The sequence below is a fragment of the Nymphalis io genome, chromosome 5, assembly GCF_905147045.1.
Source record: "Nymphalis io chromosome 5, ilAglIoxx1.1, whole genome shotgun sequence".
NCBI classification, from domain to species: domain Eukaryota; kingdom Metazoa; phylum Arthropoda; class Insecta; order Lepidoptera; family Nymphalidae; genus Nymphalis; species Nymphalis io.
The window spans coordinates 6,901,748-7,132,341 of record NC_065892.1 but is presented as its reverse complement, the minus strand read 5'-3'; the positions used below and the strand labels follow the sequence as shown (position 1 = coordinate 7,132,341).

The window sequence follows — 230,594 nt, the reverse complement described above, 5'->3', positions numbered from 1 at the left end:
ATATGTTCAGACCATTTTGATCATTATATTAATAATTAACAAAAATAAGATATTAAAATTTTATTAAAAATAATATTATTATAAATTTTAATCTTGTTAAATAAGATTTAAGTTTAATATACTTAGCTTAAAAATCCGCATATATTTTTATGTAGAGCAATTATAAACTTACTGAGACGAGTCCATTGAAACCCTCGATGGACAGCTAATGAGGAGTCCCTGTAACCTTAATCTTCACCGCATATAATAGCATAAACTACATTACAGTATTACATAGTTGCATAAGTGTGTAAAGGCTACAATAAGGCTATAAATTATAACATTTATTGAAATGGATGGATAAGTTATTATATTCTAACACTATAAAGGTGAAACTAATACAGCTAATAAAACGATTTATTTTCGATTGTAATATAGAATAAAACACACCTAAAAATTTAATTTGTGTGTGTTATTTAATTAAAACTTCTACAATTCATCGTCTGCTTTTGTTTGTTTTAAAAATAAATAAACAAGTAAATATGAAAGAAATAGTGCATTCGATACACATATTTATAAATATCGAAACATCCTTATTTCCAGTTTCTAAATGATTTTAAGTCGTAACCCATACATTAAAGCTAACATCATTTTAACGTTTTTGAAATTATGTAAATGACGTGCGTAACTAAATATCTGTTTCGTTTCACATTCGTGTGTATGTAATTTAAATTCATATCAAACCTGAATATTGATTTTACTATAGAAATGGTATGATAAGATTGGAGATTGAAATTAAAAAGTGATTGTATATATGTTACGTAAAGTAAAAAGTTTGTTTAATTAAACAAGTTACGGGTGTAATCAAACTCGCCTATTTATTTGGACCGAATTATCTTACTTTATATTTCTTTAAAAGTGTAAGGACACATTGCTTTTTTATTTACATAAGCCTCGTTCCACCCTTTTTTTTATTTACCTACGTATTAAGCAATGCTTTTCGACGGTTATTTACACGGTTTATTTACAGTAGGTATATGATTAGTCATTAATTTAAGTTTAAGTAAATTTTACTCACAACCTTGTTTAAAAGGTAATTTAACTTTCTTTTGTTTTCGAACGTGATTTAAGTAAAGTAAACTTCGTTAAAAGCGAGGCAAGAGAGTTTCATTATAAAGATCGATTTAAGGTTTATAACCGAAGCGGCCTAGATCAAAGTTTGCCAATCATCAAAGTATTTTCGTTACTGTTATGCAAAATTTCAGCTATTTTGTAATTAATGTTTCAATCAATTGAGATGCAATTTATTGTTACTTTCTTGAATAAATGCATACTAATTGCAATAATTGGATCGTTGATTGACGCGTTTGCATTTTGTGTCAACTGACGTATGTAAATTTAACTCAATAAGTATTTGCATCATTCTCATAGAAGTGATTTATTATGTCTTATAAATTTAATAGAATTTTGAAAAACTAAAACCTTTAACCATATTTGATATAAAAACATTAACGGGAATGCATGCAATCTCTCACAATTATTAGGTTCGAATCGTAAAACTATTATTGTCTAATATTTATCAGTTGTTTATCAGTTGTGCAGTCTATACTTCGTTACTACACAAAATTACCATTGTGTTGAAAATTTATGATTCCATTGCAAATTATATAAGTGGCTTAAAAATTCAAAGACTGACATTTCAAAGGGTCATTGCAATAGCCTAAGATAAGGATCGGATCAACCGCAACTAGCCGAGGTGGTCAAGGTTAGTCCAGACCGCACCGACAGCAACGAAGCTTTCTTATCCACGCTCGCCATTCTTAAGCATTATGCGATTTAACGTTTCCAGCGTTATCAGATGGCCTGTAGCGTTAGTCACAAATGCGGTTCTAAATAACGATAGCTCAGTTAGCTAGTAAACTGTAAAATCTTCTTTCGAGAGTCTTGAAATATTACTTACAGTAATTAATTATTATTTGGTCAGCTACTATAAAAAGAGCCATAAATTTTTATTAGGTTAGGATAACTGAGTCACTGACTATTTGATAGATAATCAAGTTTTAAAGATGCTTTTATATCCATGTACCTACTAAAACGTATGTAAGTCATTTTTTACTACCGAAACAGCCTGTGAATGTCCCACTGCTGGGCTAAAGGCCTCCTCTCCACATTTTGAGGAGAAGGTTTTGGAGCTTATTAGCCACGCTGCTCCATTTCGGGTTTCCTCACGATGTTTTCCTTCACCGAGATGAATTATAAACAGAAATTAAGCATATGAAAATTCAGAGGTGCTTGCCCGGGTTTGAACCCACGATTATCGGTTAAGATTCACGCGTTCTTACCACTGGGCCATCTCGGCCATTTTTTACTAAGTATTATATAACTACTAGATTTTATAGTCATCGACACAAAAGGTTGACTGATAAACTGGTGTAAAACCAGATCCACAATTTAATCGACAAATAGTGGTGATAAGTTTATAATATAAAGGTTAATATTTTATATTAAAAAGGTTTGTGACTAAATTAATTTTTGCACGGCCTTTTCTTTACGAAATTGTTGTCAAAGCAACTTTTAGTTGCCACTTATTTTATTTATAATGATTTATTTATCTGTAAAACATTTTCGATTAAAGTGACAAAAATTAAAAATATATATATATTCACTTACTTTGAACAAAAATGTTTGCACGTGTTATAAGTTGGTCTTGAAATGAATCAAAGTTACACAAAATCTCCTCACAGTATTTAATATAATACCGCCTACCGTACTTAGTAACTTGAAAAACTCATAAAACACAAACGCTGATAAAGATTTGTATTTCTAAGTAAGGGGTCAAATATACTAATGAATGTCAAATGTACAAGGTTCTTTAGGCTATAAGTTGTTAAAGAAAACGTAATCAAGATAGCAATTTAAAAAAATAGTCAATAAACTCTGTAAATGTCTCATTTATTAATAAAACATTTTTGTTCATCTATAATTGTTCTAAATTTAGAATACACAAGAAACATATACTCATTCATTTTGCCGAACAATTGAATTTTTTTAAGAAAAACTACATTGACACTGAAATAATTAAACGGTTTTAATTGTATATAGTGTCTGCTACTTTGTGTGGAGACGGTAAGGCTGCGTCAGTACAAGGTTCCATCTAAAGCTGGAGCGCTGCCAGGCGCTAATCGTCACGCAGTTATACATTCAATCGCAGAGACCGGTACTTCAGGGCCTCATAAATGAAATAATACATGTCACAAGCTAAAATGTTGTCTATACATACCACGTGTTCTAGGCGCATAAATATTAACTAACCACTCGGAAAAATTGCAGACGTTAGTTTCTGCAAGCACTTTCTAAATATAAACCTTTAAATTAAGACTCGTATTAACAATGAATATGTTTCTAAAGATTCTTGGAACCTAAGGTATCTAAACTTTCTTATAATTTTATCATGTTCGTGTTTCTTCTGAAAAACTACATTTCATGTTTTTACAGTTTTTTTTTTTACTTTTTTATATCACTAATTGCTTTCAATGGAAACATTGAGGTTTCGATGAATAAAATGTGTAATATATATTTTCTCTCACAATAAGTTGTATATTATATATTGTTTTCCACTGATACTCGTATTAACATTCGGTGTGGGAGGTTTATAGTTGGAAAAGACGATTTTTATCATCACGTTCGATAATAATTTTCAATATGGATTTATTCTACTCGGTTGAACTAGATTTTATCAAAAGTAATAAATAGTTTCATTACACGTAATTTTCACCTATCCGCTACTACTATAGGTCTGAATACTTTGTACAGAAATCTACAAAATAGTAAGTAAAGTAATCTACAAAAAAAATATAAAAAAAACCATTCAATATTGTTTTTTGTTTTTCGGCTTTTAATACAATTCTTTTATAGTTAATGATGTTTTGTGTGTGTTTTTTAGAGGTACAAACTGTACCTGTAGGCTTAATCAAGCAAGTAAAAGTTATGTGACGAAAGTCCGATATTGGCATATGTTCAATAAAATCAGGGAACTAGTACAAGTAGCTTAGCCAATAGATTTAAAATAGGCTAATACACTGAAAGAATACACTAACTTCGAAACCAAATAAATTACAAAATGTACTAGGAGCCCAATCGATCAATGGCGACCTTATCAATATCCTATCACCATGCTGTCCTACTGGAGGGGTCGCTTTCCTATTTTCTTATGAAATATTAATTGGAACGTGTGATACTTTTTTTAAATCTCGAATATAAATCTATCTGCGAAATTGATTCGATATTAAAAAAATAAAAATATACATTTAATGTTATTATTATGAAATATGTAACGAAATATGTTATTATTGGGGGAATTTATGCTGTACAATAATTTTATTGATAATATCTAAGTAGTAGCGAGATGTGAGTAAGGGCGCGGGGTAAGTGGAGAGTATGGGTTATACGGGAGGAGAGGGTCGCGCGTGCGTACGACGGCCGCGCCCGTGTCGGCGAAGCGGCGTGTGGCGAAGCAGTCAGTAGTGCCGCGCGGCGCTGCGCTCCAACGCCTAACGCTACGCGCCGCATGCGTCTTCGCTTCGTGCCTCTCGAATTCTACTATGCGACTCGCGTGTTGCGCTTGCTCGTGTTGTGGTGCTTTATGATGGTACAGCATGAAAGTGCAAGATATGCGGACGTTCCGTGACCGACGCCCTGCTAGATTTGCCACCGCCACAAGTGGGCGGAGAGACGGGACGCTTTCTCGGCTGCTCAGGTGAGCGGCCTCTCGCATCTGGTTAAAGACGCTGCCATCTCGGGGTCGATAAAAAATGCCTTACAGATGGACATGACCTTTTACCGCCGATTAGGTATGGGCTGTGAAAGCTGCGTAGATTGCGTGGGTTTTGCTACGCACCATGATTATGATATATAGCTTGTAGACGTTGATTTAGCGTTTGTTGTTTTACAAAGTAATAATTTCATGATGTAATAACTCATATTATACTAGTTGTTGAATGAATTTGTTAGACACAGTAAAGCGAAATATTTTACAACAAGGCTTACACAGTATATCCCTTTTTTTCTTTTATCTAAACCATTTATCGTGTTACTTATTATTGATGATTATTAACGAATCTTTTCCTAAATAAAAAAAATATTTATCATCTCGAATCTTGTTTATTATTTTTTATTATTATAATCGAATTGAAATATATTTACAGTTATATCCTTATATATTTTATGTATATTTCAGCCCACGGTGTGATGATTCTACATATTTTTATGGTCTAAAAGTAAGGCACTATTAAATAATTCGATTTCATAATATTATTGGTAAACAATTATCCTTGATTGATACTAGGAACTAGTAATAAAGCGCAACGTATAATAACAATCGGACAAGTCATTTATGCTCGGAAATCTATTTAAAATAAATATAAATATTCATCAATAATCCCAGCCACGAGGCACGCAAGGAGATTTTCTATATTTACTTTTTGAAGTAAGCCAGTAAATAAGATTTATTCTTAGTAAGGAAATAAGTCATGACATTGCGCGTTTTCACTTTTTTCGTCACGCAATATTGAGAACACAATGTTATCTTCCAGTCGATAAGCTGGAGCTGTCGTCATCAATCTCATGTTACACTGTAATATATTCTATACACGTATTTCTATCTATAATTCTAGCTTATAGCTATAATTATTCGAAAATATATTGTTAAATAAATTCTTGTTTCACTAAAATAATATTATCTTAAAGAATCAATAAATTTGAACAGTTAAATTAAAGCAGCTTTTTATTATGATTATCGAAATATAAAAATATAAAATGTATATATCGCTATGGAATTTAAACGTCTGATGACTCAGATTTATGGAAAATTTATTTGCGACTAGATTTTAAATGTTTGCATCTTTCAGTGAGAATTATGTCATTCAACCTCTAACCTCCATTCCTGCCGCTAAATGGGAAGTAGATCTAAATGTTACATTATGCATATATATACGAGTTTAGATACAGTATAACGTCATATCTAAGACTATTACTAGTACATTATGTTAAATTACTATACATATACTATGTATAGCAATTTAATAAAATTAAATTTAAATATTATAAGAAAAACTTTTAAGTTAAAAGTTATTCTATATTTAAAATTAATTAATAAAACAATATTATCACTTAATAAGTTCAATTTAATGGATCTTATTAAAAACTAGTAAAAAGGTTACTTACAGTAGGTAGACATTTTAAGAAAAAGTCAAGTAAGAAAAATATTGTAATTTATTTTTAAAATAAATCTGGCACACATCTGTTTTGGAACCATTACTGATAATTATGAGAAACTCTGATCTCGTGGTGTAGTAGTCTTAAAAGCAAAGAGAGTTTTTATTACTTTAAACTCAAAATACAAAAGATGTGTTATTAACGTGTCAGTAAATGTCATTGGACGAAAGCTAAAACATGCCAAAGTTTCAAAGTAATAAGTATGCAAAACCTTGGAAGATATTTTTTGAACGTTCTTAAGCGGAAATTCATACGAGGACTGTTTGCATAATACTTTGCTTACTTAATAAGATTCTGTTTGTTACTTGCGGTACAATATTTTTTATAGCTTAGAAATGCCCTGAATTTATTTGAACTGGCGAAAATGTCACTGTATGTGTTAATTAGTTTCGAATTTCGTTAATAATTTCGTCTATAACAAATTTATGAATGAGGAAATAAGAAAAGCTGTCGAAAGTAATAGCAGTGGATGTGATGGAGCGCATTATGTTGATATGTAAGAAGATATTGGTGGCTGTCAGAGGCGCGGTCGCGACAATCTGTCGCCTGGTGGCAGTGCCAGCTATCTTATCCCGGCTGAGTATGACTAAGCTGAAATAAATATGAATACCACTATTATTTAATGGACGTGTATGTATAGCTAACCGGGATTCGTATGGTTGGTTGTAGTTCAAAGTTTTGTTAATATAAATTTGTTTGCACTTGAGAAAGAAAATTACTTTGTACATGTTACACGTGTAGTAAAATAATTATTTAAGCGTACAATTATTATATACCAATCGTAATGTTTAAATTAATAATACCGTGGAAATGAAATAATTTAAGTTTATTCAAGCAAAAAACGATTCTGTTTACGTTAAAAATGTTAACAGATTTATATATTATGTACTATACAATATTTATTAGTCAATTGTGTTGAAATCGATTATAAAGACTGGAATAGTCCATAACATAAGAAAATAAATTTAGCAGCGCGGGCTCTGAAATAAAAATTTGTTTCAATAGGAATTTCCATCTGATATGAACTCGTAGCTTGCGGGTGTTTTGTAGCGCTTGTTGGCATTGTATCGTGGGTAAAATTTATATGCTTAACTTCACTGTTCTATTTCTAATGAAAGCTATATTCATATTCACATAATAATATAATTTTAAGCTTTTGAAAAAGTAAGAAAACACTTTCATGTTTTTATTTGTATGATTATACTAATGATCGACCTTTAAGGTAATGTTCTTTTTTGCACAATATATTTAGTATTTATAGCGATAATATTAATTTTGATATAACGCACTATCAGTATGAAACTTAAAATCAAATTACATAGATAAATTAAATTAAATTTTCGAATAATGTAAATTAGAATAACTTTGCACACAATCTTGTAATTTAAATTTCATGAATTACAAATTTAATTTTTTCTCTATACATACATTTTGAGTTAAAAACTTCGTTTAAAAGCAAGAATTACTTAATTTTATTATGTATTTATTTTGTACGAAAACATATTTACGAGACCTTTTTTAATACTGTTCGCTTTTGTATTTTGTTTTGATCAATTAGGTTTATAAAATTTATGCAGAATGTAATGAAAATTATTCTTCTAATTATAAACGTATTACAATTTTCTTGAAACTTTAATGCAATTATATAACACTGGCCGTCGACTTAAACACGACAGCCTTATCGCAGTTCTAGTATCGACATAAATAGCCTGTCACGTCACTATCGCTGTATGCTGCAGTTCAAATATACTTACTTAATTTTTATATTCCTATATTTCCACTATAGATTAATGAAAATGATTGTTTAATTCAACTTCTTTTGAAAATACCGATTTTCTTATATTATGTAATTTTATACTTTTTTATTTATTTTATGATTTAAGAATTTAATTTTAATTTATTACCTCAATATCTCGTTGGATGATCGGTTTATAGTTAATAGTTAATCCAAAGCTTCAAACCAATCATTTAAATTATAAAGTTCAGTCAAGACATCCTCTGCAACAGTTAGGATGTTGGTTCTGTGTATACTCTCGTGCCTCGGAAAACACTTCAGCCTGCTCCTGATCTAACACCGTTCCGAGACCCAACGGATTACGAATTAGTAAGGAAATAGATTTTTTTTTATAGAATATAATGGCGGACGAGCATATGGGCCACCTGATGGTAAGTGGTTACCAACGCCCTTAGACATTGGCATTGTAAGAAATGATAACCATCGCTTACATAGCCATATTTTACACATATTATATTACACATTACATATATCACCCTTGAGTAAAATAAAATCTTCCGTGCTAAATTTATTTGTAGCCGTCGTTTATTTTGCTTATATTAACTTAATAAACAGTAGCGTATATAATGCCTTGATATAAAAAATAAACATGTGGAATAAACATTAAATCAAACCAAGTTACTTTTTTCATAATTGTAGTAATTGATATTTAAAAAAATGTATACATATTTTGCAATAAAAATGGTTTAAAAATAGTATACGTGCTATATTGGCAATTATTTAATCTATTTTAAATATTTAAATAAATTTGCTATGATTAATATAAAATTGTGTAGTATTTCATCTTTATATTAAAAATGTGATTGGCTAAACTTCTTTCTTATGTAGAGTCGACATTCCGAACTAGTTGCAGCGGCGGAGGTTTAAATTAACGTTTTAAATAAAAATTTAAGCAGTTGTCCACATTAAATAATATATAAATATATAAATCGAAATCAATAACGTATAAATTACTACTGGTAATTTCGTATTATATTTAACCTAACCTTATTGTACTATATTTATTACGTTAAGAAGCATCGATCGAGTTTCTGGTGGTAGGGTAGATGTATATGTCAAACATGCAGGTAATTGATAATTGATAATTGTAAAGTCATTTTGAATATAACTTACTGAAGTATATGTTATAGTTCTTACGAAAATGGAATTTTTTATATCTATATGTATATATAGTAAATGTTTTGGACGAAATATATACATTCGTAGTAAGTATATGTATTCAACGATAAAATCAAACAAAAATTTCCTACAGTATGTTGCCTGCCTAGCCTTTCTAGCTTACGAAGAAAACCGTTACTGTTTGTGATGCATGATTAGTTGTTGTATGTACGAACTTTGAACATTGTATGGAAAATAATAGACTCATCAAATAGTACAGTATAATAACAGCCTGTTAATGTCCCACAGCTGGGCTAAGGCCTCCTCTTCCTTTTGAGAAGAAGGTTTGAAACCACAACAACTGCTCCTGTTATACAAAATGCAGGTGTGGTCTTTCGTTGAATATTGCTCGCACCTGTGGGATGGCTCCACTAAGTACCTACTGGAGGCCTTGGATCGGTTGCAACGACGTGCGATTCGCATTATTGGCGACGTAAAGGTCGCAAACACCCTCCAGCCTTTACAATTGCGTCGACAGATAGCAGCGCTAAGCGCTTTCTATCGAATGTATTACGGCGAGTGCTCTGAGGAATTATTCTCCCTCATTCCTGCTTCCCCTTTCCTTCACAAGTCCCATCGTGATTCTCCACGTGTTCCCCTCCTCTTACAACCCGGGTTCCTTCAAACGAGGCGTGAAGAGGCATCATGCGGGGCAGCAAGGCGGGGGCGGCTAGTGCAGAACATTCATCCCGACTACTAGCTGTCGTCGCGTTTAGACTCCACTACCATTTACCATCAGGTGGAGTGGAGTCATTGGCTTTTACGGTATATATATATATAAAAACTACTTATTCCACCATGCTGCTCCAATGCGGGTTGGTAAAATACACATGTGGCATAATTGCAATGAAATTAGACACATGCAGGTTTCCTCACGATTTTTTCCTTTACCGTCAAGCACGAGATTAATTATAAACAGAAATTAAGCACATGAAAATTCAGTGGTGTTTGCCCGGGCTTGAACCAACTATCATCGGTTAAGATTCACGCGTTCTAACCACTAGGCCATCTCGGCTATCGTGTACATCAAACGTGTACAGTAAAATCTGATTCGGCATTATGTCTATCATGACATAATTTGTGAAAATAAATAACCTGTCTATTATTGTTAAAGATGTATTGTCTATAGATTAAAAATGAAAGGACAATAGTATAATTTGTTATTGGTTACGCAGATTAAGGCAGGTAAGACGCATTGGTTGAAGACTTTCGTCTTCAAACATTGCGGCATAGACGACTTGAGGACTTGACGAAGGTTGCCAAATGCTGCCCATCCCAAGCGAATTCTTCGATCGGCTTCCTTCTCGAAGTTGTTCCTACCGACTTGTATTATCTGTCCTAGGTAGGTATATTCACTAACAACTTCGAGATGTTTCCCCTCGACGTATATCGGTCCCGGCACGACATGCCTATTGAACATGACCTTGGTCTTCTCCAAGTTCATACCGAGACCGACATACCGGGAAGACTCGCCTAGGCTACGCAGCATTTCGGTGAGTTGTTCCAGCCACTCTGCTATGATGACGATATCGTCGGCAAATCGAAGGTGTGAGATGTACTCGCCGTTTACATTGACTCCATACCCAGTCCAATCCAGCGTCTTGAAAACGTCTTCCAACGCGTTGGTGAACAGTTTCGGGGATATTACATCCCCCTGTCTCATCCCTCTGCGCAGTTGGATCGCCTTCGTCTTACAGTCCTGGATGTGGACAGTCATTGTAGCGGCGTTGTACAGACATCTCAGTACCTCGACATATCTCCAATCGATATGACATCTCTGCAATGAGTCGAGCCCAGGTTTCGATGGAGTCGAAGGCTTTCTCGTAGTCCACAAATGCCATACACAGCGGCTGATTGTACTCTTCGGTCTTCTGCACAATCTGCCGAACAGTATAGATGTGGTCCACGGTGCTGTAGCCTGATCGAAAGCCGGCTTGCTCTGGGGGCTGGAACTCGTCAAGTCGTCTGTCGAGACGGTTCGTGACGACTCTTGAGAACAGCTTATACACGTGACTCAGGAAGCAGATTGGTCTGTAGTTTTTCAAGAGGGTTTTATCACCTTTCTTGAAAAACAGTACCACCTCACTCCCGCTCCACGTTTCCGGGGTCTTGCCATGTTGGATGACGGAATTAAAGAGGCTTGCTAGCTCTTTCAGCGTAGGGCGCCCTCCAGCCAGGTGGACCGACGACCTTAAGAAGGTGGCGGGCACCAACTGGATGCGGAAGGCGGAGGACAGGGAGCTTTGGCGCACCTTGGGAGAGGCCTATGTTCAGCAGTGGACAACGATTGGCTGTTGATTGATTGATTGATTGATTGAAGAAAAGTTCACAATTCGATTTTATTTACGTATCAAGTTAGTACTATGATGAAATTGGTCAATAGCAAACCCGAAAGCTTAAAAAAATTCGTCTAACAATTTTTGTTAAAACTGTTACTTAAAATATTTTATAGTTATGTTCAGAAAAATAAGAGAGAATTAAAAGTAGTCGAAGAAAAGTAAACAATATGAAATAAATACATTGATCCTAAAAAAAACTTTCTAACGATTATCACTCAAAAGCAAAAAAATTTTTGAACGTAAACAATACCCACTGTAACCGTACCCTTTTGATATCTGGAAAGATTGTACTTAATGTAAATTGGGATTCAATTGAGGTTTATTTTTTAACAAAAGTACTGCTTTACTTTATTTATATTAAATAAAAGAGGTTTTTCTTTACAAAAGCGACTAAGTATATGCATATAATATATGACAATAACGATATTTTAAGTTCAATTGTCGCCTGAAACCATCTTCGTATTGCGGATTCGTAAAAAGTTCATTCATTCTTTAAAACGTTCTTTCGTCCGCTTTGACGTCGTCGTATTTGTATTATTTATAATTTTAATTTGAAAAAAAAATAGGTGAAAAAGCAGGCACATCTTTTTATTTAATGATATATTAATAAAATAAATAAATCTTTCAAGAAATTGATTGTTAACTGTTTCCTATTTTATTTTAAGTTTATATCTTAATAAATATAAAATATAAAAGACACAGACAGACATACTTCATGAAAACAATAAAGCTTAGGTAAGAAGATGGTAACTGCCAACAAATCTAATATTGCTTTCTGATAAAAACTTAAATTTACTTTGTAGTAGATGATTTAAAAGTTAAAAAATGGGTAAAGTTTTGCTCGAATTGTTATTTAGTCACTTACCCTTAACTATTGGTGTCTATATCTTTGATACATTGAAAATTCTCTGTTTCCTACATACGTGTTCACAATAAATTGTTTGCTTTAAAGTTGTAGGGATTTTTTTGTTCGATTTAATTGTTGTATTATAAATAAGTATGAAGTAAAATTATATTTTTCGGAAATGAAACAGATTTTGGATGATGGTATTTGTTATGGATGGATGGTTATTCATAAAACATAAAGCATTCGTATTTCCCAACCCTATGACTTTTCTATTTATACAGTAGGTAAATGTCATCGCGACACCTCTTTAGGCTTTGCTGATATTTTTATTTTAAATAAAAATGTTAGTCATATTACTTTCGTGACTTGTAATCGGGCCACGGGGTAGACTTTCGTAATGCCAGCTCTGATATACGGTTCACGGAAACAATGACAGTTGACAATCAAGGTTATTCGGTTGCAGTTAGTTATACAATAATACTTATTCAATTTTCTTGCAGGGTATCAAGTTATTTAGGTTTGTCATGTCAATATATAATAGGTATGTATCAAATCAATCAATATGTATGAAGATTTATATAATTCTGTAATAATTTTATCTCACTAAAAGTATTAAGACGGATTCTAAAAAAATAATATTTACAAGTAAACAACTAGTTAAGAATATTATAAAGTAAAACTGTAAAATTTGTGTATATGTAACTATAAACTTCCAATATATCATTTATTTTTAAAAAATTAACATGGTTGACATTTTTATAGATGGCGTACGAAAATATAATATTTTAAATACTGACTGTCTGAAAAACGAAGTATCATAAAATGATTACTCCCAGCGGATGTGATACTGATGTACTTTTAAATTGGGAAAAAATACATCTTATTAATGCATACTATATTTTTTGCTATATCCTGCTTAAGCTGCTAATATATCTGGTCAAAATAACTGTACGAGTAGGATAGGTACAATCATTTATTTCAAAGAGTGAAAAAAATTAATAGATTTATGAAAAAACTATTGCTTCTGCATAGGAATCATCATCCCCGCGACAAACGGTGTAGGTGTAGCGGTTCGTAATTTATGAGCACCTATTTTAATTTCATACGTAGATACACCGCTTTGCATGATTAACGTGATATAAATTTACTTTTTATTTTATCGAAGACGAGTTCAGACATTGACTTACATTGTCTTGTCTCGTGAAGATTAATGCCAGGAAAAATTAAGCATGATTGGTCATTCAATCTTAAAATAAACTAATATTATAATGCAAATAACAAAATAAATTGTTACAGCTAGGGTGGAGTCGCAAGTGGCACAAGCGAGTGGCAGGGTGTGGTGATGGAGTTGGTAATACTGAAAGCAAGAGCCCAGCTGAATCGTCTCGTGTCGGGTGAGCGGCGCGCGAGCGCGAGCAAGGACCGGGAGGCGCGCGCGGGCGGCGGCGGTGGCGCGCGGGCGGCGGTGCGCGAGCGCAGCATGGCGCCCGCCCCCCCCGCGCCGGCGACCGCCGCGCCCTGGCTCAACGCCACGCTAGCATACAACCTTTCGCGCATCAACTCAACCTTTGACACCGACTACGAGCTTCTTAACGCTAGTACCGCCGATGAACACGATAACCACTGGTTCTGCGCTAAGTGGACCAGCGCTCAACAAGATCTTTTTCAGGTAATTTAAAAAATATTGGATATATGCATTAAAATATGAAACAAAATAATACAAATAATTATTAGATAATTGATGGAATGCATGTGTAATGAAAAAATAAACTATTATATATAATGTACCTACATCAAAAATTGGAGTAAACTTTCTGTATAGTTCTTTACAAATCTTGTGAACATACAAACACCGAAAATATCACTTTAAATAATTATGTGTTTACAACAATAATAAAAATAGACGAAAGAAGCTTTATCTGCGTAAGTTTATTAAAAAATTTATGAAGTCTAATAATTTAAATTTTTGCAAAATGTAGGCCGCAAACCTCTGCTTCGCGATTGCTTTCCTGGCGCCGAAAAGTTTCAAGCAGAGTATTTTAGTCCTGCGGGCGCTGGCCGCGGCGGGCGCGGTGCTGATGGGCATGTGGGCGGGCGCCGAGGTGTGTGCACCCGACGTGCTAGCGTGGAGCCTCGCGCTCGTCCTCGTCAATTCTATACACACAGTTTTTTTAATTATAAGGTTGGTTTTATATTTGTACATTATACCTTTTGAATGGACTGAAAATTTAGATTTCTATCACACTATTCTTTTTAATTAAGTGATTAGTTTCATTCAACCAAAATATTATTAATTATGTTAGACAAAAAATATAGTTAAATGTATATTATCTAATATAAATCAACTAGATTATAGATTTTGATATTTTAGCTTCTAAACTATAGTCATTTATATAGAAATTTTAGATTGAAATTAGTTAATATATACTAGTGGTCTCTGATAGTTCTATACATTGTGTTATGTTCTATTAGGATTAATCTATTACACTTGAGATAGAAACACAAATAGCAAAATATAGACATCAACTCAATAGTAATAATATTTAGTTTCGTGATTTTTTTTAAGCTACGTTTCCTCAGGTTTCTTCCACCGGCGTTGTCATTAGAGCTGACTGATTTGTACCTGAAACTATTCAAGCCTCTGAAAGTGAATAAGAAGCACTTTCAGGAGCTAACTCGAGAAGCGAGGGTCGTGAGACTAGAGCCGGGTGAGGCGTACGCGGTCGAAGAAGTCACGCCGGCAGACGAACGATTGTCAATATTATTGAAGGGAAAGTACGTACTAGTTCATGATTGCGAAAATCTACTCCGTGGTATGATTTATATTTCTGTTAACAGATCCGTTGTTCGTTAATTATGCACGGGGATCAATGATTCGCAATATATAGAGTGGTCAGTAAAAATGAAGATTAAGAAAAAAATAATATGTCTTTAATTACGAATGAATTATGATTGAAAACAATGTTACAATAACACTTGATCTTAAACACGGAATTATTAAATTAAATGTCATTTTCTATTCACTATTTATTAGACAAGGAAAAATAAAGTAAGTTGAATGTATCATATAAATTAACCTGAGGTTAATATTAACAGCACATTTAGAGTAGATTTTTATTTAGTAGTGTAGGTATAGTTATAATACGACAATGTGTGGTAATAACATTTATAGATTCTATAATCGTAAACTGACATCGTTGGGCTTGGTCAATGTCGGTAATGTTACCTAGGTGAGTCCCGGTAATTCATTTCCACTGCCTCACCATTAGGGAATAACGTTATTAAGTACTAAGTGGTCTGCCATCACTTTAGAAATGTATTCATGTAGATATTTGAAACTTATCACGCTAATGTAAATAATACTTTTTCACATAGAATACTGTAAGTAAATACAGAGGTTTGTTGAATGTATGTATATTTGTATATTGACTTTGAGTTAAAAATCATATATTTATAGTATCGATGACGAATAAAAATACTCGACATTATAAGCATTGCCCACGGTCGAAACCGCTGACGTTAGTGTTACCGTAGTATTATATAATACGATTGAAATGTATGATACGATATCATTTACGATGCCTACTATTTTTTGACATAATATAAAATTTTAATAACTAACGTATTATTATTTAAAATGTTTTGAAGTATAAAGAACAATTGTGCAAAGTTAGCGATGAGATGTAGCGCGCTGCATTTTGCTGCACGTTAGTTGTAATAGGCAAAGCAAGCAATTTCCTTCGCCCACGCAACTTGAGCCGCGGTCAGAATCCATTTCGCTATAAGTTCGTTCTGCGCTGTCTTGAATACTGATGCCCAATACTCATGCTTTTCTGCTATATACTAATTTTAATGTTTTGAGTACATTACATTTGTTACATATTAATAATTGGACTAATGTTTTTCTTCCTCTTAATTTACATTATATTGATGTAACAGTATTCTAATTAATAATTATCCTAGTTAATATTAAAAAGTAACAAATTCGTCAGTTTTTTTTATCATAGAGTTAAGAAATTAATAAAATGTGTTTAATATACAATATCGAATAAAAAGCACAACGCTTTTAAAAACTATTAAACAATTTAGCATTAAATTTGCAGGAATCATTTTATGGTCCCGAATAAAACTTAGGAAAAAAATATTGTTTAAAAATAGACATTGCTAAAGTATTTATCGTTTTTAATTTTTTGAATGTAGTTTAAAATAATAAAAACATCTATGAATTCTTCAGGTTCCTCATTAATTCCCCCAATAAATTAAAAGATTTATTGAAATTTGTATAATATATACTTAATATGATTATTCCCATGAGCAGAACTGTTAACAAAATAAATTTAATTCAGTAATAATGAAATCGATTCTTTCACATCCGCATTCGTAGCAAAAAAACGTGATGTAAACTAATTGCTACAAAAGCTACAAACATAGAATGATAATAATAACTGTTCATTGAAGTGATTAAGAACATAACGTTAGTGTTTTAATATGAATATATTTTATTTTATTTTATAAGGATGCGAGTGACTTGCGATGAAACGCATCTTCATTATATACAGCCTTACCAGTTCGTCGACTCACCCGAATGGGAAGCGAACCGTGAGCAGTCTGACGACGTCTTCCAGGTATGCAAAGAATTATTACTTTTTTTTTTTAATATAAAATAAAAGTACATCTAGTACTCTTCTAATTAATGCTATGTTAAAATGGTGCTTATTTTGAGTTTCAATTCATTTTACCTAAAATTAACGAAGTTTGATCTAAAATATATAATTAAGGATTTTCCCATAAATAATATTGGACGTAATATTAATATATAATAAGTATATTGATTATTCCACTAATTATGTTATACAAAACTATTTTTTATGTTGTTATTTGATGAATAACTTTAGATACAGGTATTCTTTACTTTTGTTAAACATTTATTTACTATTCTAAAAAAATGTTCCAATTTTCTCTATTACCTTATGTGAATGTATATATATATATATATGTATTATTCCTAAATAAGCTTCCAGTTACAGCCTGTGAATGTCCCACTGCTGGGCTAAGACCTCCTCTCCCTTTTTGAGGAGAAGGTTTTGGAGCTTATTCCACCACGCTGCTCCAAAAGTGGCTGAATTTCAGCGAAATTAGACACATGCAGTTTTCCTCACGATGTTTTCCTTCACCGTCAAGCACGAGATGAATTATAATCACATAATAAGCACATGACAATTCAGTGTGTGCTTGCCCGAGTGTGAACCCACGATTATCGGTTAAGATTCACGCGCTCTTACCACTGGGCCATCTCGGACTTAATAAATAAGTCTATCTAATAATATTATTAATTCATCCAGTTTAAATTACGTTATTCTTTAGGACTTCAAGGGAAGATAAATTAGTTACGTGATTTCGACACAACAGCTCGATGATGACGGAAACGTTAGTTTTTCCGAAACATCTCGAGCAATCATTTAAAATAACAAAACGGAAAACTTTATAATAATTAATGTAATTAACACATATCAATGAATGACTAAGTGCCAATTAGAGATAATTCCTTACATTTTTTTATACAAACAGCGTTGGCGTAGGATTACGTTATCCATCACGTACTGTTAATTAATTATAAATATATGTCATATTACCTCTGTAAAATGCTGTTTTCTCTTTAAAACGAATTCGAAATGAATAGTCATCCTTAATAAAGAAATAAAAACAATTAAATTCTTAGTAAAGTATTTTTTTTTAAATTGACATTCTGACGGTCAATCAGATCACATAATTTAAGAGCAAGTACGAAAAAATATAGAACAACGTCAATAATAAAGACATTAGCGTTACACAGGGAAAGTAATAACAAAATTCTGTGCACGATTAACTTAAATAATTCATGTAGAGATATGAATAATGAATGAAGGCTGAGACTGACGATTTGTCAACATAAATAGTTAAGATGAACATCAACTTTATAAATTTTATTCAGTTTTTAAACGCGACCATAAATTAAAGTAAAATATATTGTAAAATATGTAAAATTGAGATAAAATTCAAATAGAGAAAATTCATTATTAGAGTATTTAAATAATTTAATTATTTAAGTAATTAAAAATAATATTTGACACTGGAAACATAGGTCAAAGTTATAATAATAATAAGGAACTTTATTCAGAAAAAAAGTCAAACTTAAGGTACAAAGCCAAAAAAGGAGTTAAACAATGTGATTTTGACAATTTAGTGAAAAGGTTGTCGTAGCCTCAGCTAAGCTCCTTTTCAGTCTACGCCTTGTACATTTCCTGCCAACACAAACGTTTCATTCAATGCAGTAAAAGGTACAACTCATACAATAAATATTAAAACAAGATAAAATTACTTAAATATTAAAATTATGTTAATACATATTATAAAACACGCAAAAGAGGATAAAATCAAATACAACACATGCACATTACTAAAATAACAGATTTTTTTTTTTTTTCTAGAAAAAGAAAAATATTTCTTTTAAAGAAAAAAGGAAATGAATAATACAATTTATTAATGGAAATACAAATATCAAATGATACTACGTTCGTTTCGCCAGAACCACCGTACTTGGTCCCATGTTTATAATCTTGCGAATGAATTATTTGATCCCGTTAGTATGGCCGATAGCGTTAAATTCATCAAACTAATACTTACCGTCAATTATTTAATTTTTTTACGAATTCATTTTTCGTGACTTTCCTTACATGTTCCGTGTCACGGCATAACTAAAACTAGTGATAAAAAAGATTAAATACTAGTTGTAATTTGTAATTATTACACTTGTGGTTTTATTTTCATTTTAACCCAATTACCCACTCAATAATTATGAAATTGCCCTTTTCAAATACCTACCAACCTCTTTGGCGTTAGATGGATATGATAATTATATGGAAATGTAGAGTCATTTGACTCATAATTTCAAATTCAGATCAATATCATGTAAAAGCTTTGATATCACATTAAAATTTTTTTTTTATTAGATCACTATGTTATGACTACGAAATATTTCATTAGTATTGTTTTATGAAAATGAGTTCAATTTTTTTATTTTTATCACAATTTTGATAATATTTTGGCTAGCAACAGGCATTAACAATAGTAGTAGTCAATACTTCGATTCGTTTAATACTATTTTTCAGCCGTAGCCCCACCTAGGACGAATAGGTGATAGGTACCTTATGTCTTTCTGTGTATGCAAAATTTCCTTTTAAGTAGTTAAGACGTAAAAACAAACAAACAAATAACCATACTCACTTTCGCTATCATAATATTATATTTATTATTAAATTATAAAGTATAGTTATTAATATTAGTAAATATTTTCTTGTATGTAAAGTACGAATAAGAACCTGGTTATTTCTCACCGCTGGGCTGTAAAGCCTCCTTACCGTTAAGTTATTCCCCCATACAGTTCCAACGGTCTAACTGGATGAATTTCTCTACGTTAAACGGCAATTTCCAAATGTTGGCTAAACAAGTTGGTACAGTTGCGCTTGCTTCATATCGTATACGCAGTATTAATGCAAATAAGAAAAAAAGGTTGAGTTTTATTCTAAAGAGAGTAAGGTTATGTATCGCGCAGGTAACGGTGGTCGCGGAGGAGGTATCCACGTGCGTGTGCTGGTCGCGCATGCGCCTCGAGCGCGTGCTACGTCATCGCCCTGCCCTCAAGGTCGTACTCGACTGTCTCATAGGTTAGTTCATTTTTCGTCATCCTCCTGCTCATATGGTCCTCTCCTTGAACTTTTATAAGCGACGAAAAACTTATATTAAAACTTAAGATGGTTTATTACTAAATGCGGGTTAACGCAAAACTCATTATACTTACTATTATACCGTATTATCATGAATAAATACGAAAGTAAAACAAATTAAAATGAAATGATTATTTTATTTATTTATTTTTTTATAGAATAAGAAGGCGGACGACCTTATGGGCCACCTGATGGTAAGTGGTCACCAACGCCCATAGCATTGGCATTGTAAGAAATGTTAACCATCGCTTACATCACCAATGCGCCACCAACCTTGGGAACTAAGATGTTATGTCCCTTATGCCTGTAATTACACTGGCTCACTCACTTCAAACTGGAACACAACAATACCAAGTACTGCTGTTTTTTGGTAGAATATCTGATGAGTGGGTGGTACCTACCCAGACGAGCTTGCACAAAGCTCTATCACCAGTTAAGAATAGACTTTTTGAATAGACAGTTTTGAATAGACTATTAAATTGTTTACAAAATATAATTTATCGTATAACATAGGTATAACAAATCATGTAGGTCTAGAGGTATACCCGTGAAATGTGAAAGGAAGTCTCGGCTGATAGATGCGTTTCTGATGAACATTGATAAAAAAATACGTTATTTACTTATTACATTAATTATACCATAGATAAATAATAATATATATTACTATATCTATATAAATAAATATAATTACAGTTTTATGTCCATTTTAACGAATGCATAATAATAAGGGTAGTGTATTATTTAAAAAAATTGTGTAGAGACCCTAACGCTTCATAGAAAAATATTGATCACCTGTCCGTCTTCATTTTCTTTTTATTTTATTTTTTTGTGTCATTTATAGGCAAAGATATTACGCACAAGCTGTATTCAGTTAGTGAAGGACTGGGTGCGGGAGTGGGTACCGAGGCCGAAGGTCTGCCGTCACACCTCACGCGTTCAGCCAGCGTCGATGCTGTACATGAAGGGGCGCGTGGTCGTTTGCGAAGTCTTGCGTGGAGAGCAAGATCTACTTCTACAAAAGGTAAGGAAGAAAAATAAATGTATTAAAACCTAAGCTTAAGTATGCTGACCACAAGATTGTATACAATTAAATGAGAAAATGACGTTTGACAAATAAATAAGACATTTGTCTGTTTATAAAGAAAAAACTTTTTATGAATAAAATACACATTACAGGGTCTTCGTATTGGCAGCCTGTAGTTGCACGCCAATTTCTTCGGCAATCACCGTTCAGCCGCAGCGTGATTCCTCCACCTCGGCTATTAACACAGGTGTCCTCGGCGAGTCTGCAGCCACCCGTGCGTCGCCGCAGCCCACCGCGCCGCACCGCATCGTTCCGGCGTAGCCGCGAGGTTAAGTTCGCTGAGAGCCCTGCGGAGCCGGCCGTGTGACGCGGGCCGCGGCCCCAGCCCGAGCTGGTGCCGCTGGTCGCGCCCGCCTGTGTTTCCCCCCTCTCACCGCAGTTCCCCTGACCCGACCGCGAGCGAACGATACCACACACGACAGACTTTTAGCATCGATACATTTTGCCTCCGTACAAGATCGTCAGACTCTGCGGGGCTAAACGGTGCTGTTATATAGAAAAAAAAATGAGCTTCCCCGTAAACTTCGTGACAAGATTCGTTCGCTCAAATCGCGCTTTCGTTGAGAGACACTTAGTGCTCACAAAACAGGAAGTGACCAGTGCAATAATGTGGATTAGCATCGGACTATATACAGATTGTGCGAAAACAGTGTTTATAAAACTTAAAATGTAATTATTGTGTGAAAAGTAGAATATCTAGTTAGAAGTAAATGTATTTTTATTGTATTCATTTTATCGCTCAACTCCCCTGATGTTTAGTTGCTTCGAGGTTATTCGTGACGTACAAGTATAATTGAAAGTTTATTCAAATTAACATGAGCTCCAGATATCTCGGTTAATTCGGCAGAAGTTTGGTTATCACTCGGCCAGAGAGAACGAATAACATTTTTTTATATTTTTATTCGTATGTATAATCACTAATAGACTTATAATTTTGTTTCTTTTTAATTAATTGGTAATGATGGTAAATAATTACAACAGATCCTTTATTTTTACATATTACCATTACATTACATTTAATCAGAAATGATTTCTATAAAATCGGAATTATTATTATGTTTATTTAGGTGAAGTCGAAATAGAGCTATTGTTATTAAGTCCATAACAAAATATGTGACTATTTAGAGAGAGATTTTATAATTATGTTGTACAGAATATAAAGTACCTAAGTAAGCATATTTTGTTAATCCAAAGGGCGCTTCCATTATTATGGTCTCAAAAAAATATTGCATATAGCAAAGACAATTATATCAGTTGAACTTTATATTATAATTTATACAAGATCATATAAAATCGAAAATGAGTCTTCTCATACATTCCCGTACATATTGAAAAGTATATGTACCTATATTTAACACCATTTTTATACGAATGAATCCGAATTGATTACAAAAAAACACTATATTTGAACATTTTAAGAATATCCTTCGCTTCGAAAATGTCCTTTGGATTAAATTGTACTATTATTTGTAGTATAAATACGTGTAATAGTTAGTTAAAATATTAAAATAATGCAGTAAGCGATAAAATTAAATTTTCATAATCTACTCGGACTGAAGTGCTCACTAATGAAGAAAATGAAATTATACATTTTTGTAAAGTGTAGACTTTTTTGTTAAGTACATAAATCATTTTGAATGACAATGCCCACATATACATATATTGATCATAAGCCTATTTGAAAACTACTAGAAGGTGCTTCAAAAAATAGCTTCTAGTGTGAAAAATAATGAACCTATTCAATATATTATCTTAGATATTCAGTTACTTAAAAGTGATTTTAAAATAATGTTGCCATATAAGTTAATTATGAAATTATTTATTAGTAATTTGCTTTCATTTAGGACTCGATCTGGCATTGTCAATCAATAAAAGCTGTAACTACTAACCACTTGTATATGTTAATTTTATTACACATAAAACGTTAAAACAAAAACATTCTTCCATATAATAAACTTCCATTCGATGTTCTATACTTTAATATTTTCATTTAATAATTTTGACGTACCGTTTACAACGAAAAAAAATATATATTTTAATCTTGAAACTCTATGTTAACCTAATATTAATAGTAGAGTAGGTAAAATAAATTAAAATCAGACTGAGCTGTTTTTAAAAGGGTTTAAATAAACAAAAACAGTCGCTAAATAAGTACTAAGTGTTGATTACGGACTTGTAATAATATTTTTCTGGGTGTTATATAGATAGACTCATTTCAAAAAGATTCGTTTCTGTTCTCCCTAATAAAGATGAACGATACGAGTCTTTATGGAAAAAAAAAAGTTTTATAGCTAATAAACTGAAATTTATGAAACCTGAATATAAAAATGGTAAATCTTGTTTAGTGCGTGAGGATTCAAGTAATAATTACTAAGCACTATTAAAACAATATTCAACCTATTATCTGAAATGCACATTTCAATACGTATCTATATCACATTCATGGAACATTCGAGTTGGTTTTGAATTCAAACAGTCGTGCTCTTAATAAATGTCACTTTACACATTGTTGTCACACTCAGTGGATTTCACGTTGTTAGGTCTTGTAATTAGATGTCACTTCACATCTAAATAATAATATATCACGTCAGTGTTTAGTTGTTGTTGTTGCTTCGTGACTGTGTCGGATTAGGTGAAAAAGTAGTGTTCATATTTATTCTGTATAAGCCTTGTCGAATAATGCTTCGACAATCAATATGTAAAACAGACACGGTATAATAAGGACATAACAAAATTTCGATATAAATATAGTTTACATCTAAGCGACCTAAAATCTCGCTACGTTTTGTCCTTATTTAGCAGTGTCCTTGGCAAATACATATCGTTCTACGTCTTCTCTTATCTCATTAGTTACTTGTCTAATAATGTATCAGACACACTATTTATATACGATGTTTAATGCAGCCAATTTCACCATTAGATCAGGAGAGACGTCGCTGTAATCTATTCATAGATATTGTTAACTTTAGGTTCCTTGTCAGTTCCACTGATGTTAAAACAGATTGAGAGAAGTATTGTATTGTGATACAAATAAAGTTATGTATGCGTAAATAAATTTCTTGTGAATGATGTTATTGGCTTCTAAATTATATAACGCTGAATTCACAACGTTTTCAATGTTATAATCACTTATATTATTATAAAAAATGTAGGCCTTGCTTTTATGATGTATTAAATGACATTGGAAAAGGCTAGTGAAATTTTGATAACTTACACATCTAGATTTGAAAATAAAATTGATAATATTTAAAATGCGAACCATTTATACGTTTTCTTTACAAATCGTAATAATATTTACAAAACATCTAAAATTATACGTATCCATTGAGTTTTGAGTATCTATTAACTTTTTTTGTTGGCGAAATAAATGTTATTCAATTATTAATCTATGCTTTTGAATAAATATAAGTATATGATTAGGAAGACGTGTCACTGTTTAAATGACTGCTAATTATTATATTTAATTCAAAATGTAATAAATTTGATGATAATCTTATTCCTACTGTCGCGACGCTATGAAAGCTAACTGTCGAACATTGTCTAATGAATAAAGATCTTGAAACGCAATTAGAATGACAAAAATGTTTAATAGAATTAAGTTTAAGAAAATGTTTATGTAACTTTAAAGAAAATTTATATTTCAAAATAAAATTAGTTCAATCCATAAAAGTCCGCTCCACTATTACAGAGGACGTCACACATTCACATCATTGCACTGTAGCGATTGAAAAAAAAAGTGGTGCGTCATCGTGGATTGAACAATTTATAATCGTATTATTTTAAAAAAAAAACGTCTTCCACTATTGTTGTCATATTATTCAGTCTTATATATTTCAGATGCGTTGTGATTAAAATTATATAAATGACTACTTCCAATGAAATTAAGATAATATGGCAGATATTTAGAGTTAAAATTATTATTTAAAATACAATTATGTACAACATTTATTACCTTAAACTATCATGTTATATCTTACGATCATGTTTAATCAAAAATTGTAATTCCATGGTATCAAATGATTTTGTATTGTTTTAGAATAATGTAAAATAGCGTTCACGATTTTGTCAGTCATCTTAATTGTTCCAAGCAATTCTTTACTATGGGTATTTTCTGTTCATTAAATTAATTTAAATATGTTATATTACGTAATTTTAGTGCAGTGGAAAAATCAAATTTTATGTTTTATTATTGTGGATTAAAAATAAAATTAGTCTTCCTTCAATCTGCACTCTAATCCTAAACATCGAAAAAGAAGGCGTGTTAATAAAAATGTATTACTTTATATTATTAGCAACATTCGATTAGCATTATTTGTAACAAAATTATATTAACTTACTTAGTTGTTTTAAAAATCAATGAAAATGTAAAATTGTATATTCTTCTTTACTTAGTTAGATATGTGTTATAGACAGTTATGATGTGATAAATATCAGCGTATTCATAGACTTGCGTAGCGAAGCGTAATGCGGGTCTTAGTCTATTTTATTTGATACGTACTATACTTGTTACGTTTTCATAGCTGAAATAAAATTTATACGATAATAGTTTAGATTCCGTGCTTACTGTTTTTATGTTACTGTACAATGCATTTTGATCTGCATCTGTGTCTTGGTACACCCGTGTCGTGGCTATCGTACATATAAACCAGACAATGTTTACTATAGCAGATAATGGCAGAGCGCCTCTGTGATACACATTAGCACTAGAATAGAAGACGTCGTTTTAACTTATTGTGTACTAGCAAACTGGTTATTCTAATTATGGGTTGCCCCGCGTGTCGTGCATAACATTACCGTTATCAATTATATATTATTGTATTTATTCACTTTATTAACATGTTTATTATGTCTTTAATAAAAACAATTGCTTATTATGCATATTATTTCATCTTCCCATAATCCATTTTAAATATTAAAATTTCACATTCTACATCACTTATGTCTTACTCAAACATTACACAAATTTTACAACAACGTATTGTTTATTTATGAGTACAACTAGTTACTATAAATAGAAACAATATACGTATTTTTATATAGGTACCTCTATCAACATATTATAATCCAGTAAGTCTCTAACGCGATAAATTTTTTGTTAAACATTCGACGGATTTATTATAACGCGACTTGATAACAATTTATATGTACATATATATTGTTATCAAGTCATTACCATTAAGTGTTTCCTTAATAACTAAGTTTAAAATAAATGTTTATTTAACATAGGTTACTGGTGGTAGGGCTTTGTGCAAGCTCGTCTGGGTAGGTACCACCCACTCATCAGATATTCTACCGCAAAACAGCAATACTTGATATTGTTGTGTTCCGGTTTGAAGGGTGAGTGAGTCAGTGTAATTACAGGCACAAGGGACATAAAATCTTAGTTCCCAAGGTTGGTGGCGCATTGGCTATAAGCGATGGTTGACATTTCTTACAATGCCAATGTCTAAGGGCGTTTGGTGACCACTTACCATCAGGTGGCCCATATGCTCGTCCACCTTACTATTCTATAAAAAAAAAAAATATATATATTTTATTTTATCACATAAAATTGTGTAAATTTAGGTCTAATTACAATATAAATAAGTTTGTTTAATTATATTAAAAATTTATCGAAGCTCGTTCTGCACTAAATTTGTCCACACAGAATAGGTAGTTAACTTCTTTCACAATTAAGTTGTCGGCCATTGGCTGATTTTAATATAAAGCACAAATGAAATATCGTAATGTGAATGTAAAATCAAAAATTTAATTAAATGTAAAGTTTTTAGGCATCCCTTTAATTATTGAATATATTTTTAAGCAGCCTCTTGATTTATTAGCTTACCTATCATGGTTCAAATTTATTAGAACGTTTGCAGTATTTAACTGCATTTCCGTGCCTCGGAGAGCACATAAAACCATAGGTGCTTGTAACGAATTGCAGCCCCTTAGGATTGTGAGAGTTTAGGAATATATATTTTTTTATGGTATGGGTGACGCATGGGCAAATGGGCCACCTGATTTTAAGTGACCACCGCCCATAGACATTGACGATGTAAGAAATATTTATCAGTCCTTACATCGCCAATGCGCAATCAACCTTGGGAACGAAGTGGTTATGTCCTTTGTGCCTGTACTTACACTGGCTCACTCAAACATCAAACCGGAACGCAACAATACTATGTATTAATGTTAACCGGTAGAATATCTGATGAGTGAGTGGTACCTACCCAGATGAGCTTGCACCAAGCCCTATCACCGAGTAAATTCCCCGGAGTTTACGCACTATAACAGTTTCTAATTAGTTCTACTAATCTCCATCAACAGATTTTTTTCAAATAATTAAGAATAAAATAAAAATATATAATAATTATAAAATGTTAAAAATTTTTGTAAATCGAAATCAAATAAAAAATGTGTTTGGTCTGAAGAAAAGATGATATGTATTGCGTAAAATAAAAAAGTAGAAAGGTTACATTATTTATAAAAAATACTTGGATTTACTTTCCTATGTGAGAAATATATATTGGTTTTTTATGAAATCCAAAATGCAACAAAACTCATGGTTTCAAAATTCCCAGAGTATTTTGGGTATTTTGAAGAAAAATCATAATTATATAATAATAACTATAAATTTAACTAAACATAATAATTTATAAGTCTAATATGTCAATAAAGTATGCCACTATTAATTAACATTTCAGTGATATCTCATAATATCAATAATATTAAGTATTTTTATTATTTTGTTATGGTTTACTTACCACTACTTGGCTAAACTTCAATTACTTAATGCTAATTATATGACCACATTAAACAAAAACACAACGTTTTATACCATTTGTAAGTTTATATTGAAAAAGCAGGTTGTAAATTTCATTATTTATATACTTATATAACTACAATAATATAAATAAACTAAACATTTTAATCGTATAAAAAATACAAACTTTGTTTCTAGTCTTTTTTCTTCTTAATTGTTTATTAAAATTCCTTGTTTATAATAGATCCATACATGACGTATGTCATTTATAATACACAAGTGATGGAATAATATTTAAAACATTTTACATTTGATCCTTAACCTTCGTGACTACAAAGCGGCTGACGTAGCAACGAAACACTCGACTTCAGTAAATAATAATTTACTGTTTAAAAATGGTAATCAATGCTCCCGCTTACTGATAATGTAGTCCGATAAAAACAGTTGTATTAATAAGACATGAACTGTGTTCGCGACATGTTGAAATAATTATAAAATTAAGGTTATGTTAAGTAATTAATAAAATGGCATTTGCAACAAGAAAGTGGTTAGTGAATTTAAGGAATTTAAATAAATATAACAAATTCTTCTCTGTAGCTAAAAGTGTAAGTTCAAACTAGTTTTTTTATCACTTTTATTTTAAGTGTAAATTAATAGGTACTTATAATACATTTTATTAGAAATTTCTGTTACGATATAATTTAAAAGGTTTACTAAACTTTATTATTTTAGTGTTCCTATTCAATAACACTAGAAATATTGTTATTGCAATATGTCTTGGTAATTGTTTGGTTCATTTGATTTATCGTTTATATTCAAAAGCATTCTAGTTTCATGACGCTTGTATAAATATATACATTGGTAATCATTTAACAAAATTAAAATCGTTACTTAATAGTAACTTGTCAGTCATCTTTTTTACTAGAATAAAAGAAATTTTATAATTATTAGTTAGAAGTTTAATGTGGTTTACATTACACTACTAACTAAATATAATAAACATCTTATAACATACATAAAACATAAGATAAGACAAAACTTGGCCACATCTTATCAAACTCAAATGAAAACTATACGTTATCTGACAATGAGTTAATTATAGTATTTAATTTTTCTTAAAAACATTTTTTGTTTCAATAGCGAGGAATGTGTATTAAGCATGTAATGTTTTTGTACAGATAAGATAAAATATGTATTTACTGAAAATGTTACATAAAGCAAATTAATATTTAAACACAATTATTTTTTATAGGTACGCGGACGGGCAAATGGGCCACCTGATGTTAAGTGGTTACCACCGCCCATAGACATCGGCGATGTAAGAAGTGTGAACTTAATAAATAAAAATCGTTTAATATCAAATATGTGAAGAAGAATTGAATATTTAAAAATATTTTTATGTTTTAGATTCTGATGCATTAATTTATAACACTAATTTTATGTCTAATTTGACAGAAATCAGCTCATAAGCAAAATCCAGGCATAAAAACTTATTAATGAAATAATTAAATAATATTATTATTATTAAGCGCCAGTAATTCCATACCCACTTCAGGGTAAGCGCTTTCCTATTCTCTAAGGCCCGGTTCTGGTGATCTAGAGCTTATCGTGCGAGTATAGCTCGTCACGCAACTTTCGTTTATGTCGACTTCCCTTTCAACTGTAATTCTTCCCTGTTTACTTCAGCAATTTATATTTTGGATGGTGGAATATTATTTCTAGTATTTTGACTCCTACGATAGTGAGCTCCATTGGTCGCTGACTAAACTCGAGTTAAATTCTTTGGTTTCTCGCCATATACCAAGTCTGTACATCACATGTCCGTATGGAGACAATGTACACGTTTATAACTATACGCTAAATTTGTAATATCTTGATTAAAAATTCTTATGAATACTGTTCTGCAATCTTACGCTTGTCAACAATTACACACAATAATGATGAATGAAGCATAGTACGGCAATGACCGCTTGGTTTCCGAGCTTCATAAGAAATGTTAGATTAATTATGTGATCATGTTTTTTTCATATTTTAGTTATGGTTTCTATGTTATTACTGCAAACGATTAATTATTACGTCTTATTATTTTATAATTGCGATTACATTGCTTCAAGGATCTTAATATTCGACGATGTTCATATTGTCATTAAAAGAAGTTGATATAATTTAATAATTGGCAATGAAATTAAAAATAAATCATCGATAACAAAATGTTTTGCTTACACCCATATATAATTATGATTACATTTTATTTAATAAACATTATTTCATCAGAAAGATGTGAGAAGTTGCGAATGACAAGAGAACGTTTTAGTGATAATTGAAAATTAAAAAAAAATTTTTTTTTGTACATATGATATGATATTATTTCAATTAAAAGTATTTTTGTTTTATAGCTAAATAATCCATTAAAATACTACTATAGAAAATATATATCCCAAGGGAAAAATAAATTTACAATTTATCGTGTCTGTAAAAATGAATTAATTAAATGGATTAGTCTAAATAGCCTAATGGATTAGATTAAAGAGAAGCCCTAAAGTCGGGATGGGTCTATAAAAATGTTGAGAGTTTTGGACAATAAATTCTTATTAGTATTCCAGAGCTGTGTTACACTCGCGTGCCACTCTTTATTGATATCAATACTCTCCTATTGTGTTGGATTTCTGCCCCAAGAGATTACGATAAAAAAAAAAGAAGAAAATACAGAATACACTTTTGTTAACGGCTTACGCACGCTATTGTATACTATAACCTATGCAGTTTATTAGTCCTTGAAAGTGTCAAGTCCTGTGAGCAAAAGTCAGCCATGAGAAATTGATTGAACACTAAATTTCATAAAGCCAAAAGAAAAATAGGGCTTACAATGTTATATACCAAGCTAAGCATAATCAGTCAAAGTAATTGTGAATAAAAGTATGACATATTATTTTTAGAGATCGTTTTCGTCATGGAACTACACAGGTGAAAAAAATATTATTAAAGAGGAAAGACGATTGAAATTCAAATGGATACACACGACAAGCGTTGTTAATAAAACAGTAGCCTTCAAACTTTCCGATATCGGGGAAGGAATACGAGAAGTTGTTTTAAAAGAATGGTAATTTGTTTTTAATATTATAAATTACATAGGCGAACGTATTTTGTGAAATGACGTCTTTTTTTTTAAAGCGAATAGTAATAAAAGTATTTTTCTTTCAACCAGTTTATTTCCAAGAATTTTAATAAATGTATTATTACCGAAAATCGTTAATTCGTTTACATTATTTTTAATGAAGATGTAGAATCTCCCTTTTGAATATTAAAACGGTAGTAAAATGATTTGATACGATTGTTTTCAGGTTTGTCAAAGTAGGGGATAAAGTACAACAATTTGACAATATTTGCGAAGTCCAAAGTGATAAAGCAGCGGTGACAATAACCAGTAGATACGACGGAATCGTCACAAAACTTTACCATGAAGTTGACCAAACTGCATTGGTTGGACAACCTCTAGTCGACATTGAATTAGAAAGTTCAGGAGAAGAAGGTAAACGAACTAGAATGCAAAATATAGACACATTTTTGATATGTTTACTTATATGTATTTTAATAGATATTTTTGGATAGTAATTAATATGGTTTATAAAATATGATATGATATTGTGTAATATATATTAGCATCTGCGTAATTATATTTTACAGATGCAACGCCCGAAAGTAACTTGGCCAATCCAGCGATAAATACGAAGACTGAGCATAAGAATACGCAAAAAGTTAAAGTATTGACTACTCCAGCCGTGAGAAGGATAGCGGCGCAGTTTAAAGTAAGTAAAAAAATTAATAAGCGATTGGATTTATTTCAAATATTTTGTAACTTTACGTATCTTCGCATTGGCGATGTAAGGAATGTTGAATACTTCTAACAACATCAATGTCTATGGACGGTGATGACCGCTTACCACCAAATAATTTGCCCATCCTCCTACGTATATTATAAAAAAAAATTAACCATGCATCTATTTTTTTTAACATACATACAACTATTTAAGGTAGATCTAAGTACTGTGACTGCTACTGGAAGAAATGGAAGACTACTCAAAGAAGATCTATTGTCTCATCTTAACATTAGCGCAGATAAGTCTAATGATATACCAAAAAGCGAATCGTCAGAACAAGCTACTTCTATACCTGCAGCTGGAGTCAAAGCTACAGCTGAAATTGTCCTAGAAGATAAAATAGTACCTATCACTGGATTTACAAAAGCTATGGTGAAATCTATGACAGAGTCTTTGGTATGTCATTTTTTAAATAAACAATACAAAAAAATGTATTTGAATCTTGATTGTGCGTATTTTTGTTTCAGAAAATTCCACATCTTCTATTGAGTGACGAATATGATGTAACAAAGTTAGTAGAAGCAAGACAGAGTCTAAAGGAAGTCGCTCAAAAACGAAACGTTAAATTGTCTTATATGCCTATCGTACTCAAAGGCGTATCTTTGGGTCTCTCGCGTTATCCAATACTAAACAGCAGTCTCGACAGCACTTGTGAAAATCTCATCTATAAAGCTAGTCATAATATTGGTTTCGCAATGGACACACCTAATGGTTTAGTTGTGCCTGTAATTAAGGTAATATATATTTTTAATGCAATATTTCATTAATTATTAAGTTAGTTAATAAACTACATTTTAATTATTATAATTACAGAACGTACAAAATAAGAGTATTTTAGAAATAGCTGTAGAAATGAATTTGTTGCAAGAGAAAGGCTCAAAAGGGCAACTTGGGCTAAACGACTTAACAGGTGGAACTTTCACAATTTCTAATATAGGCGCAGTAAGTTTTAATTTTATAGTCGGTAAGTTATTCTTATAATCAGAACCAATTAATCTTTATAAAATTATTCTAGATCGGAGGAACATATGCAAAACCAATTATATTTTCACCTCAAGTATCAATCGGTGCTTTAGGAAAAATACAGGTGAATAAAACTATATTTTAGATTAGTATAAACATTTCGTTTACCAATTTTAAACTGCATTTTATTACTTCGGGTTACATAAACTTTACTTAATAATTAAAAACTAAGCAGATCTGAAACTCTTTGCAATAATAAACAGCACGACTTAAAATGTATAAATAGCTAACAATATATTTTATAATTCAGGTATTGCCGAGGTTTGACTCTGAAGGAAATATCACTAAGGCCCACATTTTATCTGTGAGTTGGTCAGCTGACCATAGAGTTATTGACGGAGCTACTATTGCTAAGTTTTCAAACCAATTAAAAGAATATTTCGAAGAACCTTATAAACTTCTTTTAGATCTGTAGTAATTAATATATTGTGTCTATTGCTATGTTTTTGTTAACTTTTAAAAATAAAGCAACTTTAATATTATATATATTTTTAATTTTAGTTAATATGTTAATCCTTATAAACTTATTACATTTGAAGCGTAGGTACCTTAGAATTTGTATCAGGATTATTTTAGTGACAGTTGATTTCGTACACACGCTTATATAGTAAATATTTATATTGTTTATTTTATAGGATTAAGAATCGCTATCGACGTAAAATTTCAAAACGAGTCACTTTAAAATAAGCTATTGTCCATTCCGGTATACAGTGCGGTGTGTACTCACGATGAAAACGGGCAAATATTTCAGCAAATAAGAGCGCTTCGATGCTATTAATTGGAGCCCATTTCAATGCTAAAAATGCCATGTCTACGTCACAAAACCTTTTATCTGAAAAAATAATAATATAAATAAATGATTATATTTAGTCTCTACTAACATTATAAAAGTTTTTGTTTGTTTATTCTTCTTTCCACATTAATAGAGCAACTGATTGCAGTATTTTTTTTTCATAGATGTAGTCTGTGTTATATCACTATAGTCTATAACATCATATTTATATTCTATTGAAAGTGAAAATAGTACTGAAATGTGAATTTTACCACACAGTTTTCACCCATTAGGAATTCAACATTTAACGGTTTAGTATATATATTTACTATTTACAATAAAATAGGTAATTGTGGTTTATAGATAACCTACAAATGGTAATAAGATTTTTTTTAAAATAGTATCAATGCAGCAATGATTTGACAATATATTTGAGCTTTAAAATTATTAAGTGAAAGGATATCTGCGAAATTTTCTAATATAAACGATCAAGAATTGCCTTATTCCGCGAAAGACGCATTATTGTTAATTTCATTGCAGCTGTTGATTAGATATAGTTACTTAAGCTTTTATTTAAATCAAATAATTGATAAATTCAATCAGTATCGATTATATAATGACATTGCTTATGATGTGTGAAATTCAAAAGTTGCCGATAAGATTAAGAAATTTATGTATAATGACGGAATAGAGAGCATCTGTGTGTCAATGACAACTGTTGTCTAAATCTCTCAGGGGGGTTTATTATGATTTAGGCTTGGCCTTGACCGAAATTACAACTAATGTTAATTGTTAATACGATCTCATATACCAGAATACTCAGTAAGAAGCGCAGCATACATACATATTACTATTTGACTATATCAATACATTTCAGTGTTTGATATTGTAACAACGTACAACGTATTGACTTTGATATTAATAGTAGTTGGCTTGCGCAATTTTTTTTTTCAATCTGTAAGTTCGATACGAGCAGCTCATGTATCATAATACTAAGTTGATAAGTTGTTTTATGGTAAAAAACATACCACCAATTTTTATGAAATAGACTTTCCGTGGTGATGAAATTTGTATGTCATCACTCTTAAGAGCTATCAAAGATCGCTGTTTTTCACTCCAATTACGATCTAGTTCTCGTACTAGACTCGACCGTGCAGCTTTTGTAAGCAATCCATTTAATTCGCCATATTGACCCTCGCTTATAACTTGCGTCACCCGAGATATCGCCTGAAAGTAGATTCTCAGTTAAAAGTTTTGTGAACTCCTACACTAGTTAGTTAATAACTTTTTGTGATAAATTACTACTTATGAAAATGCAATATAGCATAAATATAATTATAGTTTATTATTATATATAAATTATATGAATTATGATTGAAGCTAGCGAATTGGTCGGCACAAATGGTTATGTATTTTTTCATAAAGATTTTTATTCTATGTTGTCGCTGCTAGATGACTCTCTGGCGCAACAACTGCTATACTGCTCTACCGATCGCTTTGTCTATACGGAATAACATCTCCCGATGGTAATATTTTATACAACAATATCACGATACTTTAACGACACAGATTATACTGAATGATTTGCGATAATCTGGTGTAATAACTGGTTGTAGGGCTTTGTGCAAGCTCGTCTGGGTAGGTACCACCCACTCATCAGATATTCTACCGCAAAACATCAGAACTTGATATTGTTGTGTTCCGGTTTGAAGGGTGAGTGAGCCAGTGTAATTACAGGCACAAGGGACATAAAATCTTAGTTCCCAGGGTTGGTGGCGCATTGGCTATGTAAGCGATGGTTGACGGTTTAATAAATCTAAGGGTGTTGGTGACCACTTACCATCAGGTGGCCCATATGCTCGTCCGTCTTCCTATTCTATTAAAAAAATCGTTTAAATTATTAATTAATGATCATATAGACATAGAAACCTTTAAGAAAAAAGCGGATTCATTCCTTAAAGACTGGCAACGCACCTGTAAGTCCTCAGGTGTTGTAGGTGTCCATGGGCGGTGGTAGTCACTTTCCACCAGGTGAGCCTACTAAACCTTACACCCTCTTATATAAAAAAAATTAAAACGTCGAAAATGGTTCTGATCTGTACTGGAACCTAAGTCTACTGCATCCCAAAGTTAATCAGAACCATATGATGATAATCAAATTTTATATGTTATCATGGATGAAATTAAGTATACCTGCCGAGTTCCAAATTTGAACTCGTTTTCTTGAAACTCGGGGTCCCATACACGTCTTAATACACTAAAATCTATTTTGATCATAATCCAAGTGAAAGGATTTTGTAATAAAATCAGTTTAGGAATACGTTTTTTTCCTTTCTTTGGTATGTCTTTATCTTGACGAAACATAAAAGTCCTCGAAAAATTCTTAACAAAATCGCCATGGCGCTTTGAGTTGTGTAATATGTGGTTTAAATCCTTTCTCGGTTCAATTGGACGAAAGTTTCTAGTAAATTCTTCATGGATGGATGTAATACTCCGTTTATAAGTAATGTTACATGTCAAAACCTCTGGACTCCTAATAAAGTAACAATTGTTTTCTACTCCTGATAAATTTGCGAAACGCGTTGCAATAGGCCAGTAGGCTCTAACAAAGACCTTAGTACTGGCTAACATCTGTAATTTAAGATAAATAATTAATAATGCTATAAACACTTCATTATACACTGCATAATCGTAGATGTATTTTATTTTCAATCACAAGGGTTATCATTTTATAACTACCATAAATCCATTGCAACGTTTTCGCTTTTTAAAAATTAATTTTAAAGAAATTTATTACTTGTATAATTTTTCATCTTATTGTTACTACATGGCACAAAAATTTGACAAATGTTATTTTACAAATGACACTAAAGTGAATTTCATTGTATTAGAAATCAAAAAATTTTATTGACAAGGTTTTATAATTTAGGTCAGTAACCATAAAGTTACCGATCCTATTCATGACTGCACATAGCCAATATTATATTATAGATATTTAAAAAAAAAATCAATTGATTTTATCTCAGTAGCAGTTTGTAGCAGTGGTAATAATATGAACATGGGAAGCAAACTTTGTACATTTTTAAAGTAGTAGCATTTATCTTATACAAAATATTTTTTTTATATTTTTTGGGGTCATCTGCATACCAGATTACCCATTATTTACCGAATAATCTATAGGCCCGCGATATACAACATTTGACATACGCATGCATTTTATTATTGTAGATGTTACAAATGGTGATATTTCACGATAATGCGAGTGACTACGATAGGAATTTCGCTATGCAAGATTTTCTTTATTTGCCACATAGCGTCGTGGGCGTTTTTATAAAATCCATTAAATGAATTGCGCTTTGTTAATTTTTTACAGTAATCACAACGCTATGTGAGCTGTGTTTTTGATCAATGAGCGTTTTCGTTCGTTGACTCTAGCATAAATAATTCCACTTAGCATCAACCAAGATAAGCTATAGATAATAAATACCTACTCGAATACATTATAAATACTACCTGCCTACTGTTATGATATGTCCGACGTCAAGTACTTGGAGTAAATATGTTTAAGATAATTTTAAGACTAAAAGATAGGTATTGTGTCAATCACAAGATAATCTTATAGTTTTATTAACGTAAATACAAATGATAATACATATTAAATTGAATATCTACCTATATTGTAACGGTTGGCCGCCTTTCCATGATTGGCTGTTGTTTCCTCATAACAGTTAAAATATACATTATTTTCAGATATATATATTTTATACATGTTGTTATATACGTTGCGTGATGTGTAACACTCATTGATATATACGTCACTAAAGTAACAACACAACTGTACAATAAGTTCGTAGCTGAGTGAAGGAAACAGTGCATCGTTTTTGTTCGTCCGAGCACAACAGGTATCAATATAGTACTTACTCATATATTTTTAATATTAAATATAAATTACACTCTTAAATACTTTATTACTGAAAAAATCATGAACATAGATACACATATGGATTTTGTTTACCTAAGTATAAGAGCGATGTCAGGAACTTGTGCTGGGTGGGGCTACCTACATATCATGGCCAAGGTTTCAAGATATAAAATATTAAGATAGGTCTTAATTTTATATCGGAAAAAACTATATTTATTTTGTCTTCTGGGTAATTTTTAATGAACGGATGAAGTTCGGCTGAACAATAATCGTTTGAACGTAATAATTAGGAAGATAGTGAACACGATAACATCATATTTAAAATCGATAAATCTTTTCATTTTATCTACAACAAGAAGTATAAATATAAATCATCTGTAAAATCAAATTTATTATTCTTGTAATGATGTGTCGGTAAGTTTCAAAATTTCAAGCGTTACGTAGTTATCAGTTAAAAGTGTAAATTTTAATAACAAGTATTATTATAACATACATTTTCATAGTGATTGCTTGAATATCTAAAATATATACCAAATAATGCACATAGAACAGAGCACCTATCGATATAATAGTATTTTTTGTGTCGATAAAAAGTCTAAAATACTAGTTTGTAGGATGTCTTTATTAATGTGACCTTCATCAGATTAAAACTTCTTATAAATAGCAGTTTAACCTTCATTATGAATTGAAGTGAGCGTTAATATTCTACAGCATAATGTGGTCGACGTTTCTGGGAGTGGTGGCGTTGTTCTCAGTGGTCAGCGCATGTACGCCCAGTGTAACTACAGTGAGTGGGACCCACGCTCCGGTTACTGTTTGCTCGGGAGCGTTGATCTTCGCTGACGACTTCGAAGAATTCAACCTTGAGAAATGGCAGCATGAGAATACATTAGCCGGTGGTGGGGTAAGTAGATAATATTTATAACATTAAATTATTTTTATTATACCATACCAACCAAACATTACATCTTGCTAGTGTAACTATTGTGACATGTGAGTGAACAACAATAAACGCCCTTGTTAAATTTGCTATTATAAATAATTACCCGTTATCAACCTTCTAAACGTAAGTTATTACTTCCATATTTTATTCAAGAACCGAAACAGATAAAAATACTTCAATTTACAACTTATAATTGTGTAACCTTAACACATATACAACGGATATCTATGTATTAGACACAACTATTCCAGAAAAATAGCACTTTTTCAATAATTTGATTATTTTTAGCTTAACGTCGTTAGTTTTTAACTTATAGTGTGCTAATTTTGTGAATTATATTTTTATTATTACAGGAAACCAAATACCAATTTTTAGATCTCGTAAGGTCTGCCTGTTGTATTTATAGTTGGTTATTTTTAAGGTATTTCGTAAAACACGTTTCTAGCTATAATCCAATTATTCCAATATTGTACATTAAGAATAACATAACATATAGTTTAGAGAAATAATCATGATTACTTTACTTTGGCAGAATATATAAATATTTAAGATATAAAACTATGATACTGGTGGTAGGGCTTTGTGCAAGCTCGTCTGGGTAAGTACCATCCACTCATCAGATATTCTACCGCAAAACAGCAATACTTGATATTGTTGTGTTCCGGTTTGAAGGGTGAGCGAGCCAGTGTAATTACAGGCACAAGGGGCATAAAATCTTAGTTCCCAAGGTTGGTGGCGCATTGGCTATAAGCGATGGTTGACATTTCTTACAATGCCAATGTCTAAGGGCGTTTGGTGACCACTTACCATCAGGTGGCCCATATGCTCGTCCACCTTCCTATACTATAAAAATAAAAAAAATGTTATGGCTATTCTCGATCACGAATTAAATAAACTTCAACTAAAATAAATAAATTAGATAAACTACTTATGTTTTTATCAGAATTGGGAGTTCCAATACTACAGCAATAATCGAACTAACTCCTTCACTGAGGGCGGAAAGTTGTACATTCGACCATCGCTGACGTCAGACCAGTTTGGTCATGCATTTCTAACGAGCGGTCGTCTCAATATTGAAGGGGGAGCCCCTGCTGATAGGTGAGTTTTTCCTTAACAATAGAACTTTAATGCTAAAACAATCCGTCGCTTATTCTACAACAATAATGGAAAGTTCATTACAAATTTTTATACATACATAATATGGGTAATTATGCAATTTGGGTGCTTTTACGAAAAACATCAAATGATGTTCCATCGGGTTGAGGCTGGCATTCATAGTTCCATAAAATATTGGGTTTTGAAGTTCCCTGAAATATACGTAAAAATAAGGTATTTTCGAATTGTTTAATTAATATTTCGAAGCTTACGTTAGAGTTTAGAAAAGTACTCAAACTGCTTAATTACCATTATATGTACTGACAAGGCTTAGACCATTATAATTTCAGAACAATAAGCAGAATGGATGAATTACATCCATTCAACTACAACTAATATCAATTCGATTCAAATGATTTACATAATATAATCTTATGTAATAAATGATAATTTATAGTTTCCAAATCTCATCGAGAAATAATAATTTTATCAATTTAATGATATATGAAAAATTCGAATTCATTTTTTTTATTAGTCTATTTTTATGACTTATCGTAAGAGCGAACTAAAATTGCAATATTAAAGACAGAAGTATTGAAGAGAAGTTACACGAATGTTTTCTCAAAAATGAATTATATCTAAAAAAATATTTTTAAGGTATACGTTTTTATTTGAATACAAAATATGCCTGAAAATATCTTGACTACCAATATACCTATATTATTTAGTTCATATATTATTAAATACAAAGAACAAAAACGATATATCTTTAATTAACATGCACATTCATAATATCAGTATTAAATGTAACGTGCAACTTTGTTAGATTAAAATCTCTGGGTTGATTATCATATAAATTGATGTGACAAACGAACGTTATACAAAACTTTATTTATTTATGATTAATCATATTTTTATTAAAATTTTGTTACTAATTAAGCAAAAGTAATGCACTAATATTACACAAGTGGCATAAAAAAATCTATAATTAATTATTATATTATTGTCACTAAATACTTCGTCTTATTTATTTAACTATTCACTTTATACATGTTAATAATGACACGAGTTATCCGGCATAAACCCTGCTCACACGTAGCCTTGTGACATTATGTCAAAACTCCTTTAATTAACTATATTATAGATTAAGATGAAACCATAGACAATACACTACTTACTTTTTAGTGTATATTAAACACCTAAAAAACTATTTAATTTGCTTAGTTACTCGTAGCTGTATAAAATTTAAACAAATTACATGACATAAGCGCTGTTAGAAATATTAACCATTCCTTATTTCGTTAAGCTGGCTCACTCACCCTTTTACCAGAACATAACAATACATAGTTCATGGAAAATAATTGATAAGTATGTGTTAGAATAAGTGATGTATTCGTGGAATCTACCCAGGCAGCCTTGCACAGCCGTTCCAAATACTATTTTAATGTGAAACTGACTTGACTAATTTAATGTGAAATTCTTCAAGGTGTACTAATCCTCAATGGTTCGGGTGCGAGCGCACAGGTTCTCCTCTGAATATAATAAATCCCATCAAAAGCGCACGCATCCGCACTGTAAACTCGTTCAGCTTCCGCTATGGAAAGGTTGAAGTTCGAGCCAAAATGCCCGCTGGAGATTGGCTGTGGCCAGGTAACTATTACTTATACATGTGATATTTTTTTATGTGCATATTTATTTTTATTTGCGACTTAATAACTTGTAAAAAGTTTGTATTGCATTTTTATGTTATATATATGAAAAAGTGAATGCTTAACCGAATAACCATACATTTTGTTCACAGCTATTTGGCTTATGCCCGCTTATAATGCTTATGGTACATGGCCGTCCTCCGGCGAGATTGATCTCGTCGAGTCTCGCGGAAACCGGAACATGTTACAAAACGGCGTGCACATTGGTACACAAGAAGCCGGCTCCACGTTACACTACGGACCGTATCCAGACTTAAATGGCTGGGAACGGGCACATTGGTTGAGGAGAAATAGCCTTGGTTACGATCGCGACTTTCATCGCTATCAACTCGAATGGACTCCAGGTGACAGTAACAACTAGAAAATATTAATTAAATTAATTAAATTATTGTGTATTACGATACTTATTTAATACTAGTTTCCGCCCGCGACTTCACCCGCACGTAAGGTTCCTGTTTTGTAGGTATACTCAACATGTATTGCATGATGATCGATTGATAGTGGTATGATGTGAAAGCGTAATAAACAAACCAACAAACTCACCTACGCTTTTATAATATTAGTAAGGATACGACACAATTGGAATATTTTAAGTGAGTTTATACAATTTGTCCTAGTTAGACGGGCTAAATAAATACCTTTTGTACCTTATTTTTATAAAAAAAAGATACAAAGCTATAGGTACGTACTTAATTTTTATAATTAAGGTGCGATACAATAAAAAACACACGGTACATTTGTTTTTGAAACAAATAAATTGAAGATTATTATGAGTTTACCCTATGAAGAATAATATATGTAAAAAGTATTTTTTCAAGATTTATGGTAATTAAGGATGGTCCTGTAACTTTCGTCTGCAGACTTTCTGAAGTTCAGCATTGACGATGTAGAACTCGGTCGAGTAACGCCCGGAAGCGGCGGTTTCTGGGAATACGGTGGCTTCAACAGCAATCCCAACATACTGAATCCGTGGCGATATGGAACAAAAATGGCGCCCTTCGATCAGAAGGTAACAAACCCATTCTTTTTCATAGTATACATTGCGAGTAAGTCAATGTAATTTCATACGAAGGAAAATTCTTTGATTTTAATAAAAATAAAAGATTATGTTATTACAATAAAAAATAACAATATGCTTTACGATAATGATGTGTTTTTTTTTTAAATAAATGTCCCTCGCAAACTTGATCGCAAATATCAATCAAGAATCGCACAGACATTTGTTTTTATATACGTACTAGCGTCCGCCCACGTTTTCCCCGTTTATGTATGTACTTACATACATACTAACCTAGCCTAAAACTTGGCCTCGTTTTAGGCTAGGTTAGTATGTATGTAAGTATCAGAATTCAGAGAGTATTCTGACTTAATACAATATACATGTATATGTATATATAAGTTTAATAACATTTTCAGTTCTACATAATCATAAACTTGGCTGTGGGAGGTACTAACGGATTTTTCCCAGATGGGGTAACTAATCCATCACCCAAACCATGGTCGAATAATTCACCGACGGTAAGTTATATATATGTATTATTATCACAATTAGTCTTATATTCTCGAATATCTCTTAATAATCTACATTCATGTAAGGATATTTGGCACAGACCCTACTCAAACATAACTAACTATGGCGTACTGTAGAATATTTTAGATGCTAGGTCTAATCAAAGACCAACAAAGGTCCCATAGACAATTGCTGCTTTTTAACAGATTACACACATTCACAATAAATGTAATGTATTAAAAATAGGTATTGCGTGGAAATTATCATATACACTTCCAATATGTAATAATTTGCACATAATAAAATATTTTATACGTCTGTAATTATTTGCAATGCGTACGAATAAGGTTAATATACTTTTTTAAAGATTTATACGGATAGCCATTATAGAACATTACATTACAGATATTTTGGAATCTTTTTGTGTATGTTTTGTTAATATGATTTTTGTAAAAATGAATTTCAAAAAAAAAAGGAAACTTGATATTTAAATAAAAACTTTATATTCAAATACTTCATCGTTGGTTTTGTGGCTGGCATATAAAGCTGGACCTCCGCGGCCCGATATGACTGAAAACACGTAAAGAAGTCTTTGTGTCGTGTCTCATCAGATTACAAGAATGAGGGAAGAGGGTGCACTTGTGTTTGCGCGCACACTAGTTCTTCATAATGTCACCCACAAGAATGGCCTGCGTGACCGGATTCGGTCTGGAGGATATTGTTCTATCATTGTTATTATTAGTCTAGTTTTTGTTTATGTAACGTTATGTTACTAACGTATTCATTGTTACCGAGTTAGCTGACATAGATGTTACTCACACCTAGCCTTGAGGAGGACGGTCAAATTCATAGACAATTTATTTATTTTAAAGATTTGACATATTCCTAACAATTATCTGATATTTAGAAATCCGTGAAATTTAAAAGGTTGTACTTGAATAATAAAATAGTTCATACATGTAAGGATATTTATTTTCTTCTTTTTACATTATAGGCTGCTACTGATTTCTGGAACGCACAAGCAGCTTGGCTACCTACTTGGGGCCTCAACCAGAACGATGGTAAAGACGCATCTCTACAAGTGGACTATGTACGCGTTTGGGCTTTGTAAAATAAACTAATATTAAGAATAAAAAACAGTTTACGAAGAAATTAAATGAAAGAAATTAAATAATTTTTTTTTATTAACTACCCATGTACAATAATTTTTTTAAAATAAAATATGGAATGCCTTTTTATGAAACAATTACAAAGAAATAAGCTTTTTAACCTTATATAATCAACAAGTTAAGACTTATAACGATTATTGAAATAAATAAAATTGGTTTTAAGAATTGTGATAAACATTTATTGGGTAGGCCAAATTGTGTTCCTGTTTGAAGGATGAGTATGTCTTAGTTCCCAATGTTTATGGACAGCGATAACTACTTACCATTTTACTAAATAAATAAATAATATCTTGCTTCTCACACTCTGTTCTCATTAAACAATACATTGTTTAAAATAATAGGTAATTATCGATCAACCGCCATTGGAGAAGCTTGGTACACTAAGCTCAAATAGCATATTAAAACGAAAGAAGACCATTGCCAAACATGTACAGGCTGCTATTTAATTATGTAATTTATTAACAATAATGTTTTTTATGCAAATCATTATGAGTACTATTTTTTTTTTTTTTAAATAACGTTGTTAGTCATCTAGTCGTGGTCAAATGACAAAATATTTACAACGATAATAATAAAAAAATATATACTAAATTATATTTAGAATGTTCTCGAGATTATTAATAATGTTAAATTTCTTTGCAATCTTATCATTTTTTTCATACTAAACGTTACAAGTTTGTGTTTTGTTGTAACATAATTATGCTGTAAACGGTTAGACAGACAGATAAGAAATTGTAGTGATAATTTAAATGATACCGAGCCAAACTCTTGAAAATTAAATGAGTAAAACCTGTTTAGTGATGAACCTTTGTATTTAATGAATAAAACGAAAGTAACAGTATCATAAGTATTTCACAAAGAAAATACATTACACTTCTTATATATAATGTTATGATTATTCGTTATAAGCCTTATTTATTTATAAGAAAAAAATATGTATAATGTTGATAATTTCAATAACTTAATACTTACGCAATGTTAGTAGTAACACGTAATGGATGTAAATTTATCTGAAAACCAAATTAAATATTTGATTATAATATTAAATGATATACTTGAATTATTATGACTCCGTGTTTATGTCTCGATAAATATTAAATATATTTATAACTTTTACAGAAAACAGAAAATTGCATTGTGTCTAGAAATTCTAAAAAAGCCGAGATAGCCTAGTGGTTAGAACGCGTGAATCTTAACCGACGATCGTTGATTCAAACCCGGGCAAGCACCACTGAATTTTCATGTGCTTAATTTGTGATTATAATTCAACTCGTGCTTAACGGTGAAGGAAAACATCGTGAGGAAACCTGCATGTGTCTAATTGCATTGAAATTATGCCACATGTATATTCTACCAACCCGCATTGGAGCAGCGTGATGGAATAAGCTCCAAAACCTTCTCCTCAAAAGGGAGAGGAGGCCTTAGCCCAGCTGTGTGACATTAACAGGCTGTTACTGTACTGTAGAAATTTTCGCATGATACAATGCAAAACAGATAAAATATAAAAATGTCGTTTATGAAAATTACTACATACACAATTTTATAAATATATACAATATATTATATACAATAATATACCCAATTACAAATTAATGTTTGGTCTGTTTCAATATGTATCCGATGGGATGTCGGTTTCTAGCAGTCCTATGAGGGTATCCTGTCAGAATCTCCACTTTAGTCTATTCCAACCATAGAAGTAAACAAAAATAAGCAACTTTGAATTTGTTGATATAAAACTAATTACTCCCGTTACTCGACTGCATAGAGTTCAAAATGTCTCAGTTGCTAAATTTAAAAAATATATAAAAGAACGCTTGTGTGCTAAAGGATGTTATACAATTAATGAATTTATGAATGATAGCACACCTTTTGAATTAGACGATCGTCGCATGGCTTATTTTTTTTTTTAAACGAAACATGATGTTAAAAAATCCGCTGAGTTTTTTTTTTCGCCGGTTCTTTTCAGGGCTGGGTGTTTCTTTTCCGAACCGGTGGTAGTTTCCAGTTTGACTATCAATAAGCAAGTGTTCAATGTTGTAATTTTGATTTTGATCGGAGTTTTGGAAATATAATTAAAATTGATAGACCTAATTAGTTAAATGGTATAGTGTTGTATTGTAAATAAAGATATAATGATAATCAATATTCGTTTGTAGTGCATAAAATAGCAGTGCTATTCCATGGGTTACCATGGAATATGTAAATCTAAGCTGTGTTTATGTCTTATTTACTTGGTGGTAGGGCTTATGCAAATCCCTTTGGGTAGGTACCACCCACTTATCAGATATTCGACGCTAAACAACAATACTCAGTATTGTTGCGTTCTGGCTTGAAGAGTGAGTCAGCCAGGGACATAACAACTTCTTCCTCAAGGTTGGTAGCGCCTTGACGATGTGAGGAATGGCTATTATTTCTCACATTGCCAATGTATATGGGTATTGGTGGCCACTTGTCAGATAGCCCATACGCCCGTGCTACACATAACATTTAAAAATATATAATAATAATGCTTCTTCGATTGGAGTAGGCTATAAATAAGGCGTTACTAATAGTGGCTGCATGAGATATACCTCGTGTGTCAGTCCATGTGGTAGAAGCGCGGGCTGAGGAACATCGGCGGGCGCGCGGCGGGCGCCGGTGACGTCAGCACGTACGGCGCGCCCGCCCGGCGCCGCTCGCCCGCCGGCCCGCGCGGGTAGTAGCGCCGCTCGATCACCTGCCGCCGCCGCCCGTTATGTCGTGCTCGTACCGTTACACGGTTTACAAAACCAATATTCGTTTCGAATAAACGGTAACCAAATAACGGTAGTCGGGTCGAGAACTATTGCACTTTATTAAAATTATGTAACGCACACAGAGCGTGATAGTTAGAAGCTGGGCGCCAACTCGGGAATTTTGCATTTGCGTATTTTGCGGACCCCTTTTTTATAGAATAGGAAGGCGGACGAGCATATGAGCCACCTGATGGTAAGTGGTCACCAACGCCCATAGACATTGGCATTGTAAGAAACGTTAACCATCGCTTACATCACCAATGCGCCACCAACCTTGAGAACTAAGATGTTATGTCCCTTGTGCGTGTAATTACACTGGCTCACTCACCCTTCAAACCGGAACACAACAATACAACAGTACTGCTGTTTTGCGGTAGAATATCTGATGAGTAGGTGGTACCTACCCAGACGAGCTTGCACAAAGCTCTACCACCACCCCTAAAACTTTATGTTAACACAAATAAAAAACCTTGCATTTGGCACCGTGGCATGGCTTGTTGTACTGTTTCTCTTCCTACATACAGCAAGAACTATTTTTATGCTTAAATTAATTATACTCTATAAGTTATCGTGTCATTTATCTTTCTAATAACATTGGCAGACGCAAATGTTCAATTGAACCAGAGGCGCTCATGATTTATTCGTAATTACGAATACGTCGCCAGATATCCAAATATTAATTCAAGTCCTACTGAAGAGCTTAAGAACCAAATGTAAAAAAACAAAACTTGTGCGAGGCTCCTCTAGTCAGGGCCTTAGGTAAGAAACCTAACGCCTGCGGCCGGGCTTAATGAAATATAATAATAGTTGGTACTAACCTTATCGAAGAATCGCGTCAATTTCACCGAGTTGGTTGTACCCGGTGCGAGAGATCTGAAAAATTTAATTTATTTATATGTAATTTCACAAGTACCAATTCATAATACATATTTAACTTAATATTCAAGTATTACTAATCTCACCTTGCTTGATAACAATTCACAAATATTTCGTCGGCCCCACATTGTTCTGCGATACTACTCGCTAACCTTCGGTATTGATTTTTCCTTTGCTTTTCTTCGGCTAAATCATATTTCGTACCGATCACAAGAATGGGAATCTACAAATGTAACTTAGAATATATATGTTTATATTGTTGAAACGTAACAGTTAAGACTAAATCATTCAAAAAGTGTAATTAAAATTGAGCAAGCATTTAACATTTGTAGATCGAAAACTTTAATACATAACTACATTATTATTTTTTTTTAAATAAAAAAAATTTAAAAGTTGTAATTAAAGGAATATATTATGTAAGTATAGAATTATTTATTATGTACATTAGCAGATTTTTTTTTGTATAGAATAGGAAAGCGGACGAGCGTATGGGCCACCTGATGGTAAGTGGTCACCAATGCCCTTCGACATTGGCAAAGTAAGAAATGTTAACCAATGCGCCACCAACCTTGGGAACTAAGATGTTATGTCCCTTATGCCTGTTATTATTTGTTATTATTGCCTGCAGATACCGTTTTAATTGAACAAAGGCCGAACTGTGTTCCAAAAGTAAATGTATACACACTTGAGTAGATCCGAGAAACTGCTCTGGATCCACATCTACGTGTTGGTAATTCGGATTTGTACTATCTTGATTTAAAATTTCAGATAACCATTTCTGGAGATTTATTTGACTCTTCCTATTTGTCAAATCATGCACTAAAATGATTCCTTAAAAAATACGTGAACAATACATAATCAGAATAGTTTTTTTTATTTATAATAATAATAATATAAGTGCATACATTTGTGACATTTATATTCGGAATGTCCAAAAATTGACTCATATCAAGTATATAAGAAGGTTTTTTCTGGAAATTGGAGCAAATGTAATCACATTTGCTCCTTGTGTTTTGTGTGTGCATGTGTGCACGTATGTTTCATATGTGTTAAAATCTTCTTCTTAACATTTAAAAATACAATTTTTTGATCCATTTTTGTATCCGATTGTTAGAGGCAGTAGCGGATTTACATATTTTTCAAGTATAGGCTGTTGCGTTTTTGCTCCCCTATTTAGATTACTTAAAAATACCTTATATATATCGCAAGAACAGTAAAAAGGTTTGAAAAAGCATTGGGAAGGTCTTAAGACATTTTAATGGTTACGCTGCCTCGTTGTGACAAACAAAATACAAAAAAATGGTCCCTAAATTAGCCGCCCCTCAAATCTGCCACTCTAGGCTCAAGTCTACTCAGCCTGCTGGTAAATCAGTAAACTGGTTTGAGGGAAATAGATGTTGCATTTGGTAAAGGTTTGATCCCTTATTATAACAATTTATCACTTGCATTACAACGCAATGCTTCGTTTTAGAGATAATTAAGAAAAACTATTATTTTTCGCTACAATTGTATATTCCAAATACCCAAATATAAAATAAATGATAAACTTACCGTGTGTTGGTTGATAGAAAACGTTTCTAGTATTCCTATGATTATTTGAACCCCCGACATCCCATAGTTCGACAAAAAATGTATTCTGGGCCTGGGTACCTTCTTTGTATCTATGCAACTTCACTTCAACCGAACATCCTACCGTCCATCCCGGTGAAAGAAGTGGCTTATTGTGGGCAATTAGGTACGTTAAAGAGGTTTTTCCGACGCCTTTAAATAAAAAAATAATGTCTAAATGTTACAGTTGTATACTGTAGTGATTTTATTAAACAAACTCGCACCTTAATTAATGACGATATAAATTAAAAATCTTTATATCATATTTTGAATTCTGAATTTTTAAAATGAGTATTCAACATGTAATATTCCAAAAAATAAGATAGTATTACCAAAGAATCATAATATATATGTACAATGTAATTAGTACTTGGGCGACTGAGCTTCACTCAACTCTTATAATTAGTTTTTTTTTTGTTACATTTTTTAGGAAACGTTACATTTTTTCAGGAAAGACACGTACATAGGTAAGATTTAAAAAGCATATTATTATCAAAATACAAAATTTTATCCTAATCGTTAGTCGTTTTCGTATTGTCTTATAATATATTTATATCTCATTTAATATTATAAGGTTTATATAAGTGACGTATTTAACTTTCGCGCTAAAAATTACAAATTAAAATGTTGATGTTGTCTAACCTAAGACAAACTGTCATGGCACCAAATGACCGAACATGTTGGCAAATGTTAGTTTATATGTGATATTAAGTGACTATATATCTCAATATTGATGTCAAAATAAGCAAAGTGATAATTTCAAATTAGTGACTTTAAATTACCAGAGTCCCCAAGGACGACGACCTTCACTTTCTCAATTGCAGCCATTCCCAGGTAAATACTTTAACAACAATCTACTGTATTTAGATTGCTTATATTATTGTGACATTTCTTTGCCGACACGCCTTGCCAACCTTGGAATAAAAACATGGACTAGGTTGCCATACTTTATTAAATTGAAAACATATTCGATTTTTAATTCACGTGAACTAGGTACATATGTATTTAATTTATTAAATAACAATGGACAAAAAAAGAATTACAAGTTAAACGACCAATTAAACAATATAAAACATAAGTTTTAATAAAATGGAAGTCCTAATAATGTAACGGGTAACATTAAACATATATATATACATGGAAATATCATATTTTTGTTCTATGAGTTTCTCTGCTGTACGGTCTACTTTACGTGAAAATTTTGCTAAAATCAATAATAAATAATGCGTCCGCCATTGTGTACTATCAAGGTTTCAGTATTTTGTAAATATCTTTAAATTAAAATGCCACAATTTTATATTTTATACATCGAAACACTAACTACATTATAACAATGAAGGTTTATTGTAAAGTAATAATTGTGCTTCTTTCTATAAAATCTGTGCACCTTTATTGTGGTCCATACAATGGACAAATCTGCAAGCATTATTCAACTGGACTTGTGTGGTACAACCATACAGGTGGTCTTGAAAATGAAAAAATTACAAGCGGCCTTTGGAAAGAAATGATATCAGCCTTGAAAGAACCGTGCCGCAGTAAAGCGGAAAAACTTCTGTGTTCTTATGCATTTCCTAAGTGCATTGACAAAGACGGCGTAGGATATTTTGCTTTACCACTATGTTATGAAGATTGTATGGCTGTTAAAATGCAATTCTGTTACAATGACTGGATCGTTATTGAGGAACAAAAACGTCGTGGTGTATTTTTTCAATCAAGAGGACATTTTCGATTTCCAGAATGTGAAAATCTTCCTAAATTTTCTGGTAAAGGTTCCCAAGTAACATGTAATAATGCAGGTATTACAGAAATGGATTACAGTCAGGTGACAACTACATGCATTCAAGGTAATGGTCAATATTATCAAGGTACTATGAATGTCACTGAGACTGGCTTGGCTTGCCAAGCTTGGGAGTCACAACATCCACATCAGCATACACGACCACCTCTCGTTTTCCCTGAAGTTCAAAATGCTACAAATTATTGTAGGAATGCTGGTGGGGAAGAGCGTAAACCTTGGTGTTACACTATGGATCCAAATGTGAGATGGGAACTGTGTGACATACCAATGTGTGCCAACTTTAGTGAGGTAATAGACAATACGAATGGATCAATTGTTATGGAAAATTATTTTACACCTACTTTTGTGTTATTACTCTCTATTGGAGGCCTTGGATGTATATTAGGCATAGCATCAATCGCCCTTTTATGCCACTACTTCCTGAAAAACCATTATTCTAAATGTACCATCTCAAGTCGTAGAAACTTACAAAATGTAGATATTGATTTAGATAAGCTTCCAAGTAATCTAGCTTATCATACAACTGGAGCACAACTCAACCCTAAGTTAGAAAAGCTAGAGTTTCCTAGAAACAACATAATTTATATAAGGGATTTAGGTCAAGGTGCATTTGGAAGAGTTTTCCAAGCCAAGGCTCCTGGCTTAATTCCTGAAGAAGAATTCACTTTGGTTGCTGTGAAAATGCTTAAAGATGAAGCCTCACATGACTTGCAATTGGATTTTGAAAGAGAAGCTTGTCTGTTAGCTGATTTTGACCACCCAAATATTGTAAAACTATTGGGTGTTTGTGCTATAGGACGACCTATGTGTTTATTATTTGAATTTATGGGTAAAGGTGATTTAAATGAATATTTAAGGGCATGCAGCACAGCACCAAATTTTCAACCAGCTGTAGAAAACAGAGAAGATTTAAGACTTCTTGCGACCCCTCTTAGCCACTTGGACCTTCTTCATATTTCTAGACAGATTGCATCTGGGATGGTATACCTTTCTGATAGAAAATTTGTGCATCGTGACTTAGCTACTAGAAATTGCCTAATTAATGATGATATGGTTGTTAAAATTGCTGATTTTGGTCTCTCACATAAAATTTACTTGCAAGATTATTATAAAGGTGATGAACATGATGCTATTCCTGTAAGATGGATGCCTTTAGAAAGTATATTATATAATAAGTATACTCTAGAATCAGATGTATGGGCATATGGTGTATGCCTTTGGGAAATATTTTCATTTGCCCTACAACCATATTTTGGTATGACTCATGAAGAAGTTGTAAGATTTTTGAAAGATGGCAATGTTCTTGCTTGTCCAGACAATACACCAAGATGTGTATATGATTTGATGAAGCAATGCTGGAATCATCACCCAAGTGATCGTCCAAACTTTAGAATTATATATCAAACACTGGACAATATACAAATGATACTTGAAAGAAGTAATTCTAATTAATAATTTAAATAATATTTATTTCCAACAAAAAAAATACTGGTCATTGTATATTACAAAATGAAATACATCTTTTGATCAATTAATATAAGTCTGTAAAAATTGTCTTGCCACTTAGATTTAAAAGTATGTAAAAGCGACTTAATGTATTAGCTATTTTGATTATTGTTGTGAATTACAGTGTGTGATAAGTGATAACTTATGTTTTGATTGTATATAATATGCTTATCACAAATTCATGAAACTACTATAATTTTGGACTAATTTGGTGATCACAGTAATTGTTGGAAACATGTATTATTACTAATAACAGGAATTATTACTAATAATGCCCATCTGGACCACCTCTAGTGTAGCAATATTGTTTTAAGGTAATAATTATAATTTGTAGATATTTTTATATTGTGCAGTTTTAATCATAACAAGACTGATTTTATTTAATAATGTTCCTTTTTCCTTTGGTTATGTGAACTGTTTGTGTTTTTTATGTTTTATGGCAGGCTAAATGCATATCTCAAACAAATTCAAGTTGAGTTGAAAAAATCACTTATAACTTTATTTTTATTATACGTTCCAGAAAACTTATTTATCACAATTTTTTTCATGATATTCATTAAAATTATGTTAAACTGAATGCCTGATAAATTGTAAGGGCCAAAATTTACTCAGCAATGTATGTAAAGTGCCAATTTTGAAAGAATTATTTTAAAAAGTAGTTAGTTTTAAAGGTTTGTTATGTTTAATTTGTAATTAAGTACATTTTCAGTAGATTTACTATGACTATAATGGTAAATCTTTTTATTGTTAGTATCTTTACATTGCTTGTAATTTTTGTATCAATATCGAAACTGAAATCCACCAAGCAGAAGAAAATTGGCTGCTCCAAAAGACTCGCAAACATACTTTGGAAGTGTTCAAGTAGAACCGAATATGAGTTGATACTCTATAATTCTATAAACTTTTTTTAACTTATTTTGTCCACAAGCATTTTTTCTACTTATTTAATTAGTATTTGTTTGTTTATTTAAGAGTCTTGAAAGTTGCTGATTTGATACAATTACGTGGGATTATACATAAAAAAATCTTGTCCCCTGTAGACTAATACATGATTTTAAATATATTTTTTTAATTTGTATGACCATAGTACTTCATAATGATACTCTGAATTGGTTATTTTATTGTAATTTTATCCTCTGTTTATACAGAAAACTCCATGCTAAGTGAGCATTAATTTCCTATTCGTTGTTTTCTAAAATAATACTCATTCGAAAAAAAATAACTTCTCACGCAAACGACTCATTAGCTAGCTGGAGCGTAATTTTTTTAAGTTTTACTTCAAAATAATTATATAGATTTTTTAATTACCAATAAAGCCATCCATTAAATCAACGATTAAATCACGTCAAAACACTGCCAGATACATTTTGTATTATGTATATTATTTTATAAAACATTTAATTTTCGATGACATAGTATTTTGGAATTTTGTATTTTATGAAACATTATACATTTAATTTATTAAATTGTGTTAATCTTTGTCGTTAAGAATAAATAATTCGATTTTTAATTACCTGTTTTTTTATTATTATAACCCTTATATAATCATTTACTGTAGGAATATAAATGGACAAACTGGCCACTCACCTGAATGATGTTAGCACTAATAATTATTATGGGAAATTTTTCAATTTATTAAAACCATGGAAAAATGTAGGGTACATTTTTTCGGGAAATCAGCTAAATAAAAAATTTAATTAAAGGAGAATTAATAATTTAGTGTTGATGATGATTACTTATTAAAAACTTTTTCGGAGAATTCTTCATACACATACGGATTACCTATCACAGAATGGAATCCACAGGACAAAAAGGAATGAACAGTTCTTTACACGGATAATGTATCATAAAGCAAGATAATAAGAAAAGTGAGTTGAACTTACTGATTTATAATTTTATTTTTTAACTCGATAAATTCTTCTACCCTTTTCGATGCCGTGGCCTTAACCCGTGTAATGTCACGAAATCGAGAATATTATCGTAAAATTTCTAAAACTACAGGTACAAATTGCACCGCGTAAAATGCAAGACAAATCGCTTAAAATATATATTTTAATAAGGATTATAGGAGGCGGCTTAATCATCATATTCAGCCCACATTAATCCACTGCTGGACATAGGCCTCCTCACAGGCGCGCCAAAATTCCCGGTTCTGTGCTAGTCGCATCCATTGAGCACCCGCCATTTTCCTAAAATCGTCTGACCATCGGGCGGGTGGCCTTTTTGCTTCTCTAGGCCACCACTCCGTGACGACTTTAGTCCACTTTCCGCCTTCCCGTCTGGCCTAGTGTCTAGCTCATCTCAACTTAACCTCATGATACGCTTCCCAATATCTTCGACTTTCGTTTTTCGTCGGATATCCGGTTTAAATGAAATAATATTGTGTAGTGTTTGTTTTAACATAAAAATAGTTACAATAAGTCTTTCGCGGGCTTTGTCTTAGACTTTATGTTAACGATAAATAGTAAAATTAATGTTGGTTGTGATCTAAAAAGTTTTAGAACAACAACTGGCTTTGGAAGCAGGTTGGTGGCCAAGGGTTCGTTGCTAATAATCGATAGATATTAATTCATAGTCAATTTATTTTTTATATATTTTCAGTTATTATGACTGAGGAGCGGCTCGTCACTGAGGTGCCGAGTAGTTTAAAGCAACTAGCTAGACTTGTGGTTAGAGGATTCTATACGATCGAAGATGCCCTTATTGTGGACATGTTGGTTAGGAATCCTTGTGAGTGAAATCATTTAATACTAACAAATTTTATGGTATACATTCTATTGTTTAAGCTTCTATATATTGTTTTATTTTTTCTAGGCATGAAAGAAGATGATATTTGTGAACTCTTGAAATTTGAACGAAAAATGTTAAGAGCAAGAATAGCAACTCTAAAAAATGATAAGTTTATTCAAGTTCGACTAAAAATGGAAACTGGTAGGTATTAAATTATTAATTACAAATTAACTCTTACGATTGACGCGTTTGATACGTATTTAATGGGTGAAAATTATTTCAAGGTCTGGATGGTAAGGCACAGAAAGTTAACTATTACTTTATAAACTACAAAACCTTTGTTAATGTAGTTAAATACAAATTGGATTTAATGCGTAAGCGCATGGAAACAGAAGAGCGAGACGCTACGAGTCGGGCTAGTTTTAAATGTCCATCCTGCGGCAAAACCTTTACAGATCTTGAGGTAAACATAGTTCTATACTCAATAAAAAAGTTACTTCATTACTTAAGTATTTGCTATTATATTTATTAAGTATACATTATAAGTGATATATCATATACTTATTACAAATGATTTGTAACTTGGTAATTCTTCTACGTTTATTACAAACATTACTGGATTTTGTCTTTATCGTATACCAGGCTGATCAGCTGTACGATATGATGACGCAAGAGTTTCGATGTACATTCTGTAATGAAGTCGTCGAAGAAGACCAATCGGCCCTTCCTAAGAAAGATTCAAGATTGTTGCTGGCAAAATTCAATGAACAACTGGAAACTCTTTACATATTACTCAGGGAAGTCGAAGGAATTAAACTGGCGCCAGAAATATTGGAGCCGGAACCGGTGGATATAAACACAATAAGAGGGTAATAACTATCATCTTCTTCGACCAGTGCTCATTCCCTGCTATTAAATTGCTCATGACAAATGAGCAATTTAATAAAATCAAAATCACGCCAATGAGTATGATTTCGACTATTATTTTTCATCGGTCGCCAGCTATTTCGCGTACGGTCACTCAAGATCCACCTTGCCTGAGGACTTCCGTCCTCACGTTTGCTAATACTGCTTAGCTACGATGTGAATACTGCATTCACTTAAGAACTTGTCTTTCCCAAGTATATTTGTCGGTTATGGGTTCTGCAAGAGATGTGCCGACCAACTAGCAGCTCAACTTGCTTATTGTATAGGTTTTGTCAGTTACTGTAGAATAGAATCATCTCGTTTCTAATGCAATTTCTCATTATTTATAATTTACAAAAAAATATATCTAAACGTAATTCATATAATATCACAATTGTTTATATAGCCTCGTCAATGCTCTTTAAACGTATTAATGACTGTTAGGCTCTTTGGCACAGACCGTAATCACACGTAAAATAATAATGTAGATACTTGACCTAATCAGATATTAAGACGATCCCATGGACAATTACAACTTTTAAAGATTATTATTTCAGAATTTTACAATGACGAAGAAAAATAAAAAAGTTTAAATTAAAAATGTTACTAATCGCATGTTGTCAGGTTAACGTCGAAGCAGTTCGGGAACAGGCCGTCGGGGGAGCAGTGGTCGGGCGAAGCCACGCGCAACCAGGGGCTGGCAGTGGAGGAGACGCGCGTCGACGTCACCATCGGCGACGCGGACGCGGCCGCCGACCCCAGCACGCTGCGCAAGGAGCGCCCCGTGTGGATGGTGGAGAGCACCATCGTCACCAACGACCAGGCATGGCTCCCTATTAACAGTGTTGTACTGACCTATTGAACCCCGAGTCTTCGAAATTAACGGCGGTATAAGTTACTAAACTAGAACAACGAGGCAGCTAAATACTAAATAAACAGGTTATTCTAATTTATCTTTGTCAGGAAACTGGTAGTTATTTATTATACAATTAAATTCTAATTTGTTTGTTTGTTTGAACGCACAAGCCTCGGGATCTACAGGTCAAATTTGAAATAAAACTATACGTTTGATTGTCCATTTATTGAGGAAGGTAAGAGGTAATACATAACACTACAGTACACGGGGAATTGTAATTATATTTATATATTCCAGAGCGACAGCGTACATTCAACGGACGCAGCGTTGGAAAAGGCGGCCAGCAACGCAGCCAACACGAAGACCGCAGGAAAAGAGAAAAACGACGACATCATGTCCGTGCTCTTGGCGCATGAGAAACAAAATACGGGTAACTAGTTTCATGGAATTAAATGATTTCTATTCCATAATATTAAGCAGGTTATGACTGCGGCCTACTATAGCATTTTAATAAGTTCTTAATAATAAAAAGTGTTAATAGAAGTAAAGTAGTATATAATGTCCTCCAGATCGATTTCGGCCAATCTCGTGAGATAAGCCAACTGCGCAGGACATATTATAGTGCACAAGTGTGTGCGGAAACACAGTTGCATTCTCTATTCCCTAACTCTCATAACCCGATGGGACGGCAATCCGACACGACCGGAAAGAATGCAGGCGCAGGACGATTTACGTGATTTCCGAGGCACGGGAGTATACACACTTCCAGACTCCGGGCTGCTACTGAGAATTTTCGACAGAATATCTCAAAAACATTTTATTGGCCCGATCTGGGATTTGAACCCAGGACTACCGGGTTTGCGGCTTTACATGTAGCCAATAACCAACGAGGCATTATTATCAACTAAACGACTAACTGGTTCATTTTTCGCCAAGCGAATCGGAATTGCGATTCAAAGGAGAAATGCTGCTAGCATTCTTGCCACCATTCCACGCGGTCACGATTTGTACTATTTTTAATTTTTGTTTGTATATATTTAAGGCCTTGGTTCACTTGTCAAACTAACCGACTAAGTATAAATTTAACAAAACAATGAAAAAATATATATGCGGCAACGAAACGAAATACCTACCTAACATATAAACGTGAACTTACAAAATTATTTAACCGAAAATAAATACTTATCTGAGTATGAGTATTTTCAAACAACCTACTAAACTACCCGTTGTAATAATATGTCAAAACTATAAAAAGTACTAAATCGTCTATGTTTATTTTAATTACTTGTTTTCAACTACAGGTAATGCTACTACGAATCCCTTAAAAGGAACAGAACAGGATAGCTCTGATTCGAGCGACAATGAGTCTAAGGATCCTTACAAATTGAAAGATGAACTGGCTGCAGTGGGTGAGTCCATCTTAAAATGAAAAACAATAAAAATATATAAAAAGATAACCTTTTTGAAATTCAGTAAATATTGCTTGTGAAAAAGCGAATGAAGTTAAATAAACTATAACAATTTTCAGCCGAGATGGAAAGCGATGACTCAGAATCAGAAGACAACGCACCGACCGTGATGGTGAACGGAAAGCCCGTGCCCATCACGAGCATCGACGATGACGTCATCGCTAGGATGACTCCCTCCGAAAAAGAGACCTACATACAAGTTTATCAAGAATATTATAGTCATATGTATGACTAGAATGAGCTTAACTTTGAATAAAAAAACTATGTACCGAAGAGATGTTTTTTAATTTAAGTTCGTTTAATTAATACAATTTTATAAGTTCATTATATTTTATTAACTATTTGGGAAACCAATTCCTAAGTTGAGATTTACTTAATAATAACGAAAGAAAAACTTTAATGGGAGAGGTAGCTTTGGATAAAATTTAATAACAAGAAGTCGGGATGGGCATTACGTTCAAAGAAAAAAATAATTAACGCACATACACGAAACAAAAAAACATAGGGTAATAGACTCCACTCCACACACTCACTCGACAGAGCACACAAAATTGAAGGACTTATGGTAAATGATTTGTATGATTATAGTTATGATTTATATTTAATAAATAATCAAAATATTTTATTAAAAGTTTAATAACAATATAAACGGTAATTACAAATGTTAATGGTATTCTAGCAAATTGTAAATAGCAACACTAAAAAATGAAGAATGCTAATTAATACTGAACAATGAATATGTTTACATTTGTACTATTAAATAATTACAGTTTCTATTTCTAAAGAACCTTAAATATAATATATATACATATATTAAAGTTACATAACTATGTTTAGTGTTATCTATAAATTATTTTGGGTATTTCATTGTTTGTCTAACTGTACAATATTATAAATACTAAAAAAAGGATTACCACATTGTTATAGGTTTATTAGAATACTTAATAAATTAATAAGCATATTCTTCATTCTATATCACACGACACTAAATTAGTTGCAATAATGTATACAGATACAAAGAATAATACATATTAAATTCAATTGTTTCGTTACTTGTATTAAAATAAATATTATCTATGTAAATATTGTACAAAAGGTAATACAAAAAAACTTCCACATTAATGAGGAAAAACAAAGTATGGGGCCGAGAAAACTGCCTATTAAAAAAAACATAATATATTTGTAACTACAGCAGTTTGTAATTGTTGCTTTCAATTATATTTGGATAAAATTTAGTTGCCCGTTGCGAGTAACGCAAACTATAGCTACTAAGGTTACTTTTGGTTTTATATTATAGTACAGATATATAACAATGAATACAATACAGATATATAAATTTATATTGTGGAAATCCCAAATAACAAAATAATTTCAAATATTAATATTGAAGCAGCATCAAATGTACATCAAAAGCTTGTAAATTTCTCAATTATCTATTCAAACAACAGTAATACTAATAAACAATAATTGACAACAGTCAGGACTAATAAATTAAAATTAGAATTTATATTCAAGTATTCAAAATAGATAAAAAATTTAGTTATCAATTTACACAAACAAATTTAATTTATGTGTTTCCCCCACTTCTCCCAATATTCGTCTGTTTGCATTTCCATAATCCTAGAGAGGCATCGATCACAAGCAAACATTTCTTCTTCACCAGTAAATATTGCAGCCTTAGCATCGTCCTGAAGATTCAAATTAGAAATGATTGAGACCATAAACAACAATCAAAAACAATAAAAATACGAACTTGAAATTCGGCAGACATGTTTCTTATACTAAATATTTGAATAAGCATCCACAAGGAGCAGATTTTACGAAGATCAAGTCCCAAGGGGGTAATAGGGCCTAGAGATTGGCACCCACATCTTTTAGTGATTTTTATCAATTCGTCATAATACCCACGTATAATATGGAATATAAAAGAAGTTAAAAAGTAACATCATAAATATACACAACAAGATCAAAGGTAAGACAATTATCTGTTAAAACATGACTGTATTTGACATACCGAGTCTTTCGTTATTTTTAGATCGTCCATTAGTGCTCTATCAGCATCCCCATATTGATCTTTAACATCATCGAGATTAAAAAGAGACTTTGGATCACAGTCAGCAGCAATGACAACCTAAAAAAATGTTAGGTATTTCATAAAAGAGCTAGTAAGGATAATTGTCATTCCGACGTAAATAACATAAGATTTATTTAATTCTCATGTGTTATATAAAACTGTCTTATTTGTACGGCACTTACCCTAACTCTATTGTCATATAACGTGTCGATAAGTGTTATAAATCTTCGTATTTGCGATCTATGTTTTACTATTGATAATTGAGGTAATTCCCTTATAAACACCGTATGGAACGTTTTCGATATAATGAGGTAATCACTAGCACCAAGAGGCTTAAAAATTAAAATTCCATAAATTACATGTAAGAAATATTTCAACTAAAAATTACATACAACTTATAATAATAAAGCTGAACTTAAATTTTGCTAAAATTGAATAAGCAATAATTATATAAAATTAAAAACCTACTCGATCACATAACTCTTCAAAGGTTGAATCCAGAACTCGTCCACATGTTTTTGCAAATTTTACATTTCTGCCCAGTATATTAATCACTCTTACCCGCACAGTATCAGTCTCTTTTGATACAAGATACTTAAATAAAGTATCTACACTGTTATCATGTGCAGTTAGTTCACTGTTTCTGTAAAATATAAAATGTAGGGACATTCATTTCTCAAAGGTAGTTCAGTTATTTGGATGCCATATAAATATATAATTAAAATATAATTTTATATTAAGTTATTATAATTTATAACTAAAATTTATTTCTATGCTAAATTTAGAATTATGTAATTTAAAATGATCTCAAACTATATAGACAACTATTTTTTTAGATGAAATAAAGAATTCTTAATTTTTAATATTTGTGTGGCTTGTTTCTCAGCATAGATGTAGATTGATACTCACATAAAATACTTTCCATATTTATTCCCAGTTCCCCTTATTCTATAATCAATTCCAGAGTCTAGTTGTATTACATTACAATGTGCTTTAAGAATTGGTATAAATGGCAAGAAATTCGATCTCTGCAGTCCATTTTTATACAAATCATCAGGTTTCCTATTACTAGTTGCTATAACAACACATCCATTATCAAACAGTTGTGTAAATAGTCTTTTTAAAATCATAGCATCTCCAATGTCTGTAACCTATAAATATTTATTAATCAAATCTTTGTTTATATTTGATGTATTTGTTTGAGAACAACATAATCTTGTAAAACAAAATTCAAATATCTATAAATTCAACCAAACAATATGGTACAAAAATATGTTTATAATAATATAAAGACAAACCTGAAATTCATCAAAACATATCAGCCAAGACTCTTGAGTAATATCAGCAGCTACGGGCGGAATAGGATCAAATGGTTTAGATCCTTCATCTCTAAAAGAACTTGCTCCTTTACCCGATTTGATTTTGAGTTCATGTATTCTTGCATGTATATTTAACATAAAAGAATTAAAATGGACTCTCAACTTTTCTTTTATCTGGAAAGAAAAAATGTTTCAATTATAAATACTTAATTATTAAATATAGTCAAAGTAATTTTAGTAAACATACGGGAACAGTTTCATAGAACAGATCCATTAGCATTGTTTTTCCACCACCAACACTTCCATAAATATACAGCCCTTTTGGTGCAATTATTTTTTGCGGTTCTTTTTTTCGAAATATACTAAAAAAGGATTCTCCTAATCTTGGTTGTATAACAGGTCTGTGAAAAACTGATACTTCTTGGAATATTTCTTGTAAATGTTGCACTACCATTTCCTGATGGGAATCTTTACTCAGGACACCATTGTTTACTTTTTCTGAGTACAAACTCCATGGGCCAGGATTTGCATTAGGTTGTTCATTAACTTTAGAAGATATAAACTTTGCACAGTGATAACAACATCTCATACTATTTTTAGTTAAAGATGACAGTTGAAAAGAAGAATTTCTTGGAAACATTATGAAGAATTACCTATTCACAAATATTTATAAAATTATTACATAAGTACAAATTTATTTGACAGGTTAATACAAGTCGACATACATCGTATTTATTGATCTTAAATAATTATTCAAGAAGTACAACTTTTATAATATTAGTTAAAATTAAAATACAGCTGTTTTATATCATCGGATTATTAGTATGTGTCATTAATGACAACTATTATTTGTCAAAATAACGTCAACTTCAATTTAATGACATAACACTTTAAATGTCACAAAAGAAAAATCACTTGTTCCCGCAAAACTTTTGTTATTTAATACGATAGTTATAACACAATAATAATAATATGTGTAATGTTCACGCTTTAACTCACGACGTAAGGTCGGTATTGCAAACTAAATAAGATTTATTATATTTTATATCAGCTCGCTATGCCCACACACCGTCTTCACTTCGCGCCAATAATCACAAATATGTATTATTGTATTTTCCCGCGCTCCGTGATGTGTGTCACTCGAGATGACAGACTATATATAATATATTTATATTATATAATTAATATATTATTGTAGATGGGTATATACTACATCCCTTCTTTATTGTAAATATAAAATATTAAATGGAATGATATGAGTAATAAACTTGGATTTCTAATATCAGTTTATTAATATACTTTAAATCCATGAAAATTGAAATTACATTTTGTTGATCTCCATTGGTCTTTTATTATGGTTATTAATTTGAATCCCCACTTCACTCTTCAATCGGTTAATCACTGGGATCACTATTCTTATCACTATATTTATCCTTTAAGACATGCCATTGACATTGCCGTGGAGTACCGGCTTAGAATAGTACTCCCCCAATCTCATCCCGTGGGTGTCGTAAGAGGCGACTGAGGGACGGGGAAAAGGGGGGATGGGCAGCAGCGTCCCCCCTCCCATAAACATCTTACCCCCTACTGCGCTCGCCAACACGCCTGCCCAGCGCGGCGAGTATGGGCAAACCACCTCCCTAAATGGCAGATGCGCCCAAAAAAAGGCCCCCAGTTACCGGCAAGCCCGCTAGGCCCGACCAAGGTAGCGGTCGCGGTATCGGCAGGGCAGGGGGTGCTAAGAATCACCGGTTCACGGCAGGCTACCGTATAAAACGACTGAAAATGGCAACGTATAATGGACGCTCGATGAGGCTGGACCATCACCTCGCCGAATTAGAAGTAGAGTTAAGTCATATAAACTGGCATATACTGGGGTTATCTGAAGTCCGAAGACAGGGGGAGGACACGATAACTCTAGAGTCCGGTAACTTACTCTACTTCCGCGAAGGTGATAACCTCTCCCAGGGTGGTGTCGGTTTTCTAGTCAAAAAGGATCTCATTAGCAGCATTGTGGAAATCAGTAGTGTGTCGAACCGGGTAGCGTACCTTGTCCTAAAACTTTCCGACAGGTACTCCCTGAAGGTTGTACAGGTATATGCGCCAACTTCGACATACTCTGATGATGTGGTCGAAGCGATGTACGAGGACATCGCAAAGGCCCTCAACGACACCTCGAGGGCCCACTACAATGTTGTTATGGGAGACTTTAATGCTAAAGTGGGAGTACAAGATAGCGGTGAATCGAAAGTCGGACCTTACGGCTTGGGCTGCAGAAATCACAGGGGGCAAATGCTGGTAAACTTTCTCGAAGCGCAGGGGCTTTTTTTGATGAATTCTTTCTTTCAAAAGAAGCCTCAGAGGAGGTGGACCTGGCGAAGCCCCGATAACGTGACAAGGAACGAGATAGACTTTATCATCTCGAATAAAAGGCACATATTTAGAGATGTTTCAGTGATCAACAGGTTTAATACCGGAAGTGATCACCGCTTGGTTCGAGGCACTCTAAATATCAACTTAAAAGCCGAAAGATCGAGAATGATGAGGTCTACTCTCCGACCTACCATGCTCCAAGCTGCTCAAGGCTCCGAAAAGTTCCAAATGGAACTTCAAAATCAATTCACCGCGTTGGAAACCATAAGCAGCATTGATGAGAGAACCGACACGCTGGTCAAAATACTGCAAAACACATCCCGCAAGTGTTTTCCGCCACAGAGAAGAGACAACGCACCAAAACTCTCTGCTGAGACACTCGAGCTCATGAGAAAACGACGAGAACTACCATCGTTTTTGTCAGATAAGGCCTTAAACCGAACAATAAAAACGCTGACGCGACGCGATCTCCGACGCTCCAATACCCGTGCCATCAAGGCTGCGATTGAGCAAAATCGGGGATCGAAAGTGTTCGCTCGCAAGTTTGGGAGGCCGCGTCTGACAAAACTTAAAACTGAAAATGGTGGGGTCGTTACCTCTAGGCCTGAGATTATCGGAGAAGTAGAGAGGTTTTATGGGCAGTTGTTCTCTTCAAGATCGGATAAACCCATGGGAATCAGTATTGATGACCAGCGCGCCCCTCTTATGCGCCATTACTCCGAGGAGCTCCCGGTCGTTGACCAAGGAGAGATTAGGGCGGCTCTAGAACAGCTTAAAAACAACAAATCTCCGGGAGATGACGGAATCACAACAGAGTTGCTTAAGGCAGGCGGGACTCCGGTCCTGAAAGAGCTAGCAAGCCTCTTTAATTCCGTCATCCAACATGGCAAGACCCCGGAAACGTGGAGCGGGAGTGAGGAGGTACTGTTTTTCAAGAAAGGTGATAAAACCCTCTTGAAAAACTACAGACCAATCTCCCTCCTGAGTCACGTGTATAAGCTGTTCTCAAGAGTCGTCACGAACCGTCTCGCCAGACGACTTGACGAGTTCCAGCCCCCAGAGCAAGCCGGCTTTCGATCAGGCTACAGCACCGTGGACCACATCCATACTGTTCGGCAGATTGTGCAGAAGACCGAAGAGTACAATCAGCCGCTGTGTATGGCATTTGTGAACTACGAGAAAGCCTTCGACTCCATCGAAACCTGGGCAGTGCTCGACTCATTGCAGAGATGTCATATCGATTGGAGATATATCGAGGTACTGAGATGTCTGTACAACGCCGCTACAATGACTGTCCACTTCCAGGACTGTAAGACGAAGGCGATCCAATTGCGCAGAGGGGTGAGACAGGGGGATGTAATATCCCCGAAACTGTTCACCAACGCGTTGGAAGACGTTTTCAAAACGCTGGATTGGACTAGGTATGGAGTCAATGTAAACGGCGAGTACATCTCACACCTTCGATTTGCCGACGATATCGTCATCATAGCAGAGTCGCTGGAACAACTCACCGAAATGCTGCGTAGCCTAGGCGAGTCTTCCCGGTGTGTCGGTCTCGGCATGAACTTGGACAAGACCAAGGTCATGTTCAATAGGCATGTCGTGCCGGGACCGATATACGTCGAGGGGAAACCTCTCGAAGTTGTTAGTGAATATACCTACCTAGGACAGATTATACAAATCGGTAGGAACAACTTCGAGAAGGAAGCCGATCGAAGAATTCGCTTGGGATGGGCAGCATTTGGCAACCTTCGTCAAGTCCTCAAGTCGTCTATACCGCAATGTTTGAAGACGAAAGTCTTCAACCAATGCGTCTTACCTGCCATGACATACGGTGCCGAAACGTGGACACTAACTGCGGGACTAGTCCACAAATTCAAAGTCGCTCAGCGTGCTATGGAGCGAGCTATGCTCGGAGTATCTTTGAAGGATAAGATCAGAAATGAGATTATCCGGAAAAGAACCGGAGTCACCGACATAGCTTGCAAAATTAGCAGGCTGAAGTGGCAGTGGGCTGGTCACGTATGTCGTAGGACCGATGGCCGTTGGAGCAGACGAGTCCTAGAGTGGAGACCGCGAATCGGCAAGCGCAGCGTAGGGCGCCCTCCAGCCAGGTGGACCGACGACCTTAAGAAGGTGGCGGGCACCAACTGGATGCGGAAGGCGGAGGACAGGGAGCTTTGGCGCACCTTGGGAGAGGCCTATGTTCAGCAGTGGACAACGATTGGCTGTTGATTGATTGATTGATTGATTGATTGTCCTTCTACCCTTTTTAGATGTACTACATTTCGCCTCATTTCTTGATTCTTATTCGATTCTACAGTGTAAGGGGCAGGGTCGTAATTCAAACTCAATTTATTATTTCTTGTCATGCTCTTGACGTATACTTTATCACCTGCAACTAGTTTACAGTTTGAAGCTTATCTCTTTTTATATGTGTATTCTTTTCCTTTCTCTTTCTGTTGTCTGTCTCTATCCCTCATTTCCTGATCTTCTGTATATGACATATCCTGAAGCATAGGTAGTTTGTCTCGGAAATGACGACGGAAGAATAACTCTGAAGGAGTCTTTCCTGTTACGGTGTGTGGTGTACATTATCATATACTCCAGTAGAGCTTCCTTCCAGTCCTCATGTTCAGCTTGGGAAATTTTGAGCCGTTTTAGTATATCCCTGTTTTAGCGTTCGACCTCCCCATTCTGTTGAGGCCAATAGGGAATGGTATTAAAGATTTTGATGTTCCTCAGTGCAGCAGGTCTTGAACTCTTCGCTTGTAAACTGCCGACCATTATCTGCAGTTATGGAGACAGGATTACCAAGTCTGCTAAAAATATCTTTTAAATGGCTAATTATTTCTGCGCTTGTTATTGCCCGGTATATTTTAACTTCTTTATACCTAGAATAATAGTCAACTAGTACTAATATGTATTCCCCACACGGTATTGGCCCCATTAAGTCGGTTGTGTCGACCCAAGGCTCAGTTGGCAACTCCCTCCGCTTTAGAGGTTTTGGGGGGTTCGAAACGGAGACCAGGGTGCATCCTTTACAGGCTTTACAACAATTTTCAGCATCTTTATCGCACTTCGGCCACCAGACTTTAGTTCTTAGTCTATTTTTTAATGCGACGATGCCTGGATCACCTTTGTGAGCAGCTTCCAACACTTGTTTCTTAAGTTTGTGGGAATCACAATCCTCGTTCCTCTCAAAAGAAAATCGCCGTGAGAACAGACCTCATTCTGGAATATCTAATACGTGTTAACACTTTCATCCCAGTTATTGTTATAAAGTTTTTCCTTTACTTTTTGTATCTCAGAATCCTGATAAGAACACTCGGTGATTTCCTGTAGTGGTATAGCCGTAGGTCTAGCTATCTCTGTTATACTCAAGACGTAGTCGTCATATATTGCTTTAGGGTTTGTGGCCAATTTGCAATGTCTTGAAAGTGGATCTGCTATATTAGTTTTTCCTGGTCTATATTTGACATTAAAATCATATGATTGTAGCCTTAAAACCCACATGTCAATCCGGGCATTAGGCTTTGATTTTGGACTAAATATTACCTCTAATGGCTTATGGTCCGTTATTATTTCAAATTTTTTCCATACAGAAACATATCAAAATGTTCGAATGCCTAACGCTTACGCTACTTTTTCAGTTTGACAATAGCGTCGTTCACAGAGGCTTAAAGTCTTATTACCGCATGAAATAGTTTTTGTTCCTTCATTATAATTTGTATAAGCACAGCACCTAAACCTACCGGTCTGGCATGGGCTATAACCAAAGTTTTGTCATGGAGATTGTAATAACCTAATTTAGGAACATTCATGATTCATGAGTGCCGATTGAAGATTATTAAAAGATTTTTGTTGAGGTTCTCTTCAGTAGTCCCGAATATCTATATTTCTTCCCGATTTCTGTCATAGTACTTCTTTTAGTGGTTCTGTTCTTGTTGCTAAATGGGGAATCCATTTTCCCACGAAATTAACTAAGCCCATAAAACTCTGTAGCTCCGAAATAGTTTCAGGGGCTCTAAAATCTTCAGTAGTGGATATGTATTTACCCTTTCTCCAGATAGTTCATGGCCTAGAAAATAAATCACTTTCACAATAAACGTACATTTGTTTTCTCTAAGTACTACATTATGCTCCTTCAATATTTTCATAACTTTTTTTAATCTCTCATAATGTTGTTTTAAATTAGATATTTTGCATCTTTGACTCTTGATAATAGTTGATCCATAGTCGGCAACGGATGATTTTTGCGTTGTATTAGCGCGTCGCATATCGATACATATACGAATGTCGCCATTTTCTTTCACAAAAGGAACTATAGATGAAACCCAACTAGATGGGCCTTTGACTTCTTCTATTATATCTGTGTGCAACTCATTAATTTTGTATTGTACTTTTTCCTCAAGCGGAATCGGAATCCAGCGATAAGTTTGCACAATGGGTTTTACTGAATCGACGATAGGTATAACTACCAAAACATCTTTAAACTTCGGAAATGCCTTGCTTTCGATTTGATTTATGTGTATTTGAAGTACTCCTAAAGAAGTTGCAGTGAGGCGCCCTAGTAAATTGAATAATATGAGATTGACACACGTCACAGCGAGATTCGGTGGTTTATTTATTTTTTCATTCTTTAACATAGTTATGTGTTAGTAGTAGTGTACTGTCAGCAGATAAATAAATATACAAATATTTTTTATCGGTACTTAATACATATAATGATTATTTTTAAGCATTATTTTATAATAATAAACTTTATAACTTAAACTAATTAATGAATTAAGCTTCAACTCCAGGCATTTTGTAGTTTTCCTTATCCTCGCTCACATCCGATAAATCATTAATATTAATGATAATTGTCTATTTTATAATCTACAAATCTCGCCTTATTTTGTAAAATCGGCTCATTTGACTAAAGTATATTACCCACTAATTAAAATCTTATGCAGCCACAAGTTGGGATGACATTTCAACAATAGTACTATAATTATTATATTCTCATAGTCTGGCTACTATTCTGTCATATTTTCATCAGATGTTGTCTTGAAGGTGCTTTTCCAAGTGCATTCAATGAGGTTAATCCTTTTAAAAGCGGAAATGAAGGTATTCTGAGTAATTACAGGCAAATTGCGATCATTTCTAAGGTTCTCGAGTGGTTCAAAAAAACCCAATAACTTTTTACTAGCCCGACCTGTGATTTGAACCCAGGACCTTCGGGTCTGTGGCCTTATATCTAGCCACTAGACCAACGAGAGAGTCAATGATAATATTATAATCCCTTTTTATAAGATGTCCCACAGCAAAGTGACTAATTAATACGGTGTCCTTATAAATTAGTTATTCTTCAAAATATATGAAGTTCATACCGTGGGATTGAATTTTTGGGTCCCGATTCAACGGTCCACACCAGACTTGCTGCTTCCAAATACTTTAAATATTCGGATCCGGTATATAAAATCATTCTCAGATCAATTTTATTATGTTACACTCGAATAATTATTATAAGTATTTATTAGGAATAGGATCTATTAAATCACAGCTTGCTTCAACTACAGGAAAACTCTCATCTCTTGTCGTTTCAGCAGGCATTGGAGGCCAAAATTATATAATCACTATATTTTAATAACAAAGTGTTACAATAATGTGGTGTTTGGTGACTTTCTGAAGTAAAAACATATTTATTGGAGCATTATGATAATAAAATGGAAATTTAGTAAACGGTGCGTTTACTAAATTTGGACACACATATGACTCCATTTCAGAGGCAGGAGTGGCGTTGCTTTATCTGTATAAATAAGAAAAGGCGTTAGTTCGTTGCAAATTAGACCAAAAGTTTTATCGATCTACAAAGTTATGTTCACTATATTTTGGGATGCATGTGGTATATAATTTACATAGATCATCTGCAGAAGTATACAACGATAACCTCCGAATATTATGTAAATTTATTTGACTATTTCAACAAAGCTTAGTACCAAAGACGCATGTGATGGTTTCGTAATGTACCTAACTACCTACCTATAATTACATCGACACTGATTTAAAAGTATATTAATAGTAAGATTTTTAAATATAGGTATATGTATTTCGATAATTGTGATAATAATTTGTAAAAGTACCAAAATATCAATCTACTAACGGGAAGATGTTATCAAACAATACACAATGGATACCGCTACAACAATGCAACTTGCTTTATGAATATTAAAGTATAAAAATAAATAACACAAATATATATATGTATAATATATGGAAATAAAATTCTAAGCATATGCTTTAAGATATTACACAACATTTTATTTTTCAAAATAATGGTTATAAATTTAGGTATGTTCATTATTATTTGGCGTATATATTAAATTATCTAATTGGTGTTTAGCTAGTTTATAAAGCTACTGGTGGTAGGGCTTTGTGGAACCTCTGGATAGGTACCACCCACTCATCAGATATTCTACCGCAAAACAACAGTACTTAGTATTGTTGTGTTCCGGTTTGAAAGGTTAATGAGCCAGTGTAATGACAAGCACAAGGGTCATAACATCTTAGTTCCCAAGATTGGTGGCGCTTTGGCGATGTAAGCGATGGTTAACATTTTTTACAATGCCAATGTTTGTGGGCGTTTGTGACCACTTACCATCACATGCCCGTCCGCCAATCTACTATATAAAAAAATAAGCTACAGATCCCGAGATCCTGGGCCTACTGTCAGTTCAATAACAAGCTATTGGGGCTTTCATGCAAGATATTCTGTTTTTAGTGGTTTTGCACTAAGTTTTTTCCGGTTGTGTAGAATTCGTAGAGTGAAGGACGCAGTTGGCTCGTCTCACATAAAAAAGGCCGCTATAATCGGTTAGGACATCATCACATTATAATTTAATTTTAAAAATAAACCCACAATCTGTTATATGCGAAATCATGAGAAATTACCTGATTAAACTTTCAAAATGATTTAATTCTGAGAAAACTTAAATGAAACATTATAAATCATGAGTATGTTTAGTTATATTTACATAATGAGTAATATCAGATTGTTTCGAAGTGAGTTTTTTACAAGTATAAAATAACTTTAAGCTGTATACTGATCATATGTTTGTCGATGGCAATAACTAACAATTTGTCAAAGAAAATGTAAGTATATGCACTTACCATAAGTGAAGATGAATAAAATTGTTCTTATTGTTGAAAGAGATTTAAAAAATGACGCCAATTTGCCAGTATAATGAGAATATCTTGAGAAAGGAGGATGTGGTCAAATTGAAATCGACGTCCTCAGTGCATTCATGCGATAAGTGCATAATATATTGCAATCAGCAATCACGCATTATCGTGACATCCTCTTTTTATTTTTGTATGACAAGGATGCGACGAGATAAAAGAGATTACAAACAACACACAATATACTAAAAAACCCATAACATATCTATTATAACCTACTTTCTTATCGATCAAGAATCGCAAATGGGAAATTCCTGGTTATTGATTTATTTATATTGATTATAAATCAATAACACGATGAAATTAAAAGCACAAAATACCTACTGTATTTGCTTTGCTACATATCTATGCGTACCCACAACTTTGTCCTATTTTTAGAAAAACATTATTCAGTACGAAATTACTAAAAATCTTCAAAAAAGTAACAAGAGATTTATAAAAAAAATCATAAAACAGCCCTGAATGAAAGCAGAACCAACAGAAAGACATCGACCGACAGCCTTGCGTCTCCGTCCGCTTAATTTAAAAACCAATTCTTTTTTTTCTGTCTGACCCCCTGTCCTGTCTCCTGGAAATTCATCGCGACTGTTTTACAAACGTGCTATTTTCAACAAGATATAGCCCATTACAAAAGCCGTTAATCGTTAATATGTCAGTGTAATTTACGAACGAGAACAACAACTGTTTGAAGTTGTTTATTCGATGTCTTTGAATAGAGAGAAAGCATAATAAAAAAAATGTGCGCACAACGAGTAGGCATGTCTTCTTTCATTTAATGAACCCGTATTACAAGCCAAGAAATATATATTAATTTTCATTCAAACTCTATTCGTCAAGCATGAAACACGATATTATTATTTTAGGGTTTTTTTAGAATATTAAAGTAATACTTAATCTTTAAAATATATTATGTACAGGTACATAAAATATTCTATATACATAAATGAAACTTTCACAAAACTGTATTTTTATATTATGTACAATTAAATTTCGTCCAAAGTTTTAAACTCATGGAATTTATTAATACTATTCTCACTCACTATTGTGTATGTGCTTTTTTCTATCCTTACACCTCTCAAACAAATCCTTATGTTTTAACATACTTCACTTAAATACGTCTGTTAAAATAGCATTTAAAATACTAATGCTAACAGTTAATATCATTTGTTAAATACTAATCCTTAATGTAGAATTCGTCTTTATAATCTCATACATATTGAAATGATGACTTTGATTAATCATCCACAAAATTATATGTGTATTAATAAATAACACTAATTCAAATATACTTAACGTGTCACAATAATTCATCACTGTTTATCGCAACACACGTCTACCGCAAGAAATGAATCCATCTTTACAAATCGTGGGTTATGTTGATTTATAAGATAATCGAAATAAACAATATTATTGTCAAAGTCAAGGTTACCTTCGGCGAACTGACCTACGGAACCTAAATTGCTCTTGAACTCGCTCGCACACTGGCCTCAATTGCGACCTGTCTAATGTCCCGGTTAACAACCTCTGCTACCAAGGTGCCTGATGCGGTTTGTACTTACCACTGTATTTTAACTAATTAATAGAAATAAAGCAGATTTTATACATAACATAAATCGTATATGCTCGTTGCGTTACTCACAATTAAGATTTATAAACATTGATGAAAAAACCTCTTGTAATCTAAAAATGAATGAATAGTTAAATAAAAATAACCATTACGTCTAAAGAAATGTTGGTTGTCATTATTTAAGTTAAAAAAAAAAACCAAAACACCCGTATCTGTTTTCAAAATCATTTATAATCAAAAAAGATGAATAGAAATTTATTATACACTCAACTTATTATTTGTAACTACAATATCTGTTTTGTTTATTACAATTGTCGCTATTTCTATTATGATATAATCATATCATCAATTTAGCATTATAACTGTACAGAGCAAAGCTGAATGGATCTTTTATTATAGTTTGAGGGTGGTCGAGATATGCGGGTTCAGCTGCAATCGAGATTTGCATTCAAGTTTACACTCTATAGATATTCGCAACTCTCCTATAAAAGCGAACGTGCTTTGCATGGGCTCTTAAATCTTAATATATCCGCAATTATCTCAAGAATAAGTCTCTAATTTCAGAAAATACAATAAAGTCAATAATTTATAACGTGTATCATGTAAATTACCTACCTTCTTAAATTATCGATTAATTCATATACATATTAGAATTAATTAAGTATTTTATATCTATGTACAGCAATCCGTTATTTGACATACCATAAATTATTAAATTACAATGTGCTAAGGATTATACTCTCATGAAAATATATTTTTTAAAAGATTGATATTATATTTGTCTGTCATTTTAATTTTCTGGACTCTATACAAAAGCTCGAGACCGCTTGATTCTTAGCAATTAAGGTGACTGCGAGCAGCCAAAACAATCGATCGCTACAAATGGCCGACCGTCTCGTCGACACGCATTGCGCACACGCAAATGGGAACAAATTCACCGCTAAGAATTTTAGCTCATATTTATGTATTAATCACGATGATCTTTCCATAAGATTTAATATATTTTTAATTTCATATTGATGTATTATATTATTTAATAACAATAATAAAACTAAAATGAAAGAAACACTTACCGTCAACTGACTTTGTTATCATTTTTAGTTTTTAAATTATTTTTCTTTAAAAAATAAAAATACTCTAAGACGAATATTCTATGTATCCATGTATTACAAACCAGTTTTATTTACTTTTTTATTATTTGGAAATTTTAAATGTATATACACACACATACATATATATATATATATGTATATACACAAACGTAGTCTACATCTTGAAAAGTAATAGTAGAAAACTATAGAAGTAGATACGCTTTAGACGTCCTACAGCTTTCAAAATTCACTTCCAGTATTTTTACTAAAGAAGAAATCGACTATATAAATTTAAAATAAAAGTCAAAACAAGATTTCTTGTAGTACTTCACTTTATTTATAGTATTTCGGAATTTCAACATTTAATAACAAAGTTATTATTGCTAAATTGCAAATATATTTGAAATAAATTTGCAAAATAAAGAATGTACTGATTCCTAGTGTGTCAGTTTGATAAAAATAAAAATGCTGCGATAATTATATCTTGCTCACTTGAAAACCATTTCATGATACGCGCTAGCAAAAAAAAACAAGATCTATTAATATGCGTTACAGTGGTACTATGTCCTCGCTTTAAATGATAAGTAATTTGATAAACTTTACGCGCATTAAGTAATTTAGCGAATAATGTAGTTTCGTGGGTAAATGTAATTATTCCAATAAAATTATGAAATCATGAAAAGTATTATTTTTTAAATATATGCAACTTCACACACGAATCTAGTTGTTAGACTTATATTTATTTTATACTAATTGCTAATGTGCAGGGATTCAATATTGCGATAACCTAAATGGCTATTATTGGAAAATAGAAATAGTAGTAAATTACTATAATTATTAATCGAGTTAATGTCCTTTTCAGATAGATGCTATTTCACAGTAAACAATGGTTTATTGGATTACTTACAGTGCATTTTTTTTATTTAATAACGATATCAGATCAAATAAAGTATAAAAAGATTATGTAAACGTATTATTTATAAATAAAAATAAATAGGTAAAGTTTATTAAGAAGAAATTTCATTGAGAAAAAACCGTTTTTGCGAGAATAGAGGTCATCTGTGATCAGTTTTTTAAAAACTATAAAAACTGATCACAGATATATCGATGATTTCTTGTCTATATATAATTGTGGTTGAATAATATCGTTCTTATACTTGTTATAGAATTTATAATAGTAACATTATCGTAGACATATCAATTTAATAGTAATTAAGGACAATATATTTTTTTTTAAGTTTAACTTTTTTTTGTTGATAAACAAGTTCTCAGTTCCTACATACTGAAATAAATATGGGTTTTACACTACAAGTAATAATCAGCCTCGTATCAAGGTCATATATTCTTATTAGAAATATTAAAAATAATTACAAATATTAACATTATCTTCTCATCAAGGTTCTCTTTCCACATCACCTTTGAGGTAAGAACCAATGATGCGCTTTTTTTATAGAGGTATCCCCAGGAGGCCTAATCCTCTTATAAATATTACAAAGAATAATAAGTTACTATAAAACATAGATGTGGTCAAAATTGAGATAGCGTACGTAGATTATTAGGTAATCTCTCAGAAATTGTGTCACCCAGTATAATGGAGGCGGTACGTTTGCAAGTCGATTACGAGTCGAGGGCAGTGTTCCTTGGCGGGCACGGACAGCAGACAGAGAGTCGTCACATAACGCCTACACGTTAACACTACTGTTCCGGCTCCGAACTTCAGACCAAGAATCCGATATTTATTTATTTAGATCAGAACATTCCTTAACACAATATTTATCATATTTGTACCGCTATTACTGACTGACTGTATACATTTTATCTTATCGCTTTTACTTAACCTCTAAAATGTATATTTCTTTTTAATTTAAGAGAACCTGTATAGTAAATTAAACAATATATACCTGTATAATATGTATAAACTATATACCATACTAATCACTTTTTACTCCTTATAATCGCATATTTTTATTAAACACACTGAAATACTCGTAGTGGCGGCTACGAATCTTATAGTTTGTTAAATAAAAATACAGACTATAAAACACATTTAAATGATATAATAGCACACAAAGAAAAACATTCATATTCACACCACATTCTTATTATTTATTCAATGATAAAATATTGCTTTTAAGTTGCTATGTCGTATATTTAGGCTGTACCTACGTGTGAATTTATAACAATAAAGTTCCTATATTTAACTTATTTACTATTTAAATAAGTGTATGTTTACTGCTAAAATCGTGTATTATTTACTTCTTAGAGAATATTGACAAACGAACGAAGAATGCGATATCTGCATTGAGCCTGTCATTCGGTACGGATGACCTATCAAAAGAACTACAGCATCGACTTTGATAAGTATTCTAAAAATAATAATTAATATTTACTCTTGTATTCTGTTGATTTTGTATGCGACATTAAAATATTGTTTTACAAAGTGAAATTTTATATAAACTTCAATACGTCACGACTTCAATCAACTATGAATTATACGAGTAGTTTTTTAAGTCATAATAGTATTCTGTAATTCGTAAAGTTAATTAGGAATTAGAGCAAATTATAATAATTAAACTTTTTTGTTATTTACAGTTAAAAAAATACCTGGTCGAAAATATAAAAATTAAAGACACAATAATAATATAATTTGTGAATAATTTTGCTTTTAATAGTGATAACTCAAATAAAATTCCTATTTTACTATGAGTCATGTTGATTTATAATAATCGTCGAAGTTAAACGCATAGTTCTACACTTCGTTTCAATAAATGCATTTATACGTATCCCGAATATGTTTGCCTACTTTCGCATCAAGTCTCTCACACGTAGGAGGATATGATTCGAAAAAGGTGGAAACAGTTATACGTGTTCTTTTTAACTCTTACATAAATTATTATTCCACGTTTGCTTTAGGCGACCGCGATAAAATCTTTACGTAGAGACAATGGCAAAGTGCCTATGCTATGTCCGATTCAATACGATCTTTTCCTAATTAAAATTGGCAGTGCGTGATGCGATCACGGAGTGCCTTACTCACTTATAAGCTCCACACGTGCCTGTCAATGAACTTTGAAGACCATGTTAAGCTAATAGTTTTTCGCACGTGTACTTTGCGATGCTTCATAAAATCCTAACTGACAATTTCAGTTGATAATTCTACTGCGAGACACTTATCATAATTATATTCTGTAGTTTATAATATCGGTCACACTAGGAACTCAGAACAAAAATCTCCACAGAAATTCGTTATAATTCAATTAATTTTAATGTACCTAGTACCTACAATAATTATTACACTTATTGTACATACAATAATGATTACACTTGTTACAATTAGTTGCTTTTAAAGCGTTTTTGGGAAATGTAATATAGTATCCTGCTAGGGGCATCGAAAATGACTAATTTACCCATAAAATGTAGGCTGTAATCAACACAGTAAATTTAGTTAAGTAATTGTACTAACGGGCAAATACGAGAACATTATCGGTGCGAGCGAGGAAGTCATCCTGCTCGGTATGTGTGACAAAGGTGCGCGAGAGTGCAGGCGCATCAGCCTGCACGCCTGCCGGTGGCGGTCTTCTCTCGAACCGCTCCATGAGATCTGCTGGCACTCGCGGTAATTGGCGTCCAGTCGTATTCGGTGCCTGCGCGAAACCCAGCTTGGCAAGCAAGCTCTCTCGAATAACTCGCAAACTGTGCTCGCGCGCGTTCTCGTAAGAACGACAGGAAGAGCAGACGACGTGCGTCGCCGGAGGTTCTTGTGGACATGCGAGGTCGGCGGCGACGGCCGCCAGCCACGCGGCGAACAGCAGCAGGCTCGCGGGCCTGGCCCGCGGCCCGCGCGACGCTCCCAGCGCACGCGTGGTGCGGCAGAGCGGGGAGGCGGCGCGGGCAGCTCGGCAGAGCGACAAAGCGTTGTGCTACCGCGGGCGGCGCGTGCGACACTGCGCGCGGAGTTGCTGCAGCCGCGCCGCGCCCTCACCGGCCCGCACCGCGCCGCCCGCCCGCGTGTTCCAATCGTGACTCACCACTACCCGCAACTGCCACTGCCGCTCGAGCGTTGCGACTTGCGCTGCAGGCTGCAAGCTATGGGGACAAGGAAATGCGCCTAAAAATTTTCCCCGCCCGCCCAAAGACTAGACATTTATTACAACAATTCTTGTACACGAGAAATCTTGATTTTATTTTATAGCTCATTAATTTAAATTTTGTATATATCATAAATACAAAATTTGTTACTTATATTAATAAACTTATTTAAGTTTATAGATACTTCATGAAATATTGGAAAATTTTAAATTCCTTTATTTTTTGTTAAATCTCCAAAATTTATGAACATGCAGGTTGTATTTATTTTAAGAATAATTTTATTCTGGTAACTAACATGTGATGTAGTTCGTTTATATCGGAGTATATAAATATTTTGACGTTTCACTAAAGAAAAAGATTAAGTGTTGTATGTTTATTCTCAAGAATGTTTCTCAATAACACGGGTACGAATTTTATAGAGCAAATCGTCGATTACTATTAAACAAGGTGTAACATTTTTGGATTTATATAAAATATCTCTAGCAACTAAAATTACTATTAAGACATAATATGAGCGTAAAGTACAATAGTTTACTTTCCAAATGAAAAAAAAAGATCTATTTTCTTATTTTAGATTTCTTATAATTGACAGATAGATTAAACCTAGATTACTAACCTTATTTTCCAACGCTTATTATATATAATTGGCAAGGACCAACATTCAGGGATATATGAAAATCATATCATCAATTTTTCCCCAGTCTGTGGTGGCAGTGCCCAATAATGTTACCAAGTAGAAGCAAAGGAAGATGCAAATTTTGGTCTCGCGTCCAATAGCGACGAGTAATACATCGTTGGATAAAAATATGCAAATAACCGATAGTTTTGATCGGACTACGAGGCATGCCTTTTAAGTTTTGTCGTTTGAAGAAAAAAACACAACTAGAACCTTATTGTAGTTTTTATTGTTTTTCAAAGTATTCACCACGTAGTTTAATACACTTTTCCATTCGCTCAAATCAGTTATTATAACATTTATTTCACTCTAAAGTGGGGGTGTTCAAAATGGCTGACTTGTAAGCGTCGACTGCTTCTTCACCGGACTGGAACCTTTGACTACGAAGACTTTTCTTAATTTTAGGAAATGTAAAGAAATCGTTAGGGCTTAGGTCAGGACTGTAAGGAGGATGGTCAAGAATTTCTACTTTTTCCTGCTTCAAATACTCTGTTGATGCTGTTGTTGCTGTGTGAGCTTGCGTTGTCGTGGTGCAGGATGATGCGTCGCTTTGAGTTAGATTTTCGAAGTTCGGCGATGACTTGTAGTAAACAAACTGTGGTATACCACTCTGCGTTAACCGTTCTATGATCTTCAAGTGCAATAGTCGCAACATGGCCGGTTTTTTCAACGAACGTGGCCACCATCTTTTTTGAAGTGCTTCGAGAACGAACAACTTTAGTCTGCTTTGGCTCGTCTTGAAAGACCCAGATTGTTGATTGTTGTTTGGAATCAGGATCGTAGGCATAGATCCAAGATTCGCCACCACTGATGATGTCGTAGACGTGACTTGACTCTCCTCGGTTGAACCTTTGCAGAGTTTTCTTACACCATCTGACGCGGGCCGCCTTGTGATCGTTGGAAAGCAGATGCGGTATCCAACGGCAAACTAGCTTTCTCACACCAAGCGCTTCATGCAACATCTTCTGAATGGTTGTCCCTGAGATGCCTAATAGAGCCTCTATCTCTTGATACGACACATGACGATCTTCGAGAATTAGTTGTCTCACAACAATGATGTTATCTTCAGTGAATGCGGATTTTTGGCGTCCTTCGCGAGATTTGTCACTAACACTAGTATGTCCACGCTGGAATTCTAAATACCAGCGTTCGACAGTCCGCAGACATGGGGCTTCATCACTGAACACAAATGTTAACTCTTCAAAACACTGAAGCCGTGTCAGGCCTCTTCTAAAGTTGTAGAAAATTATTGCACTAACATTTTCCTTAGAAAGATTCATTTTCGTACGTAACCTGACAGATTCCAATCGACGCTGTGACTAAACAATATCATTAATCCTAATACTTTCAACTGTTTTGAGATTCAAAATTTAAACACATTCGAATATAGAACAGTTCCAAATTCAAAATTGCCGGGAAATATGGAAACGACAGAACTTAAAAGGCATGCCTTGTACAACACTAAACATCGCTGTTTCGACTACGCCTGTAAAAATGGGGTTATTATGTTTTTTTTTATAGAATAGGAAGGCGGACGAGCATGTGGGCCACCTGATGGTAAGTGGTCACCAGCGCCCATAGACGTTGCCATTGGAAGACATGTTAACCATCCTTTTTTTTTTGTGGGGAAATCCTCATGGATACCCTCCATATCTGATGATACATGGAGGAATATGTCGGACTCTTACCGACTAAAACCACCACGGTTCCAGCGATCCACACTTGGTGAAGTTGCGGGTACGCTTGCGCATTCTTCCGCGCCTCCACCTGTGGCTGTTCTTTTTGTCGAACCCTTAAATGTCTCTAATGTTCTCCTTCGGCGCATCGGGTCTGCGAGTGCATTTTTCTCCCTTTTCTCTGTCTCTGTCTCTCTTCCCACGTTCGAATAAGTATCGAAAGCTTATTCCTTTTCCTCCATTACTTTTCCTCTACTGCGCTGTAAAAATCATTACGTCTACGGCATTCAGACCGTCGGAAATACGTCTCTGCTAGAACTTTCGCCTCCAAATCCCAAGGTGGAGAACCAGCGAGAACGCATACTGCCTCAAAGGATATTGTTCGGTATCCTCTGATGGTTCTCGTAGCCATGATTCGCTGTGTTCGCCTTATCAGTGCTTTGCTCTTGTTATTAAGAGCGTTGACCCAAATGGGAGCCCCGTACAGTGCCATCAATTCGATCACCGCGGTATAGAGGCGACGGCATCCATCGTAACCATCCTTAACCTAAACTTTAAAAAAACCGTTAACCTTGGGACATAACACACTCACCCTTCAAACCGGAACACAACAATACCAAGTACTGCTGTTTTGCGGTAGAATATCTGATGAGTGGGTGGTACCTACCCATACGAGCACAAAGTTCTACTACCAGTAATTATATAAACCGTTTAATAAATTAAAGCTTTATTTTTTATCTTGTGTTTCATTAGCAATTATTTCAAAGTAAATTTGCGCTGCTTAATGTTACAAATATATATTTGTCACTTATTTAGCCTTTAAATTTAGATTATATTTTTATACAAAATGAACAATGGTCCCATTTATTAAATGTTTACATATATCTTGTATATATTGAAACCTGTTACGTTTGTCAACAACATAAAATCGTGTTTACCACATAAGTACATATTTGTAGCACTTAGTACAACGACTCTTTTATCATTCGCTTTGCAGAGAGATCTTCAGTGGAATGTAATATTTTTGTATATTACTTGCCTCATTTTCTTGACCTGGGAGAGAAAACTTTATTTTATTTATTTTGTTTTATTTTTTATGGAAACAGTACACATTAACAAATTATTGCAAATAAAAATTTTCAGTGGTTATTTATTATTTGTTTGGTTTCCTCGCAGTCCATTTCATAAGCTGGGTCAACCTACACCATTGTGTTCCCTCTTGATTCAAAAGATTTTCCATCATCACTATCATCTTATTTTAATAACTAATTAATTGTTTCTCAAATAGAAAATAATATACGTTATAACATTATAGCTTACAAAAAGAACATAAAACTGAACACAGCAAAGTAAAAAATTCACGGAAACAATAACTATGTGAAGAGTCTTGAATGCTGGAACAACTCACAGCCACCTAAAAAAGCGTAAAAAGTACTACCGAGTGTCTCGCGGGCTATAGGTTTGCTGAAATTATCGGAAGAAAGAACAACCAACCACGACTGCTCGTGCACAATGTATCACGTTTTTTCAAATCCGCGTAGTCGATTCGATCAAGGTCAGTGTTCTAATCAAGACTCCTCACAATGCTGCGTGCTACGAATTCGAGCAATAATTAGTCTTTAAACTTTACTGGTTTATAAATACAATTCAGAGGCGCAAATGATGGTAAGTATCAGTCACCAACAACAAAACAAACACCGTAAATATTTTTGATAATTGTGATTTAACTAACAGTTATAAAATCGAAGTTATCTCTCCACACTTCCCATTGCTACTACCAATAGTCAAAGATCTCGCCAAACATTAAATTGATTTGAATGGACGTATGTTCTTATACTGCCGATAAAAAATACGGCGTAGGGGCGATATTTGAATCGGCAGACAGAAATAGGATTATAGTGCAGTAGTGTAGTGAAGTAGTTTAAAAAAAAATAACGTAAAGTTTGCCCGACAATGTTATATAACGCAACAACACCACTGCCGATTTTGATGAAATATTTTGTTAAATATGAATGGCTTTACTTATAAACTTTGCTGTTATTGATGATTTCTCTGCATAAATTTTTTTGACTTTTCATTGTATTAATTCCCGAATTTAACTACCTTTAACCCGTTACAGGGTTAGTTTTAAATACCTATTTGTGTAGTAAAAAAAGTAACATTAATGATTATATTATTTTTATTGAACATCTACTTTGTAAAATAATAAAAATAATATCTGCGATACGAGTTGGCAGCGGGCTTAGGTATATTTACGTAACTAGCAGTGCCCGCGGTTTCATAATCCGCGGTGTATAACTTAAAGAAATCACTAAGAGCAGACTATATTATATATTAGTATATACAACATTTTCAATTTTCGTGAGATATTAGTATTTATTGGTTTTTGCCGCACCCGTAATTAGACAGGGCAACATACAATTCGCCATAAGAAAAACATCATTCCCTTAAAACTATTCCGATATACTTAAATGTGCTTTATTTATTGTGACTGCAAACGATACCTATACAAGAAATTGTGTCCTTTTAAAACTTAAATCTCTTTTTTTTAAATAACGTAATATCAACTAACCGACCAAGTATAAATTGAACAAAAGCATGAAAATATAAATATATGGCACGAAACGAATTACCTTTTTTATTTTTCTGGAAAAACGCAAATAAGGTGGGGGCGTATGTGGGACTTGCCGGCACTGAAAGCGCCGGAATACCCACTAAAAAACAAGCGATGCTCTCACCGTCTTTTAGGGAGCGTCACGGGATCGCTTGCGCATGCTACCGTGAAACGAAACGAAATACTTCAAAAAAAAAAGTTATTTACAAACCGAAAACAAATACTTATGTATGTATGTATTTTTTTTTTACATTATTAATGTTGAATTACAACCATTCAACTTGCTGTTGAAATATATCAAAACTATACTAAATACTACAAACTGCCTATGGTCTTATCTCGATATCTTAACCGATTGAAATGAAACAAACACTAAATATTAAGTGAAGTTAGCCACAATACATTAGTAAAAATCGCACACAAAACCGTTTTTAAGATTAACGTGCACAAACGCACAGACAATAATTCTAACAATCATTTTTTTAGATTCTATTGCGTTGATAAAGGCCCCCGGTAATAGTTTTACTCATTATACCTTCCATGTTCAGACAGCGATCAGTTACAGATTTATTATATGTATAGATTTTACTGGTTGGAAATTTGAAGCTTTGAAATGTATAATTATATTTTATTAACTGTTATTTTCTGAAGTCGGTCAATCTGTCTAAGGGGTCGCGCTTTAGCGTCGTATAAAAAGATTGTAGACAAGACATTACAGCAGATGATTTTTTCTGTTTATTGTAATTGTTTTGTCCTTTCAGATCTTTTATAGTTTTTCGACGGCTAATCTCTTTGTGACACAACGTCTTTTAATTTAGTTTTTACAACTTTCATATTTTTGGGAATAGTGGAACTAAGGACCACTTGTGCACAAGATGAGAAATAAACTCAAATAAGGCACGTTCATTCTCTTAGTGGTGCTCGTCTGGGTATGAACTTTCGAACTACAGTTAAAATCCACGTGTTAATTTATTTTATCTACTGGAAATAAATGATGTAGAATATTAAATCGCCTTTGGAAGTTTAAAGCACTTGGAATTGTTATAGGTGAGTATTAGTAGGTAGTAAACGAACTGAAGAAAATTCTGATATATTAAGAAACGAAGAGTGGAAAATCAGGTAAAGCGTATAATGAAAACTTATGATTTTCAAATGTGGCAGATACCTATTATTAATAGCTGAACCATAACAACAAAATAACTTCTGCTATCATGGTAGTGCTGGGTTGCCAAATTATTAAAAAAGGGGCAACTTTGTCATTAGCTCGAGCTTCTGAGCCTGATATTTCCATTGAAAACGAAATCATATTATATTTTACTAAGTTTTCTTATAATCTAACGACCGAGAATGAGAAGGACCACTAAAATCATCTATTCCATCACTATCAATTTTTGGTCGTGTTTATCTCTTAATACATTCTACATTACTATAGAGAATAGAGTTATCAGTAATCAGGCAGAGATGCTACTCATACTAGGCTTGTCAAAGACATGTATGTATACCTATTAATTATGAAAATAAATGTTACAAATTGATAAAAGTAAATGTTAAGGCGTGAAAATATGAGAGTCAGATTGAACTATCTTTTGCCTTTATAACATTAATGTATTTAAGCAGTAATATTATGGATCAAAGGAAAATAAAAAGAAAGTAGTATAAAATTATATAATGATTACAATTTTATAATTAATGCGAAATATCTGTTACAATATGTTAAACATAATGAAAATGTAATTAGTATTCAAGGAACTGGCTCAATGGCACTATATTTCAGTTTATTTTTTTTTTATATTAAGCAATGTTTTGGAAATATAATATGAATGAAAAAAGGTTTTATTTATAGAAACTTTTCGACAATCTCGCTCAGATAATAACTTTTTCTATCGTCTTTAAAATAATCGCGGCATCTTATACCTCGATATATAGACTAGCCTTAATAACGGAAATTTCACGTTAAGCACCTTAAACTATATAATATAAATGCAGATGCCGAAATGTCTAACTACAACAGAAGATAGGCTAAATGTTTATAGGAATACTGTAGTTTATCTTTGAGAACCTTAAATAAAAAGTCATAATTTAACAAATACATCTAAAAGGAATAGATTACTTAATCTATACATTATAATATTGAGACAGTAACAAGTTATTAACAACTATGTTTTGTAAATAAGTGACACCCTACACGTTTCAATCGTTTATTTGAAACATCATAACATAAACTGTATATATTTTAGTTAAAACAACGAATGAAGCAAGTCAAATGCGAATATAAGAAATGTTTGAACACAGCGGTGTATTAACTACGATTTGCATATAATATGTTGGAGTCATTTTTAGACTTTAGGTGGGATACATCACTAGAATAGGCAGAGGTGAAACTAACTTGATAGTTGCATAAATAAAGTATTATATTAGTTGCTATAGCTTATTTGTTAAGAAGTTATATAAAAACTTAACTAAAATTTGACTGTTTGCTGATATTCATTATTTATTGGAAATTCTAATCAAGATTTTAATAATTTAGATGTTCAATTTATTTATGATAATTAGGTAAATAGAAAATCAAATTGTCAAAGTTAAATTTAAATTGTCTTTATATAAACTAACACACGTCAATTAATATGAGAAACTACTTTTGTATATTTATATTAAAAAAACCTTATCTATGTGGGCAGTAAAACTTAAATTCAAACATTGGCAGTGGTACAATCAAACAGAAATAATATATATATTAATTATATATAAAAATAGGAGACTGGAGCCATACTTAGTGTATTGAGATTTTGATACAGTCTATTTTAAAAGATTTTGCACAAAATATAACTAAACAAATTTATATATACAAAAACTTAGGGTTAACTTTTCTGTTTAGAAATGTTTTAATGGTTTGGTATAAAAAATATTTTCTTGGTTGTTAAATGTTGTTTACACAATCTATTGCAAGAGAACAATTAATTAAGTTTTTAAAAATATATAATAAAAAAAAGGGTTGACTTCTAAATAATTTAAGATCGAACTAACTTTTAGTAAGTTGAACGATGTACTTAACGTAAACTTTACGCAAATAAATAAATATATATGAAGAGCATAAAGTAAAGTGATAACTATTAAAGTCCGTCCGCTAGGAGATTTAGATTCCTGACACCCGTCATATGGTAATGACTGGTGATAATCAACAAAAATAAACAGTTGACATAGTCTAGTACCAGTAAATTTAATATCGTTTGCATTAGTAGGACAAATAAACGATACTATTTCTTTTGTCATAAATCCATGGTCACTGCAAAATTACATCGTCCATTCAATCACGTATCTTATACTTATATTCAATACTTATTTATACTCACGAGCGGATTCTCTCAACGACCGGACATTACATTATTGAAATTTATTGTTATGGGCATTGGATATCCATTACAAAATGGACTGAACGTGAAAAATAATGGCATAATTTTTTATAATAAAAAAAAAAAACATAAATGAATGCCTGCAACTACATATTTCTGTTTATAATAAATAAACAGAATCTCTTAATTAAATATAAATAGGGGTGCTACATATGTATATATATGTACTCACAGGAACAAAATACGACTATTAAAACTTGTTTGTGTGGTAATTTCATAGAGCAAACAAATTCCTTTCAATTCACATTACCGAATAAAAGTTCAAACTAACTCCGAACGCAAATTGTCACGCAACTAAACAACATTATTACAAATAAAACATTACGAGGAGCTAACCACACATAGTTTTTATCTAAAATACGAGGTAGTCAGATAGGGAAGGGTCTACACACATGACACTATAGCCTACTCCAATGGCCAAAGTAGTAGAATGGAAGTGCTATATTATAAATAAATATATATTAATCAACAACTGTTCGTAGTGCTTAATATACCAAAGCTATTATCAAATAACACGAAATATGAAATGTAATATTTATTTGCCTCTACATTTCTGCCATTGGAATGGGCTATATATACATAAGTAACAAATTAATGATTACACTCCTTACATGTCATGGTTTTGCGGAACAGCAAAAAAATTACATTAAACCGATCGACTTTTCAACAGCTTCAAGTACATTATATAATAATTTTTTTTTTTTTTGAATTTTTTATTTAGATATTTATGCTCGATACCCTATTTTTCAACTACAACGTCTTTATGAAATAGGGATCTGTGAATATTCATATGTATTCATGTGAAACTAGACTATTATTACCCTACAGCTATATTAGTATAGTTCGAGGAGTACTTTAATAATTTTGGGAATGTTCATAATTAATGTTCATTATTTTAATGTTATTTGATAATATGCATGCTCTATTACTCATGTCATGTCTATTACTGTTGTATCACGGCATTGGTAAATAAATAATAGTGATTGCATGGCGATACAAATAAAGCAATACATCAGAAGTATAACAAAGCTGAGATTCTTTCAAATAAATACATTTAAATATTTAAGAATTTCATATTACTTATGACTGGTACCTCTCGGTTAATCAATTCATTTTATTCGAAATATAGTTATTTTTTAAATTTACTGCTCTTTTGAATGTTTAGTTGATCTTATATTTTTATATTGTAAACAATTCAGAATAAAGCTAAATAAGTTTTTAAATGAATAATACTAACCCCACATATTAACTCTCAAGATAAAGGCTCATCATGTTAAACAACTTCTTGTAATAAATTCAATTAATCGTACAGTCAGCAACGAAACGAAAAAATACGGTTCGATATTCGATCCTAAAATTCTAAGAGATATGATAATTATTAACAATAGATACCTTACTCGTACAATCTCATAATAAATAACTCAACATTTTCGCGACATTTTTTTGCTGCTTCTGCCGGTTTACCGTAATATAATGATAAATAATGAATACTATTGCGTCATTTCGACAGTCGGTGGTAAAATAGAGGTTATATTGTTGTGCCGCGACAGTATAGCGGCTGGCTCGTCGAAAAAGCAGTCGAAGTTCGTGTCTAGAAACAGTTCTTGTAAAATGCGCCGCGAGTACAACATGTACGTGTCTCTGGACAGAAGGGCGCACACGTCGGAGTACACGCACGGGCTACGAAACACTTCAGGATGTCTTTGCTTGAGAGACAGCAACGCGGAACGTGCCTGAAAATATTTATGAGCATACAATAAGCAACTACCTCTAGATCGATGAAAAAACTTGTATCATTGACACCACTATTGGAAGTAAGAGGAAAAAGCTCGTTATCTTTTATAAAATATTTGTACGCAACATACATGAAGAATTCTTCATGTTTGTTGCCATACTTTTGAAATAAAATCGGATGTTATTCAATGAACATAGCTAACCTGCTTAAGATGTATGGGGTTAGACATAAAGAGCACGTGGCGCAGCAGCTGCGCCTGCGGACTGCCCGCGTCGCTCGACACGTGCGTTTCAGCGTACGCCGGCTCTGCAGGGTGCATCCAGTATAAACATATGAAGTTATTTAAAACTCTTATTTATATAACTGAAATAAATTAAATAGTATCCATAAAAAATATTAAGTAATTAATATTGAACAGTATTGAGCTATATTAGCTCGAAATCAAAAATGTTTCGAAACACGCTCAAAATAAACAAGATAAAATCTTCTTCATCTAAGAGTTCAAGACTTAATGATTACAAATTAAAACAGAGATGAATGCACTTAGTGCAGTAAGGGCACGGTACCGGCGAAGAAGGCCTCCCGCAGCTCGTGGCTGGAGGGCGGGCGCGTGCGCACGCAGGCGAGGCAGTGCGCCGCCGCGTGGCGCCACGACGCGTCGCCCGCCGCGCACTTGTCGCGCCCGGGGAGCGGCTTGGTCGTCGTCGTCGCGGGCGGCTGCTCTATAGCTCTAGTCTTCGGCTCGGGCGTGTTCGTGACGACCGGCGTCGTGGTGCGAACGTTCGTACCTATCGACGATGAGAGCGGTATCGTGTCAGAATCTGTGCACACTTGTAGCTTATCAAATATTGAAAGTAGTATCATTTTAGAATCTCTACCCGTCGCGACCTCGCAAGGGTAATATTAACTTTATTACACCGTGACTTGTTTTTTAAACAATCAGATATAATCCTTCGTAATGTATTAATAAATCTGACCTTACGCCTCACATTTTATTTTTATGTTTGTTCAAATATCGACTACAATATCGAATCAAGGTAATATAAACATTTTTTCGTGTTTTAGATTAGGATCAGTACTTGTGATAAATAATAGTGATTTTAATTTTTTTTAAACAAGAAATCAGTACTGTGAGTTATAATGTAATTAGCTAAATTATTTTACTTCAGATTATGCGTAAATTCGATACATTATCACAATAATAGTATGTTATTCAAACTTTGATAGTAAATATTTTAGATAGCTAACATCTACGAACGAGGAACATAAATTAAAATCACAGCAGTACTCACTCTTATTAAAACTAAAGTTATGGTTATCGGGCGTGCGTGGTCGGTTGTCCAAAGTCGTAAATTCTCCTAAATAGGATGTCACTCTATTACCACATTGATCATCGTCACCCTCTGTTTCTTTTTCCTCGTTGTCGCTAGAAATCAAATTAATAAACTATACACTAATGATAAAAAAGATTTAAGAATCTAGTTAAGTTAAATAGCATATAAAAACATGTTTCTTTCTAAAGGAAATACTACACCAAGACAGTAGTGAATCCAAGCGAGTACGTAAATATAAGATAGTTAATATAGAAATACAATGGGACTGCGGTCGGATCATCCCCACGAGAAGGTGTACCGGTGTACTCACGCGGGGAAGAGGTCGTGCAGCGTGGCGGGCAGGCAGATGCCCATGTAGTAGAGCGCGCGCGCGGCGGGCGCGGGGCGGGCGGGCGCGCGCGTCGCCGCCGGCCGCGCCGCGCCCTCGCCCGCGCACAGCGGCCGCCAGTCGTACTCCAGCAGGCTGCGGGACGGCGGGCCGACATTACACTCACCGAGGACAATTCTTTTCATGTATTACTGTTACTAGCCGAGACCACCCATCGGATCTAACGTGGGATTTAAACCGTCGGTATAAACACAAGCGCCACTGAGTTTCCGTGTGCTTAATGTATGAAAATTAAAGTGGTAGAATATTTTTGTTTTATAAGTAAATATATATTTATCAGTAACTGTTTGGAGTGTATAATAGAGCTCTTGGCAAATGGCATTGAATATGTAAATCTAGCGTTTGTTATCTTTACTAATACTTCCATTGGAGCAGGGTATACCATTTTTTTTCCAAAAAAAGGATGATTGTTGAGCTTAAAGAGGTGGAGTGAAGAGGACACAGCACTGTTTAACTAATCACCCGTTAAACAACGTTTATAAGTAAGGCCGTTAATATTTTGTAATTGAACTGGTTTTTGAAGGTGGTTTTGGTGAAAACAATACCTTAGTTTGGTCATCCTCTCTCGTATAGACTTCGCTCTATCTCGAAGCGAGGAAAATGGTTTCGCACGTTGATTGGAGTCGTAGGGCAACCAGCTCAATACGTCGACATCGCTGGAACTCATTGCATCGCTTTCTGATACATGATGCGGCCTGTTTAGTGACGAATATTCAAAATTAATACAATATATATAGTATATGTTTATTATTTTCATTTAGTGAAGGTAAGAATCCCAGTGAAATGAAACAACCTTTACCTTATTATTTTTTTATAAAATAAAAGTAATTTTTATAGTAATTTTTTTTCTAATAAAAAACCAATAACAATAATACAAACAAAAATACAATAATTTATGAACAGCATTCTTTCTCAAACTGAGGAAAATTTTCATTATTAATGTATAGAAAAAAAGTATGATGCAAGCATAATAACTGCTTTATCTTTTTTAATTAAATAGATTAGAACAAAGAACGAAAATTTATTTAAAAATTTGTTAGCAGAATATGCAACTCATATATTACATTAAAAATTTAATAAACTGCAATAAATGTGGTTTAAAAAATACCTTCGATGTCTATTAAGAGTTTGAAGTGTGGCATATCCTCTCAAGTCCATTTGAGTAGGAGGTGAACTGGCAACATCTGGTGTTGTAAAACCTGGAAACGAGATGAAATAATATTTTTTGTAATTCAAGATTATCTGGCAAAATTAAAGAGTCCGGCGAGAAAATAGCACAATTCAAGTTTTGATGAACCCCAAAAGAGGGACGTTATATTGACAATCTATATTATAATTATATAGCTATTGATAATATAGGACTTTCACTTTAAATAGCTTCAATTTCTCCAAGCCCTCCCATAACGGAATAAGAGGGAATGGTATATTTACATTCAAATCATAAATTTAAAAATAAGACAGAGGTTGCCGTCCACTATCAGACGGTGCGACTCACTAGAGGTGGAGGTGCGGCGCCGCACGTCGGGCGGGCGCGCGCGCTGCGTGTGTGCGCTGCGCGCGCCGTGCAGGCTGGACGAGCTGGGGATGGGGCTCAGCTTGGGCACGCGCTCGCTGCGGGAACACTTACATGTCAAACTGGTGGTAGGGCTTTGTGCAAGCTCGTCTGGGTAGGTACCACCCACTCATCAGATATTCTACCGCAAAACAGCAATACTTGATATTGTTGTGTTCCGGTTTGAAGGGTGAGTGAGCCAGTGTAATTACAGGCACAAGGGACATAAAATCTTAGTTCCCAAGGTTGGTGGCGCATTGGCTATAAGCGATGGTTGACATTTCTTACAATGCCAATGTCTAAGGGCGTTTGGTGACCACTTACCATCAGGTGGCCCATATGCTCGTCCACCTTCCTATTCTATAAAAAAAAAAAAAATATACTTTGTCTTACATCGTTGACTATTTTTTTAATTATATACCGCGAACATATTTTTAAGTCGACGTTTGATAATATATATATATATATATATATAGCATTATGACTCATCTAGCTTTTAAAAGAAACTTATTAAACTCCCTCGTCGAACTAAAAACAAAAAAAGGAGTAGAAAACAACAAATCCTATACTTACGGGATAACATACTTTCCGAGGAACGAATCGCAACTGCTCACTCCACTAGTACTAGATTCACTGGTGTGTCTTTCCCGGCCTTCGTGCGAGTGATCCAGGGAGTAATTCCTTGAATATTTGTTTTCCATGTGCAATCTGTAAGGACCGCGTTCGTAACTCGAACAGTCTCTCAGAATATCCACAGTTCGAGACTCTGTTAGCGAACGTTCGTGTGAACTAGATCCTTGCGTTGGGAGAGTGTGCGACTTCCTCTTATCGGCATCACGGCGCTCGAAAATATATATTTTAGTATCTACCACATCTTGGTCTTTGTCTTGCTCGGTGGATATCGACCCTATGGTTCTGTTTAACTTCGTAATATCGGAGTGTAAGCTTTCCGCTGTACTCTGATCGGTATGATCGGAATGTTCACTCAAATCGATGTCAAAGAATCGTCGGTCGGGTGAAGTGATAAAAGCATGACCATTATCCTGAAGATCCATCATTTGAACGAAGTTTTCGTCCGGAATAACGGGAAATTGATCGTGCCTGGTATGTCTGACACAGAACCAACCTACATATGGGAAAAAATTTATATCAAAAAACTATTCCAAAAGATTACACGTTTGCTATAGTCGATGTAAATTTTAGAGGAAATATGTTATATTACCCAAATCGGCTAGCAAATTTGCGCCATCGTAGGTGCTTCCTATAAGTGCGAGGACGTAGAAGGCGGTCGCTCGCACCGAGTACACGGGGCTGTACTTGGCCAACCGCACAATGTGCACGGGCACCGCGTCTTCCAAAAATCCGTTGCTCAAATTCATCAGCTGCTGCAAGCCTTGTGGAGTCACCGCCGTGTTTCCGACCGCCCACAGAGACGCTTTTAAGTCAACAATTTCCTGCTCAGTCACGCATTTCTTTTTCAGTAGAATCTGTTTACAAAATGATCGAAGAAATTAAAAAATATATCGCTTCACTCGAAAGAGAGAGAGAGTGATATATAAAGCAATCTAAAATTTTATTTTCAAGTAACATTTTTTTTAAGCAAAATCAAGGATTAGTTTATGAAGCCAATTTCGATATTCGGTGGTGGACTTTGAGAGCTTAGAGCTTAGGAGCCACGACTCGCGAAGAACGGAGAGGGTGCGCACCTTGTAGTGGTGCGGCAGACAGGCGGCCAGCAGCGCGGCGGCGGCGGGCGCCAGCGCGGCGAGCGCGGCCAGCGCGCCCAGCACGTGCGGCGGCGGCCGCGCCGTGCGACGCGCCGCGCGCGGCCGCCGCCCGCCCTCCGACAGCGCCAGCGCCTCGTGCACGCCCGCCTCCACCAGCCGCACGTATCTGCGTGCAGCCGATACAAACTATATGTACTTTATTGCAGTATGCTTTTGGAACACTTTTTGGATGCTCATTTTAAGATTTAGCTGGAAGGCCATGGCCACGTAACTTTATCAAAGTATGTCGAAGATGACAGTTCTCGAGCGAAGGAGCGTTAGCAAGGAAAATCTGAACTATAACTAATCGACTCTGGCTACTCCAAATGGAGGACAGAGTTTCAGCGGATTATGTGTATGTAGGTGTCCTCATGTGTCAGAGTGTTTTTATGTTTGTATGTTTAACTGTCAGAATTATTCCTCGTGTACACTTACACTTTTTAAATTTTTATCTCTCTTCACTAATTGAACAATCGCACTATTTTAAATCTCTAAAATAATGGAGTAACAAATCACCAGGAGTTTGCTGACGCACCGATACCGGGCGGACCGCGAGTGTCTCAGTTTCAAAAGGTCGCATCCCATTCTGATCGCGTGTGGATTATACCTAGTAATAGCCTTTTAACATAGGCTTTAATACATTTTATTTATTATCTAGCGAAACTATACTATTGTATTGTATAGTGTAATAAATACCTGTAATTGTACGATTTATTCCAAAAATCCAGATGTTTTTTGACGAAAGCGATAGAATACGCGTCAGTATTTTGCGCGGCGGCGGCCACTTCGAGTCCCAACCAAAGCAGATAGCCCCGGTCACCTACAGCTGAGAAATCTAACGATGAAGGTTCGGCGGTTTTATCCAGCCGGCAATTCTGCCCGAGGGAATCCTTCATTGTCATTAACTTCTCGAAGAAGATCTGAATACAATAAAAAAACATTGCATAGATATTCAATCCAGGACTCCACTTAGAACTGTGTATACATATAAATAATTTTGTTAGAACTCACTGGTACACTATAGGCTTCTTCTAAGATGGTCAGAGCGCATTTCACAACAGTTTTAGATTCATCTTTGACTTGACCGACTAACATTTGCAAAATCCAAGTGTCCATATCAAGTCCGTTCGTATCCGTTTCATCTCTAGAAGAAAACTTCCATTGCTCCTGTCCAATACTCTTTTTTAACTTCGATTTTTTTCTGACTAAATCCCTCGATTTTCGCGAGGCTCGTAGGAGTACATTTAGGAACTGTGTAGCGTACAATCTCGACGCCAATATATTGCATGTTAGGGTTTTGGCAAGAATATCTCGTGGACTTGAATCCAAGGTGTAATCTAAGCTCGATATCACTAACTTAACGTAACAGCTATGATGAGTTTTTGTTGATAATTCAAGGAGACTGAAAAAAATAGCAATAGCATAAAAAAACTTGGCCGTGATGAATAAAACTAAAAGTACTAAATGAAAAATATTAATAATACTGACTGTTCATAAAGTCTCGTCTTCTTGAAAAGTCTTAGTCCAGAATGCGAATGACATAGTTGTCCTATAAACAAGAAGTACATCTGACACATTGTATTGCACATGTGTTGTGGACTGAACAAACACTCGTGAGCTTTACGACCAGTTTCAATCGCCTCAATCTGTCGACTTACGTCGTTAAATAGGTCTTCCAATAGTCTTTGTGAATCAGCCTAAAAATTATTAATTATAAAACATTTTACCTCAGATATGTAACTTTTCCAGCAATAAGATTTGTAAGTAGAAAAAAAAACATTACTTACATCATTGTGACGCAGTAACTTTCTAATCAATTGACAACCAGCGCGAGTTGCTGAATGTCCATTACCGATTGTCGATAGGTCTGTATGAGAGTACTTGTTTGAAGAAGGTTTTAAATAATTTATAATGCGACTGGCCCATGCTTTATGTCCACTATCACTCAAATTCAATAAAGGCGTGCCATCTGTTTCCTAAAAATACAATTCGAATTAATAAATCGTCCAAACGTACAGCATAGCACACACCACCGACCCCTCACCTTTAATATGGTTCGTATCACTTCCCAATTCCAGGTATTACCATCCTTGTTCTGCATCACGAAGGAAGACCTGAGCAAGCTGTCACAGTCGCGCTCGAAGAGGCTGAAGAACTTCGCCGACTTAGTGACCTTGCTGACGGCGGCCGTGGTGCGCGAGCTGACGCTCTTGCTCTTGACGAGCGCGCTCACGTTGCGCGCGGCCACGTCGGCGCGCGAGCCCACGCTGTGCCGCTGCTTGGGCTCCGTCTCCACGTCAGATTCGTTCTGATACTCGCCGTTCTCGTCGTGCGACGAGTCCCGGTTGCACTTCGGTTTGGCCATGTCGGCGTTGTCTCTCTCCTTCCGGCTCTTGGAGAAGTCTTCCACCTTAGTCCGGAAGGCGCCGCTGCAGTACTGCACGATGTGGTCGAGGAACAGACTGTTGCTGGCGGGTCGCGCCTCGAGCGTGGCGTGCAGACGGCACAGCGCGGCCACCGCCGCCAGCGCCTGTGGCTTGCCGGCCGACGCCTGCGAGATCAGTGACGGCAGCGCCGGTGTTACGCTGCATATTTGAGGAGGTAGAAAGAGATGTATCAGATGCAACAGTTGACCGAGGAGCACGGTCGCCCTGACCGATATGAATGTGTCACTTGTTACTATCACTTCCGCCAATCCATCTAGGAGGCCAGCCTGAGAAGGAAATAAAACTATTTCAAAGCTGATAATATTTTAGACATCATCGTTACGAAGGAATGTGTCCGAAATAGGCCGACCTCTAAGAAGCACTGCAACAACAATGCAAGATGATTTTCGATTATGTCGGGGCCGGTAGCGCCGAGGTGAGGTAAAATGGCAGTACCTTCGGCTGCTACAAAGCCTTCATTCAATCGCCACGAATCCTAAAAAAATAATTTCGGCATTTAACAGTCAAAATACATCTTGCAAAAAAATAATCAATTACAAAAAACTTACTTGAAAATCAGACGGATCAACGGCATCCAATGCTACAGAAATTTCATCGGTCCAATCTGGTTGTGGCAGTCCAACTAATTCATATAGCAAGTCCAATATTGCTTTCTATAAAATAAATAATTCAATATAAATTTTGTTTTAATTAAAATATTTCTTACTTTAAGCCATTTGACGAAATCAAATATTAATTTTTTTGAATAAAATAAATCAATAGCGTTCACAACAGTGACAGAGCAGAACACGAGGGCCGTAAAGTTACTCACTCGGACCTCTAGCCGCGGCAAGTATAGCGCGGCGACTAATGCGCGCAGGCCACCGGCGCTACGTGGGTGGCAGAAGTGCAGCAGGCCGGGCCAGCTGCGCAGCACGCACAGCAGCGCCAGTCGGCTGCATGTGAACCGCATCTCGCGCTCGTCTCTACGGTCACGCAAACGTCAAGTAAAAGACAACCAAAAGGTTTTAGCTAGTGATGACTAGATTTTAGTCTTTCAAGTTCAAAAGTAATGAATCAATGAGGAAATACCCGCAATAGTTTAACAAGCCCAGAAGCCCAAACTTGGACTAGCATCAGCGAGCCAGGAGAAGCCACATCCACGGCATCGCCAGTATTTTATGTTTCGCCGTGATTTAGTTATAACATTTATGATATATTCCATTTAATTATTTATGAAATATTAAAATAATATAAGGAGACCAATTCGATCGACTTTGTTAGAAAAAGTCGATATGAAAAATTTTAAACTAATTCATTATTATTAAACATGTGTTACACAGTCTTATTAATACCTTGAATATATTACATAATCTTGTTCCAAAAAATATTTCCAAATTATGTAAACTCTGACACGCTATTTGTATAATAATTTTATAAAAATTTTTTTTTTCAATTTTTTTATTCAATTTAAAATTACTACAGAAGGTAGATTCAACCAAGGAAAAGTGACACACACTGAGTTATTTATCAACATGTAATTTACGTACATGTAATAATAATATTATACAATTCATATATCTTCTTGACAAATTTGGAAATATTAACACAGAAACAACTTGTATTTATCATCTATATAAGCTTTTTTTAATTATTAATGTAAAATTATAAATAGTGGATAGAACATATAAGCCCATATAAAATCTTGGCAAGCAGTACTTTTTATGTTTTTAATTTGTAAATTTTTTTATAGCTCATCTAGTTACCTTAACACTGTTGAGAAATCTCTAACGTGCTCCTCGCAAACAATTTTAATATAATATTCTAATTATTTTAACTTAATTTTTATCATAGCTTTATATTGAAGATTTTTTCCCCTTTTATTTAAGTTACTAATGTAATATCGGTTTAATTTGATTAAAAGTTTTGTTTGGATTACAAAAATTCAAAAACACTTACAAAGATTATGATAATAACACCCAATTATTCACCTGCTGGTATCAGTTCCTGCTGGTTTATATTGAAAATCACAGTAGGGTGAATTGAGACATGTTAAATCAATTCTAGCAGCACTGCGTGACTTGGGATCATTGAGTGTATGCAATAAGACACCACATAAAGCCTCTGCCATACGTGGTGTAGCACATTCTGCAAGTTGTCTTGTTACTGCAGTTACTCCTCCACATGATATAAACAGATCTGGATTTAAAACACCTGCAAAAACATAATAGTTCAAATATTTGAACTTTTCAACAAACACTTTAAGAATTCAAATCAAACTTGCATTATTGCTTTGAAATAAAAAGTAGCATTATATTATGGACCTACATATTTCAGCTAGAGTGGCAATAGCAGGTCTTGATAATCTGTTGCTGCTTCCATCTCCAGCGCTACCTGCTCGAGCAACAGCTGCAAGACAACGTAAAAGACCCTGGTCTATATATGCTGAACGATAACGCCTTTGCCCTTGCTCAATTGCACCGACAACAGCAATGACACGTCTCACCACTTTTAATGCTTGTGCACGCTCCTCTTCATTGTGAAGCATTAAGTCCATAGATCTACCAAATAAATTAGTGTTTTTAGAAAAGATGTTATTACAAGAATTAATTTATAGATTTTTTTAAATTTTTTTAACTCTATTGTTATGTTCCGTTTTTTAATTTTAAGCATGAAAGTTAAATTTACTAGTTGTTTAAATAAATATACATATGTTATATAAACTTAAATTTTTATTTAAATTATAATACATGAAATAAAGCTACAATAATTATACATTTTATATCTAGAGAATAAAAATACATTATTATGTCCTTTATAATAATAAAGGTTTATATTTATGATAATAAAGATTTTAAGATGCCCAATATTTATTTAAGATTTGTTTAAATTAATTTTACTTATAATGTCTTTCTGAACAAAACAGAAAAGATTTAACTTGAATACATTTAAAATGATCTCAGTTCAACTAAGTAGACAAAAACTTTTGTATTAAGTTTAATTAAAAATAACATTGAAAATACCTGATAACTAGATATGGCAGTTTCAAAGTATTAAAGGTAGCAACATCACTTTCTGTTTTAATTAAGTATCGTAATACTCTTAGTGCAGCAGCTCTTATGACCATAGATTCATCAACAAGACTTATTCTGATGCTGAAATTTATTATAAAAACAAAACATTAGTCAGCTGATATACTTTATATTACACAATTTTGTTCTGTAAATAATCCATAAGATCTAAGTTGAATGTTTTCACTTACCATGTCATCAACTCATCAGAAGTAAAACCGAGTTTACTTCTGTCTTCCTTATTAAGTAAGGTGACTAATGCGTCTAGATAGGACCACCTATAACTGTCAGAACTACTTTTCTGTGTAAGTCTACCCAGTCTAAAGTCTGAAGGCAAATTTTTGTTGGTGGGTGATGTATCATTGTGAAACGATTTTTTTGAATACAGACCTTGTATTATTTCTGTTATATTCTCTTCAGGTGTTTTATTTTTAGTGTCTAACCTATACGTATTGCCACCATGTTTACCTGCAATATTATTGATTCTTTATTTAAATTTATGCACTTCACTGTTTTGTACTGTATACCAATTTAAACAATATTGATCATTAGTATTTTAATACATTAGGTTGGCTTAGGATATGCACAAAATGAAAACCAATAAGAAATATTTACCTTTTCTACGACTCAACCTATTTTCAAAAGTGGCCATTATAACATTTTTCACGACACAAGTTTAATAATTACGAACCGTAAATAAGTTAAGAATATTTAAAAGAACCATTTATATTTTCTAAATTCTATTATAAAGAATTGAGACTCAGATAAAAAATGCGTTTCCTATTCCTGTTATCATGAGACGCATTGTAAATTTGACACTTGTATTTATCAATAATCTGTGGTTGTCATCTTGTCAGGTTGTCACATATATTTTATTAATTTATTTAACAGCTCTGGATACAAGTCATTTTCACAATAATTCTATCAATCGTTTAGTCCCCAACTACATAGGGCTAGTTATTATTTTATAGAAAAATCGCTGAAGACGATAAGGTGGACTTTGAATTCTTTTTTATATATTGTTTATATTATCCAAATGTATTAAAATTTTAACAGTCGGAAAAACGAAATAATTATTAATGAAATAAACGACATTTGGCCTTTATATTTCCAAACTCAACTTCGATAACCACAATACTATAATATAAAATTTTTAAAAAATCAATGACAATAGCTCGAACATAAAATCGCTCACTCGTAACTTTAACCCATTGAGTGTCTACCAATCGTCAAACGCTACGAAACGTCAAACATCCCTAAAGACTTACAGTAGAGCTGGGCTAAGAATAAAATATGTCGAAATCAAATATCTGAGTTGGGTTTAATCGACATCAAATAGATTCACTGTGTGTGTCTTTGATAAAGTTACGGATTTTGTTCATCACTTTAATCTGAGAAGTTTTTATTTTCAAAATGATAGAACCTAACAATATTAATTTGTCATCCTGTCGAATTTGTTTATCTAACAAGAGACCCTTGTGTCCATTATTTAAATATAAGCTTTCTGGGAATTATGCAGAAATGCTTACAGCAATAGCAGACGTTAAGGTGAGCGTTTGTTTATATTTATTGTTCAGTTAAAGATCGTAAATATAGTACCGGCTTCACTATATTTAAAAAAATTCTGGAGATACAAATTAGTTTAGTGATTATTTCATGCTTTCATATAGAAAAAACAAAATTATGATGTTGTTATATGTTTGTTCTATTTTCAAACGAAATATAACTAAAGTCATAATTATGATTGGTTTCTTAATAAGGTACTTATTTTCAATTGATAAATAAAATCCAATATTTTGTATATAAACTAATACAAAATTGTAATAATTGGACACAAACAGTGTCCAATTATTTAATTTTTAAATTTATTGCTGTATAATTATTGGTTTGTTTTGAGTTTGAAATAAATGCATGAATTTTATTATATTGTTAGGTTTCATCAAATGATGGATTACCTGAGAAAATTTGCAACAAATGTTGTACATCTTTGGAAAAGGCTTTTCTTCTTAAAAATGTTGCAGAGAGGTAAGTGTTCATTTTATTTATAGTTATTATTATATATTATCACTTTTTATATCCCTTGTAAGAAAATCTATTCTAGAGCTAAGCTACACTTTACTATATATATGTTTATATTTATTTAAGAACTGTTGTATATATTGTATAAAAATTAATTTTATAATATACATTTTATTAAAGGTCTGATCGTGAGTTAAGAAAACTAATTGCAACAGCAAGTAGAAATGTACCAACAAAAAAAATTGCTTTTGATTCTTTTACTGATATAAAAAGTGAAATTGGGCCTCTGTCTATTAAAAGTGAACCGAAATGGGAAATGGAGATAGACATACTTGATAATCCAAATGAAGTTGTAAAGGTTGAAACTATTGATGGCAAAGATATTGTTATAGCAGATACCGTTATAAGAAAAGTAGAATCTGGAAATGGCTTTAATATATCTAGAGATAATTTACAGACGTTCAATATTGATGTAAGTAATTTTGAGTAGAAGGATAAAAAAAAATATCCAAAATGTTAGTGTTTTTTTAATAAAGTAAATAGTAGTATCAATTGTTAATAATAAGTAATAAAGACATTGTTTAATAACTATATATGCATTTTGCACATACATCTGTTAAATTATACATTGTTTTAAGCTATTCAATAACTTTTTGAATAATTATAACTAAAGGCAGTACAATAAAAAGTTTGAACATCTTATTTTCTTGTTGCTGTTATAGTATCAGCCATTAAAAGGAATCAACAAATTTTAATAAAATGATTACCTAATTAATAGATATGTTTATCCTAGGCTGAATATTTAGATGATGACATATACCAAGATGATGATGATGATGATTATGTGCCTCCTTCAGAGAAGCCTAAGAGTAAATTTAAAAAACCAAAGTTGTCAGAAATTAAGGTGTTTAAGGCTAAAAAACCAGTTGTGAAAAAAGTAAGGGTTATTAGACCATTTAAACATGAGCACGATGATTCTTCTAGTGGTGATGAAAAGAAATCTACTACTATTACTTGTTGTAAGTTTCTTTGTGGTTCCTTGTAAAATAATTAATGTTTACCTAAATTTGTGAAAAGTTATAAGTAAGTAACAGTAACAGCCTGTTAATGTCCCACTGCTGGGCTAAGGCCTCCTCTCCTTTTTGAGGAGAAGGTTTGGAGCTTATTCCATCACGCTGCTCCAATGCGGTTTGGTAGAATGCACATGTAGCATAATTTAAATAAAATTAGAAACATGCAGGTTTCCTTACGATGTTTTCCTTCACCGTCAAGCATGAGATATAATTATAAACACAAATTAAGCACATGAAAATTCAGTGGTGCTTGCCCGGGCTTGGACCCACAATCATCGGTTAAGATTCACGCGTTCTAACCACTAGACCATCAGCTTTTTTTTGTGTAAAGCTATGTCTGGCATTAATTACAAAGACTATATCTATTTTGTAAACTTTTTTGTAAGTATGCCAAAAGCTTCATGCAAATGTCCTTAACAACTGTTCCTTAACAATTCTGTACTAAAGGGCTTAATAATATATTTTATTTTGTAAACATATGGATAATGCCTAATTAAATAATGGTCTTATTTATTTTTGCATGCTTGATTTTGACAGATCCAATAATGAAAAATGGTGCAAAAGGACCACCAATTCTCTTAAAAAGACCTAAAGATGCTACATTATTAAAAATTCATCCAAACTATAAGGCCAGGACTTCAGCGAAGTCTGATAGTAGAATTATAAGACGAGATATTTCTATAAGAAGGGTGAAAAATTCGAAACCAATTTCAAAAGAAAGAGAAAAGCTTGTATGTCCAGTCTGTGGTATATTGACATATACACTGGGCAATCATATAGCAACCCATGAAGGTATATGAGCTATATTATTATAATATAATAACAAGTTCAACTAAAGTTTTTATAGAAAATCTCATATACAAAAAAAAAAATGACTTATAGACAATATATATTTCCAGCTTGCAACTGATGGCAAACTTATTACAGTAAAAAGATCTAGTACTTTTTATTAACATTTAATAATATTTCTTTCAGAGAAAAAGAAGTACACTTGTTCCGATTGCCCACGATCCTTTGTACAGAAAAGTAATTTATTGGTACACCTTAAACAACATACTGGAATAAAAGACCATATTTGTGAAATTTGTGGTGCAGGGTTCTACACACAGAAATCATTAGTGAGGTAAATCTTATTCATTCTTACAGTGATTGTGTTTTATTACAGTTCAGACAAAAACCATTATATTTTCTTTTTTTAGGCATAACCTCATTCACAAAGGAGAGAGACCATTTCAGTGCAATTTATGTTCTAAAAAGTTTATTGCTGTAAGTTAAATTTTATTTACTTTATTTTAATAATAATAAAAAAAAGTTGAAAATAACAATTTAATTGTCAATATTTTTAAATAAATAAAAATATGTGTACTTATGAAATCAGCAAACTTTTATTTATGAAGTCAGTAAAATTTTTTCTTCTTACAAATAGAAAGTAGTTTTTTCTCTTTTAAATTTCCTTATAAACGAAATTCGGTATTTATAAATAAATAACTTAGATAATTAATTAAATTTCCAGCGTTGTGATCTAAACCGTCACCTTCGGATCCACGCTGGGTACAAACCATTCAAGTGCGCGACCTGCACTATGTCTTTCAATGCAAAACACCAGCTGCAGAACCATGAGCGTATGCACACCGGAGAACGCCCTTACTCTTGCCAAGTGAGTTTGAGTCATAGCAATATTAATAGGTAGTAAAGGATCAAGCCGAGTTGGCCCAGTGGTAAGAACGCGTGAATCTTAACCGATGATCGCGGGTTCAAACCCGGGCAAGCACCACTGAATTTTCATGTGCTTAATTTGTGATTATAATTCATCTGGTGCTATACGGTGAAGGAAAACATCGTGAGGAAACCTGCATGTGTCTAATTTCAGTGAAATTCTGCCACATGTGTATTCCACCATCCCGCATTGGAGCAGCGTGGTGGAATAAGCTCCAAACCTTCTCCTCAAAAAGAGAAGAGGAGGCCTTTAGCCCAGCAGTGGAACTTTCACAGGCTGTTACGGTAAAGGAACATTGAGTACCATACAAGACTGTGTCTGTCTGCACTCCCAATGGATCAGATCAGAGCGAGATATTAAGTTACCTGGAAGAGATCGCTGTGTAGCGATAAGGTCGCCATAATTGTACATTTATTTAGGCAATATACACATTTTGTATTTTTCTCTTTGTGGTGTGATGTACAATAAAGTATTAAAGTAAGTCGTGTACGTGTGTTTGCGCATATTTTTGTTCTGTAATATATCTCCTGCGCAGTTGGCTTGTAATTGACATTTGTGAGACACAAATGCATTTACAGTTACGAGGAAATTTAATTTTAGGATTATTCTAACATAGTTTTAACCAAATTTTCATTGTAAAGAATATATTTTACTATGTTTAATTGATCACTTACCCGTGAGTCGATCATTATTACGGTATGATAAGATGCCATGATCAATGTGAAAATTTGTTGAAATATGCTTTGAGTTGCGCTTTGCGAGATTTGTAGTGACACATAGTTTTTGTCGATTCTCATGGAGGATATAAAATTTAATTGTACATAAGTAATATTTGTACATAATTATATAATTTGTACATTAATATATAATAAATTAGTGATAAAGAGTAACAACAATAATGTTTCTTGTCTGTTCTGTAGAATCTATATTTTGCACAAGTGGTACATTTTTTATGAAATCCAAATGTGAATTATGCAAAATGATAATTTAAATGTACTTTTTATGTTGAGCATACTAGAAAAAAATATAATTTTAATTCGATTTTTGAGCAAAACTATATTGCCATATCTATTAAATTGAAAATCGTTATTTAATTATTAAACTGACCAATCGGTGGTCGAAAAAACAAATTTCTCATAGAAAAACTCTTGTATCTTGCTAGTTCTCGTAGGACAACTTTATATAATATATAATAATTTGACTGCCTCGTTGGTTTAATGGCTTGATGTAAGGCCGCAGTCCCGGAGATCCTGGGTTCAATTCCCAGGTCGGGCCACTAAAGTTATTGAGTTTTCTGTTAGAAAATTCTCAGTTGCAATCTCGAGTCTGGAAGGTGGAAGTGTGTTTACTCCCGTGCCTCGGAAAGTACATAAAGTCGTTGGTCCAGCGCCTGAACTCTTTCCGGTCACTTTTTCACAAACACTTTTTCACGATATTACTTATTAGCTTTAGAGCGGCAAAGTTAAAATGTTTGTACTTTATTAAGAATAGTTTTAATGAGAATTCATACCTTCTTCAGCCAGTCTTTGCAGGCAGTATCACACGAGAAATGAAATGTGTATTTTTTTCGACCTAAACAATTAAATAAAACTTTTTCTTTCATAAATCGAATTCGTCACTACGACCTTTTTTTTCTTCTGAAAAACAGTGGGCTCGCTTGCGCATGCTATCTTGCTCTTAGTTACTGCGACCTAAAATAACTCCATCATTACTTTATGAGCAATTAAATAATTATTACAAAATTTCCACCATGTTTTTCACTCCTTTATAGTATGCATCATTGAAATATGAAAGAGCAGAGCCAATTATTTCACTAAGTCAGCGTGTGTAACTTTAATAGTATTTTTTGCGGAGTTTCCTTTTCGAGGAAAAATTATTTCGTTCTCGTCTATTTTCGTGTTATTACTACTACTGCTGATATTACAATTATTATTGTGAATAATTATCGCCTATTTTTGAGCCACACATTTTTACTGAGTCATCGAGGAACTAAATATTTTATTAACAAATCCGTCTCTATTACAAATACCAGTATAATTTCTAAAATATTGAAAAGAAATTCAATAATAAATACTTTGAAATTGTAATTCTTGAATTTTCTTAGTATTGAATTTTCTTAGAAATGCAACACTTGAGTCTATGGTTTTGTTCCGATAACTAACGAGTAACCTTTACTTGAATACTGAATTCGCTGCTTAATTTCCAGGTGTGCAGCGTGGCCTTCAGCTACAAAGTGAACCTAAACAATCACGTGTTCAAAGTTCACGGCATCAACCTGAAGTTCAAGTCGATCCACACCGTAACCGACGAAGTGCTGCGGCGGGAGATGGGCATGCTGAACGAGGCGCGGGAGGCCATCGCGCACATCATGCCGCAGCTCGCGGACGTGCCCACGCCGGCCGCGCACGAGACCGTGCACCACACGGCGGACTACAGCGTCTAGTGCGAGAGTTTTGTGAAAGTTTATTGATTGGCTGAGAAGAGAACCCGCGCGTCACACATTAACAGGATAACATATTTTTTATTCAAATGTGAATTCTACCGGAAAATTGTGACCTATACTTCTGTGATTTTGAAACTTCCATTTAAGAACTTGTTTTAATCCGATACTAAAAGTGGAGTTATTTTATATAAGAAGTTATATATAGTTTAGCATTTTTTATAAGAAGAGATTTGAGCTGAAATGTACAGTCCTATGGTAACATAAGAAGTTTCTTAATTGAATTGGTTATAAATGTATATCCAAAAATGATTAAAAAGAAGCTATGGAAATACTTAACGACTTAGAAAATTTATTGTAGGGTTTCTATAATATATCTTAGGATAAAATAATTGTGTAGAGACAGACTTGAGAAATATACGTAAATATGACGCTGGCTCCCATTTTTTTTTTGTATATAATTTTAACCAGATTTTTTTTACATGTGTACATAATTATTAGTATAAGGCGTTAAAAAGGTTGTGTTTTAAAATATGAGAAGTCAATATTTTTTTTTTTTCAATTTTAAACCTAAACATAATTTACTTATGAAAGTTTTGATTAGTTATATATTTAAAAAATAAATAAATTGTTTAAATAAATGTTCTTTATTATTTTTCACATAACAATACATATTTAAATACTATTTTCTTCTTCCACATAATATATACATTACCGTCTTAATTAATAAATGCAACATTTTTATGACAATACAATAAACCAATTGTTTCTAACAAAACTTATTATTTTCATAAAATAAAAACTTGGTTGTCATTATAATTATAACTAAAAAGAGATCAATTATTTACTTAATATTTTTTCATATTTCTACAATATCACTTTATTATGATACATAAAATTGCATTTGTTGATTATTTATGAGATGTTTCAATTTTTTTTCGTATTTTTTTTACATTTATCTCGTGTTCTTTTAGAACTTGATCGTGATTCTTTGCCAATAGCTCAGTTATTATAGTCAATGTAGTCTCTGACACACATACATCCAACCGTTACTACTTTTTTCACGGCGATCCATCTCTTCATGAGATCATCGGGTAGTTCGTCTTGAGATTCCTCATCTGTGTTTCTCTTTCTTTTCAATACAGTTATCTGTAAAAAGCAATATTGTTATGATTCCATTTTGACAACACACTTATTTAGAGTTACACACACATAAATCAAGTCACTCTTATAATTCTTAAACTTATAAATACTTACGTTATGAAAACGTTTGAGGCAACCATAGGGTGGGGGACATAGACTTTCATTGCAGATTCTAGTTTCAATGGAGCGAGGAATGTAATCGTCACCCAAAATTATCGGTTTCTTCTAAAATTATAGAAACGTTGAATATAATACATTTGAATAATATTGATTTATTCAGATTTTTATATAAGTACTTACGGTTTTCTCTTCACAACTACAAGGGATATCATTTCCATCTCCTTGCTGAAATGAAATAAAGATTATTATATTTATTTTTATTTAATGAATCTCTTGTGTACCTTTTAATTCCATAAACTGTTTTTACCGACTAAAATAAGGCTGAAGAAGGTAATATATTATATCTGAATAATTAGGAAAATACTTTATCTCAGTAAAGACTTTGAACTGCGACAAAATATAGTGTGGATACGTAAAGTTACGATTATAATTTATAAGTTTTTCTCTATTTACAAAATAGAGAAAAACAATGTAGATTTAAAGACTATTTTGTTTTTACGTAAAACTGTATAAATATCTGAATAATATAAATGCGTATATTTCTTTGAAATTTTCAACACAAACACAAAAATTTAGTAGATATGCCTCTATTGTGCTATACTCGTTTTTTTATTTAACGGAATATCCAGTACAATTTGACAAACAAATTAAACTGGTAATTATACCGGCATCAAGTTAAGTAAGTTGTTAGACCAAGCATTAACCACTAGCGTTTTTGAAAATTAAACGTTAAATAACGTTATTACAAACTTTAAGTCAATAACATCAATCACCGTAACATTAAAGTTTCATACTTACACCATATTTTTCCTTTTTAATATTTCCTCTCCTAGTCCTCGTTTCAAAGGAATTGTCTAATAAAATAATATCGTTTCTTATCATATTTGCGTAATCTACTATGAATTCTGGTAACTCTTCGGTATTAGTATTAGTGTCGAATGGTTTAGTTACATATGTTATTCCTAATTCAGCGTCGTCCATGTCGTTGTTTAAAGCTCTTTGTAGAATATAGTTTTGTCTCATACGGGTTCTTTGATTTTGAACCATAAACTCATCAATATTAGATGTCTTTTTGAAGGCAAGTGATGGAACTGTTAGTTGTATAGTGATCAGAGCGGCACATGTTTGAAACAGCAGTAGTGATAATCTTATCTGCAAATATTCATTTAATTTTAAACTAACAAAACTTAAAAAAATTAACTTACATCTTGGGTTTTTTATTAACGAAATCCACGAATCCACACAATAATTATAAAAGCAAATAAGAAAAAAGCCGCGAGAAACGGAAATATCCCTACCATGGTTTATGGTTATAAATGATCTTGCCTGCCGCTGTTACAGGAATGATCATAGACTTAATTTTCTCTACTTTATATACCATGGTTTGATTGAAAGGTGTTTGAATAGGTCCATTAGTGTTGAATAACTTGATCGTAATTGATACTGGCATTTTTGTAAGGGTATTAAATGATACCATTTCATTGTCTCGATATGCTATTGTTTCTCGATATTGTCAGGTTTATTTAAGAGAGATTTTATCTAACAAGTTTTTCTCGTACTTTTCTAAGAATTTGTTATAGGTACGTGCCTAACGACAGAAACGTGATTTGTGGTCAAATTAATATATATAGTATTTTGCGATCTACATTAGGTGATAAAAGTAACTGCCTGTACATGTCCGCCACCATCCGCTACATGCAGGTTTCCTTACGGTGTTTTCCTTCAGCACCGAGTAAGAGATGAATTCAGCACATGCGCAAATTAAGCACATGTAAATTCAGTGGTGCTTGTCGGGGTTTGAACTCTGAATCATCGGTTAAAATTCGCGTCATCTAACCACTAGGCCACCACGGCTCCTTATTACACACTCTTATTACTCACATTTGTTAATTTAATACCTAATAATTTAGACGTTTACGCCTTCTATGTAGAATTCATTTATGTTTGCATTCTTAATTAAAAAATATATAGGTAGTCATTTTTTGCTATACCTACATAACCTAATGAAGTTCTGACAAGTATAACACATTCGCATCCTCCACACTTTTCATATCCTCATACGCAATGCCTTCTTATATTTTGTTAGTGACCCTAACCCTATTACATATGATAATAACCTTGAACCCACGTCATGGGTAGCTGTATTACGGTAAGTACTCGCGAAAGCTCGAGTGTCATTAAATTGGATATTTTTCGGGTCGTTTTCTATACATAGTATCTTTGGAGGTATTCCCGTGTTTAGTGATAGTGAGATTTTATTGAATGCACATTGCATTCAATAAAATTAAGTAAAATAAATAAAAAAAAATTTTACTCGCTTCGATCCTGTAACAGTAGTCTTCAACTTTTTTTGTAATTTTCGTACTGTTTGCTAATAATAATTGATTCATTGAACATTGTCTTAAAATGGATTTTAGAGCATTTTACGATTATATTTTTGTTTTGCACCTCCTAATAACACTCGCCTTGTCAAGTGTTAGTTTGATAAAATAATCATACTGTAATTTAAAATAACTATTGAGCATTTTGTAAAGAATAGCCGTGCCCATTAAAATAAGTCTGCATTATGAAAAGAATTTAATAAGTTATAATTTATAAACGTGATTTTTGCTTGTTTATTTTTTTTATTGTATATTTAAATATTTCGTACTTTTATTATTTAGTAGCTCTATTTTGACTACCGGTTCCGAAAAATATTATATTATGAGTAGTCAGTTGAGTACTAGCAAGAAGCTCGCATTGTTTGGTTTTTTAAAAAGAGTAACGGTAATTTTTGAGTTGTAAAACAAATTGTATTACCACTGTGGATAATATTGAGTTATATTAAAATATTAAAACTGTTAAGACGGAGAAGAATGTTTGAATTTTAATACCTTCGAAATTAAGGAAGTTTACAATTCAGAAGTGGGATTACATCGGGGTATACTGGTGAGATTCTATTACTCTGGTGTGATCATACGCCTGCATCAAGGTATGTGACCATTAAATTTAATTATATATCTATTATTTGTACTTTTAGTTAGTTATTTTTGTTCAAAACAATAGTACTTTGTGTAAATGTGTATTGTAATAATTCAAGTACAATAATGATTTGGTTAACTAAATAAGAAACGTAAAATAAATATAGTAATTTTATTTGGAATTCTATTTTTGAGTTTTTATATATATATATATATATATATATATATATATATTTACTAATTTAGAATTGTATATTAATGTTAATTTGCTACGAGCAAAACAATTTTGAAGTGCAAGGTGCACATAATTGGTATATGAAACGCTATGAGCGAACATAATGTTTGAAGCGCTATATGCGCATATCAATAAAACGCTATGAGCGATTATTACGTGAAGTGCAATGTGCACGGAGGTAAGTATGTACTGCTAAGATGATACACTACTTGTGAAGTGTAAAGTGTACAGTAACTATAGGAATGAGTGATTTTAGAATAGTAAATTTAATTTATCCAATTATCCTATGTTTGTGTAATTACCGTTATATAATAATAAATAAACATGTGTTTGTAAAAACATACTAGTAGTTATATTTGTAATTGAATGTAAACACCATATAAATTTGTATTCTTCGCGGGGACGCGAAACTTATCAGGATGGACGAATTGTTAGTTTGATAAAATAATCATACTGTAATTTAAAATAACTATTGAGCATTTTGTAAAGAATAGCCGTGCCCATTAAAATAAGTCTGCATTACGAAAAGAATTTAATAAGTTATAATTTATAAACGTGATTTTTGCTTGTTTATTTTTTTTATTGTATATTTAAATATTTCGTACTTTTATTATTCAGTAGCTCTATTTTGACTACCGGTTCCGAAAAATATTATATTATAAATAGTCAGTTGAGTACTAGCAAGAGTAATAGCATTGTTTGGTTTTTTAAAAAGAGGAACGGTAATTTTTGAGTTGCAAAACAAATTGTATTACCACTGTGGATAATATTGAGTTATATTAAAATAATAAAACTGTTAAGACGGGAAGAATGTTTGAATTTTAATACCTTCGAAATTAAGGAAGTTTACACAAGGAATAAATAATTTATTGTTCTTTCGAAGCAATTACACAAAGTCAATTTGGTCGTGGACCCGGGTTTCAAATCCCAGGTCGGACCAATAAAGTTATTGAGTTTTTCTGTCGGAAATTCTCAGTAGCTGCCCGGAGTCTGGAAGTAGGAAGTGTGTACACTCCCGTGCCTTGGAAAGCACGTAAAACCGTTGGTCCTGCGCCTTAACTCTTTTTGCTCATGTCTGATTTTCGTCCCATTGGATTATGAGAGTTAGGGAATAGAGAGTGCGCCTTTGAGTGTTTGCGCACTATAATATGTCCTATGCAGTTTAGTAATCTCTTGAGATTGGCCGCCGTAGCCAAACTCGGTCTGGAGGACTATGTAAAATAATAATAATAATTATTATTATAAGAGTTAACTCTTAAATTTGGTTTTAATCTAACGGTATATGTTACCATCATAACGGTTTGAATAAATCTAAAATAGTCCAAGTTGAATTGAATCGGGAAAGTATCGTAATTGTTACAGTTTAGTAGAATTGGTCCCCAGCTCCCTATAATAAATATATAAATAATATCCTGGGACATTATTCACACACGGCCATCTGATCCCAAACTAAGCAGAGCTTGTGCTATGGAAACTAGACAACTGATATACTACATATAATACTTTTCTTACTCAGGACACAGACAAGTTCATAGGCACGAATGTCTGTCCTGGGTGGGAATGGAAATGGAAAAATGAGCCCGTCAAATACACCGTCTTCACGTTCAGCCATATCCAATATATCTATAATTATATATATTTATATATATTTAGCATCAAGAAGTTAATTTTATAAAAATCTCGAATTGGTCTTTTTAAAAATATAACACGAAATCATATAAATTGAAGTAAATAACTCACTCAATTACTCTTCTTCTAATTAAAAATTGAAACCTCACATTTGAACACATTTAACAAATCACAAGTCGCGCCAATAATACATTAATTACTGTACCTTTTTATCCATTAACAAAATGGCGGTTTTAAATTAGCTCGCGGCTTTTTTTTACAAAACCATTAAATGTTTCATAAGCCAATGTTCAAAATATAAATAAATAATAATAAATGTTCAAAATATATAATAAGTATTTCACACCAAAGCAAGATAACAAACTCACGTACAACAAAAGATTAGATTTTTTCATATTTTATATGTTGATACCTTCATATTTTTTTTCTTTTTATTTTATTTCTTTCAACGCTTTCTACACCTGCAAAACAACCCACAACGAGGATCTTTGGCATCTAGGAAGAATATAAAATATATTGAAAAAATAAATATGTCTAAAAATAAAAACCAAAGCGTATACTAAGGAGGCCATGTTAAAATTTTATTTTCGAATTTTATTATGGCATTTTTACGAAAATAAACCTACTTTTAAAATAACCCACTACGTGGGTTCCCATGCCCACTATTGCGACAAGAGTCAGCCCACTACATGGGTCCTTGTCGTTGAATGGGTTAAAGTTAGGAAGTTAAACAATGTAAAATTTAATAAAATTATATAATACTGTAACATTTAACTTTAGTTGATGAGATAAGTCGATTGTATTTTTCTTGTAAATCGGAATAGTATATTAAATTTTATTATGCATTGAATTAAATGAATTGACAGTGCTTTGCCTTAATACCAGAGGGATGCACGTTTAGGTCGGTACCGTTGATATATTAATATACTATAATTGGATAATAAGAAAAAAATGAATTATACCGTACCTATTCAAAGTGCACCACTCAAACCTTCATAACTATTGTTATTGAAAATCGAGAGGAACTTGTAATGTAAACTATTATAATATATTATCATTGAAGGGTTGATTAAACTATAAACATTGTACTTGAATCTAGTGATTTAATTACCTGACTCTATTTGAATAGATGTCATATATGAGATTGGTAGTTAAACCTATTTGATTTAAAGTTTTATAAGCGCTTGATTAGGCACTTCAACATTTACGATAGATTACTTTCGTCGTCAAAAATGATGTATCGGTTTCAATCAATAAAAACTGAATTATAGGTAAGTACAATAATTATATTATATTTAATGGTATATACGTTAATTTTTTAATTCTAAAGCAGTGGTATGTAAATCTATAAATAATATCGAGGGTTGGGCTCAGATCTCACACATTTGTTTTCCATTGTCCTGATACGTATGATTTTTAAATAGAAATTTTATCAGGCTCATTTTTTTGTCAAATCTAATAAAAATGTTTTAATTTTTATTTTATTTATATTTTATATAAAAATGTTTTTTTAACATAATATGTTACTATGAAACCCCCTTTTATAGGGACCCATAATTAAATAGGAAAAACTTCTTCTTATATGCCAACTTCATTTTCCGTTTTTCTCAGGATTTTACTAATCAAGTTGAAATTAATACCGAATATCCAAATCTGCAATCTCTTGGAGCACATATTCATATTTTACATTAATACAGGTATTTCATATCTGTTATTGAAACTTTTAATAAATAAGTAATTATAAGTAATTAAGTATATAATAATGCTAAACTCTCGGATTAGATGCAACAATTATAAATGTAAATATAGCGTAACAAACACATTATACCAGCGGCACTCAAACCGGACTTTTGTGGTTGGCCCACTTGATGTTACTTTATTTTAAGCTGTTTTAAATTTCAAAGATTTTTATTAACGCCGTTCGATAAATACGTTCATAGTTGTTTCATATAAGTTGTAACAGTCCCGAAACCTAAAAAATCATAACCTAAATACTTTGTTTGCGGCCCGCGACTCCATGACTAGCACATATTTGTGGGCCCTATAAAGAAAAGGATTGACGCTGGATTGAGCAATATATTTTTGAATAAGGAAAACTATTTATTATTCATAAATATGATCATTAAAATAACAGCCATTGCTGACAGTGTATCTTTTTGAATTCTGCAATGTGATTTTAATATCTCTTAAGTTCCCTATATGATAAATCATAATTAAAATGAATTATTGATTTATGGTATTGCGAATACCAAAAACGCTTCTATAAACTACATTCTGTTGTCTTCAACTCATTGATAAATAAAATAATGTTAAAGTTTTGTTATAATTTATTAACAATAACATCAAAAAATCATATTTCATAAATGAACATCTATAAGTAATTCTTTGTTTTGCATAACTTTTACGGCTTTTGCAAACGCCAGTGCACCCTGCGGCCCTTGGAAATAGTCCAATGGTTCTCTATCCGTTTTTATTCCATGCATTCGTAAAATAAGATCTTTCATCAATATTTTTTCTTGCTTTAATACCTCTTCGTTCATTATATTAACTGGTCTGCGGTCGACAAAAACGCCATGTTTTTTTAAGCAGTGCCTGTTAAAGTCACGCTTGTAACTATAAGGCTGCGAACAAAGCTGAAAGAAAATAATTCATATATTTTAATGAATTTATTATACAAAAACACAATAACTACTGAAAGGGCTTTGTGAAACTCTGCATATTGTCGGGCCGGTTGGCGTGGTTGGTAGATACTTGCCTTTCACGCCGAAGGTTGTGGGTTCGATTCCAACCCAGGACAGACATTTGTGTACATGAACATGTCTGTTTGTCCTGAGTCTGGGTGTAATTATCTATATAAGTGTGTATTTACAAAAGAAAAATAGTATATGTAGCATATCGGTTGTCTGGTTTCCATAGTAAAAGCTCTGCTTAGTTTGGGATCAGATGGCCATGTGTGAATAATGTCCCAGGATATTACTATTTGTTATTTAAAACTAAACACCAACTTATTATATTTTTTATAATATTTCGGTTTGGAATTGAGTAAACTAAACCATTGAAATTAAAGCCAAAACCGCACAAGGGACAAAACTTTTTAATCACACAGTAGTGGCGTACAGACTAAGTATATATGTATATTGCGTGCCTAAATATGATTAATGATCGAAATGTACGTGTATTACGTAAATTATTCATAAATTTAAAAACAACTTATACTCGGGCGAAAAATTAAATTATTATTAGTTTGAAATTAGCAGCTGTGGTCGAAAATTGTTCGGGCGCACGCACATACGCACGTATATTTTCTATGCCCAAGAAATCTGATTTCTAGGTTTTATCGGTTTGTATTTATAAACTAGCATATATCGTTAAGATGGGTGGAAAATTAACTTAAATGAATAAAAACACGGCTGCCCTGGATGGATAGACAAGCAGAAACGAAAATCTTACAAAGTTACAAGAACTAGGACGCAAGCATATTTTAGAATATTTATTCGTTATGCTGATAACCGTAACAGCCTGTGAATGTCCCATTGCTGGGCTAAAGGCTTCCTCTTTTTGAGGAGAAGGTTTGGAGCTTATTCCACCGCGCTGCTCCATTGCGGGTTGGTAGAATACACATGTGGCAGAATTTCAATGAAATCAGACACATGCAGGTTTCCTCACGATGTTTTCCTTCACCGTCAAGCACGAGATGAATAATAAACACAAATTAAGCACCCACGAACATCGTTTAAGATTCACGCGTTCTAACCACTAGGCCATCTCGACTCAATATATATGTATATATTTATAATACAATATTATTTCACTTAACTACCTATATCATTTACGACTTTTATATTACTTCCAAAGTTCCGATAGCAACTTCACCTACATTTCAGAACGCTATTTATTTACCAATCCATAATGTTATGTGTAATCAATGTCAAATTTGTTTATTTGTCTTTACCCATCTGTGAATGTAATAGGATACACATAGGCGGGACATCTATCAGGTTTTGCTAGAAAAGGTATTAATTTCTATGAACTAAAATATTTTACCTCGCATTTGTAAGGTCGTTCTCCAGTGTGTACGCGGTAATGGTGTTGGAACGCGTACTTTGTGGCGAAAGACATCTTGCACATTTCACACTTGAATCGTTTCGCAAAATTATGTATGAGCATATGTCGGTGCAGGCCACTTTTCTAAAAATAAGTACGAAATTTAAATAAAACTGGTTTATAGTTTAGTAAATTAAAAAAATATATATAAAATGGTTAGTCAAGTGGTAAGTCGTCACCGTCGCCCATAGATATTGGCACGGTAAGAAATATTTCGGTGCTTAGGTGTTATGCCCCTTGTTCCTGTGGGTCTAACCCACAGGTTCACTCACCCTTCAAACCGTAATACAAAAATACTAAGTATTGCTGTTTGGCAGAAGAATATCTGTTGAGTGAGTGATACCTTCCCAGACGGGCTTGCAAAAAGCCCTACCAATGCCAAACACTGTATTATATTATTATTAATGTCTGGTTATGAGATTGTAATAACTAATTCAAAAAAGATAAAATTACGACTGATCTAATCTGTTGAATTTTATGTTTAATGATATGGTGATTAAATTATAAATTAATAAGAATACACACCCATTTGAAGGTTTTCGCACAAATTTTACAGGTAAATTCTCTGACATCCATATGAGCTACCATATGTCTGAAACAATATTTAAGATAAATATACTACAAAATTAAAACTATTTAAATAATAAGGTTTTGATATTTACTATTATATTAGTTAAAATCAAAATGATTTATTCAACATTGAAGCATTACACTTGCTTATTGATAGTCAAACCAGAAACTACCACCCTCCACCATTACACTTGCGATAAAATTTTCATCTTGCGATAAACGCAACAAACACACCACCAAAAAGATAACGGAGTAATCGTAAGGCTAGGGCAACATATTAAAAATAAGCAGTTGTAACATTTCATTAATGAAACTAGATTATGTTTCCAAACTAGCATATAAGTTGTTGGTATGCTATATTATTGACATATAGAAAATATTGTTAAAAAAACAGATTTGTATATCTATTTCTTTATAATTTAATCATATTTTTGACGGCTAGGAAAACTTACCTTGCTAGTGCTCCTTTAGAATTAAAACTGGCAATGCAGTGATCACATTTAAATTTTGGTTCCATGAAATGTGTCTTCTTATGTGTCTCTAACTTTTGTTTTGTGTAGAAACTTCTGTTACACTTGTTACAGCTAAACTTTCTTTCAGCTAAAAAAAACAATTGGATGGATCAAATCCATGTAATTAAATATTAGATTAGCCTTGAATTAAATTTCAATATCTAATGAAGAATTTTTTTTTTCATACATATTAATTGTCAAAAAGACCAATGAATTTTCACATATAATTGGATTATAAAAAAGTATGTAATAACAATTATGTTGCAATACTTCCACAATATTCTTCTATTATATAAAAGTATGATAACATTTTTAAGGTTTAATATATATTTGGTTATTTGTGAAAAAAGAAATCCAAATTTAATATGCAATTGGCATTCACTTGTATGTTGTAATATATGGCTCCTTATAGCTCTGGTCTTTTTCCCACAGTATGGACAAATGTCTTCTCTTGGTGTATGTGCTTGTTCTTGGATCTTACTTCTTATTTTATTATCTTTAGGGATGTTCGTTTTTATCACTCTTAAATCCTTTTGAAAGACTGGTTTGATACAAATACTGTTTTTACCATTTTCTAAAAAATAAATACATTATTCAGTATCATCCAAGTTTTTTCTTTATCAATAGATTATATCAATCAGACATTTTACTTATTAGTCTAGTAGCTAACTTAAAAACTGATCCCAAGGTCCTGGGTTTAAATCATGTGTTGGGCCAGTGCCATCTGATCAGATTATGGATGTGACCTAATTGATTGCATTTGTATTTGCGCACAAACTGGTGCTCCATGATATGTCTGCTGAGACCAAATTCTATGATAACAACATTTCATTTTAAATTTAGTTATTAGAGAAGCTACCTTATAAGTAATAAAAAGCAAAGTTTTTGTATATACAGAATTCTTTCTAAAAATATATAGAGTATATTAAGAAACTTCACCTTTAAATTTCAATTTATTTTTCTTCTTTGCATTTTTACAGTCTTCACAATTGAAACTTATATCATTTTCAGACAATTCAATCTAGAATAAAAAAAATAACAGAGTTTACATAAGAATTTATGAGAATGATTTTCTTTTTTATGAAAAATATGTTAAATGAAAAGATAATAATAACATTACTTTTTGATTCGCTATCACTTGGGAAGTACAATTTAAAACCAATTTAATCATTAATTTTATTACTAGAATCAATTTAAATTTATGCATATTTTAGAAGGAATTTTCGAACTTGTTTTATATCTTATTATTGTTTAATGCATATACTTACATATTCATTATCATTATTTTCATATTTTACAGATTTCAGAAAGTCTTCTACTGGAAGGGATATATTTCTTTTATCATTATTTAATCTTTTTATTAAAGTATTATTATAGTAGACATAATCAATATCGTTTTTAATAATATTGTCATTAATGTCACTATTTAATTCTTTTTTATCTAAATCAATCAAAAAATCAACTTCATCTATAGTATTAAATTTAAATACTTTTTTAAGTTTGTTAAGCTTTAAATCAGACCTGCAATGGAAGAAACATGAACATTAGGTATTTTTTTATTAAATTAGGATTATTCAACCAATTTAAAATTATTTGTACAAAGATTAGAATAAGTACAACACCAGCATTTTATCAATAACGTGTTGCCTTTAATTAGAAGTTAGTTGCCTGGAAGAGATCGCTATGTAGCGATAAAGTCGCAAAAATTATATGCTTTTATTTAGGCTGTATTCATCTTTGTATTTTTTCTTTTTGTGGTGTACAATAAAGTATAATGTAGAAATATTAAAAGACCTGTAATACCTTTCAATCAACAGTTTAAATTCATAGAATTCTTTAAGTTTCTTGCGACATGAAAAGCATATCATATCACTACTCCTTTCCACAATCTAAAAAAAATGCAAGGTGTATTTTGCTATTTATTTCAACTAGTGTATTTTTTAATAATTTTGTTAGACAACATTTTGTTTGGAAACATAAAAAAGTGCATGCCTTTACATTTGAGATAGATGATATGATTGAAGCACAATTTACACCCTTGTCACTATCATTTATAGGATACAATATTTTTTTTTTCCCTAAGCATATTCTACAATAAGTCATTTTAATAGAAACGTAAAATAGGGTTACATTGAATTACGGTTTAATACAATGATGATATTTATTTAACTAAAAAATGTATTATTTTAATTGAATCGATGTCTATATTTATCTCTCTCCATATTTCGCACGATTATCATTTAAATTATATTTACATAATTCTTAATTTCTTATTGACAAACAATAAGGATGTTTGGTATTTATCGATATTAAACGGATGCTTAAAGTATTACCGATTTTTTTTTAATATCGCATATACTATTATATTATTTGTTATATAATAGAATATGCGACATATATATATACATTAATAGAAATTGTGCACGATAGCGAAATAATATAGCAAAATAATCATTCAATAGGGAAAATCGAAATATCTATGATTACTAAAGGTAATCTATTAAAAGTTTTTCGCATCGCAAAAGCCAATTACATAAAGTTCGTTCAAATAAATTGTTTTAACAAATAGGTAACAATTACAAAATACAAACATAAATTTAATTATAATAATTAAATATGCAAATACTAATATTTTAAGGGGGTAAGTTTTGTTGTTTGTTTCTTCTTTTTCCACACAAAAATTATTAATTCGAGTGATACCGGTCTATTGATTTTTTATATTATGGCTATATAATATATGGCCGTATATTTATAAATGGCATATATTTGAAATATAGCTGAATATGCCAAGGAAACAGGAGAAAAAAAAATTCTTATCAAATTAAATACCATATTAATTTTAAAGCAATGATCAGTAATAAAAGAATTTTACTTTACAGCTTTAAGCAGTCTGAGAGAATACTTGACATGTAGATAAACGCATGAAAATTACGCGGGGCGTGCTGTTGATTCATTAGTACATACATGAATTTAGTTGCAAATTTTTACTATAAATCTCTATATTTGTTAAATAAAAATAGCACATTAAATTTTTATTTTACCCGAAATCGGGAAGGTTCGCTAGTAAATTATATAAATTATATATAAATTATGTACTCTGTGAGTATGTGCTAAGTACAATTTAGCTAGCAGTATTTACGAAATTTTGGTGTACACGATGTATGGTTACGTATTCAATACGATTTTTTGTATATGCCATGTATTAATTTTTTTTAATTATTATAACAAAATAGAAAAATAATATTACATTAACTTCAATTTGTTTATACAAAAAATTAATCACAGAACACTTACTCAGAGAACTAATACGCGAAAGTAGTTTCTGACATCGTTAAAACTTGTAAAACTATCATTTTGTTTTTCAAATTTTAAGAACAGAATTGTATTATATATTACAAAAAAAGTTATACTTCAATACGTTTTTGTTTCTTTTCAGCAAAATACTATCCTTCCTGGTACATTGTACGATCCCCTAAAAACTAATGGTACATCACTGTTCAAGGGTTACTGTTAAATATTATACGAGAAATATTAGTGACTAGTGTCATTGTCATATTGTCAGTGCAGTCGATGTCAACTTTGATGTTTTTTTAATTTCACGTTAACTATTTGTAATTTTTAGATATAATTTAGCTGGATAGCCTAGCTAAGGTGTTTTTATTTTCAGTAGTTGAGTGACAAATAAAAGATTATATATTCATAAATAAAATAATTAAAATCGAACTTTGTATATTTTCAAATTAAATGGTATATTTAAAAAAATGGATTGTCCACCAAATATTGATAAAAATGAATCTTTAAAAGGGTGGACAAAAGGAGAAAAGTTTCAATTATTGCAGGCCTTAAAAGAGCATGGATTACATAATACTAAGGAAATTATTGAATGTTTTGTAAACAAAAATGAAGATGACATCAAAATAGCCATAGAATATTACAAGAAAAAGGCACTTGTACATCCAATTATGCAAAAAAAGAAGGCAAAGAAATCTAATAATCTGCCAATAATACCTCTAGCTAGCTGGGCAAAATTTTTAATCGAGTCTTACGGTTTCGAAGATCTTCAAACTGAGACAGCTACCGCTTTACGGATAATAGCAGACTTTGAAGATAAACCGCCAGCTGTCTGCACAAATAAGTTCGATTTCAAAAAAATATATTATATGCTTGCTGATGCTTTGGAAGGCAAGCCTATACCACATGACAAACTGACAATGGCAATGTTTGATAAATGTATAATTGAAACAGCACTTACTAGTAAAGCCTTTATTAGAAGTACAGCATATAAACAGATCCTACAGTCAATAAATATTGCAGAAAAAAATATGAATGTATTAACAAAACCAACTGAAGACACTGAATTGTCAATTTTGAGACAGTTAGCTTCACAAAAGAACTACAATCCATTAAATATTCCTGAAAAATATTTAAAATCCTCATCACATACATCATAAGCTCTAATTTTTTTATGTAACAGGAATATTTGCTATTATTTCTTTGATGTTTACCTATTACATGTAAATTTAAGAAAATTTGTAGTAAATTGTAAGTCATAGCATGTAAATGTATATTTAATTATTAAATTATACAAGTTTTTTTTTTAAGATGAATTTAGCCATTCAATAAATTTATTAAACAATCTTAATGCTACTTTTACTACTTTATCCCAAAAACCAGTTTCTTGTTCTGCCTCTTGTGCTGAGGGTGTTGGGTAATCATCATCTTCAAGTTCTTCGAGTTGTCGCTTTTCTCTTATCTCAGATGTTGTCTTTAAGAGATAGCCTTCTGCAAGAATAAAAAATGTTTTTTCAAGCAATCTTTTTTTATTTGTTAATTGGTATATAAGTTTATAACAATAAAATTTTGTACATATTGTCTGGACATAGCTACATTAGTTTATTTAATGTTTAAATAAAAAATACCAGTTTAGAATAAAATTATTACCAGTACTAATAATTAATTGTTTTTACAATTTATTAATCAATCAATTTATAGTAGTATGGATTAATATATATATATAATTTAATATGTACTTACTTGAATTATCAACTGATGACTGAAAATATTGAGCTTAATATTAGTAAACTTCATAAAATTAATAAAAATATTTTATAAAAAAAATGAATATTATACCTGGAACTCTAATGATGAGTCTATTAATAAGAATAATAGACCCAGAGATAGTAATAAATAAATAATATGATGTCGCATGGCGTTGGATTCAATTACTACTTTAGTAACTGCATGACTTTGAACTTGCGTTTTATACTAAGGCGTGGTACCGGCTGTGAGTAGCGGAAAATCATGGCTTATAATCATTTATAGTACTTACATACAATAAATGAATACTGAATCGCTTTTTGCTTGTTCTTTTGTTAGATTAGCTATGCCGGTTACTGACGATAACAACACTCATGATAAATTTATTAAATCAAATACGTTTTACTGTAGGTACATCACACTTAAACAATTATTAATATAAAAAACAACAGAAGATCGACGAATGCGGTATTATCGCGAGGAAAGTCATCTATCTATTATATAAATATTAGATTTTCATCTAGTCCTAACTAAATATTGAAATACAATTATTGAAATAAGGCCTAATGTATACCTACTACATTAATTTGACTAAATTTTAATATATCGATATCCTATATAGACAGTGATAAGACTGAATTATAATTTACTAAAAATTAAGCCTGACAATAGTTAAGTACAGACAGTATTGTCTGACTCGTTGGTCTAGTGGCTAGATATAAGGCTGCATATCCCGAAGTTTTGGGTTCAAACTTCAGGTTAGGCCGATAAAAATGAATTGGGTTTTTTTTTGTCGTAAAATTCTCAGTAGCAGCCAGGACTTTGGAATTGTGTACACTTCCGTACCTCGGAAAGCACGTAAATCTGTTGGTCCTCGAGTTTGCGCACACACTTGGTCACTAAAAGATGTCCTGCGCAGTTGAGTAGTCTCCTCTAGATTAGCCGCCGTTGCCGAAATCGGTCAGAAGGATATCATCATCATTATTGATTATATTTTATTACACCTTTAACGAATTGTAAAAAAAGCCGAGATGGCCTAGTGGTTAGAACGCGTGAATCTTTACCGATGATCGTGGGTTCAAGCCCGGGCAAGCACCTCTGAATTTTCATGTGCTTAATTTGTGTTTATAATTTATCTCGTGCTTGACGGTGAAGGAAAACATCGTGAGGAAACCTTCATGTGTCTAATTTCGGAATTCTGCCACATGTGTATTCTACCAACCCGCATTGGAGCAGCGTGGTGGAATAAGCTCCGAACCTTCTCCTCAAAAAGGGAGATGAGACTTTAGCCCAGCAGTGGGACATTAACAGGCTGTTACTGTTAACGAATTGTACGCCCGAACTTTGGCATTACTTTGGAATTTTGTCTTTAACTATCTGTGCAAAATCCAAGCGTAAGTAAAAAGTATTTTATTTTTGGTGTAATGACTCCTTATATCAAAAATTGTTTTTTGTTTAAATTTCGGTAATTTTCAACAGAAATCCTTATTTTACGTTCTTAATATTAACACTTTTATAAGCGACCGTACTTGATGCATATAGCATGTTGAGTTGAAACGACCTTCGTTCCACACGATGGCACACATAGAATACTTGTATAGATCATTGTATCAGATATATAATAAAGAGTTCGTTATCAGTCTTCAATAGTTATTGATGTAAGCAGTTTTTTTAGAACAGTAAAGTAGCAGTCAGCTATTGTCCCACGGCTGGGCTAAGGCTCCTCTCCTTTTGAGGAGAAAGCTTGGAGCTCATTCCAACGCACTGCTTCAATGCGGATACTTATATGGTAGATTTCCATCCGACACATGCAGTTTTCCTACACCGCCGAGCACGAGATGAACTTTAAACATAAATTAAACACACCAAAATTATTTTTTTAATTACGATTTTAGTGTTTCGAAAACGTGGGTCATCTCGGCTTTTAGACGAGATCCTAAAACACTGAACATTTTTTTTTGTAAATTGGTACTCATATTATGAAATATCTTTTTAATTATATTTGTAAGGTGTTTTTTTTGATAAATTGAACACATTGACAATTAAAAAATAAACAAAATAGAAAGTATTGATGATTTATTGTTTTGAAATTTATCTTCTAGTCTTAGTTCTTATTTCTATGTAATATGAAAAAATATATGCCTTTATTTTTAATACATTACCTCTTATTGTATATTGAACAAAGTTGTTATTTTATGTATCTGATTGGCAGGGACATTAGGTGTATGTATTATAGGTGACTGTACATACATTTGGGAGCAAAATTTAATTATTTTGATTTATATCGTAATGATAATGTTCACCAAGCGCAAAGACTATTTATTTGAAATCCTTCCTGAAGTGTCCTATCAATAAACTTAATATTATTTTTTTGATGCTCCAAACCCAGAGAAGCCCATAATTTGAGCAAGTTCTGACTGAGCAGGCCCATCCTCAGGGTCTTCGGTTTCTTGAAGCTTGCGTTTTTTATCCCGACGTCGTTCACGACGTAGTTCCTTTAACCTTGCTTCTTCCTCTGCTGCTTCTTTAAGTCTAGTGTCAAGCTCATATTCGTGTTTCTTCTCTTCTAGTTTACGTTTATTTGAAGCAAACCTTGCTTTTACCTGTCAATATATTTTTTATTTAAGTAAGTAAATAAAAAAAAGTTTAACAACATACATTTGGCTGTTTTTTTAATCATATTATTAAAAACACAGACCACTTTGAATATAATAATATAAACTTTTGCTTTTTGGCAAGCAAATGGACTCATGTGCAAGTAATTAAATTGTGACTAAATTATAAAAGTAAATCTAATTTCAATTACTAAATAAGTAATTATAGAATTGAAAACTATCTATCTGATAGTGTTAATGATTTATATTTATATAATTATGTATTTTTATGCACTTATATAATCTTTATTGGTATTTTGTTAGCCATGTAAGAAATATACTTAATATTAAGCTATGGTTTACCTGATCTAAAGAACTCCTTTCAATTTTCATGGACATGCCAAGATTTCTTTGATGTTTTTTTCCATTGATATGATCCAAAAAGTTGATAGAGTCTTTGACAACGCAATCACAAACATTGCAATAATAGCCTCCTGATTGTGAAGTAGGTGTATTTTTAGTAATTACAACACTTTTCCCTAGTTTCGAATCTAAATCGACTTTATAATCACGTTGTTTCAATAGTTCCCTTTTGATTGGTGGAGCTGAAAAAATATGTTTGAAATAAACGTTTTTATTTTTTTAAACACTATCATTATATGCACAAGAAAAACAAAGATAACAAAAAAATATTAAGCATAAAAAATATACTGAAAAAGAAATATAAAGACAGAATCATAAAATATATATTTTTACAATATATTACAAGTACAAAAACATACACAATATATGTACATACTCAAATTCTCCACCCCTTAAATTAAAGGAACAAGTTTAACATTGTGTTTATTATTTATGGTAGTGTGATGTTGATTTTGTTCCTTTAGAAAAGGCTAATCAAATAGTAATAAAAAATTGATAACCATTTTTTGAAAGTCATGTAGGCTGCCGCCCTAGCTACAAGATTTGTCACCCTCAGTATGTGCCCCGTTGGCCATAGGGTAAATACTCCATCAACTTTACATACTTTTATCATACGAATTAGGATAACAGAAAATTATGATTGTTTTTTTTTTAATTAATATGAACCTGCTTATGCAATGCAGTGTTTCAGTTTTAATGCAAAACAGTAAAGAGTAGGAATAGAAATAAGTCAGTAGAGCTGGATAAGACAGATATGGAATCAAGTGGATGCTAGAAACTATATAACTCTCTAAGTTGACATAAGATTAAGCAGGATATTGTAGAGAAGACAAAGGAAGTCAGTACATGCAAACTCGTTAAGGTTGACATTTAAATTCCACTGCAAATTTGGTAATATAGTAAAATTTACAGAGCCTAAAAATGCAACTATATGAGTTTTGTAGATGCTCAAGCGTAAGAACTGCTTATTCTTAAGTAGCAGCATCACCATAACAAAAAATTAGCATAATCGAAAAGTATTAGGCATTATTTATATAAATTGTCATTGTCTGAAAATATTATTTAAGTAATTTATGATGTTAATTATTTAAATTTTATAAACTCATTAAATAAATATTTGCTATTTTTTTACTTGATTAAGTTTTAATCGTTTTAGTTGTTTTATGATTATGCTCTAAGTAGTAAGGTCTTATCTCTGTTCTTAATCAGATCAGTTTTTTTTTTTTTTTTTTATAGAATAGGAAGGTGGACGAGCATATGGGCCACCTGATGGTAAGTGGTCACCAAACGCCCTTAGACATTGGCATTGTAAGAAATGTCAACCATCGCTTAAAGCCAATGCGCCACCAACCTTGAGAACTAAGATTTTATGTCCCTTGTGCCTGTAATTACACTGGCTCGCTCACCCTTCAAACCGGAACACAACAATATCAAGTATTGCTGTTTTGCGGTAGAATATCTGATGAGTGGGTGGTACCTACCCAGACGAGCTTGCACAAAGCCCTACCACCAGTAATGAGAAGTATAAGTATAAGAAGTGAGAGGCACATTGCGAGTTGTTTTTGCTTTAAGATTGACAAAAATTGTTCAGATTAATGTTTTGAGGCCAAAATTAAATAATATAATTTGCCCTTAAAGTACCTTTCTTCTTGGACCTCTCTTCTTCTTCTATTTCCGCTTTTAATCTTTCTGCAGCAATTCTTTCGAATTCATCTTTATCCCACTTCCGTCGATGGTCGTCGGGTCTCAAACTCATGATAAATGTTTACGTTTGCGTAGTGAGAAGATTAACTTAAGAAAATAAGTAAAATATTAAGCAATATCTAAATTATGTTTACTGTTTGATTTTTATATTTTTGATTGACATTTAACATTTACTCAATATCTGTCATCTGACATTGACGGTGTCAGTTGTCACAACTAACACTAACAAGTTACACAGGATACAGCACAGCCAAGTTCATAGCTACTCTACCAGAATATTATCTGTATCAACATAAATGCTATGAACACCGGTATCGGTGGATTTGTCGATTTTGTTCGTAGTTGTTATGGAGACTAGAAATAAGAGAAAATATCTTGTAGGATGTTCTCTCGAAAAAGTGTCTATCGATGTTTATGAAATAGTACTTCCATAAATTGCCAGAATGGCGCTACTGTCGTTGAAGGCTATTATTTGAAATTAACATTTATCTCTTTATGGTTTATTAATTGAAAATTTTAAATTTCATTAGGAGAATCAGTTGAAAATAGAAGGTGATGATTTTTAAGACAGATATTTAGCTTAGCAGCGCTATCTAAATTTCATAATTGTAAGAGTTACTTTTAATACACAAAGATATACCTTACTTACTTATATACTTAATACTAACTGTCGTAGATAGTTTTTTGTATAAAAAGCTGACATACAGTATACCTAGGCTGAATTTTTCAAGTGGACTTGGTCGGCTTAATACGAAGTTCAAGGAGTCTCGGGCCCGATTTTTATGAAAAATAAACCGGCATCATCTGATTTTTGTAAAATCAATATTCTTAGCAAAAAATAATAATAATTGTAAATGGTTATAATTATAAATAAATGAAGAAATCATGTGTCAATTGTACTGAACTATTGCTTTTTTTTTAAGTGTATTATTAATTACACAATATGTCTATAAGGGCGCCATTATGAAATTTTATATAACAATATAGGAATGCAATGGTCATTTAAAATTTACTTTTGTATATTTAAAACAGGAGTTCATCATAGTTCCACTTAGTTGTGAAAAAAATTGCATATTATTTGTTTTACCTAACTAAAATATATAATGGCGATCCTAATAAGAATAGGACCATTACGACATAATATGATGACGTCATAGCTATACGCCGAATATGTATAGTATCATATAGCAAAACAATTTTGAACAAACACCTATATCTGTATTTTTTTAACATTTTACAAAAAACTATATATAGTAAGGTATAGTATTAATTTGCATCTACCTCTTCAACTTCGTTCATTTCTCCATAATGCTCAGTAAAGTCATCATTGTCATTATAATTATCATTAATTTTCACCTACATCATCTATGTAAATATATATACCTAATTTTCGTTAAATATTTTCATGATCTTTGAAAGCATTTTTCATGCACCTGTATATTTTTGTAATAACGATATGTGATATTCCTAAAGATTCAATGTAGTTGAATAATTTTAAGGGCAGATTTTGCTTTTAATGACACTTACACATTGGCAACTAACGTGTGCCGCGGGTTATCGCCACCTTGAGATTAACTACCCCGTCATATATAGCTTTTTTTATTGAAATCTCTTCTTACTTCTAATATATCGGTTCCTAAGATTGGTAGTACGTTGGCGACTGGAGGGTTGGGTAATAATTCTACCAGTACCAATGCTTATAGGCTGTAGTGACCACTTACCATCAGGTCTATATGCCAGTTATGAAAATGTATTAAGTTACTTCAACGTACGTTTTTTTTTATGTAAGAGGGAGTTTTTTTATGTAAAAACGAGCAGGAGGCTCAACTGACGGAAAGTGAATACCACCGCCCCTGGACATCTGTTACACCCGAGGATTTGTAGGTGCGTTGCCGCCCTTTAAACATACAATGAAGCTATCAGCTGAGTAAACATATCTTTCGAAGCTATAATAAATAAGATACCTTAAAAGCATTAAATATGAACGTTTTAAATAAGTTTTAAGATTTCAGTTTATACATGTGACGTTTATGTATTGTTAACAAAATAAAGCGTTGTTCTAAAACACCCTTAGAATACAAAGAATACAGAAAACTAAAATAATACGATTGTGAATATTAATTTCTTTTGTATAAGGAAAGCAGTAACGCACTAAACTCGCTCTTTTAAAATGTAAATTTTCTATTTTCACTGTGTAAAAGCAGTTTTCCAGGTCGGCTACTCTTTCCTACATACTTGAGAAATCGAGTTCGTACTTTTGATTTTATATTTTTCCGCATTTAAAAATGTTCCTAAAATGTTTGCAGTCGAAAATAAGTATTACCCAAAATATTTCAACAAACTCAGTATTATATGTTTGCGTGATTTTAAGTAGATTCATTTTTGGTAACCTTTAAGTTTCATAATGTTGTTGAGAAACTAGAAAAGTCGAAGCCCGTATAGAGAACAAATTAACTCGAATTTAACTCGAACTCATTATAAAAAAATAATTTTGTTGAATTTTAAAAATGGACTATTTAATCACTTATTAACTGTAAGCAATTTGTACAAAAATTTAATGCTTGTATCGAATTGAATACTAGGTACTAGAAATAGTAGTAGTAGTACGAGGTAGGTAAATAATTAAACATAACGAATACGCTCGATCTGTGGAGGGATATCTGCTATCTGATAAGAGGCAATGAAAATTGCTAACCTTTTATTTTGAAACTTAACAATTAAAAATAAAATATTGTAAGAATAACTATATTATATTTTCAGGGGTTGTGTTTTATAAAAAGCATAAAAAAAATCTCGATAGTAAAAAAAACCTTCTTTCTACCTACCTAAACCTAAACCTACCGCTAATCTTTATATATTTTTTTATGTATACTCTTAATGTTATTTGGCTATTTAGACGTAAACTGGATGATTAATTATGTTGTATTATACGAATAATCTTGTGCTTCGTTTAGGGTTTTTTGTGAAAACATTTTGTTTTATATTTATAACGATAAAAAACTTTTGGTTTTCAACTTCATTTTACATTTTTTAATCATGAATTTCTTCAATTCCATATAATTCGCTTTAGTACGACAAATTATTTATGTTAATGATAACTCGTTTCAATATTTTATCTAAAGCCTCTGCAATAACATGTAAAACAAAAAAAAAATCCATTCCTCTACAGTTATGACATTAAAATGTAATAATGTCATTACAGCATTAGTGTTTTTTTGTTACCTAAGTTATGCTAAATAAGTGTAAAAATAGACAATAATATATAATAAAAAACTTATTTTTTGAGCAAGAATTAATAAACTGGGTTTTTTGGCATCACTGATACGGCGCCAACATATCACATACTAATTTCATGTTAGAGTTTAAGAAGGATACTCCAACAGACATACACAATAAATTTTTAAAGCGCAGGAGTTTTTATAAAATTGCGTTTCTCCTACGCACAACACCTGCCAACGTACAAGATGTTCTACTACTATATCTAAATATCATAACTAAGCACAAGGCGTAATAAACTAAGCATTTAACAAATTTCCGTTTTTTTTAATAATATTTCGTATTGTTATCTTATGTATAACGTCTGCTATAAGGTTTGGTTTTTTGTATTTTCTGAGAATACATAAATGTGATTACAAAATCCTTTTTTCTAATAAACATAATAATGAAAAACATTAGTTATCAGAAATGAAAAGAATAAACACTAATAACAAATGTGAACTGCAATTGTATTAAGTTTAGGTTTTCTTTTGTTTTTGTTTTTCTTTTGTTTTTTTATTTTAGTAGTTCGTATTTCATAGCCAGAGGAAGAAGGGTCTTTGTGGCCTCTGGATTTTACTGAGGCTTCGTTGGAATCTACAATGATAACTAACTGCACGGCTCGAAACATATATTACTACAAACAAATCCCAGGTTTCAGTGGATTTGTTTCACAAAACAAATACGTATTATATTGCACTATTACGTATTATGTTACACTATTGCATTTCTTTTTTTATTTTATTAAATAGGTAGGCGGACTAGCTCATGGGCCACGTGATAGTAAGTGGTCACCAACGCCCATAGACATTGGCATTGTAAGAAATGTTAATCATTGCTTACATCGCCAATGCGCCATCAACCTTGGGAACTAAGATGTAATTTATCTTGTGCCTGTAATTACACTGGCTCACTGTCCCGTCAAACCAGAATACAACAATACCAATTACTGCTGTTTTCTGGTAGAATATCTAATGACTGGGTGGCACCTACCCAGACGAGCTTGCACAAAGCCCCACTAGTAAAGTTCATTACAAGTTCACTTTATATTTTATCTTCTACTTATTATGTTCGCTTTCATAAACGTGGAACATTCGCTTTTGCAGTCCGAAATAAAATAAAAACTAAAAAAATTGACAAATAAATTATTAATTTAATATTGGTTGCTAAATAAAAGACAACACATAATTTTCAAATTAATAAAATTACTTTCAGTAAGTTTTTGTTTACTAATAGTTCACCTTCAATCTTCAATAGGCACACAGTACCAAAAATCACGGAGCTTTTATATAGAGTATCTCAAATTTTTTCGTTAATACCTTCAATCTACGCGCTTGTTTGCTAGAGTTTTTAAACTTTGACTTTTGACCATGCTGAATAATAACAACAGAACAATTTTATAAAAAAATGAAAAAACCTTTATACATAACTTTCATGAAAAACATCATTTTACACGGTTGTTTTTTTAACGTTTCATGTAAATACTTATTCTTGTACATGTAAGTACTTGATTATGATGTTTTAAGTCCAACTACAATTAAAAATCTTTAATTAAAAAGTAATATTTAACCAAACTGCTTTCAAATTATTTAAATATTATTTGTCATTTTTTTTTATACAAAACCTGATAAAATGTTAAAGTAATTCTTCAGATAAAAATGAATTGACGATTGAAAAATTGGCTCTTAGCGAAAAATTGCTGATAAAGAATTACGTTTTAGTTTTCCAAGAAGATCAATTTGATATTTACGATCCGTAAAAATTTATATGCCTATCCTATTACGCAATGGGTAATAAATCAGAACGTATCATTCATTGACCTGCTTAAAAAGGTTCAGATTTTGAGATTTTGTATAAAATATGGCGCGCGTTTCTGGTTTCATTAAAAATTATTATACAACAATATTCGTACCAATCGTAACCTATTTTTCTCTATTATAAAGTCTGTTAATAAAATATTTTGAAATATTTATAAAAGAACGTAAACTGTTATTTAAATATATGTAGCTGTATAAACTTATACTTTATTATTGATTTTATAAACTAAATATAGCAGTAGAAGCCGTAGATATAAAATTATTCGATATGGAGATACAGAGCAGAAGTACTAGTAATAAGGGTCTAAAATAGTAACAGCTAGTTACTATTTTAGACCCTTATAAATAAATAAAAAAATAAAATATTTAACATGATATGACAGTGGCACAAAGACATTTAATTACATTACAGATGACATTAAAGACTTATTTTACAATCAATACTCATCATCATCATCATAATCATATCAGCCGAAAGACGTCCACTGCTGGACAAAGGCCTCCCCCAAGGATTTCCACGTTGGCCGATTTTGCGCTGCCCGCATCCAACGGCTTCCCGCGACTCGTTCTAAGTCGTCGGTCCATCTTGTAGAGGGCCTGTCCACGCTGCGTCTTCCGGTTCGTGGTCGCCACTCGAGAACATTTCTGCCCCAGCAGCCGTCGGTTCTACGAGCAATGTGCCCCGCCCACTGCCACTTCAATTTAGCAATTCTTCGGGCTATGTCGGTTACTTTGGTTCGCCTGCGGATTTCATCATTTCTGATTCGATCTCGCAGAGAAACTCCGAGAATAGCCCTATCCATTGCCCTTTGAGTGACCTTGAGCCTTCTTATGAGGCCCATTGTGAGCGACCACGTTTCTGATCCATAAGTCATCACTGGCAACACACACTGGTCGAAGACTTTCGACTTGAGACACTGCGGTATTTGGGATGAGAAGATATCGTGTAGCTTCCCGAACGCTGCCCAGCCGAGTTGAATTCGACGATTGACCTCTTTCTCGAAGTTGGACCTACCTAGTTGGATGGTCTGACCTAGGTAGACATATTTGTCTACAACTTCGAGTGCAGAATTGCCAACCTTGACTTGAGTGGGTGCAACATGGATGTTCGACATGGTTTTCGTCTTGTCCATGTTCATTTTTAGACCCACTTGTTGGGAAACCCTGCTGAGGTCATCGAGCATAGTGCCGAGGTCTTCCAAGGTCTCAGCCATAATTACAATGTCATCGGCAAATCAAAGATGAGTGATGTACTCGCCGTTGATATTGATGCCAAGTCCGTTCCAGTCCAGAAGCTTGAAAACATCTTCCAATGCAGCGGTAAACAGTTTTGGAGATATCACGTCTCCCTGTCTTACACCTCTTTGTAGTTGGATAGGTTTTGAGTTCTGATCCTGGAGTCGGATCGACATGGTGGCGTTCTCGTACAAGCACTTTAACACCCTGGTATACCGATAATCAATTTGGCACCTTTGAAGAGAATTCAGCACGGCCCAGGTTTCGATCGAATCAAAGGCTTTCTCATAGTCCACAAACGCTAAGCAAAGTGGCTGGTTATACTCCTCAGTCTTCTGTAAAACTTGCCGCAGCGTATGTATGTGGTCTATGGTGCTAAAGCCTTTCCGGAATCCGGTTTGTTCGGGTGGCTGGAAGTCGTCAAGCCTTTGCTCGAGACGATTCGTAATGACTCTCGAAAACAACTTGTAAACATGGCTCAGCAGTGAGATGGGCCTGTAATTCTTCAGAAGGGTTTTATCACCCTTCTTAAAGAAAAGTACCGCCACACCTCTGTGCCATGCCTTTGGCGTTTGACCTTTGGCTATGACGGAGTTAAAAAGCCTCTGAAAAGCCCTAAGGATCGGTATACCACCTGCCTTCAGAAGCTCGGCTGTAATACCATCATCACCAGGTGCCTTGTTGTTTTTGAGTTGTGAGCCATTCTAATCTCGAAAAGACTGACGTCCTGACAATCTTCAGCGTAGTGTCGGCTTAGTCTTGCTCTGGGATCTGCAGCATGACTACTGACAGGTGATTGAGCTGTCGTGTATAGCTGACCGTAGAACTTCTCAACCTCTTCCAACAGCACAGATCTTGACGTGACTATTCTGCCATCCTCAGTTTTCAGCCTTGTCAGTTGATTCTGCCCAACAGACAGATCTCTGGCGAACACTGTAGAGCCTTTGTTCCGCTCGATGGCCTCTTTAATGCGCATTGTATTAAATTGGCGAGTGTCGCGAGTTAGAGACCTTGAAATCTGTCTGTTGATCAGCCGATAGCTGGCAGCATCAGCTGCCAGCTATCGGCTGATGTCAGAATCATTTTCCGTCTTTCCCCCATAAGCCGTAGGGTAGAGGCAGAGATCTTTTTGGTTCCTTTTGTACGGCTGGTCTTGAAGGTAAGACCTTCAAGACCAGCCGTACAGCTATCGGCTGATCAACAGACAGATTTCAAGGTCTCTAACTCGCGACACTCGCCAATTTAATACAATGCGCATTAAAGAGGCCATCGAGCGGAACAAAGGCTCTACAGTGTTCGCCAGAGATCTGTCTGTTGGGCAGAATCAACTGACAAGGCTGAAAACTGAGGATGGCAGAATAGTCACGTCAAGATCTGTGCTGTTGGAAGAGGTTGAGAAGTTCTACGGTCAGCTATACACGACAGCTCAATCACCTGTCAGTAGTCATGCTGCAGATCCCAGAGCAAGACTAAGCCGACACTACGCTGAAGATTGTCAGGACGTCAGTCTTTTCGAGATTAGAATGGCTCACAACTCAAAAACAACAAGGCACCTGGTGATGATGGTATTACAGCCGAGCTTCTGAAGGCAGGTGGTATACCGATCCTTAGGGCTTTTCAGAGGCTTTTTAACTCCGTCATAGCCAAAGGTCAAACGCCAAAGGCATGGCACAGAGGTGTGGCGGTACTTTTCTTTAAGAAGGGTGATAAAACCCTTCTGAAGAATTACAGGCCCATCTCACTGCTGAGCCATGTTTACAAGTTGTTTTCGAGAGTCATTACGAATCGTCTCGAGCAAAGGCTTGACGACTTCCAGCCACCCGAACAAACCGGATTCCGGAAAGGCTTTAGCACCATAGACCACATACATACGCTGCGGCAAGTTTTACAGAAGACTGAGGAGTATAACCAGCCACTTTGCTTAGCGTTTGTGGACTATGAGAAAGCCTTTGATTCGATCGAAACCTGGGCCGTGCTGAATTCTCTTCAAAGGTGCCAAATTGATTATCGGTATACCAGGGTGTTAAAGTGCTTGTACGAGAACGCCACCATGTCGATCCGACTCCAGGATCAGAACTCAAAACCTATCCAACTACAAAGAGGTGTAAGACAGGGAGACGTGATATCTCCAAAACTGTTTACCGCTGCATTGGAAGATGTTTTCAAGCTTCTGGACTGGAACGGACTTGGCATCAATATCAACGGCGAGTACATCACTCATCTTTGATTTGCCGATGACATTGTAATTATGGCTGAGACCTTGGAAGACCTCGGCACTATGCTCGATGACCTCAGCAGGGTTTCCCAACAAGTGGGTCTAAAAATGAACATGGACAAGACGAAAGGTAAGACCTTCAAGACCAGCCGTACGGACAGTTTCCACAAACCTGTCGTTGTATGTGTCCACTTCGTCGCAGTCTGCTAGGCAATCGAATCGGTTTTGGAGTTCGAGCTGAAAGGCTTCGGGATTTCGGATTTGAAGAGGTGATGGTCGGAGCGTAGACTTCATCAGTCGGGACCTTTGGAGTTTAACATTGATATTTAATAAGCCTCTTACTAGTATGTGATCGCTCCCAGTTTTGACTGCATTGATCACGGAGACGTCATTAAATATTTGTCTTCTCGTCGACAAGATGAAGTCTATCTCATTCTTGGTTTTCCCATCAGGGCTCTCCCAGGTCCTTTTACGTTGACCTGGCTTCTTGAAAAAGGAGTTCGTCATAAAGAGTCCCTCCTTCTCCATAAAGTCGGCCAACATCTGGCCCCGAGGGTTGCGGTCTCCAATTCCATGTGGTCCCACCTTTAACTCATCACCGTATCGTTTGCCCAGCTTCGCGTTAAAGTCCCCCATTACAACAGTGAAATGAGTCTTATTGGTATGTATCGCTTTAGATAAATCCTCATACATGACCTCAACCTCATCGTTGGAGTGTGTCGAAGTCGGGGCGTATAAGGTATAAGAAAGTATGAATATGAAAATAAACTGAGTTTAAGGTACACCACTATCAATACATACATATCATAGGTATCATTACTCAATCAATACTAATTCACTACAGGCAAACTACTACATACTCGATATAGATATGCCCTGTACTATCAATGATACCACCTTATGTAATATTTGTGTAAGCCCCTTTGTGTAGGTACCACCCACTCATCCCATATTTCACTATTAAACAGCAATACTTAGTGTTGTTGTGATCCGGTTTGAAGAACCGGGAGCATGAGCCAGTGTAACAACAGGCACAAGGGACAATAATATTTTAGTTCCCAAGCTAGTTCATTGGCGATGTGAGGAATGGTTAATACTTCTTACAACTAATTATTTTATAAAAAAACCTTTTTTTTGTGTTCTCTTGTAAAGTGTATTTGCTATTGTAGCGTATTATATGAAGCATGAAAAATCGAACTCGGTTTTTCGTTTTCGTGTCGGTATAAAAAGTATGTAATATATCAAAATCTTTTATAAGCAGTCAAAAAGTTGAGCACTGAAAACAGGATAAGCAAACAAAGAAGCTCAGTTTTTCATTTACATTAGTTAAGATATATTTTTATGACAAGCGGGCAATGCCTCAGGCTACAGAAGTCGAAGAATAAAATGAAAACAAATTATAAAAGTTGGAATTGCTTTAAAAATATCAGACCTCGGTTAACTTAACCTAACTCTTAACTTGCGTTAACTTAGCTTAAGTTGCGGAGATTATAAACTCTTGAAGTTGCATTTAATACTCAATCGCTATAAGAAATTGTAGCGGATACGATAAAGAAAAATCATTAAGATTAGAATTGAAGAGATAAACTTATCCTCTTCAATTATAATACTTTGACGTTATAGATTTTCGGATTTTGCAGACTATTTTTTATTACTACCTTGTCTTCAAATCTAGCCCTAAGATTATCTTAAGATATTAAATACCGTTTTCGGGGATAATAAGTTATTTTAATCCTCATTATCATTAATTTATAAACTTTTTAATCTGTGGATCTTCTGGGATCTATCAATATCTACTATCAATAAGTTTGTGTACCTAATGCAATATTGAGTAAATAAACTGAAATGGTATATTTTCACTAAATATGGTTGTCTGTGTGTTAAATACATACAGTTATTTTGTAGGTATATTGCAGCCGTACTGGTACCGGACCGCAATATTATGTATCCATTTCAAAATCGGCCGGCAGCCGCACCGGTACCGTGTCTGAACCGCAAATTCCCGCATTCAATTACATATTATAATAATGATAACTAGATATGTTTATCATAACATTAAATAAAAAAAATAGTGGTATACATTAAATACAATGTCACTTAAGCACTTGGGAAACATTAAGCAGAAGGAAACGCTAATTATTCTTATATACTAACAACGGCAAAAGCACGATAACGAACGTAGAAGATAATTTTGGTACTTATATTTGGTTTTAACGTGAAGGGAAGACTTCTTGTTGATAAAAGGAAATATTTGTAAAGAATTTAATTTGCTTGTTTTAAATATCTTATTAGACATAATATAAAAAAAAAAAAATGTCACCGGGTGAACTCTGAATTTTCAAATGAGAAGGCTGATAGCTAACATATATATCCAATCCAATCTGAGCGATTCTACAAAGTTTATGAAACTTTGATTGCTGTGTGTACGTCCTGCAACCATTGTTATGAAGGCGTTGAACTCATCAAAACATTTAATTCTAATATACCTAATCTCACACACCATTACATCATTCTTCGTTTTAGAAATAAAGCAACGATATTGAAAATATATTTTATTATACTTATAGTTTTGAAACAAGGAGATAAAGCTTGAAGGCTTGAAGCCATGTTTCATGTCATTTCATATTAAATAATAATAAAAATCTTTATTAAAATCGTTTTTAAACATCCATTCATAGGCAGCACCCTGGCACCCTAAATTAGGAAGACCCGTGTCTTAGGGTCCAGTGCCATTCCAAACAGTGATTGCATTGTACAATAAATTACTATGTATATTTGTAGACTTATTAAATAAGTTAAAAAATAAGATAAAAGTAGTAATAGAAAAAAAAAGAGAAAAAGTAGTCAAACTAAAATAATAAAGTATTGTTAATTCGGTGATCAATTTCGAGAGTTTTAGATTTGTTTAAATAAATAATTGATTTTAAAATAGCAAGTAATATAAGAGAGATTTACGGTAATTAACTTCAAAGATTTATATCGACATGCTCGGTCTGACTCTGATCGTATTAATATAAGCCGGATAAAGATGGATCGATATACGCCGATGTTACTCTGTAAACAGTGGCTATATTGTGATTATTTCTAAGGTTTTTTAAAGCATATGGGACGTAGAATGAAATCGCTTTTGTATTGTTTATTTCATGTACTGCCTTTAATATTTATCTTTTACTTAAATTTAAAAGCATATATTGTGAAACTTTAAGTAAGTCTGACATAGTAACATTTTTCCATGTATTGTTTAGTCAATCACCTTATATGGCTGTAAAGATAAACTCAAATGACAACAACAAAAACCCTACAAAGCTTTCACATTTTGGAAATTATCAATTTAACGACGTACGAACACAGGTTCGCAAGTTTTAATGCTCGTGGACGAGAAATTTTTATTTGAGGTCTTTTATATTAACAAATCTACAAAAACGTTGGAACTTTATCGAAAACAAAAACGATGCCAATCGTGTTATATAAGACATAATTTTATAATCCATATTGGGTTCCAATCCAGTATCTTGATAATCATAATTTTATTACAACATTTTCTCTCAATAAACATAAGCTGATGCAAACTTGAAAAAGTATGATTCTCATATTCGTAACGGGAAAAATGAACCGTTATATATTTAGTATACCAATTTCACACAAACAATCCTCATTTTCTCCAACACTTGTCAATAAAATACGAGAAATACCTTTTACGGTTCGTAAACTCAGTTGATCTTATGAATTGACCTCGTCATTTTTGTTTGACTTTTGTTGTGTATACTTATGTTGTATGTATCTTTGTACTTGTTTTTTCATTTGATTATTTTATTTCCTTTCTTAAAATGTACCATACGATATGGTTTCTGATTTGAAAACTATAATGTAAAATCTCAAGCTGGCAGCGTTGGGGATTTTTATTCTGGTTCGATGTCACGTAAACTTGAGATAAAATATGTGAAATAGTGTAATTATATTACTAGTGTATTATAGTAATTATAATGGTCGTAATTACTACGGCGAGTAAGAAATATATTTTAAACGTTTCCAATAATGATTATGCACGAATTTTAACTACTGCGCGAACATTAATAATCATAATGATGTAATCGTATTGCATTTAAATTAAATCTACATAACGATCGATTTAGGCTATGTTTAAATAAAATATTTATAACTTCTTAAATAAGTATAGATAGATATAATTAAAGGTTCCGTTATGATATATTCCAGGAAATTGTAAGTGTAAACGACCAATCGCTTGCTAATTAAGTTCTTTGGTTGTAATTATAATGAAATTACGATCTCTCGGCTAACGCCGTACATATTATACGAGCGTAAGAAAACTACTTACTAATCGTTGATAAGAATAGAAAATTATATAAACGATAATATGAGAAATAATTTCTATCAATGGCAAAGGCAATTATTTTACAGATACAAGGAAATTACTTATCTGTATCAATGTTATAGAGAAGATCATGTAACTAAGAATGATTTAAAATAGTTTTTAAAAGATCTTTAGGGCCACTTTTTTGTAATTATTTATTAATTAACTATTATTTATTTAACAATTGTATATGTTTTATAAAGACATAAAATTGAATTTCATAATAATAATCATACTTATTCGATTCCCAGTGGACTATAAAAAGTTAAGATGTTATTCGAACAAACAGTTTAAGTTTCTATATTATCAAGCTTGTAGACATAAAAATATGAAATAACAATTTGGTCACTCTTTGTATACTTATTTAAAACACTTTTAAAAACATATTTTCAAAAAAATACTTTTGATCTTCATATATTACTAGTGTAATCTCGTTTTGTTTTATTACATTTACTGTAATACGAAGATATTTAATAAAGGGGACGTAGCCCTGACATTTGAATAGCAGTAAAGCAAGGACGGAATTTAGTAAGAATTTCTCTATACTACATATACATTATGTTTTCAAGGGTTTATAATATACAAGGGATCATAGAAAACATGTTCACATTACTGCGCATATGCAAATTAAAATTAAAAGTACTAAAATATACGCTGGCATGATAATATAAAAAATAATCTTTACTAATATTATACATCTGGTAAATTTGTATATATGAATTTACTAGTTTATGGAGGAAAATTAAAGGTTATATAACTTGCTACGACTATAAGAGGTGAAGTAATTATCATAGTCAATCAATTCAGCAAACTAAAAGCAATTGTGAGAAGCCAGAACCATTGTTCTGGCTTCTCACAATTGAAACTTACAGACGACACGGCTGGACATTTAGTTTAAAAGATGCACTTGTATTGCTATGAGTTATGAGTTCATATGTGGGAAGTAAGCAGCATTGAGCATTTTTTTTTATTTTACGTTTTGTTGCTTTTTATGTATCCATTTTTTTCTTTAATGTCGTGACTTTTAAGAAGATCAGGCCTGAATGTTAGCAATACTTTTAATCATTAATTTATTTTTGATGACCAAGTGTACGTCAAGTTTACAAGCAAAGTTTTCTCAAATCATCGAGCATTATTAGATACCAATAAAAAAAGCCTTGTATGAGCTCATTTTATTTATTGTTATTGTTCTAATGAAGCAGGGCGCACATAAGTATGTTCAGTCCTCAATCACACTAAGCATTTCCTCTGTGGTTGTGGTCGGGTTCATACTCGTATATCTTAATTCGCAAGTGCTGCACAATGTCCATCTGTCTACGCCAAAGCTTAAGTTGAATTCGAAATACATATAAAATATACCTTGCATGACTCCAAGGTACCTTAAAGTTAAGGTATAATATAATGTTGTGTAATAAATTATTGTATCCTTTTATTGGTGGTTAAGATAAATTGAATTTTATAAGCTTGAAATGTATTCTTACATTAGGAATTAAATAAATAAAAATAAATTTACAAAAAACACTGTGTGAATAATTAACATGCACAGTATTGCAGGGATATACCGTTGTCACGGCACTACAATAAATAATCTCGTTTAATACAGACAAAGGAAACATAATTCTTGCTTGCTTCAGCCTTCAGCGGCTGTCAATCAAAACTGATATTAGTGGTAACTCTTTTACTTTTTCGTTGTGTATTCCTCTTCACGTAGACATTTGACAAATATTACATCATAATTTCGTATTGGAGACTAAAAAAAACCAATCAATGTTTTTGTATAATGTCGTAAAACAAAAAGAGTGTTTATATATATATATATTAAATCGTTTCATAATATTATAAAGAGTTAGGTATAGCTTCAAAATGGTTATACGCTGAAGCAATATGGCTATGTCTCATTATATAACCGTCGAGAAAATTATCAGTCCGAGTGATTTCTACCTATCTTCTATTCCTATCTATCCAAGTAATTGATCTATATTATTGTGAACAAACACAATATTGTTGAAAAACATATTGTGACGAAACTGTAAGTAGGAATACTTACACTATAAATAAAATTCTATAACAATTTTATTACTATTTACATTCATTGTTATTTATTTGTTCTCTTTCCCAAAAATGAGTGAGTAAGCTTAACGATAAACAAAATTTTTTTTAGTTGTATTATTTTCAACTTTTATTGAAGACTAAAATATATTAATTGTAATTATTTGTTGATAAATAAGTAATAAGTATTGGTGTCTATATGTTTATATGTAAAGAGAAAGCTTTGTAATATTTTCGAGCACATTGCGCGCATGGATTGTTGTGAGATTTGGCATGGTTAAAGTTTATGCAGAAGTGCTACAATTTAAAATTTTATTCATAGAAGAAACATAATATACATACATACATACATATACATAAAATATATATTTAACTGGTGTTAGGGCTTTGTGCAAGCTCGTCTGGGTAGGTTCCATCAATTCATCAGATATTCTACCGCAAAACAGCAGTACTTGGTATTGTTGTGTTCCGGTTTGAATGGTGAGTGAGCCAGTGTAATTACAGACAAAAGGGACATAACATCTTAATTCCCAAGGTTGGTGGCGCATTGGTGATGTAAGCGATGTTTAACATTTCTTACAATGCCAATGTCTATGGACGTTGGTGACCACTTACCATCAGGTGGCCCATATGCTCGTCCGCCTTCCTATTCTATAAAAAAATATATCATTTATATTAACAATGACTTACGGTTGAATTTCAACCACAATTAATTATTCTAAACTAGTATGTTAGCTTAGAATAGATTAAATTGCTTTAATGAGACAGCGCCGTCTAAAGGAAACAAGTGACGAATTCCCTAGTGTTTCCATTTTTATCTATCAAATTGAAATATGGCCACCAATGACATGAAAAAGAATCATTAAAATACAATCGTCGATGTTATCACGTACCAACGTTTTGGACGGAGGCTAATAAAAAAGGAAGAATTGAAAGTTACAGTAATGCTTTCGTTTTGGAAGTCATTGACATTTTTTTACGTTTTAATGTCCCCAGAGTTCAATTCTGTGTTTAAAAAAGATCCGTGTTTTTACATCTACTTGTGTTTAAGTACAATTATATCCTTTGTCTCGATTATCTTTAGACCAATATGATACATCGATATCATTTCTTTTAACCCTTACTGCTAAACGCAGATATTTTGAAGAAGTTTTATATAAATTAATATAAAAAATTTGCACGAATAGTGTAGATACGTATTAGAGTAAAATTAAAATAAATTTCTTATTAAATATCCAATATTGTTTAAACCATCCAATAATTCTTCTATTCATTATAATTTATATGAATAGAAAATAATAAATATGAAATATATATATACATAAAATACAGTAAATATTAGTATTAATTTATATGAATAACACTCATTTTTTTCCAGGTCATAGTATAGTTTCCGATATTAATTGAAAGTTTAATCGTTAAAATTATATTTTTATATTGAGTTTCATTGTAAACGGATTAAGGCTAAATCAAGTAAATACTTGGATAAAAATTGAAACAGCAGCATAGCACAATTAATGTAAAACTTCACCCTCGGTAGTGTATGTAGTTTAATCTACTTGATTCTGTTCTGTAGCAAAACTCACTTTTTTTTCGCATGTCATAAATTTCTTTGCTGGAGAAATAGTTTCTAAATATTTAAATTGTATGAAAGATCATTGGTGTGGAATATAACTACTACAGAAATTCAGAAAAAAATCTATCTACTGATATATATAGGTACCACCACCTTATAATATTTAAATACTAGTAAAAACGGCTTAAGAATACATGAAGTGGTATTGCCTTATATTAATACAATAAGCCGAACGTCGGCAACATATGGCTTAATTGACTAATTATTGCTAGTATCGTATATTTATACAGTATATTTTATACATAGTTTGCGTTATATTTAGTTAACATATGCATTACGAGGGATCACTTCCGAGGTGATTTTTAAAAAATGACGTCAGACGATACAAAAAACATTAACTTATTATCAATATTCTTTTATTCAGCGATTGTTATGTATATAGACAGGTCTCTATGCACCGACAGTTCGACCAAGAATGACTCGATTTTTTTTTCTGTCGCCCCACTGGCCTCTACAGCATCACCGAGCGGGGAAACGAGTACTAGACTTCGCCTTGAAATTAAAAGCTTTTTTGGCTCCGATTCATATCCTTTCGTCTCAAATTCTGCTCGTAGCACTGCGAGTTAATGTCATGACCAGCTTCGTGATGTCACTAGTCGGTGGATGTGTATGGTAGTATTTTCCCTTCGAATTGAGTGTTTGCGGTAGTAATCCTACCATCTGTGTCGTTCAGGACGTATTTAGGAGAACTGGATCTCCTGAAGGTTTCCTCTGAATGATCATAAGACCAGGCTTGTGCTATCAGCGGATTACTGCGTGGTCTGGTTATCTTATAATACGTCTAAAATTTTTTGTGGTGACTCGAGTTATGTCGATCGTATCAAAATCAAACTAAGACTGTACGACTGTACGAAGTCAATCCTATTTTGAAACAATGTTTTAAAATAGGACTTCGTTTGTTATTTTAAAAGTAATAATTAATATTGACAAACAATTATATGACTGTTAAATTTAACTGTTTTGTTGTCTGGGAAACTTTCCTGTCGATATGTATGTTTTACATTACACGATGAATGCATAGACGTATTGAATAAAAAAGCTGGAAAGTTAGTGCAGTATTTGCTGATCTATTTTTGAGAATATAAAGGAAATGTAAATGCTGAAATAAAATGAAGCATGAGACAAAGAAATTTACATAAAATAATGAATTAAAGATAACGTGAATAAGCCTCTCACGGGAAACATAAAAGTGTAAAACTTCACCTAAATTAAGAAGTCTATTGTAAGAAGAACAAACCGTGTCAAACTGACATGATATAAAACAGTCTATATAGATATTTAGGAGGTCTTTAGTAGGTGGACGTTGTAGTAGTAAAATAAAACTTCTTCTTGTAGAACAGTAGAATATCGTGGAATTCGTGGAATAATTTATTGAAAAACGGTACGAGTATATATACAAAAAGTGAACTAAAAATTAACCAATCAGAATACAAGAAAAATATAGGTTGTAAAAATGTAAAAATGATAACAAATGCGCGCGTCTACATTAAAAGTAGGGATTTTGATTGGCGCGTAAAAACCTGTTTTGCGTCTTCTTCCCGCGCTTGATTCCCCTCTATCGATGCGCGGTTTATTCTACAAATACTCGTTTCGAACTGACTGAACGCGGCGTCGCTTTCAGTCAGTTCGAGCGGCGCGTAGAGTGAAGACGTGTTTTGAGAAGTCAGGAAGTTGAGTCGTTTTCATTGAAGAAGTGAAACCAATTGAAGCGATATTATGTGAAGATTATAACTATAAAAACAGCTTTTTTAAGAGCTTGACATTACGTCATACTACGTCATTGCATGCTGCTTCTTGTTTCAAATAAACAGTTCTTTTTAGAGCTATTCATTGTTTCAAACGATGACGTCAAATACTGAGGCATGCGTGGCGTGTATATTCTTGTTGCTATGCGTACTGCTACATATATTATTTAGTTATTTAATATGATGAAGTTGATAACAGCATATATTGAGTCATCATTCAGAGTCTTTGAGAATTTGAGACATAGCCAACATTTCCTACCCCTCAATTATATTATATGTCAAATTCATAGTCCCTTTCGTTTTTTCATTAAATATTATATGTTTCGTAATTCGTAATAAGCGCCTAGTTCTAATTAATTATACGGTTATATTATTAGTTAGATGTGTCCATATTGGTTTTATTAATAGCATTCATTTTTTTTTATAGAATAGGAAGGTGGACGAGTATATGGGCCACCTGATGGTAAGTGGTCACCAAACGCCCTTAGACATTGGCATTGTAAGAAATGTCAACCATCGCTTATAGCCAATGCGCCACCAACCTTGGGAACTAAGATTTTATGTCCCTTGTGCCTGTAATTACACTGGCTCACTCACCCTTCAAACCGGAACACAACAATATCAAGTATTGCTGTTTTGCGGTAGAATATCTGATGAGTGGGTGGTACCTACCCAGACGAGCTTGCACAAAGCCCTACCACCAGTGAAATTTTAGGATTAATTTTATTAATTTAGGATTGATTTGGAATATTATTTTTAATGATCAGTGATTACAACGTTCATGTTTAAATAACGGTTATTTTATTATTATTGAATTAAAAGAAATAGTGTAGTTGAGTGTTATTTATTGTTATTAGTATACTTCTGGTAGTATACTTCTTCTTAATGATAGATATAAATTTTGTATTATAGTTCATTTTAATTATGAGTATGTACAAATAGTTAACCCGAACGTAGCTATGCTTGACTTGTACTAAGCAGGCTGAAAGCGTTATTGAAACAAATCTAATTTAAAACCGTTTCCGTTCGCTGTCATCGCCACTTGCTCTTTCGTTACCAAATAAATTATCTGCTTCATAAATTAATATCCTTATAAATTTCAAGCTATCAACGTTAGTGGAGCGTTTTATTACATTTTAAGTTCTTAAGTCGTCTAAGTAGATACTAGGTGAAATAAAAAGTCAATAATGTCAATCGATGAAATCTTTTTGAAAATCAATTTATCAATAAAAAAATTGATTGAATATTAATTTATTAATATCATTATCTTCATATTATGATTGATCACAAAACAGGTGATTTTATATACAATATAAGCTAGCTGGCAAATATTACGCGTGCAAAGTGTTTTTTCTAGTTTTAAATTAACATTTTTAAGCTACGGTAGCCTGCCATGTAAATATTATAAGCGTAATATTAACATTATAAATAGAAAAAATATGAAAGGATGGACGTTGATTTATTTTCGTTACCAGTCAAGTGCAAAGGATTCGCGTGGATAGGTAATTTTACTATTATGATAGAAAATAAAAAAATAAACATAATTATAGTTTTTTCTCTCTCACATATATATATTGAATATTAAGATAAAAATTATAAATAATAAAATGACGATATAATATAGTCAAAATATCGGAATTAAGAAAACGCAATCTTATACTTAATGCGAATGCATATGAACACGAAATAATAAAAACAAGGTATTTTTTTATTCTACGTGCTAAAATATACTAGATTGTCAATTACACCACAATTGCTTGCAAAATTTTGTGGTTTATAAGACCCAAACATACCATATTGCTTTATCATCGATTATTTCTGTACAAAACCCGCTTTTAGTATTCATGCATCACGTGGTCTATGAGTTCGATAAATTTCTAAAGCAAAATTATTTTCTATCTGAAAACTGAAATAATTTATAATGCCTCTGATTTAAATGCATCGAATAAGTGCCAATTTTCCAACGCTCAGCTATAAACGGAATTCCATATCGACAAGGACTTTAATATTAAATTTTCAGAGTGTTGTCGCATTATAAGTAAATTTTTTGTAATGCAGTGTTCTTAAAAGTAAACTGTAGATATTCTGTTGTTTATATATTCCTAAACATTAACATTAAACACTAATGTTTTAAACAAAAGGGGAAAACCTTAAATTTATATTTACATTAAAACTTATCGCTAGATTAAAAAAAATATGGTAAACTTTTCGTTCAACGTTCATCAGAGCTTGAATTTTTTAACAATTCAAGAATTGTTTCTTAAATTCACAAAATGATAATAATCTAAATTTTGTATAAAAACGCATTACGCAATATAACTTAACAAAAAGAAAGTAAATTAAATACATAATTTTAAAAAGAAAACCCTCAGAGATTAGCTTACAACCGCATAGAAACATGAAAACTAGTAGTTGAAGAAGTCGTTTTGGTTTTCAAGGACCTCTTACGATCTTCAGCAGTGAATAAAACATCTAATATAATTTGTGATTTTGCTAACACTTAAGTGACTTGAATAGTAATATCAGTTACATCACATTTTCTAGACTTTTTATTATACTTTATATGTCTATTTACTTTAAACACTAGTCATCCAGTTTATAGGTTTAATGATTTATGTAAGGCGACATACTTTACCCGCTTAAGTGCCACAAACGAAGTTGGATAGATGTATGTATATTAAGGCGCATTAATTTAATGTTATACAACATTAGGTGCGCCCTATTGGGAATATCCGTCGTGTTATAACTTTGTTTCATTATATAATGTAATATATAATAATTTTCAAAAACTTTCTTCTTAAGAGTCCGGTAGTGGGATATTAACGGGTCATTCCTTTTATTTTTGTTTATTTTAATTACTTTATTTTTGTCGTTTTCGTTGGATGACCAACATTATTTTTTGTTTCATTGCAATTGCTTACCTTACTAATATTACTCGAATATCTAGAGAATACATTTGTGCAAATCATGTTAACATGTTATTATATATGCTGTTCTATAGCTAAAATATAACCTTGAATTACGCTTTCAATATTTTACATAACAATTGGTATATATAAAATCAACTGCTTACGTTAAATTATTTATTTTTAGTTATCCTCCTGTAAGTTATGCTATGTGCTTTTGATATTTTTCAACGATAGATTTATAGTTTTGTGTATTTTATATAATCCCCACTGTGACTTATCTAATTCATATTATATCTTTGAAGAGCTACAAATCTGACATACCTTCAAAGTTTTTGTGTCTATTATAGTTTGCCATTGGCAATTGGAACCGTTCGCTTGGAATGTACCCAAACAGACTATTTACTTTTCGACTTCCTATATTTACATAATGAGCTATATACATGTAGTGATATTAAACCTCCTTAGTTTGAATTGAGCGGAAATTGAGGAGAGGCGGAAGGATCTTGTCATTGAACTCGATAGGACGTTAGAGCTCATCGGCAAATGAGGCTCTGATAATCTTGTTGAGTTTAATGCCAAGAAAACACAGGTATGCGCTCTCACGGCGAAAAAGTCAACATTTTCCCCTCTTCCCTCCCTCTGTGGTACTCCGCTGGTGATGCAAAGCAAAATCGCCATGCTGGGGATTGACGTTCGCTGCGACCTTAGTCCAAGGGATTACATCGAGGCTGTTATAAAAACAGCTTCACGGAAACTCGGAGTTCTGAACAAGGTGCGGCGCTTTTTCACACCACAACAACTGTGCCTGCTGTACAAAACACAGGTACGGTCTTGCGTGGAATATTGCTCGCACCTTTTGGATGGCTCCGCTAAGTACCTACTTGAGGCCTTGGACCGGTTGCAGCGACGTGCCGTACGCATTATTGGCGACGTAAAGGTCACAAACACCCTTGAACCTTTACAATTGCGTCGTGAGATAGCAGCACTGAGCGCTTTCTATCGACTGTATCACGGCGAGTGCTCTGAGGAATTATTCTCTCTAATTCCTGCTTCCCCCTTCCTTCTTAAGTCCACGCGAGCTGGTTCTCGATGTCACCGCCTAACTGTGACATCAATTCCATCGCGAACAAAGAAATTTGGCAACTCCTTTCTTTGTCGCTCTTCCAAAAAATGGAATTCCTTACCAGCTCACGTGTTCCCCTCCTCTTACAACCCGGGTTCCTTCAAACGAGGCGTGAAGAGGCATCTTGCGGGCCGGCAAGGCGAAGGCGGCTAGTGCAGAACGTTTTTCCCGTCTGTACTGGCCGTCGTCGCGTTTGGACTCTATTACCACTTACCATCAGGTGGAGTAGAGTCATTTGCCCTCTCGGCGAATATAAAAAAAAAGAATTACTTTATAAATAATTTATTAATGTCATATGACACTTATGTAGAATAAAACCATCTATTCGAAGTTTTGTATTATTACAATACATATATATCTAAAAATAAACAACATATAAACGTACTATAGAATCTAAGTCCGTCCTGAAACCTATCATAATGTAAAACTTTTATATCAATGGGATTAGTAGCATTAGTACAATAATGTAGAAAAAAATAACCAAGTTGACCCACAGATTACCCCAGTAGCACATCTGATATACTTGAAAATCTTTATAAGCGGACAGGCTTATACCGATATGCGATAGCCAATACCTGCCACAGATTTATATGTTATGTAATGGTATACTCATAAAAAGGCTAATATTAATATTAGAGATTTTTTACACACACTATATACTATACACTTCCGATGAAGTAAAACCTTAAGAGTTTAGTCTTAACCGATAGGATAAATCTTAAGAGATTTTTATCCGTCAACCCCGTAATGCTCCTCATTAAGCCGACTTAGTGAGCCCCTTAAACTTGACAAAACCGGAGGAACTGCTTGACAGAAGTTTGAAGTTGTGCGCGAAAACCTCGAAGAGATTGCTTATTGGATAAATTAACTTGAATTTGAATATTAAAATATAGATGTCGACATTATAAGATAATAACAACTTTCTTTTTAATGACAGTTATGTAATGATTTACGTAATCAATTTCCTTGATAATAATATAGTATCATAGTAATAACAGAATTGATTTAGCAAGAATGTATTATAGCTGTCTAATCTCTAATTTATTGAGAGTTGCTTGTTGAGGATTAGTTTAATTGAGTGCGCAAGTGTTAATGCGTGTTATCATTTAATGATTGTTATGTTTCTGAATTATTGTCGTTAATATACGTATAATATAAAGTTTTAGTTACCATATAAACTTACTAGTTAAATAAGTTGTTAGTCAAATCGAGATTAACATTACAGTATTAGAAGGACAATAATATAGTCATGAAAATAATAATAATAATAATATCCTGGGACATTTTTCACACACGGCCATCTGATCCCAAATTAAGCTTGTACAAAGCTTGTGCTATGGAAACCAGACAACTGATATACTACATATACTACTTTTTTTTTTGTAAATACATACTTATATAGATAATTACACCCAGACTCAGGACAAACATACATGTTCATGCACACAAATGTCTGTCCTGGGTGGGAATCGAACCCACAACCTTCGGCGTGAAAGGCAAGTGTTCTACCAACCACGCCAACCGGCTCGTCGAAAATGTTTTAATAGTCAATAATTCTACTGTATATATTTATGAAAAATTTATGCATGTGTTATGTGCGCAGATCTTAAGAAATATAAATTGTTTTTTCTAACAATTTTAGTTTTTAATTTAATTCTTAGATCCCATGTGACTGTAATAATACTGGCCACTACTAACTAATTAACCTATTGAACCGGAACAGAGTAATTAAAGTGGACATTGATTTGTATCTTAGTATTAGTTTCTTAAGTCCATTACCTGTATTATATTATAACTTCACAGTATATACTATTAACATTGAAATATTGTGATTGAATTGTGTTTATATGAATTAAATTATAATATATTAAATTCATTAAATTATAATACCATTTATAAATATTATGATCCTCTGCCCAAAGGTTGCCTGGAAGAGATCGCTGCTTAGCGATAAGGCCGCCTGTTGCACCTCATGCAACTTTTTTTTTTTTTGTTTAAAAATTGTAATTTTTAGTTTTAAGTTTGGGTGCAATAAAGTGTCAATAATAATAATAATAATAATAATAATAATAATAATAATAATATCAGGCAGTTGTAATAATATATTGAAGATTATAAATTTAAAATTCATAAGATCATATTTACGGTCGACCTTTGTTCAGGTAATCCTTATCTGGAGTATATAATGCTAGCTTTTTAATAATAACAGCTAGTACGAGTATACTTAAAGGGATGCTACTATGGTTTGCTACATGCTACGTCGTTACGTTGTATACAGTTTTCCGAGTGCGGGTTTGTTTACTTATCGAATAAGTAAAATAATAATAATAATCATTTATTTGCATGAAACATAGTTTTACAGATGTTATGATTTCGTTATAAGTCTCTATTACATTTCGCCCACGATAGGCATGCAAATATATTTATTAAAATAAAAAATAGCGTTGACGTTAATTGTGATTTGTATTGAATAAAAACATCACGGTCTATTGACAGTAATCGTAATTACATATATTTTTTTTTTTTATAGAATAGGAAGGCGGACGAGCATATGGGCCACCTGATGGTAAGTGGTCACCAACGCTCTTAGACATTAGCATTGTAAGAAATGTCAACCATCGCTTACATATCCAATGCACCACCAACCTTGGGAACTAAGATTTTATGTCCCTTGTGCCTGTAATTACACTGGCTCACTCACCCTTCAAACCGGAACACAACAATATCAAGTATTGCTGTTTTGCGGTAGAATATTTGATGAGTGGGTGGTACCTACCCAGACGAGCTTGCACGAAGCCCTACCACCAGTAAAATTAAAATATAAATTGCATTTAACAACTGACGTTTAAGTAAAAAAAAAAACTCGCTTTAGACACACAGATATAAGTTGCGATCGACAATACAAGTGTGATTGATCGACAAGACAAACCAAAGTGACTGTACAATTACAATAATTGTACAATATACAAACCGCAAACGCAAAATTAGTTTACAGTTTGTAACACCTGCATATGATTAATTAACGAAATACAATCAATTCGACGTCACTATTCTCTCTAAATTGCTCTGTATTATATATAATCACTACATCATTTGTTACTTTTAGTTTTAATAAATGTTCGTAGTAATTGTTATAATTAGAAGCATATTCATGAAATTTTTGTTTCATTTGTAATGCAATGGTACAAACATTTGCTTTGGTTTTCAAAAAAATATATCATTTGTGACGAGCCCTTGTTTTATCATCTGTCACCTATTTATAATTATTACCTTAAAACAAATTGTAATTGAAAAAAAGGCACGGTCATCTGTGAGCCTGTAGGTAATAAAAAAAATTAATTCAGACACAATTTGTATTCATATAATTAAATTCATATTGTACTAATGCATTTTACCATGTTAATATAATTAAAATAAGTAGGTATGTATTAAACCTCACAGATGGTCGGAATCTGTAGCAACGATTACTGCGGAAATTGCTCGCCGCTAAACATTTTTTTACGGTTACCTAGTTTACATTTCGATTTCGAAAGCTTTGCTTATATAACTTGCTGTAGGATATCTCTTAAAATGATTGATAGAAGTTCGTCATTATTTTGATTGTGGATTTCAGTCTTAATTTAAGTGCTATTTCGTTGGACAATTTATAATTGTATATTTAAAACAGTATGACTGAAATATAAGTATTTTGATGATGATAACGATGAAATAATCTTTGAAATTAAAATTAAATAAGATCGGCAACTAACTGATTGTGGATTTGTCGCATTGATTGATCTAAATCCTTCGTATTTAAAAATCGTGCTAACTTATGGCTTTATAAGCATTGCTTATTGGGTATTTAGTTGAACACTGATTTCTCTCTTTCTGTAATCATGTATAACGATGAAGACAGTATTGTTTAATTAATACAGCCCTTAGTCGCCAATCATATATTCAGCGACACATTTTTACATAACAACATTAATTTACTAAATTTTAACATACAAAAATATTTATGTTTTCTGAGAATATCGAATATTATATAATACAAAGCCTCATACGATTCCATTGTTGATAGGTTTCATCTGCAAAAAAAGAAAAACAAGTGCCGAATAAATGTTATCTACATGATATAACTAAGCATTACAATTTTTTCATATTTCTTCAGGGCAACTATTATTTATTTTTACTCATATTTAAACTGCAATAGAAAATAAGAGTGTTCTTTTACATTTCAAGATATGTAGATAATAATCTCAAGCATAAAACCAGAAATGGAATACAGCAAAATCACCATTGTTACTAAGATTCCATTGTCTGAAAGCTCGCACCTTCTCATGTAATGGTTATAATTCATCCAGTAATACTAATGAAATGAAATTCAGCAAAGTACCTATCGAAATAAGAAAGGAAAATCAACTTTGATTATCTTGATTCAATTTAATGTAATTAAATTCAGAAAATCTTAAGTGGGTGTCTGCGGCATTGGATCTGATATAATAAAATAGAAAGATAGATTTAAAGTGGTTTCTCATACTTTTTATTGTCTAGTGAGGAATTTTGAAATTGATGTACTTGATATTGTTATATGTAAAACATGAGCTTATGTCCACGAATTCTTTCGCGTCATTAAGATATTAATTTTCTGAATCTTTTAATTTTCCTATATTTTTATTCCTTCTGTGCCAAGATTCTTTTAATTCCATACATTGGTATTTATGGAATATCCTTATTAGCGATATTCAGCTTTGTAAGTTAATATATAATATTGTAACAGCAACCAACAGACATGTTTTTATAAAAGACAAATATTAAGGTTTAGTTGTTATGGCTTATAAGAAAAGCTATCTCCGATCAAAGGATAGATATATAGGATCGTGATAGGTCGATGCTGTGAGACAATGTCATTCCACTAGATATGTGGACATGGTGATCTCAACTTAAAATCATGGGATTAAATATAAAGCATTATTGTGTTTTCATGTGCTCATTTTAAGCTCGTGCTCGGCAATAAAGGAAAATATTGTGAGAAAAATTACACGTGTTATATGTATATAATATTTCTTCGTGTATATTTATTTTTAACTAGCCGCCCGCCCCAACTACGTCTGGGTTGAATAATAATTATCTATTTTAGTAGATACTTTATAGAAAAAATATTTGATTGACGCTTGGATTACATTATTGTAATTTTCGTACTTTAAAAAAATATATAATAGGCTGCATTATACTAACTGATAATGTAGTTTTCTTTAGGTGAAAGATTTTTTAATAACGGTTTAGTAGTTGTTGTGTTTATCCATTACAAACAAACATACAAGTAAATCTGTATTTCTTTATAATATAAGTATAGATATAGATTGGTACCGAGATAATCACGTGACAGTTCTATTTTAATTGTATATGCTCTTGAACATACAACGTAGGTACTCAATAAGCTTTTACAGCCTTTTCGATTATGCTGTCAGCGATACGACAAATCAGAAGAACGTTCCTACGTCAAGACTATAAAGTGACGTTGATAAATGGCAAAAATCCATTTTTTAAATTACTCTCTCTCTCTTCGTTTTATTTTTATTTTTCTATTTATTACATTGATTTCAGTTTATTTAACAATATATCATTTTATATGCCTCTGTTTTCGTACTGCCTGATATAATAACTTAGAATAAAGCTACTTACATGCATTGCTACTTAGATAATTTAATTACTTTAAAAGCAGAATATATTTGGGCATCCATAAATCTAACTGTTTCAGGCTTAATCACACTTAAAAATAATATTGACTTAAAAACTTAGAACTACTTACTCCTCAATGTCAAGTGCTTCAAGTTCCAAACAAAAAGGTTATTTTACGATAATAACATTTTTTTAACAGTTTTAATGGTCGTTGTTGAGTTTTTATTGTGTTGTCTTTTTAAGCATTGTGAATTTAATTTTGTTTGCTTTTTTGTCTCGGTTGTGTTATCTTGATACAACCAATTAGTATAGTATGATATTATACTATGATGTTATAGATATTTTCACGTATATTTTATTTTAATTTTAACTTTTATAATAATATAAAAATACTAATTATAATTAATTATTAACTAAAAAATAGCAGAATGAAACCGGTCATAAATAAATATGGCAAGGGATAAAACTTTAAGACATCACGTGTGACGTAGACGCTGGTACATATTTTAAAGTAAAGACAGATATTATTATATTGCTCTTGAATTCGTACCTAAAATTCAAAAGAGCAGTATAACTAAATGATATATAAAATAGGATATATAAAATATTTAATAATAGTGTAATTATTAATTAAATTAAATATTAAAATGATAAAAATAAAAAGTGTAATATTAATATTACATAGGAACTCTAGCAAAAATGGGTTCTAGGCATACAACGCAGGCAGTCAATTTTTGCACCAAAATAGACAATAGCGTAATATAACAAAAGAAACGGCTTACTTGATTTCAGCCCGTAAAGCTTTTGATAGTGTTTCACAAAAGCTTCGGACAATTCTGGGAGAAAGACACCTGGAAGTAACAAATATCTTTAATATAATATTAATCTATTTGAACTGACATTCTTAAGCGTTGGCGTAATTAGAATATTATTGCTATATGCAATAATCGCATCCAATAGACAACACTACGTGTCAATAATTTAATGTCCTCCAGACCGATTTCGGCCACGGCGGCCAATCTCAAGTGAGATTAGCCAACTACGCAGGAGATATTATAGTGCACAAGTGTGTGCGCAAACACAGGTGCACTCTCTATTCCCTAACTCTCATAATCGGATGGGACGGCAATCCGACATGACCGGAAAGAGTTCAGGCGCAGGACCAACGGTTTACGTGCTTTCCGAGGCACGGGAGTGTACACACTTCCAACTTCCAGGCTCCGGGCTGCTACTGAGAATTTTCTAACAGAAAAACCCAATAACTTTTTTATTGGCCCGACCTGGGAATTGAACCTAGGACCTCCGGGTCTGCGGCCTTATATCAAGCCACTAGACCAACGAGGCAGTTACTTAGTTTAACTACGTGTCAATAAAAAAATGCGAGCGAGCTTAATCTATATTAAGATAGTAGGGATTTGTGCAAGTTCGTCCGGGTAGGTGCCATCAATTCATCAGATATTCTACCGCAAAACAGCAGTACTTGGTATTGTTGTGTTCCGGTTTGAAAGGTGAGTGAGACAGTGTAATTACAAGGGACATAGCAGCTTAGTTTCCAAGGTTGGTAGCGCATTGGCGATATAAGCGATGGTTAACATTTCTTACATAGCTTGAGTCTATTGGCGTTGGTGACCACTTACCATCAGATGGACCATATGCTAGCCTGCGTACCTACACTATAAAAATTTAAGGACATGGCAATTTGTAAATTAATAAAAGAAAATATATTTAAAATAATATTGATTAATTTTTATATTTATTTAATTTATATATTTTTATTTTAATATTTTAATATTTATTATTAAAACATTATATTTATACAATGCACCTTGTACCTTGTGTGTTGTAGATATTCTATTTTATATAAATAAATTCCGCATATATACTTAACTTTGTTAATTTATACATTTACTCAGTATAAGATTACATAGATGATAAAAAGCGTGGAGTTAGTATTAGTTAATTTTTAAACGGGTTATATATATTTATTTTCATTTGAGCAAAAAATATTATCTACTGATTTTCTTAAATGTTCTCCTCCTTAATGAAAGTGCGTGTAAGAGCTTATGATGGATGGAGGATGAAGTATACATTGATTTTGATTGACATAGCACTAAAAAATTATGTTAATTATAATTTTAAGTTGTGTATGTGTATTGTGTAAACGATTATCCACTTAATTTATAGGTCACATAAAACTGGACTGCTTATCAGACATTAAAAGATATCAAAAAGTGAAGACAACAGTAGTAATCGTCCGAAAATATGCTTTTATGGAAGATCCACATAATATAATGTGATATCATATTAATGATGTCAAATTAGTCTTTTGTTTTCACAAGGATATTTTGTAGATATTATACGAAGTATTAGTAATGAAATAATGCATATTAGTATATGACTTTTTGTATCGCTAATTCTATGATACTCCAAGTGCCAAACTATTCATCAAAACCGGTTGGACCACCGGTCATGCTACGTCAAGGGATCGCCTGCGCATCTAACTGCCCTACTTCAGGTATAGAATAAGTCTTGCCCCAAATACTGTGTGTGTACAGTTACAAAGAAATGTTATTTACTTAGAAAATGGTCCATAAGTTATATATATCATTTAATATCTTTTATACATTGAATATAATTGAAAAAATTGTTGTTAATTTTTTGATACATAGATCTTTATTTATTTTCATGGAACAAGCCCTTTGAAATTTTCTACCCAAGGACTTAAGGAAGTATAATAAACTGGTAAAACGGGTTCGTTAGAGAGGTAAACAGGAAATGAAATTTCGCAGGCGTAGTACGCAGCAGTTTCAGATGTTTTAATAATATCTTTATATAATAATCTTCCAAAATTAAAGTTAGAATTGTTGTGTGTCTGGAAACTTTTTAGCAAATAAATTATTAGACACTCATAAGATCTACAGGGATATTTTCAAAGCATGTTGAGGCCGTTTTAATCAACAATCAACTTTGTCATAAGAAGTCTATGAAACTAATATTAATTGAATTAACAGAACTGAAAATAGATTTGTACAAATTAATATGTCACATAAAATTATTATATTTATTACTACAATAGCTTGTCGTCAGCGACATTGTTTTGGTAAATATTGTATTTGTGTTGTTACTACTAACCAAATAACATCGCGAAATTCACATCTATTTTAAATCTATTTTTAATTATTAAATACGTAACTATTTTTAATCAAAAGATTATGGTAGTTTCGTTTTCTTGTCTATAATTAAAAAATTACGAGACGGGAAGACGGAAGCTGGAGTAAAGTCATCACGGAGTGGTAGCCTCGAAACTCGAAAAGGCCGATATAGGCAGATCCGCCCGATGGTCAGACGACATTCGAAAAATGACGGGTGCTCAATGGCTCCGATTAGCACAAGACCGGGATAAGCTGTGTAATGTTTTCTGAAAAATGAATGATTAATTATAAAAATATACATATTGCATACGTATAGCATAGACATACATTTTTTTTTCTTCCTCTACAGAATTTTGATATATAACTTTTTCTGTTTTATATAATACATATATTGAATTGTGTTTTAAGGCTCCGTGATATTCTTATTATTAATAAAATGAAAATACTTATACGACTGCAAAAATATTTAATAATCTTAATAACTATTAGGCGTTAGCGTCTTTGTAATACAGTTGCAATTCCGTCAACGATTCTTATAGTCTAAGGAAAACATGGATTAAAAGTCGCAACCCTCATTTTAGGTTAGTACTTTAAGCACTGCGCTGTCTCTACTTTTTATTGCTATTTTTTAGTTAGAATCTTATCTCGTTGTTTTAAATAATCTTGGTCTTCTGGGTGAGCAGGTTGGTTGCGTCTTCACAGGTATCTACGCAAATATGCAAATATACAATCGTGTATTGACCACTAGCCTGCTCGTGTTTTGTATATGGTCAAGGTGCTTTATCTATGCCATACCCATTTGAGATATGGCACTGCTCCCTCCCTAGGTACCTGTACTAGGTACAGCGTGTCTGTTACTTAGGTCAGTATGTATCTATGTATTTTCTTAGTTCTAAGGAGCGTATGCAGGACTGAGACGAATTTATCAAATTCTTCACTTATGCATGAACTGGTGATTCACGTGTCTCTAATTTTGTTCTGACGGCTATATTTAAATTGAAATGAGTTATTTTTCTTTATTAATTATGATAGTTTTTCAGGCTGTAAGTCAATCCTTTGTTACATTTCATAAAAGCTTTTAATGAATAATAAGTATGAGATTCAGTAACGTTCTATTAAGAAGTAAATTTATTTTAGGGGCATTGAATTTATTAGAAATATATTTTATGTTCAACTTGGTTATGCCTGTAGTTACACTGGTTTGTCAGTGTAACTACATGCATAATCTTTAAACCGGAACACAACAATGTTAAGTATTTCTGTTTGGCAGTTAATATTTTGTTTAAAAGTAATAAACCTTAACTTTTTATAACATTCCTTTAGCAATAATAATATTATCCTTGTTAATCATATATACAAGATTGTTATAGTATCCTGTACCTTAAATTAACTACATATTTAATATAACGATAATTAAAGGCTTAAAAAAATATTACTTAAGTAATTACTAAAATTAAATTAAATACTTAAGTATTTTATAACTAGAGCTTTTTGACTAAAAAAACTCTTCATACTTTATTTTGTTTTATAGGTCATCTTAATTTTCGAAGGCAATGCATCGTTGTATCGTAAATTACTCTCTCGAGGCAATTTTTTTTTAAACATAAATTTTAATAATAGTTCTTCTGGATATTACAGAAAAGACTATCCGTGCAGTGACGAAGAAAGAATACATTTCACTGCCCCTCTCTTTCCTATGGGTGTCGTAAGAGGCGACTAAGGGATATCTGAGCGACCATCTGCTCATCTGGTGGTAGGATGCTAACATCCGCCTGGCTTGTTACCACCGCACGCATGGTGAAAAACTCGTGAAGTGGCTTGCAGCCGCGTTTCGAGGTCAGCCAGCGTACAGCCAGTGCCCGAGCGAGTATTGCCGCGATGGGTGTTAGTCCAGTGGAGACGGCTGTTGAACCAATGCCGGGGGAAACTGTATTGACCTGTCGGACAGGGAGACCTGAAGAAACGGCTGTTCCGCTGGCCGCCCGTGGCATAGTACAGGGGCCCGAGCGTGCCTAACCAGCTCGCGAGGCTGCCCCACCAGGCCACGCATAATCTCGGGGTGGACCGTCGTGCCGGTTGGCGACCGGGAGGTGGGGTCCCGGCGGCCACTTCCGGGGGGGTTCGGGGGCCCTTCCGTCCGGCGGATCAGTATATTTTCCCTTTTGGCAACCATTTGGGAAAACACGCCTCCATACTTTGCCCATCCCTATCGTGGCAATACGTCGCTCGCTTCACGTCTCTTTTCCTTATTTTTCCAAATGGTAGCGCAAATAAGAAATAACGGTCGTTCAGCGGTGCACACCCCCACCATACCCACGCAGTTTGAGGTCGAGTTCTCTAACATCCGAGGACTCCACGCTAACCTCAACGCTGTCCACCACCATCTCGAGACAGCACGGCCAGAAATGTTGTTTCTCACGGAGACGCAAATACTCCGCCCTGCCGACACCAGCCACCTTAACTATCCCGGCTACATGCTTGAAGAATCTTTTAAAGCGAAAGCCGGAGTATGCTTGTTCGTCAGGGTGGATGTTTGTTGTCACCGATTGCGCTGCTTGGAGGACCCCTCCTTCTCCATGTTGGTGGTACGTGTGGACCTGGTTTGTCAGAGTCGAGTCTACGTGTGCCTCTACAGATCCCACAATGGTGACTTGGAGACAAGCCGATTATTTGACCATCTTAGTCGGGTGGCAGATGCTGCGCAAGAGCAGTTTCCTAACGCGGAATTGGTGTTTTTGGGGGATTTTAATGCTCACCATGAATCATGGTTGAAATCCTTCAAAACTGACCATGCTGGAAGAACTGCTCATGCTTTTGCTCTCACACACGACTTGACCCAACTGGTTGATCAGCCCACCAGGATCCCAGACATTGATGGGCAAGCGCCTTCTCTACTGGATCTTCTGCTGACTTCTCACCCGGTGGAATATCAGGTTGTGGTTCAAGGTCCACTTGGTTCTTCGGATCACGGCCTTATATCTACCAAAGTGCCACAGGCCAAGCTGCCGCCATCAGCGGTATGCAAACGTCGCGTTTGGCACTATAAGTCGGCAGATTGGGACGGTATGCGCGATTACTATGCGTTAGTCCCTTGGAAGGAACGTTGCTTCAGTGGGAATGACCCGACAGCTAGTGCCGCTGCTGTTGCTGATGAGATCATGTTAGGAATGGAATACTACATTCCTAGCTCAGATCCCATCAATAGGGGTACGCGTAACCGTTGGTTCACTCGTGAATGTGCCGACGCTGTATCATCTAAGCATGTGGCATATCGCGCGTGGATCAACGGCTGCATTAGCGGGGCATCTAACATTGACTCACTGAAAGCAAACTACAATAAAAATTCCAAGTCCTGTAGGAAGGCATACACGAGAGCCATCCGCTCTCACAGCGCATTGTACAGATTGGTCATGACCTTATTTCGCATCCTAGGGGCTCCCGTAGCTTCTGGCGTCTGACCAAGTCTGTGCAAAACAATTTCTGCCAACCTTCGCTGCCACCGCTCAGAAATCCGGACGGATCGCTAGCTCACAGTCCACAGGAGAAAGCCGACCTCCTGGGTAAACTCTTTGCCGACAACTCTGTGATCGATGATTGTAGTGCGCAGCCACCAACAATACCTTCATGTGGCCACATGATGCCTGACATCAAAATCAGGCAACGTGATGTGCGTGCGGAGCTGCAATCACTTGATATACGGAAAGCTAGTGGTCCCGATGGAATACCAGCCATAGTGCTGAAGAAGTGCGCAGCGGAGCTGTCTCCTGTGTTAACGCGCCTGTTCCAACTTTCTCTCTCTTCAAGTTGTGTGCCGGAGGCTTGGAGAAGAGCTAATGTGCAAGCGGTTCCAAAAAAAGGGGATCGGTCTGACCCGGCAAACTATCGGCCCATAGCTATCACCTCAATACTTTGTAAGTTGATGGAACGGATTTTAAACAACCAACTGATCCATTATCTAGAAGATCACTGTCTAATTAATGATCGTCAGTACGGGTTTCGACCAAAACGGTCCACAGGTGATCTTCTAGCGTACGTAACACACCTCTGGGGTGAAGCTATCGACAAACATGGAGAATCGCTGGCTGTCAGCCTCGATATCTCCAAGGCTTTCGACAGGGTCTGGCACAGAAGTCTTCTCTTCAAGCTACCGGCATATGGTCTGCCTGCTCAGCTATGCACCTGGATTGCCAGCTTCCTACACAAGCGTAGCCTTCGTGTTTTAGTAGATGGTTGCGCTTCACAATTCTATGTAGTGAATGCTGGGGTCCCCCAGGGATCTGTGCTATCTCCCACACTCTTTCTTTTGCATATCAATGATATGCTCTCTCTTGGGAACATACATTGCTATGCAGATGATAGTACAGTGCATGGTGGATACCACGGACGCGCAGTGGCTGGGCGGGCGGAAACTGAGGAGAGGCGGGAGAACCTTGTCGCACAAAGAAATTTGGCAACTCCTTTCTTTGTCGCACTACCAAAAAATGGAATTCCTTACCAGCTCACGTGTTCCCCTCCTCTTACAACCCGGGTTCCTTCAAACGAGGCGTGAAGAGGCATCTTGCGGGCCGGCAAGGCGGGGACGGTTAGTACAGAACATTCTTCCCGACTGTACTGGCCGTCGTCGCGTTTGGACTCTACTACCACTTACCATCAGGTGGAGTAGAGTCATTTGCCATCCCGGGGCATATAAAAAAAAAAAAAGAAAAGATAAAAACATACGCAACCAGTTTCCTATTTAACCAAAGTCACTTAGAGACACATTGGTTTTTTCTTAGTAAAAATATGCATTTATCTTCGAGCGTGTCCATTACGTTAATGAGCGTACAAATAGTTTCAGAACGACTAATGACTCTGGTGAAACTTTATCATTAATGTACTCTAAAAAGTAAATATAATCGTGAATGTACTCCAAAAAGTAAGTAAATATACGTTTCTCTAACATCAGTCAATCGGTTTTCACTGTTTTCAAAAAGCAATGTGTATTCGTTAATACAATATTTGTAAGTAGTATTGCTTCCGTGCATTTATATAAAAAATAATCAATAAAATAATTGTATATTTACAATTATTAATAATAAAAATGTTACGGAGCCATAAAAGATCAGACACGAATAAAAAGAAATCAAAAAGGCACACACTCAAACGTCTAATGCGAAAAAAGAAATAAATACAAACAATGAAACATTTTATATAGACCATAGTCTAACGTGCTATAATTGTGTTAGGGAGCTTACTAAATAACTATAGCTCCTTTCAACATAATATTGTTTTGACTGTAGGAGAAAGTTGATATTTCTCTTTCTCTTACTTGTATATTTTCTATTTAAATGTAATATTTGAGTAGATCGATTTCACATTTTATTTTTAAATGAACGTATGTCAATATTTGGGTAGATTAGAGATATTAAATAGATTACTTTTCTTAAATAATTTTATGGTAGGTGGCAGACAGTTGCAATCTGGAACTTAGGACCTACGTCAGCTGTCGGAGGCGAACGGCCTCAATGCGGACTTGCTGACAGCTTATCGATATTTGAAAAAGGAGTTGCAGCTGACGACAAGCCGGGCCAAAGAGCAAGCGAGGGAGGAGTAGTTCGTGGCCCTGAAGTGGGACCCGTGAGGGTGTACGTACCGTTGTGTGCGCTGTCACCATACCTCAACGGAGCACACTCCGTGGGCTGGGAGGCACCAGAGGCATAAAGGCTGAGATTAGTAGAGGTGCTGGTTGAAGATGGTATCTTTTTGTTCTCTTCATAGAAGGGTTCCGCGGAGTGCGGGCCTAGCGGAAGTAGGTACTACTCTATAAAAATAAATCAAACAGAACGACCTTAAAATTACTTATTTATAACTTATACATGTATTACTTATACGTATTAACTTATACAACTTATTATTAATCTTATACAATATGTTAATGCAGCTAATATAGCAATAAATCTAATATAAAAACACAGTTAATTTTTTAAAAGACCAATCAAGCGTCGGTCGTGTGGTTAAATGCATGTTTGTTGTGAGCATTAGGTGATTAGCTTATTTTATTGATTTCTCAATTACTAGAGGAATTGTTAGTATAGAATAACGTATTGTCTTGATTTATTAAAAAGCTTTGTAAATAAATTTTTTTTCTTACTGTAATTATGCTATTCTATTATTATTTTTTGATGAAAAATTTTATTAACTTAATGTACGCCTGTTATGTTCAAGCTGAAATGGCTCAGTGGATCCAAGTCCAGTAATGTGTATGATACGCAATTATATTTTACATAAAAAAAATAATGAGTACAGATTTGAAAAATTCTTAAGTAATTAATGGTGATGTCCTCCTGAACTAAATTTCGGGCGTATTTTAGTGCAAAATTAGTGTGTGCGCAAACACAAGTGCTCTTCAAGCTTGCCGCCACTGGCGGTATAGCACGACAAGGGACGAATAAAAATTAATTTCGATGTGCTAAATTTGTTGACCAAGTGACCAATTTTTTGGTAAATGATATTTTAGATAAGCATGGAAATAGAATTATTATAATAATAATAGTTAGACGTTCCACAAATGTTTTATTACCGTGTCACGACAATTTCGCAATAGTTTTGGAACGAAATTAATTGCAGTTGTTTCTAATAGTCTGAAATCGAATATCATGTATTGTAATGAAACCGCAGCTCTGTTTTATTGGGTCGTCACCGCCATCACAGCAAACAGGATGCACAGCTATGTGCTAATGCGCTCGAATAATGCAATTAAATACAACACATCCTCGTTGCACTTAACATTGCTTCAAATAACACTTCAAACTGATGACTCCACTAGCTTAAATGTGTTTGTTAACTGGAAGTTTGCTCTTTTAATACTCAGTTTATTATGTTTTGTAACTATGACGCTGCAAGTGCCAGCAAACGGATTACGAACTCGATGCAAGCCAAGATAGGGTAAGGGCTACCACAAAGTAATTATATTGTGAGGCGAAACTATTTACGTCATTTATGTATATCTGCTAGTTTAAGTAAAATTACAAATATAATTACAAAATGCCATTTAAACGTGCGTAAAAGAGAATATATGAAGGTTATTTTGACATAAAAATAATTTAACCCTCATATTTTGTATACACTTTGTGTTTATTCCAAGATATCAAATCTTAGCCAATGGTGAACTGATATTAGCAATTGTTTTTTTATTGAATAGATCGTCATTCAAGAGTGCTTTCAAGTAATCTGGTGGTAGGGCTTTGTGCAAGCTCATCTGGGTAGGTACCACCCACTCATCAGATATTCTACCGCAAAACAGCAATACTTGATATTGTTGTGTTCCGGTTTGAAGGGTGAGTGAGCCAGTGTAATTACAGGCACAAGGGACATAAAATCTTAGTTCCCAAGGTTGGTGGCGCATTGGCTATAAGCGATGGTTGACATTTCTTAGAATGCCAATGTCTAAGGGCGTTTGGTGACCACTTACCATCAGGTGGCCCATATGCTCGTCCACCTTCCTATTCTATAAAAAAAAAAAAAAAAGTTCCATCACTTGTTGTGGGTGTATTTATCGACACTGCTTACCCTAAACCTATCCATAAGCTTTTGAACACAGAAAGTTTTACGAAAGTCCACCATGATTACATTTTGCGTGAAGCTTGAAAGAATACACATACAGTTTGAAAAAAACTTGTATAAATATATTGACATTTACAGTTACAGTCGCTTTAGTTTGTTTTTTCTTTGTAACGCCATTTTTCGATCAGGTGTTATACGTTTGTCGAAATATTTACTTAATATGATCATTTCATTTTTTAATAATATTCACAAAAATTAGCATTCTAAATAGATAATTACACCGATGTAATATAAATAAGTCAATAATTAGATAAGATTATTATCATTAATTCGATCTAATGCTATGTAGAATGGTAAAATCAATAAGAGCCGTTATATGTCTCACTGGTGGGCAAAGGTCGCCTCTCTTGGAGACGTTAGTAGCTTATCCCATTACACTACTCCATTGCGAGTCGTGGCTGAATGTCATCCGATCCATGTAAGTTTCATTACGGTGTTTTCCTTTACCATCAAGTACAATATGAATTATAAACACAAATTAATTATCTGTTATCATATAAAATGCATTCCATGTACTACATTTTTATTTACAGTTTTTGAACAATTCGTACGTGAGCTTGGGAAAACGTCGTATGTGCCAGTGTATTGAATTATGCGTCTCTTAACATTTACTGATATTTTTAATAAAAGCCTTTAAGGGTGATATATGTTGGCTTTGGATATAAGTGATAGCTTATATCTCATCTAACAACAGTCTAGTTTGAAACCTTTGTTTCAATGTCAAACACACAGATTAAGTGTATCAGTGCTCACAAAAGCACCTATGATATGAATCAAGTTGACAATCTCCGATTGTATATATGTCTTTGGTCTTTGTTCTCAATAATTGATACGTCACTGACATCGTTGGAATCAAATTCATGACGCTAAAGTAGTTATATTTTAAACCCTGATTTCATCGACAGTGGTGCTTTGAATAGCAATTGAAAAAATTGTGTAAGCTTTATTTTACATCTTCATATATCAAACCTGTTTATAAAAAGCTTTTAAAAATAAAAAATAAATTCGGAATGTCACATTTCTTTCTAAAACAGCTTAAAGAATAAGAAAGAAAAGAATACTATAATGCGTTGCCTGTTAGTCAGTTATTATTGTAACGAGTGTGAAAGCATGTTTGTAAATTTTTACACGACACAACATTTATTAGAGCTTGTTTAAATTTTTTTCAAATATAAAAAATTCTTGTTTTTATATTTTATTTGTAAATGCTTACATAACAATATTTAAGTGTTAATTACTTTATTTTTAGCTATGCTCTTACTTCGTATTTTAAAACGTGTAGTCTAATTCACAATTCCCACTGACGTTAGTAGTAACTTTACAGTATTTTGTTTGGCAATACGAACCACTGCATTATTCTTACTTTAGTTAATAATAACAATTTACATACGTATTCCAAAACTTTCTGCAGTATTCCCTCGACAGCTTAGATAGCATTGATGAATATATTATAAGATCTTAGTCAATAAATCAACATTAAGTACAGAAACCAAAATTATATAACTTGTAAAGATGAAATTATTTTTTTAAATGTGTAGTAAAAAATTATATTTAAAAAAACTTTTCAGACTTCATTAGTTTATGGCCACATTTTTAAAAGGCGTTTGTTTAGTTTATTAAAATAATATACAATTTGAGGCGAGAAACTTCATAGAAACATCTGTTGTAGACACAGATATCAAGTCTTATGTGCTTACTGAGTTATCTCGTATGTTTGAGATAGTTGGCGGTTAGTTATAATATCATAAGTAAATGAAGCTGTTAACAGTCTTACAAACATCCCTTATCGAGTGATTATTAAAACAATGTTATGTATTCTTCTTTTGAACGTCAAATAAATAAATATATTTTATAGAATTAATATATTTTTTACAAGAACTTTTAAATCGACAAGCATAACGACTGGTTTTCAATATGAAATTACTAAGAAGAATCCACAAGAAATTTAGCAGTTAATCTTTTAAGAAAAAAAAAATACTAATAACTTGAAAACTTCTACACGAAATCAAGCAATCATGTGTTTTGTCAGATTTAATATATTCTAATACAAATATGTAAATTTTAGGCTTTACTTATGAGATTCTTTTTAAAAACAAATCGAAGCTTGCTTAGCGGCAAGTTTAAGCCGCAGAATTTTATTAAAAATATATCTTGCCCTACAAACAAATTATTGATTCTTTTATAAAATTTTGTAACAGATTTACTTTTCAGGTTTGCTAAGTAAGGTTGCTAAGTTTGTGAAGAAAACACCATAAAGTATAAGACATCCCGGGAAAATTTACAATACTGCTGTGTGAAATAAATGTTGTTACGGCTTGTGAAATATAGTTACTGGACCTTTTTCTTGTTACATTATTCCTTTCGGAACTATTCACTGGCTCGTTAAGGTAATGGCCCTTACCACAGATACATAAATATGTGCCACTAACATAAAACCAAGTTCTCTTAAATTAGAACAACGGCCGGTTGTAAAAATAAGCAGTAAGAGGACTAGTGAACATTTTTCTTTGACAAACAAAGAACGGTCGTCATAACATGAAAAGAAGCACGAACCTAAACATGTCACGGAGGAGAACTTTGTATCATAAAATATGATATTTGTTTAAACCTCAACTTCTTGCAAAAATATTCTAATTTCAAATAATGTTCACAGTTAAGAACAACTTTATTCTTTTTTTAAATACGAGGCTAGTTTCCTTTATCACTTTGAAAATCTATCGACATGCCTATGCTCTTGATAAGAACAAAGAATATTTGATTTGAATTGTACCTTAGTTTTTGTTTTATGTTCTTTGTAATTGTATTCGTGTTTCAACTGTTGTTTATTTAACAAACTCCAGTTACATAGTATAAAATTCTGTTTTTCCAGTTTAAGCTCAACTCGCCGCACATAAATCAATACCAATCTAACGAACTAACAACATGAATGTCTAACTGACCGTGTTTACCGCTTACAAAGTATTTTCCTTTTAGAGTTTTCTTTATACTTTTACAAAAAAAAAACTTTCTTTTACCTTAGGATCTGCTGTTGTATTCGACAATTTATATATTGATATCAAAGAAAACTTTCGCTATAGTTAACAATGGATTGCTTCCTTACGTGTAAGTTCGAGCCGAGATAGCCCAGTGGTTAGAACGCGGCAATTTTAACTGATGATCGTGGTTTCAAACCCGGGCAAGCACCACTGATGTTCATGTGCTTAATTTGTGTTTATATATCATCTCGCGCTTGACTAATTTCATTGAAATTCTGCCACATATGTATTCCACCCACCCGCATTGGAGCAGCGTGGTGAAATAAGCTCCAAACCTTCTCCTCAAAAAGGGAGAGGAGGCCTTAGTTCAGCAGTGGGACATTAACGGGCTGTTACTGTACTACTTTGTAAGTTCTGCCTTATATCTGAAAACTCAGTCTAATAAGAAGATAATTCCATTTTTGATAGCAGTTTGTGGCTTAAATGTTGGAATTAAAAGTGATTGAAATGTAATGAAAGCTTTTTTTATATTTTTATAAACAGCTAGATAATTCCAGCCACACCATCTGCGTCTAGCTTTTTTTTCGCAGAACTCGTAATCCTTACTAATATTTTAATGCGAAAGTGGGTTTATTTTTTTTTTAAATATATATTTCGTTATCCAGGTGACAGCCTATAGCTATTTAAAATTTCTTTACGAGTGTTTTATTACAGTAGTTTATTTATTGGTGTTGAGTTAACAAACATGTAGTCAAAGGTACTTAGTAAATAAGTACTTTGCCTGTGAGTATTCCACTGCAAGATGAATTATATACTCAGATTGGCACTTGACAATTCTCTGGTGCCTGCCTGGAATGTTCATTATAACCCGCTATCTTCGGTTAAGATTCATGTATTTTTGCTACTGGGCCATTTCGGTAGAATTATTTACCGGTTCATTTAGTTTCCTTTTGTCAGAGAATGTCAGGTAAAACAGAATTTAATTTAAAACTATCAAGAATAGAAGCATATTTTAGGCAATACTTATTTTAATTACCAACTTGTTAAATACAAGTTAATATAGTCTTATAAAATAATTTATGATGAAAAATGTTATATTAAGCATATTGATATTTCCAATTTCACTTTCATGTTTCGTATTTTCGCTTGTTGTCATTGATTTGTCAAAGCAGTCGTGCGGAATGCGGGCCGCAGCAATCAGAAGTGATATTTCTTTTTCATGTTCTTCTGCTCTGCGCCTGCTCGCTATAATTGGAGCGAATGAAATTTATAGTGCCTTGTGACTAATGATAGTAACCAAACAAATCGTGAGTATATTTTGTCGCTAAATTATATATGTGATATAAATATCATGACCACGCGTGAAAAATCTTACATAATAATTAAAGCTGAATATCGCGATTTTTATTTTTTAGCAATAGCAGAGCCTTACTACATCGCTTCGCTATATATATTATATACTATACTATGTAGCATAGAGTATATGTAGCACATTTTCATTTTTTTATATAATAGGACGTTAAGAGGTGTTCCGCTCATAAACATTGGCACGGTAAGAATTTTAAGGTGATCCATCAAACAAGATTATATCAATGAGATGTTTTTCCCTTGTGGCTTTTATTAATTACACAAATATGCTTTCAGAAAAACGATAATCTATTATTTATGAAAAACTTATCGGTAATATTTAATAATGTAAAACTATGTTTTCAGTAATTATGCTATGTACTATATATATGTATATAAGCATAAGGATCAATTGTAAACTTCTAACTTTTGTTACCCGTTTACACAGCTTAAGTCTTTTGTGGGACAATGTTTAATGTTTATGCAAAATGATAGTATAATAAGAGAATTACTGAAATCAGAACACAATTTATTTAGTTACTGTAAAGGCAACGAATATTCCGGTACACAGCTTGGATATAAAATGATCGGTCGTTTTTTGATAAAAAAAGTTCGATAAAAAAGTATCAATTTTATTAATTGTAAACAAAAATTACTAGAAAAATCTTATTACGACGTTGTCTATGTTGCTATTGAATTCACAAATTCGTATTTATTTATACAATTTAATATCTCAAAGTATTATATATCTTAATTTTAATGACTTATCAACAAGAATGTACTTTAGTGTAGTTGCTTAATTTATTTTGCTAAATTAATTTAGTTCTCGTTGTAATATTGTATTTACCGCGTGTATATGGCATGTGGTCACACTTAGCTGCTTGTTATTGTCTTAGTTTACTTTTCGTTAAATGTTTCATAACAACCTAAATTAATATACATTATTTATAAGCATCTATAATGTTTTAATAACGTGTATTATTCTAAAATGTATATTTTTTCTATTTATTTATTTCATAAGTGTTTGGTTTTGTTAAAACTGCCCCGTTTCTGACTTTCCTTTCCTTAATTTTCCTTCTTATTTTCTCAAATAATATAGTTTTATTCTAACTTTTGTAATAGACATTTTTTATGGTTCAAGGAATCTTTATTTTATGGTGCTAAAGTATGGCAACTGTCGTGAAGAACATTAGCTTAACGAGCTTGCGCATAGTCCTGAAAGGGATAATGTAGCATGAAAAGGGACCATTCACTTTCCACAGTCACAGGTCGTAAAACAATCGTTTTAACTCATACTTAGTAGTTTTGCTACACACTGTAGTACTGCTTAAATAAAATTATTTAAAAAAATAGTTTCTTAAATTAAGTATAGGGATGCATTAAATACCTAATAACACGGATGTATAAAACATTATTGATTTATCTTGATTTAAAATACAGATTATATTTTTTTATAAAATGGGTACGGTCAAATGGGCCACCTGCTGGTAAGTGGTGCTGTAAGAAATATTTATTTTCCTTTACATCGCTAAGTTGCCACCAACTTTGGAAACAAGGAGTTTATGTCCCCTGTGCCTATAGTTACACTGGTTCACTCACCTTTAAAATATGTGTGTAGGCTTACAATATTTATAAATTTTTAATTTATTTTATTTATTTATTTATTTGGGAAACATACAGCATAATATAATACATAAACATTTGGTAACAAAATAAGTCTCACATAAGCCAACAAAGTTTCCACTTTTACATTAAAACATGGAGTGAACCTAACAATGACAAGTTATTTAACAATTAATTAAAATATATGAAAAGTATTTAAAATGTAATTTAAAAAGCAGAACAATTATGTAATTTTGCAAAGGATTTATATGGTACCACCAAAAAATAATATACATTATCTATGATGTATTATTTATGTCTGATAAAATATATAATAAGCAAAAAGCTAATAAAGAGTATATTTTTTATTTTAAACAAGTTAAATTAAATTTATAGCATACTTAAAGTATTTATTTATAAAAAAAAATTATTAAAAAAAAATGCAAACAAAAATTTGCAGTGATCTAATTCAATACGCATAATTTCAATAAGCATAATGTTTTAACATAATATTCCGAAACATTAAAAAAAGTAACATAAATACTATGATATAAAATTAATAAGTATAGTGGTATTTCAATAAAATTCATAACACCTTGATAAATATTATAAATCCATAATTTTAAGCTAAAATATTTAAAGCAAAAGTTACTTGAATATCCAAGGAATACATTAGTGCAAACTATATTACCATATTTCTTATTTTTTTTATCTGATAATCCTCTAAAACTTTACTGATAAACAAATTGACAGACATTTTAATTGACTTTTCGGAAATATGTTTATTTACAGACATGGAAATTTTACAGTCCACTTTAATATTCTAATAATAATAAGGTATTAAAAGCGCAATCGCTGCTAAAATGCTTTCCGCTGCGAAATCTGTTGGAAAAGCTGCGCTGTCACTTTGTTATTTAGCAATGGGGAACACCACTGTCATAAAGTTAGTAAGTGCAGTACATATATAAATGCATTAGTAAATAACAACTCACGCCGTTTGCTTTGAATGTGATCAAATGGCATTACCGTAATTCACTCACCGGATACCGTCATCGGCAATAATACGATACGTTATGATGTGGTCCAGGAGATATTTGTATTCTATATGTGATCTTTCATAAACTTAATTTGTGTTAAAAAATAGTTCATCTCGTGATTTCGGTGAAAGAAAACATTGTTAAGACATCGGCAATATATGCAGATTTGTCACACGTTTATCTACGTACATTTATCTACAGCCCACAACGAAGCAGTATGATGGGATAAGATCGAACTTCTTCATCCAAAGCTTGACAGCAGTATGAAATTTATTATTGTAATATATTGCTAATAGATTACTCAATGTTGCAACTTAATCATAAGTTAGATATTTTTTTCCAAAGTAAATCCCACTTTTTTTCCGGAAGGATTTTTCAATTATTCCATAAATAGAATTTACTGTAATAAAATTAATGAAGTAATGTAATCGGTAAAGATAGTAATCGTTATTAATTAGTATTAATTTTAAAAAAAACAATGGTTAAGATATTTAAAAATGATTTTTATATTAGATAGAACAATTATAAAATTTTATTTGATAATTTTTAGTACATTTTAGTGTTATTATTTTTGTTACTCGTGCAAAACGAGCCCGATTCCTATGGTTTACTAAAAAAAGTAATTTACTTCTTTCACGTCATGTAAAATTGGGCCCAACGAGCACCCACTTAAATTGTTGTAGGAGACAACAGTAGTAAGTATTGTGTTTCGTGAGGACCGTCTACGTAGTATTGCGCTTCTTTGTCTAGGAAACAAAAAACCTCACAATTCTGCACAACTATGCACCCCGCAATATCTTCATGAGTCTGCGCGATAGGATAATGGAGTGTTTTAACGCTTTCAAGTGGTTTCAGAATATTCATATTTTCGTCCTAAGTTCTTGCTCCAGTTTCTTGTGTTCGTGCTACTTCTGTTTTCTTTTCAAGGAATAAAAAGTATATTTTTGTTTCCTTCTACCTTACAAGTTACCGTACCGTAACAGCCTGTGAATGTCCCACTGCTGGGCTAAAGGCCTCCGCACCTCTTTTTGATACCGATTACTATAAAAGTTGGAACATACATATATATATATATATATATATATATATATATATATATATATATATATATATATATATACATATATATATACATTATACATTATATATATATATTATATATATATATATATACATTTCAAGACATTTGAACCTTGTAACTCATTAGTTTATATACATACATATTGGTATATGAACTGATTGTCATGGTCACGTGTGCCGGGACTCGCAAGCATATATGTATGTTTATAAAAGATCAGTTATTTTTTTTAATAACTTGTCTATTTGGTCGTATGGTTTTCAGTCATACTTAAAAAATACATATATACTAAGATGCGATGTACGAGCAAATAAATGTAAATGTACTTAGAAAGGTATTTGTTTAATATTGTCTTACAATCATCATTAGGCGTTGTTAATAACATAATAGTAATATGATTAAAACATGTTATAGACTATATACAAAATTATATATAAAAAAAATATACTAAATATACCATTAAGAAAAAAAACTTTTTTCAACCTTTTAAATCTCTATTTCAGACGTGTGTCATTCAGAGAATGGTTTCATAATTTTCTATGAGTTTAAATATAATGAAGACTTTCAACAATAGCGTAAAGCGGAATAATTATACTTCTACAATGAGTTTCGTTTATTAAACAGAAGCGCAGAATCACATTTGTGGACTTTGTTAATTCTCTTGTAAGTAGAATAAAATCAGTTGGTCACATGGTGAGGTCGGCGAGCGGAAAAGAATATTCAAATCATTGGAGACATTCTTTTGTGCGTCTACCGTCTATGGATAAATTTGAAGTCTTGTAATATTTTATAGAAGTATTTTTTGTTTGATTTGTTTTTAACACGTTTGTATGAAATGGGTTTCTTTTCTGTTTGGGTGTACGTTTGCCTGTTAAGTAAATATGCAACTTTCTTCAAAAAGCAACTTTTTATACCGTAATTCGTATTCGGTAACAGATTTCAACAATATTAAATATAAACAAAAGAAGTTAAGAAAGTGTTCATTGACAGAAAAATATTTTATTCCAATTTAATTTTTTTTTCATTCCAGGTAAGTACAGAAAAGATGTGACGTACAGAATACCGTCCTCAAAATCGTATTGTACGAAGATAGACAGGTAAGAGATAGGTATTTGAAAAAATAAAAGGAATATGACAATAGTAATGTGACGGTGAAAAATATAGTTTTGTTTGAATCAGAGTATAGTAAAAAATAAATACATATTATATAAATAATTCGATCGTAGAATGAGATGGCCTAGTGGTAAGAGGAATGAGATGGCCTAGTGGTAAGAACGCGTGAATCTTAACCGATGATCGTGGGTTCAAACCCGGGCAAGCACCACTGAATTTTCATGTGCTTAATTTGTGTTTATGATTCATCTCGTGCTTAACGGTGAAGGAAAACATCGTGAGGAAACCTGCATGTGTCTAATTTCATTGAAATTCTGCCACATGTGAATTCTACCAACCCGCATTGGAGCAGCGTGGTGGAATAAGCTCCAAACCTTCTCCTCAAAAGGGAGAGGAGGCCTTAGCCCAGCAGTGGGACATTAACAGGCTGTTACTGTACTGTCGATCGTAGGGAAAAAGCTACGCATCATACACATTCACCGTTTTCGCCGAATCGAGATCACAAGTGACGTCACGCAATTAGGGCAGAAGCGCTTCCTACCCCACTGATTACGTCCTGAGCCGAGGTGCGATATCTCATAAAAGACACCCTCAGGATGGACGTCACTCGGAGCCCGAGAATGTCAAACAAGGTGGAGCGTAGCACTTGCACTCATGCCCACTAAAGCAGTAAAGGCCAGCAGGGCTATCACAAAAAAAAGAAAAAAGAATCAATCCATTCACACAAACACACATATATATATATATGTCATTTGCATGTCAAAACTCACCAACTAATTTTTTGAGTCTTTTTTATACGGTTTTGTTAGTATTTGCTTTAAAACTGAAGTTTTTTTCAACTATATTTACTACTAACTATATCTCTATGTGAGGCTGGTCGTTGTTCAAGGCGCCAAGAGCGCTCCGAACATCGGAATCTTGTGTTCCACGATATGTCGTATTTTAATCAAGAGTATTTCAATGTGTTAATGTCAGACACATTAAGTGTAGTAGGAGTGACTTTTGACTATATAAAAATGGGGCACAAATGTATTACAACGTGTCCGTGCTAACTATGTTCAACGGTGACAGACCTCTATCGCTATTTTTGGTAAACACATGGAACAACATGTTTCCCACAGACATGATATTGGTGTCCTTATCGAATGATTTAGCACACAATCTCAACTGGATACATCAAAAAAGCTCTTTTCACAGCTGCATAAAATTCAGTATTTAACTACTGTAATTAAACGTTAACAACAGCTGATCAACTGAGGTCGTCATGTCCTCGCTACCCGATAGGTAAGTACCTAGCGAGCGCTATCGCCCGCGCGTGTGTTAACATGTGATTTTCGTCATTAAATTAAATTTTATTCGGGGTAAAATTTTTTACTTACTTTTTAAAAACATACATTTACATAAATAGAACCGACTCACAATATCTAATAACCACTTTACGGGTCGGACAGGGTTTTTTTTTACATACTGTATTTAAGGCTTATAGTAATAAATTTAATATATTAAAAAAAAGAAAATTCTGCCTATCATTTTAAAGTTATAAGTACTTTTTCATTGTCACATCTACCCCTGATTAACCATCATTTTCTTAATTATTATTCAAGATAACCATCTAATGTGAAGCGTATATGCCAAATTTTTTTTCTGTTGGTCTTATAACACCATAGAAGAATAATTTAATACATGACAAAGTATATAATTTATATACTTCATAGTATTCTATCATGGACACATTTTTATATTGTGTCTTAATAATTAATATCTGTAATAATATTTACAATTACAATTAATTATTTTAATAATAGGTAGTGTGTAATTTTTCACTACGATTTTATAAATTCAGATATAAAACGTTTTATGGTAGGTAAGATATTGTTCATACAGCATGAACAAACATCAATTTTTATAGTCCCTAAATGCAAAATTGTACCCTAAGGCAATTCGAAACTTTCTGTAGCAACGAATTGTTTGAATTTGTCGTTTTGTGGACATTTTTATGTTCGTTTTATTATATTACAGAAGGGTATTTCGGGTAGCCATCTTTTGCAATATATGTATTTTTTGCTTTTCCAATTCTTTCGTTTTGATAAATATGGCAATATAATTTGATTACAATAGTTATTTGTTTATATGTGGAAAATTATTATTAATTCTGAAATTAAAATAATTTAAGATACATATGATGTAATGATACGATGATGTCATCAATACACAAACAATGTTTTATAAACATTTTAAAAGAGAACATATATGTAGTTAAAAAGTACCGATTTACATTTAATTACTATGTGATTTCGGCCACGGTAGCCAACCTCAAGAGAGATTAGCCAACTGCGTAGGATATATTATATCACAAGTATGTGCGCGAACACAGGTGCATTCTATCCCTAACTTTCATAATCCGATGGGACGGCTATCTGACACGACCGGAAAGAGTTCAGGTACAGAACCAACGGCTTTACGTGCTTTCCGAGGCACACGAGCGTACACACTTCCAACTTCCAGACTTCGGGCTGCTTCTGAGAATTTTCAGACAGACAGAAAAACCTAATAACTTATTGGTCCGACCTGGGATTTGAACCCAGAAATTTGGGATCTGCGACCTCATCATCATCATCATCTAGCCACTAGACTAAGTAGATACTGTGCCAAAAAAAGTGTAATAGTAAATCTTATGAACTTCAGGTTTTCCTTAAATAATGACAGTAATATGTTTCATGAACATTTCGTCCGTGACCGTTGTAATTTGAAAAAGGCTTCAGGGTCTGCTAAAATATTAAGCTCCCGTTTATTTGAGGAAATGCCTTGTAATCTATTTTGTACTTTATAGCGACTAACTCATATTATGCTATATTGTTAAGATATATTGTAATTTCAAATGCTTAAGAAAATATGTTTTTCAACAGAAAAATAATTATAGAAATATGATTCCATAAAAAATCTATTGATTTTTAATGGAATTTATAAGGGCTTTTAGCTTGTTCTCTTCTTGGCTCTACTTTAAACGTATATAATACATCACGTATAATATTTAAAATACATTATAATTTGTTTTGTTTTATCAATAATTTTATAAATAACGAAAGAAAGCATATTAAAAAATAAAATCTCTAAATTAAACATGTTTAAGTTGAGTTGAAACACCTATTTATCGATATTGGCTATTTTTCAAAGGAAGAAAAGGGCGCCTCCAGATTAAGTGGGCTGTGGAGTGTAAACGTGGATTTATGTAGGTACTCTAACACTTTTAGTGTAAAATAATTAAGTTAATTAATTGTATTTGTGTAAAAAAAATTTCAGATTTTTAGTTTTAAAAACTATACAAATAAATTAAATTTAAGTTATTGTTTGCGATTTCAAAATTGCCTCTTTTTGTATTTTTGTATGTTTTTATGCTTACACGGAGTAATCTTCAAAATAGCTAAAAATTACAAATGCAAAATATATAGGTAACTCACACGATATACCCAATAATGAAATTGCACTGTCAAAACATTACTAAACTACAGATGTCTATCAATCCGTTTTCCCTCAAGCGTTGCTTTGCAACATTTTCTTAGTAACAATAATATATATATATGTTATATATGTAGTTTTTTTTAAATAGTTATTTATGTATAAAGAGACATATTTTTTAATACAAAAAGACTATATTCCAATTATATTATAAAATCAATTCTGGCGACATTAATTATTATTATCCATGATATTTTTTTCGAAACAGTATCAGTCTTTGAATTTACATAAATATGTTACACGAATAAGGTGTATAACTTATTTAACTGGATGAATAAGTGTTTTCTAGACTCCACTAACCACTGGGTAGCTTAACGTTTTCTGTGAAAAGACAAAAACCTAATGTTTTGTAAATAAAATAAAATGGTATAACATCGTTTAAATCAATTCTTTAGCCCGTGGAATTTTTAGGATTATAATTGAGATTGCTTGGAACGATCCGAAGGTTTACATACGATATTATCATATCGTAGATCAGAGATTAGTTTTTGTTTTCAATTGATTAGGTCCAAAAAAATAAAAAAGCTCGTCTATTAATAATGATTTGCACTCCATTAAAAATTTGTTTACAGGTTCTTTCGAAAATTGACAATCATAATAACACAAAAAGAATGATTAAAATTGTTAAATTATATTAATATTATATATTATTATTATTATTATTTTGAATTGTTTATAATATTTATAATAAAAAAAAATTACATTGACGAATTAAACAAGTATACCTGAACCAAACTTAACAATATAGCTACTTTACAAATCATGACCGCATGGAATGGTGTCAAGAATGCTGCTAGTATTTCCCTGTTCAGTTGCAATTTGGGTTCTTAATTTAAAATTTGATGAATTTACATTTGAATTAAAATACAGTTGAATGCAATATTTTATTTTCTCAAAAAAACCTTTTATGTACTTTTTAATTTTACTTTTAAGCAATTAGCTGTTATTTTTATGTGTTAACTGTTATGTACTCGGTAGACTTGTGCTAATTTTTAGAAATTCGACGTGAATATTTCATAACTTAAGAGGCAGCAATTACTTCATTTACTGGAGAAGTAAGTGAGCACTTATCTCATCTTCACTCATTTATAAACCATAAGCTTTTGAGTTTCAAATAAATATTAAAAGGTTATTTTTTAACATAAAAATGTATTTCATTACAATCGTATATAAAAATATAACTACTTTTAAAAAGTCATATTGTTATTTCTATTTATTATAAGAATACGGTTTTTAAAATAACTGAATAAAAATACATGTAAGTTATTATATTTTAAATATTAGGTCCTTACATATTAAATTGGCGTTTTGTACGGGAGGAATATAAAGTCATTTTTTTTTTGAAAAATATATTTAATTAATCAAAGTATGCACCGTTGTTATCTATGCACTTTTGCCATCTCATAGGTAGTTCATTTATCACTTTACTAAAAAACCACGGGGACGAGAATCAATAAACTCTTTGAAGGCGATTTGAACTGCCGCATCTGCGTTGAATTTTTTTCCTTGTAAGAAGTTGTCCAAATTCTGGACAAAATGGTAATCTGTTGGAGCACGGTGCGGGGAGTACGGTGGATTTTGCAGACATTCCAATTGTATCTAACTTAGTGGTTGTTTGTTGTGCAGTTAGTTCTTCCTTCATGGTTTGCAGTTGCTGACAATAGATATCTGCCGTAATCGTTTGGCCAGATTTTAGAAAACTGTAGTGAACGACACCGGCGCTAGTCCACCAAACACTCACAAGTAACTTTTTCTGAGTCAATTTTCGTTTAGGGCAGGATTTGGCTGGATTTCCAGGGTTCAGCTATTACGACGAGCGCTTCCAATTATCGTATAGTATCCACTTTTCATCACAAGTAATGATTCGATTTAAAATCCCTTCGTTATTGTGTCGGTTGAGCTGTGTCGACAGCTGAGCTGTGTGTACAACAGTCGACGCGTGTTTGCAAGTTCGATTCACTCAATTTATGAGGTACCCATCGTTCAAGTTTTTTTACTTTCCCGATTTATTTCAAGTGGATTATTACAGTTTTATCACTTACCCCGAAGCCTGCAGCTATGTCTGAAGTGCTTTGTGATGGATCCGCTGCCACAATAGCATTTTATTCTTCATTTTCCACTTTGGTCTCCGGCCGTCCACGGGGTTGGTTCTGAAGGTCGAAATTTCCAGAACGAAAACGTTGAAACCAATAACGTACCGTGCTTTCCTAATCCTTCGAGCTGTTTCTGCAGCACTGGTGCCATGGTAGAACTCGTACTCGTAAATATACCGATATTTCATGTTTTCCGTTGTGCGGTAATAAGCGACGCCAAAGAAAAAAAATAATGAGAAAAAAACAAATGAATAACTGTTTTCAAAACTCAAATGTTGGTACATTAGCTGGTGCTAAATGAATTTATAAATTTGAATTTGGAATTCTTAACCAAAGAGGAGATATTTCAGATCAAAGTCAGTACGTCAAAACGCTAATTTCATATGTAAGGACCTAATATAATGATTACATTGTCATACATCATTCGTCAATTATGACGAAACCAAAAAAGTGCTTTCCTAGTGCTTACTTAGAAAACACAACGATAAATGCTAGAAAGGTAGAAATCCATGTATATTATATAATATTAATAGTGCAGTAACAGCCTGTGAATGTCCCACTGCTGGGTTAAGGCCTCCTCTCCTTTTTTGAGGAGGAGGGTTGGAGCTTATTCCACCACGGTGCTCCAATGCGAGTTGGTGGAATACATATGTAGCAGAATTTCAGTGAAATTAGACACATGTAGGTTTCTTCACGATGTTTTCCTTCACGGTCAAGCATGAGATGAATTATAAGCACAAATTAAGCATATAAAAATTCAGTGGCGCTTGCCCGGGTTTGAACCCACGATCATCGGATAAGATACACGAGTTCTTACCACTGGGCCATCTCGGCTTTCGGCGGTATATTATATAAATTACGAATTTAAACCAAAATATAAACCACAACACAAACGCTTGAATATAGTTTCAAGGTCTACTAAATTTCGGGGCCCAGAATCCTCCTAAATATAGATTTTACTTAATGGAGTGATACATTATAATTATGAAAACTTAATTTGAAGCGGACTTTTGTAGTTTAATGATTTTTGTCAAATTCAATATCCAAATATTAATTTTAATTAAATGATAAAATGCAATTGTTTTATCTATACTATTATACAACACGATCCTACTTACATACTACTTAGGTAATACCTACTTAAAATAAGAAGTCATAGATAGATAGATACATATGAAATGAAATAAAGAACCAAATTTAGTTGAAAATATTGTTTATCATTTTGTACAATTATAGCTTCATCATAGTTCATAGAACTTATTATTTACCATCACTCTGTATTCTGAAAATAAAATGAATTTTGTTTTATTAAATAAAATCTAAGGGAATAAACAAACGACCTTAACTTTATAAATTTCTAACAATTGTAAGCTTTCAAAGAAATTCTTTTACTTACTTGTATATTTTTGAACAGACTGCGTAAAAAAGTCTGTGCGATAAAAAATCTTGAATCTTAGCTATTTTTAAAACCTTTCCTTGTGATTTATGAATTTTCCTGGCAAAACAAACAGTGTTTGATTTTTTTTATAAATATGAATGAAACATCAGTAGTTATTAGAGGTATGGTATAATACTAGTCAGAGCGTCACAGTAGCATGCGAAAGCGATCCCGTGGCGCTCCTCGTTAAGACAAAAAGGGTACCGCTGGTTTTTTAGTGGGTATTCTAATGTTCGAGGCGTAGTCGGCGCCTTGGACACCGGCGAGCCCCACATACCCCCGCACCGTTAGCGCGTGGAATTGTTGCGTAGCTTTGCATGCTGTTTTGTGAAAAGTACCAAAAATATATGCGTATCGAGTTTCTCGGTCAACTGAAAAAAAGCTCCGCTGCTGTATGATGAGGCGTATATGATAGGCTCCATATGTTGTTTGATCCCAAAGCGTTTCTGATCAGATTTATTTTTTCAAGCCCAGAACAACGTCAAACATGAAAATCGGGTGCAAATGTCTTTTACATTACAAAATTAACATTGCTATTATAGTCAACCTTAAAAGAATGACATATATCGCATGGGCGAGTTACGCGACATATACCAGTATAAGCCGAGTTAAACTTACATTGGAAGAACGGTTATTTTTTAGCAATTGTATCTAATAAATGTTCGACGTGATTTTTTAAATTGATATAACTCTATTATTTATAAGCTGATTGAAATAAAAAAAAAACACTAAATTTTAAGTGAAGTTAGCCACAATACATTGGTGTAAGTCGCACTCAAATCCGTCAATCCGTTTCTAGATTAGCGTGCACAAGCGCACAGACAAACATTGTTTTGGATTCTATTGCGTTGATAAGGACCCTTCGTAATAGTTTTACTCATACATCTTTCATGTACAGACAGCGATCAGTTACAGATTTGTTAAATGTATAGATTAGCTCGCGCGGCAAACGGGCATCTACTCAAGTCGAACAATGGCTCGCGCGGCTGCCGCGTATAATGTATACTCAGCGTAATGGGCTCAGCTAAAGACAAACGTGTGACTACTATTTCAAAACCTAGTTCAATCTGGAACTTTTGTCTGGATAATAATTTTTTTGTAATAGTTTAAAATATATAAAAATATATATTAATTTCAGTTTAAAATGTCTTCAAGCTATGTTTGTTGGGCCAACTTTGTCACTTAACAGTAAGTAGTTCTACTGGTATATATGTCAGGCAACTCTTCTATAACACTTCAAGGAAAGATGATAATAGAATACAAATAAGCTTTAGGGATGTTTATAATTAAATAATTCGAAAAATAATTATATGAACAAAATTAATGTTACTATATAAAGAAATTTGGTTCTTATATTTTGCAAATGTTCTAATCTTTTCTTATATGAGTCTCTGATTAAAAAGCTCCACAAACTTTTCCATTATGTGTACGAATTTTCATTCTTGACTTCTATTTGTTAAAAAATTTTTACCCAATTTTTTCATACTTCCTTAAGCTTTTGATGGAAAAGGTCGTGATTTCGTCAATTTCCTTCACAAGCCTTTTAGATGAAGTAACTCACTTAACAAATATTTTCGTATCCCAGATCATCTTTTATGCCCAAAATCGTGGAAATTGAAATTTGATACATCAAAGAAAATATTTTTTTTTATTGAGGGCAAAAACTTTGTACGTGGGTGCGGATGTGGGTGTGAGACTTTTATTGTCATTCAACTTAATTTGATATTTGTTAATATAGAGTCTGTTAACACTGATCTTCTTTTTTTCACATTTTCTATACATATACTAACATAAAAAAAGCATTAGTCATACTGTCCAATTTATTATCAAATAAGATCGTGATCGGATCGTAAATAATTCATTATGTCAGTTAAGTGTGTCTGAAATACAAAAAAATATATATATTTATATCAATATATTCGTGCCTACAAGTAAATAAATATTCATACTAAAAACTGCCAGTATAACTAAATCTTATAAATAAATTGCTTAAGTTTGTATTGAGAGAAAAAATGGCCTAGATTTGGTCCGTTCATAACAGATCACACTCTCAGTATATCGAGAAAATATTACCTATTACTTAGAAAAAGAAAATAGAAATTCCAACTCAATAAAACCTGTAACTGATATGTACACTGAATAGTACTGTGATAGAGTCGATATAATTTTTTTTTTATTTTTAAGATACAAAACTTTTATGAGAACTCCTCAAAAGGGAAAGGAGGCCTTAGCCCAGCTGTGGGACATTAACCAGCTGTTACTGAATTTACGTACATACATATAAAACCGATCTATATTTTCAAATTATATAAATTAAAATACTAGTTCAATTCGAAATCTGTTGGTTATAAAAAAATGACGTGGTTTTATGCATGCTTATACATCATTATCTTTTTGGGTGACTTTGTCTGTGACACGAGTTTATTTTGATTTTATTATTTATATATCAATGTTAATTAATTTTTTGTAAATAATAATAAAATTGAACAAAAAAATACCTAACCTTCTTGTATGTGGGTCACTTCGCGACGAGACCACTCTGTCAAGATTCTTGTCCCATATTGCGACGCGTTAACCCGTGTCTATATTACTTTAGACGAGTCGAAATTACTACTCATTAATGGAATATAGAAAATGTTTATAAATAAATGAAGGAAAAATCAGTTAGAATATTATTGACATATTGAAAAAATGTAATTTATGTTTTATAATAATAAATTGAAAAAATATTACCTTACCTAATCGTTTCTTTTAGTCATATCATACTTGTATTATTGTATTATTTAAAGATATCTTTACCAATTTATTTTCCTATGAAACATAAAAAAAAATGACCGTTTCCGTTAAGTAGCTACTTTCAATAAGCAATCACATGTAATTGTAACAACTTCAATTACATGAAACTTGAAAACGAACAATGCAGTGTAAATATTGTACTATTATTATTATTATATTAATATATACATGTTAAAATTTCAAAAATTGCAGTCATAAATACAATTACTGTACAATGTTTACCATTTGTAATGGAATTTGATAAATGTGTCAGTCACCTTGCAGTGCACGTCTTCTTTAACTTATCAAATATTTCCATCGAATTCGAATAAATATAAAATTGTTATGGGACAAAGAAAATATTTTAGACATCGAAAATTTTATTACAATATCAGATACTTGTAACTATGTGAAATGAACTGCTCGAAGCAGAAATACTCTCCGGTCATACTGTACTATAATGTAATGTATGCCCACCGTCGAATTCCTGTTTAGTACATTATTCTGAGTTCGCTGAGCAGCTTTCTCTCCTATTCTTCAGAGATGGTGGCAACTTCACGAGCATTTTAAATACTATGAGTATATGTGATAGCATGAAATTACTTCTCTCTAATAAAATTTATACGGACAGTTTAAGAAATAAACATAATATCAATAGCATCGCATAAGAGAGAAGGATATGATTTAATTCGATTCTTTCTCTATATGAAGATGTGTACGAGTATATACATCCTATATGAAAATAAATAATTACTTATTGCAAGCATTTTTATTATACTTTATTTTATTTTGTTATTATCTATTATTAATTGGTAAATTAATTGCAGAACTTTTTATAGAATCAAACACCCTACCCAGGAAGGATGTATTGACTTAGCGAAGTCGGAAACTTAGTGTTACAAGTTTATCTTACTTTTTGTGTTTATACAATGCTTGTCACTGCTTCTATCGAAGTAATCGATTTAGTTGATATAGATTATATTGTTGTAAATATATTGTGATACAGGAGTACATACGGTAATATGATAAGTATTTCTTCTTTGTTAAAAACTTTCTCGAAGAATTCACTAGCTTTGGCATAGATTTTATTTAGATATTTTATTTATGATTGTAAAAAATGTGTTATAATATAATTACGTTACATTATGTTTCTATTTTGTGCTGCATATATATCTCTAATTAATATAAAAAATTAATTTAGTATTCATTTACATAAATTGTGTACCATAAAAAGTACAAATAAATTGTTATTTCTACTTCTGGTGCCTCTGGCTTATACTACAAAGGATAGATAAAGTAAGTATTAGCAAAACGGTCGATCAGTATCCAAGAACCATATTTGGCGGCGTATTGGAATGGATAAATACCTGTGTGGCACACTCGTCACTGCAATCATGTTGAAAACGTAACAAAATTAACTATCATTATTATATTGTATACGAATTATAACTATCTGGCTGAAGCCGGGGCGCCCGCCCCGGCTTCAGCCAGATAGTTATAATCTATCAGATAGTTATAGAATCTCTGGTTTTGAGGTGACGGTTGTGCCTTGTTTGGAGGTATGTGACTTTGCAAGAACCTTTAAGCTCCTAATAAGTACTATAGCATCTTTAATATTATTATTCGTCGGTATTCGCTTGTCTTGTGTCACGCCTTATTAGTTTTTTAACCTTCCTGTTCTCGTCTCCTAGTCATCTCTTTCCAAGTCTTGTCTGAGAGCTTCGACCTACGTCCATTGCTCTTTTTTTGAAAGTAATTTTGCCCTACTTCATGGATGACACGCACTAGACTGTTGGTGGCATCATCAATGTCCTGCTTGGTTTCCAACATGGCAAATCGGTTCTGTAGTTCTGTAGTTAGTAGTTATAGTCGAAGCTGGAAGCTTTCGCAACCAGCTTCGACTTAGGGCAGAGTTGGTTTAAGAGTCGACTTCATTAACCGCGATCGTTCGATTTTGGTGTTAACTTCCAGTATATAGCCTGTTGATAACTGAGACATCCCTGAATATTTGGCACTTATAGGATAAAATGAAGTCGATTTCATTCATCGTTACGTTATCAGAGCTTCATTTCCTTTGGAGCTTTTTCTGGAAATGAATTCATCAGAAAAAATCCCCGAGCCTCGAGGAAGTTTACATTTGTCCAGTCGCCAGAGCCTCGTTCGTTGATCAGCAGGATGCATCACGGGCAGGTGAGGCTGACGGTAGGGAGCTTAAGTCTACTAACTCTTTGTCGACTTTCCTTACATCCCATACATAGATAAATAATTATATTTTGCTATAGAAACAGCTACCTAGCTGAATATTGTTTTGCTATTATTGTATGAAAGTAGTTGTTGTCGGTTAAGATCGATTGAGACAAACCTTAAAAATATAAACAGCGCCATCTATGTTTTTTTTTGAGTAACAAATATACACAACGACTAACTTATCTGGGCATGTTATTGCGGCGCTAGTTTTTTCAAAATCTGTTAAATTAACATTAAGTTCATTAAATAACATGAGCTCCGGGTAATCTTAAATTAAAAAAAACAATTGGAATAAGATATTTTTCTACGGTAAAATGTAGCCTATATTTTAAGTTAGACCTCCAGAAATACATCAGTGACACTACATTCAATTCCGTGTAGTCGTTTTTGCGTGATGCGTTTACAAACATAAAAAGACAGACAAAATTCTAAAAACTGTTGTTTTAAATTTAAGAAATTAGTTTTTTTCCACTATCTTGAATGTTCAATTTTATTATCTGTTTATTAGATTCTAACATTGATTAAGCAAAAATACAAGTAAAAAGAAAGGATTTTCTTTTTATTTATGTCACCTAATACCGAGGTGATAAAGAATAAGCACAGTAATTTCTTAGTAACAAAAAGAAAGAAATGAAGTAATTTTTCGTTATGATATTGTGGCCGTGTCACATGTCAGTGGGACGCACCCCGAGACGACTTCACTCTATTATATATTGTGTCACGTTAACCTTCACTTTATTAAAAGTCATAATATTTCAAATTGTACATGTGATGCTGAATGACTTTTTGATTTAGTCATAAATTAAAAATGTTTTATTTATTTTATAGTGATCAATTGAAATAATTTTTTCTGAGAAATATAAATATAAAATCGGTCCATACTGGTTTTTCCCACAGGATATAAAAAATATTTCTTGCAAGAAATTGTACAGATTCTGTCGAGAAACGCAAATAAATGAACTTTACGCCGGTTTCTGTTTATCCGCCTTTCTTTTTATAGCACAAGATAATGTTCTGATGCCTTACAAACAATGAGATTGATATAATATATGTATATTGAATCCTTATTTTTTTTTTCAAAACGATATATGTACATGGTTGATCTGAAATAACAATAAATATTATATACTTCTCACAAAAAATATGTTTAAGCTGCTGTGTAGTTGAAATTTTTTTTTTTTTGATATTTGTAAATTACTTGTTGTGTTTCGATTATGTGTTCTTAAGGTGCCATACCTCGAAAGTAGAAACGGAACCCTTTTAGTCTCTATAATCTATTTCCGTGTTTCCCTCTGTCAAGACCATTTTTTTCTGGAAAACGTAGAGGTATCAAGTTGAAATTAATACCAAATACTCAAATCATTTATGCCAGATATTTTGACTCGCAAATAAATCAAAACTTATAGGTCACTGTGACCTAGAATCATGAACTTTAGCGAGAAGTATAAGATGTCATATAGCATAAATAAATTGAAAAACGGAAGTTTGTAGTTAGTTCGCTTCTTTTGTGTTAACATACTTATTTATAATTCATATATTAACCACGGCCTATATGGGGACAATAGTTTACCAATGACAAAGTTAAGTTTCCTTCTCAATTTCGCCTCGGTTCCTATGACGGACAATTTAATTACGTATTTACAAGTTACCCTCGGTGCGCGATTTCGTCTTGCACTTGGCCGTTTTTTTTTTGTATAAACTTTTATTTTTATGAAGATATACGTGCGTTACGTTAATATTAAAAGTATTCCCAGATATTATAGAGGAAAGAATCGTTCGTAATACCCTTGTATCCATAGCTTAAACTTCTCTTTATGTTATTTATGCAAGGAGCTTCATACTTCTCTTTATGCTAGCTAAAGACATTTTGCTGTGATTCTTTGTTAGAACAAATCACGTACCCTTATCTGCATTTAGATAGGCTTATTTCATTCGGATATTCATGATCACGGACGGCTCTGAGCCAATACAAATGACAAGGCTTTGGATATTTGCAGTTGGTGTAAAATGTGAAGGTGTTTTGAAACACGCCTACTTAAGCCTATTTACTTATAAGCCCTTTCTTGTATTGGTGTTGTGTTAGGAACGAATTGGGATGGATATTTCTAGAAATTCATAAATACAATATATTGAATTTTGCTTACTTTTTTTTTTTTTTTTTTATATCGCCGGGAGGGCAAATGACTCTACTCCACCTGATGGTAAGTGGTAGTAGAGTCCAAACGCGACGACGGCCAGTACAGACGGGAAAAACGTTCTGCACTAGCCGCCTTCGCCTTGCCGGCCCGCAAGATGCCCCTTCACGCCTCGCTTGAAGGAACCCGGGTTGTAAGAGGAGGGGAATACGTGAGCTGGTAAGGAATTCCATTTTTTGGAAGTGCGACAAAGAAAGGAGTTGCCAAATTTCTTTGTTCGCGATGGAATTGATGTCACAGTTAGGCGGTGACATCGAGAACCAGCTCGCGTGGACTTAAGAAGGAAGGGGGAAGCAGGAATTAGAGAGAATAATTCCTCAGAGCACTCGCCGTGATACAGTCGATAGAAAGCGCTCAGTGCTGCTATCTCACGACGCAATTGTAAAGGTTCAAGGGTGTTTGTGACCTTTACGTCGCCAATAATGCGTACGGCACGTCGCTGCAACCGGTCCAAGGCCTCAAGTAGGTACTTAGCGGAGCCATCCCAAAGGTGCGAGCAATATTCCACGCAAGACCGTACCTGTGTTTTGTACAGCAGGCAGAGTTGTTGTGGCGTGAAAAAGCGCCGCACCTTGTTCAGAACTCCGAGTTTCCGTGAAGCTGTTTTTATAACAGCCTCGATGTAATCCCTTGGACTAAGGTCGCAGCGAACGTCAATCCCCAGCATGGCGATTTTGCTTTGCATCACCAGCGGAGTACCACAGAGGGAGGGAAGAGGGGAAAATGTTGACTTTTTCGCCGTGAGAGCGCATACCTGTGTTTTCTTGGCATTAAACTCAACAAGATTATCAGAGCCCCATTTGGCGATGAGATCTAACGTCCTATCGAGTTCAATGACAAGATTCTCCCGCCTCTCCTCAGTTTCCGCCCACCCAGCCACTGCGCGTCCGTGGTATCCACCATGCACTGTACTATCATCTGCATAGCAATGTATGTTCCCAAGGGAGAGCATATCATTGATATGCAAAAGAAAGAGTGTGGGAGATAGCACAGATCCCTGGGGGACCCCAGCATTCACTACATAGAATTGTGAAGCGCAACCATCTACTAAAACACGAAGGCTACGCTTGTGTAGGAAGCTGGCAATCCAGGTGCATAGCTGAGCAGGCAGACCATATGCCGGTAGCTTGGAGAGAAGACTTCTGTGCCAGACCCTGTCGAAAGCCTTGGAGATATCGAGGCTGACAGCCAACGATTCTCCATGCTTGTCGATAGCTTCACCCCAGAGGTGTGTTACGTACGCTAGAAGATCACCTGTGGACCGTTTTGGTCGAAACCCGTACTGACGATCATTAATTAGACAGTGATCTTCTAGGTAATGGATCAGTTGGTTGTTTAAAATCCGTTCCATCACCTTACAAAGTACTGAGGTGATAGCTATTGGCCGATAATTTGCCGGGTCAGACCGATCCCCTTTTTTGGGAACCGCTTGCACATTAGCTCTTCTCCAAGCCTCCGGCACACTTCCCGAAGAGAGAGAAAGTTGGAACAGGCGCGTTAACACAGGAGACAGCTCCGCTGCGCACTTCTTCAGCACTATGGCTGGTATTCCATCGGGACCGCTAGCTTTCCGTACATCAAGTGATTGCAGCTCCGCACGCACATCACGTTGCCTGATTTTAATGTCAGGCATCGTATGGCCACATGCAGGTATTGTAGGTGGCAGTGCACTACAATCATCGATGACGGAATTGTCGGCAAAGAGTTTAGCCAGGAGATCAGCTTGCTCTTGCGGACTGTGAGCTAGCGATCCGTCCGGATTTCTGAGCGGTGGCAGCGATGATCTTTTCGTTGAATGTAGTAAAAATATGCTTGAAATACATTATTCATATATTTATTTTTGGAATACAATTCTGCTAAAACATTCAATGAGTTGCTCAATAGACTGGGAACTAGTACAGTATATTTAAGCAAATTGTAATATCTACTGATTTTATTAACAATACAATAAAACTATTATTGTATTTTTTATTTGTATCTTAAAATGTTGTCAAATTATACATGTTAAACCACTTCTGCACATCATCAGAAGAATGTTAAATACTTTTAGTAAATGATACTTTTGGTAAATGATAGTTAAAAAAAAATTGTATGTAAAACAAAACACGAAATGTCCTCTAATACCTTTTCCTTATTTATATTCATAATGGTTATTGAGACACTGGATAATTGAAAAAAAAAAACTAATATTAATATAAGCCTGGCATTAGGTTTTTTGTACAATCGTTTGGTTTTTGTATAATTTTTATAACGATAAAAAGCTTTTGCCGTTTACTACATTTTCCTTTCGTACACATCCTACTATAAAAGAAGATAATGATATAATAATACAAATTATTATAATACACTGCACCTGTACGTAGTTGACGTAATTAAGACATGTACGAAACGATTTGCTTTCTCGTTTCTGATACGCTAAAGTCTATTATATATAGTTATATTATATGTAGGAATACTCTCCCGACCTCCGTTTTCCCCACCTTCAAGTCAAGTCGCGCTCCACCTTAGACTGTATCATCACTTTCTATCAGGTGTGATAACAGTCAAGCGCTAGCCTATATATTAAAAAAATGTCACCCATACTTCAAACATATAATAAATCAGTTGCTGCGGCGCTGTTGAGTCGAGAGGACTACGGAAACATTTTTGACAGCTTTGTATTCATTATCATATTATAGGTATAATAGCTTGTAGCATACGTACAACGCAAAAAAAAGGCGCGCGGGTGAAATCTTTGCCGTATTTAGGCACGCTCCTAATTATTAAATTTTAACAATTCAGTTACCTTACAGTTGGAGCAGCGTGGTGGAATAAGCTCCAAACCTTCTCCTCAAAAGGGAGAGGAGGCCTTAGCCTAGCATTGGGACATTAACAGGCTGTCACTGTACTGTACAGTTGCGTTACTCTAATAATTATTTATGGCGCCTATTTGAAACTATCAAGACGATGTGATATGGTGATTTTCTTAAGAAAAAATAGTCTGTAATCAATATTTAAAGACGAATAATTTTATTTAAATAACACATTGCCCGCCCGCCCATACCAGACTGCAATTCTGGAAGTGACAAGACAAGTGAAATGACAAGAGAGGAATTTTGCTAACACCGAGTTTATATTTCTGCTACCGAAGATCTTTGTATAATAAATTGCTTATAAATACCCCTTATTATTCTTCAAGTTCGATTAATTGTTCAGCGATTACGCCCCAACGATCGATTCTATGGCTATTAATTACTTAATCCAAGTCCTGAAGAGTGTCCACAAAATATCAGTTCGATTTTTTGTCATTATCTCCAGGTCTATAAAAATACGTACATATTAGTATGTTGCAAATGAAATACTTTGTAAGTTAATTATATATCTTAATGTGCATAGGTTTAGTTTACTTTACTTTATACTTTATTGTACACCACAAAGAGAAAAAAATATACAAAACATGATACAGCCTAAATAAAAGTAGCATACAATTTTGGCGACCTTATCGCTACATAGCGATCTCTTCCAGGCAACCAACATTTAATAGTTTTATTTAATCATTTTAATTTACCAAGAGTTCGGTAGTGTAACAAAATAACAAGGATAGCTAGAATATTGTGGGTAGGGAAAGCACTTCTTCACTCTATCCACTTGATAAAAAAGGGAGGTTAATATTTATGAATATAGACCTATTATGTAAGAAATATATATATTAAGCTGGGGTTATGTTGGATTATATAAAATAATTAATAATTACTGGCATATTTATTTATTCCTGACTACTAATTATTATGATTTTCCAAAATTTTCATTTCTTAATAATTTAGAGGGGTGCCATTTTGTTTTATTACTTAAGATAAGCAAATTGGCGTGGTATGTGGCTTAAATTACTGACAACTAAGAATAATATTATGCGTAAATGTAAAATGAATATAACAGACTTGCTATTCTGAAATAGGAGACGAAACAAATAGATATTCGATAAAGCTCAAATATACGATTACGAGATCCTGCCTCTCCGATGCACTTTACGTTGCTTCCAATAACACAGAACTGATATTACGTGATGGTGAATACTATATTTTCAATAACATTAGGTTTTACTAGCTACCTGCTCCGACTTGCAAGGATTGGTACGCTTGTTGATTTTGAAATAATACCATAAGGTAAACAAATATTACTAATAAATGTGACCGTCACGGGACGCCTGGCTAAAAAAATAAGTTGAAACATCAATGTCGATGATTATATGAAAGAGGGCATGATGACTTAAGAGAGCTGTCGCTCTGCCGTTTGCCGTCAAGGCATACGAAGTACGCTAATAGATATCGTGCCAAACGATCTATGATCTATCCGCTCGTATTGTGCCACGATTTTTTTTACGTTTAAAGATATTTGTCATAAAATATTACATTTTTTTTTAAAATGAGGTATCTATATCTATGACGCTTACCGAAATGTTGGTATTTAAAATATAATATAGGAAAACCGCATATATTATATGTTGTGTAATTTGCAAAATAAACTAGACTTTTCAAACGAGTAAAATGTCTAAAATATTAATTCCTAGGTAAGAAGAAGAATGTAATCCTTGTCAAAATTCGCCGCCGCGCTACTTGAAAATATTTAAAACGTTGATTCGCCAAGATTAATGGATTACATTATATTATGCCATATTTCAAACGAATTTCGTATAAAATACAAAAAAATATAGATTCACAGCATAATTTATCTTAATTTCAATATGATTCAGCAATAATTCAGAATATTTAAACAGTACATTTACCTGATGGTAATAATCCGGCGATAGATTAATCCTAATGAAATCTGTTAATTGTTCTCTGTTCTGTGTTCTGTGTTATTAAACTTTTGTATCTGTAAATAATAAACATTTAGAATTTGAGCTTAATATATATTTATATGTTGAGTTTATAACAACGGTCGGTAACGTAGATTTTGTTATGGCCCGTGTTTCAACTTAAATGTTTTTACAGTGTACCTATTTTGTATTTTATGATTTAAGGTTTTTCATTAAATCAAATACGAATACTTAACTATAACGTAAGAAAGTATTCGACTTAATTTAAATAAAAGCTCTCGTAAGATTTTCTTAATTCGCAGTCAGTAACATAAACGAGACAAGATCCAATTTAAATCTTTAATTAAAGTCTATTGAGTTAAATAGAATAATTATTAGAATTTAAAACATTTGACGTAAAATACATATACCAATATTTTAAAAAATCCGTCGTTACTTTGAATCATTCGTTATGTTAGTATTCGTATGTTATTGAGGTTATAACGCCAATTATTTAAAAAAAAAGTCATATTACGAAACAATTAAATATAATCATTATCGCGCTAAGCATTTCTTACGTTAATTTATAAAAGATAAATCGAGTTCATTTTTGAACATTTTTTAGTTAAAACAATAAGCTTTTTTAGACATCAAGACAAAATGTCACAATAAATATATATCTAGATAATATATGATATATACCAACAGGACACCAACGAAAGATTACAGTCACTTAAGATTACATAACAAATTTTTGAAAACTATTATAAGCCAAATGAAGAACTGAACTGAAGATTAGTTGTATAGAGTAATGATGAATGTGAATCAGTTTCTATAAGAAGATAAGAACGTAGGTATTCCTCGTAAGAACGTAAAGCGAACTTAACCCGATTTTTTAGATACGAGAGTGATAGGGATGAGCAATATACAGCATAGCTTACTAAGAATATGAGTGTTCCTGTGAATTGGAGGCACCTCAGTGATTTGCGAATATCGGATATGATCGTATTTGCCTATAACAAATATAAAACGTATGCATAAATTTTGATTGCGCTCAAGCTTATTTAATTGCTCCTCATTGATTAAGAATAATTACGTAAAGCTGAAGCAAATATCTTTCGACTTATTTCACACACCTGTCGCTCCCCAGTGATAGTGGTTAAATATAATATCAATTCTTTAGGGATCTACTTATAATATAAGGAACAACAGTTTTATTGAAATTGTAAGGCAGTAACATATATAATTATACGTGTAAGCTATTTTGTAATTTCTATTATTAAAAACTGCGTTGTATTGAGTTAACTTTTAAGTTAAAATATTTATTCCGGTTTGCTGTAGTTAATATATCGCTAACATCTTGAGATATAATAATAGAGTTAAAGTAATTCTGTCTATCGCTGTAGATCGCTTATCTATAAGATAACATTATAAGTTGTTGCGGTTTCTTTTCTAGAATTAATGGAAATGCATACAAAGATTAAATCTACCTGCTATATTTTTTTAATATTTCGCATATAAAACGCCTGGACCGAAAGTTTATTTTCTGGATTAAATTAACATAACATGTTTAATTAAAAATTATACTTCTCAAAAAAAGAGAGAAGAACTCAATCCAGCTGTGGGACAATTACAATCTGTTATGCTAGTTTTTATTAATAGGTATATTAAAAGCATATTAAAAATGTCACTTAAGGTTTTTTATGGACAGCGTGAGTTCAAAAATTTATGTAGTATTTTCTGCAACATTTATCGTCTATAGATAAATTTCCATTAAAATTTAAATTTTAAAAGAATGTATTAGGCCCTTACATATGAAATTAGTTTTGTCGTACTGACCACTTTGATCTGAAATATCTCCTCTTTGGTTAAGAATTCCAAATTCAAATTTATAAATTCCTGGCTAGCTGGTACATTTCAGTTTTGAAAACAGTCATTCATTTGTTTTTTCCTCGTTATTTTTTTATTTAGCGTCGCTTATTACCGCACAATGGAAAACATGAAATATCGGTATATTTAGGAGATTCTACCGTGGCACCAATGCTGCAGAAACAGCTCGAAGGGTTAATTATGTGTAGGGCGCTGGTGTCGCAAAAGAAAGCACGGTACGTTTTTGATTTCAACGTTTTCGTTCTGGAAATTTCGACCTTCAGAACCAATCCCGTGGACGGCCGGAGACCAAAGTGGAAAATGAAGAATTTAAAGCTATTGTGGAAGCGGATACATCACAAAGCACTTCAGAGATAGCTGCAGGCTTCGGGGAAAGTGTTAAAACTGTATTAATCCACTTGAAGCAAATCGGGAAAGTAAAAAAACTTGAACGATAGGTACCTCATGAATTGAGTGAATCGAACTTGCAAACACGCGTCGACTGCTGTGTTACTGTGCTCAACAGACACAATAATGAAGGGATTTTAAGTCGAATCATTACTAGTGATGAAAAGTGGATACTGTACGATAATCGGAAGTGCTCGTCGTAATGGCTGAACTCTGGAGACCCAGCCAAATCCTGCCCAAACAAACGAAAATTGACTCAGAAAAAGTTACTTGTGAGTGTTTGGTGGACTAGCGCCGGTGTCGTTCATTACAGCTTTCTAAAATCTGGCCAAACGATTGTGGCAGATATCTATTGTCAGCAATTGCAAACCATGAAGGAAGAACTAGCTGCTAAACAACCGAGATTGGCCAATCGCTCTAGGCCACTGCTGCTTCACGACAACGCAAGACCACCCACTTCACAACAAACAACCACTAAGTTAGATGAGCTACAATTGTAATGTCTGCAAAATCCACCGTACTCCCCGCACCGTGCTCCAACAGATTACCATTTTTCCGGAATTTGGACAACTTCTTACAAGGAAAAAAATTCAACTCCAATGCGGCAGACCAAACCGCCTTCAAAAAGTTTATTGATTCTCGCCCCCATGGGTTTTTTTAGTAAAGGGATCAATGATGGCAAAAGTGCATAGATAACAACGGTGTATACTTTGATTAATTCAATATATTATACAAAAAAAGTTGACTTTATATTACTCCTGTACAAAACACCAATTTCATAATATAATTTCATAGTTTGCGAACGCGTGTGTTGATTACTTATTAGAGACAGTGCTGGGTATCATTGTAAAAATAGGCAGGCGCAATACTATAATACGTACACTACACCGAAAGCCGAGATGGCCTAGTGGTAAGAACGCGTGAATCTTAACCGATGATCGTGGGTTCAAACCCGGGCAAGCACCACTGAATTTTCATGTGCTTAATTTGTGATTATAATTCATCTCGTGCTTGACGGTGAAGGAAAACATCGTGAGGAAACCTGCATGTGTCTAATTTCACTGTAATTCTGCCACATATGTATTCCACCAACCCGCATTGGAGCAGCGTGGTGGAATAAGCTCCAAACCTTCTCCTCAAAAGGGAGAGGAGGCCTTAGCCCAGCAGTGGGACATTAACAGGCTGTTACTGTACTGTACTGTAGTACACTACACGTGATATATGTGTACTTTACGTGTCTATAATATCTACACTTTTCTATATTTTTCGGTAATATTCTTCATACTGAGTTCGGGAACATTTTATAAAAGACAAATGTATTAAGAAATAGCTTAACACTGTTTTGAGTTGGTACTTCTCACAAATTCTCTTCAAAATATTATTTTTTGAATATTCTCTAATTTATTATATATTTCGAAATTCTGGTAAGTAATGGTATATATAAATTTTCGATATATAACAATTAGATATGATTCTTTATGTATAATAAAACAAACAAGTTGTGCAACAGCTATAATTCAAAAACTCAAAAATACCTATTTGTGCAAGAAAATATTTTATTTGTATGAAACTACATTAAATATATTTAATAATCATTATTTATAATAGCTCATGGGTGAGCATAATAACATAAAGTCATTCTGAAGTAAAAATATAATGGAAAATCCAATATGACGCACTCATTTGTATTGGTTTGGAGCTATTAAGGGATTTATAACAGCTGAAGCTTCGTTGTAAGCTCCTGTATATGTTACGGTTTTGCCCTTCGGTATGATCTAATTTTGTGTCGGTACGAAGGCAGTAAAACGGTGTAATGGGCCCGAGGCAAACGGCTCTGATTTATTGAGGGCATGCCACCCAGCTCGCACTGACATGGATATATCGTGGTAGACATCAAAATATGGTGCGACAAATCTTTAGAAATGATCTACGGAAAATTCATTAGAAATATTTATCCTTGAACAAAATATTTCATTATAATATATAAAATAAGTACTTATTCAATTGTATTTATAATTTAAAAAAGCTATTTGAATTGTATAGCTTTTCTTTGCTAACTTAACAATTAATTTATTGTTTATGTTTTAAATTTTAGGCTCCAGATTTTCAATAAATTATATCTTTTACGTTTGTTCGTGGGGTTGTATTATAAAGTTATAACACTCCTCAATAAATTAAAGAAATATTCAAATTTTCTGATAATTCGTTGTAAAGTATATTTAGTAAATAATAAAGCCTTGCTCTTGAAGCAACAAATTATCGAGAGCTTAATCTTACGTTTGTAGAACAATAGCAACGTGGCAGCCTTCCATAATCCTATACGGAGAACAGCGCGTGCCTAACAACTCGGTTGGGACATTGTGAGTGCCATATTCTGGAACATCGATAATGAATAAAAGTCATCAATATATGCAACTAAATTATCAAAAGCAGAATATTAATAATTTTACTATCACGAAATATTTAGAATAATTTAAAAGTTTGTATGTTGGGATGTTTGTTATTCAATCACGCAAAAACGGCTGGACTAATAAATTTGGAATAAGAATGTAGGAATAGATATACCTTATATTCTGACTTAATATGGGTTACTTCACAGTTACTTAACCCCAACTTCATCACTTTCACATGGTGGCGAAGCCGTGGGCTGAAGTTGGAATTATCGATCATATTTTGATTATACGTTATGACGTATGTTATCTACAGACACTAATGAATAGACCATAAAATATTATGGATTTCTGATTTACTACAACAAACCACGTAGACTTGTTATGGCTGCTTTCATCCACCATTGTCTATAATCGGATCGGAAGCTAATTGAAAGCAGTAAAATCAAAATGTGCCATAAATAATAGGAAATGTATTATTACAGCAAAATTTAAGATCTGAATCTATTTAAGGGCTTAGATATTGATGGAATTTATAATTTGGGAACAAATTTGCAAATAAAAGCATTTTTTTTTGTTTTTAATAAAAAAAAAAACATAAAAAAGCTACTATACCAAAACTATTTTCTTTGTTTTACTTAAGCATTGAAATATTTATTTGTACTCCATACTTTTATATGTTTTATATGTTTTTTTCGTGCATATTTGTGTGTTATACTTAATATTTTAATAATTAATATTATTTTAGAAACAACTATAAACGCTAAATTGTCTTTACTTTCTTTAAGTAACTACTCGTACCTTTAGCTTGATTTCAAATAGTCTTGGCCTTTTTAAAAGACGGAAGTCAAAAATAGCTTTGTAGAGGAAAGAGGAAAACTTTTGCGGACTCTGTGGCAAATTGACTACATTGTATTACGGTCAGAAAGAATTCATGGCATTGTAGAAAGTACACACAATGTAGAAATGCAAACCTCTTTACCCTTATTGTTGGCGTTTTTAAGAAAATGTTTACATTATTATCGATGTTGTGTTGTCATAACAAAAAAATATAAGCATAGAAGAACATTGTTATATAATAAATATATAATTTATAAAAATAATACACTAGATGAAAAGTTATTCTATCATTAATTATTTATTCGGTTTATCGAAGGAAAATTAGTGAAGATTCTGTTTTACTCATAATAAAAATATCTCTTACAGCGAAACACTTCAATACAAAATATTTAGTTATTTAATATGAAATATTTTGGAGGGCTACTCCAAAGTTTTTCTTAAAGTCAAATGTTTATTTCAGTAATCTGAATTTCTCAGCTTCTAATTAAATTATTAATAATCAATTCATTAATTAAATTATTAAAAAAATACTTAGAATTTCATTGAAAACTAATAAGAAAATGATTCAACTTTTCTAATTGCCATTATAAGGTTTCAGTTGTAATTACGTAATATAACGATTGTAAATTGAGTAACATTTCGAGTATATGTATAATAACTTATAAATAAAATTTGTTTATCTATTTTATAGAGTCAGACCGCAATTGAGAATAGTTGTCTGTTACGAAGACTTTGATAGTTCATCTTCGATGTTTGATACTCGATGAAACTTATGGTAATTATGATAGATGTTAGAGTCGTGAAAACCCATTGGGTAGAACGCTTGTATATTTCCTGAATCTAACCAAGAACTTCGCTAATATATATTTAATGACGCAGCGCATAGACCACGCATGAATTAAGGTTTTTCTAAATAATTTATAATTTATTAAAATCTATATAAGGTGGCTTCAAATGTATCCTGATTCTTTTTTTTTTTTGGCTCCTACCATGCATGTCACCACACCACGTATTCGTAATTTGTACAGTACTCATTTTTAACTTTACAATTTTATTAAGTATTATTATAGCAAAATATAAGATCTGAATCTATTTAAGGGCTTAGATATTAATAGAATTTATAATTTGGGAATAAGAATAATTTGGCTGGGACAGCTTGGGGTGTTTCTTGCCCTGATGAAATATTTCCCTCAAATATAGCTTGTCAAAAGCACTGGGATTCACCCTGTATTAAACTTAAACAAAATTTGCTCCTATTCCAGTGAACTTCAGATACAGACCGTGCAAGACTGCTAGCTGTATCTGAAAGAGAGTCAGGCCACTGGATTCAGGCTCTCCCTTCTAAAAATCTAGGGATAGTACTTGATCGGGCAACGATTCGCATCGCCGTATGCCTTCGCTTAGGTTTAAAGGTGTGCAAGCCTCACACATATCTCTGTGATACCCAGGTGGATTATTTCGGACACCATAGACTTAGCTGCCGCAAAAGCGCTGGCCGTGCATATCACCATGAATCTCTTAATGACATACTTCGTCGGGCTTTTGCCATACCATCGATTCCTCCTACTTTGGAACCGAATGGTTTATGCAGAGATGATGGCAAGAGACCCGATGGAGCGACATTAGTGCCATGGTCAATGGGACGTGTTCTTGTGTGTCTCTCTCATATCAAGAATACGTCTCGTAAGGCCAGTGCAGCCGCTGAAGCTACTCAAATACTCAAGCGCCGCAAGTATTCAGAGCTGGCGCTTATTTAGCCTAAAGGCTGAGTGGTGCAGAGAGGCAATAGTGTCAGCGTCTTGGGTACAATGCTACAGGACAATCTTTTAGACGGCGTGTTTCTGATTTAAATTTTTAATGTGTATTTTGTTCTTTTTATTTTAATTTTATATTTTATAAAAATTTCTGTACATAAAAAAAATTATAATAAATAAATATTTTGTTAAGTCCTTATTGTAAACAATCCTTATATTATATAATATCCTTTTCATGTCATGTCTAGCTAGCTATGGGTTAACAAGTTTTATAGGCAAGTTACTAATTTAGCTCATTGTAGTACATACTTAGATAAATTACGACTCTAATAATGTGTATGTGAGTAGCTGCTTATCCATCAATTTATACTGATTATTATCATAACAAGGCATTGCTAATAATGTATAGACTAATGCTAATTAGGATTAGGTAACTCAGTTATATTATCTTTAAACAACGTGTATAAGACTAATACTATAAGGTTTTTTGTATGTATTGTTCCGATGTTAAAAATACCAATCCGATACATATAGAACTTTCATCTTATTTTAGTTTTTTGTTTCAGGACGGCTATAGGCTAAATAACCTGTTAAAATGTTTGTATTTTTTGAGATATAGCCTTAATCAGATCGGCAAAAAAAATCGGTTCAGGTGACATCGAACTATCTGCGGCAAACATCCAAAAACCAACCCCATGGAATCTTTTGTATGCCGACGACATAGTTTTTATATGTTCTGTAAATTCAATCCCAACGCTCTACTTGATCCGGGCATCACACTGGGTAGCATGGCCATCCCTAGAGTTAAAACATTCAAGTATCTGGTATCCGTTCTCTCCGAAGATGGCTCTATTAAAGCGGACATAACACAGTGATAATTATCGGCCAATAGCTATCACTTCAGTACTTTGTAAGGTGATGACTGGATACTAAACAACCAACTGATCCATTACCTAGAAGATCACTGTTTAATTAATGATCGTCAGTATCGTTGAAGAATCGTTGGCTGTCAGCCTCGATATCTCCAAGGCTTTCGACAGAGTCTGGCACAGAAGTCTTCTCTCCAAGCTGCCGACATACGGTCTGCCTGTCTAGCTCTGCACCTGGATAGCCAGCTTGCTTGCCGTGTTTTAGTCGATGGTTGTGCTTCACAATTCCATATAGTGAATGCTGGCTTCCACTAGAGATCTGTGTGATTCTTGTGCATATCAATGATATGCTCTCTCTTCGGAACACACATTGCTATGCAGATAATAGTACAGTGCAGGGGATACCACGGACGCGTAATAGCTGGGTGAGCGGAAATTGGAAGAGGTGATCTTGTTATTGAACTCGATAGGACGTTAGAACTCTTCGCCAAATGGGGCTCTGATAAGCTTGTTGAGTTTAAGGCTAAGAAAACGCAGTATGCGCTGTCACCGCGATAAAAACATCATTTTCCCCTCTTCCCTCTTTCTGTAGCACTACGCTTGAGTACAAAGCAAAATCGATTATTCTCTAATACCTGCTTCCCCCTTCTTTCACAAGTCTACGCGTGCTAGCGCTCGATGTCACCACCTAACATCAATTCGACCGCGCACAAAGAATTTGGCAACTCTTTTCTTTGTCGCACGTCCTAAAAATCGAATTCCTTACCAGTCCACGTGTTCCCCTCCTCTTACCCGGGTTCCTTCAAACGAGGCGTGAAGAGGCATCTTGCGGGCCGGCAAGGTGGGGGCGGCTAGTGCAGAACATTCTTCCCGACTGTACTGGCTCGACTACCACTTACCATCAGGTGGAGTAGAGTCATTTGCCTTCCCGGAAAATATATAAAAAAATAATGAATAAATTAGAGAAACCTTTAAAGTTGCACCCATAACCGACAAAATATCAGAATCAAGGCTCAGATGGTATGGACACGTAATGCCTAGGTCCAACGATTACATGGTGAAGTGCCTTTCTATTGCTACAAAAAAGAGGGGCAGGGGAAGACTCCAAACCACTTGGATGACAAATATCCCGAGGGATATGAATTGTTGAATTGGCCTCACCGATGAGGACGCGGACACACGATCTACGTGGCGTCACATGATAAGGAAAGCTGACACCGCGTAACAGGAAGACAAACGAAAGCGAAGACAAAGAAAGAAAGAAAGATGATATCGAGCTATAACAGATACGCACAAGCTCAATATGAAGATTTGTATTTTCAAAATGTCTGCGATAGCTTTATGATTATAAAGTGTAAAATGTATCAAATATTTTACACATTGTAATACAAACTGGTAGTTTTAGAAATATTACGATATATTTAAATAAAAGTATGAGATATACTTGGTGATGTACAACGCATTAGTAGAGCACGGGCGACTAGATGGTTGCGCAAAAATTTTTTTATTTTCGTTGGTAATAAATAGGACGAGATAAGATCCTTATTTTATGTGTATCGAAGTAGGGACGGGCAGCTGATATCAAATATTTAGCAAACTGTAGATGTTGGTTAGTATATTCGTATTTTCTCCAAACAAGCGAGGTTTTAATTTATAGGCAAACAAGTAAAAACAATTGTAAGTTAATCTTACACACACTCGCACACAAACTCTTGCATGATTTCCGAGATACAGGTGTCAGAATCAGAATTTATTGTCACAAAAACTGGTTCCAGGTCTCTAAGTGGGATTTTTAACCAGAAAAACCTTACACACACAGACCCATTTACAGATCGGGGACTCTGTGGGATCGCTTTAACATACGCACCCGCTGCTCCACTCGTGCCGAGCCCAGCTCTCATCTCGGCGGTGCTCTCTTCCGAGGATGAGAGTGATCTCGTCCCCTTGCACTCTTAAACTAGCGAGAGACTAACGAGGCCGTCAATTATATAATACGATTGAAGTAGTTTGATGTTAGAAGATAAATAATATTTTTAAGTAATATTGTTTAATTCACTTAAGCGGTATTTTCTGATAATATATATTTATTAACTTTTCTACTTGTTTACTATCCAGTAAATTCTAATTATTTTTAGATTTTAATTAAATATTGAATATATACATATATTTTAAATGAAATAACGGAATTCATACCCACAATCCTAGATCGGAAGGTAGGGACTCTGCCAACTGATACAACGGGACAGTCGAATAATAGAAGTAATATATTTAATATCAATTTATCTTGGAGAGGTAAGATTTATTTAATTTTATGAATGTATTTCTTAAACAATTGCAAATTTGGACATTGTAACATTTTTTTTTTAATATCCTGGGATTCACACACGGCCATCTGATCCCAAGCTAACCAAAGCTTGTACTATGGAAACCAGACAGCTGATATACTACATATACTGCTTTTCTTTTGCAAATACATACTTAAATAGATAATTACATCCAGATTCAGGACAAACAGACATGTCATACACACAAATGTCTGTCCTGGGTGGGAATTGAACCCACAACCTTCGGCGTGAAAGGCAATTATCAACCACGCCAGCCGACCCGTCAATAACTTTAATTTTAATAAATTGTTATTGTTATATTCTAAAATCGTTTGACATTTTACTTTTATTAATTACTAGTATTCATAAAAAAAAAATTGAATGATACAAAATAAAAATTCGCGAAATTTTTAAAAAGCACATTATAAAAATGAAAATGCGATAAAACAAAATTATGCTTAGGCAAAATTATCGGATGTCGACTGCGAAATAAAGTTTTTATCCAATTTATACTGTTATCGTGAAATGGTCTAATATTGTCGAACTCGTTTGATTAATGCTTAAATGCCGAGATGGCATGGGCGATCACGGCATCTTAACCGACGATTGTGGGTTCAAACCTGGGCAAGCAGCACTGAATTTTCGTGTGCTTAATTTGTGGTTATAATTCATCTCGTGCTTTACGGTGAAGAAAAACATCGTGAGGAAACCTGCATGTGTCTAATTTTATTGAAATTCTGCCACATGTGTATTCCACCAAACCGCATTGTGGCAGCGTGGTGGAATAAGCTCCAAACCTTCTTCTCAAAAAGGGAGAGGAGGCCTTAGCCCAGCAGTGGGACATTTATAGGCTGTTACCTTACCATGCTTAAATGACTTGTTCAAAGCAAAATACATATTCCATCTCCTTTTTAATTTTTGTGCTATAATAATTATTATTATTAGAATAATATTAAATATTTATTTTAAGGAAACATTATATTTTATTGTTCAATACGATTTTAAACGCTGAAAAATTCTTTCTGCATTCAATCAATAATAAAAATAAAAACAACATGATACACGCAATTCTACATTGCAATATTATTATTAAGTAATGTTCTAAATTCAAAGAACGAATTGTGTTGATTTATGATATGCCACCCATGTTGTCACACGGAAATAGAACGTAGGAATGGTTACCATATTTGAGTGTTATCGTTAGTGGAATCAGCTTATGGATCGTATATATTATAAAAACAATATTTTTAGAACATAAAAAAATAATTGTCAATTATAAATATTTATCGTGTATGTTTTTTATGATTATACTTTTTCTATTCGGACTATATTTGTATCTTTATTTATATGTCATGTTTTAATGTTCTTTTCTTTCGAGTTTTTTTATAAAATCGATGCACGAATCTTATTTGAATACTGTCTAGGGTTACACAAATGTTCTTAGAGCCTGAGTTATAGTTATAAGGGTGATTATAGTGCACTCTTCAAACTCCTTTGTTTACTGTGAGCCGCTTTAATGGCGTCGACGCGTTAAGACAATATATCAATTATTCACTCGCAAAAGCTGAATCCACCTGTGTTCTGACTAAAACTACTATAAGGAGGATATTATATTATTATATTTAGTATATTAGTACAGATACAATAAAGAGATATTATGCAATAAGCTTGTCTTTCTATTGTCTTTGATAAATTACTTGCAGAAATTTAAACAAATTCGTTTTTGTCAGATTTTACTAAGGGTTAATATTTATTTATTTAATTCTATACATAATCATTTCCAGCATTGTTCTGAAAATGCGAAAAATAATCTGAAAAACTTGTTGATATACTTAGTTCTTAGCTATGAAGTTGACAAATCTCAAGTCCAGGATTCTACTCGTATTCCAAGGTCAAAGTATAAAACTTTAATGGTTTTTTTATCAAGAAATTCTCAATGGCAGACCGGAGATGTTTCATTCTCGTACTTCGAAAAGTACCAGCTGTCGATGCTCTGTCTGATCTCTTTGTGCTAGTGTCAGATTCATGCCATTCCTTTGAATTATAAGAGTGAGATAGAGAGTGCGCCTGCGTTTGCGTCCACACTTGGACACTATAATATTAATAGCTATTGCCAAGTTGGCAAATATCGTTGTGACTGACTATAAAAAGGAGTCAGTTCTTAATTCGGTTAATTTTCGGTTATATATCCATAGAAGTAATATACAGAGATATATAACTATATTATATTATCACTATAATTGACGAATTTGTATTTGTTCCTTTTAAATGAAGCTGTTTTTTTATTTTAAATACATCGTTTGGAAGGTAATACACAAAGTATTATACCTATTTATCACTAAATATATTAGGTCCTTACATATGAAATTAGCGTTTTATCGTACTGACCACTTTGATCTGAAATATCATCTCCTCTTTGGTTAAAAATTCCAAATACAAATTTATAAATTCATTTAGCCGGTACATTTGAGTTTTGAAAACAGTCATTCATTTGTTTTTTCCTCATTATTTTTTTCTTTGGCGTCGCTTATTACCGCACAATGGAAAACATGAAATATCGATATATTTACGAGTACGAGTTCTACCGTGGCACCAGTGCTGTAGAAATAGCTCGAAGGATTAATGATGTGTACGGCGCTGATGTCACAAAAGAAAGCACGGTACGTTTTTAATTTCAACGTTTTCGGTCTGGAAATTTCGACCTTCAGAACTAACTCCGTGGACGGCCGGAGACCAAAGTGGAAAATGAAGAATTAAAGGCTATTGTGGATGCGGATCCATCACAAAGCACTTCAGAGATATCAGTCTTCGGGGTTAGTGATAAAACTGTATTAATCCACTTGAAGCAAATCGGGAAAGTAAAAAAACTTGAACGATGGGTACCTCATGAATTAAGTGAATCGAACTTGCAAACACGCGTCGACTGCTGTGTTACTTTGCTCAACAGACACAATAATGAAGGGATTTTAAATCGAACCATTACTTGTGATGAAAAGTAGATACTGTACGATAATCGGAAGCGCTCGTCGCAATGGCTGAACCCTGGAGATCCAGCCAAATCCTGCCCTAAACGAAAATTGACTCAGAAAAAGTTTCTTGTGAGTGTTTGGTGGACTAGCGCCGGTGTCGTTCACCACAGCTTTCTAAATTCTGATTACGGCAGATAACTATTGTCAGCAACTGCAAACCACGAAAGAAGAACTAGCTGCTAAACAACAGAGATTGGTGAATCGCTCTAGGCCACTGCTGCTTCACGACAACGCAAGACCACACACTGCATAACAAACAACCGCTAAGTTTCATGAGCTACAATTGGAATGTCTGCGACATCCACCGTACTCCCCGGACCTTGCTCCAACAGATTCAGTTTTACACAGACCATTTTTTTCAGAATTTGGATAACTTCTTACAAGGAAAAAAATTCAACTCCAATGCGGTAGTACAAACCGCCTTCAAAGAGTTTATTGATTCTCGCCCCCATGGTTTTTTTAGTAAAGGGATCAATGAACTACCTATGAGATGGCAAAAGTGCATAGATAACAACGGTGCATACTTTGATTAATTAAATATATTTTACAAAAAACAAAATTACTTTATGTTCCCCCCGGACAAAACGCCAATGTCATATGTAATTACCTAATATATTAAATATATATTATTAACCGATTAATATTAAATATATATTATTAACCGATGATCATGGGCTCAAACCCGGGCAAGCACCACTGAATATTCATGTGCTTAATTTGTGTTTATAATTCATCTCGTGCTTGACGGTGAAGGAAAACATCGTAAGGAAACTTGCATGTGTCTAATTGAAATTCTGCCACGTGTGTATTCTACCAACCCGCATTGGAACAGCGTGGTGGAATAAGCTCCAAACCTTCTCCTCAAAATGGAGAGGAGGCCTTAGCCCAGCAGTGGGACATTAACAGGCTGTTACTGTATATATTAATATTACATTTTAATGGATTTTGATGTTGACCTTTTAAAGGCGCGGCGGAAAATCCGTACAAATTGCTTAAATTATTTATGCATATCAGATAATAAAACTAAATGATATGAAATTATGAAAATTTGCAATTGAGATATTAAATAATATTGAAAGTACTTATTATAAACATAAAAGTACTTTAAATATATAAAAATAACTGTTTCAGTAATGGTCCTATTTAACTTTAAAAGTTAATTAGGATCCATTACTGGAAGTTTGTGTACATTAGACTTTATAAAGGTACTAGCTACCCGTCCCGCCATCACTCCGGTAGAATAAGAGTCTACATGAAACGTTCATATCGTAATACATATAAAACATGGTTTCTTATAATTCGTATTATAAATTTATTGACTGGCACTATGACTAATACGGGTGGGTGGATTGACCTTAATACAGCTTTAGAAGTGGCCACAAATATATTGTTTGATGACATCGGCGCCCTACTAAAGATTCATAAGGACCCATATAACTTAGGTAAAACGGTATTTATAATTAAATTTATATAGTACGTCGCACAATATTAGAATTTTGCCACAACTGTGACGTGTGTTAACGATAAAGAAAAAAGAGTAATGAGTGATAACTCATTACTCTTTGTCTACTATATTAGTAGTATATATACTATATAAAAATATGTATTGTAGAATTTTAATTAAAAAGTTCTACTTTTTAGTAGAATAATAGACTTTTTTAATATTAGTTTGTTAATAGCGATACAAATTACATCGTTCTTAATTTTATATACATACTTATAAAGTAGTTGATCCGCCCAATTTTACTAGAACAAAACAATGTTGTTTGGCCGTAGAATTTGATGAGTGGGTCGTGTCTACCCAGGCGGGCATGCACAAAGCCCTACCAATAAGTGGATATAAAACTTTAAATAGCATATTATTATAATTCAAACAGGTTTACAGAAGGAATAGCTTTTCTATCTAACAAAGTTGTTTTTCTCACAATAAAGTTCTCAATTTAGGTAAAGGCTCTGCAGTTTTATACTTCCCCTGAGATTCGCACGTTCGCTTTGTCTGCAAAGTATTATTTCATGTAAACTTCCTTTGTCTATCGCTTTATTTTATTGCAATGTTAATATTATTCTTTCTATTTCATATCTTATATCTTTTAAATATGAAAAAGTATTACATATTCCTCGAACATATTATACCTGAATGTACGTTATGTAACAATATATCAGTTATTGAATATAGAATATAATAGTTATGGTTATTATAACGATCCACTACTAATGAGGGCTTTGTATGTACCCGTCTGGATGGGAAACATCAATACTTTATGTTACTGCGTTCAATTTCAAGCCAGTGGAATTGTATACACGAGGAAAGTCTTGGATTCCGTGTTGGTACGTTAATTGTTTATGGTGTGGCTTGGACTTGTGCAACGCTAGTCTATAAGTGAATACTTTCGATCTGGTGTTGAATTAAGAAAAATACAAAAATATACAAAAATTTTGCTATTTAACAGAATCGAATTTGTTTCATACCATTTTTTTATAAATGACTTAATAAAATATAAATAAAATACCGTGCGACTGGATTATTGCCCTTCTTTGAAAGCTTAGTTTTGGTAGTTTGTCGGAAGTTTACTTTTAATTTAATTTGAAAGTCATATCAAAATGTATAAACGTCATTTAAGATATATAAACCTAAATGATATACGTTTCTATCTATACTCATTTTATAAATGTAACTCCATTTGTCTGTTACCCCTTCACAACTAAACCATTGATTTTGAAAACAAGCGATTTTGATCAAATTCGGGCTTACTTTTTAATATATAAAATCTGCCCCCTCCCATAAAACGCGAGTGAAGCCGCGGGCGAAAACTAGTGTTATCTAATATAATTTTTATTGTTTTATTTGGGTAATACGATGCCATTTTAATAACCTAAATTATTTTAAAAATCACAAGAAATATGAAAAACAATAACGAAATCTATTTAAAATTTTTAATCACATACAAAAATACAGCCATAGAAATAAAAACAATTCAGCGAACATACATTGACTTCGACAATGCAGTGAAGTTCGAGGCCTTAGCTCTAAAGCAACATACATTTTTACATATTATTTGCTTAAAATGATTGCACGACTTTTTTTTTATAATCACAGATAATCAGAATATGGCGTATCAGTTTCTTTGGTGCAAATTTCTTTCAATACGGGCACAATTTCATTGGTTATTTAATATCATGATTTGCATTTTCAACATTTAGAGGGAGAAACAATTTCTAAGGGTTATGTATTCGAGATGACCCAGTGAATATTGTCTATCTACTTGTGTGGGATGAAATTCTGTTCTCACATGTGAATCCACCAACCTACATTGAACGTGGTGGTATTAGTTCCAATCCTCCACTAAGCGAGAGTAGCATTTAGCACAATAGTAGAATATTTACAGGTTGTTACTTTTTCGTATACTTGGTCGTCTGCGGAGTTTATAGGTTACGGTAAAATCGACAAGTTTATTTTTAGCACAGTAAATTCATTTTTATGTCAGCAAATAGTTATTATTGTAAGAGAATTAGCAATGGAAGATATAAAAGTTGATAAAAGATTTAATATAGATGAAGGGTTTAATTAACTGAATAATATTTATTTAACTTGCAATTAAAATACGAAACTAATTTTCTTTTTAATGCTTCGTGCTTTAGTAAATATCCATTATTTTCCGCGTGTGCTTCAAAATGATAGGAACCGTAGTTTTTCCAAAACACATCGTGTATTCCTCGAAAAATAATATATCATTATTTTATATTGTTGGTTTCACCAACAATATTATGAACACTTAACTGCTCAGTGAGTTTAATAATTTAACAATAACTGTTAAACAGAATTGATATAGATTTTAATTTGCATTTTGTGCTATCTTTACGTTACGATCTTTTATATTTAAAGTCATGCAATCTATCAGTCTTTATGACTCGTGAAAACGAAAGCTGATTTCTTTCGTTCTATATAACAATACAATTTTTCGTGCCAATATTTATCTTTTATAATATTACAAAGGAAAATTTAATCCGTATGCAAATTTCAGTTTTTCTCAATAAGCATTAATTATGCTAAGTAACTCATTTATTAATGCATATTGTAAAAATACGTTTGAGAACATTTTTGTTCTTAGAGGGTGATATTTCTCTTTAGTCATACATATGAATATAAAGGGAAATTAAATATGTAGACAGTATATATTAAACTAAATTATACTATCAAACTAAAATTGCATTAGCGAATTTATATTTTTAGCTATACTTGATTTTGTTGATACTTGCAATCTGGACCGAAGATAAATTAAATAAGTTTTAGTGCATTCAAAATGTATGCATACCTTTTATATTATTGACAAATACGACGGCTCTCATTAACATTTATGAGAATCATATTCTTAGTGTGTTATACAGTATAGTGCTCAGCCTTATCACTCCCTCAAATCTAAAATATCGTGTTTAACTATTTAATGATCCGCCTTAACACTATCTTCCCCTCGATTGTCCTTCGCGCTTCTCACCTATAGCTGCTAGTTTTTATTCAAAAAAAGGACTTTTCAATTAACTTATCAACTGATTTTAGTGGCTATAACTATAAGACTATAAAGCAGTCTATGGTAGAAATTTATGCATTTTAATTTTTTCGTGTTGGAATATATTTCCTTTGAGATTGAAATCTGGGTCACACCCTCTTCATTAGTGACATCTTTTTTTATCGAAATCAAAACCGTTCATCTTCCTTTTTTTTAAAGTATTTGTACATTTCAATTTATTTTTTATAGTTTTGGGGATAAGCGCCAAAGGAAAGTGCCTTCTACCACTGCCCATGGACATCCGCTACAACGCAAGGCTTGCGTGTTGCGTTGCTAGCTCTTAAGGAGGAATTATTTTCTTGAAGGATTAAAAATCGTAAAATATATAGTCCTATAATTTGTAATTATTTAATTATAGTTATATTATGTATTATGATCAAGTAATATTTACTATAATTATGATAAAATAAATTATTTAAACTTTATAGTTAATATACGATGTTCGACGTTATAATGTTCGACGATATTTTTATGCATAAATTAATATAAAATCGTTCTTCGTTTACATTCAGCATACATTTATGACTCGTTATATGCTTGTCAAATCACCTATAATTTTATGTGACATATATCCTCAAATTAGGGTAACTTCAGTGACAGAGGAAAAAGTAAATAATTGCCTGCAATTTACGTTTTAGCTTTATGTAGTACAAAGCTAAAACGTAATTAATATAACATAATTAAAACTCTAGAATGTTCTAATTAGGATTTTATACAAAACATTTCTTCATATTTAATTCTATGGTTTAATTTCTTATAAAACGTTCACAAATTATAGAGTTACTACCCATCCCGGCATCGCACGGGTATATGACATAATTGGTTTACGTGGTGCATGCCAGTAATCCTAGTTGGCATATTTTTTCTGACATCTTCAACATTCATCGTCCTATTTCAGCCAATTTATATAAAACATTAATGAGTAATACATTTAAACCTGGCTCATTAATCACTTCATCTATTGCTAAATAAGTGTATGCATTCTGTCGAGTGGTTTTTGAGTTTATTGCCTCCGGACAGATAGACAGACAAACAAATTCGTCCGAGAATACTACTACTACTAATATATTTGAAAATACGTAGTGATCAATAATAAAGAAATATATTTATTTAAGTCAAAGCTTTTAAGTACTATAATAATATAACTTAAAAATGTTTAAATTATCTTACTTCATAAGTACCATCGTAAATAATGTGACGTTGAATTGCGGAACTTCAACACAAAGAAAGGAGCAACTGCTTAGTTCGTTAAGGGTACTTACCGTCATTCTCTCTTACGAGAGTAATAGTGCTATTATACTCTTAGGAGACAATGTATAGATAGCATCGCATTGAATTTCTTGAATAATGGACGAGTATTATAAATATGTTAGTCAGTAAGCAATTGCTAATGATTTATTTAAGGAGAAAATAAATAAATATCAAATAAGCCTAATGATAAATGATAATTCTTAATAATCAAAGGTTAAATATAAATCCCGCAGCTATAAGCTGAGTTGTAAATAATAAAAAGAAACAGATTTGTTTTTGATTTGATTCCTCACAACACAATTTTAGATTAAATACCTTCAGAATGTCACTGGAGCTGGCCAGGACAGGAATGTATACCGCTTTTGCATAGTAGAATAAAAGCAAATAACACATTTCGGCCAATAAACCTGACGCATTGCGTTTACTCGACTGGCTGCTTGTGTAGGAGGTGTAGTATGCGCTGGAAAGAGAGACTTTGACTGGTACGGAATAATGAATAAAGGTATGGACAATCATGTTCGCACAAACGGACAACGCGAAGAGCGTAATTCTTTCCCTATGTGTACATCGTATTTCAAGTCAGATGATACCACGTGACCAAGACATTTAAACTGTTTCATTTTCGTTAGCGGAGTTTGAATAATTCCGCCGATAATGATTCTTGCAGAATCGTCTCAATAAGTACCACCCATTAGTTATGTTATGCTGCCTGCCCCCTCTTCGTACGGGTAAAATAATGATTTTATTTTTATTGGAAACTATATTGTTTCGTCATTTGTGCTTATTCGCCTGGCTTATTACTGGCTCATTCGCCCTTCAAACCGGAACACAACAATTTTTCATTGAACACCGTAGCATTTTTTCTAGTTTGCGTTGTTATTTATACCAGTCTTAACTTCTAAACAAAAGGTTCGATTCAAATAATTAAAAAAGGAACTTACATTAACTTACTTATTATTTAATTGCATTAGGATTAATATCATGATATTACCCGTCTATCGATTCAACCATTCATTGTGTTTTTATTGACTAATTAAACAAAAAACAGTTATTGTGATTTAACTATAAAAGTTAGATAATTAGCTTCATGGACTTTTTTGAAAGTAATAATAATTACTATAAGCGTGCAATACATTATTTTAGGGATTTTCAATAGTTTTTTCCGCGCATGCCAAATAATGACTTTTATATGAAAGAAATGTCACCTTGGGTTAATATTATTATACTTATTGGTAGATTATTGCAATTTTCTTCGACTTCTGTTTTTGATGAAACAAAGCTAATTATTGTTTCTCTCTTACAAGACAGATAGATGTTATGTTTGAGGTCGATTGAGACAAAACTTTAAAATATAGACAGTGCAATCAATGTTTTCATTCATGTAATAACTCAAATTTGAAACAATGCATCTCTTTGTATTGTAATATAAAAATAACTCGATACTACGGATTTGTGCTGAAATAAACGGACCAAACATTTTAGTAAATATTTTACTTTGATGTATACTAAATAAAATTTACTCGCTAAAATGAATAAAGTTTTTTTTTGCAGTAATACACCTAGATACACGTGTGTGGTTCTTGGAATTCTTTTAATGTTCACATGTCCGCTTGTATACTCGTATATAACATTTTTTCTGTTTCATGTTCCCTACAATCTTCCTAATTGTTTTAAAAATATAACTTTGTGTCGGCTGATGATATTACTGTGCTACATATTACGAGTATGGAAAATTATTTCCTACCACTTTAGGGATTCTGGTAGAGATCTCATTTAAGAGATAAGTAGCCCTGTATGTTTTTCTTCCTTATTATCGGTACTAATAACAAAAATGATAAATCAACTCTGCTTGTCTGTAAGTGTCGCTTTAGACGTTTTGATAAAATACTATTTTTTTTTAACTCACTTCTCGAGGTGGTACAATATGTGATGAATTGACTGAATTGAAAATTTTGTAAATTCTTCAATTTGATGTTGTATATGAATAAATGGGTATATATGGCTTTTGAAAAAATTAACAAAGTATAATAAAAATTACTAAATAAAATTAAGACAAATTTTAGTATTAATTTTTTTTTAGTTGAATAAATGTAATTGTGTTGTGTTTGTTTAGTTGAATAAATGTAAATGTAAAAAAATAAATCTTCTATTAAAATCTATATTAGCAAAAAAATAAAATAAAATTATAATTTGAATGTTTGGTCTATATGGACAATGATTTTATTACAGTTTGTATGGCACATTTTCTCAGTGTCAACTCTTCGAAGCGTTATGTGACACCTGCCACTCCGAACTATTGAAGCGAGACTTTTATATTCATCTCCATCATACGCACTCGGTCGTTAAATGTGATGTTTTATGTAAACTCAACAAAATTCAACTAGCGTATACACTTATTGTTGGTAAATACAAATCATGATATTATACAATATTGCTAATCTTACTTACATTTAAAAAAAATACTATGAAATAAAAAGGAAATGTCCTCTACAACCTTGTAATTAATATTGGGTATATTTTTCTCATGGATATATAACTTATTTACAAATAAGTCTTTCATTTTTGTCTATAAGATCTCTGGTTTTTCTAATAATTTTCATTTTTAAACAACTTTGAATCTAAAAAGTTCAAATAACAGTTTTTATTTATATCAAATACACTTAAATACATATACGTATACACAATTTCTTGTTGCAAACCGATTTTTAGAATGTAAGGAAAAATTTAATTTTACCGTTTAAATACTCTAATTTGGACATTCCTGAGCTCCATCTTTCCTTTTTGCCTACTGTGCCTAAGCAGTACTTCTATTGCTAGACATTGTATGTCGAATATTAACGCCAAGATGGTCCACAAACCGCAACAAACAAACAAGCTTATCCCACTATCTTCACTTATATGACACGTAATTTAGACGTAAATACGCGAAATGTAGCCAACATTAGAACGACGTCTTAGATGCGGCATTATTTTGAGATTATGAAATGTCAAATTCTATTATTTTTTAATATTTTAAATTGTCTTATTTTCCAATGTATGTGTTATCTTATATTATTAATTATTAGAGTGGTCATTGAGTATACTTAATCGTGAATCTAAAAGAATCAAACAATAGAATCTTTTTCACTATAATATTGATCACTAAGACCCCGAAGCAGTCATATTATAATACCATTTTGCTCGAATAAAACATGTGAATATAAGTAGTAGCGACCCTAACTGAGCTTAATTATTGACTGAATTTACATTAACGCTTCGTTGATGTTAATGCCACGGGCACTAATGCTCATATTGTTCTATAAGCAACCAAATACGTTGAATTAGAAATGAGCCACCGATTAATGTAATAAGCGTGCTGAACTATTATTATCCTAAGTATCTGTTTCTTTATATACTTTATTGAATAAAAATAAAACGTAAAGGCTGGGTAACTGAATTTTCTACAAACTCAGACTCTTAAGAAACGTGAGAAAAATATTAATATTTTATATTTATAAAGTGATAACTTTTGATGTTAGTTTTTTTCGTAATAAAGTGAGAATATTACGATTGGCATGAGTTAAAAGTTAGCATCAAAGTGAAAATCATGAGGTGTTATTTTCACTTCTGAAATAACCTATTAATATATTTGCTCATAGACTTTTCAACATTTAGACTTAGACGCCGTTTAACTGAACAATATGAAAATTGGCAGTAACAGTAACAGAAACAGCCTGTTAATGCCCCACTGCTGGGCTAAGGCCTCCTCTCCCTTTTGAGAAGGTTTGGAGCTTATTCTATTGCGCTGCTCCAATGCGGGTTGGTAGAATACACATGTGACAGAATTTCAATGAAATTAGACACATACAGGTTTCCTCACGATGTTTTCCTTCACCGTCAAGCACGAGATGAATTATAAACACAAATTAAGCACATGAAAATTCAGTGGTGCTTGCCCGGGTTTGAACCCACGATCATCGGTTAAGATTCACGCGTTCTTACCACTGGGCCATCTCGACTTTGAAAATTGGCACTAATGTATATATATATGTATTTTTATATGGAAAAGGTTTGTGCACTTTGTAACTCGCTGCTAAATGACGCTGCGGACCATTTCCATGCTAATTGAGATATATACGCAGATATAATAACATCCGGTATTTTTTCCGGTAAGAAACTCTTTAAACTATTTGGACTAGTTTACTAGTCCAAATAGTTTGAAGAAATAATACAAATTATATAACAATATATATTTAATTTTATATTACACAAAATGATTAGTTTACCTTCTTGGTGAATTTTTCATTAATATATAATAACAAAAACTTTTTACGAGTAATTTAAATTACATCTCCTTTATTTCTCCTTTTATTGCAATATATAATTTACTTCTTGCGCTTAATTTTTATTAATTTTATATCTTTTTAATTTCTGTAACTTTCTGGCTTGCTCTTTTACACCATTTATTATTTTGTCTTTTTTGTATATAGTGAATTCATAAAATGAAATGTATAAAAATCAATTTGTTTACACATTCACACACAAGTAACATCCACTATAATTGAAAGCGCTTCTATAAACAATTTGAAAGATTTGAATACAAAATAAAATATATTTAAAGAAATGCTGATTTGGGACTGTTGATAAGAACTTAAAAATAAATTCAATTAAAAATAATTCAATTTCAAGTTAATATAAAATATAATCTATATTACTATATTATCACGATTCATATTATCATCATCATAACTTCACTGGATCTAAAGCATAAATATAACATAATCATACAAACTGTACCAGTATTCAATTAATGAGATGTATTTAGTGAATTGATGAGCTAATTATTTTGAGCTTACCATGTTTATGAAACATAATACTATCTATAGTTTTTTTTTTATTGAATAGGAAGGTGGACGAGCATATGGGCCACCTGATGGTAAGTGGTCACCAAACGCCCTTAGACATTGGCATTGTAAGAAATGTCAACCATCGCTTATAGCCAATGCGCCACCAACCTTGGGAACTAAGATTTTATGTCCCTTGTGCCTGTAATTACACTGGCTCACTCACCCTTCAAACCGGAACACAACAATATCAAGTATTGCTGTTTTGCGGTAGAATATCTGATGAGTGGGTGGTACCTACCCAGACGAGCTTGCACAAAGCCCTACCACCAGTAATTATTATATGCTATAATATTGGACTCGGCTGATGATTGATTTCGATCTTCGGCTTTTAATTTCCAACCTAAACCTAATTTCATAAGCCGTCACTTCACCTAGCCTGAGGACGTCTCCCTCACGTTTTCTAAGACGCGATTGCCTATGGAAAACTCATCTTCTCATCTTCGTCAGTTATCGGTTCTGCGGCGAATGTGATCAGACTCACATCGGATTTCGGCTCGCTTTCTCTTTTTGAATTATTATAAATCTAATTGTCATTATGTTTTCTTGAATTTCTATTCAATTCTTTTAAATTGGGTGGCTCAAGTTATGCAAAAGACAAATAAAGTAAATGAAATATGAACCTTAACAATCTTCTGCAATTTAAAATTACAAATTTAAATGGTGAAAGTTAACAGAAACGGTAACATAAGTTGAGAAAAATATATTATATATAATAAAATTAAGAAAATTAAAATTTGTATGTTTTTAGTAAATTTATGAAGCTATAAAGTTTTTCATGGATTTATTTAATTATAAATAATGTATTTGGGTTTTTGTTTAAACAAACGGTAAAAATAAACGGATTGTTTATAAAGGACTCTCACTCAACCGTACTAATTGATGAAAAAATAATTTAGGAGTAATTTTCATATTATGCTGATTTAAGATAAATGTTTAACCTATGTTTACAAAGTATACTAGATTTTGTGATTAAAATATCCATATGTTATTTTTTATATTAAATCAGATTCGTTTTTTTTTTCATTTTACTATTACTATTTACTTATTATGAATACACATAATATTAAATTCAAAGATTTTGTGTATTAAATCTAAAGTATATTACTATAAAGTAATCTTGAGGGTTTTAGTAAATTAATGGAATAATCATTTACATATTCATCACCAACAATGGAAAAACAAAAAATAAAACGTTTGTTTCCATTAAGGTAGTAATAACAACTTCCGAGTTGTAGGAATTATTAATATTTCTATTTTTTTCTTGAGTGTAGTTTATGTTAATAGTTTAGTCCAAGTAATCAGTATCCTGCGACGTCCACTTTGCTAGGCACCTCGTATGCCATTAAACTTTTGACGCATTTAATTTTTGACATTATAAATTCAATAAATATAATACACCCACTAATACATGGTATAAGTTTTTTTTTAAAGAATAGGAAGGCGGACGAGCATATTGGCCACATGATGGTAAGTGGTCATCAACAAAAAATGCTAACCATCGCTTACATCACAATGCGCCAATAACCTTGGGAACTTTTTTTTTTTTTATATTCGCCGGGAGGGCAAATGACTCTACTCCACCTGATGGTAAGTGGTAGTAGAGTCCAAACGCGACGACGGCCAGTACAGACGGGAAAAACGTTCTGTACTAGCCGCCTTCGCCTTGCCGGCCCGCAAGATGCCTCTTCACGCCTCGTTTGAAGGAACCCGGGTTGTAAGAGGAGGGGAACACGTGAGCTGGTAAGGAATTCCATTTTTTGGAAGTGCGACAAAGAAAGGAGTTGCCAAATTTCTTTGTTCGCGATGGAATTCATGTCACAGTTAGGCGGTGACATCGAGAACCAGCTCGCGTGGACTTAAGAAGGAAGGGAGAAGCAGGAATTAGAGAGAATAATTCCTCAGAGCACTCGCCGTGATACAGTCGATAGAAAGCGCTCAGTGCTGCTATCTCACGACGCAATTGTAAAGGTTCAAGGGTGTTTGTGACCTTTACGTCGCCAATAATACGTACGGCACTAAATTAAGATGTTATGTCCCTTGTGCCTGTAATTACTCTGGCTCACTCACCCTTCAAGCCGGAACACAACAATACCAAGTACTGCTGTTTTGCGGTAGAATATCTGACGAGTGGGTGGTACCTACCCGGACGAGCTTTGCCCAAATACCTTTTTAAATTTGTCTGTAACTTATTATTCGATAAGACTTGCGTGAAATTATTTACTATACTCAAAAGTATGTACATATACCAATTGCCACGGTAATCACTCGAACGTAATACTGATGTACTGCACCGTCATCTTGCAGCGAGTTATAACAATGTAGATAGTATAAACACCTCCATGAAAACATTCACAGTTATTGGTCAAACGTTCTCGAAGTTTGTTAATCTCATACAGATATAGTAATAACCCTTTTTTACCTATAATATATATAGCTTATATTAGTGGTAATCCAATGCACATAGTGCTTGGACATCTAATGTCTCTTGACTGAATGAATTTTAATGGAAGAATGGTCTTATGTTAACACTATTTAAGTATAAAAAGCTTTGAAGCTCAACTGTATTCGAGGAACTGTCAAAATTTAGATAAGTATTCAAAATATACTATTTTCGAAGAAGCTTTGAAACGATCATCCGGTTCTAATCCGACTATCCAATCCGACTGTACCGTATTTATTTCAGATAAACAGTAGCCATGAATTTGTTTATATTCTTACTTTAACTCAAAGGTCTACCTTTATTCATCTTTTATATTTTTATAAAACGTGAATAAATACTTAATCTAACTTATCTTTTTCCTTTTTGTCAATTTTTTTTTGTAAGTTGGTACTCTCCAAGTTTTGAGGAATTTATTTGTAAAATATCATTTAACCAAACTCTTTTACCTAATATTATATTCTATTATTAGGTAAATGTATATTTAAATACATTCGAAAAATAGATTATAGTTTTATTTTTAATTATTAAAGAAATGTACAAGTTAAATGAAATTTTGAACTATTTTTGTATTTCAGTTTTTAAAATGAATATGTTAAGAGCGGAATTTCGTTGCTTATAACGAAATTTAATTAAATTAACTTTTTTTTTAATTTAATTAAATTTTCATTTATTATTAAAATATAATATTGTTAGTTAAAATTTAAAAGCTCATGTTGTTGTGAACCTCTATAGCAAATACCACAAGCTTTAGGCTCCATAATCCGTTAAGTCTAGATTAAAATAGGTGTTGTATTGTAACACAAATAAATGTGCACGGGGATTCGGGCTCAGACAAGGTAAATTATACTATTTATTTTACCAGTTGTTATAAGTGAATCAAACACTTTTAATAAAGAAACACTATTTTTGCTATTAGAATATTTATATGTAGTATTAGAAATCAAGATAGAAATAGGTTTTTAAAAAGAGATAAAACAAAACAACAATACAACAATAAAGCAAACGTAGACCGACACGTACAATTTACACACACAAATAGAACAAAGAAATCAAAACTGAGCAACTGAAATATTATTTATGAGATATCCGCCACAACCGAGAGTCCAAGCCGAAGTATTTTGAAAACCAGCCTGGCCGGCCGATGAGCTCGGCAGGGCCAGTCCCCACTATGATGATCATCACGTGATCAAGTCGCGCCGCTAGGCCACGCCCTATCGGAAGACACTACACAGTAGTATTTTTATAATTTATTGCAAAAAAAAAAATCGCACAAGTGTGGCTTGATTTTCTACTAGGCAAAATCAAGACGCATACACAAAACCTTGTGTGTTGCGTAAGGATGGAAAAGTAAAGTAATATAAAAAAATATATGTTAAAATTGATTAAATAATTACAGAACAGATTTGAGAAAACTAGTACCACACTTACATGAATGTTTACAAAAATGTTTATCGTTCTGTATAGCTTATACCCAAAAAAAAATCATAGATGGCACTGTTTATTATTTTATAGGTTTATCTCAACTTATTATAGCTTTGTTTCATCGAAAGCAAAAATCGAAATTTCTTTTTTGCCATAGAATGGAATAGAAAAGAATAGAATAGAAAAGACTTCTTCTGAATGCGGATCGCGTCCTAAACCTAATAGACGCCATAACATACATACATACATTATCAACACTTCGTCGTCCATTGCTGGACATAGGCCTCCCCAATGGCACGCCTCTGAGATCGATCCTCAGCTCTCAACCTCCATCCGTTGCCATCATGCATCAAAACCTAAAGAGAGTTGCGTACAATGTGACAGTCTCGCCATGCTCAAGCACGAACTGTGGAAATTCCGAAAGAACGTGAAATTCGATTAAGCTCTGATTGCAGCTGCCATGAGATTTTCCGATCTATAGAGACGAATTCTGAACGAACACAACGTTTGAAAAAAAATTGATTTTATTATGTCCCAATAATAAAATATGCTGATTATTCTCATATTGGCATGAACTGTGTTGTTCGTTTGGCAAAGTCCATTTAGATAGAACACAAGAACTACGAGAAACTTTGATAATGAGTGAACTTATCCGTTCCAAGACAATTATATTGGTATTTAATTCTCAACTGTCTCTGCAAAAATAAAAATATAGATACTTGATTCTATATTCTACGCGTACGAAGTCGCGGGCAAAAGGTAATTGTAAATGTTTTTGTAAGTATGATATCACTTCACATCATCATCAGCATCAACACGGATCAGTCCACTGCTGGTCCACTGCTATAGTCTCTCCTATAGCACGCCATTGAGCTCGATCTTCAGCTCTCCGTTTCCAATACTGCAGGTATAGTTATATCGTTGCCTCACGAATTTCAGTTGGCTGAACTGACACCTTCTAAAATGCTCAGTACTAAACGCAGATCGCGTAGTTTTGGTTTATATAATATGAAATGATTTACTTAAATATTATTTTTTGTTAGTGAGTTTTGAGCAAAAGATGTTTTGCACAATAATTGAATATTCAAGATATTTTTAGTTATTTTTCTAACCATATAGGACATATCGTCCTCTATATTGATCTTACTAATACAGCTGTCAACCATTTTTATTGGCCCATAAAAAGATGATCTTCGGAAGTTCTCTTAGAGAGAATTAGTTTTTTTTAACATTATTTTAATATATATACAAACCAATACAATAATAACATCCACTAAAGAGAGAATTATGTAATACTTAAAAAAATAGTAATTTGAGGATTACAAACAAAGTAGTAATTATTACTTTAAATATTTATTTCGATTCATCTTTTATTTGTATTAATTAATAAATTGAATCCGATCAAAGTTGGAAGTATTGCTTACACATAGAATTGTATTTTAATAATATATAATATAATATTTTAATAAAATGCACACGCTCTCACACATTCATACAATTATATGTTTTCCTTTATATATAATATATTTAATTAGTCATACTTAATGTTGTAAGAATTTTATCTGTTTGGCTTTATTTTATAATTATTAATCATTGTACAAAATGAATTGTTATGAGTTTTTAGTTAAAGGACACTAAAACGTCGCTCTACGACCCTCGAGAGAAATAATACAGATTAACACAGGTAAATCCATACGAAGCAGTGAAGTAAGTAATAATCACTATCATTAAACAATTAAGACCTGCTAGCGTTTAATATGCATGAGCGACACTCTTGGAAACTCACGATTGAATAAAATCTATATATTTTACTTTGAGGTCATATTTGCGCAAAGCGAAACACGAAATAAATATCAGGTTTTCACATTTTATTTCATTTCCGTTTATTTTAACGAACGGTTGCTGAGTTACGATTGCTAGATTTTTCGGTGTAAAATCAGATATGCTCTCTTTGTAAAGGTGTTTCTCAGGCTAATAAATAGAAAAAAAAATCGTTTTCGTTTTGGCTCGGCATTGAATGTAACATTTGAAATTTGTTTTAGTCGATCGATGGAAGCTTCATCGAATTTGATGGTACTTCTTTTAGGAGTAAAATTGAAAAACTATTTAATTACTTTTTATTTATTAAATAGATTTAATCTTAAGGGTGATCTCATATTAATACAAAGTAATAAAAAGGTGTAAATTTTCAATATTATTTTTCATGTTGAAGGAGGACCCTTTTGATTTAAAAAAGAAAGGGATAAGCGCTTGTTTTCTTAAGGACGCTTTTTGAAAATGGTCTATCCATTTTTTTATGTATGAGGGGTATAAATGGGCAAGGAGGCTCACCTGATAGAACGTAACTACCACACTCTATGGAAACCAGCAACACAGCCTTTGTGATTAAATCTCAAGCTAATTTTATTGTTATTTTTTTTTGTTATATCTTTTTATATACTACAAATAAAGCGTATCGTAATCGTAAGTACGACTAGGAACAATCAAATGTCGATGTGATTGAATGTTTTTTTTACTGTAAAATATAAAATTACCTTTTAATTATATTATGATCCACCGATTTCTCTTTGAAATGTTATTACTTAAAACTAAATATTATATCTTCAGGGATCTTATCACCGTACCGTTGTACATATGTAATTTCTTGATTCTATCTTAACGAGCACATAAATTGTTGCTTTTTTCGAAATACTGACAAAACAACAAACAAATATTCTCTATTTGTAACAATTATATGTAACGGAACTTGTAGAAAATATATTTATACAGTATCAAAACAAATATGCTGACATTTCAAAATCAACTAATGTATTGGAAATGGTAAAATGATTAATGGCATATATAATTTTCTTAATTAGAAAACTAAGAAGCTTGAGATCGTCTTCTTTAGCACAGATGGCCTAAAATAGGTTGGTTAGTCTAGTTTAATTAAATATGTATAGCCTGGTTTCCATAAGTCAATATTCTTATCAGAACACAGACCATCTCCCGAAATTTATAGTTTCATATAATAATAAACTAAAGTTACTATTACTAAAGTTTTGTTAAGCAAATTCAATTCGATACATTTGACTCTGCATTACATTTCTACGAATACAAATTATTTTAATAAAACTCTCCACGATATATTTTTTCTTTTCTTCTAAGACCGTATCATATTTACATCCGTGCCTCTTTGAAGTTTGATTACAGTCATCTTATTTCGCTACGTTACTTGCCTCTTATATAGTTACATTCGTATACGACTATTATACTTCATGAGATTCATCCTCTTTGTAAAGCTAGCTGTCATGCTGGTCTGACTTGACTAATAATTCTGAAGAAACTTAACCCAAGTTTATCGTAAGTTGCGTCAGACTTTCACAGTAGGTATACGCTTGTCGTATATTACATCGAGTAAAAATGCTCCATGATTATAAAAAAGGTAGCCTTTATCGCAGATGTTATAACAGTTGTATTCGAAAAGAAGGGTTTTATGTAAACGCTAGATATCGGGTAAACATAAAAGAGCTTATGTTATTTTGTATAAGACAGTCAAAATACAAATTATTCATAGAATCATCCCTGTATACGTTATCTCTCAAACTCAACTCAATCTCTCAAAACAGTATATCGTTATAGTAAAGCTTATTAAATTACAAGTAAAGTTAAAACATTTTAAATTCACGTGCTGACTATTTTTATTAATATATTTCAATCCTAGTAATATGAAATGAACATTAATATTCACAGCAACTGAACTTACGGAAAGATATTACAAGTAAAAATAGAAAGCCAATGCAAATATAGGCATGTGACTCATGTCAAGAATATCTCCGGAAACATCTTTCAGATAAATAAAACGGCCATTACAAGAGTGATATAGCACTGATGTCCATTCCTTCATCTCAATATAATATAGCTAAATGTATCCATTTAAAATAATAAAGTGCAAAGCGAGCGAGTCCATGAATATTTTCTCTGTCTGAAATTCTTCGTATCATCAGAGAAAATTATTTTAGGGAACCTATTATAGATTATAGAAAATAATTTTTGTACGAGTATATGAAATGTTAACAGCGAAGTAAAAGAAAGTAGATTGAAATTACCAAAATCATTATTGGTTATCTCATTTCGTACAAATGAGTAGGCAAATCTATTTATCCTATTTTAATAAATAATATCTAAAACTATAATTGTAAACTCACTCAGGTCAGACTCGTCAGTGGCTTCTAACATAACTGCGCCGCACAAAGGACAGTTGTCCTTAACCACACGTACCTGTCCAAAATGTATAATAAAAAATGACCAATATTTTTTTAAAACAGAATATTTATATTATTTTTATCTTTCCTTTAATTGATCTGAAGAGCATCTAATCTACAAATCGATATATCCAGTCATAACTAAAACTTAAATTGGATACATCAATGAGTAATACGGACTTCTCATTGAGTTTCATATATAAGTGCTTCGTTAATTTCTGAACCCGCTCCAACATGAATCCATATTTATTTCAAGTGGATACCAAATGATTTCATTGCCTTTTAAATGGCTCCTAATTAATGCGTTACACGAGAAGATTATTGCTTTAACATTGCTTATATGACCCTTATCGATACGAATCATTAAAATTAATTTACTGGTGTTAGGGCTTTGTGCAAGCTCGTCTGGGTAGGTTCCACCCACTCCTGATGAGTGTTAGTCTACCGCAAAACAGCAGTACTTGATATTGTTGTGTTCAGGTTTGAAGGGTGAGTGAGCCAGTGTAATAATACAAGGGACATAAAATCTTAGTTCCCAAGGTTGGTGGCGCATTGGCTATGTAAGCGATGGTTGACATTTCTTACAATGCCAATGTCTATGGGCGTTGGTGACCACTTACCAACAGGTGGCCCATATGCTCGTCCGCCTTCCTATTCTATAAAAAAAATAACGGCCTTACTTATAAACGTTATTTAGCGGGTAGTTAGTTAAATACTGTTTTTTCCCTTTCTGTCATCATCGATTTGACATTCGAAAGAATAAGATATAGGCATTGTTTAACTTTTCACCCCTAGACAAAATTTATAAGTCTGTCTATTACCGATTTATTACAAGAAATCATATCAAAAATTTTGTTACGTTATAATGGTTAATTACCTACATAACCTATTTCACGACTACCTTTATATATTGAATACTTAAAAAATGTGTCAGGGGATTACTGGGTTAAAGTTAGGTATGCATTGCTAGACCACAGTTTAATTAGCATGAAATTTATTACTTTATGAAACTGCTCACTGGAGGCTATGTGGTGAAGGTATGTGCTAAAGCTTTCGTTTTAATGTCAAGCACAACGCTATGAGATTATAAATATGGATTAAATAAATCTATATAACATGTTTAAAATTTTAGTATTATTTTCTGATATAGGTAGGCGAACGGGCAAATGAGCAACCTGATGGTAAGTTGTCACCATCGTCTAGAAAAATTGGTGCCGTAAGAAATACTAATAATACGTTACATCACCAATGCACAATGAACCTTGGGAACTAAAATGTTATATCCCATGTTTCTGTAGTTACACTGGCTCACTCACCCTTTCAACCGGAATATGTGTCGAGTGGGTGGAGACAGGCATGCTCAAAACCCTACTACCAAGTTAAAAGGTATGAAATATTAATTCCTTTTCTTATGTATTTTTAATTTATTACTTTTCATATAAGTTAATATATTTTTTATAAGTCTATTATTCAAATATATAATCTATCAAGAATTTAAATGTTTAGTAAAAATTATGTATTTGTTATAATTTATACCAATACACTAAAAATGTGCAACTCTGTATGAAAATCGCCTATAGATTTTCTTTTTGCTATGTGTTTGGTTATATTTATTAAATAAAATGTATCGCTGAAATCTTGAATTTACAAAATATTCAAGCTTTATGTTTTATATATACTGTTAAAAAATTTGTACTTACAGTTAACAAAAGTTACATGTGGCAGAAAAGCATCGCCGAACACAAGATGAATTATAAACATATGTATGTATATTAAATTGCTGTAAAAATTATTATAAGTTTGTTTTTTATAAGTACATTTAAATCATTATAATTATAATATGCAAATATTTACGACTATAGCTTAATTTTTTTTTTTTTATAGAATAGGAAGGTGGACGAGCATATGGGCCACCTGATGGTAAGTGGTCACCAAACGCCCTTAGACATTGGCATTCTAAGAAATATCAACCATTGCTTATAGCCAATGCGCCACCAACCTTGGGAACTAAGATTTTATGTCCCTTGTGCCTGTAATTACACTGACTCACTCACCCTTCAAACCGGAACACAACAATATCAAGTATTGCTGTTTTGCGGTAGAATATCTGATGAGTGGGTGGTACCTACCCAGACGAGCTTGCACAAAGCCCTACCACCAGTAAAGTATATCTGACGTTAACAGAAAACATATTCGAAGTGTTCAGCTTCGTTGTAACCCAGTAGGTAGCACAATATTAAATAGTCGCATGTAGTGTATTTCAAATATTATAAGATAACACGCAACTAGAACATATCCAACTTTGTGTATCTATTGTGTGTAATTGGGAGGTAGTATATTAATTAACTAGTAGTCAACTTTGAACTTATTTATTTATTTTATTAGGTTTATAATTCAATAATGATTCCCTCCTTTTAATCATTTTTATTCCCTTAGTCGGTTTTGCTAAATGTAAAATGAGTTTTCCTTTTCAAGGAAAATCAAATGTTAAAATACCACATAGCTTAATAAAAACGCAAAATGAAATTGCAGTTTTTGCAGAATTTTTTATATTGTTTTAATTTTCCCTTTTTTATTTTAATTAAAAAGGTTAGCCTTTTTGAATTAGTTCAGTTATTTTTATTAATAAATTTTATCGGATTTAAAAAGCGGACATAAAGTAAATAATATCGAAAAGAATGGAATTAGTCAAAATTTGATTGTTGAATTTATCCTATTATTCGCAACTCAAAATTCATTAAAAACAAAAACTGTTAATAATTATTATTTTTAATATCTATATAATATGGGTTAAAATTTATATAGGTTAAATATAAGTGGTAATCTTAGATATGTTTTGTACATCTAAAATTGAACCTTATAAAAATAAAATAGAAAAATTATAAACTATTTGTTAATTTTTAATCTTAAAACCAAAGTTGAATTTAATTTTATTAATATTGTTTTGACCATATTGTCAAAAGACATGCTTAATCATGCATAATTCCAAATAAAGGACGCACCTCCTTCCTTACAAATTAAAGAGGTGCGCGTTTCGGAACTTTATCCACAGAATCAATTACGATACCGTAAATATTTCAATACATCGATTAATTGACTATTTGCTATTTATTTATGCGGCATTAACAATTCTTTGAAAGTAGCAGAGTCCATAGCGCGTGCGTCCGGCAGCCGGTCGGCCTCATTAATTCTCTCGACAAACACAGTCCGGTCTATGTGTGAGAATGACAGGACTCGTTTGTTATCCAAACGTATGCCACGTTATTATGAGCTTTATACCTATTATCGTTCCATCATTGATGATATTTTCTGTGATTACGACTGAGACCCGAAAAAGGGTGGATAGCCGTTATCTGGTCTGTGGTTACATACACAATATATGTATGTATAACTAATATAAAAAGGTTTAACATGTTTAAAGCTACATATATTTGTAAATATTAGTTATGAAAATCTCGGTGAGCCTTTTAGGAGAAGGATTGTTTGATTAGAAAATAATACTTCTGAATTAATAAGTATTTATTATATTCTCAGAATAAAATTACTCTGACAAAGCTGTTTGATCAGTCACTTAACTATTAAGGGTCGGGATGACGCAGAAGATATAAGAGATGGATGGACCTAAAGGTCACTGGTTTGATTCCTTCAAGTTCAATGAATGTTTATAAATGATGTCATACTCGGCATATAACAAAATCATAATAACGGCATAGCATGGTAGTTTCTCTCACGTACTATGAAATTGTACTATAATATAAACTCTTTTGAAACCTTAATTATTTAAATGCACACTAAAAAAATAACGAATTAAAAATAAAAGTAATAATTGCAATAAAATTATTAATTATAATGAAATTTATTACATTACCAATAATAATAATAACAATTCAGAGTGATTTCGGCCACGGCGGCCAATTTCAAAAAAGATGTTTGCGGACAAAAAAGTTTGTTGGCAAACACAGGTGCACTCTCTAATAACTGTTCACACTTCCAACTTCCAGTTTCCGGGCTGCTACTAAGAATTTTTTGACAGAAAAATCCATTAATTTTTAATGGTCCGACCTGGGATTTCAACCCAGGACCTTGGGGTTTGTGGCCTTACATCTAGCCATTAGACCAACGGGGCAGTCAACCAATTAAGTTCGATCG

At 32.9% G+C, this 230,594-nt stretch overlaps 15 protein-coding genes across 21 annotated transcripts; 7 read left to right on the top strand and 8 right to left on the bottom strand.

Moving 5' to 3' along the window:
• The first annotated feature begins 4,514 nt into the window (after positions 1-4,514).
• LOC126768332 (blood vessel epicardial substance-like) lies at positions 4,515-22,994 on the top strand. 2 transcript variants are annotated; one of them, XM_050486353.1, is made up of 8 exons: positions 4,515-4,735; positions 13,688-14,060; positions 14,371-14,573; positions 14,972-15,166; positions 16,908-17,016; positions 19,983-20,094; positions 20,996-21,175; positions 21,331-22,994. In XM_050486353.1, the coding sequence occupies exons 2-8, from the start codon at positions 13,734-13,736 to the stop codon at positions 21,543-21,545; spliced, it is 1,341 nt and encodes a 446-aa protein (XP_050342310.1). In that variant the 5' UTR covers positions 4,515-4,735; positions 13,688-13,733; the 3' UTR covers positions 21,546-22,994. The 2 variants fall into 2 exon arrangements, with proteins under 2 accessions (XP_050342310.1, XP_050342309.1); XM_050486352.1 differs by having other exon boundaries at positions 4,515-4,829.
• Positions 22,995-28,380: 5,386 nt separating this feature from the next.
• Positions 28,381-33,366, top strand: LOC126768330 (lipoamide acyltransferase component of branched-chain alpha-keto acid dehydrogenase complex, mitochondrial). Its single transcript, XM_050486349.1, has 9 exons — positions 28,381-28,588; positions 30,920-31,083; positions 31,325-31,512; positions 31,668-31,789; positions 32,015-32,257; positions 32,329-32,595; positions 32,675-32,803; positions 32,877-32,948; positions 33,135-33,366. Exons 1-9 carry the CDS (start codon positions 28,508-28,510, stop codon positions 33,297-33,299), a joined length of 1,431 nt encoding a protein of 476 aa, XP_050342306.1. The 5' UTR covers positions 28,381-28,507; the 3' UTR covers positions 33,300-33,366.
• Positions 33,367-33,410: 44 nt separating this feature from the next.
• On the bottom strand, positions 33,411-37,391 carry LOC126768337 (m-AAA protease-interacting protein 1, mitochondrial-like). Of its 2 annotated transcripts, none has more exons than XM_050486363.1 (4): positions 37,329-37,391; positions 35,850-36,287; positions 34,685-34,883; positions 33,411-33,716 (listed from the first exon to the last, which is right to left on the bottom strand). In XM_050486363.1, exons 2-4 carry the CDS (start codon positions 36,285-36,287, stop codon positions 33,532-33,534), a joined length of 822 nt encoding a protein of 273 aa, XP_050342320.1. In that variant the 5' UTR covers positions 37,329-37,391; the 3' UTR covers positions 33,411-33,531. The 2 variants fall into 2 exon arrangements, with proteins under 2 accessions (XP_050342320.1, XP_050342319.1); XM_050486362.1 differs by lacking the exon at positions 37,329-37,391 and adding an exon at positions 36,396-36,539.
• On the top strand, positions 33,947-44,001 carry LOC126768335 (beta-1,3-glucan-binding protein-like). 3 transcript variants are annotated; one of them, XM_050486360.1, is made up of 8 exons: positions 33,947-33,966; positions 38,290-38,482; positions 39,465-39,619; positions 41,103-41,266; positions 41,418-41,669; positions 42,186-42,334; positions 42,742-42,843; positions 43,830-44,001. In XM_050486360.1, exons 2-8 carry the CDS (start codon positions 38,294-38,296, stop codon positions 43,944-43,946), a joined length of 1,128 nt encoding a protein of 375 aa, XP_050342317.1. In that variant the 5' UTR covers positions 33,947-33,966; positions 38,290-38,293; the 3' UTR covers positions 43,947-44,001. The 3 variants fall into 3 exon arrangements, with proteins under 3 accessions (XP_050342317.1, XP_050342315.1, XP_050342314.1); XM_050486358.1 differs by lacking the exon at positions 33,947-33,966 and adding an exon at positions 37,455-37,558; XM_050486357.1 differs by lacking the exon at positions 33,947-33,966 and adding an exon at positions 37,970-37,992.
• Positions 44,002-44,797: 796 nt separating this feature from the next.
• On the bottom strand, positions 44,798-50,166 carry LOC126768338 (rab-like protein 3). The gene is made up of 7 exons (XM_050486364.1): positions 50,045-50,166; positions 49,206-49,415; positions 48,340-48,485; positions 47,741-47,877; positions 47,597-47,651; positions 46,575-46,720; positions 44,798-45,014 (listed from the first exon to the last, which is right to left on the bottom strand). The coding sequence occupies exons 1-6, from the start codon at positions 50,088-50,090 to the stop codon at positions 46,583-46,585; spliced, it is 732 nt and encodes a 243-aa protein (XP_050342321.1). The 5' UTR covers positions 50,091-50,166; the 3' UTR covers positions 44,798-45,014; positions 46,575-46,582.
• LOC126768333 (general transcription factor IIE subunit 1) lies at positions 49,932-58,800 on the top strand. Its single transcript, XM_050486354.1, has 9 exons — positions 49,932-50,096; positions 55,168-55,296; positions 55,381-55,497; positions 55,581-55,759; positions 55,939-56,165; positions 56,827-57,025; positions 57,356-57,488; positions 58,360-58,467; positions 58,587-58,800. The coding sequence occupies exons 2-9, from the start codon at positions 55,173-55,175 to the stop codon at positions 58,760-58,762; spliced, it is 1,263 nt and encodes a 420-aa protein (XP_050342311.1). The 5' UTR covers positions 49,932-50,096; positions 55,168-55,172; the 3' UTR covers positions 58,763-58,800.
• LOC126768329 (tyrosine-protein kinase transmembrane receptor Ror2) lies at positions 50,364-54,076 on the top strand. The gene has a single exon (XM_050486348.1). It carries the CDS (start codon positions 50,596-50,598, stop codon positions 52,510-52,512), a length of 1,917 nt encoding a protein of 638 aa, XP_050342305.1. The 5' UTR covers positions 50,364-50,595; the 3' UTR covers positions 52,513-54,076.
• Positions 58,801-59,383: 583 nt separating the features above from the next.
• LOC126768331 (putative ATPase N2B) lies at positions 59,384-62,710 on the bottom strand. The gene is made up of 7 exons (XM_050486351.1): positions 62,168-62,710; positions 61,900-62,094; positions 61,511-61,752; positions 61,070-61,244; positions 60,784-60,933; positions 60,542-60,658; positions 59,384-60,215 (listed from the first exon to the last, which is right to left on the bottom strand). Exons 1-7 carry the CDS (start codon positions 62,558-62,560, stop codon positions 60,090-60,092), a joined length of 1,398 nt encoding a protein of 465 aa, XP_050342308.1. The 5' UTR covers positions 62,561-62,710; the 3' UTR covers positions 59,384-60,089.
• A 22,192-nt stretch (positions 62,711-84,902) lies between these two features.
• Positions 84,903-99,705, bottom strand: LOC126768775 (rapamycin-insensitive companion of mTOR). The gene is made up of 24 exons (XM_050487071.1): positions 99,528-99,705; positions 99,104-99,380; positions 98,865-98,996; positions 98,170-98,402; positions 97,833-98,055; positions 96,674-96,827; positions 96,411-96,515; positions 96,212-96,337; positions 95,460-96,128; positions 95,203-95,391; positions 94,904-95,112; positions 94,427-94,817; positions 94,112-94,335; positions 93,356-93,542; positions 92,872-93,136; positions 92,223-92,775; positions 91,593-91,708; positions 91,206-91,296; positions 90,643-90,792; positions 90,020-90,172; positions 89,668-89,801; positions 88,942-89,163; positions 88,578-88,681; positions 84,903-88,373 (listed from the first exon to the last, which is right to left on the bottom strand). The coding sequence occupies exons 1-24, from the start codon at positions 99,562-99,564 to the stop codon at positions 88,131-88,133; spliced, it is 5,187 nt and encodes a 1,728-aa protein (XP_050343028.1). The 5' UTR covers positions 99,565-99,705; the 3' UTR covers positions 84,903-88,130.
• A 472-nt stretch (positions 99,706-100,177) lies between these two features.
• On the top strand, positions 100,178-106,707 carry LOC126768597 (zinc finger protein 610-like). The gene is made up of 9 exons (XM_050486780.1): positions 100,178-100,460; positions 100,846-100,937; positions 101,112-101,403; positions 101,725-101,950; positions 102,542-102,796; positions 102,980-103,127; positions 103,204-103,270; positions 103,518-103,661; positions 105,928-106,707. Exons 1-9 carry the CDS (start codon positions 100,326-100,328, stop codon positions 106,162-106,164), a joined length of 1,596 nt encoding a protein of 531 aa, XP_050342737.1. The 5' UTR covers positions 100,178-100,325; the 3' UTR covers positions 106,165-106,707.
• Positions 106,708-106,983: 276 nt separating this feature from the next.
• LOC126768767 (prothoracicotropic hormone-like) lies at positions 106,984-112,530 on the bottom strand. Of its 2 annotated transcripts, none has more exons than XM_050487060.1 (5): positions 112,454-112,530; positions 108,223-108,576; positions 107,605-107,649; positions 107,419-107,529; positions 106,984-107,310 (listed from the first exon to the last, which is right to left on the bottom strand). In XM_050487060.1, the coding sequence occupies exons 1-5, from the start codon at positions 112,463-112,465 to the stop codon at positions 107,164-107,166; spliced, it is 669 nt and encodes a 222-aa protein (XP_050343017.1). In that variant the 5' UTR covers positions 112,466-112,530; the 3' UTR covers positions 106,984-107,163. The 2 variants fall into 2 exon arrangements, with proteins under 2 accessions (XP_050343017.1, XP_050343018.1); XM_050487061.1 differs by lacking the exon at positions 112,454-112,530 and adding an exon at positions 112,360-112,429.
• A 2,027-nt stretch (positions 112,531-114,557) lies between these two features.
• LOC126768764 (zinc finger protein 845-like) lies at positions 114,558-119,673 on the bottom strand. 2 transcript variants are annotated; one of them, XM_050487057.1, is made up of 9 exons: positions 119,427-119,673; positions 119,238-119,323; positions 118,703-118,955; positions 118,374-118,455; positions 117,817-118,008; positions 117,375-117,522; positions 116,878-116,944; positions 116,293-116,436; positions 114,558-114,881 (listed from the first exon to the last, which is right to left on the bottom strand). In XM_050487057.1, exons 1-9 carry the CDS (start codon positions 119,535-119,537, stop codon positions 114,606-114,608), a joined length of 1,359 nt encoding a protein of 452 aa, XP_050343014.1. In that variant the 5' UTR covers positions 119,538-119,673; the 3' UTR covers positions 114,558-114,605. The 2 variants fall into 2 exon arrangements, with proteins under 2 accessions (XP_050343014.1, XP_050343015.1); XM_050487058.1 differs by having other exon boundaries at positions 119,433-119,667.
• A 1,321-nt stretch (positions 119,674-120,994) lies between these two features.
• On the top strand, positions 120,995-121,976 carry LOC126768766 (uncharacterized). Its single transcript, XM_050487059.1, has one exon. The coding sequence runs from the start codon at positions 121,196-121,198 to the stop codon at positions 121,883-121,885; it is 690 nt and encodes a 229-aa protein (XP_050343016.1). The 5' UTR covers positions 120,995-121,195; the 3' UTR covers positions 121,886-121,976.
• LOC126768769 (uncharacterized) lies at positions 121,895-122,734 on the bottom strand. The gene is made up of 3 exons (XM_050487064.1): positions 122,565-122,734; positions 122,469-122,487; positions 121,895-122,216 (listed from the first exon to the last, which is right to left on the bottom strand). Exons 1-3 carry the CDS (start codon positions 122,640-122,642, stop codon positions 122,032-122,034), a joined length of 282 nt encoding a protein of 93 aa, XP_050343021.1. The 5' UTR covers positions 122,643-122,734; the 3' UTR covers positions 121,895-122,031.
• Positions 122,735-124,532: 1,798 nt separating this feature from the next.
• LOC126768768 (zinc finger matrin-type protein 2) lies at positions 124,533-127,350 on the bottom strand. The gene is made up of 3 exons (XM_050487063.1): positions 127,130-127,350; positions 125,429-125,670; positions 124,533-125,074 (listed from the first exon to the last, which is right to left on the bottom strand). Exons 1-3 carry the CDS (start codon positions 127,242-127,244, stop codon positions 124,835-124,837), a joined length of 597 nt encoding a protein of 198 aa, XP_050343020.1. The 5' UTR covers positions 127,245-127,350; the 3' UTR covers positions 124,533-124,834.
• Between the last annotated feature and the right edge of the window lie 103,244 nt (positions 127,351-230,594).

Coding starts and splice junctions, on each gene's coding strand:
- LOC126768332 (XM_050486353.1), top strand. CDS start 13,734: ATGGAGTTGGTAATACTGAAAGCAAGAGCCCAGCTGAATCGTCTCGTG. Junction 14,061..14,370: donor CTCAACAAGATCTTTTTCAG/GTAATTTAAAAA, acceptor TGCAAAATGTAG/GCCGCAAACCTCTGCTTCGC. Junction 15,167..16,907: donor TCAATATTATTGAAGGGAAA/GTACGTACTAGT, acceptor TTATTTTATAAG/GATGCGAGTGACTTGCGATG.
- LOC126768330 (XM_050486349.1), top strand. CDS start 28,508: ATGGCATTTGCAACAAGAAAGTGGTTAGTGAATTTAAGGAATTTAAAT. Junction 31,513..31,667: donor AGAAAGTTCAGGAGAAGAAG/GTAAACGAACTA, acceptor TATATTTTACAG/ATGCAACGCCCGAAAGTAAC. Junction 32,804..32,876: donor CAATTTCTAATATAGGCGCA/GTAAGTTTTAAT, acceptor AAATTATTCTAG/ATCGGAGGAACATATGCAAA.
- LOC126768337 (XM_050486362.1), bottom strand. Junction 34,884..35,849: donor TCAAATTTGGAACTCGGCAG/GTATACTTAATT, acceptor ATCTACTTTCAG/GCGATATCTCGGGTGACGCA. Junction 33,717..34,684: donor CTATTTCATAAAAATTGGTG/GTATGTTTTTTA, acceptor TTATTTTTTCAG/ATAAAAGGTTTTGTGACGTA.
- LOC126768335 (XM_050486357.1), top strand. Junction 38,483..39,464: donor ATACATTAGCCGGTGGTGGG/GTAAGTAGATAA, acceptor TGTTTTTATCAG/AATTGGGAGTTCCAATACTA. Junction 39,620..41,102: donor GGGGGAGCCCCTGCTGATAG/GTGAGTTTTTCC, acceptor AAATTCTTCAAG/GTGTACTAATCCTCAATGGT.
- LOC126768338 (XM_050486364.1), bottom strand. CDS start 50,090: ATGGCTGCAATTGAGAAAGTGAAGGTCGTCGTCCTTGGGGACTCTG. Junction 49,416..50,044: donor CGTCGTCCTTGGGGACTCTG/GTAATTTAAAGT, acceptor TTTTATTTAAAG/GCGTCGGAAAAACCTCTTTA. Junction 48,486..49,205: donor TTTCTATCAACCAACACACG/GTAAGTTTATCA, acceptor GTATTTTTTAAG/GAATCATTTTAGTGCATGAT.
- LOC126768329 (XM_050486348.1), top strand. CDS start 50,596: ATGAAGGTTTATTGTAAAGTAATAATTGTGCTTCTTTCTATAAAATCT.
- LOC126768333 (XM_050486354.1), top strand. CDS start 55,173: ATGACTGAGGAGCGGCTCGTCACTGAGGTGCCGAGTAGTTTAAAGCAA. Junction 55,297..55,380: donor CATGTTGGTTAGGAATCCTT/GTGAGTGAAATC, acceptor TATTTTTTCTAG/GCATGAAAGAAGATGATATT. Junction 57,489..58,359: donor GCATGAGAAACAAAATACGG/GTAACTAGTTTC, acceptor TTTCAACTACAG/GTAATGCTACTACGAATCCC.
- LOC126768331 (XM_050486351.1), bottom strand. CDS start 62,560: ATGTTTCCAAGAAATTCTTCTTTTCAACTGTCATCTTTAACTAAAAAT. Junction 61,245..61,510: donor AAATATGGAAAGTATTTTAT/GTGAGTATCAAT, acceptor TATATTTTACAG/AAACAGTGAACTAACTGCAC. Junction 60,934..61,069: donor TTGAAGAGTTATGTGATCGA/GTAGGTTTTTAA, acceptor TTAATTTTTAAG/CCTCTTGGTGCTAGTGATTA.
- LOC126768775 (XM_050487071.1), bottom strand. CDS start 99,564: ATGGCCACTTTTGAAAATAGGTTGAGTCGTAGAAAAG. Junction 96,516..96,673: donor TGCCGCGGCTAGAGGTCCGA/GTGAGTAACTTT, acceptor TTTATTTTATAG/AAAGCAATATTGGACTTGCT. Junction 95,113..95,202: donor AGTTACTGCGTCACAATGAT/GTAAGTAATGTT, acceptor AATAATTTTTAG/GCTGATTCACAAAGACTATT.
- LOC126768597 (XM_050486780.1), top strand. CDS start 100,326: ATGATAGAACCTAACAATATTAATTTGTCATCCTGTCGAATTTGTTTA. Junction 101,951..102,541: donor ATCTACTACTATTACTTGTT/GTAAGTTTCTTT, acceptor TGATTTTGACAG/ATCCAATAATGAAAAATGGT. Junction 103,128..103,203: donor ACACAGAAATCATTAGTGAG/GTAAATCTTATT, acceptor TTCTTTTTTTAG/GCATAACCTCATTCACAAAG.
- LOC126768767 (XM_050487060.1), bottom strand. Junction 107,650..108,222: donor TTAAAAAGGAAAAATATGGT/GTAAGTATGAAA, acceptor ATTTCATTTCAG/CAAGGAGATGGAAATGATAT. Junction 107,530..107,604: donor GTAGTTGTGAAGAGAAAACC/GTAAGTACTTAT, acceptor CTATAATTTTAG/AAGAAACCGATAATTTTGGG.
- LOC126768764 (XM_050487057.1), bottom strand. CDS start 119,537: ATGACTTATTGTAGAATATGCTTAGGGAAAAAAAAAATATTGTATCCT. Junction 118,456..118,702: donor AAAATAATGATAATGAATAT/GTAAGTATATGC, acceptor TTTTTATTCTAG/ATTGAATTGTCTGAAAATGA. Junction 114,882..116,292: donor AACGACCTTACAAATGCGAG/GTAAAATATTTT, acceptor ATTTTCTTTCAG/CTTTGTTCGCAGCCTTATAG.
- LOC126768766 (XM_050487059.1), top strand. CDS start 121,196: ATGGATTGTCCACCAAATATTGATAAAAATGAATCTTTAAAAGGGTGG.
- LOC126768769 (XM_050487064.1), bottom strand. CDS start 122,642: ATGCGACATCATATTATTTATTTATTACTATCTCTGGGTCTATTATTC.
- LOC126768768 (XM_050487063.1), bottom strand. CDS start 127,244: ATGAGTTTGAGACCCGACGACCATCGACGGAAGTGGGATAAAGATGAA. Junction 125,671..127,129: donor AGAGAGGTCCAAGAAGAAAG/GTACTTTAAGGG, acceptor ATATTTTTTCAG/CTCCACCAATCAAAAGGGAA. Junction 125,075..125,428: donor AAAGGAGTTCTTTAGATCAG/GTAAACCATAGC, acceptor ATATATTGACAG/GTAAAAGCAAGGTTTGCTTC.